This window comes from Vipera berus (genome assembly GCF_964194415.1).
Source record: "Vipera berus genome assembly, chromosome: 7".
Classification (NCBI taxonomy): Eukaryota; Metazoa; Chordata; class Lepidosauria; order Squamata; family Viperidae; genus Vipera; species Vipera berus.
This window is the reverse complement of record NC_138209.1, coordinates 45,769,258-46,043,586: the sequence shown is the minus strand read 5'-3', so window position 1 is coordinate 46,043,586 and position 274,329 is coordinate 45,769,258. Positions and strand designations below refer to the sequence as shown.

General features: G+C 37.8%; 2 protein-coding genes across 3 annotated transcripts; both read right to left on the bottom strand.

Moving 5' to 3' along the window:
• Nucleotides 1-20,975: 20,975 nt before the first annotated feature.
• PDLIM3 (PDZ and LIM domain 3) lies at nucleotides 20,976-55,696 on the bottom strand. 2 transcript variants are annotated; one of them, XM_081333119.1, is made up of 8 exons: nucleotides 55,193-55,696; nucleotides 42,234-42,385; nucleotides 41,064-41,148; nucleotides 35,845-35,912; nucleotides 32,596-32,850; nucleotides 29,151-29,281; nucleotides 24,060-24,171; nucleotides 20,976-22,635 (listed from the first exon to the last, which is right to left on the bottom strand). In XM_081333119.1, the coding sequence occupies exons 1-8, from the start codon at nucleotides 55,283-55,285 to the stop codon at nucleotides 22,446-22,448; spliced, it is 1,086 nt and encodes a 361-aa protein (XP_081189245.1). In that variant the 5' UTR covers nucleotides 55,286-55,696; the 3' UTR covers nucleotides 20,976-22,445. The 2 variants fall into 2 exon arrangements, with proteins under 2 accessions (XP_081189245.1, XP_081189246.1); XM_081333120.1 differs by lacking the exons at nucleotides 32,596-32,850; nucleotides 35,845-35,912 and adding an exon at nucleotides 36,611-36,798 and having other exon boundaries at nucleotides 55,193-55,692.
• A 15,191-nt stretch (nucleotides 55,697-70,887) lies between these two features.
• On the bottom strand, nucleotides 70,888-249,401 carry SORBS2 (sorbin and SH3 domain containing 2). The gene is made up of 28 exons (XM_081332252.1): nucleotides 249,197-249,401; nucleotides 217,242-217,295; nucleotides 211,328-211,356; nucleotides 180,349-180,398; nucleotides 168,712-168,804; nucleotides 165,612-165,638; nucleotides 162,446-162,570; nucleotides 159,418-159,996; nucleotides 147,828-148,331; nucleotides 144,188-144,332; nucleotides 140,766-140,956; nucleotides 134,974-135,040; nucleotides 133,835-133,879; nucleotides 131,752-131,923; nucleotides 129,849-129,963; nucleotides 117,565-117,648; nucleotides 115,107-115,163; nucleotides 110,215-110,264; nucleotides 108,941-109,128; nucleotides 102,619-104,184; nucleotides 99,991-100,079; nucleotides 98,253-98,299; nucleotides 95,856-95,970; nucleotides 95,632-95,760; nucleotides 93,130-93,324; nucleotides 81,892-81,932; nucleotides 74,518-74,624; nucleotides 70,888-73,286 (listed from the first exon to the last, which is right to left on the bottom strand). Coding segments are annotated over exons 3-28 (4,845 nt in total). The 5' UTR covers nucleotides 211,330-211,356; nucleotides 217,242-217,295; nucleotides 249,197-249,401; the 3' UTR covers nucleotides 70,888-73,224.
• Between the last annotated feature and the right edge of the window lie 24,928 nt (nucleotides 249,402-274,329).

The following is a 274,329-nucleotide window of genomic DNA, read 5'->3' as shown; positions in this document are numbered from 1 at the left end:
AGTCAAATTTTGGAATTGAAGTTTCATCCACCTCTTCTAGATAATTCCTGCCTTTAACAAAAAGCCTATTGTGTTAATGTAGTAATTGTTTTAGCTTTAGCAACAAACTTGCTTTTTTATGCACATGTATGTGGAAGTATATCCCATAAAACTCAATGGTGCTCACTTTTCAGAGGTCGTGAAAAAGATTCTGTAGAAAATATTTTCATCAGTTATGAGGATATTATTATTATGTTAGTTGATCTGACCATCAATTAATTGGATAGAGCAGAGATGTCAAACTCACGACATCACGTGATGTTGTGCAACATATAGGGACTGTTTTGCCATTGCTGGCAATGAGGTGGGCGTGGCTTCCGGATGATATATCTGGCCCATGGGCCGGCAGTTTGACACCCCTGGGATAGAGCTACAATGCTCTCATATGATATTATGTATCGTATGAGAGCATTTTGGCAAGAGTATGTCCGTTTTTAACATGCATTTTTCAATATATGGAAAAATAATAATATTTGGGTTTCTTCAAGGAGTTACTAGGATTTGATACAAGATAATTTAGCTTCTTCCTGTCCATTAATAACATTTACTAGTATTTGTACTATTCCATTACTCAAAATGAAAAGAATATATATTATTATTATTATTAATTTTATTTATATACCGCCCTTCTCCCGAAGGACTCAGGGGGGTGAACAGGGCAAATATATAAAAAATACAAAAATACAAAAGTTAAAAGGAATTAAACATATGCCCAACTAAAAACAGTGAATACAAATATTAAAATAACAATAAAAAACCCACCCATCCCCCATCAGGCCAGGCCGGCTTGTTCAAATAAGAATGTCTTTAGATCGCGACGGAAGGAGCGAAGGTCGGGTGCCATCTGGAGCTCAACCGGTAACTGATTCCATAGCTCTGGGGCGCCCACAGAGAAGGACCTCCCCCTGGGGGCCACCAATCGACATTCTCTGATCGGTGGCACCCTGAGGAGGCCCCCTCTGTGGGAACGCACAGGGCGGAGGGAAGTTGATGCCGGCAGCAGGTGTTCCCTAAGGTACTCCGGACCCATGCCATGTAGGGCCTTAAACACCATTACCAGTACCTTGAATCTCAACCGGAAGACAACTGGTAACCAATGCAGCTCACAGAGCAGAGGTGTAACATGGGAGTATCGGGAGACTCCCAACACAACTCTCGTGGCTGCATTCTGTACCAGTTGGAGCCTCCGAGTGGTCCTCAAGGGCAGCCCCATGTAGAGAGCATTGCAGTAGTCCAGACGAGAGGTCACGAGCGCGTGAGTGACCGTACATAAGGCATCCCGGTCTAGATAGGGCCGCAACTGGCACACCAGGTGAACCTGGGCGAAGGCCCCCCTAGTCACAGCTACTATGTGGTCTTCCAGAGTGAGCCGTGAATCTAGGAGGACTCCCAAGTTGCGAGCCCTATCTACGGGGGTAATAGTTCACCCCCCATAGAGAGAGATGGAATATCCTGAATAACCCGGGATGCCGGTATGCAAAGCCACTCAGTCTTGTCGGGGTTGAGGTGAAGTCTGTTCCTCCCCATCCAGACCCGAACCGCCTCCAGGCAACGGGACATCACGTCGAGGGCATCACTGGGGTGGTTTGGGGTCGAAATGAAAAGCTGGGTATCATCAGCGTACTGATGATACCCAACTCCAAAGCCACGAATGATCTCACCCAGCGGTTTCATATAGATGTTGAACAGGAGAGGCGAGAGGACCGACCCCTGAGGAACTCCACAAACGAGAGATCTCGAGGTCGACCTCTGCCCCCTGTCAACACCGACTGCGAACGTCCCAGGAGATAGGAGGAGAACCACTGCAAAACCATGCCTCCCACTCCCAATCCCCTGAGACGCCGCAGCAGGATACCATGGTCGATGGTATCGAAAGCCGCTGAGAGGTCTAATAGGACTAGGACAGAGGAATGTCCCCTGTCCCGAGCCCTCCAGAGATCATTCACCAGAGCGACCAATGCCGTCTCCGTGCTGTACCCGGGCCTGAAACCCGATTGGTACGGGTCTAGATAATCCGCTTCATCCAGGACCAGAGGGAGCTGATGCGCCACCACACTCTCAACAACCTTCGCAAGAAAGCGAAGGTTGGAGACCGGACGAAAGTTATTCAACACAGCTGGGTCCAAGGCAGGCTTCTTGAGGAGAGGTCTCACCACCGCCTCTTTCAAGACGGCGGGGAAACTACCCTCACTCAAAGAGGCAGATATAACCGCCTGGAACCAGCCTCGTGTCCTCTCCCGGGCTGCATAAACCAGCCAGGAAGGGCACGGGTCCAATAAACATGTGGTGGAGCTCAGCCTCCCCATAATCCTGTCCACTTCCTCCAGAGTCACAGAATCAAACTCCTCCCAGGTAATATCGACAAGACCACCCGTGTCCTGATCGTCAGACTCTGCCCAGTCAGAGTCCAGACCGGTCCGAATCCGAGCGATTTTGTCCGACAGATGTTGGTTAAACTCCTCGGCATGACCCTGCAAGGGTTCCTCCCTCACCTCCTGATTAAGGAGGGAGCGAGTCACCCTAAACAGGGCGGCCGGGCGATTATCTGCGGACGCGATAAGGGTAGCAAAGTGATTAGATATATAAGTGAAAAGTCATTGTTCTTGATTACCTCTGGAACATTTCAAAAGTTATCATAAAGCTTAAAGAAAAGTGGTAGAAATTAGATAAGAGTTTTAAACAGGTTTCAAAGATGTTTTATTATAGTGTCATTGAAGGATTGATTGATGGAGTTTGCCTGGAGCTGCCTAGAAAAAAAGACAGTTTTCTTTACAAACAAAATCAAAGGAGGCAATTTGTGATAGCAACAAATCTATACACCAATACTGCTAAAACGTTATCCAAGCTATGAACGCTTTCAACTTTTTATCAATATTAATAATAATTTCTAAACAATAGTTCTTGGTTACATTCACATGCCTTCTATTGATTAAAATACGTAGTCTATTCCACATTCACTTCAGTAGGTCATCTAAAACTCTTTCTTGCCAGAAACTTAGAACTAGAGCTTTATCTCTTACAAAATATTGACTGGTTACTTTTGTGACAATTTCACTTCCCTAATTTAAAACGCCTATATATAACGTCATATATAAAAAGGTCAATATAAATATACTTACATTTTCAGTTCTCAATATTGGATATACATGAAAATATCTAAAGTTTGAGAGTTTGCAGAAAACAGTCCATATTCATCCTTCTTTTCTATCTGGCTAAAGGAGTATAGTGTAGTACCTGGATAAATCTCCCATTAAAGGTCATGGCTGGTTCACCCATGATTTGCGTATACGTTTGTATGCCTCAGAACAGAAAAGGGATGAGCATTTGTATGCATATGAATGGAAAAGGTTCTGCTGAATATGATGCTGAGCCCCTTCAGTTTGATATATTCATATTGGCACTGGTTTCCTCACAGTTATAGTTTAAATATTTTGTTCTTCTCTAAGAACAATTTACTTAATTGTTTAATTTAATATTTAATTTAATTATTCAATTTAATTAATTATTCAACTTAATTTAACTAAGAATTTAACCTAAAATAGACTTTTAGCAATAGCCTTTATGCTTATATACCAGCCCATAGTGCTTTACAGCACTCTCTGGGTGGTTTACAATGTCATCATATTGCGCCCCAACAATCTGGGTCCTCATTTTCCCGACCTCGGAAGAAAGGAAGGCTGAGTCAACCTTGAGCTCTGTCATGATCGAATTCCAGGCTATGGCTGGAGTTTGCCTACAATACTGCACTTTAACCATTGTGTCACGAGGGCTCTTAAAATTATATATTAGATAGCAAAACTTGCCTGGTAGATCACGCATTAAAGAAATACATTGATACCTAGATATTTCTTCACAAATCTGAGTAGAATCTATAGAGAAATCATTTTGCTTTTGGCTTCTGGATTTGCACTCTTGCTTATATTGTTCATTGACCAAAGTAGTAACTTGCTCTTTGAGGTTAGCATTGTTCTTTTGAAGACGCTGTGCTTCAAACCTTAGTGCATCTCTTTCATTCTCTATGGAGCGTGTTACATTTTCTTTTAGTAAGACTGTTTCACTCAGTTGTCTTATTTTATGTTTGCATTCATAGGTTTCTTGTTTAAATTCATTCAGCTGTTTCTTGAGAACCTTGTTGTCTTCTGTAATGGTAGTTATCATGGTTCTTAGTCGGTCACATTCTCTTTCAGTATTGGATAAAGTAGTTTTCAAAACTCCACCTTCTATTTTTGCATTTTTACGTTCATTTAGAAGTTTTTCCTCAACTTGAGCTCTGTCTGACTGGGCATCCTGAAGTTCTTTCTCCAGTACCTTTTTAGAACTCAGTGCCACCTGTAATGTTTTATCAGAATTCAGTTTTTCATGTTTAAATGATTGTAACATCCTAAGAACAGCTTCCATATCTGATACTGCAATCTTCTCATTTTCTTTCAATTTTTGTATTTCATTCTGTTTTTCTCCAAGTTCTTTCCCTAACAATTGTTTTTCTTCTTTAAGTTGGCAGACTTCATCTCCCAGTGTCTTTTTTTCTTCTTGAAGTACTAAAACTTTATTTTCCAAAGATCCTAAGGTTGCAATAAGATTACTTTTTTCTTTTGAGAAAAAAGCCAAACTTTCCTGGGCTTTTTGATCTTTCTTCTGAAAATAATTTACATCTCTCATTATCCGCTGATTTTGATCATATAGCTGATCCTGCTTTTCTTCCAGTGCTAACTTTTGCTGTTGAAGTTCTTTGCATTTCTTCAGTAATCGCTTTAGTTCTTTCAGGCATTCCTTGCTGTCTCCATCTGATTTAACTAATTTCTCTTGAAGTTTATTATTCTCATCATGCAATTCCTTAATTTGATTCTGATATTTTGAATTTTGCTCTGTCAGACACTGTATAACATCAGTAAGAGGTTTCATTTGCGTCTTCATATCTTCATGTAGAACCATCTCTTTTTTCTGACCATGGTCAGACTCTCCCAAGGGCAAATGTAAAAGTCTACGGCTTTCAGCATAATCATCAGGTACAGAATTTGTATCAGAGAATTCCAGATCCACATAGTTTTGGAACTCTTGATTTGACTTAAGCAGCTGTGTTTCATTTTTTTTAAGCATCTTGGAGAACAGATTTATCTGCAATTTGTCGATTGCACTATCTTTCATGAGATGTTCTTTATTCTTATATTTGTCCTTGCATGCTGTTTTCAGTGTACTTTGATAATTTTCTGAAGATGAGGCAGTGAGTGTTTGAAACGTATCTGCTGAACCCTCTAGTTCTGAAAACCTCCTCAATTTAAAATCATAATTTGACATATCTACTACTTTTTCTATTAAATCCTGTTCTGATAAATAACCAGAATCATTGTCTTTGCCACTGTTCTGAAGTTCAAGGAAATGTGACAATTCATGTCTAGTAGCCTTTTTATCTTCCACTTTTAAATCTTTGAAAGGAATTACATTGTCTGATAAAGATTCTTTCCCTTCATAATTATGGAATACTGTAGAGGGTTTGTGTTCATTGTAATTTTTTAATAGTCTAAGATGTGTCATCTTTTCTGAGCCCAAACCAATGTATGTTGGAGAAAAAGTGCTGTTGGCAAAATTCTTAATGTCGTCATCATTTAAAGAGAGAACAGCTTTGTTCCTAGATTCTTGGGTATGGTTTTCTGATATTCCAGTTACTTTGTATTTGTTTAGAATCCTGTTTTTAAATTCAGAGCTGAACTTGTTTTCTGAACCATGACTGGTATCCGGTTTCTTATCAGGATGAAGCTGCTTCTTAAAATAAAGAGCTTCTTGATATTCTCCTGGCTGAAACAAAGGGAAAAGTAGCATTTTAAAACTTTTTAAAATATTTAAATTCCCCCCCTTGCAAAAAATACATAAAGGTATGAGGATTATGTCTTTTTCCAGTTATCTGTATATTTGCTAATAATATATCTTCTAATATTTCTCTTTTCTTTGCCTTACCATTGTGCATGTGTGTTTTTTATGGTAAGAATGGTTAGACAATGTCGGCTAGACAATGTCGGCTGGTGACCCCCAGGGGGAGGGCCTTCTCTGTGGGAGCACCAGCCCTATGGAACCAACTCCCCCTTGAGCTTTGGATGGCCCCGGACCTCCGGTACTTTCGTCGCGGCCTCAAAACACTCCTTTTCCATCAGGCTGACATGGACTGACAGGGATTTTAATTATGTTTTTAATTTTTAACTTAATTTTAATTTATTCTACTGGGGCCATTAATTTAATTTCTTTCTAACTTTTGTATTATTGTATTTTATTGTTGTTAGCCGCCCTGAGTCCTTTGGAAGATAGGGCGGCATATAAGTCCCAATAATTAATAAACAAATAAACAAACAAACAAACAAACAAACAAATAAATAAATAAATAAAGGATTTCTTTTAATAATTATGTTGTCTACCTTTCAAGGAATTTTGTAAGTGCTAGATGGAAATGAATAGGAATTCATGGAATTTATCTTTTCTATTTTCTTGACCATTTCCTAGAAAATAGATTTATTTACATATCACTTTGAGCTACAATGTGTTTCTTAAGTACAGAGTATAACCCAAGTACTGTAGTTGGTTAAACATCACTTTGAGGCAGATTGTTCCATTGGTGAACAACTCTGTATGTAAATGAACTGTTACATCATTTTTCCTGACGTCTAACTGATTAGAAGTTTCAGGGAATGATTGAAGCAGCTAGTCTTTTGCCCCAGTATAGTTAGTGATGATTGTATTACAAACTATGATTAAAGAGTGGTTTGTTTAACTCTTGGAAGAACTGGTCTTTATTCAGTTTGCTTAACTTCCCTCTTTATTTTTTTACACATATATATTTCTTCCTTAAAATGAGAGGCTCACATGAGTTCCCAGAAGTTTCTTCTTCAGTTATTATATGCACTAACACCTGCTGAGATTTAACAGAATAACATTTGTTTTTGTTTTTTTGACCAAGCACTCTCTGGACTCATATGCTATATTAGTAGTCATTTTGTATTATTCTCAGGGCTCATTGTACTAATACACAGTGATTTAAAGGGACAAATTAACTACAAAATTAATGAGCAATGTATTAACCTTTGTAATTATTAGACTGCCACAACCACAGCAGAAGACATGAAAAAGAATTGGATTGTTCAGGACAATTTAAAGCATTATGCTACAATGTTTTATATAGAACTACATATCACATACAAATGCATGTTTGGATGAAAAATGATGGATGAATGATTCCAAGGGATTGGAAAAAGTTTGATTCTTAGTTTTTCCAGAACAACAGTATATAACTTTTAATATACAAAGTATTTATTAGTAAGGAAAAAAAACATACCGTAGAAATGTTGATAGATGTGGTGGGAAAAAGTAAATTGTCTGGACTTTTCATATCAGTTATATTTTTATTAAGTATCTCATGAATTTCAGTTTGAACCTGAATAAATGCAAATGAACAATTAAACTCTCCTGAATTCCTTTTACTATTTGAATTATGATTGTAAGGTATTCTGATATGCATTTTTGTTTAACTCTGCCAATTTAAAAGTAAATCCTACTGAATTCAGAGACACTCAGCCTCGAAGAAATTATCTGTTGCTGTGTTGGATGGACAGTAATGATATTTCTGACTACACAATATATTCTATGTACAAATTGATATGTTTGACAATAAACATTCATAAACATAACATACAAAACTTTTCCTAAATAAAACCACACTTTTTCCTAGTTTCTGTACTTCTTCTGTACTAACCAAATTTGATAAGAGTGTAAAGTTTGGAAATAGAACAGTTGGGATCACCTGCTGGGGAAAAGCCTTTGAAGCAACTGCTCTGATCTTCCAGGACAAGGAAATTTAATGCTTTGAGAAAGAAAGCTTTTTTCTTCTTTTTTCTTTTTTGCTCTAGTGGCCTGGCCCCTATTTTGAATGCTTTACATGGCCCTTGTTTTGAATTCCATTTCTTTTGCCATCTGCTTCAGGCTAATGGGCTGTGGGTTACTCCTTATTTAGAAATGGGCAGTTCAATGCCAGATGTGTATTAGAAGAGTCTTGAGAACACAAAATAATCTAGAGAAAGCTGTGATCAGTTATGCTCACGATCTGCTTGTGGGCTTTATATATATAGAAATCTGACTGACTGATAGGATGCAGTACAATGGGTATAGGTAGAAACTAGTCTTGATTTACCAATGTATTTGATCTAAGAAAAGAAAAATCAGGGTACTGTATTAGGAAAGATATTCCATATTCCATTAATATCAATGCTTTAAGCACATATTTGACTTCCTCTCAGTATAACCTGTTATGGCAATCCATTTTGGAGACATCGCAAACTGAGGAAGCCTGTAATTCCCTTCCCTCCTGAGGAATTAAATTAAGAAAAAAAAATTGAATTTGCAATGGAAAAAGGCAGGGGAAAGGGGACTTCAAGTACAATACAAGAACATAACAATTTAGAAGAATTCTTGGAATTTCTCACCCTGTATTGAAGTGTATATATGAAATTGATTACGTTTACTTTTAATTCACTTCTTATTAAAAATAAATTATCACATATTCCTTTCTTATTTCATGAGTATTTATGAAGCATTCTTACCATGCTTACATTCTCTAAAGTTTGCTGTTGAAGAGTTTGAAATGATTCCAGTTGCTGTTGTAAGATCTACAAGTTGTAAAAATAGGTAATATTCAGCTGGGAATGTCTATCCTCTTTCCTTACAGAAACCTGTAATCCTGTTTTGTTCTAGTTCTCAAGAAGACAGTGAATTGATATAGCATATTTCATTTTTGTTCTAAACACTCCTATGTACCTTGCACTGAGCTCAGTGTGATTTACTCTAGATAAGTTATGGACAGGACTGCAGATAGAAAAATGTAAAATACTGAAAAGAGAGTAATTAGTGTGTGTGTGGTGGGGGAGGGGGTAACTATGAGCAAAAAAGGAGAAAAATGTATATATGTGTGTGTGTGTGCGTTATAAATCACATTGCCATCTATCAATATTCCTGCAAAGCAACTTCCTCAAAAATTTCCAGTCTATATATAATTATTCAAATAATTTATCTAGGCTAAGAGCAATCAGTAAATTTAGTTACTCTGCTTTGTAGTTAATTACCTATTTGAGACTTATTTATGGAATAGATTAACTTATGTCTTAAGATATTCTACTCTTAGTATTAAAGAAATATGTTTAAAAGTTTTTGATGTTGAGGGCATAATCAGTCTTTGAGGTGGGAAATAACTTGGGCTATTCATATAATTGCTCCAATGCTCTCTGTCATCACATAGAGCTGGATAGTTCTCTGGGAACTTCTTGGCCATAAAATAGCAGGAGAAATATATGATATGACGACAAATAAAAGCTCATGATTAAATTCAACAGAACACAGGTTGGACTATATTTTGGAGATACCACGGTGATGATAGCAAACAAACCATTCTATCAGAGCATCCATATAGCAAGCCTTTAAATTCTTTTTTCTTCTTATTCATTTTTGTTTGTATTGGTTTATATTGTAATTGCAATCTTTAATAAAATTATTATTAAAAAGAGAGTAAGCAACACGATATAATATTTAATCAAAGTAGCTATACTGCTACAAAACCTGCCAGCTCCATGAATGGACTGTTTTAAATGTGATTGCCCACACTCAGCTCCAGATCTGGAAACAAATCATATATATTCAACACTATGAAATTTAAAATAAAATTCCTACTAGAATTAATTCACCTATTCTGCCTTGAGCTTTCCAAATCCCACAAAATATAAAAAAGAATGGACAGTTTTGTCCCCAATGCTTCCCTCAGCCCTAAAACACCTTGTTTTTAAAAGTGTGGCCTATGCCAGTGTTTTTCAACCTTTTTTGGGCAAAGGCACACTTGTTTCATGAAAAAAATCACGAGGCACTCCACCATTAGAAAATGTTAAAAAATTTAACTGTGTGCCTATATTGACTATATATAAAGTAATTCTCTTGAATAGGAATCAAATAAACACAAAGAAAGTATTTTATAATTACTTTTCAATTTTTCCCACGGCACACCAGGCAACATCTCGCGGCACACTAGTGTGCCGCGGAACAGTGGTTGAAAAACACTGGCCTATGCTATAAACAACTTTTCATGGATTTGCTCAATGGAAATCATGTGATGTTTTAATAATTACATTTATTCTAATAAATAGTACTTTTTCATTTTAATGTAAAATGTAGGAGCTAGAATTTTGCTTTGGGCAAAGTGCTGAAGACAATCCCTATAGTATAATGAATCAGCTGGACTGGCTGTCAGTATAAGTGTAATTCAAGGTGTTATTTGTCAATTTTGAAATGTTTAAGCATGTCTTCCTATATGAATCAGCCTTATCTTTAAACTGCTGTGCCCTTATTACATCTGTTTCTTGATAACATGCTTGCTATGTTGAACTATCTGTCCCAAAGTGCTAACTAGATTAATCTTTTCTGGATCCATGTTCTGCCAGCTTTGCTTTTTACTGCTTAATTATATCTTTTTGCTGCAGGATCTGCTGTTTCAAATGTTTGTTATAATAATAACAATAATAATAATAATAAAAAACCTTTATTGTCAAAGTACAACATGTGTACATTGAGATTAGCTGGTATCTGTTGTAGATTTAAATTATGTTTGGTATAGTTCTGCAGCTTTTTTTGAAAGAAGGAATTATACATTTTAATTAATAAGTCAGAATATACACATGGATAGGAGCTGCCAATTTATTAAGTTCTAACTTATGAATTATTTTATAATGTCTTCAAATCAGGCTATTTTTATTTATTTTTGCTACATATGAATTGCCTTTCTTCTAAAAAGTTATTAAAAAGGAGTAGAACATACCAAACAAAGTAATAAGAGTAAAAACCATCACCACCACAAAGGAATAAAGATAAAAGTAGAATTTCTTGCTACTATTTGTTATTTCCTATTTTGGGGGTCTAGCTATGTTGGTTTCATGCCCCATAATTCCCAGCGAACATGGCCAAATTATATGAATTGTAATCCAACATATTGGGAGCTACAAGATTAGGGACGTTCAGAAAAACATAGTCTTTATCCTTACTATTCCAAAGAGGTAAGCTTACTTCCAGTGCTGATTGTGGCTGGAGCTGACCATCTCTTCCTGAAGTTAATATTTCTGAAAAATCAAAACAACAAATCCTGCATATGTAATGTTTAGAGAATTTAAATATTAGGCAAGAAGCCTGCAAGGAACATTAAACAGAAGAACTCAGTTCAGTGCAGAAAGTTTAGTATGTATATTTTGTTAGCTAAATGCATATTAAAAATTAGTTCCCAAGATCTGAGATCCACTCCTATATAGATCCAATTCTTTTGAATGAAATGTCTTTGAATTAATACTTTACACTGGTACAGTATATCAGGCTGCTAATGGGAGGCATAAGCATGTGGCTTAAACTTGCTGTCTCTTCATTGATAACATATATCTATGTGTTGGATGTTCCATAATTACAAACTACAATATCACATTGACCAGAGTTGTCAACTTGCTGCTTTGAAGGATAATGAGCTTAAAATATATTTTAAAAAGTCCTCCTGGAAGCTACGGTAAGTCTTTGTTCTCATGTTTTTAGATTGTTCCCTGAAACAGCCATTAGGTAGAGGCACCAAAAGTCACACACTTTCTGTAGGTATTTCAATAAGAGATACAGTTCAGGGGCAGAACACTCTTTCATGCCAATCTAAATCTAGCTTTCTACACATATCCAGTTAGATCAGCTACTTAGCTTCAACTGACAGTTCCTTTGATTGTAGTCTTTCCCTGCAGCCTGTATTCTGACTGCTGTTTTTGCACCCAAATGACATTCAAGATTTCTACATTGAATCCACTCTGTGTGGTTAGTTTATTGTTGCATGAACACAAAGCACTTGATTATCCAAGGCTTAAGTTAACCAATGGTTGACATGCTAAGGTGTGATGTAGAAGGCCAAACAAGTTTAGTCTTTCACAACTGAATATAGCATATACTAGATCCGTTTTTTCAAATTTGGCAACTTTAAAAAGTGTGGACTTCCACTCCCAGAATTTTTCAATTGCCTGGAGAATTCTGGCAGCTAAGTCCACCAATCTTAAAGTTGCCAAGTTTGAAAAACACATTGTATTAGATGATGGATGCAGGGTTCATGAAAAGCTGCTAGCTTGGCCTCCAAAATATAATAGTAGAGCAACAGTAGGACACGACATCATTCAACAGCCAAAGAAGAGCAGTTGTGGAGAGCATCTATCATTTTTTCTGACCCTGTAACCCCTTAATTTGGGGGTAGAGTTGGGATGACTGAATGGAGCTGAGTTCCATTTACTGGCCAAATGCCCTTCCTGATACCAATGTGGAGTTTGCAGCAGGTATTTTCTCTTTGCATCCTGAGAGAGAAACATCTGCCACTACCTAGGATTGAACTCTCAGCCTTCCAAGTGGGAGGTGAATGTGTTCATCACTAGGCCACCATGCCACTGAGGATCATTCATCCTGCCCAAAAGATTTTATAAAATATGATCTAATGCCTGGGTTTATTTTGTCTCATTTTCTGAAACCAAAGGTGGAAAGTAAAAATGCATTTCAATAATGACAAAAATATCAATAGCACAGTGTTTATTAAATTATGAAAAGTTGGCATTTTGAGTGGTGAATTTCCTTTTCTAGAATAACCCCAAGGCCAGTGAAGTTCCCAGTCTCCAGACCCCTTGGAAGCTGGCAAAAAGATGAGGAATGCTACATTAATTATAGTTTTATCAAATATTGTTCTGTAACATATTTTTACTATTATGTGTAATTGCTGTTATTGCACTGGGTGCAGCTATTGCTTTGTACCTTGCTTGGTTTGAAAGGTTTCATCAGTTCATATATAAACAAAACTGACCTTGGAGTTAATTTAAGAGTTTTTTCCAGTGCACTATATTTCTGAATATTCAAAAGCTGACATTATTGCAAAAGTTAGCCTTACTGGGATACTTTTGCACATATATATAGGAATATTAAATGAAACCAGTCGCAAATAATAATATACTACCTTAATTTTAGGTCTTTGTTTATTTATTTATTTATGGGATTTGTATGCCGCCCTATCTCCCAAAGGACTCAGGGCGGCTAACAACGATAAAAACACAAAATACAAACATTAAAAGGTATTAAATCAAATTATCCCATAAATAGTCCAATTAAAAACACAATAAAACAAAATTAAGAAAACCTCCCTTCCATCAGTCCAGGTCGGCCTGTTGAAAAAGCCATGTTTTAAGGTTGCGACGAAAGGAACGGAGATCCGGAGCCATCCGGAGCTCCAAGGGGAGTTGATTCCAAAGTGCAGGTGCCCTCACAGAGAAGGCCCTCCCCCTGGGGGTAGCCAGTCAACATTGTCGGGCCCGACAGCACCCTGAGGAGGCCCTCCCTGTGTGAGCGCACAGGGCGATGGGCAGTCGTTCCTGGCAGCAGACGGTCCTGCAAATATGACTTTAATGTTTAAGTATCTACTAGTTTTAGACTGAATCTAACTGTAGATTATCCACACATGATATGATGGCATAAAATGGGAAATATTCCTGTATCATCCCACAGAGGGCAAGCGTGACACTGTCTCCCATCACGGACAGAAACTTGCCTTGCCCATCACCTCTGTAGCACATCTGTAGCAACTGCAGCTGGAGGAGGAATGTGCTTACTTGGACCCCCTGGATGTCGGCTCCGCAAAGCTAGGGTCTTCCTGGACAGCACGAGCTCCTCTCCTTCCCGCAGGGAACCAGAGTGGGCTGGTTCTTCTTGGTCTCCCCGAGTCCCTGCAACAGACTCCGGATTATGAAACGACGCCCTGCGTTTGGAGCGAAAGGAATCCCCCTCCCGCTCGCTCGCCTGCCAGCTTTTTCACCCACCAGGCGGCGCCGCGTCTAACTCACGAGAGTGAAATCTGGCTCTCATCTTGTGTCGCGTCCGCCCACGCGCAGCTCCTCACATTCAAGCGCTGATGCGCAAACCGTCACTGTCCGCCCAAAGCTTCCTGTCGTTGCCTGGCAACGAGCTTCCCTGGAAACGCCGGGAGGGGATAAGGCGGGCGGGAAGGTGCGGTTGGTTGTCCTTCGGAATCCTTGCATTTAGTCGCCTCGAGAAGGACGTGTTTTGAACGGGGATCGCCCTTCCTGAAAAGGTCCGGTTGTCTCCGATTAGCTTTAACAGGCTTTAATAAACCTTTAATAAAAGATAATGCCTGAAGATGCAGCATTTGCGTGGGTTGTTTGTTCTCTTCCTTGTCCTTTTCTACATCAAAAGGCAGTAAAAGTATTTTTCCAATTTGTACCCAGCCATATATGGTAATGTGTAGGCGTCCTTGACCATCTTAAAAGCTACACAGGCTGTGCAAAATAAAGTAAAAACGCCAGAGTGGATTGCTTATTTCCTATATATGAGACAACCAGACAACTTCACAGTAAGCTTACACTGAAATGCTAAAATAAATAAATGAATTGAAAAGAAAATCACCCCCCCCCAAAGCATTGCAAATCATCTGGCATTGTTGTCGCCAAAAAAAGGATATGGATATCCTGTGAATTCACCAAGAGTCGAGCTTGATTCAAAAGCAATTTGTTCTTTGGTTCAGATGGAACAAATGGGTAAAGGGTTTAGTTCTATCATGTATTTTTTTTAATAAAGGGAAAGTAAAGGTAGAGTTGTTTTAAGTTTTTATATTATAATCTTTAATTGTGTTCATTCCAAACAAAATACTGCTTCTCAAACAAAATATTGGAATCAAAAGTGAGAATTTCCATAGACACTTCCTTTCCAGATTTCACACACACTTCAGGAACAAAGTCCAAATCAGGAGCATCCCAAGCTGCACATCTGCACAGGAAGGACATATGTTAAAACCAGCATATACACACACATCACCCCCAAGCTCACACCAAGCATCAGTCCTCCTCTAAAACCAAGTCTCTGGACCCCATTTTCCCCCAAACAAATCTCTTTGTTCTTGGGAATAAAATGAATCTTCTTTCTCACAGTATGTCTGGATTTCAATTTTTATTTGCTTTTGCACTATCCCAGTTCGTGGAACCCTCAAATTATTCTTCTAACAACCAGTGGCGTAGCGTGGGTTGTCAGCACCCGGGGCAAGGCAAGTAATTTGCGCCCCCTAACCTGTGGATTTTAGCACTCGAGTCTCTTCCACTAGCTCAGGAATTCTGGGAGTTGAAGTCCATGAGTCATAAAAGAGCCAAGGTTGCCTACCCCTGAGTTAGGTTCAAGGCAAAAAAGGGTCTCTGGAGAAGAGGGAAAATGCTAGTTTAAAACTGAAACAAGGCAACTTTAAGGTGCCTCAGCTGTGATTTAGGATGAGACAAAGAGAGGACATGGCGTTGAAAATGGTTAATGGGGCATGTTTGTTCCACTCTTAGTGGACGTCAGGATAAACCCCACGAGAGAATGACCTTACAACAAATGTGAATAGGCTTGGACTACGTTTGTAGATTGAGTGCATACATCACATGGAGCGATGATGGGCTTCATCAAGATTTATGATCCCACAATTGGCTAGTTTTCTCCATCTTGTCCTAAACCCTGGATACCAACCACGGTTTATGGCTTAGCATGTGGCGTGGGGTTGACCCAACATGTTAGGCGACAAACAATGACTTCCAACTTACAATGCCTCAGCTTCCCAAGGTTATTCCAAAGCCGGAAAAGCCAACCAACCCACCCTGCAGCTTTGCCTGCTTAGGATGAACCCCAGGAATTCATACTTGCTGCGGCGCCCGACCTATTTTCTGCCCAGACGCTGCTTATCCAAGCCAAGCCGCCTCCTTCTCTTTGGCACCTCGCCCCAAAGATTCGCCGGCCTGGCTGGAAACTCTCGCTGCTGGCGACGTGTGTCGGGGGGTGTGGTCCCGATCGCCGATGCACGGTTGGATCGGCAACCTGCCGACGCAGCTTTAGTTCCAGAGCAGGGACCCCCGGAGAGACGCTGCAGCGATCCTCCCCCCGCGGGAAATCCACCCTCTTTCAAGCCCCGCCGTGCCCCCCCCCGCCTTTGGCAACCCCGGGAGCGCCTTGGGAGAGCCTCCGCAGCGGAGCCCCGGGCTTGCAGGAGGGCCGCGCTCTGTGCACGCTCAGGAGCCGCCTTCTCCTTTGCGGGGGGGAGGAGGGAGAGAAGGCTTCCGTCCAGCGCCAGAGTGAAGGCGGAGCGGCCCGAAGGAGGAGTCACGCTGTGTGGTTGTGTGTTTGTGTGTGTGTGTGTGTGTGTGGCGCGCCGTGGGGCGTCAGGCCCTTCCCGGCTGGGGCTCTGGTGCCTCCTTTTTTTCTCTCATCATCTCCACTAGAAAGGTTGCCATCTCTATTGAAAATTCACATCCACTTTTGCTAGTGATGCTATGATATCAAGATACCTATTTCAGCAATGTTACATCATTGTGGTCAAGTATAGACACTGATTCCTTACAATCTGTTTGCAAAGCATGATCTCTCTTTGGAGATAGATTTTCTTTTCTTCCCTTAAGTACTTTTAACTATATACTCTATAGCAGGTGTGTCAAACCCGCCATGTCATGTGACGTGTCGCGATGTATCACAACTTTTTTTCCCCATGGCTGGACCTGGGGTGGGCGCGGCTTCCATGTGATGCATCTGGCCTGTGGAACAGCAGACTATAGCCTACTCCCGTGGTGGCAAACCTATGGCACGCATGCCATAGGTGGCATGCAGAGCCCTCTCTGTGGGCGCGTGCCCCGTTGCCCCAGTCCTAGGCCTTGCACTGTGTTTTATAAAACCTTTTCACTTTAGGCCTCCACTGCCGTGTCCCCCCCCAAAAAAGGTTCAATCAATCTATCGATTTTAACTTCTCATGGGAAAAAAAAGATCTCGCAAAGTTGGAATTGATTGATTGAACTTTTTAGTCCCACACAGTCTGCTGTTACTAATACAGCCACGCCCACCCAATGGACCATACCCACCCAATGGGCCATGCCCACTTGGCACCCGATGATACATAAGTGAGTTTTTGGTTGCAGTTTGGGCACTCAGTCTCTAAAAGGTTCACCATCACTGGCCTACTCTACAGTCAAGAAAGAAGACAATCTTAGAAGTCCTGCTTCAGCACCTCTGAATTGTTTTATTTTATATGCAACCATTGATTTTAATAATGACTTCTGGGATTAGACAAGTAAACTTTTTCATTTATGACCTTTTGTTGTTTTCATCAAGGATAGAGCTTATACCATAAAAAAAGTAAAATAGAAGATTTGCAGAAATATTCAGGCTTATATAATTAATTGTTCAAAGTGGAAAATACTGTTGCTGTTCAAAGGACAATCTAGTCCCCCTTAGGAGCAGGCATTTCAGGCTACAAATGATCTCAGGCCAACTCAATGAATTTCTGCTAGGCTCCCAAATAACACTTGCATAAACTATGTTCACAAAGTCCCTCTTACACCTGTTCAGTAGCAGCTGTAAAGGCCAACCATTGGACTTAATCCAGCACTATTACACAAGAACAAATATGTCAAATCTATATTTAAGCAGCTCTCTTGCACTGTAATTCCTCCAATGTCTTGATTTGGTTTATTTATTCTATGTCTTACTCCCAGGGATACCCCGTACTATTTAATTCCTGAACCCCTTACTTCAAGCATGATATTGAATCTTATTTCAAGTGGTTATGGGCTTTAACAGGTAGCAGGTCAGTTTAGAGAGCACAAACCCTAGTACTCTTGTATAATTCTGTCTTCTGACTTGTTACCACTTCTTGTTTCCCAGTTTTTAACTGCCTAGGCATTTTGGCTCATTCCTGTTCTGTTTAGTCCAAAAATTAGATTTTGGGGCTAGCATCTCTATTTAAACTTGATATATTGCTTGGATAAATACGGGTGCTGGAATAGTTTTGCTGCAGTGACATGAGAACACCTTAAATCAGCTGAGAGTTTTTGCCCAAGTCAGCATAATCACTTGTGCATTGTCTTAATGCTGGTGATTTGGAGAAGTGTAGAGGATTTACATCACTTTCCATCTAAAAGCTCTTAACACTATTGGAGTAAGATTAAATTATAATGGTATTGGCATTATATACCACGTGTTTGCCTACCTACCTACTATATGAAGGGCAAACATCCACATGTTCCAAAATGGCAGTAAGGAAATGCAGAAAACCCTTAATTCTTTTCTGCCATCTAGTTTGTAACCAAGATGTAGTAGCTGTAATATAATATTCTAACAAGAGATATTACATGTATAGAATAAAATGCAGTTGATGCTGCAGTAAAATATGTTTATTTCAAAGAGATTATTTCTTGGGTTGAAGTGAGGGAAGAAAACCACTCCTATAACCAAGAGATGAAGATGAAATATAGAAAGAAGAGCCACATATTGGCATCCCTATGAAAACAACTTAGTAACATAATTGACAATCAGAATACCTTTCAATAAAGTAATTTACTTCCCCTTCTAAAGGCCTCATCTGAGAGGTGTAGACAAAGTTGCCTGAAACTGCGGATTTAAGATTGAGCATCTTTAAGCCATTATTTTTCCCTGTAATGTTCAATGGAAGCAAAAGTTAACCTTGAAGAAGCAGGAAAGAAAAAGTATTAGTGCTTTTGAACTTTAATATTGCAGAAGATTCCTGAAAATACTACAGTCAGCGAAGAAAACAAAGAAATCAACCGGGAATTCTCTCTTGAAGCATACATGACCAAGCTCAAATTATCCTACTTTGGACACATTATATGGAAATCTAGTTCTCTGGCAGTTTGAAAGCTGGGAAAAGTAGAAGGAAAGAAAATAAGATGATCCGCAGCAAGTGGGAGGGACTTAATTACAGTGGTGAAGGGTTCACAACTGGAAGTCCTAAAAGACCAGACTATGGCAGATTGTCCTGGAGAAAATCTATCTACTCTATGTGGTTGCTAAAAATCAGTACCATCTTAAAGGCATTAATTAATTCATCAATATCAGAATTCTATGGTATCTTGGGAATTGCGTACCATAGTTTCAATTTTTAATACCTGAAGAGGGCCAAGTAACAGTTGTGAGAGGAACAATAAGGTAGATGTGTATTATGCCTTGAAGTTTGTGAAGCTTCTTTCTTTTGCATTACTAATGTTTTGCTTCCTTTTTTACCCATGAGTTTTAAATTGTGCCAGAGGACTAGGAAGAGATTTGAGAGTTATCTTGTGAAGGCTTTTGCTATAGATATGGGTCAATGTATTTAGACAATTATACAGAGAACAATCAAGAAATGCCCCACCTCTCTCCAGCTGTTTGGTATATATCGAAGGAGTCATAGAGAAGTGCCTTTTGTAATGGTGCAACTTTTGCCAGAGAGAAGTTGAAAGTATTTGGCTTGCCCTCTTAACAAAAAATCTTCCAATAGAAGTTAAATTCACACAAATTCCCTCAATTTTTTTTTCAACTCATGGAAATCTGAGTGAGCAGCCTAATTTGTGAAACTTCAAAAGTGGTAAAAATATAACCATAATGCCAAAGCTCCCTTTCCTACGGTTACGTGGGATTTTTTAAAAATGTGCTGCCATAGTTTGAAATAACTGGGCAGCCCTGGGAAAATTGCTGCTGCTGGGACCCCCTCCCCATTTAATGTGACAAGTGATCTAGGTATGAAGACTTTGCTTTTAAATCTTCATACTGTACTCTTTTATTGGCTGGCAGGCTAATAGATAATTAAAGAACAGTTTAGTCATCTCTGTGGGCTCTCTGTGGAGAATTGCCAAGCTGACAATGTTGCATTTTAATTATTAAGCAACACTGATACCTGTCCTTGAAAGGCAACTAAGACACAGCCGATCTCTCATCCAACAGCTCCAATTTGCTCCGTTTAACTTGTTGAATAGTTTTCTGTCAAGCACTGCATGCTAGCTCAAACCTCTGGCACAACTCAAACATGTTTCATGAAGCAAGCATTTGTTACCCATGCCTCTATTTGAAACCTGATATGCTTCATGAATTCATAGATTTTTCTCTACCTTTTTTTCCCCTTCTTGGCCAAGCCAGATATGAGGCAAAATTGCATAATACAACAAAATACAAACAGGCTAATTTTTGGTGGCAGAATCTGTATTTTTACAGCTTTTAGGAAGTTAGGTGTACTTCCATTCTGAGGTGCCATCCTACCCTACTGCTTTATAGTCTCATAATTACCCATAAAAAGAGTCAGGGCTTCCTTCAACTGCAATATCATTCCTGCCATCCTCATATTTCGACATCCCACCTCCCCCTGGATGCCACTGGCCACAATTTGGCTTTGATTGGCTCCTGACCTAATTTCTTTTAGACTAAATGATTTTATTTTTAATTTTAATTGGGGTTTTTATTCTCTCAGGGACTATTATAATCTTTTTAATTGTTTTTAATTTTTGTATTTGTTTTAATTCCCTGTAAACCGCCCTGAGTCCTTCGGGAAAGGGCGGTATACAAACCCAATTAAATAAATAAATAAAATAAATTTTAAAACATTCACAACACTCACACATTGGCATGGTTTGGTGGTGCTTTGGTTATTTCTAAGTAATGAATATCTTTATTATTGGTCACAGACACACCATGTATATCAGAATAAAACAGTAAGTTGGTCCTAATAAAAACATTCTTTAAATGGATTTTAACTGTTTTCCCTTGGAGGATTATCATGGCTTTTTCTTTTCAAGATAAAGTAGGCTATTCTTAACTTAAGAATGCTTACTATGAATTGTCACCTCAACAGTCCTGCTGTCAGCTTCTTAAGACATAGGCCAAACCTGCTTGACCTTAGAAAGCTTTCTTCTAAAAACATATGAAATCATTTGGGTCCATAGAGAAGCTAACTGCTGTTAATTTGTGGTGTTCCCTTGTTCCCTTAAAAAAAATGTTGGCGATAAATGTCACCATTTCTCACATGCCTTGTATTCTGTATATGGTTAATGGTAATGTTGCAAAAAGAAACCACTCTTAGAAAACACTTTTTTAAAAAAGTTTTTTAATTGCCTTTATACGGAGAAATCAAAGAAACTTACAGAATTGCAACTCTTAATAATCAACAACCATTATAATTTCAAATGTATGTAAGACCTATATCAACATACCTTTGTGGCTGAGATTCTTAAAATCCTAATTTTGAACGGCACACTACTATTGAACATAAGCAAAGCCCCTGACCCAGCTTCAGTTGCAGCTAGCATCCTGGATGGACATGTGCTTGCTCATCCACTATGAGGAGCAGGTAGTGTTGCAAAGGAAGAGCAAGTGTGTATTCAGAACTATATCCTTCTACATATATAGATCCCTAACACCAGATCAATGTGAACCATTTGCCCTGAGGCAGAGAATCCCACCATTCCAGAAATGTAATCCCATTTCCGTTTAGCTATAAATTCAATGGCCTGCTGCTTTCCTAGCTGATCTTTCCCTAATTGATTTGCTTAGGCAGCAAAAGGAAATAAGGATAAAAACATATAGCTCACATTATTTCAGCCTAGGAATTATTTTCCTCTTTTGCTTCCCAAGCAACAAACATGGGAAAGCTCCCCTCCTGATGGGAACAATGGGAGTTGTAAGGCACCAGGCTGAGAAAACTTGGCAGAGCAAGTAAAAATGCAGTTGATAGGAACTGTGACAATACTTAAAAAAAAATCAAAAGCCTTGTGATTTGTGGCTGATTTAAAAAGAACTTGCTTTTTTGCTGGGCCTATTTTATACTAAAGTGTGTTTCTATCGCAGCAAACCATTCATTGCCAATATGAAACTGTTACCCTCTCCTACTGCTATGAGTCTTCTTCATTTCTGTCTCTGTCTGGTTTGCTACTACTAGTTTTAATGGCTATGCATTTAGATACTCTACTTTCAGGTACATCTCCTTCTCCCTAGAAGCAGTATATTTTGCCTTGCAGTTGAGGAAAAGATGGCAAAAGTAATACTGTGGGTCATGAAAACCAGCAAGGATGTGGATAAGAACAAGCAACACATTTGATTTATCACAGAGATTTGACACTGATATAAAAGCAAATCAATGCTCGCAAGGCTGTAGCAGGTAGGTGTCGTTAACAAAGGATTTGTGTTTGTGGCTTGGAGGATGAGAACATCAATGGACTGGATCCTTTTTTTAGTAATGTGTGTGCAAACATCTGAACAAAAATAAAACCCACGTGGAAGAACTTTATTTGCTTAATGTAGTACAATCTGTTATGTTTACTCCTGTCAGATTACGCTGGCAGACATTGTGATAAAGTCTTGGAAAAGCCTATCCCCTATTCCAGACCCAGAATGGTCTACTAAAAACCCCAATCCTTTTCCCTGAGCCCTCCATCCTATCCTCCTTCACCCCTCCCCCTCGCAAAGAGCAGTTTGCTGGATTTAGGCCATTACCCCTAGAGCTGCTGTAAGCTGAGAATGCCCTGGGCGTGCATGCAGGCATGTGTCTCTCCAAACAGTTAAGCCTTGGGGTAAACGGTGACAGCTTCGTAACCCTCTGGGGGCCTCATGCGAGCCCTGGCGTGAGTTTCACAGTATAACTGCCCCTCCACAAAGAAGTAACCTTTCTGCTTCAGGTTGAGATTGCAGTCGGAACAGATGAAACATTCTGGGTGCCTGTACTTGTCACGGGCTTTTACTACTGTGCCACTGTTAAATGAATAATAATAAAAAAACAACAGAAAGAAAAAGTCAGCTGAATGCAATTTTCAGAGACTGGGACAGAGAAATCAATGACAAGTCTCCTGCTTAGGTTCCCAGGGGTCAATAAATTGTGAGCTTCAGTCTTCTTCAGCTCTACCATGTTCTTGGGCATGGTTCTAATCTCTATGATTGCCATTCTACAAGGGCAGCTTGGTTAGGTTCCCAATTGGAGTTAAATGAAATATTTTTTAAAAAGCTTTGCGCACGCAGGACATGTGGGTTCTATTTATAGCAAGGCCCCATGCTTTCTTCTTTAACCTTTTAAAATATGTTAGAACAAACGTATACAATGTGTCATGAATAATATGGTATTTTGATTTTATTTGTGAGGTTTCCAGGAATATGTGGTTTTGTTTGTCCTCTTCCCTTTTTGTTCTCTTCCGCTTTTATGTCCTGTCTAATTTATGTCTTGTCCTGTTTTAATCTAGTGGGGAAAACTGAATGTTTGTTCTGAGAGCATTGTTTTGGCTCAACCTCAGAATACAGGTAGTCCTCAACTTACAACCATTTATTTAGTGACTTTTCAAAGTTACTGAAAAAAGTGTCTTATGACCATTTTCCACACTTGCCACCATTGCAGGGTCCCCATGGTCACGTGATCAAAATTCAGATGTTGGCAACTGATATGTATTTATGATGGTTGCAGTGTCCCAGGTTTAAAGGTAAAGGTAAAGGTTCCCCCGCACATGCGTGCTAGTCGTTTCTGACTCTAGGGGCCGGTGCTCATCTCCGTTTCAAAGCCGAAGAGCCAGCGCTTGTCCGAGGACGTCTCCGTGGTCATGTGGTTGGCATGAGTAGACGCCAAAGGCGCACGGAACGCTGTTACCTTCCCACCGTGGTGGTCCCTATTTTTCTACTTGCATTTTTACGTGCTTTCGAACTGCTAGGTTGGCAGAAGCTGGGACAAGTAATAGGCGCTCACTCTGCTACGCGGCGCTCGGGATTCGACCCGCCAAACTGCCAATCTTCTGATCGACAAGCTCAGTGGCCTAACCCACTGAGCCACCGCGTCCCTATGTCCCAGGTTTAGGTGGTCATCTTTTTCAACCTTCTGACAAGCAAAGTCAGAAGCCAAATTCACTTAACAGCCATGTTACTAACAACTGCAGTGATTCACTTACCATTTGTTGCAAGAAAGGTTGTAAAATAGGGCAAAACTCACTTAACAACTATCTTGCTTAGCAACAGTTATTTTAGGCTCAATTGTGGTTGTAAGTCAAGGACTACCTGTATTTATTAATGATGAATGTAAACAAATGAACATAACTTTAAGAATATAAATGAGAAATATCTCTTTTCGTAACAGGCTGTTATGAGCTCTTTTGAAAACCAATGTTATAAATCTATGATAAGAAAGTGAAATATCTTACACAATGCCATTTCCACACTTGTCACACAAAGGCACTTTTGGCACACTTCCTGCACCAGCACCTGTCTTTGTGACGGGTGCTCTTACACTCCTTATCCCACTGGGACGACCATCTACAAACAAAACAAAGCAATATATATAGTCTTTAGTGACTTTTAAATGACTACCATTAGAAGTTTAAAATGTATAAACATTTGTTTCCACCCCATGTTAGGATTTTTCATTATAATAGACACTCTTTCACACATAATTTTACCGATGAAATCTGCGTATGTACAACAATTTTTAGTTTCTTTACTATTCAGTTATCTGTCTGTTTGTGTATACTGATTTGCAGGGAGTAAATAATGTTTTCTTATTCTAATAGGAATGTGGGTGTTTTCATCATTGCTAACTTCATTGAAATTACTAGGATTCAAGGAGCTTTCCTTACTCCAATCTGGTGTTGGAGTCCCAGGGTTTTGGAACAATCACTCTTGTGCCTTAGACACAAAGCCAAATGGGTGACCTGTGCTAGTAAATTTATCTCAGCCCCAGGAAGCCTGCAATGGCATATCACACTTCTGAAATCTTGGCAAGAGAACTGCACGGACCTGTCCAGGCAGTCACCAGGAGTCAAAATTGACTTGAAGACATAAAAATAGAAACAAAGCAAATAAAAATAAAGATGGACAAAATCGCTGTACATCATGTCTATTCTACACTTAGGGCTTCGGGGGTGGGGTGGGGGTAAAAATGATGGATTACCAATCAGCAGGGTCGAACAACTCCCTTGAAGATAGGAAAGAAGTAACTGAGGAAGCAGTATTTCATCATTTCCTTTTATAGCATCTACCAAAAGCCTGTCTCTGAAGTATGAATTTGGTGGAAGAATGATTTTTTTTTTACTGGGAAGCTTTTCCCAGATATTCTTGCCTCTTGCAGAACTAACAGAGATTTTCTAGAAAAGCAAAAGACCAAAACGTTTAAAAGTTTTCTTTTAACTATCACTTTCCATCTTTAAAATAATCAGAGGGATACTAATCTGTATAACAGAGAATAGGAAAACTTAACCATAGAATTCTTAGCTATTTAGTCCTTTCTTTAATTATTCAATACACTGACAAAAGATCAGTAATTTCTGCATTTTTCTTTAAAAATATAAATAAAACAATTTTAATTCAGTGTCAGGGTGGATGCAGGGGGGGGGGGAATCAAGAAAATCAAGATGGCAGCAACGACCATGCGGTCAATGTCTTGCCCTATTTTACATGCTTCGTGGTTGTACTTTGATTTTTTTTCTGCTTCTGTCTAAGAATGCCCCTGTTCAAGTTTTCCTATTCCTATTCTCTATTACATTTGCAATTAAGATAATCTCCAAGTGAGTCTCAAGAGGAACTTGATCTCACAGGTAGCTAACACCTTAAAAAAGCAACAGCTTAATGGGGCTGGATTAAGATACATACATTCCATGTTGATTCCTTAGATAAATTTCTAAAAACACACTATAGTAAATAACACAGTATAATAAATGCTTCTGATAAAAACAGTACAGTATAGAAGTGCACTTAAAATAGTATATTCCTTTCTATTAAAATGTATTTTATTTTAGCTCTCCCTTACTGTTCTCTTTTTTGTACCATAAAAAGTACTATTTTTAATGGCCTCTCTTAAAGTAATTGTTGTTGTTGTTGTTAGCTGCGAAGTCGTGTCCGACCCATCGCGACCCTATGGACAACATTCCTCCAGGCCTTCCTGTCCTCTACCATCTTCTGGAGTCCATTTAAGCTCACGCCTACTGCTTCAGTGACTCCATCCAGCCACCTCATTCTCTGTCGTCCCCTTCTTCTATTGCCCTCAATCTTTCCCAGCATTAGGCTCTTCTCCAGTGAGTCCTTCCTTCTCATTAGGTGGCCAAAGTATTTGAGTTTCAGCTTCAGGATCTGGCCTTCTAAAGAGCAGTCAGGATTGATCTCCTCTAGGACTGACCGGTTTGATCGCCTTGCAGTCCAAGGGACTCGCAGGAGTCTTCTCCAGCACCATAGTTCAAAGGCCTCAATTCTTTGGCGCTCAGCCTTTCTTATGGTCCAACTTTCACTGCCATACATTGCAACTGGGAAGACCATAGCCTTGACTATACGCACTTTTGTTGACAGGGTGATGTCTCTGCTTTTTAGTGTGCTGTCTAGATTTGCCATTGCTTTCCTCCCCAGGAGCAAGCGTCTTTTAATTTCTTGGCTACAGTCCCCATCTGCAGTGATCTTGGAGCCCAGGAAAATAAAATCTGTCACTACCTCCATTTCTTCCCCATCTATTTGCCAGGAATTGAGAGGGCCAGATGCCATGATCTTGGTTTTCTTAATGTTAAGTTTCAACCCAAGTTTTGCACTCTCCTTCTTCACCCGCAACAAGAGGCTCTTTAGTTCTTCTTCACTTTCTGCCATTAGAGTGGTATCATCTGCGTATCTTAGATTGTTGATATTTCTTCCGGCAATCTTAATTCCAATTTTTGATTCATCTAGCCCTGCCTTTCTCATGATGTGCTCTGCATATAAGTTAAATAGGCAGGGCGACAGTATACAGCCTTGCCGGACTCCTTTCCCAATTTTGAACCAATCAGTGGTTCCGTGTCCAGTTCTCACTGTTGCTTCTTGAGCCGCATATAGGTTTCTCAAGAGACAAATAAGATGGTCTGGTACTCCCATCTCTTTAAGAACTTGCCACAGTTTGTTATGATCCACACAATCAAAGGCTTTAGCATAGTCAATGAAGCAGAAGTAGATGTTTTTCTGGAACTCCCTAGCTTTCTCCATGATCCAGCGTATGTTGGCAATTTGATCTCTAGTTCCTCTGCCTCTTCGAAATCCTGCCTGTACTTCTGGTAGTTCTCGATCTACATACTGCTGAAGTCTAGCTTGTAGGATTTTAAGCATGACTTTACTAGCATGAGAAATGAGTGCAATGGTGCGATAGTTTGAACATTCTTTGGCACTGCCTTTCTTTGGAATTGGAATGTAAACTGATCTTTTCCAATCCTGTGGCCACTGTTGAGTTTTCCAAATTTGCTGGCAAATTGAGTGTAGCACTTTTACTGCATTGTCTTTTAAGATTTTGAATAGCTCAGCTGGAATACTGTCACCTCCACTAGCTTTGTTGTTGCTCAGCTTTTCTAAGGCCCACTTCACTTCACATTCTAGGATGTCTGGCTCGAGGTCAGTGACCACCTCATTGTGATTATCTGGAACGTTAAGCTCATTCTTGTATAGTTCTTCTGTGTAATTTTGCCACCTCTTCTTAATCTCTTCTGCCTCTGTTAGGTCCCTGCCATTTTGGTCCTTTATCATGCCCATTTTTGCATTAAACGTCCCCTTCATCTCTCCAATTTTCTTGAAAAGATCTCTGGTCCTCCCTATTCTATTGTTTTCTTCTATTTCTTTGCACTGTTCATTTAAGAAGGCATTCTTATCTCTTCTAGCTATTCTCTGGAATTCTGCATTCAATTGGGCGTATCTTTCTTTTTCTCCCTTGCCTTTCGCTTCCCTCCTTTCCTCAGCTATTTGCAAAGCTTCCTCAGACAGCCATTTTGCTTTCTTGCATTTCTTTTTCTTTGGGATGGTTTTGGTTGCTACCTGTTGTACAATGTTGCGAACCTCTGTCCATAGTTCTTCAGGCACTCTGTCTATCAGATCTAATTCCTTAAATCTATTTGTCACCTCTACTGTATATTCAACAGGGATATGATTTAATTCATACCTGAGTGGCCTAGCGGTTTTCCCTACTTTCTTCAGTTTAAGCCTAAAGTTTGCAAGGAGAAGCTCATGGTCTGAGCCACAGTCAGCTCCTGGTCTTGTTTTTACTGACTGTATAGAGCTTCTCCATCTTTGGCTGCAGAGCATATAGTCAATCTGATTTCTGTGTTGACCGTCTGGTGATGTCCATGTGTAGAGCCGTCTCTTGGGTTGTTGGAAAAGAGTGTTTGCTATGACCATCGTATTCTCTTGACAAAATTCTATCAGCCTGTGCCCTGCTTCATTTTGCACTCCAAGGCCAAACTTGCCTGTTATTCCAGTTATCTTTTGGCTTCCTACTTTAGCATTCCAATCCCCCATGATGATAAGGACATCATTTTTTGGTGTTAGTTCTATAAGGTGCTGTAGGGCTTCATAGAACCGGTCAATTTCATCCTCTTCAGCACCGGTGGTTGGGGCATAGACTTGGACTACTGTGATATTGAATGGTTTGCCTTGGATTCGAACTGAGATCATTCTGTCATTTTGAGGATTGTATCCCAGTATTGCTTTTCCTACTCTTTTATTGACTATGAAGGCTACTCCATTTCTTCTGAGGGATTCTTGCCCGCAGTAGTATACCTGATGGTCATCTGAATTAAATTCACCCATTCCTGTCCATTTTAGTTCGCTGATACCTAAGATGTCAATGTTCAGTCTTGTCATCTCTTGTTTGACCACGTCCAGCTTGCCTTGATTCATGGATCTTACATTCCAGGTTCCTATGGAGAAAAAATCTTTACAGCATCGGACTTTCCTTTCACCACCAGACACATCCACAGCTGAGCGTCCTTCCGGCTTTGGCCCAGTCGCTTCATTCTTTCTGGCGCTACTAGTACTAGCCCTCTGCTCTTCCCCCGTAGCATATTGGACGCCTTCCGACCTGAGGGGCTCATCTTCCAGCGTCATATCGTTTTGCCTTTTGGTACTGTCCATAGGGTTTTCTTGGCAAAGATACTGGAGTGGGTTGCCATTTCCTTCTCCAGTGGATCACGTTTTGTCAGAACTCTCGGCTATGACCTGTCCGTCTTGGGTGGCCCTGCACGGCATAGCTCATAGCTTCATTGAATTACGCAAGCCCCTTCGCCACGACAAGGCAGTAATCCATGAAGGGGCTTAAAGTAATACTCCTGACTTATATTTTTATTGATATAATCACATATTTTACTTATGCTTCCTTTTGAGTGCTTTCTTGTATTAGGAATTTAAGTCATCTATGGTCTTCCATATAGATACTAACCAGAATCAAAACATCTAAATTTAGCAAGCTGCTCTATGTTCCCTCCTACAACTTAAACAGTGAAAGATATAATATGATAACTAACCAGATTCTTCAGAGACCATGTCTTGGAGCACTTTAAAAGAACTGGACTGGCGTGGTTGGCTGGGTCCTTGAGGATCATCATGTAGCATCCTATAAACATCAGACTGAGGCACTGCAGCTGGTGCTGGTTCACTGCAAAGTCCATGCAAGTATGAAATAAAAGTAGTTAATCATTAAAGGATGTTTTAGAAGGACATTAACACGTACATATAAAATGACTCTTGGAACACCTCCTTATATTCATTTTAATACAGTGTGAGTTCAGAAAAATTACTTCAGTTACACCGAGAGTTTTGGGTTTACAGAAGGCCTTTTGGAATGACGGGCTTTAAGTACCTTCCAGTGGTCAAAAATAGCCAACATATCATAAAATGTTTTTAAAAGCCTTTGTGATTTTGATAGCTGTATGTTGTCTTGATACTTGAAATTTATTGAGGAACGAGAATTCAAATGTCTTTTGAGTAGGCAGAACTTTCTACGTGGTTCTTAGGATCAGATTCATAATTACAAATTATTCCACAATTTGATTTTTATTGCACTTGCTTCATAAAACAAGAAAAGAGCTATAGTAACTTAGTTCTGCCCTTGCATATGGTTAGCATTAGGACAAGCTGTGATTAATACAGACTGAAAAGTTTAGATAGAACTCATTTTGGGGGGAAGGAACAGATAGCAATTTCTTCCCAGGGTATATTCTACATTTTTAGTATATGTTGATCTGGAGCATTGGAAAACCCTGGTACTACAGCTTTTTTTTTGCTCAAAACAGATATTAAAAAGTAAATTAGAAAGATTGAAAAGTAAATTACTATTCTAAAAATAACCATGTAACAATATAATAAAAAATTAGAAGCAATAGCAAATGATCATATCTTCATTTAAACAAATCAAAAATAAAGTGGTCCCCTGACATTCATTATATGTCAGCAAACATATCTAGAAAATCAAGACAGTGTAACTCCTGGGCCTTCTGAAATGCATAAATTAATGCCTAATTCAGTTTATATCTTGATCTGTTATGTTCCAAACAAAATTTCAGGATGGTATTAGTTATTACATATAAAATATTCCCAAGCAGAAAGATACCATCCCTACATTTGAGTCTAATGAAAACAAAGTCAAACAACAAAAGCATTTCAAACTATTTTTTTCTGGAATGGTTTTCAAAAACAGGTTTCGCTATTTGTAAAAAAAAATCATTCATAATTCCAGCTTTGTTATAAAAAGCCCCAATGAAACATATGCAAAAATGAAATAAGTTGGCAATTTAAACACGTCACATAATTTAAATACATGTAGCCTTCAAGAATATTTATGCACTGTTTTTGAACTGTCATAACTCAATTATATATACATATACATATACACATACATATATATATATATATATATATATATATATATATATATATATATATATATATATATGTGTATATATATATATATATATATATATATATATATATATATATATATATATATATATATATATATATATATATATATATATATATATATATATATATAGCATAAAACATAGTACATCCAATTTAAAAAGCACAAAATCAATGTTGAGCTAGCTATCTCACCGGTGAAAAGATCCTTCAGAATTTATTTAAAAGAACAAGATCATCCAATGACCTTAAAGTATTTTTGTTCCATAAAGCATGACCAGTTTCTCCCTTCCTCCTAAACAAAATTTTATTAATAGACACCAGACAGAAATAACTTTATTAATAATCCAGGAAAAGGTTTTAATGCTTTTAATTGTTAATTAATTAGTGAGACAGGAATCAACAGAAAGCACAAGAATACACACACACACACACACACACACACACACACACATATATATATATATATATAGAGAGAGAGAGAGAGACAGAGAGAGAGAGAGAGAGAGAGAGACAGAGAGAGAGAGAGACAGAGAGAGAGAGACAGAGAGAGAGACAGACAGAGAAACAGAGAGAGAGACAGAGATAAATATCACTATCATATAAGTAAGCAAAGAATGCAGCCACAAACTATAATTATAAATAATCAGTTACCTCGGAGTAATTCTTAATGCAGTTTTATGCATAGGATTTTTATTGTACCCAACTTCATTGATAGATAAAGCTTTCTGATTATAAATTGGCCAAAATCTTAATACACCTACAATTATAAATTTAAATATGAACCATAGACTGATACAATCTTATTCAATTTTCATAATGAGAATGAAATAAGTTTTCCTTAATGTACTTTAAGCGTTTTCATTTTCTAGTATGGGACATAGCTCATGAAAAAATAAAAAGAGTTGAAACTGGACTTAAAGAGATCTCTAATGAGATACAAACTTTCTCTCTTATTGTATTTTTGTTTTCAAGAAGCTAAGCAAACTTTTGGACAGATATCTGCAGTCTGCAGTTCAGATAAGATTAATAAAGGAGATGAAATCATCCAGCACTTATTGGTCACTTGAGATTGCTGCAGAAATGCCCCCTCCGCTCTAGTCCCTGGCCACGGTCTTTCAGGGTCATCCTGCTTTGGGCACTGTGAACTTCAGATTCTTTCATACCAAGCTCTTCCTCCATGTTCATAGATGAGCCAGCAGGCTCCCTGGCTCAGAGACACGGATCAGGCTGAACAGCAGTGGGGATGTATGAAGTAAAGCAAGAAAGAGCCAGCCTTCTTTCTGCTATTTAAGAGTGTGATCTCCCCATCACACTTATCAGTTTTTCTCAGTCTGCTTTTGAACATAGATTATTCTTTCTGACGACTGTTAAACCTGTGTTTAAAAGTAGCCCAACTAACAATTGATAGGGAGGGGAGTTCAAGAGCTGCTCCTTATTTTCTCACAACTGCCACCTCCAACCCCATGTGCCTGTTGTTTATTTTCTTTCTTTCTATTTTAGTTTTTGGAGAAGCTTGTATGATTGTAAGCAGTCTGGGTGCCTGTGTGGTAATACTTGAGGAGATCAAAGAGCTGACAACTTCCTTCTCCTGCTCCCTTTTCCTAGAGATCCACTGCCAGGTTAGTGCTAACTTGAGGAAGCCACCGCATCTGGCTCCTCCTCCTCCTCCTCTCCATGATTTGCTTAATGGCTTGTGCTAAAGTTTATGTCAAGAACAATATTGAGAAAGAGGGAGGGCAGTTGACCCAGGATTTAATCAGTGGCTTTGCTTAACATGCTTTGCTCAATCTAAATCAAGATACCAACATCCAACAGATAGCAGAAGCTCCAGAGGCAGGATAGCGACCAATAGCAAGAGTAGCCAATAATATGATTTTTTTGATGACTTGAAGACAGGTGAAGTGTTCTTTCACTGAACAATGAGGAAAGGCCTTTAAAGTGGCATGGGATAACTATGCTTAAAAGCCTTAATGAATAACAAGCAAATAGCTGGCACATGGGCAGCATTCTTCATGCAGTATGCTAAGCACACAGGATGGCTCCCATTACCTTATATGGGGTGTTTCCCCGAGTGCTGTAGCAACCTGCCCCTGCAGTGTTTCCATAATATTGTCATCTGAATATATCTGCATAGGAGTATTAAACTGAGCGTGCACAATCTTGACACCAGGAAGCTCCATTTCTAAGGGAATGTTGGGGGCCATCTTAGCTGCAGCTTTCAACTCAGTAGGACAGATAGTGCTAACAGTGCTAATGGAAGAGGGAGTGCTACGTCCACTGCTGCCATCAAAACCGGAGGGAGTACTGCATATGTGATTCAAATCAGAGTGAGAACAGAAGGTAAATAAAAGGCACATGCAGTTTCTAGAGTGATTAAAAAGAGAAGAGGATGCAAATACCAGAATTCAGCACAAGCTTTTGTGTATGCTTTCTGCTGTGTACAATCTGTTGTAAAAAATCCTCATATTTTGTATGATCAAGTCTCATCACTATCCACTAAAATGTATGTTAAGGTTAATTTGATCAGGTTCAGCCAATTTAACATTAGTGCCGGAACCTTTTGAGGTTTGTCAGTTTAGCCTTAAAAGCAACAATAATATTCATACTCTTCAGTCCCGGATTATACATACAATCCTATTGATGTATGCCTGCAATATTTTCATAACATTGCAGCCATTTCAGTGTACTGTAATCCGTTTCCTAAAAATTTCCTGATGTCATTATAAATATATCTTATTCTGAATCCTGATGTTCTAAAAAATGAACTCTGAAAACTAGGCTGTTAAATATTTAAATTGTGATGCCATAGAAAATAATTAAACTATGCAAATATATTTTCTTGCATTTGTTTCACATTGGAAAAACATGCACGCTCTTGCAGTGTTTATATATTATAGTGATGAAATATTCAATGGTCCAAAAATCAAAACTACCTAAACGTATGTTTACCATTAAGCTCATTGCAATATTACCATTCAAAATGTCATTGCTAAAAGCAATAACTCTTTGGCAACACTGATTTTATTATTCTTGTCTAATGCTTAGGGGAGGGGAAAGTAAGATTTTAGGTCATTTAATTAAAAATAGGAGTAGCCAAAATCCAGAAAATGAATCGTACTTTGTTATGTTAAAAAATACATACATAGGTATGTTAAAAGCAGGTTCTCATGATACATCACTTTATATGAACAATAAAGAAAACTCTGAAGGTCAGCTTTAAGGTCTCTTATTATTACGCAACATGGTTTAGAGTCCTTTTGGACACAATGTTTCAGCTATGAATGCAATAAAACAGTTTGGACATATTAAGCAACAAAATTAAGGAACTACTAAACATATAGTCACAGGCTTTCCCTTTCAAATATTGCACAATGGGGGAAAAAGCTATAACATTTACTGAACATTGATGTGAGGCTAGTTTTGTTCATTGATATTTTAAAATAGCTGGCTGGCATTTCTGCATGATATGGTACCAAGAAATCAGGAAGTAATTATGATGTGGAAAACTAGCATAAAGTGTTGATTATGCTAGGTGTTATATATGGATTTATGATAAGAGGATAACAAACATTATGGCTTAGAGTCTAACTCTCAATGTGGAAGGAAAATATCTCCAGTCCTCCTAAAATCTATATAATATTATGCTGCCTGTTGCTACCTCTTGATTTGTGATTACAATCAAAACTTTGCAATGATTCTGAATAAATACATAATGAAGAACTTCAATGTACACTCTGGAAAATGAGGTGATATACCAACATAAAAGGTCATAGTAGTGACCTTAAATCCAATTCCCCTCTTAGACATTAACCTGGAAATATAGTGTAACCTCACTTTTCATTGGAAATCTGCCATTGTCTCATCAACAAATCTCACTGTTTCATTGGAATTTGCATCTAGATGAGCAGGTATACTTTAGGTTTGCGTTACAAGGCTGAAATTGCATGTATTTAGGGCATAAAATCAACCGATTTCACTGTGGATTGGATTGCAGGCTAAATGTTCAATCTGGTAAATATTAAAAGTGTCAGGTTTTGTGAACTTCTGAAATGAAATCTAAATCTCATCACTTTTGCTGAATGTTGCCAATCAAATACATATGGTACTCAACATTTACTGGCATGTCCAAGCTCAAACAATAACAAGTCAGCCTGTTATTATCACAAATCTTATATGACTGCAAATATTCACTGAATGACACAACTGTATCAGTAAATATTTCTAGAAATACTAAAATATTTTAATTGAAATGAATGATAACATTTCCTAATCCACAGATCCTTTTAAAAAATTGCAATCAAAATGCACAAGTAATTCAAGGTTGTCAAAAGGAATTCATATAAGACCAAACCGGCATACTTTTCAAGAAAACACATTCCTTACTATCAGAGGCAAGGCAAAGAAATTCAAAGCCTTATGTGCTCCAAGCAAGCATGCAGTTTTTCATTTGTCAGATCTCTCAGCCAAATATCCTTAGAAGGGGAGAGCCACACGTGGCATTCCTCAGGAAAAAAGCAAGAACCAGAGCCAATGTTTGGAAGACAAGAACCAGGCTTGTCAGTCAATGGCAGGGTTAATGCTAATAACTTAAATACATTGTCAACACTCTCACCACAAACTTGGCCTTAAGCAACAGGGCCTTCATTAGCAGTGTCAGGAAACAAAAGGATGCACAAGTAACTACGAACTTCCAGTCTTTTGTCTGCAGATATTATGTGTTACTAGGTAAATACAAAAAATATGCTAGGTAGACATGGAGTCATAATTTTCAAACTTTGTCTTGCTACACACTGTTTTCTAAATACAACTGAATGACAAAAGAAATTAAATTCTCAAATGTCATCCTCCATAAATTCTTACAGCAATGTAGGAATTCATAAAGGAAAGTACCATTTCTATTAAATCATATTCTTTATGCATTAAACCAAAACAACAAAAGTCCATTTTCTTGTTTTATTCGCAATAAATGTCTTAGGTTTATCTGTTTCGTTAGCACGGACAATATACAGATGTCCTCTGATGCAAGATCTATTGAACTTAATAGAATTTTGGGAACCCTATGGCCTAAGATGTTGTAACTTGAATCAATATGTATGCTACACTTTTTACCATGAATTTGCATGATTTAAGAACTGGATCTCTTTATTACTTGGGAATCACTGTTTGACTACAGCTGTGAAGCAAGCATTTCATTCATTAGAAGGATTTACAACATACTGAAGTAGCAATATTACTAAACCCCTACTACCCAATTGTAGAAAAAAAAATCATGCAGCAGTTACAGGCAAAACTTATGACCTGCTTGGGCTTTGGACTACGAAAGGTTTAGGTCGAACATTATGTTTGTGTTCAAAGTAGCTTATATCCTGGAAAAAAACGGAAAGGGTTACAAAACAACTTTCAGCAAATTACAGTATATTTGTTTCCAAAGAAGATAAGATAATGAACACATTGAAAATTATGGTGTGTAAGTTGTAGAGTAGTAGTATTAGCACATTTCCTTTTATTGGAAGAAAAACAGAGTGATGGCTATAGCTTAGCTAAAATCAGGCATTTTAAAGCTGCTGGTCCTACACCATATTCTACAAAGCAAGTCCCATGAAATATACAGATTTAAAATAACAAAAGCATTCAGGAGTAGGCTGCACACATCTGTATAAACAACACCAGTTGAAATCTGTATGATGTGCAGGTTTATCCCTGTTATGTTTATTCAGATGAAAGTCAGATTAAAACTAAATGGGTTTCAGTTTATAGCATGTGTATATGCATAGAATTATACTTTTTGTGCTTGTTTAGCTTTGTTTTGGCTGGATTGAACTCATGCTGCAGCTACACATAAATTTTATGCTCAAAGTTCTCTAGAAAAGTATGTTCAAAATATTGATCCTTCCCACATAAATATTCATTTGAAGGTAAATATCTTGAAAGGCACTTTTTAAAGAAGTTTTGAAGATCAGGAAAGAAAAAAGAGCAAAAGGCAGGAAGAGATGGACTCAACAATATAAAAAAACAAGGATCCCAAAGGTAATGATGAGAGGCCATCTCACAATGTGGTACTCACTTTTCAGCTGAACTAGGGATCAGGCCACGCAGCTGTCCATGAAGAGCATCATGTATATTGTCAGACGAATAAAGCCCAATTGGAGAATTATAGGCAGAACTCATTACCTGCCTTTTGTCATCAAGGTTAGCTGCTGCAACAAAAGGCTTGGCCTTTCTGTTATGAGTTGTACCAATAGGCTTGAATTCCTGTACATAATAGGCAGACAAAATACACAGAGCTACTATGCACACTTAAGCCAACAGCAAGCAAAACTGACATTGCGGCTAATTATTAATCAAATGCATCAGTCCCAAGGCACAACAAGCCTTGATTTAGTAAACCAGTAAGCAAGCATCCTATGGTAATGTTTAGGGAAAATAGTACCAGTTGTAGGCAGATAAGCTTACAGATGTGACTATCATTGTTATTTATTTGAGGCAGCATTACAAGCATTTGGCTGCAGAATATTGCAGAACAGCCACAGTTCTTCCTTCTCTCTCTCCGCCACTAATATCTAGCCATCCAGAAATCAAAAAGTAAGTGCTGCTATTGCACTACCTCTTTCTCCACTTTTGTTGGTGGTAAGCAATGACACAAGCAGGAATGTGAGGTCAGTGATGTTAACTCACACAAATTTGGGTGACTAAAGGTAAGGGGGCAGGAGAGAAGACAAAATGGGTTACTATGACCTTTCCTGGCAATTGCAATTCTTCTATAAATTTCTTGGTTGCAGATTAAATGAAATGACCGTCTTTCATGGGTCTTTGGCCACAAGGTTTCTTTCAATCAATAAAATCCATTTCTAGATACAGTTTAAATGGTATAAATAACTGAATCAAAGCACAAAAAGTCCAACTCATCTTTTCTTTTGGTTGTAGCACTGCCATAATTTGGTTAGTCCTAAAGCAAGACAGACATAAAGGGACATGCTGCCTTCTAAATAAATTCTAAAAAGTGGTTTTCAGAAGATGTAAAATAAAACTAAGCTGAAAAATGCTCTGCATTTAAATCAATCAGCAGCTTTCTGCTTGCACTATCATGCTAAGATCTAAACAGAAATACAGCATAATTTACTGCTTTCAATCCTAATGAAGCAAAGAACAAAATTGCCACAGGAAAAAAAGGGTGGCAAGAAAATCTGAAAGAAGTAAACAAAGCCCTGTTGTGTGTTCTGACTTACAATCTATTTAAAACACACTATTAACTTCCTCAAGTCACTTGCTTTACTAAATTAGTGTTTAAATTGTGTGGGTACTTTAACAAGATTTTTTTTTCATTGCTCCAATTGTTTTAGCTGTGTGTGTTCCATTGATTTAAAACAGTCAGCTAGAGCATAAAATACCGTATCATTCAGTGTCTTGAGAACAAATCTGTAATTTTCTCCCTTTTTTTCAGTGTTTATAGCTGAAAAAATACTAGTGTTAAGAGTTCCAGTGATCTGGGAGAGAATTCAAAGGTTCGAACGATGGATTTGATTTTCCTTATGAGCAGCAAAAGTAGAATTCTGTACAGTATGAGTTTATTAAGGTAAATCTGTTTGCTTCATAGAAGTTATGAATATTCATTTTTCTTGTTACAGATTTATACTGTATTTCATATTTGACTATTACAACCTATTTCAGAACTCCCCCCCCAAAAAAATAAATAAAATAAAATAAAAGTTTAAACATATGTGAGGTTAAAGTGAAAAACTCATCTATGGTACCATTTCATGTTTTTAAGGTCATCCAGGAGGCAGATAGGAGGCTGCTGATTGGAATATTCTCCCACATGGAAAGGTTTCTTTAACCAGAAAGGTGAAAGCCTGTTTGGTGTTGTAGTTAAGGCATTAGGCTAGAAACTGGGAGATGCGAATTCTTAGGTGCAAAACCAGTTTGGTGACTTTGGGTCGCTTATTCTCTCTCAGTTCTGAACCTTGCAAGAAAATTGAAGGGACTATTCCGTGTAATGGCTGGGAGTCAAAACTGATTCAGAGGCATCAAAACAAAAACAAAAATTAAGAATGAAATGAAAACAAAAATCAGAAAACTAGCTCTGCGAAATGAAAAATGCAATCCTGGTCTTCTCAGAATGTGTTTTTGTTCAATGGGGAGGGAAAGAGCACTTGAGCATTCAAGCTTGATTGCATTATTAATGTTAACACAAGTCATTTAGAAGAGCTATATTACTGGTCTTTTCCAAACATGAAGGCGACCTCTTGAAGCAGCATTTAAAACAATGAAGCTACATTGTATTCAGTTGAAGTAAATTGGCTGGAAAGTGGCCTTCCATCAAAACAGTGGCCCTCATAATGTTAACAAATTGAATATTTAAATCTAATTGTCTATCCATCCATTTACAAAGCTTTATATTAGTATCAGTAGGGTCTACTTCATATTAAATGTGCTTATTAATCAAAGAGGTTAATCCCCCCCCAAAAGAAAAATCCAAATCCTTGGCAGCAGGAAACTATGTTGATTGCAAAGAAATTTTGAAAAGTATATAACCAACTATTTTTAATACTATTGGGAGATATATTACAGAAATAGCATGCAGTATAGCAGCATCAATTTTATGGCAACATACACTGCTGCAATGTGAATTTGATCTAATTTTCCTTTCCCAAAATATCACCAAATGTGCAGAAAGATAAACTGAAAAAGTAAACAAGAGCAAAAAATGTACACAGTCCAGCTCTTCTGTTTACTGCATGTAACAAAACTCTGAAATACTGTATGGTCATCAGTAAGAATCCAAAAATAAGTTATGGAATCTGAATTTGTTAGGGGTGAAATCAGGAAGGTATATTGTCCCAATGTGACGAACCTTATTTATATTTTAAAATTAGCAGAAAAACAACTGTTGAAACATTTCTACTGACCTATTTATTGCTCATCAAGATTATTATTTAATATTTAAAGAATTAAATATCTAATTTAATATTTAATGACTTTTCTTAGAATAATTTGTTAATAACTTGAAAGTCAGTAGCCAGTATAGTATTTTAATTACATATTTTGTTTTGGCAATAGTTTAGTCATTATTTTGTTGTTTGGATTTCAAATAACGTACTTCCATTTGAATTCCCATTTAGTGAATCTTATTTTTCCATGTACTCCTGTTAGTTTGATTTATTGCATGGCACCTTAGTAAACAATTTTATTTCAGACTAATTAGTCTGAAATTTCAGACTAATTAATTTTATTTATTTATTTGTAAAATTTATTGGCCGCCAATCTTACCTCCAGGTAACTCTGGACGGCTTGCAATTGTAAAAGATAAAAACTATATAAATTAAAAATATAAATAAGAGTACAAAAAATCAAATACTGAAGTGCAATTAAAAGATGGGGAGGGCGGGAGCAGGATACTGGGGAGGTGGCTCTGTTGTTAATGGATCGATCACATCCACTGTGATGCTCCCCCATTGGAGGCTCAAGCTAACTGGCAGAGTCAGGTCTTTAGGTTCCTTCGGAAGGTCAGGAAGGTTTGAGCCAACCTCACTCCGGGGGTGGGGTGGGGGGCAAGATATTCCAGAGAGTGCAAAGGCAGAGAAGGCCCTTCTGCTGGACCTCACCATGCCTCCTCTGCTGGCACAGGGTGAGCCAATCCCAGTGAGTTTGATTTTGTCAATCAATTCAGTCAACATCAAATTCCAAGACAAGCTTACAGTGCCTTTTCAGATATAAACTATCTTGAGTATACTCTTCTAATCTAGTAGTTCTAGATATTTTTGACTTCAGCTACCATAATTCTTAAGGAATTCATTAGATGTGGAAGACATTATATTAACTGGTGAATCTATCCAGGGCTCAGTAATTTGATTCATATATCTATTAGAGAAAAAATTATCTACAGAACATACGTGGGGTACTAAGACAGCTAAACTCAAGATCTTAGTCTAGTGATCTGACTAAGTCTAGAGATCTATATATGAGAGTCATCATTTCCAAGGGTCTTTAATCATAAAGGCTTGGGCTTCATTGGTTAAGTGTTGCTGTCACGTTAAGTCATCAGTTAGTAGTAAGTCAACTTACAACTGGTTGCTTAACAACTGTTTCTGACAAACACCACCTATTCAGAAAAAGTAGTTTACACTTACAATTGCAGTGTTTGCTTAATGACCATGAATTAGCTTAACATGTGAGGTGATTCGCTTAATGACCATTACAAAAAATGTCATAAAATCGGGTCCTGTCATGTGAGGGCCTTAACTTATGGCCATGATAACTTATAACCAAAAATCCAGTTCCAGTTGTGGTCATAAGTTGAGGACTATCTGTACAAGTTGGTAAGTAGCAACTAATTAAAAACAGAATAAGAGTGTTGATGATTTAAGAATTACTAGATCTCAGATGTAAAAATCCAGTCAACCACTAGATGGCAGCGAAGGTATGCAGATAACTTTAGTATTTTCCAGTGTTGAATGCCAATTAGTGGCTATCTGGATTCCTGCAGTCCAAATGCAGCTTTAATTTGAATCAATTGCTACCTGTGGTTCAGCTTCCAAGTTTATTTTGAATGGATGCGGTCTGCCCTCTTCCGCTACTTGTGGAGACCACAATTTAGTTTCTGCCCTGTTGGATAAAAATGAAGAATGAATTAAGGAATCCAAAACATTTCACCATTTTTAGCATGTCATAAGCATTTTATGTATTTATGTCATTACAGATTTAGATTGCATTTGTGTAGAAGTTAACTGGGATTGAATTTGAGGACACTGCTGTCCACATTGACCTATGTTAGTTTATGTTGGTAATTTGTACATTAGATCCCACATTAGAAAGTGGATAATTTTCAGATTACAGTATTTTTAACAATTCTACTAATAGAAAAAAAAAGAAAAAAAGGAAAAACAAACATAACAGGGTTTATCTGCTACAGTCCAAAACAGTAAGCAACATATGGCATAAGAATGATAAACAAAATTGTGAAAGAGTAATTTAGCAATACTTTTTTAAAATAATCACAAAACAGGAAGGAACCTCATCCCTCAAATAGCTCTGTGTTTGATAAAGATATGTATAATGGAAAATTTCAAGCAATTAAAGCAATAACTCATATTAAAGCAAAACTAAATGGAATTCATTTTATGTTACTGATACGGGGAAGACAAACACTGGTTTGAGGAACTGGGTTCTTTTGAGTTAATAAATAAAACTGTTTGCATCTGCATAAACAGTGGTTTTTTCACAGCAGTTCAATAATTCTTTTGACACAGATGTAATTTCACCAAATACTTTGTCTTCCACTTTGGTACATGTTAAAAAAATTCTTAGGATTAATTGCATTAGAAAAATTGCAAGATATTAATCCTGATGCATAGTCACAAAATATGATTTATTACATGCAAGGGTGAGCAAGCTTCTCATTTTTGTGGTGACTGAAACATAAATTATGCCACCAAAATGAGGTGACAGAGAAATCAATAATGAGAATTCTTTTTTTAAAAAAAATATCCAACAAAATCAGTTTATCAGCTTCATGTACTTAGAAAAGATTTTCAAAAATCAGAACAAAAAATCCCAACCACTCCCATGACATCATTTTACTACAGACTACTAAAGTGACTTTTTTTTAATAAAAAAGGGCAACCTGCTTGACCTATGGAATTCAACATCCAGATTTCTGCATTATGATCCTGTAAGTCATGAAGAATTACCTCTCAATTTTCAGACAGAGTTGCTGGGCTGCTGCTTTAATTTTCTCCTGGGCATCGTTGTGAGTCATGTTCTCTGTGCTGTGACCATCAATAGCTATAATGATGTCACCAGGACACAGATTCGCTTGTGAAGCTTTACTTCCTGGTGTTATCTAAAAGAAAATCAGAGTAAGTTTTTATGTAATTGTTTAAGGGGTATATGTCCATTTATAGAATCTGTCTGTCTGCTTGCCTGCCTTGACATGTTTTTGCAAGGTAGGAATTACACAATAAACGTTTCTGCCATTAACACTAGTCTCTTCCATTTACTCAAATCCCTTCATCTTAAAAAGATTTAGATAGGTTTAGAGTTAGTAATCAGCCATAGTCAGCAGATTTTGAAATGCTCAGAAGGCTCCAGGGGATAAAGAATTCACATTCCAATCAATAGAGGTAGCTAAAGGAAATGCACTAAGCATTTTCTGAACTACAGCCATATCTGTGGAAGAAAAATGTTATAGGATAGAAAATCTGGGTCTTCATTTTACCTGATCTGGAAAATGTTTAGCTTGCTAAAGAAACAACCAGAATGTTTCCTGATTCAACAAAATTGTGGCTTAGTTTAAACCAAGATCAGTTTTTCTCTTGCTTATCACAGTGAGAAGGCATGACATGGCTAAAATTCACAGAATTGCTAAGGCTTAACATGGCTTTTTTTCAATATTGATTAGTTTGATGTGTGAACCCACTATCATATTAATAGCTTATGTCATGAATGAACCATGGCACTGCACCTTATCCAATAAATGTTTTAGTAAATTCATATTATCCAATAAATGTTTTAGTAAATTCATATCTAGTCTTTATTAGAAGTCTGACATCTCAAAGTTGAATTCAGATTACTTTGATTGGTCCTATTTCAATAGACTACATATAGGACTGCAGTAGATATTGACTTTATGTCAAGTACTGGCTTGCAGATGTCTATAATAACACTGATAAACATTTAAACATTTATATCAGCTTGGTGGCCAAATTTTCATTTGTTCTTTCCTTCCTATAAACCAGGGGTGTCAGACTCAATTTCATTGAGGGCCGCATCACCATTGTGGTTGCCCTCGGGGGGGGGGGGTTGGGGATGGGGGTGGCCTACTGGATGGGTGTGGCTGGGGTGGGCATGGCCTACTGGGTATGCCTGGTCAGCTTGACATCACTCGGTTCAGGGGTGCCTGAGCAGGACTGGGGCAGATCTGAGGGTCTACGGCGGAGGGTGGGATCAGGGTGAGTGTCGGGACATGGTCCCTCCCACCCTCCATTCCTTCCTTCTTCTGTTCCTTCCTTCCTCCTCCTGTTCTTTCCTTCTTCCCTTCCTTCCTTCCTCTGTTCTTTCCTTCCTCCCTCCGTTATTTCCTTCTTCCCTTCCTTCCTTCCTGTTCCTTCCTTCTTCCCCCCACCCCCCACCTTTCTGCCGAATCCACAGAGCTCTGGCAAAGCCTCCCAGCCAGCGCCGATCCCCTCCACAACTCCCCTCTCTGCTACCCTTTCTTCCTTCCTTCTCATCTCTTTCCTTCCTCCATGCTCAGGAAGGGATGATGGGAGGGGGAGAGATTGCCAGCGCTGCCATGTTGCCGCCTGTTTTGCTCTCCCGCTTGTGTGTGGGGGGGTCTGTCCCGGTGAAAGGAAAGCCTCATGGCTGCGAGGCTGTCAGGGATGGTAGTGGCACAACCTGGTTGTGTCCTTCAAAGCCAAAACGTGCTCAGCCTAAGATCCATTGGAACCAGCAAGGAGCTGCCCTGCCCCCTGGGTGTGTGCACAGGAGATGGCCGGTGCCGGTGTCCTGGGTGAAGTCAGCCTGCAGGACAAGACAGCCAGCAGGGACACCGGACTGCTTGGACATGGACCCAGGGGGCGGGGCTGCCCTGTGGATTTAAGGATGAGCGCTTTCTGGCTTTGATGGACGCAACCAGGGTGTACATCAGCACCTGGTCGGCCTGGGCCGGGCCGAAGTGTGGCAGGCCGGTCCTTCACTCTTTCCAGAGCAGGTCCCCAGGCCGGATGGAACCACATATCGGGCTGGATCTGGCCCGTGGCCTTGTGTTTTACATGTCTGCTATAAATGGAAAAACAACAGATGCTGTAGATATCTGAAGATCTGCACAGAAACAAAAGAAATTCAAAATCCTGGAGCACTGGGGAACTACCAGAGGATTGAAAAAGAGTTGATGTGGTGCCCATCTTCAAAAAAGGAAAAAAGAAGAGACCCAGGAAACTACAGACCAATCAGCCTAACACCAATATATGGGAAGATACTGGAAAAGATAATAAAAAAACAGATCTGCAAACATCTAGAATCAAAGTTATAACTAGAAGCCAGCACGGGTTTGTTAAAAACAGATCATGCCAAACCAATTTCATTTCATTCTTTGATCAGGTGACTAAATTGGTGGACCAGCAGAATGCTGTGGACGTGGTATATTTGGACTTCAGCAAGGCATCTGACAAAGTAGATCACAATCTACTTCTTGGAAAGCTTAAAAAAGTGGGATAGACAGCATCACCATCAGATGAATTTTTAACTGGCTGACCAGCCGCACTCAAAGAGTAATCCTTAATGGTACTCCGTCTACACGGAGGGAAGTAAGCAGTGAGATACCACAAGGTTCTGTCCTAGGCCCAGTACTCAACATTTTCATAAATGACCTAGATGAGGGAATATAAGGTGCTTATCAAATTTGCAGATGACACTAAGCTGGCAGGAATAGCCAACACCCTAGATCAGGGGTGTCAAACTGCCAGCCCGTGGGCCAAGTGCATCATGAGGAAACCATGCTCCCATTGCCAGCAATGGGAAAAAAGTTCTGATACATTGCACAATGTCACGTGATGTCGCGAGTTTGACATGTCTGCCCTAGATAATAGGCTCAAGATCCAGAGGGAGCTTGACTTGAACACTGGGCCCTATTTAACAAAATGAAATTCAACATAGATAAAAGTCAAGTCTTACACTTAGGCAAGAAAAACCAAAATACACATATAGATTGGGTGAAACCAGGCTCAATAGCAGCAACTGTGAAAGGGATCTTGAAGTCTTAGTGGACAATCAATTAAATATGAACCAACAGTGTGCAGCAGCACCCAGAAAAGCCAATGCAATCCTAAATTGCATTAACAGAGGGATTTGATCAAGATCATGTGAGGTACTAATGCAACTCTATAAAGCCTTAGTAAGACCACACCTAGAATACTGCAACCAGTTTTAGTCACCATACTATAAAAAAGGTGTTGAGACTCTAGAAAAAGTGCAGAGAAGAGCAACAAAGATGATTAGGGACTGGAGACTAAAACCTATGAAGAACGATTACTAGTGAAGAGAAGGACCAGGGGAGACATGATAGCAGTGTTCTAATATTGGAGGGGCTGTCACAGAGAGGGGGGGGGTCAACCTATTTTCCAAAGCACCTGAAGGTCAGATAAAGAATAACGGATGGAAACTGGTCAAAGAGAGATTCAACCTGGAAATAAGGAGAAATTTTCTGACAGAGAAAACGATCAACCAATGGAACAGACTGCCTTCAGATGTTGTTGGTGCTTCATCACTGGAGGCTTTCAAGAAGAGACTGGACTGCCACCTGTCAGAAATGGTGTAAGGATTCCTGCTTGGGCAGAGGGTTGGACTAGATGACCTACAAGGTCTCTTCCAACCTATTCTATTCTATTCTATTCTATTCTATTCTATTCTATTCTATTCTATTCTATTCTATTCTATTCTATTCTATTCTATTCTATTCTATTCTATTCTATTCTATTCTATTCCAATTCCATTCTATCCATTATTTTACAAAAAGCCCTACTTTAACTTTTATGGAGTTTAATCTATTTGTTCCTTGTATATACTTTTTAGACCCATGGTGACAAACCTATGGCACACGTGCCACAGGTGGCATGCAGAGTCCTCTCTGTGGGCATGCGCACCATCGTCCCAGTCCTAGGCCTTCAGCTGGGTTTTATAAAATCTTTTTGCTTTAGGCCTCCGCCGCTGTGTGCAAAAAAAAAAAAGGTTCAATCAATCAATCAATTTCAACTTCTCACGGGAAAAAAAAAGATCTCGCCAAGTTGGAATTGATTGATCGAACTTTTTAGTCCCACCCAGCCTGCCGTTACCATTGCAGCCACACCCAGCCAATGGGCCACACCCACCCAGCACCCGACGATACATAAGTGGGTTTTGGGTTGCAGTTTGGGCACTTGGTCTCTAAAAGGTTTGCCATCACTGTTTTAGACTGTACCCTTTGTTTTCCAACTTACAAGATTTACACTAAAATTCTAAATTCATGCAATGATTTGTTTCCTGCAGTGCTAGCATACATTAATTAAGCCTGCATACTGACAAAACACTTATGCAAGAGAAAATCTTGAATAGTATAGAGGTAACAGATTAGAGGTAGAACACAAATAACATGTATGAAAGTATTGTAATCCTAATCTAACCATATTTGGCATCAGTGAAAATATTAGGAGGGTGGGAAAGTAGAAGCTGTTGTAATTTTATGAAAACTAGTATGTCAAAGAATACCTTCTGCCTTATTTTTCATTTTCTTCCAGAGATGAACAAACTGCCAACAATTTATCACACTACATCTCATATTAACATCCCATATTTTAAATATGTGCTCTGTGAAGTACATTTCCTGATCCTAAATAATTGGTATCATTTTAACTGGGGTTTTATTTATGCAGGGACAAATATAATTTTTTTTTACATTTGTTTTTAACTTTTGTATCTTGGTTTTTTAATCACCCTGTAAACCGCCCTGAGTCCTTCGGGAAAGGGCGGTATATAAATGTAATAAAATAAATAAATAAATATTAGCAAAAACACTTCTTTAACTTTTTTCTCCATAACTTGTCCCATCCATATTTGTTTCTCTCATTTTTTTTTCTTTCTCCAAAACATTTTTGTTGCTATACAGTATCTTTGTACTGTAGCTAAATAGCTCTAGCTCTTTGATAATTTTGCTTATCCTTTTTTAGTCTATGGTGATTTTAAGACATAATAATGATAACTGTACATAGTTTCCCACAGTAACCACACTGTTTGTACTAAAGCATTAGGACATAATTTTCTGATATTGATCATTAAAGAAAAATGGGAGAAGGAAGAACAACTTTCCAGGTGATCAGAGACTTTATAAATTGGATCGTCCAACTGCCAAGAGATTTATTGAAGTTCAAATGAATACTGTACAAACAAAGCTCTCCTACAGACATGTTATACAAGGTGGAGTGGTTTGTGGGCAAGGACAGTTCTAGTTTCAGGCCTCTGATGTTTAAGAGAACTCAAACTGGACATAACTTCTCAATTTGGATATTATGAGAAAGTATCTAAAAAATCAGAGCATCTTAGTGCACATACTAATTTAAATAAACCCATGCATTTGAACTGGGTTAGTATTCGGAATGATATTTCATTTCAAAATTCTTTGAGGTTACAGGAGAAAATTAATAAGAACGGATAATCAAGTGGCAGCTCAAGCAGAAGTGCTAGAAAGCAAGAGCTTTTGAATTTATTCCTGAGCAGATATTCAGATGTTAACAGAGGCTTAGAGGTTTCTCCCCACAGTAGGTTTTTAAAAATACATATTGGAAAATCAGCTTCTGCAAATTGGTCATTTTTTTTTGATGAGTAGCTTGGGACTAGCTTCTTCCAGGAACCCATTTGATTCTGTTTCTCTCCCACTCCAAGATAAAGTTCATTTCCCTGTGTTGTGATCATTCCTTTTTAAAGGGCCTTTAAGAGTTCCAAGATTTTTTTTGTTTGTTTCTTAAAGCAAATATGCATGGAAGCATCTCTGGCAAACAGTACTGTCTACTTAAGTGAGTCATTGCTTGGTTTTTCTGTAACTATAAACTTTTAGGAAGTTCCAAGCCAAATCTGATCTCTAGCAGGGATGGGAAAACTGGTGCTTTCCACATTTTGAATTTCAATTCCCATGATATTTCTTTTTCCTTTGGTTTAGCCTTTGGTTAAACTGCAGGACAAAGCAGTACTTCCACTGGCATCTTAATTTGTCCAGGAGAATGTTTGGATAGGAATTGGAAACTCCCAACCCCCATTTTACCTCAGAATAACAGAGTTGAAAGGGACATTGGAGGTTTTCTAATGATCCAACCTCCTGCTCAAGCAGGAAACCCTATATCACTTCAGACAAATAGTTATCCAATCACTTTTTAAAATCCTCTAGTGTTGGAGCATCCATAACTTATGGAGGCAAGTTGCTCCACTGACTAATTGTTCTGTCAGGAAATTTCTCCTTAGTTCTTGGTTGGTTTCCTCCTTGATTAGTTTCCATGTAATGCTTTTTGTCCTGCCTTCAGGTGTTTTGGAGAATAGTTTGACCCCTCTTCTTCGTTCAGCCTCTTTGACATTGGAACACTGCCATCATGTCACCCCTAGTCCTTCTTTGCATCAAACTACACATACCCAATTTCTGAAACCATTCTTTGTATGTTTTAGCCTCCAGTCCCCTAATCATCTTTGTTCTTCTCTGCACCCTTTCTAGAGTCCCATATTTTTAAATATCGTGGCAACCAAAACTAGATGTAATATTCCAAGTGTGGTCTTATCAAGGCATTACAAAGTGGTACTAACATTTCCCTTGATCCTGATTCTATCCCTCTGTTAATACAGCCTAGGACTGTGTTGGCTTTTTTGGCAGCTACAGCACACTGCTGGCTCATATTTAAATGGTTGTACATAGGACTCCAGAATTCCTCTAGCAGTTACGACTATTGAGCCAGGTACCATGTATTTTATGCCTGTGCATTTGGTTTTTCTTGCCTAAATGCAGAACCTTATTTTTCTCATAACTGCTTTTCATTTTGTTAGATAGGGCCCAGTGTTCAAGTCTGTTGAGATCCTTCCATATCTTGAGCCTATCTTCTGGAATGTTGGCTATTCCTGCCAGCTTGATGTCTGAAAATTTGATGAGCTCCTCATCTCTCCCCTCACCTAAATCATTGGTAAAGATATTGAAGAGTACCTCAAAAGATCACAACCTTACTGCCAAGAACATGAAATCAAAATGTCCATTTTCAGCTGCTTTCCATGTTTCTAAACAAAAGGCAAAACAGGTGCTTTACGCTTAGGCAAGATCAAAGACAGCCATGCTGCTGTTTTAACCTTCCACTCCATCACTTTTGGTCTGCCCTATTATGGTGACAGCATGGTATCTCCAGCTCATTACTGGGACATCTTTTTTAAAAAAGTTGCCCATCATTGCTCTAGGAAGATGCATGGCTAAGCTTAAGGAGAAGATTTTCAGAATATTTTTTGTAAGTAATGCTTTTTGAAAATAATGGCACTTACTTTCAAGTAAACATCATCAGATAAATCTGCCAGTCAATTTATCAAAAACTTGCACATTCTTATTGCTAAGAAATGAAATATATTCTGGGTAGTTTTGCACAGTGGTAGCTTTAACTCTGAGAGGCTTAACTTCAGTCAAGTTAGAAGATACCCACTGGCTTCAGTAAAGCTTGATCCAATAAATTACTCAGCTTTAGCATCACACAGTAAAGATGTTACAGTAATGGATCGGCCTGAAACTGTCTATAGCAGGGGTGTCAAATTCACAACGTCATGTAACGTGTTGCGATGTATCATGACTTTTTTTCCCATTGCCGGGAATAGAGTGGTGCGGTTTTGGCATGATGCATCCGCCCTGTGGTCCGGCAGTTTGACACCCCTGATGCATTTAGGTTGGCCTTTAAAAAAAAATGTTGCATAATTATGCAAACATGAAAAACCATTGAACAAATGTTAATGGCAAGCAAACAATATTAATAAAACAGCAGATATTATCTTTACACTTGTTTTTCCTTGTACAAATGATTTGCAGGTTGTTGAGGACCTCCAAATGGGCAACTAATAAATCTTCTCATGCAGCTACTTGTCCATGGAAATTCAGAAAGTTTGTTTTGCACTAATTTGCTGTAAATGCAGCTAACTCTTTTTTTGTTGATATCACTTTAAATTTTACTGTGTGTACTATAAACAAATGCCAAGTAGAAGTCAGACATCGCTAAATATTTTTCCTGAGAGATAATGGGAAGTATTTTAATTCCATAAAAGGAAATTCAGCCCCTAAACACCACAATCTCTCCTATTGTTTTAAACTTAACCTTTGTTTCCTTTTTCCATGGTAGATGCCAAGTGTGTGTGTCAGAGCAGTTTAGGAGTGCCTCTGTGCATTTTAAGGAGGTTAAGCTGTTTAGACAGAGAAACTTTCTGGGAAACAAACGGCAAATTATTTAGAATGCCATCTCATCTTTTTTGTATTAGACTTAATTTGGCAATCCCATGCGTATTTCCTGAGAAGCCAGCCACAGGAAGTTCAACTGGTGTTATTCCAAAGCAGAAACAGAGGTTTAATTTAATTCTTCAAATACAAAACGAAAAGCTTTTGTGGCATCTTTTCTAAAATACAGCAAGCCTTCACAGATGGCAATAATCCCTCACCTCTTTAAAGACTACTTATAGAGATTGCTGTTCTGCAAATAAATAGGGGACCCTTTTATAATACTATTTGGTGACATTAATATGCTAATAAGATAAATGATATCAGAAGTTTGGGACTGTTTCTACTTGATTTTATTGATAAAGGTACTACTCATATTATTTTTCAAAAATCCATTCCATAAAAGTCACTAGTTAGGATTAGAGTTTGGGCTTGACTTATCTACAGGACTAGGTGGGATAAAAAGTCAAATCCACTATTAGAAAAAATATTTATTTCTATAACACACTTTTTAATCCCAGAAACTTTCAGGTTTGTGACCAATTAAACATTACCTAGTGAGGTAGGAAAATGACAATACAATACAAACAGCATCAGACTACTGACAAACTGTAGCTATTGTCTACATAAAAACAAGTATACAGAACTGTATATAAAAGCTAAACAACAAATGAGATATTAATATTGAGGAGTCTTGTCTGGCTTTTGGCTGTCCCCAAAGTCTTGGGACTACAATTCTCCCATTTCCTAGCTTTGATCATTCTAATAACACTTATAATTTATTTTCCAGTGAACTTTATATCAAGATCAAGATAACAAATGAGATATGCATTTCTGAATTCGGTCATCTGTTGAGTTGTGCTATTTGAGATGGGGGTTAATTAGGTCAGTATGCCAAGCCCTTGAAGAAGATATTGCACAGTGATGTTTCTGGGCTGGCCCAAAAAGTTTAGGGAAATGTGGTCAATGGAACCATTGCAAAGTTATTTAAAACATTTCAATAGCGTCTGTCATGTCACACATCTCCAGTCAGGGTACAACACTAAATACATTCTATACAATTAAAAGAAAAATGAAATGATTAAAATTAATGAAACAAAACATATCAAATAAAGCAGTAGCCATGAGTTGTGGTACATGAGATACATATGCCAAAGAAAGTAAGTTTCCAACATGTATATCAACTCTGAAGCAAGGCTAGCACATGCTTATATCAAGGTGCTTCACAGAATGGATGCCAGTATGAGTGGCTTGGTAGCCTAATGATGAAGACACTTGCCCCCCACTCGAAAGGTTGAGAATTCAATCCTAGCTAGCGGCAGATGTTTCTCCCAGGGACCCTAGTCGCAAGGAATTTAGATCTTTATATGTAGAACCAGCTTGTGGAACTTTTTCAGTAAAGGTATTATTATATTCCAGGGATCAGCACTCTGCAAAATTACAAGTAGCAGTTTATGATAGCGCTCTTTCAGCCCCATAAATGACCTGCTTTTTTTACAATCACTGTTTATCACCTGGAGGACATAAATGGAAAGCTGTATTTCTATGTTGGGTGCAAAACAGGAGCCTTACCTCATTAAGTAGATTAGTTTTTGCACTAATTAAAGAGAATGAATGGAATGCACCTTTCCTCTACTCTCAACCTACTTTCTCACCTGCCTGCCTGCAATTTCGGTTCTCTAAGGCAGACAGGTAAAATTAAGATCAGTTTGAACTCTTCTGGTATTTTCACCATATCTTAAAAGTAGACTCAGCTGAGCCAATGAGAATACCTTCTGAATCAGCTTCATCAATATATATTTTTCTTAAATGAGTCAAACATATTCTGGAGCTTTCTGTCCCACTTTTGAACTGGTTGTCAGAATGTGCCTACAAGTCAATTGGACAAGGGATAGAAGCCAACATTCCAGTAGCCATTCCCTGTTTCAGCTGTCTAAGCTGTTTCAATTCCCATGAGGGTCTTTGTCTGGTTTTGTGATATGTGACTAAACCTTAAGTGCACTAGGTCTTTGGATGCTTCACATTGCCACAATTTATTTTACCAAGATAGATACAAACTTACTAATTAATGATGACCTAAGGGAGTTCTGAGTCTGCAGACACAGGCCCTCTCTTTCCCTAATTTTTTTTCTTGAGCAGGTGTGCACCCTTCCCATCAAAGTACCAAAATGCAGAAAGATGGCATTTTTAATTTCTAAGATCCCCATAGGGCCTTCTTGGGGCCTATGGGCTTTCTTGTAAATAAGGATTGCTGCAACTCTCTTTGCCATTTTAATTTTCACAATTAATTTGTTTTACCAAATAAACCTAGAAAGGGCAGGGGGAACTTGGAAGTGTCTATAGACACACAGGGAACAAATAGGCTGTGCCAGTGGTTAAATATACCAGTGTTTACCAACTTTAAAATGTGCAGACTTCAACTCCCAGAAATATCCAGCCAGAAACACTGGGCAACACTGAAGAGATCATAGAATACCTCTGTCAATTTCGGGAGAACCAGGGTGACTTATATTAGGCAGGACAAATTGCATTGCGTATACATTTACTGTAGCTCTGTCTCCCAATCTCCTGCTGCCATTCTGGGTATCTGAAGTTTTAAACAGATGCTCTTTTTCCGGGGGGGGGGGGGGGGGGGGGGAGGCTGAAACTGCCTAATGACAAGGCTGGCCTTATGCATTTCCCCCCCCCTCCTGCAGTGCCTGGAGCCTGCCTAGGCCTCTTATTTGTTGTGTGTATATGTGGGTGGGGATGAGACATAAAAAACTCACATTATGATATTAGATATTACAATCTGGATAGCTCTGTTTAATTATTAGGTGTTTTCAATTTCTGCCTGGGGGAAGGCAAATTCTAAAGGGACTAGAAATCGGCCACATTTCTAGTTCACGAAAGCACTGGACGTCCAGTGTTATCAGTTGCAGTAAAAGAAGAACTATAGAATCAGTGATGTGTTAGTCTCCAGTAGCCAGGAATCTGGAGGGATCTGGTTAGTGGGAAGGGAAGGCAGGAAAAACCACAGCCAAGCCCTCAACATTTTATTACAAGCATTACTGGATGCAAGAGGAAGAGATATGTTATATGATTAAACAATTTCTCACTTATATAGGGAAGTTACAATGGGAAAAAGAATATTTTTTATTTAATTCTTATACAAATCCTGGATTTACCTAAGCACAGCAAGCAGGGCAAAAAAGAGAAAATCCTGCATAGAACAGGCAGTTAGAATCAAACCTAAACTCTCCTTCTCCTGATATTCTCTCCCCCCCCCCCAGTACTCCAGGCCTAAAAAGCACAATGACCTGTTCCAGGTTGGCAACTGACCCATTACAAAATAAACTCCTATTAGAGTATAGGGTTGCATTTCAACAGTCATAATCTAATTTTGATCCCCAACATTAAGGTGACAGCACAAAGTGCAGTGTTACCCCTCCTACCCTTCTCACTTGGACAATGCAAGATGTTCAACTAAATTTGCACTTAAAACCACTTATAGGAGTAGGTCCCCCTTGTATTTGACATGATGCACATAAAACAGGACTTGATTTACAGTTCTGTTTTTGTATCCAACCTTTTTTTTTACAAATAAGACTGCAAACATATCCAACACACCTTATTCCTATTTTCCCCCACAACAACCCTGAGAGGTGAGTTAGGCTGAGTGACTAGCCCAAAGTCACCAAGTTGGCTTTCATGGATAAGACGGGACTTGAACGCATGGTCTCCCACTTTCTCGCCTGGTGCAGAGGTTTCACATTTAGCAAGCATATCTGCATTGCAATGGTATGCGACTCAAGTTACCATCAACCCAGGCCTAGTAGGTTTCTTTCTTAAGTTTCCCTCCCTCCAAAAACAAAGCCCTGAATTTCCTGTATTTGCAGGGTAAGAAGCATTTTGTATGCTAAGGTATGGATCACTGCTTCCAAGCTTTAACAATACAAGTAGATGGAGTGAAATTTAAAGCAAAGCAGCAACAGAAGGCATTGCTTCATCCTTTCAAAGTTCTGCAAACTTAAGTTTTGCAATAAAAATGCAAACTCAGACGGCAAAAGAATGTCTTAGAAGGGAATCCCTGTGTAGCTACTGGACTACTCTGAACCCTTTCTTCCAACGAATTTTATTTTTTGAGTAAGGTTAAAGAAGGTAACACCTCTAGTTTTCAGTTCAGTGTGTTGGGAAAACTCATTCTCAGAAGTGTAGGGAAAAGAATATCAAGGAGATGGAGCTATTCAGAAATATCTACAAAATACTTAGTTCATCCGCATCAGGACCAGCCGATTACAACTTTTGTAGTTTGTAATCCATGTTTTTTTTAAGAGATTAACGTTGTGCCTGAACCAGACTTATTCTCTGCACTACAAACCAGACGTTGATAATATATTTCTAGTGAACAGAAAGATCCACTAAAGTCTACAAAGTTTCATCACGGGTAGTCACAAGATGATTACAAACGAGAGGATGGTCAAATTACACCTTGCCATACAGACGTTATCTCCCAAAGTTACACGGGAGAACGCCCTTTTAAACTTGGAAACCAGCTGTTGACAATTACTCCTTTCTTTAAAGCAAAGCACCTGCAGCAAACCCAATCCGAACAGATTATTTTCGGCGTAAATACGAAGGCAAATCTACACGAAGCCCCTTTTCAACAGGAAAAGCAAAGAGCCGCGATCGGAAAGGACGTACCCGGGTTATAATTAATGGCTGGTTAAAATCGATTCCTCCCGACAGCCTGAAGCCCCAAGGCGGAGGTCCGGGAAGAAGCACGTTTTGTGGCATGCTTATGGCTACTCTGGGGGAACCTCTGCTCCGTCGACTTCGGCTCCGCTCCTAAGGGCGGTTTCCCTGTTACGCTTCAGAGTTCCCGACGCGCAGCTTCGCTCGGACCGCCGCAGGATCCCCTTTGCTCCTTCCGGCGGCGAGAGCACCTCTTATCTGCTCCTGGCTGACGTCAGCGGGCCCGCGTCCCCTCCGCCCCGAGCAGGAGGGCCAACTTTGGTCAACGAAATGTCGGACTTGAGAACTCGCTGGCAGGCTGCATGTTTGGCCGCTTCTCGGGAGTCTCCCCCGGCTGCGCTCTGGCAGCTTCGAGTTACAGCCTCAGATTTTGCTCTTTCTGCAGCCTGCCGGGCGGTGTGGTTTCCCCTGTGCCTCTGCCGGCAGCTTCCGCGTTGCAGCCCGACGTTTCGGGAGGCGACAAGATTATAAATACTCGGGGTGTGGGGGGGGGGGAACCGTGTGGGGCGTCGCTTAACCTGTAATAAAGGGCGTAGGAGCCACCTGCCTCGCTTCCTCTGCCTTCTCTGTTTATTTATTTGGATTCGACTTACAGTTGAAAATTGTAAGCTCCTCGGGGCAGGGTGTTCTTCTTTTGAAGTTTATAAAGATCAGAGTATAGCTAATATTCCCAGCATGAATATTTCGAGAATGGGCAATTTGATAAAGCACTTATTTCTTAAATTAAAGCCATGAACGTCTGTCTACTAACAAGTTATTATTTATTCATGTGATCTAAACATGTTTAGCCATCCTCTTGGACAAGATGAAAGCTCAGATTTTATCCCATATGGATCTATCTTCCTTTGGAGGATCTTGGTGGGAAGATGAACTGATGGTTTCCTTATGGTCTGAATGTCACTCTTGCGAGCTCCAGCCAATCTAGCCATTGATAAAATATTTAAGGATTTGCACCCCAAAACATCTGGCAGGTAGTAAGTAGCTTGTCGGATGACATCATGAGAGGTTGATTGTATAATTCTCCCTCCCCCCTGCCCAGTCTGCAGTTGTGAAGGTACTTAACTGAGAATAATCCCCATTCAATTACAAAATGCAAAATAGCAAACTGGTAGAGCCATTCCACCACTGGATCTGAACTTGGTGCCTGTTGAAATTAGATAGATAACCTTTATTGTCACACATTAAATGGCACACAAAAATGAAATTTAGTTTCTTGTTCTCAGTGTACACATACATAGCACACATTTAAACATACTATATACAACACATGTATAGACCTACACCCTTACATATAAGTAACATATAAATATTAACATAGCCCTATAACTTACTGATAGGGACGTGGTGGCTCAGTGGGTTAGGACGCTGAGCTTGTCGATCAGAAGGTCGGCAGTTTGGCGGGTCGAATCCCGAGTGCCGCGTAGCAGAGTGAGCGCCTGTTACTCATCCCAGCTTCTGCCAACCTAGCAGTTCGAAAGCATGTAAAAATTGCAAGTAGAAAAATAGGGACCACTACAGTGGGAAGGTAACAGCGTTCCGTGCGCCTTTGGCGTCTAGTCATGCCGGCCACATGACCACGGAGACGTCCTCGGACAAGCGCTGGCTCTTCGGCTTTGAAACAGAGATGAGCACCGGCCCCTAGAGTTGGAAACGACTAGCACGCATGTGCGGAGGAACCTTTACCTTTACCTTTATAACTTACTGAGTTAGACTGGGAGAAAATCAGTATGCCATAGAGTTCATACTGGTTTTGGTTACATCCCTGGTTAATTTATGAAGAGCGAAAATAGCTCATTTGATTGAAGTAACCTCTCCTCAAAAATGAGATAGGATTTGTCACTGGCAAATTTGTCACTTCTGGCTGAGTGACCAGCTGATGTTATTCAAGTCTGGATAACATTTTCACTTATTTCCCTGAAGATTTAATCCTTCACCACTGTTGCTAGACCAAGGTGGACCATATTTCTTAGTTCTTAACAAACAGTAGCAGCTGCAGGACAAATATGGTGGCATGTCTTCTGTCTGCATATGGGATGCAAGCCAACACTTGAGCAGCTACAGAATCCAGTTAGTCATACTGAAAGTTTAGCCTGAGTTGGCAGATGCAGTGATTTAAATTGCAGTAGACAAAGCAAATAGTTCTCCCCTCCTCTATCTAATCTATATAGGATCTCCCTGCAGTCTCTTTGGTAAAAAAGGTAGTGAATGACAGTAATTTTCTATAATGCAGTTTTACTTCAAAGGTCCTTGACACAGGATAAACACAGCTTTATCTGTCCTTGATATATGTGTATGAAACATGTATTTTAACAATTTAACATAACTGGGAAGAAATTGAGAAGTAACTGAAAGGCCATATATTTTGATTATCTCAATTGTGGGTTCCAATTGCTGCTATACTATTTGTTTGTTGAATGTGATATTTATCATGCACACTAGGGAAGTTTAAATGATGTTTGGATGCTTGTGCATATTCAAACATTTGTTCTTCAATTTGAAGTGTCTTTAAAAACAAATCAGCAATTAGAAGTTTTTCAGAGAAGAATCATGCTGCGGTTTCTTTTGTATATTGAGTTTTTCTATATATAATATGGAAAAGCGAAGTGATATATGCAACACAGATTTCTAAGTAGTCTCTAATTGTGGTTCCTAACACTAAAAAATTTGTTCAGAAAGAGTTCAAACCAGTATTTGTTTTCTTATTAAAATGAATAGAAAATGGACATTAAAAACATGGTCCACTAAAATAAAACAAATATGTAAAATAGTTTTTGTTGAAATAAAGAAAAAGAGAGAGAGAAAGAGAAAGAGAGTGAAAGAGAAAGAGAGAGAGACAAAGAAGCAGAAAAAAGAGCCACTGTATCACAGGGCCAATGAATCAATATTCCCTTTTAAGCATCATATTTTTAAGCATCAATTTGTTCCTGAAAAGATATAGAACCATCCAGTAAGTATGAAATAGTAATTTTTGTATATTCTGGAATTTATCATAATTTTATAGAAATGTGACATGTATAAAACATAATGGTCTTCTTTGATGGTCTTCATTCCTTTCATTCCTTGATATGCATTCTTTTTTGGGGGGGATCCCTTCCTGCATTCTTACTAGTATATTCCAACAGGATGATTATTGATAAAGAATATGTTAAATGATTCATAGTATTGTAAGTTTGCTGGCTATGTTTACACTGAAAATAAATTTTAAGATAGTATTACATGAAGCTGTGGTGTTTAAAAAAGGCAGGATGATGGCTGCTGCAGGGTGACTGAAGCACCATCCCTTTTGCATGTATATCAGTGACTCAGCCTGCTTTGCTGCTATTTTGGCCTCCTCCCACCCCTGCCTGACACTGCTATCTTTCACACCAGAATAGCAGATTGGAAAAGTATAATGTGTATCAAGAATAAGTTCGATGTCCAATGTCCCAGCAATGGAATTAAATGTCTGGGTGGAGTTGAAGCTGAACATGTACAGTAGATTAGCCATTATTAATTTTAAACAGTTATCACCTCAAAGAGTAATTGTATTGTCACATCAGCTATTAAGGAAACTCATTTGCTTCATCCGATTAATGGAGTAATTTCTTATAAAAACTATTTTATCCATTTAAAGGGTGGAGGAAAGGAGAGGGGAAGGCAGTTCTGAAGATTGCTTGAGGAGCCAGGAGGCACCGAAAAAAATTGCTTGATGTTTTAATCAGAATAGTAAACTCTGAGCTGACTGACAATAGTTCTCCTTTCATCATAAGTATTACTACATAATTTAAGTGATGGACATTGACCCTGCCTCTCCTGCTGGCCCTTCCTTTCTGGCTTTTACTGCTCCTTTGTTCTCTTTTGTCTGCAGTGAGATTGTGTGAAATAAATAAAAGTTAATGTCATGGTACTCTGTTAAAAAAGACAAAATCATCACTTGAAAAAGCAAGTTAATGTGTGTCCACCTTCAGTACAAGGGGAAGATACCAGAGCTTGCCACTTGAAATGCCATATAGCATATATACTTATGAAATAATACCACAACCTGAAATTTCTGTAAAGAAATTTTTAGTTAAATAAAGATGCCACATAAAAATGTCTGTCACTCTTCTAGGAATAGTAAAGTGTATATATAGGAATAGGCTGTATATGTAAATTACTTTAGGGAAGTAAACACCTAGATGTGAGGCTGGCTCAAAAAGTGGGAAATAACAGGTCAAAATGCTGTTGGGTCTTTTCTGATTATGTCCTTAAAATGTGAAAATGGTTCACTTTTAGCCATTGGAAAGGGTGTTGGCTAAGAAGGCTATTGTGAAACATCCCAAAAATGCAAAAAAAATATGAAGAAGAATGCACACTATGTTTGAACTTGTCTTTATGCTATTGCATTGGTACTGTGTGCATTTAAGTCACAGTGCTGCCAAAATTAAGCCCTTTGCAAAATTATATCTTCATTTAACCATTTGTTCAATCTTTGAATGGATGTTTATGGCAAAGAGATAAATGCTTCATTTTTCTATCAGATCAGGGTCTGCTTCTCTTTGTTTCTTATTAGCCCAATTGGTGAGATGAATTCTATATAGCTATTCTAAGCTATTTAGCTTAAATATGTCTTTCCCAGAGAACTAAAATATCATTTTCCTACTTAATGTTTTTAAATTAAATGTATAGTCACTGTTTTCATGGAGAGAATGTATTATAACAAATTTAATTATCTATAGAAGCCAAAGTGATTTCCATATACTTCAATTCATGTTCATAACACTCTGCTTCAACTTCAGAATTCTTTTGAGACATAAGTCTTACCAGTGATTTTTTTCTAAAAAAAAAAGGTGCCGGAACTCAGAGGTGCTGTCACTGGGAGTGATGCCGGTGTCTTGCTATGGCATCACCACCCGTCCTTTGCACCCCCACCTCTGCGGCTCAGAGCTACAGGCCACAGGGATTCCCCTCCCCACAGCTGCCATGGGGATTCCCCTCCCTGCAGTTGCCACGCCGCGGCCTGTGCTGAGCCCCCACCCAGAGTTGCTCTGAACCCCGACCCAGAGCTGTGTTCCTCATGGCAGTGGTCTCCGGCGTCAAACAGCTGATGGCCTCTGGCACCAGCAGTCATTCACTTACTGCCTCGTCGCTTCCAAATGCAGTAAGTGAGCGAGTGAGCAAATGGCGTTTGGAAGCATTTGGAAGCGACGGGGCAGTAAGTGAGTGAGTGAATGAGCGAATGGCATTTGGAAGTGACGGGGCAGTAAGTGAGTGAGCGAGCAAGAGGCCTTTGAAAGAGACAAAATGAGTGGGGGAGAGACTGAACGAGGTGCCTTTGAAAGAGACGGAGGAGTGAGTGAGAGCGACTGGAGGCTTTTGTGAGCAAAGTGTGAGTGAGTGATGGGGCTTTTGCGAGCGAAGGTGTGAGAGAAAAAGGGAAAAGTGAGGGGGAGAAGGGAAAAAGAAAAGGCACTGACTTCTGACTTCCTCTGTTGCAGGAGTAGAAGGAAGCATTAACATTTAACCTTAACTTTTTGCTTTTCTATAATATTATAAACTAGCCATTTCTATAACAATAAATGAATCTAACCAATGAAACCCAAAATACCCCCCCCCCCGTTTTTTAGTCATCAAGTTTTTGACACTTTGTTAAGCACTGGTGGTGCTTGAATATTGTCATGTCCTAAAAGTGGTACAATTTATGAAAAAGTTGAAAAGCCCTGATGTAAATGCAGCCTAAATTGTTTATTGCCATCCTATTTGCAAATAATATCTTACTTACCTAGTTGAGATGGTGTAGTTGGGCAGCAGGGAGGGGTGCAAAGTTCCTGCTTTTGCTGCAGACAACTTGCCTGTGCAACGTTGGGTCTTTTGCACCGGGTCTTTTGGCACACTCAGCAGCAATTGCTATTGGCTTTCGAAAGCCAATAGGCCAGGGCTAGGCAACCTTGGCTCTTTTATGACTCATGGACTTCAACTCCCAGAAGATGTTACATAACATAACATCAACTGGAAGATGTTAAACTGTCCTTCTGTTTCTTTCCTTCCCAAAAATTGTATTAATGAGTCCTCTCTAAGCTCTGCTGATCAGGTTGTCCTGGATTGTTTTGCTGCAAAACGGAACTGTTTGTAAGTTGCAGTTGAGACAGCCCATCTCATTTTAGATATATCACATATAATTGAAGATTGTAATTAGTTGCGTGTGCACGTTCAGCAAGTGTGATCTATTTGTGCTGGCATTTCTAGGCCTCTTTCCAACCACATCCAGAAAAATTTGTAACAAACATTAGAATTCTCAAGGCCATGTTTGGTATTTCCCAGCAATCTGTTACTGGAAGGAAAAAGCAATCCCTGCTGCGTTACTGATCCCAGAGAAGCATTTGCACGTATTCAGGTATCCTTAGGGTGCCACAGTTATGGATGAGAAATATTGGTTGCAAAGTTGGCATTTCTGGATGTAATACAGATATTTTGGACTTATTTTTGTTTCTTTGCATGTTTGATATTTTTAAAAAGGCATATGCTACTGGCTACACTTATGCACATATGTAACATCTTTTTCTAGGATACATGACCACTGCTTGCCCAGAATGTGAAAAATGAAAGATTGTGACTAAACAAAATTTTAATGTACAGAAAATACCACCAGAAATTATTTTAGCCTTTTTAATAAATGTTGTTATTGATGTTAAGCTCACCATGGAAAACATTGTATATTGTTATGTATATACTAGGTTAATTATTTAAAGACTGAAGTGCAACATAACTAGATTCTAAATAATCTATTTTTCAAAACACACAGCAGTCCAAACAGTAAAAGTAAAGTCCAAATTAAGAATATTTCATTCTTAAGAATTGTTTCATTTAAAGTGGTTTAGTTGTAATAGATGGTTATAGATTCAAAATAGTTTTCAAGAGTATGTACAAAAGATACTATTTTTTTCTAGCATCAGCTAAATTAGACATATTACATTGAGAAAAATGTTTTTCATTTCTTTACTTTTACCTTTATTGATTTCATTGCAGAGATGTTAACATAGGAAATAGATTATTTTGTTATCTAATTTTACCTTCCAAAAGACAGAAGCAGATGGAAAATCTGAGGTTCTTTCCTGTTGGCTTTTTTGAATTAGCTGTTTTAGATTCTAAAAGTTTAGTTCCTAAAGAAGTAACCTTGTAAATAATTTTAATGTCCTCCTCTAGTGCAGGGTAGGCAACCTTGGCTCTTTTATGACTCAAGGACTTCAACTCCCAGAATTCCTGAGCCAACATGGCTCAGCTTGGAAACCTCTCTCTTTCCCCTCAGCATGGCTGGCTCAGGATTTCTGGGAGTTGAAGTCCACGAGTCATAAAAGAACCAAGATTGCCTACCCCTGCAATAGGCTTTCGAAAGCCAATAGAGGGAGGTTTTTTTCTTTTTGCAAAAAAAAGGTGCCGGAACACCGTTCTGAGCATTCTATGAGAAAAAAAGCCCTGAGTCTTACTTAGAGATTCTACTAATATGTATCTACCATAAGTAAATGTGAATTCTGAAATTAGACTCATTTGTTGTTTTAAAGGTGATGAGAATGTCGATCTCAAAAGAGATGTAAAATGTTCTTACAGATCTAATACAGAAAAAGAGGGTGTCTATTGCTCTCCAGATATTTTGAACCCCATCCTCCAGAGCATGCTGTCTGAAGCTGCTAAGATTTAAGGCGCTGCACCATTTGGATACCCTTAGTAGTACTCGTTATACATTTGGAGTAAAAATAAATAAGTTATCCAGTTGCAGAATTTGCTGTTTTGTTTATGTTCTGAAAGTGTCATTCTAATCTTGTCTGCTTCTTCAGAACTTATCCTAGTTTGGTTGTCATGATAACTGCAAAGTGTAATCATGGAAGATCTCTTCACGTCTCAGAGGAGCAAACAGTGATTCCTCTCTGTATCTAACAGAGGTATGTCCTGATTCAAGAAGTAACTTCTACATCCCTGAAGACTTCGACATGCATAGCTGAGAATCAGCCTTGCTCCTCAGAGTCTCAGGATCTTCAGAAAAGATGTGGATGTGAACTAAATGACCTTTAAAAGACATGTAAAAAGATGGGAAAGGAATTATTTTTTTGCTTCCAAGTGAGTTAAAAAACAAAACAGGGATGAATCAAGGTCAACACAATATAAGGGAAAAAAAATCTTCAGTAAGTCTTTTAACAGATGGAGTCTCTTGAGCTCCTGCCTGTATTCATCGCTGTTTCACATTACAGCCCCTTGTGCTGGGACACAGCCTTCCCTGGAAGGCAGTCCAAGGCTGAATAGCGAAATGACTGCAGTGGGAAAGTGTAGCTATTTCTCTCTGTGAGTCACAGTCACTGAAAAGAGGAAGATATTTACAGGACTTTAGGCAGGCAATAAAACTGGATAAGGCACTAGATGAGGCTGAAGTACAATTTCCAGCAGATCCATCAGCCTGGCTAATGGTGAAGAATTTGAGTTCAACCTCCATTCTTCATGTGTCATGACTGGTAATCAATTGTGATGAAAGAATCTTCAGATTCTGGTTCATTTTCAGAAGGTCCTAGTATGGTCAGCCGCTTGGCTACCATTACCTTTAAACACTTTTACGTTTTTGAAGAGTGTGAGAAAGCCATAGTGCAGGGGTCAGCAACCTGAAACAGTGAAAGAGCCACTCGGAACCGGTTCCCTCACAAAAGGAAAAACTGGGAGCCACAAAAATGTGTGCATATGCACACATGCGCAGAACAGGGTTTGACTGAAGAGCGGAGCCAATGCGAGATATGCACCTACCCTGCATATTTGAATTGATTGGTTGAACTTTTTTAGTCCCACTTTTTTTTTTTGGACTGCACATGGCAGAGGACTGGGAGCTGCAGGAGACGACTGAAAGAGCCGCATGCGGCTCTGGAGCCGCGGGTTGCAGACCTGTGCCATAGGGAGTCACTGCTGGTTTAAGAGTTAATATTTTAATCTCCCATAGTGTCCTGAACGTCACAGCCTTCTATGGCATGAAATACTGCATAGATCCATTTTAATATAAATTTTAAAGCACTCAGTTTCTTGTTTCCATTTTTTATTGTTTCTTCTAGGTATAATGTACTTTCATACAGAGGGAGAAAGCTCCAGCGGAGATTGTTCTTCTTCTTAGCTATAGAAGACAGTTTGTAAATAAGATATTTATTTAATATCTTACGGCCCTATCTGGACCGAGATGCGCTACGCACAGTTACCCATGCGCTCGTGACCTCCCGGCTAGACTACTGCAATGCTCTCTACATGGGGCTGCCCCTGAGGACCACTCGGAGGCTTCAGCTGGTGCAGAATGCAGCCGCGCGAGTTGTGATGGGAGTCTCCCGATACTCCCATGTAACACCTCTTCTCCGCAAGCTGCATTGGCTTCCGGTTGCCCTCCGGGTGAGATTCAAGGTGCTGGTGATGACCTATAAAGCCCTAAATGGCATGGGCCCGGATTATCTAAGGGAACACCTGCTGCCAGCGTCAATTTCCCATCGTCCTGTGCGCTCCCACAGGGAGGGCCTCCTCAGGGTACCGCCGGTCAAGGATTGCCGACGGGCGATCCACAGGGGGAGGGCGTTCTCTGTGGCCTTTTGGTTTACTTCAATAGAGGACCAAGTTCCAGTCTCCCTCGGCTCATTGACTGGCTTTGCAGGAGTTGATCTTTCTCAGCCCAACCCATCACACTATGTACACAACCTCAAGCTTCTGAGGGAAAAGGAGGATCATTAAAGAAACAATTATATCTATCTCTTATGTTGAAAAGCAACCAGTGAGTAATTAGGACAGATCTATTAATTCACTTTTGTTTATACTGAGGCTGGACCCTTGAATAATGATCACAATGGGAGCATGTGGCATTTATGGAGCTGTTGGAATATTGAAGCTCATGGACATATTGGTCCATCAGATTCTTCCCAGCTGCAGAGATTGAGAAACTGGGTTTCGTTTGGTAGGATTAAAAACAGACACACTCCATTGCGTAGCTCCACTGCTTAGCTTTTCTCTTGCAACAGCCTTTTAACCAGGATTCACTTTCCAAACAGAAGGCTTGGGGCTCCAACACATTTTTGTATCCAGAAAAGGAACCATGTAGTTGCCCTCCTGGTCATCCCATAACTATTCTGGAACAAAATGTACCACCTGCTGTTGAAGTGTGTAGCATAAAAAAAGAAATTTAACACAGGCTGTGCTGGTTCTCAGTGACTGGACTGCAATCTGAAGGCTATTTTGTGCTACAGGAAACCTCTGAATAGCAGGACTTGGATTAGGTAGGGCATGACCGTATCATAGATTATTGCAAATAGCATTCCTAGCATTCCACACTGAACATCGCTGTGTGAGACCTGCCTTTGCCCAGGACTTGGAGAAAGTGCAGGGTATTTCTTATCACTACTACAGTATGTGACTTCAATTTTATTCTTTTGGAATAGAAGTTGCATTTTGAGTTCAACTGTTTCAAGTGTACATAGGAAAGCCGTGTTTGTGAGTGTGTGTAAGATTTAGCAATTTCCATTAAAGAAAATCTAGTATTTACGATTACAGGTAGTCCTCAACTTATGACCATAACTGAGTCCAAAACTTTGGTTGCTAAGTGAATTTTGCCCCATTTTATGACTTTTCTTGCCACAGTTATTAAGTGAATCACTGCAGTTGTTAAATTAGTAAGAGTTTTAAACTGAATCTGCTTCCCCAATGACTTTGCTTGGCAGAAGGTTGCAAAAGGTGATCACATGAACCCACTCCAGGGCACTGCAATCCTCATAAATATGAGCCAATTGCCAAGTGTCCAAATTTTGATCACGTGGCCATGGGGATGTGAAGGGTCATAATTGTGGGAAATGGTCATAACTCATTTTTTTCACTACTGTTATAAATTCCTTCATTAAACAAATGGTTGTAAATTGAAGATTATCTGGAAAGATCTTTTTCCCCTGTCCATGTTTTTATTCTGTTATGCACAAATATAAAAAACTTTCAATAATAATTAGAAGACTCAGAAATGTGCCAAGAATGCTTAAGGAACCTTCAGTAGATCTTCTTTTGAACACTTCTTTTAGTGATTGGTTTATATTATTGTATAATTATTTCTCAAGTGATCCTTGGATTGTTCTACTTCTCACTCTGTTTCAGGGCATTGTTCAAATGCTGAAGCTTGATTTTAATGCTTCCTTTGTGTCTGAGGACTTTAAGAATTGCTTTAACTTTAGGGCTAGTTAGACTTCTTAAGCACTGCTATTCTCAAGGAGTTGGAGGATACTCAGTAATTCAATCTGCAGCATAGACCAGCATACTCCACGACAGTCATTTGTGAGAAGCTGCTGCAACTGTACATGAAGATGCCTGTACATGGAGACAGCTTCCTAATTTTCATTGGTTCTCCACTGGGAGCTCATGAGGACAAAAAAGAGGCAACAAGTAGAAAGACTCTGGAGTTATGGCATCTCATTGTAAAAGGTTTCACTTTCCCATGGTGACTTTTAGTATCACACACAGAAAACATATCCTTTTAATGTTTTAAAACTGCTCTGGACTGATAATTGCAACTCACATTTCATCTGTTGTCAGGCCCTAAACCAAGAAAGATATGTGGTGATTCTTCCACGTGGAGTTCTTTAAGGTTTCATACCTATAGACAAAATCTTGCCAGACTGAGCACTCTGCTATCTGCATTTATATATAGACTGTGAATTATTAGGGGCTGACTTCACCCTCTTTCTCTCACACCTGATATCTGGATTGAGTTGTCTCTTACTCCTCTTCAGTGCATTCCTTCCCTCCTGGGAATCCACTACATTCAATTACATCTAATACGGTTTTATATAAAACTTTTAAAAAAGGTTACTGAGTATCTGGTCACATATTATGCCAGGAAGTGTAACTAGTTGCTGAAAAGAAAATTAGGATTTATTTAAGAAACAGAACAAGATCTCTCTCATTGGAGAGGGCCAACCTAGAACTAAGGAGAAATTTCCTGACAGAACAATTAATCAGCGGAACAATTTGCCTCCAGTGAATGCTCCAACACTGGAGTTTTTTAAAAAGAGATTGGACAATCATTTGTCTGAAATGGTATAAAGTTTCCTGCTTGAGCAGAGGGTTGGACTAGAAGACCTCCAATTTCTCTTCCAACTCTCTTATTCTGTTGCACACATGACTGATACTAAATTGATACATTGTGTGTGTGTCTGTGTGTGTGTCTGTGTGTACAAATATGAATTATATTCAGGGGTGTCCATAGGATATGGTTTAAAAAGTCAAAACGGCAGCTGCATTGCACATAAAAACATGTGGAACTTCAAGCATAATGTTGTGGCCTTCATTTAGGATTACTCTTACCTTGTGCTTTTTAAAAATGCAACTGGCTCAGGTTACCGACTACTCTGAGGTATAGTTCTGTTTTTAACATATAAGCCAAAAATGCTTTTTATCTAAAGAATGATTAGTACTTTTCTCTCTCTGTCTAAACTTGAAATAGTTCCTAACTTGAGAGGCTCTGAACTTACTTCAATAGTGCTGCTTCCCATGTATTTGAAGCATGCAATTGATTGCCAGTTTACAGGTCCTTGAAATAATGTTTGTTTTATGAAGTACAGTTAAAAAGAGGAAAATAGGTGTCACTTAGAGACACAAGGCACATTATTATGCAGATTTTATACACTATTCACAAGATAAGAATTATCCAAAATGCATTTCAGTAGCTACACATTTTTCTGTTTTTATCTCACGCTTTTGTATGTGATTTAATTCCAAGGCTGCCCCACTACATATATGCAGCACCTCGAAAGGAGTTAAAAATAGCCTGACAGAAAGCAACTTGTGTAATGGGTTTTCTGTCTTCAACTATTTCATTTCAGGTAATATGAAATAGGCCAGTTTGTGCTGAATTATGCATAAAGCTATCCTGGTTACAAATTTCCCATTGTTAATTTCTTCATTAGCTAGCACTGAAGGACACTTTGGCAACTTTAATGGCTGAAACCCTTTGTTATCAACATGGATGGCAAACTATTACTTGATTGTGGCTTTCAACCATGAGCACATATTTTCCAAATGATTATGTTGTGTATGGGTTTGGGGGACAACATAGCATCAGCGCTACTTATACCACCAGGTGGCGCTGTACCGGGACTGATGTGGATTGGGCTATGTCTCGGCGGGAATACCAGGTTCAAATGGATTGGCCAGGTGGATACCTGGCCAGATATATATAAGGACTCAGGTAACCCCAAACCCACAGTACAGTTCTACCATCAATAAAGAGCTGCTATGCTGTACTCATCGGTCTGGCAGTCTAGAACCCACTACACAATAGATTACATCCTAAACTTTGAAAACTGCTGTTCATTTCCCTTGTGCTGGCAACATAGAGACTTATGTTCTACTTCCAGGCCAAAAGTGCCAGAACAAAGCAACTCTTCAAGTGTATCAACCACCAGAAGGAAAATAATTTTATTTTACTTACTTGCTTTATATTCTTCAGGAATACGTGACATACAAATGCAAGAAAACCACATGTTTGAAATCTAATTCATAACCTAATAGATCCCAAATAGCAAAAGAATTCTGGAAAAAATAATTTAAAACACCTACTTGAAAAGGTATTATCTTAATTCCTTTGGCAAAGGATTAAGTTCAGCATGGAAGGAGTGCATTTGTATTGACAGGAGATAGGCACAATGTTGATTGCTTAACAGCTGGACTTCTACAAGAAGAATAGAGAATTATAGAGTCTGAGAGGGTCCTTAAATCTAAGCTCCAGAAGACTACAAGAAATCAAATTGAAACATTCTGCGCAGATGACTATCAACTCTCCAAGTATTTCATGAACAGAAGCCTATCACCTCTCCTTGAAGGTGCTACTGTCAAAATGTGGTTGAAAGTTTCCCGAGGAATCTTCATTTCTACAATTGAAAGCCATGATTCTGTGTCCTATGTTCTGGAATGAGAGAGTGCAAGTCATGACCTTTTGTGAGGTATCCTTTCAGGACTCTCATATCTCTCCCAAGATCAAAAATGCTCAATTTCTTCAATCTCTCTTTATAGGAGTTCATTTCTACCTCCTTTATCATCCTTGTTGCCATGTTCTGAACATGTTCCGTTTTCTTCTGAATCCCTTTTTCAACTGTGGGGCTGGAACTGTGACAAATTCACATATCCCTTCCCAACTGCCGTGGACCCACTGCTCAATATTATGTTTGATCAATGGGAAATTATATGTCTGTTGAAGCAATCTAAGAGTGCAGTTGTCATTTTTGCAGTCAATTTGCAACCCAGGGTTATTCAAGTACTTTCTCCACAAATATTGTTGCCAAGCCAAATATCCTGCATCTTATATCTGTGTATTTTTTGTTCTTCAGATGACATCAATAGAGCTTAGCTTTGATTCTATAGTAGCTTAAATAATGAAGGGATCTTTTGAAAACAGCACTCACTTATATTTTGTCCTGATTAGTTCTTCAGTACTTTTGCTTAAAACATGGCTTACATGTTCAGTGAGATAGTTGGTTTGAAGCCATGTTAAGGCCAGACTGTTTCTTTTTCCTAGATTGGAACACAGATCAAACAATGGTTTCTCTTAAGAACAAAACTCTTAACAAAGTTCATAGAGGGGTGTTATAATAATACCAGAATGTTAAGGCACATTGTTTCATTATTAAATGTCAATGCTGCTAACATTGGATGTTCTTGCTTTGACAACAGATAGAAATGCAGACATTTTTCTCTATTACTTTTAGAGTTAGTTGATGCTGGGAGGGGGAATGTGGATGAGAGTCCAGCTAGTCATAACAATAATAACTCAACCGTGGGAACCCACGTTCATTGGGCCCAGAGTTGATAGAGTTTTGATGGGCTGGAGAGCTGGGGAGAAAGCCCGCCCCTCAAGCTAATTGGGGAAAGTGATTTATGACTGTTTATTGGAGGAGAGAATTGTGCTTTGTTACTTTGTATCCAGGGGAGAGGAATTTAGTTTTTGGTTTCGACTATGTAGTGCCGATACTCTTTCTCTAATAAAAGATTCTTTAAGGTAAACAATGCCTCAAAGTTCTTTTGAAGAGTTTCATCTGTCAGAACCATGACATTAAAATCAGACCTGCGTATGCATTATAATGTAGGAGCACATCACCCATGTCCTTTTCTATGTGGGATTTGCTATAATTTGCTATAAACACTTTGCTTAGAACTGGTTGTAAAAACTAGGCAGGGGCTGGGCATTATAAGAAGCTGGTTTCCTGCAGATAGAACTGTCTTGCTAAATATGTAGCCCAGCCTTATGCTTTTTAAAAATGTATACATTAGAATGAAATTACATCAATAAATATGTAACAGTAGCCACCATTTTTCCTGATTATATTAGAATGTTACTATGATCTATTGTTAATACAGTTTCATAGATAGAACTTTCTGGAATTTATGTTATTCTCCAACAATCCAAAAACTCTTGTGTTACAGCTATTATCACAAAGTTGGCCCACCTCTTACCAGGTTTGCATATGTATCTGAGTTACAAAATACAAAATTCTACTGGCTTCATAAACAGAGTCTCTACTTTCCAATTTTCCCTTGCTAATTTTTGGAATAATGATTATGTTCAACATTTCAAACAACACTTGATTGAATTTTAATGGCAATGCTCTACCATAGGATAAAAAACAAGATGCACTCATGTATTTCAAGCCATTTTTATTAGAAGTCTCTTCAAGGAAAAAGAAACACAGAGATCCTTTGCAAGTAAGAATTCAGAGTCAATTACCTGAAAACAGGTATGAAAAACATTTTCTGTTAAAATCAGATACAGGATAGAAACAGTGCATTTTTAAAAATACCACTGGAGATAGACAAGTTTTCCATCATAAATGGCATCAAAATCATTACTGATTTCACAGCAAAGCTGCATGCACATTTAGTTTATAGTAAAAAGCCTTGGAAGTATCAAGCTTTTGCCATGAAATTTGCAGTAATAAAGGTATGCAGCACAAAGATGTTTCTTTTGCCATCCTATTGATATTTCTCCATATTAAAGACATATATACACTTTAAAAATTTGACTGGTAAACAATAATATTATCCATAAAACTTTTGCTTCAATTGCTAATTTAGCAGAAATGCACTGTCCAAGTGTGCTTATACATTGGAGGAGAAACTAACAAAATAAAGATGTAATTTTTATTGGTGGAAAAGGGATGATTAACCTGATTTTTTCCTAAAAAAACCCCAACAATAAAATGGCTCTGTACAAAGAAAAGGAAATATATGTACAAAATGCTACAAGCCTACAAATTTATGAGATCTGTCCTTTACCACAATAGAAATGCAGTGAAAGATTTTCTGTTTTGTCTTTTGTAAGGTGCCAGCAAAACCAAACTTGGACGGCTTTACATTACATCATAGATATGTTAAGTCCTGTGTTTTTATCACCTGCTACTGCTGTCTATATTTGCACACACACACACACACACACACACAAATAATATTGCCTTCAATATTTTATACTGTTCCAAAAATGAAACTCCATTCACATGTACTAATTTTCCTGTTTGCGTCCTTGTTTTAATGCTATGTTGCTAGAAAGAAAATACAGTTCCGGTTACCTAGCCAAAAAATAGCATCATATAATACTTTGGGTAGATTTTCCCAACTCTATGTGACTGTGCTACAATCAAACAGAATATTAACATTGCTCTTTCATTACTGAGTTTCCATGTAATAAATGAATTAGACTTTACATACTCTATTGCACTTCCAACATGTTTTTATAAAGCAGATACTTATGTTAGTTTGCTTCATAATGATTCATGATTTTCCAGTATTTCTGAGCTTTCCTAATGTCAGATAGCAGACATAATTTCCTTTCTATGGGTTCCTGGAGTTAAAAATAGGTGTATGTACAGGATACAGGCTTACTGTACTTACACATTTGATAGTGCTCCCTCTTTTCCTCCAGAGAGATATGTATGTTGCAACTACACTAGAATCATCAATTTCATTCTTTAGAGACATGCACATCTCTCCACTTAATTTAAGACATTAATTACATGAACATAGAAAGTACATCCAACTCAACTTTCCTGTATTAGCAAATATCAATAGCATATGACACATTTTCCCTATTGAGACATCACTGTGTTGGGAGCGTCTGATTCTTCCTACAAACAGATGTAAGTTTTTGTACTTTATATATTAATACATACAGGTGCAGGAAACCTAACTCATGCTTCTGTACTTACTAAATTCATGTCTAAAGCTCTTATTATTTTGGAAAAAAAATGATTTTAACCAATTTATGATCCTCATTGGTCCAATTGTAATAAAATGTCATATAAAATGCAACTGGAAATCATGGCTTATGAAGTATTCTAGTATCAATGTTCCTTTTCATTATTTCTGCTTAAATTTTTACAGGAATTTTGCAGCTATTGCAATATACATTTGGAAAAAAATACATTTTTAGTACTAATTGTATCTTGCAAATGAGTAAAAGAAGAGGCAAACTTGTGACACAGCAAACTGACAGCAACATACATTTGCTGAGCTACAAACGTGAAAACTCAAAAAAAGGGAAACCCATTAAAATGTAGTAAATTGCAATCTGTTCTATATATTAGGTGATAATAGATAGTATTTTTTTTCATAAGGATACTATTGCAATTTCCCCCAAATAACTGGTAACATTTTGAAGTGCCATGCTATTTGTTCCATTAAGCTTTTCTTTTATACGTGCTTTCTAAATGGGCATTGCCAGACAAAAATCGAAGGTGTAAAAAGATGTATTTCACATAGTACTAATTCCTCTTGTTTCACAAAAGCTCAGGGATTCCATTTTAGCTGTTGAATAATACTGCTGGCTGGCAGATGGGATGGAGATGGTGAAGATGAGCAGCGTGGTTTCTACCTGGGTTTGCAAAGCAGGAAAACTGAAGGATGCTGGTGGAGGATGCTTTCTAGCAGTTTTTATGCAGATGTGTGGCAAAGATGCAGCATAAATAAGAAAGGAACAAAAACAAATAATCATTTCACAGCCTCTTGACATAGTTTCCAGGGAAAGTACCAAAAAAATTTGTTCTTCTGGAGGTTCCTGAAAGTAGAAGTAATAAATGAAACATGGCAGCAAGAGTAACATATTCATGCTTTAAAGAAAAGCCTTTACATTTCATTTTAGGATTGTTCATGAACATATTTAATGCTACCCCAATAGGAAAATATGGAATATTGCATTATATAGCCATAGAATTTAAGTTATGTTATAATACTGTAGCCATGAAAAATGTAATCATAGTAGATCATGTAATACTATCATAATAGATTTTACTGAGTAACTCCCACTGCTAAAAAGACAAACCATATATTTTAAACCTCTTGTCTGTTTAGCAGTTATAACATCAAAGAAAACTTCTTAATTATCTACTGTTTTTTGAATAGGGGCTTGTAAGGAAGCAGCAGTCAAATATTAGGTTTCAATAAATGTATAAATATGAAATCAATCATTCATTTGTAAATAAAACAACTAATCAAATGAATGCTCTATTAAATATTTTCATTCCAACTTAGCAGGTTTTTTTTTTAAGGGAATCCCTAGTCGCCCATTAGAATGAGAAAGTTCTCTCAGCTCATGAGTACATCATGTGAGAATGATACCTTCTCCATCAATTTTAATGGAGAAATTTACTATGTCAAGGTTTAGGACATGATGGTGGCAAACTTTTGCCAAGTCTCATAATATGGTAATATTTATAGTGTAGGAGATTGCCCACACATAAAAAAGGAAGATACCACGATACAGGCAGATCTCATGCAGTATGGATTCTTTGCTAATCAATTCCTCATGCTTAAGACTGTGCACCACAAACATCATTTATTGCTGGATATATTCCTCTAGTCTTAGAATTTAGATCCAAATGGGTATGAAAGACGTCACAATGATGTTTGATTTGTGGAGCGCACCAAAAGAAAAAGATCTGCTCTGATGTAAAAACAATAACATTTGCAACAAGATCTGGAAAGGGGTGACTATATTACTTGTGAAAGAATAAATGGCACATGACACAAGATTTTGAGGGAACATCTCAATAATGTTTTTTTATGGCTGGCAAACTAGAGTGATACACGCAATAACTCTGTATAAAAGTTGCCAATTGTAATAAATTAGAGGGTTCACCTTTCCTTAATATGTTACCCTCTAAATACCTTGCTGGGTAGAAATTCTGAGACTGCAGGTGTAATTCAGATTGAGGGCACCAGGCTAGGAAAACCAAGTGGAACTTATATATCCTACTAAAAATGCACTACTAAAGTTATGGAAAACATACCCACAAACCATCCATCATCACACTTTTCCATCACATCAATGACATCTCCCTCTCTCAGCTCCAATTCATCTTCGTTCCTAGGAGTATAGTTATACAGAACCTGAAACCTTAAACAGGACAAATGGATGCATTTAAAGAAAAAAAAATCTTGCATTTTCACTATGCTAAAGCAGGTTGCTAAACAATTCTTTGAAGATAAAAATAAGCCAGGCTAAAACTCAAATCAGTGATAGATGGAAAGACTTGTATGGAGTAATGCATGAACTATTGAAGCAGAATATGATTATTTCAGTTCAAATAAATGGGCTAAAATGCTGTAAAGCCAAATATGTGTAGTTACAATCAGTCTTAATTATTTGATACTCTAGCAAAGAATACAACATTTAAGTTTACAAAACATACATCTAAAACTATTTTTTAAAAATGGTATGTTTGGGCAGTTGTTTGGATTCAGTTCCCAAAAGGTGGTTTGGAGCATGCAGGAGTGTGATCATAGCACTTGTCTGCAACTTATTAAAGCAGCCACATCTTCCTTGGATCACATTGCAACTCTGTGCTACAAAGGAACTTTGGAGAATTGAATTTGGAGTTGCTCACATCTCACTATGGAGGAGTGGGAAGATAAATTTCAGTCCTATGAACTATAAGGGAAGATATTTATTTATTTATTATTTATTAATTTAATTTATATACCGCCCTTCTCTCAAGAGACTCAGGGCGGTGAACAGGGCAATACATAAAAATTAGATACAAAAGTTAAAATTAGATTATTAAAACATAATTAAACAATGCCCAGAAATAATACAAATTCAAAATTGAAGTCGTTAATAAAAATCCCACCCCGTCCCATCAGGCCAGGCCAGCTTGTTTAAAGAGATAGGTTTTAAGGTCGCGCCGGAAGGAGCGGAGATCGGGCGCCATCCGGAGCTCAACCGGAAGATGGTTCCATAAATCCGGTGCACCCACAGAGAACGCTCTCCCCCTGGGGGCCACCAGTCAGCATTCTTTGACCGGCGGCACCCTGAGGAGGCCCTCTCTGTGGGAGCGTACTGGGCGGAGGGAAGTTGACGCCGGCTGCAGGTGCTCCCCAAGGTATTCTGGACCCATGCCATGGAGGGCTTTGTAGGTCATTACCAACACCTTGAACCTCACCCGGAAGACAACTGGTAACCAATGCAGCTCGCGGAGCAGAGGTGTAACACGGGAGTATCGGGAGACTCCCAATACAACTCTCGCGGCTGCATTCTGTACCAGTTGGAGCCTCCGAGTGGTCTTCAAGGGTAGCCCCATGTAGAGAGCGTTGCAGTAATCAAGACGAGAGGTCACGAGCGCATGAGTGACCGTGCGCAAGGCATCCCGGTCTAGATAGGGCCGCAACTGGCGCACCAGGCGAACCTGGGCGAACGCCCCCCTAGTCACAGCTACAATATGATCTTCTAAGGAGAGTTGTGAGTCTAGGAGGACTCCCAAGTTGCGAGCCCTATCTACAGGAGGTAAAGACTCACCCCCCATAATGAGGGGTGGGATATCCTGAATATCCCGAGATGCCGGTACGCACAGCCACTCCGTCTTGTCAGGGTTGAGACGAAGCCTGTTCCTCCCCATCCAGACCCGGACCGCCTCCAGGCACCGGGACATCACGTCGAGGGCATCACTGGGGTGGTTTGGGGTCGAAATGAAAAGTTGGGTATCATCAGCATACTGATGATACCCAACTCCAAAACCACGAATGATCTCACCCAGCGGTTTCATGTAGATGTTGAACAGAAGGGGCGAGAGGACCGACCCCTGAGGGACTCCACAAGCGAGAGGCCTCGCGGTCGACCTCTGCCCTCCTGCCAACACCGACTGCGAGCGTCCCAGGAGATAGGAGGAGAACCACTGAAAAACCGTGCCTCCCACTCCCAATCCCCTGAGACGCTGCAGCAAGATACCATGGTCGATGGTATCGAAAGCCGCTGAGAGGTCTAATAGGACTAGAACAGAGGAGTATCCTCTGTCCCGAGCCCTCCAGAGATCATTCACCAGCGCGACCAATGCCGTCTCCGTGCTGTACCCGGGCCTGAAACCCGATTGGTACGGGTCTAGATAATCCGCTTCATCCAGGACCAGAGGGAGCTGATGCGCCACCACACTCTCAACAACCTTCGCAAGAAAGCGAAGGTTGGAGACCGGACGAAAGTTATTCAAAACAGCCGGGTCCAAGGCAGGCTTCTTGAGGAGAGGTCTCACCACCGCCTCTTTCAAGGCGGCGGGAAAACTACCCTCACTCAGAGAAGCAGATATAACCGCCTGGAACCAGCCTCGTGTCCCCTCCCGGGCTGCATAAACCAGCCAGGAAGGGCACGGGTCCAATAAACATGTGGTGGAGCTCAGCCTCCCCATGATCCTGTCCACTTCCTCCGGAGTCACAGGATCGAACTCCTCCCAGGTGACATTGACAAGACCGCTCGTGTCCTGATCGTCCGATACTGCCCAGTCGGAGTCCAAACCGGTCCGAATCCGAGCGATTTTGTCCGACAGATGTTGACTAAATTCCTCGGCCTGCCCCTGCAAGGGTTCCCCACTAACCTCCTGATTAAGGAGGGAGCGGGTCACCCTAAACAGGGCGGCCGGGCGATTATCTGCGGACGCGATGAGGGCAGCGAAGTAGTTAGATCTCGCTACCCTCATCGCTGCGAGATAAGACCTAATATGGGTTCTTAGTCGCAATCGGTCGGATTCAGATCGGGCGGACCTCCAAACGCTCTCTAGGCCCCGTCTCCGACGCTTCATCTCCCGGAGCTCCGCGGAGAACCATGGAGCCCATTGGGATCTGCGCCGGGTCAGGGGCCGCAAGGGTACAACTCGGTCAAGTGCCTCCGTGGCCGTCCTTTCCCAGGCTTCCACTAAGCCATCTGCCGAGCTGTGAGCTGAGGAGGCAGGTGGGGACCCCAGCGCTGCCTGAAACCTCTCAGGGTCCATTAAGCGTCTGGGGCGGAACCATCTAGTTGGCTCAACAACCCCACGGTGGGGAGTGGCAAAACGGAAGACCAGCCGCAGGAGATGATGATCGGTCCATGACAGGGGCATAACAATTGGGGAGCCCCCACCAAGATCATCTAACCACCGACCAGATAAGAAAACCAAGTCAAGGGTGTGACCTCCCTCATGAGTCGGTCCAAGAATTACCTGCGTCAGGTCCATGGCCGTCATGGAAGCCATGAACTCCCGAGCTACCTCAGATGCTCCTCCCAGGGATGGTAGATTGAAGTCTCCCAAAACCATAAGTTTGGGAAACTCAATCACCAGCCCTGAGAGGATATCGAGAAGCTCAGGCAGGGCTGCTGCTACGCGACTAGGCGAAAGGTACACGAGCAGCAAGCCCAACTGCGCCCTGGGACCAAACCTCAATAAGAGATATTCACACCCGACTATCTGAGGAACGGTGGCCTCCTGTGGACATAAGGTCTCCCTCATAACCACAGCCACTCCCCCACCCCTACCCTGAGTCAGGGTGTAGCACCCGGAAGCCTGGTGGGCAAAGATCAACCAGGGGGATACCACCCTCTGGGCCCAACCAGGTTTCCGTGATGCAGGCCAGGTCCGCTTGCTCACCCTCGACTAAATCCCGGACGAGGGGAGCCTTATTAGCAACGGACCTGGCATTCAAGTACACCAGTCGGAGCTCAGGTGGCTGCACAACCCCGCTCCCAGAACCTTGGGTCGAAGGCAGAGGGTCGGAGCGCCTCACCGCTTGTAGGTAGCGGAGAGGCCCTCCCGGAGGTCGGTACGGCCCTCTGATCTTACACCTGCTGCCATTCCCTATCGTCGTGGGAATTGGCATTCCCACGACCCGCTCCAGAGCTCCAGAGATGACCGACCCCGGCTCCCCCTCAACGCGATCTATCCTAGGCCTGGTCTGAACAGCAGTTAGATAGCCTAGGAAATCTCAAAAGTGCTTCCTTAAAGGTGGAACATAGTATGCACTATATAGTTGTTCCATTTAGTGCAGATCTTCGTAGTCGCTTGTGTAATCTTACAGTCTTTCAGCCTTGCACTGCCACCAACCTTCCCAGTGTGATGCACTGCAATGCTGACTTTCCTTACAATTTCCAGCAGCTCCAGCCAACCCTGCTAACGGTGAGGGATGCTGGGAGCTGCATTTCACAACATCTGAAGTGCCATGGCATCGCTCTCCTCCCTTACAGCTTGTTAGGAGAATTATGACATAATCCTAAGTACTTGGAAAAAAAAATACTAAGAAGACTTCAATGGTGATGATTTAATTACATTAATTTGTCTTCTAATTACTCCTCTTCCTTTGCAAATGATTATTTTATTGCTTTTTCAAAGTACAATAATAACAGACCTATTTGCTCAAAAGTAACACTATTTTTTTCCTTCTTCAAGACAGGATATCTTCCATGAAGATACTGCATTTCCTGATAGAATTTAAAGTGTATTATTTGGTAACGGGAAAATGTCTCAACTTTATTCCTACCTATTTAGCTCATTCAAACTATTTGTTTCATAAATCTTCAGGGTTACAGAATAACAGAGTTGGAAGGGACCTTGGAGGTCTTCTAGTCCAAACTTGCTTAAGCAGGAAACACTATACCATTTCTCTGAGCATCAAGAGCAAGCAATCTAAGATCAACCCCAGGAGGTTTTGAATTCTTGCTCTCATAAACACCAACTAATATGGCCAAGCAGCCCAGCATTATGGAAGTTGTAGTTTAATATATCTTCTCTAGTTTTGAATTTCATGGCCACTAATTTATATATGTACTCTTATGTTATTCACTTATGTTATTTTTCCTTTGCATTTTTGGAAATGCTAGATTTTTCTCAAGAACCCTTTCACAATAAATTTGCCAGCAGTCAATAGCCATGTTACTCTTGGGAATGATATACCATTGTATTGTTATCTTTCTATTTTAAAAAATCTTCTTTATTTAATGGTGGCTTGTACACTAGAAGTAAATTTTATTTGTTTCCTATTAGGTAGCAATATTTGCTGGATAAAAAATCAAGTTAAAAATGTTCATGTTAGGATTTTCTGTAATTATTTAGTTTTTTAAAAAATCTAATTATATGACATGGATTAAATATGTGGATTAAAAAAAATCAAAATATATTCAAAATAAAGACAATTGATAATTGTGAAAACTTGGATTGGTGGCTTCCTTAAGAGATACACTGACAATAAAGTCTGAAATACATTATCACTCACACAGTGTCACAAAAATATGGTTTTATCAGTTCTATATTCCATGCATTATGTTCCAATTATGCATATTTAAAAATTGTATTATATTATTCAGTACCTAATTTTATACATTATAAAGAAACATCTACCTATTCACTGCCATTCACTGCTTATTCACTGCCTTTGGAAAAATTTCCCGGTTCTCAGTGCAATTGTACATCTGCTCATTTGAAAATAACCCTCTTTGAACACAATGGATGGTGTTTATGAGTGGAAACAAAGGATTGCATTGCTAGTTCCTAAATAAATGTTCTTGCTTAATGTCATTATACAACCTCTTAGCCTAACCTGAGGATAAAATGGAGAGAGGAAATAATATTCTTAAAATTGAGTTCCTGGAGATGGACAGGATATAAATGAAATAAAAGCAACAAAGAATACTAATTAAAATCTTTCATTTTTCAGTTTTGGCCACATACATAAACCACTGAGAAGGGAAAAATGAATAGAATTGTGAAGAGACCCATTACCATACTTCCTAATAAATCATATTGTACAAAGTCCTAAGGGCTTTGTGACAGGATGTTGTGGAGGGTTATGACCTTGTGTCAATAAGGAATCTACTTAGTTACAAACAGATATACTTTGTTTGTTGTAGCAGCCAATTACACTTTCTGTTTGTTCATGAAATACATGAGCTGGAAAATTTGGAACTTGTTCTGAATGAGTCACCAGCAGTTGAGTTCAGGGTAAAAGATGCTTTCATTTTAAATAGAATAACATGATCAATCTTGGTAATGTCTAAATACAGATATTATATTCTAAAAGTTTAGTACCTATATTTCTCTTATTCTAAACATTCTGTGTAGTTTATCAGCTGGGAGTATTAAATATTGCTTCTCTGCGATACATTGCAAATTTGGCCTTTGCTAAAAATTATTTAAATAATATGTGGGTATGCCAAGTTTCACTCCAGAACAAAAAATAACATATTGCAAGATTCTGATAGATTTATAAACTACCTTCAAGCCAAGGATCATCCAGGCAAGAATACAGTTGCAACATTCACATCAACTCAGACCTTACTGAGCAACTGATGCAATCACAGAGGACACTTTATTAAAATATGTGCTGGAATCTTCCTACTACAGTTGTGGGTTTTGACAAAAGGAGAAGTCTTATCTTCATGCAGTGAGTCTCATTTTAATTCTGGGAACTGTTGATAAGTTTGTCTTGTGTGAGAAAATCTACACAGTCATTAAATGAGATGATTAATTTGCATACTTCCCAGATCCTATTACTTGTATTCCACTATAGTGGAGACATGTTATAGCTGTAAGGCGGTCCAAATACAGAACTATTATGTCAAGGTAAGCAGATGGGAAGCTGGAAGTTTCCTATCTGTTGTAGGAAAAGTGGTGTACAAATTCTTTTAGCTTGACATCAGGCATTACATGGGTTTCAAAAGTGGCTGAGGTCAGGATTTTAAAGGGCTATTTTTTTCCCTTTTAGCTCTCCAATTTCCTAATCCCCAATCTGGATATTTGTTCAAGATTTTTTTTAAAGGAGCTTGTTGAAAATTCTTGGATTGAGTTACGGCCCACTTTCTGATGACTATAATTATTTATTTAGTTCAACTTTGGATACATATTCAATTTTCAGGTAATCATATTGCAAGGGAGTTTGACAAAGCTCTGTGAATGTCTTATATTTGATTCATTAGCATAGCATGATAGCTTCATTTTCTCTAGACAGCTTTCTTCCTCTTGAGTTCAGCACAGCCACTATCTTTGGCACCTACTGAAATTTTAAATCTTTTGCGGGTTTTATATGGCTGCATTGAGGATGAAATACAACATTCTCAAGATCTCTGGAATTTGTGTGCCCTTTTATGAAGGTTGAACATCCCTATGTTTGGATTTTATAAGAGCTCAAAGGGTTCAAAACATTATGAATGGGTGGAAATAAGGATTATGGGTGCATGTATGCATCATGGTAAGAGAGAAGAGCACACAAGACTTTAGTTTAGTTCAGCCCAATTTCCTTATCCTTTTCTACTGTGCCCATAGTGAGCCTTGGGATGATACACGATTTCTAGGATGACTATTTCTCTCTCCCCTTTGCCCAGTTAGAAGTTTAACACTGTTATTTTAAAAATAACGTGAGTAGATGAAAATACTTACGGTTCCCCCCCACTGTCATGAGCAAACACAGGGCGCTGTGGCTGAAATGAAATGAGTTGAATTGTAGTAAGAGTATACACTGTAATCAATTAATTTAGCACAGTCTTCCATAATAGTCAACTCACTAAGTGCTTCAATACATTCCCTGATTTAGGGACTGCATTAAAAACAGGTTTTCTCAGCAGTAGGTAAGATACAATTTGGAACTATACATACACACCTATGGGTGGACATGCATTGTACAGGTGTATTTTCGCATAGACCCATATTTTATTAGGTCTCATTAAGAAAAAAAATCTGGTAAAAAGATGGGGATAAAGAAGAAATAATTTCTTCAAAGACTTTTCCATTGTGCAAGCCTCTTTATCCTTTTCAGCCTAAATCTTGCTGTGTCAAAGAAAGCAGATAAGTTTTAGCTTCAGTGTTTTCAAACACCATTAGTGTCACAGAGTTTATCACACCATTCAATAAGCAAATAGCAGGAAAAAACAGCCTCACTACAATTCAAATGATTTTCATCAACAAGGAGCAGCCATTCTTGATAACTGGTCAGAAGGATAACATTCTTAGAGAAGTGCCCTCTCAGAGAGATTTTGCTATGCTTCCTGGCCTTGAGAGGCTTATGTATTTGCTTAAGGACTCCTTAAAAGGAGAAGAGAGCAAAAGATCACCAGCTGTGCATCAAAAATATGTGTGAGTCGGTTCCACCCATTTAGTCATTAATCCAGGACAACACATTCCTTGAAAAGTTATAGAAAATGGACTTGATTACTCAAAACTTCAATTGAGGTTATAAATAAAATTTAAGATAAAGGTAGGAATTTGACAAATAGAAATATGAATTTATATATTTTAAGATCCATTTGGTTCTCTTGCCTGATCTATTATTTAAGAGAATAGCCCTTGAGATATATTTATAAATCCTTTCTGGACTTTTATTATGAATTAAGTGTCAATCCTACAAATTATTTCTAAAAATATTTTGGCACAATCAGAATTATAAACTAAATCAGTGTTTCTCAAACTTGAAGATATGTGGATTTCAACTCCCAGAGTTCACCAGCCAGCATAGGAGCTGGTCCACATATCTTCAAGCTTCAAGGATAACAAATACCAAACTAAACCATATGCTCTTGGTAGCTATTCAAAAGATGAATACATCTTAATAAATTATTGAGTCAAGTTGTGAATTACTATTTTCTGTTTCTAGTCAACTATGCAGACATAGATTGTGCAATTTCTAAAATTACTTCAAACTTCTGCTTACTGCTTTAGGACACACTTTAGCTACTCTTTCAACCTTATTGCTTTCATTTGGAAAAAAAGGAATGCTTAGAAAAAAATTAGATTCTACCCAAATATGTTAATCCAGATATATCAGAGAACATTGCAATCTCTGATTTCCACACAATAATATATTCATACATTAACTGAAACCTGTTATATAAAAGACAACAGTTTTGATTTATTACATTATATAAACTATAATGTATTACATTGAAAATGCACGAGAGACATTCTTTAATTTTATTTTTTTAAATATGATAAGAAAATATGTTGCTAGAGAGAAACAGAATGCAGCAGTTATTCTAGAATATTTTTCTATTAGCAGCTGTCTGCAGAAATTAGAAAGCAGCTTAAATGTTGCTTCAACATTTCCTGAATGGGAAATGCATACAACGTTATTGCATGAGATTCAGACTTCGAATAGGACCTTGCAGACATCAGAAGTCACTCAAACTCCATTGATTTTGGAAGGATTCCTTCGAGGATTCCCAAATCTAAGTCTTATGCATTTGCCACTAGGTGCATGCTAGGGCCTAAGAGTTTAACACATACATTAAAACATTCTTCATATGCAAATAATAATGCAAACAAGTGAGAGAGTCAAACAAGCTTCAAAATAAGTTAATGACCAGAGGCTGTTTTTTTAAAAAATACATTACATTTTAAAAAATTTTTTAGTACATGCATGAAACTGTTTTGTGCCTATATTTCATGCCTAAAATGTTGACTCTTTTGACTATGTAGCACTATAGATTTACATTCCAAAATGAGCTTTGGAATGCACAAGAGTGTGAATATTTATTTTTTTTATTACATTTATATACCGCCCTTTCCCTGAGGACCTACATGCAACATCTTAAAGCAGCTGTGCCTTTTCTTGTGACTGCATGCATGAGAGAACTAAAAGTAAACTCTCGTAAGTTAAAACAGGTTAGATTTATTTATGTTTCATGGATATCTAGGCCATATAGTTACATGTTAACATATATATTTATTTTAGAAGATGCTCAGATGAATTATGTTTAATCATTATAGGGTACATGAGAATGCTTCTGTGACTACTAAGTATTATTTAAAGCTCCTAAAATGTTTTAATAAGAAAGGTCCTGACACTTCTTCATCAGCGTTACTGACTGTCCCCAGTTGAATGGTGTGGTGCCTAGTTCTAGGATGATGCCTAGGAGAATAAAGGATATTTTATTATATCTGATCTGAGCTCTTCAGAATGTTTTTCATGTTTATTCTAATGATTTGTTTCCTGGAGAGCTACAAAGATGGTAGCACAACCATTGGAGCACAGGTATATAATGGATAGACATTAGTCTGCATCAGTTACATAATTTAATCAACGTTCAAGAATTGGTCTATCAAAAATGCAATGCAGTAGTCAAAAGCAGAGAGCAATGAGTAATCAACAATGGTCAATAGCTATGAGTATAATTTAAAAGATTTAAGCCTTCACACTAGATGAAATTGGTGAGGAAACCCTACTTAATATTAGCTTTACAGATGTGTACGTAGTTGTACAGCCATTTAGTTGGATATTGTTACAAAACTCAGCAATTTTTAAAATCCATTCACTTCAATCAGCCTCAATCTGGAATTCATTTATAAATTTGAGCCACTATGACCCATTGAAGTCTCAAAGTTTCTTCTCATCCAAGAAACGTCTTCTGAAGAAGCATCTTGAATGAGAAGCGAAACATCTTCAAAGAAAAAAAAACCCCAAGAAAGTCCAGTTGCCTTTTGAGAAGCACCTTTGGGACAACCATGACCTGGATGACTGAAAATCTTCATACACAATGACCCACTCAAGTTGTTCATTACCAGAGTTGACACCAACATAACTGAAAGTGTTAGGTTGTTTTGTCTCAATAACATAGTTTTCTTCTTCCTAAACCTTTCCTTGAAATTCAGACAAACAAATCTTACTAGGGAAAAGAATTGGATAGATTTAAGATTTGGCTTTAACACAAAATGTGTAAATCACACTTTTATCTATCACCAGAGGAAACTGATAGTCATGTTGCTAAGCCAAAACTGCAATTTGAGAAAGATATATGTTTTTAAGCATATATGCATGGAAAAGCTAATGCAAATGACAACTCTAGAAAAAGCAATGCTATGAGAAAGCGTGTTAACAAATCAACACAATATATGTTGCTATAGCAACAAAATATTTTAAAACAGGATCATGCAATTCAAAACAAAGAACAATAACTTAAACTTTATGGAACCCATGAAAGGTACAAAGAGGCTTCATTATGTAGCCACTGTTTTAAACACTTTGAAACAAGAGGAGTTATTTACAAGGGGGACAGTTAAATACAAATTTGAGTGGCTAAAATATGCTTTTTAAAAGGATGATTTAATGGACACATGTAATAGCTTTGCTTTACATTTTATCAGTGAACTTGGAGGTCAAGCACAGGATACCATGTATTTCACACTGTTACCACTCAAAACATTTTCTACAGCAGAACAACAGAAAGAAAATCCATTAGAATTATTTGAACATGTGAATTCAAGATCCTGTAACCAGTTCCAAAGACTTTATGCTAGGGGAAAATCTGATAATACCTAACAGGCCACGTAGTATCATACCCTATGTGAATAGCTGTGCCCTCTGACAGGTGAGCCACAAGATCTCCTAGTCAAAGCAGGGCTACGAGGAGGTTTGCCGATGACAGAGATTTCTCTTTTTAAATCAGCCTAGAAAAACCATAAACACTAATCAATTCATCTAAACATCTAGATGGGCACTCTCCTGCAGTTTCACTCCTGAAGCTGGGAAATCATTTTTTTTTTCATTTCCAAAGCACACAAAGGGCATGCAGATCTGTTAACCCACTATGCCTGAAAATGACTGCTTATATCTTCTTTTAAAAAGAGAGTCCTTAGTATCCCAAATTCATAAAGCTTACACAAATCTTCCAGGGGTAGCAGATTTGATAACACTGGAGGACAATCTCCTGTTAACACTTCACAGTCAGGGAAAAAAAATAATGTACAAGAAAAATATCAGTATAAGTATGTGCTTTACATATATTCATATATATCCTTCAAGCTTATGAAATGTTAAAGCCAAGAGTGTTACAGATTTCATATTTTTGTGACCACTGAAAGAAAAATCAAAATATGAGTTGTCTTTGAATTAAAAAAGCATAGGTTTGGAAATTTCTTAATTGTACTGCAACAGTTCATGCATGTATTGCTATTAAATGCTGATGAGTTTTTGCTGCATTAACAGTTAGGGTCTAACTTTTTAACGCACAGTTTTTAATGGAGGATTATTATTGTCACCTTCTACTTCTCAACTTTTTTATCATTTCATCTATACATTAATCTACTATTGATGTCTATCTATCTATCTATCTATCTATCTATCTATCTATCTATCTATCTATCTATCTATCTATCTATCTATCTATCTATCATCCATCAATCTCTTTACCATCTCTCTTACTCTGAAATACAGTAACATTAATTCAAGAAGAGACCATGTGATGTTTTTCCCTAAGATGAATGAACCAGAACAAAGTTTATTGTCTCTTCCACTTGCCTGTGCCTAGAGGGTTTTCTAGAATGCTTTCCCGTTTATCTCAAGAGAAAGATGCTCCTGACAGTGGGAAGAATTGCATATTGTGATGTGGCTTCTAGGCTAGCATACTAAATTAAGTTATTCTTGATTTCTGATGACAAGACCAATGAGAGGGATAAATTCCAACAATTGTAAGAAATGCACTTGCTATAGAATTAAAGAAATTGATTTCAGAATACGTGCTTAATAATACCTTCAGAATTTCAGTACCTTCAGAGGCTATACTGGCATTACTGGAAGCACTAGTATTAATGGGACTTATTAGGTAGAAATCTTGGCCATGAAAGTTGATGATAATTTTTTAGTTTTTTTATATATTTTTATTTAGTGCATGGTATCTAAACAGGTCGTGTAAATTTTGTTTAAATAAAGCATCAGCAAATGTGTGTGTGTGTGTGTGTATTTGATTTAATAGACTTTGAATAAAATCTTTAACAAAATTGAGATAAGAAATTGAATAGAAGAACTGGGAAACATTGCCAGATATTGTGTTCCAAAAATAGACCTGTGATAATTCCAGTGTCCTTATTTCAGTGAGTCTTGGATTGGTGCAAGGTAATTTTAATATATTTAAAACATTCATCTAAAAACATTTAACTTGATAGCATGCTTGCACTGTTAAATATTAGTTGCAAATCCAAATTTTAATAATAGGTTAACCTCCAAGCTTTCCATTTGTCAAGCAGTTGAGAAGACGTGCACTATTTCCATAGTTTGCAGGCACTATTACCTTTAACCTGGATGATTTTTTCTCTTGTCTGTATGAGAGTTTGGAAAGGAGAGGGGGTGAATGGGTAGCAGTGGCCTTGGAAAATGCAGAAACAGATTCAGGAAAAGATGCTTTGGCTGAATGAAATGGAGAACTAGAAGCAAGGCAGCAAGGAGAGGTAGAAGGTGCTTTCGTCTCATGGGAAAGTGATGCTGGCTTAAACATTTAAAGAGAGACAACTGTAATTCTGTGGAACAGCAATTACAAAGGGAGAGATTAAAAAAACAACAACAAAGAAGAACATACACCCCCATCAGTGAAAGGAAAGATGGCCCTACCTGGCCTATATGCTATGTTGAGAAGATTTACTTGTATATGAGTGTATGAATCAGATTGTTACTGGAACAAAGATAGGCTCCTCAGGCTAAACTTTCTTGAACAGCAGGTCCCACTCCCTTTTCTTCAGAATACAGTGCTGCAAGTTACTTTTTGGAAATAATTCATACCTAAATACAACCTGCAGTGAGGTTATTCAGTTCAGTTTTTGCAGTCATAACCAGCATGAGTAGACTGCTCTGTGAATGTATTTGAATATAAACTTTCTTAGATCATGTATAAAGTTTAAGAAAAGGTTAAAGTGCATTTAACATTTAGTATAAAACATCCTAACCTGTATCCTGTAAGCGGAGGTCTATATTTGCAATGACGTTGAAAAAGGATACCTAGACTTGCCATACAACCACATCATGCCCACAAAAGCATGATCACGGCTTATGAAAAAACAGTTTGAAAGATCGATATAATTTGAATCAAGAACAGCTGTGTTATTCTTGTTTCTGTTTTCCAAGCAAGAGTCTGGAGTATATTCAGTCATAAAGATAGGCTGATAAAAAGATCTGCAGAATTTATAACTGGTCATTGGGATATTTGCAGGACCGTCTGCTGCCAGGAACGACTGCCCATCGCCCTGTGCGCTCACACTGGGAGGGCCTCCTCAGGGTGCCATCGGCCAGACAATGTCGACTGGTGACCCCCAGGGGGAGGGCCTTCTCTGTGGGGGCACCTGCCCTTTGGAATCAACTCCCCTTGGAGCTCCAGATGGCCCCGGATCTCCGTTCCTTTCGTCGCGGCCTTAAAACATGGCTTTTTCAACAGGCCGACCTGGACTGATGGAAGGGAAGTTTTCTTAATTTTGTTTTATTGTGTTTTTAATTGGACTATTTATGGGATAATTTGATTTAATACCTTTTAATGTTTGTATTTTGTGTTTTTATAGTTGTTAGCCGCCCTGAGTCCTTTGGGAGATAGGGCAGCATACAAATCCCATAAATAAATAAATAAATTTTCTTTAATTATCCTTAATAGGTCTGAAATAAGCAATATGAATGATATATTACTCAGCAAGCTAATGAAGGCATTTAATGGAGTTACTGAACTGTTTTTGGCTGGGCAGAGGTTTTATTTTATAATAATGATAATAATAATAATAATAAAAGGAATTAATGTGTTACGTAATTTATGCAACAAGTAATCGGATCTTAGTGCAGCATGTTTTTTTCTGTATTTTTTCTGTATTTATTTATATATATATCCCATCTTTATTATTCTTATAAATAACTCAAGGTGGTGAGCATACTTTTTCGGTATGCCATGATTCCTATTCAAATAGGGATCTTTATTTAAAATGAAATTAATACATTAATAAATGCATCTTCTGTTTTGATGCAAAAATCCATCTACCTAGGTACTGCTTGTCATCCTTGGAAAGAAGGATTCTGCACTGCTGGTAAAAGCCAGAGTTAATAGTAGGTACAGTAGCTGTTTTCAAAAAGTTAAGAAGCAGTTAGGGTAGTCTTCAGCTCATCTCCAAAAAGAATTGAAGAAGGAATGTTGTGTATTAGTGTGCTTAAATTGTTCTTGAAGATTGCAATGTGTAGTAGAAAGCCTCATGCGAAAACACATACATTGAAAAAAAATGGGCTAATGATGTAAGTACAGAAATTGTACAATGTTTAAATACCTCTTTTTTAGTATCTGCTGAACTGTTGCCTTCAAAAGTTATCATAGACTCCCCCTTATTTGCCACTGGTGACTCTAAGTGGTCAAGGTCTGGCTCCTCCTCTATATGAAGTCTTGCCCATTCTTCAGGCACCTCAGGGGCACGTCTGTAGAAACTTAAATCTTTACTTTTTGATTGCTCTCCTTGAATTACTGACAGCAGCTCCTCACAGAGTTCCTCCTGTTTGCCAACTTCCTTCAGTGTTTTGGATAACAGGTCTTCTTTGGCGAGGGCGAGGGTACGGCCTGCTATCTTTTGCGTTTCTGGAAGAGGGTTTGAGGGGCTTTTCTTTTCCTCCACAATGGGGCTTTCTTTCATCCCTTTGAAATGGTTCCACTCAAACACATGTGCTTGGTCATGAAAATGAGTTGCTGGAGGAGCTGATGTACATGTAGATGAAGAAAATGGCTTCGGTGGAGAGCCGGGGAACAAATGGGAGGCCTTTGATGAGGGAACTGGAACAGTATGGCCATGCTTTATTTGAGGAGTGACATTATCTGAGAGGCAGCCTGTCCCCTCTGAACCTGTTAAAGGCAGAGAGCTAAATTCCTCTAAACCAGAAAGAAAGCTTTTAGGAAAAGGTGGAGGAGGAGGAGGAGGAGGGGAAGGTGTGCTTGAAGATGGAAAGCCAAGAGTCAGTGACAACCATTCATCAGTGATGGCCTGAAGATGCCTTTTATTGGAATCTGGATAAGAGGAGGATCTGTATCTAGGAGGAGGGGCTGGTGTTTTGGAATCCCACTTGAGAAATAAAGGGAAAGCACAGGAATTAAAACAAGGTGAGGGACTGGGCTCAAGAAGAATGTTTTTTTTTAAAAAATAACATCCTGTTAATTCTTCTTTATAGGATATTACTTCACTGAGCATACATTTCTGAATCATTAGCATATCAATCAGACAGTGTATCTGGAAAGTGAAACTCTATCAGATTCTTGCCCAAGACTAAATGTCAGACATCAAGACAGATTTGATTCACCATGTTGCTCTCATGCCAGCCAGTGACTAATGGCCCAGATGTGATTACCAGAACTTTCCTTTCTGCAGCCCTATTGTTTCGAGAAGAGAATGGTTCTGCGTAACACAGAAAAATGCAGTTCAGGCTGAGATAGTTTGAGATTAATCAAAATTAATCTCAGGTGGTGCAAGTTTTTAACTTTTTTCACTGGTACAAGAACCCTGAAATAACAGATTCAATAAAACTGTACATTGTATTTATACTACCTGCAGTTACACAATCTATTTTTTTTTAAAAATAAAAATAATAGCACTTCACACATCATTACATTTCTCTTAAAGGTACACAGGATCCAAATGCTTGTTAGTGCATATAACAGAAAATTATTTTCAACTCAAAATGTGTTGAAAAATATCATTATTGGCTAAGTAATATGGTTAAGCTGAAATATTGATTGAAGATTTCTTCTGGTAAAATAAAGGTCCTTTTGTAAGCATGGAAGAGCTGGGATTCATACGTATATTGCATCAGTAGATATCCACTGCTTCAGTAAATACTGAAAATGTAGTTTTTGTTATTAATTTTCCAAGTTAAATCCTCATTTGAAAATAAAGTTTGAAATTTGTCTGATATTAACATTTGTATTATATGTAGAATTTAGGTACCCAGAGAGAAATGGAAACTTTGAATTAATTAATTTGCACAGAAAATCCAAAGTTATGATTCTTAGTCCTTAAAACAGAATGTAAATAATATAGAATGGATCTCGGCTGTCACTGAGAAACACAAACAGACAAAGAAATACTTTTGTAAACTTTAAAAATAGTCTTATGGACATGGTGATAATTAGCATCAACTTTTAAGTCACATAGATTTAATATGGACAATGACAGACATGGTTTCATTTCATGTGAATACGCACAAAATGCTGAGCAAACTTTGAAAAATATAAAAATTATCCTCTTTTGTATTTTATTTTAAATAATTATTTTAAATAGAATAGCTATATTTTAACTAGCAAGAACAATTTTAAATAGAAATCTTCACCCACAACCACTTGTAGATATAAAAATACTAAATTACATATGATATGAATACAGTTTTACCACATTTAAATATTTTACGGTAAAGTTATTATCTGTTTTGTATGTTGTGTCCATCTCTGGCATTATGCATAACGCTTATTTAGCAAGAAGTGGAGCTCAGGGACAGGGAAAACGGAAGAGCTACATTATGTTTCTACGAAGATTTGAAACCAAACGGTACAACATTCATTATTGGGTATCAGTAGGTAGATATACACCAAACTTCCTTGGTAAAGTGCTGATTAAAATATGATGGGTTGCTGTTGATCCCCAATACTAGAAAAATCAATGAGCAAAAGTATATGTTGTATTTGCATCATTTTAATAACCACATTAGTGCAAGAACGAAAGTAACTTGCATTAGTAACTGTTAAAATGCCAATTCTAGTTTGAGTTACTCTTTTCACAACCCAAGCATGAAAACATCTTCTGAACATCCAATATTATCTTAATGTTTTTTTCTTTGGAGAATCCTAAAACAATTATAATTCATATTCATTATTATTATTTCCTTTCTTTGTTACTGAAAACTATTCTCTTTTCATCCAAGTTGAACAATGATAAAAGATACAGGTGCCTATGTAGGTGAAATCTTGCAGGCAAAACATATTTATGCAGTAATTTATAATGGGATACTACTTGCTGCAGGTTGTTGGCTGGTGGCCTTATTTAAACTGGTAAATCCTCTTTTAGAGGAAAATAAACAGGAAGATAGCCCATCTGGGCACCATAGCCATTTTACATAGCTTATTCCCAACACCTAGATTCACCATGGTTTTGACTTTGGTGAACAGCCTGATCTAGTATCTGGAGCGCTATTTAGCTCCCTTATGTGGATTTCCTCTTGGCTTCCCAACTTTCTTTCCAGGAAGTGGAAAGAGTATTCTTTGGTATGACCTCAGACATTTGAGGGTTAGTCTGTGCCCTTCCTGGCTCAGTATGGGACTGGGTGAGTGTATGATGACCTGGTTCTGGGAGATTGTCTACCTTTCTCCTTAATAGATACTCCCTGGATCCAGAAGTGTTTGATAAATATTGTCTAATCTCCAACTTTCCCTTCTGGTAATTATGTAAAGACACATTGGGATGCAGCCAGAGACAATCCAGAGAGTGGATTATCAGAAACTTTTTCAGTTAGAGTTTACATATGGGCAGAGGATGGAGAAAACATTATCTTTTGTAGTTGGATGCCATTTCTCCGGATCTTGATGTGTAGAGAAAGTGATCCAGAGAAGGTCATTGAATCAAGTAAGTCTGCATGAAACAGTATCAAACTGGGCTTCCATATACTTTTTTTGAGGCTTAAACTGTGCAAATACATTATTTTTAATATAAAATGCAAAAATACAAGAACACCATAAAAAAAATCAAGGTAACATAAGAGAAGAAAAATGGTGCAATCTTCACTACAAAATAAAAATGGTGTAATTTATTCTTATGACAAACTTTATATTTGAAATCAATAAGTACTAATATTTATCACCAAGATTTGTGCATAGGACTAAACTCTAAAGGTGGTACAGAGAACAAATCATTTCTTACCTTAGCTGAGTGGTGGATTCTGTCACTTGAGTAACTCTGGGGAATGGGAGGAACAGGATATTCATTTTCTCCTCTGGCCATGCTCTTTTTGACTTCTACATAGGACACTGGGAAGATTCCTTGCTTATTTGTTCCCAGTAGCTTGCCTTCATACCAGTTTTGATCAACCCGTCTAAGAAGAATAACTTTGTCTCCCTGAAAGGCAACACTCAATTACAGATGAAAAATGGTTGTCCCATCATGAATGTATACAATATATAGCAACGCAATACAAATTCCTTAACTGTGGTGGAATATTAGTGAAAGTGAATAGTTAAAAAAAGTCAAGAAGTCCCAAGGTCACAAGGCTTCCCATAAAGGTTCAGACTTCAAAGTAAATTGTGGCAACATTCATAGAATCAGTGGCTGTCTAAATGAGTTTTTCAATGGAAAGACGAATTGTGTAACTCTTAGTACATGCCACGATCCTAATCTGCCAGTTAAGAATGGAAATTCCTCTTCTAGGGAAACTGTAGTGAGACAAACATAGAAAGCTACAAGAATTGTCTATGTTGTGATTCAGGGTCAGCCTGTGGGTTCAGCAGTTGGGTTGGACGATTCAGAGGAGGAGGAGGGGGGTGTTGGAGAGCTTGCGGAGGATAGCCTTGAGGCTCCGCAGAGCCCTCAGCCAGGCCCCTCCCATCTGGTTACGACGCAGACCCAGCTGTGTGAGCCTGACAGCGTGGATGAAGATGACCCACAGCTGGGTCAATCAGAAGTAAACAGAGGAAGGCAATGGGGCACCTCGGAAGGAGGCAGAGAGAAGCCACGCCCTGAACTGTTTAAAAGGGGAATGTGTGGGAGGGCTGGTTTGCTGAAGGCAACCGTTTGAATAGCTCCTGTTTCATGGTTCGTGTTTGCTCTGTTTGCTCTGTTTTATGTTAATAAATTTGGCAGGCTTAGTTCCAGCCTCTTGCTGTTTTGTAAAGGGGTTGTCCCTGCCTTTTCTGCAGGGCCGGTAGTAGGCTGGTACAGAACAGTCTAATGCTAGTCCTACCTAGGGAAAATATACAGGAAAGGGAGGGTCCAAAGTTTGCATTTGCTTTTCAAAATGTTTGTGCTGATTTACCAATAGCTTTTTCCCCCCTTTGTAGCACGTTGTCCAAGAAATCTCTTTATTGACCTTTGAAACATCCCTTAGCACAGACCTCTGCAAGAGAGATTTTTACATGATAACATGGCAGTTCAGGTTACAAGAGAGATCTCTTTTTTGAAGATCCACTAGGGAAGGCACAGACAATATTAAAAATAAAGAGATTTCTGTTAGCTCTAGAGGGGAGAAATGTCTTTATAAAGACCTACCGGTAATTCTGCTGACAATGTAGGGGGCCCTTTAAAAAGAACTATTTTTAAAAGGGAAATAGGAAGAACTTTCTTGATCTCATTTAAAAAAATAAGAATTAACCATTTGTTTTGTGAATTTTTAAAATAAAATACAGATACTGCTTGCTTAATGACCCTAATTGGATTCAGCAACTCCATTGCTAAATGAAGCAGTAAGTAAGTGAAACATCACAGGCCAACTCATTTAACAATGGCAGTTCCAATCGTTAAGTGAATCACCCAAGGTAATTAAGCAAGTCATCATGTGACTGCAACTTGTCATCTCCTGCCACCTTTCCCATTGACTTTGTTTGTCAGAAGCCAGCTCAGAAGTTCTCATGACTGCAGAGATGCTGTAATGATCATAGGTGTGAAGACTGGCTATAAATAACTTTTTTCAGCACTGTAATCACTTTGAACAGACGCTAAACAAATGGTCGTCAAGCAAAGAAGCCCCTTAAAAAACCTGGATCAGAAAATGGCCTTCTCAAGATGGACTATATAGGATACAGCAAAACTTGATATTGCATATCCTGTGTATGGAAAGAAATAAGCTTTAATTCTTTTTCCCAGATACAGTTTTGAGTCAGATTTACAGACTAGCATCTGGTATTTGCACTAAAAGGAGACTCTGATTCAGTCCCAAACATCTTCAAACAGTATATAGGTAGTCTTTGTTTAGCATGTGCTTCAACCAATGACTGTTCAAAGTCATGATGGTAATGAAAAAAATAACTTTGTAACCAATCCTTACATTTACGATCGTCATAGGTCTGTAAAGCAAAAGAAATTTAAAGATCATAAGCATAGACACTGTTTCACTTAGCAGCTACTTCGCATAACCTCCAAGTGGCCAGTCTCAATTGTGGTCGGTAAACAAGGACTACCTATGTTGTACAGCACTTTTTACTTGCATTCCTGAAGGGAGAGCCAGGAGTTGGAAGAGAGAGAGAGGGAAAGAAGGTTAGTACAAATATAGGGAAAAAGAGAAGATTAGCAGGCAAAAAAAGGGCAGCAGAAAGATGTAGCAGCTTAACGTACAGTCACAATATAGCCCTGGGTAATATATACTTGAGTAAATAAGCCCCTTAACAAAGAATCTTTGTCAAAGTTGGTGTAACACCCAATTTTAGAAAATACCTTTCTCAATGAAAGTTCCACATTTGTATCTGCATTGAAATTATATTTTGCAATAGCTTCTCCAATCTCGGCCACATGTGCTGGAGGTGGTGGTCTTGCTGGCTGTGCTTTTTCTGGGGGAATAAGTTTCTGAAGAGAGAACAGTGGTTATTTCAATCGACCTTTCCAATCTGTGTATCTATTTGTAAAACTCAATGCATGAGATTGCTGGTGTAAAGACAAACCTCAACATAAGAAATAGGAAAAATCCCAACTCTTCCATAGTGTTCGCCCTCATACCAGTTTTGATCCACTTTCCTGAGGATATAGACAGTGTCTCCTTTCTTAAAAGGCAGCTCTCTGTAACAAACATTTATAAACAGTGATACAGATTTGACATCCTGGTAACTATCCTGAATTGAATATTAATTGTTTATCATTTTAAATAACAAAAAAGAACCAAGTCTATCTAGCAGTTGGAAACTATATTTGGTAATGGGGTCAACCATAAACACAAAAGCTTACTATCTTTTTCTTGAATACTTTACTGATTTAATGTTGATTAATATCTCAAATACAAAAGAAACTTTGGTTTATTTTATCAAGAAACTAGCTCTGACCTTTTGTAAACAAGACATTTACTGCTTCATACTGTAATTTGCAAATGACAGACTTGAAGTGTAGTAAATGAAATATCGAACTGCTTTGGTCCTCTGAAGAAATAACACTTGGCTATCTTTGTTTTTCTTAAGCATGGTTTTACATTCTATCTTGTGATCACCATGTTAATTCAGTTAATGCTGACAATGGTTAAGAATGAACAGATAAACATAGGTGTTTCTATCTAGGACCAAAGACTTTTTCCTTTAGTTCTCTCTGTGTCAGCTCCCTAATTCTTTTTTGTCACCGCTACCACTGTTACAAGACAATCAGAGATGCCAACAAATTGGCATAAGAAGTAGAAGAGCTAATCTCTCAGAAGGAAAACTCAACCTAATGTGACCTACTGAAGCATTCTGTGAATAGGATGGGATGCAGATTTCAGTTGAAACCACAGAGTGGGATGGAAAGGACACATTTTATGCTGGACTATGACAATAATAAATTGATTTGAGGACATCTTTTAGCTACCAATTAAAATAATTTTCCACTTGAATAAAACCATTTATTCTTCAATTTTTCTATGTTACACTCCTTGTTTCCTCAATTATGTATTAATTGAAATTTTTGGTTAATGGCAACTCTGTACTTCTTCTGCCACACATTAAAAAGTATTTATGTATTTCTCGAATGTGTTCAAGGATATTAACAAAGAACACAAACGTACATTTCAATACACACATTTATTGCTACACTTTTAGATGTAACCTCATTATCATGCAAAGTTCTTTACGATGATTAGGTACTTTTTGTATATTTTTTGGGAAGAACCATAAAAAGATAAGGCAGAAGACTCATCAAAATCCAACTATTAATACAAGCAGTCCTTGACCACAGTTGACCCCAAAATTTCTGTTGCTAAGTGAGACAGTTATTAAGTGAATTTTGCCCCATTTACAACCCTTCTTGTCACAGTTGTTAAATTAGAAACATGATTGTTAAGTGAATCCTGTTTTCCCATTGATTTTGCTTGTCAGAAGGTCACAAAAGGTGATCACATGACCCCAGGACACTGCAGCGGTCATAAATATGAGTCAGTTGCCAAATGTCTGAATTTTGATGATATGACCATGGGGCTCTTGCGACAGTCATAAGTGTGAAAAATGGTCATAAGTCACTTTTTCAGTGCTGTTGTAACTTAATGGTCACTAAATGAACTATTGTAACTCAAGGACTACCTGTAAAACAGGGGAGGGAATTAGGACTGGCCCACTTAGGAGGCTGGTTGTACAAATTCATCTTGTCAATTGTAACCGTTTCTGCTTGATTCCTCATGCTCATTCATGGCTTAACCACTCTTATCAGGATTTTTGCAACATTAGTAGGCTATCCTTGAAAACCACTTGGAAGCTACTGGTTCAGAATGCATTAGCACAAGTGGCATATGAAACCCCACTTTTCCATTCCACTCTAAAATTTAAATTGTCCTGACTTTGCCAGCTTTAAAAAAGGCTGGACTTTGGCAGGCTTAAAGAGATTGTTTTTCTTATAACACTATAGACATCCAATCTAAAAGCAATTTTGCCTATTTTAATGGTGATAAAATGGCATAAATAGCATAATAAAAACTACATTGGTGAGAATGTTCAAAAGTGAAAGAAATCAACTTTGCATATTCAAATCATACATTAACAACATGTACAAATTTATTGCATTCAAAATTATTCCCTCTATGGAAAATAAAACAAAACAACTACAATTTTAAAAACCATTATTTTAAGTATGTGCTATGTTCTTATGCATTAAATGTTGCTGTACATTTAACTAAATGTTATACTTTAGTTAAATACAGTGGACACTACTTCTTAAATTATTGAATATCTGAATGTTGCAGAATGCTTAAATAGTAAAACATTAGTTTAAGTATGTATGAAATAGTCACTTGTATTGATTGTAATGTTATTGTACATATTCTTTTCTACCTATTAACATTTTTTAAAGATTCATTATGTTTTTTTGGGTTAAAAGGGACTAATACTTACTTAGAAGTTTGAGCCTTAAAGTCATATACTGCTCTAGCTGGCAGTCTCTGAAATAGAGGCAAAGAAATTAATCTAAATAACATGTATCTAAAATAATGCCCCTCTGGTGTGGCCAAACACTGGGACTAGGGGGATATATACATATACATATACATATACATATACATATACATATACATATACATATACATATACATATACATATACATATACATACACACACATAAACACAGACACAGATACAGACACAGACACAGACACAAACACACACACACACACACATATATACAGTATATAAATATAATGCCCGTGCTTACATTTGAGCTACCTGCTACAGGGTGGCTCTACTTCATGATGCCTCTGTGTAATCTTAGATAACCTGCTTTTATGGTAGCAGGGAAGAGGAAGTATTACCTCAGCTAGCAGCAATATTTACTAATTAATATTTGGTCTCAATTTATTGGTACATGTTACACAATATATAAAACGAAACTGTTTTAGGATACCCTTCACAGGAGTACGTTTTAATATAACTATAATAAAATTAAACACATTGCACAAAAATATTAATGATTCTCTGCATGGGGATTTACAGGCCTACATTTGAATTTCAAATATTGTTAAAATGCTGAGTTTATTTTGTAAAAGGAGATATTCAGTATTTCTGCTTTCCCAGCAGAAGGACCAGAAGTTCAGGGAGAAGGCCTGAGATTTACTGATTCCAACTTTTCCCTATTTCTAGATAGTAAAGGTCCAGGGAGCAGCATCAACAAAGGGAGATGGGATTAGCATCCTAGAAAGGAGACATTTATTTAGGACAACTGCTTTCATTGCGATTTAATCTCTTTTCTGAGCACTGTGTACCTCTTGGCAGGCCCACAAATATGCTGACATTTATTGCTTGTTAAACAGATGTTGCAATTTTAGTTGTTGCTTCTTTCATCTGCAGTTCTACTGCATACTTTTTCTGCCCTCCAATCCCTCACAAAGGAATTTGAAAGCAATCTGCAATTATCTTTACTTTTCCTGACTTAAAAATGCAGAAGACATATACAACTCATCATAAGCCAGTCTAATCAACTGTAAAAAAAAGCAAAGGGACTGATATCCACCAAAGACTTCCTGGCTACCTTGCCACCATTCCTTTCTCTCTCCTCAAAGCCCTGTGAGATGCAAATACAAGCTGCTTGGCAATTTAGGTCCCAACAGCTGTGGTCTTAGCTGCATGATACTATAATGGCTGGATTGGAGGAAAGGAAAAGGGAAAGAAGAGCTCTCATCAGTACATATGACAAAGAAACCTCCAGGAGCAAGATGCCAAACCTCTAGGGAACACATTAGAGAAGGTCTGTTAAATGATGAAAAGATTCTTCCCAACAATGAGGAAGTGAAAAGCTCATAAAGGCTGCAGAACCACCAGGAACAAAAAGGGAAAATACCAGCTTTGCTGCAACTTTAAATTCAGAAAATCATTGATCCAATGGGTCAAGATAGATGAGGTCAATCAGGGTTGGAATCAGTCCTGAACTGGTGCAAAGCATTTGTGCAGAAATGCCCTAATTGTAGTCCATGCTCTGCTTCTCTTTCTATTCCAACTGCATTGTTTTATAACCCCTGGTGATGAAAGACAGCATTGCCAAGAAGCCGTGCAATAAATGCTTTTAAAGGTCTCCAGGTGTTTTTAGAAATACACTTCTGGCTTCAAACATGCTTGTTTAAGTACATTTCCCTGCATTACCTCTCTGTCTGGAGTTCCTCTTCTTTCCTTTGGAATACATCGACTCACATCAGTGAAAGCAGAAGAATAGTTTCCAGGAGATTCCTGGTCTATTGAAAGTAAAATGTCATTGGTTGAAAATTCACGAAAAATAATTGTGGAAGCTTATTTCAAAGGAAACTACATCTAAATTCATGTTAATGTGAATCTGAATTAAACTAATGTAACAACAAATAAAAAAACCCTGATAAACAGAAGTCTAGAAAGGAAGCTATGGAAATTATTTCATATACTACTTACAGTATACAATTTTGAACTGTGCCTGAAGCATTAAAAACAAAAAAACCAAGACCAGCAATATAGCATCTTCTCTGATTATTACAACTCTTGCTTTTAGAGGAACAGAAGAATAAGTTACTGAAGATGCAAAAGATAAAACATAGCATTGACTCATAAAGCTAATAAACATGTACCCACATGCAAGGGGATGTGTCAAAATCATGCCACAATGATGGAATAATGAAATTCTGAGGTGATCCACTAGAAAAGAAATGTATGACTGTTTTATGTTACACCGAATTAGATTACGCATTTGCCACATTACTGTGTATTCTGGGTTTATTTTAGATATGAAATAGATATGAAAAGGTGGTCTCAAGATTAGGAGTACAGTGCTGTTATTTTTCTGTTATCTTTGCTGTCATTTTGGCCAAAGATGCCATTTGCTGTAAGGGAAAGAAGGCTCTGGAGACTATTTTCCCTGAAAAGAGGGAAAGACAAAAACTTCTAGCATACCATGCTGTTAGTCTGAAGTACTGCTTTCCAGATTAAGTGACATCTAGAATTCCATATTTCTAGCTCACAAAACCCAATTGTTTATATAGAAATGTCCATGAAATAGGATTGCATCCTTTCAGCATGATCCCAAAGTTTATTAGAGAAAAGGCCTATTAAATTCAGTAGACTGATTACTGAGTAAACATATTTAAGATTAGTATATGACAAGCTGAAAATACCTATGTAAGTATATTAACATGAATAAAAAAATAATGTAGTTCATTAACACTTTTTAAGCAGCTTTGTAAGGTCTACACTTCATTTTTATAGAAATCTTCGATGAGAAATAATTATTCTATTTGTTAGTTTCAAAAAACTTTATGTTTATGGTACCCTAAGCCAGAATTTCTCAAACCTGGTAACTTTAAGATGTGTGGACTTTAACTTCCAGAATATAGCTTCAAGTGCAATTTGTGTTAGCGATATCTCTCATGTCAGAAATTACTAATGCATGTAAGAAATTGTAGAAACTGCATATATCTAAACCTTGATATCTAAATAATATGACCAATTTATTATATTTACATGGATCAAGAAGAACCATAAGCTTCTTGGATCCATTTTTGCACAACAATTCTAGTTTCTGGTTTATTTACCAAATTAATATGATGCTGGATGGTGTACAATAATGGTAGATGCAAAAGCACCCTGAGGTTTGGACTCAAATTTTCTCCTTTCTTTGTCCTCCCTCTGGACAAAGGAGACTGGCACACTCATTTTAAGCTTATCAAGTAGTAGATAACTACATGAACTCTACCTAGTGTAAAGCAGTATTGGTTTACCAATCAGCTAAGAGTATAAACTATAGTTTAATCCTGGTTTATTTTAAATGAGAGGTAATATGTGACTTTACTGATGTTGTTAAACTATAATTCCCTATATTGCTTGCCACTGGAATCAGCTCAGAGCTATGGTTCAGCAACCACTATTTTTACATTGCTCATAACTGGTTTAAAATAAGCAGATCTACCCCCAAATTTGGTGTCACAGGAAATTTCATTTAGAAGAGGAACACTTCTAATCTCAGCATCACTGGAGAAGATGTGAAAGAAGAAAGCCATGGTTTTCTCTTGCTGCTGATAGTTGAGCTATACAGCTATAGGCAGAGGAGACCACGACCGAGTTGAATGTTTAAATATTCTATACTATTAATGGAGATCATTTGCTTGTTATTGTTATTTTTATTGAAACATAAACTTTAGTTAAGTAGATGAAATTGGAATTGTAATACTTCTTTCCTTGGTTTTATCCTGTAGGACTTGTCCTTCTCAATATTAAATGAAGCCCTTTTAAAATTAGTAGATTTTAATGTTCCCTCCATCATTGCATAGATGGACATTTAGATTAGTGAGCCAAACATTTAGTTCACACAGCCATAATTATGTTTCTATATAGCTCAACTATTTTGTGAACTTAGATGGAAATAATTTTAGAACAAGTGCTTTTCTTATTATTTCATCTTGTACTTTCTTATAATCAGGTGACCATATATTTTATTAGGAAATCTTTGTACTTTGTTCCAAAAACTATTGATATGAAAATTACACCAACTGAGACTTTTTTCCACTGTGTGATGCTAAGTTCCATTATGAATCACTGCTCTCTTATTTCAGTAACTATTCAAATGCTAACAACAAAAGGCTACTTCTTCCTTTTGTTGGCTGGTCTGAAAAAAACAACTTTGTACACTGTTATTTTCCTCACCAATTTCTAGGCTGTATAAGGTGCACAACACAAATGTAATGGGAACAAACTAGAAAGGATAAGGGTGAATGACTCAAACACAAGCATAAAGAAAAGGAAGTAATCCACCTTGGAAACACAGTGCATTATCATATTCCTGGTTGCTGCTGTTGGTAGCATCCATCTCTTGATAAGAGGCACTGAGAGGCAAACTTCTGCATTCATTCTGGTACAACGGACAGTGAATAGCACCATCGTGAGGCAGTGGATGCAAAGGCTGGCGTATGGGACTTTTTCTAAAAACTTTAAGGGAAGAATTTCTCTCAGGAATGTCTGGAAGCAATTCAGAAATAAGTCTGTGCAATATACTATTGTCAGGCAAGCTTCCCCTTCTTTTTTCTGCTTTGATTTGGTCACAGATATCTTTAAGAGCGGAGTCCAGGGCATCAAAGACAGATGATTTGCATTTAGTCTTTTCAGCCTGCTTTTTGGGGAGTGTATTTTTTTTCCTCCGGAAAGGCACTGGGCTGACTAGGAAGGCTATTTTAGACAGGCCAGCATCGGAATCTTGTCGCTTAGGAACTTCTGGGGTAGTTTCCTGTTTAGCCCTTGCATGCTTCAGCATGGTGGTGAAGCGTGTGTATGAGGCTGGACATCTTCCTTTGCAGGAGCTGATAAGATGCTTGTGATGATGGTGATGGCCTGATCCATAAAAGCTTTCTGAGGATGTGAAGGAGAAGTGATCGAAATCACTTTCACTGCAAAAAGATGAGCCTTCTATCTGTATGAAGTCACTCATGTCAGAGACCACTCCATCTTGGTCACTGTCTGAATAGTCCATCTGAGATCTTTGTGGTTCCTCACTAGTTACTTCAATGTGAATTGGCACCAGAGTTTTGGACTTGTAATTCCTTTGCACTTGAGCAGTGTGCCTATTTTGATTTTCTTCATCCAGCAAGGATTCAATAGAAAACCGTCTCATTGTACAAAAGCCATTTTTAGGGGGTTCTAGGAGGCTTGCAGTTGATAATGCTTCTTCCCCTAAATTTGGCATTGATTTAGATTTCTGAATTAGTTTTTCAAATTCAGATATTCTATTGGGCACCATGTCCCTTGGCACCTCCTCTGCGGAGGATTCTTTCCAACCATGTAGTAAGCTCTTATGCTGTTCCTTTTCATACTGCAGTACTCTGGATTTCACAGAACAGATAACCTCAGAATTAAGTAAGTCTTTGCGGTTGATGCGGTGCATTCTTTTGTACATTTTTAGAAATCCAGGAGCATCATGGGCAGATCTAAGATGTGCCCTTGACCGATTGGAACCACGGGTTTCAGAGGAATACGGGGAAGCCCAGGTTAGGGAAGAATCACCTTTGGAATTGTCTGCACACAACAGAGACACCATACTTTCAGATTTATTCTGTGTATCAGAGAAGCAACAATGATCATCAGCTAGTAGGTCATCGTAGCTGCGAGATTTGCGTTTGGGAGAGGACGTCTCTTCAGTGCTGCTCCAGACTTCTGCATTCTGACGGGCCATTTGCCAGCCATTTTTGTAACTGATGGCTCTTCTTGAATCGCCTGGAACTGCTAGTCTCTGCCCATAATTTTTACTATAATCTAAATCATTTGAGGCGTTCTGGTTGGGGTCTGAATAACTGGAAAGGGATGAATATGTTTTGCTAATATCCCCACCTTTATAATCCACAGAGCAGCATGGTGAAAAAGAGACATTGCCAGAAATTAACAGATTCAAAAGTAGACAGGAAAATAACAATTTTCATATGTCAGAAAGAAACCAAGTGTGGGGAATCACTTTGATTTTCCTAACATAATATGCATACTTAAAACATACAATAACCATTAAGCTACCTTTGAATTGCACTATTAATATAGCAAGTTATTTAATAATTGAAGGCTTCTATATATATCTTTAAAGTTTTTAAATGGCAAACTGGGTACCATTTCCCACCTAGTCTCTCTGTCGTACTGTAAAAATGTGCACATACATTACCATCTTTGTAAGTTAAATAAAAAAAACCTGTATCTGCTGTTCAAAAATCTAATCCAGGCAATAAAATGAAAATTAAAAAACAGCCCAATAATTGCTGAAAATGGACAAAATGAAAATAAAAAGTAATTTCTGGATCAGCTGATTAAAAAGGTCAAATGTGGGGAAAATGGAACTATATAATGTAACTCTAATGGGGAAGAATTAATGGAAGTTTGTTTGTTAACTACTGTATAGAAGATCGGAAGCCACATTTAAAATTCCCTCCCTCCCTCCCTCCCTCCCTCCCTCTTTCTTTCTTTCTTTCTTTCTTTCTTTCTTTCTTTCTTTCTTTCTTTCTTTCTTTCTTTCTTTCTTTCTTTCTTTCTTTCTTTCTTTCTTTCTTTCTTTCTTTCTCTTTTCCAGTACCTCTTCTTTTATCTTCTTCCTTTTTCTACTTTCCTTTTATATATTTTCTTGTTTAGCTTTTGATTGTGTAAAATAAAAAATTATACATTAAAAAACAGCCCAATAGAAACCCAGCTATAGCCGTATTGCCTACTTGGAAAGACTTGGAACAATTTAGAAAATCGGTAGCCTACAGTAACCTTAGACTCCTTTACAGTTTTTCCAATTTAAAAATAATGTTTTCCTTTTTTCTCCACCTCTCTCTCTGTTCCCCCTCCCCAAGTTTTTTTTCCTTCTCTATTCTTCCTCTGGTTATTCTCTTGTATTGGTGATATTTGTAATTTAACAGAGTGAACAATGGGGAAGCTTTTAATTTAATAAAAAAATTTAATCAATGGATTTAGAGGGAAAACAGTTAAATGAGAAAAAATATGCTGGAATACAATTTTGGTAACAATGGGAATGATGGGAGTTGTAGTTCAACAGATCTGAAGGTCATCAATTTGGGAAAAAGCAAAACTAAGTCACTTTGCCCATAACTTTCTAGAACCCATTGCCTGGATTAGATGGGTTCCAGCAGAACGGAAGAAAACAGAATTGCTATTTGCCCAAGCATTTAACACTGAGATTCTACAATACCATATAGAACGTGTTACAAATATATGCAAACAATTAGCCAAGTACTAATACTGATTACTAATTCTGTACCCTGAAGTATCAAAACTAGAAATACTGTACATTAAACGTTAAATTGACCTGCAATTAAATAATCATTAGAACAAATTTTTAAATGCCTCAGATTTTAGACTGCTTTTTATATAAATAAGTAGTAACACTTACACAAATAAACCCTGTTAACAATGATAAACATTAAAGCAGAAAATGCAGAGGGTCCTGATTTTCAGTGAAAGATATTGGGATATTGAGATATTAACTATATGATATTTGTTTGTGTGTGTGTGTGTGTGTGTGTGTGTGTGTGTGTGTACACCTTTCTTGCCATAGTTGTTAAGAGAATAACTCCAGTTATTAAGTGAATCCAGCTTCTCCCATTAGCTTTGCTTGTCAGAAACCAACTGGTGATCACATGACCCCGGGACAGTCCACTGTCATAAATACATGCTGGCTGCCAAGTGCCCGAATTTTTTTATCATGTAACCATGGGGATGCTGCAGTGGTCATAATGAAAACTGGTCATACAGTAAGTCACTTTTTCAGTATCATTCAGTACCATTACCAGTACCATTCAGACCATTAACTTCAAATGGTCACTAAATAAATGGTTATAATTCAAGGTCTACCTGTATGTAATCCTACAGTACCACCACTAGATAGGAATAGGAGGAAAGAAGGACTTGGGGCTATGACTCCCAAGCTGGGAGGGTGACTCCGACAGATCCCAGGAATGACATTAGAGCTTTTTGTTCAGAAGAGTGCAGTGCTAGTAAGAGCTAAGATGCTGGGCAGAAGGACCAAACTCCCAGGCCTCCAGTAAAGAACCTGAGACTGAGGAAGGCACAGACCACTGCTAGGGCTGAAAAGTGATTTTTTTTTATTCAAAGAAGAACCATCTGCCATTTTAACCCAAAAGGAAGATAATTCAAGGGAAGAGTAGATTTTCTTAAAAAAGAATCATAAATACGTACAAAAAATCATGTGCAGTGTCCAGCTTTTCCACTTTTTCAATCAAGGGCTGTCAACTTTGATTGAAACCTATATTGGAGATTGCTCCAATAATGAGTGCAAATGACACATCTGTATACAAATTCCTGAACATGCACACACTCCAAAAAAAGGCTGATCCAGAGCAATAAAGCTAAATTTATATTTGACTGAATATTATATCCAAAGACCCAATTTATAAAATTAATGGACCGTTCATATACATATTGCAACTGTTTCTTCTTTTACCACAAAGTATTCTTACATGAGTGTATATCTACAACCCTCCCCTCTTTCCAACATAAATAGCAAAAAAAAAAAAAGATGAAAAAGGAAGGAAAGGCAAAAATAGAATATAAATGAGTTAAAGGGAAGGATAGCTGAATGAAATTAGGACAAGTAAAAGTAGATTATAAGGACAGTAAGAAAAAAAATAAAGGAGTTTATTTTAGGTTTTACAAGAAAGACTAACTTCACAGGCAAACAGCCTCTCCACACAGTGGCTACTCTTCACCCATTTGTTATATTCAATACTCTTGTCTGTTCTTCTCACCAACTCTAAGATAATCTTTATTTTCCCTTCCCCAACTCACAGTTAATTACTGGAATGTCCACAGTGCCTGGTCCAAAAAGTCAAGAAGGCAACTGTGATGAGGCAAGAATTAAGTGACACATGTAAAAATCAAGATGAAGCTTCAATTGCATTATTACAGTTATCTTGGTTTTTAAAAAAATCATATCCTGCAGATATTCCTGTGTAATTATTTGTAGGGGTTAAAAAAACATATTCCAATTGGGTAAATGGTACCTGACTGCCTTTTCAATGTAAAATTTTGAAACATTATGGTGGCATTGCAGAGCTGGGAGCAATCATACAAAATACTTCGGCTGCTATACAGTAACAATAAACAGGAAATATTAGCAGCTATATGAAACGGGGAAGAATTGCAGAAATAGAATATGGCAGAAAAAAAGCTCTTATTGAATGCAGAGATAGAAAACCTGCATTAAGACTTCACTCCCCATAAATGTTTGCCAAGACAATAATTCAGTTTCCTATTCAGTTATTAAAAGGGACAATTCATTTATTGAACATTAAGAGATATGCAGACTGCATTTCCTTTGGACACATTTATGCTTGTGACTTATGTCTTGATTAGTGATGTATGACAACCACATTTTTAAAAAAATAATATATCTGGGAAGAAAATGCTACCAATCCCTGTCTTTTCCTTGTCTGATGAATCAACTTAAAGGGAAGGATAGCTGAATGAAATTAGGACAAGTAAAAGTAGATTATAAGGACAGTAAGAAAAAAAATAAAGGAGTTTATTTTAGGTTTTACAAGAAAGACTAACTTCACAGGCAAACAGCCTCTCCACACAGTGGCTACTCTTCACCCATTTGTTATATTCAATACTCTTGTCTGTTCTTCTCACCAACTCTAAGATAATCTTTATTTTCCCTTCCCCAACTCACAGTTAATTACTGGAATGTCCACAGTGCCTGGTCCAAAAAGTCAAGAAGGCAACTGTGATGAGGCAAGAATTAAGTGACACATGTAAAAATCAAGATGAAGCTTCAATTGCATTATTACAGTTATCTTGGTTTTTAAAAAAATCATATCCTGCAGATATTCCTGTGTAATTATTTGTAGGGGTTAAAAAAACATATTCCAATTGGGTAAATGGTACCTGACTGCCTTTTCAATGTAAAATTTTGAAACATTATGGTGGCATTGCAGAGCTGGGAGCAATCATACAAAATACTTCGGCTGCTATACAGTAACAATAAACAGGAAATATTAGCAGCTATATGAAACGGGGAAGAATTGCAGAAATAGAATATGGCAGAAAAAAAGCTCTTATTGAATGCAGAGATAGAAAACCTGCATTAAGACTTCACTCCCCATAAATGTTTGCCAAGACAATAATTCAGTGTCCTATTCAGTTATTAAAAAGGGACAATTCATTTATTGAACATTAAGAGATATGCAGACTGCATTTCCTTTGGACACATTTATGCTTGTGACTTATGTCTAGATTAGTGATGTATGAAAACCACATTTTAAAAAAATAATATATCTGGGAAGAAAATGCTACCAATCCCTGTCTTTTCCTTGTCTGATGAATCAACTTTAAAGTTTTTTTAAAAAAGATTTTAATCACCTTTTTTTTAAAAAAAGAAAAGGCTACAAAAGTCTTCATATGATGACTTTCTGACATATCACATTAGAAGATTAATATGAATATAAATACTGGATTTCTATTCCTTCTATGCAAATTGGATTGGTGAATTTTGATTGTCTAGCAGCATTTGAAATCCATCCACATTGTTTTGGAATTCATGAGTAATTATTCCTCTTTATTTATGTTTGTGCTCATTTATTACCTTTTGCTCTTGATGGAGAAGATGGAGAAGAGGTTGTAACAGGCTTCCTAAGGGTTGAATAGGTGCTCTGTGTATCTGTACGTCCAAGTGTGTATCGATTTACATTCTGATCAGGGTGGACTTTCTGCTGAGTTACTGTAGGCTCTGACTTCCTTCGTTTTCTGTAATCACTTGAAGTACTTGCAGAACTGGGGGAAAAATAGTAATGTAGCAAGACATGTCTAAAATGTCTCCTTAGAAGTCAGCAAATAGTTAAGCTCATTAGCCACTGCTAGCATAACTGGATACAGTACCAATAAAAAGGCAAGGCTTCCCTATCCAGTCGTGTCTGATTCTAGGGCGAGGTGCTTATCTCTATTTCTTGGCCAAGGGAGGCACGTTGTCCAAAGACATTTTCTGTGGTCATTTGGCCAGCATGGCTATATGCCAAAGATGCACTGAATGCTGTTACCTTTCCACCAAAGTGGTACCTATTACTCTACTCACATTTGCATGCTTTCAAACTGCTAGGTTTGCAGGAACTGGGGCAAGGAACGGGAGCTCACCCCATTGTGTGACAATAATAATAGCACTCAGACTTATATACCGCTGCATAGTGCTTTACAGCCCTTTCTAAGTGTTTTACAAAGTCAGCATATTGCCCCCCACAATCTGGGTTCTCAATTTACTGACCTTGGAAGGGTGGAAGACTGAGTCAACCTTGCATTGATCAGGATCGAACTCCTAGCAGTTAGCAGAATTAGCCTGCATTCTAACCATGGTGGTCAGGTCTCGAAACTGGGCTGTCAGTTTTCCAGTTGACAAGCTCAGTGTCTTTAACTGTTGAGCCATCACACCCCCACAGTACCAATACTTAAAAGTCAAATTAAATAAGACATTTAGCTGTGTCAAAAATTTCACATATACTTGATGCCAAGTAACAATGCTGCATTAAAATGTTTTTCCTTCTTTTTTCTTCTGCCTTGTTTTAATTTTTCCCTGTATTACAGTGGTATGTAATACCACTGTATGTAGCACATACAGACAAATTATGCTTAATTCAAAGAGAAAATGGCACAAGGAAATTACAGGAGCTGTAAAGGAGAAAATGCTTGCAGGAAAACTTCAATCGATACTGTGCTTAAATCTAAAAAGGGATATGTAATTATCTTTCTGTAGGAGAAGAAATCCAAGCATATAATGCACAAGCTGTACTATGGATAAGCAGGAGTTTTTTCATAATTTGAAGGAGCTTTTTCCTTTCTGCTTGTATTTATATATTTGATTTCTCTTACCTAGAAGGTCTATCCACGCGTCTCTCTGTTGGACTGTAGTGTAAAGATGTCTGCAGAAATAAGCAAGCATCTTAAATTGAATTTCAAATATATTCACAACAAAACATTATATTGACTGACTGAAGACTCTCACAATCATTAATATTATTAACTACATAATTAAAAGTTGTGTAGCTTTTAAACTAATTTCAAATGCTGTTTTTAGTATTGGAGATAATTTCTTCAGTATTTTTTCTGTTAGTTTCTCAAATTAAACCTTATATCCTTATATTGACTAAATATTGGAAACTATAACAATGAAAAAAGTAATTAAAAATCAACAGGTATTACTTGCCACAATATTAAAATCAAATCAAGGTGGAAATTCTTTGTAAGCAGAGCTTAAATATCTCTAGCATATATTGCCATTTGCTGACTTCTTAAACTTCATGTTAAACACACAGTCTGGTCATCCCAACTTAAAGATTTTGTTTTGGCACAGGAATAATATTAAAGTGATTATTTGAGAATACAAATACTTTATACTTGTCAATATAAATTCAAAGTTTAACAACAACTGTTTTGTTGTTAAACTTAGCAGATGTTAAAGGTTCAGCTGGAAATAGACATATATATTACTATAGGTAGTTTTTGTTTAATTCAGCAACTTTTTGCAGTTATGATGAAATGAAGAGACTTATGACTGGTCCTTGTGGTTGCGGCTGCTGCAGCATCCCTACATTTGGGCAATCGTGATTTGGCAACTGGCTCTTGGCATTTGACTCGTAATTACAACACTCACAGCATCCCATGGTCACATGATCATCATTTGTGATCTTCACTGCCAGCTTTCTACAAACAGGGAAGCTAGCAGGAGGCTGCAATTGGGAATCTCAAGATGTCACATCTATTTATTTATTTATTTATTTATTTATTATTGGGACTTATATGCCGCCCTATCTCCCAAAGGACTCAGGGTGGCTAACAACAATAAAATACAACAACACAAAAGTTAAAAAGAATTAAATTAACAGCCCCAATAGAATAAATTAAAATTGTAGTTAAAAATTAAAAAAACATTTTAAAATCCCTGTCATCAGTCCAGGTCAGCCTGATGGAAAAGAAGTGTTTTAAGGCCGCGGCGAAAGGACCGGAGATCCGGGGCCATCTGGAGCTCAAGGGGAAGTTGGTTCCATAGGGCTGGCGCTCCCACAGAGAAGGCCCTCCCCCTGGGGGTCGCCAGCCGACATTGTCTAGCCGACGGCACCCTGAGGAGGCCCTCTCTGTGTGAGCATACTGGGGCAACCCCTGAGGCACCCCACAACTAAGGGGCCTAGGGGCTGACCTCTGCCCCCCTGCCAACACCGTCTGCGAATGGCCCGAGAGGTAGGAGGAGAACCACCGTAAAATGGTGCCTCCCAATCCCAACCCCTCAAGACGTCTCAGCAAGATACCATGGTCGATGGTATCAAAAGCCGTTGAGAGATCTAATAGGACCAGGACAGAGGAATAACCCCTATCTCGGGCCCGCCAGAGATCATCCACCAGCACGACCAATGCCGTCTCCGTGCTGTACCTGGGCCTGAAACCCGATTGGTACGGATCCAGATACTCAGTTTCCTCCAGGACCAAAGGGAGCTGCCGTGCCACCACACTCTCAACAACCTTCGCAAGAAAGCGAAGGTTGGAGACAGGACGAAAGTGACCATGTGGGATTTGTTTAATAATCACAACTGGAACTATCCCAAATGCCATTGTAAGTTGCTGCAGTCATGTGATGTCACAGTTTACAACCATATTACTTAGTGATGGAGCTTCTGATCCTAATTATCACTATTAAATTAGGACTACCTGCATAACCAGCAGGAGTTGGAAAAAGAAGAACCTCATCCCAGGTACAGCTTATCAAATACATAAATCACCTGTCCAATTAATGGTACATTTATTTTATATTCAGGTCATGAAATTTCAGAGATGACTTGAGAAACTGCAGTTGCAATTGCATACTCTGAACTACTGATCTTTTTGGAAAAGCAAAAGCACTGTGGGAAAAAATACATAAAAAACATAGTTTTGAATTGCATTACAACCCCTAATCAGTATTACCTTGCATTTGTGCAGAAAACCACTGGAATTTTACTTTGAGAGTTGCTGAACTATATTCTGATCTTGTCCTCTGGGGCTAACAATAATTCTCCAGGCTGCTTCCCCACCCATCACCTGTTACCTCCTCCTACTAATTGGAGGAGCCAAGAATTAAACTTCTTAATACAAAACTTGCACTCTAGAACTGAGCTACAGTTCTTTCCTAGGTACAGAACCTATGTTGACATTTGAAAACAAACCCTTAACCTAGTTATTTCTTGACATACAAATTTAATTTCCCATCAAATATTATTTCTTCTTGGGGTGGTTTAAGTCACTTTGTGTGAGGCAAAGGTGATTTTAGTATATTACCTTTAGAAGTAGTATAGACAGACAAATGCTTGGGTTAGCAGAATGTCCATTATTGCATCTAAGGCAGGCAAGTTTAAGGATGTAAGAATCCCCCTTTCTATTGAAAAGGAAAGTTTAGGAGCCTGCAAATTAACCTCTGCCACTTGAACTGGCAGTATCCTTTGCCTGTCAGGTTGGCTCTAGTTTGGACTTTACTCAGCATTACTCTGCAAATGGTATTTGTAGAAGATGCACAGGTAGTCCTCAACCATTGATCAAAGTTCTTATGACTGAAAAAAATGACTTGCAACCAGTCCTCACACACATGACCATCACAGCATTCCCACATTCACATAACCACAATTTGGGCACTTGGAAACCAGATTTATTTATTTATTAAGTTTCTATGCTGCCCCTCCCAATCATTCAGTGACCCTGGGAGGCTTATAACAGTTGCAGCATTGGGGGGGGGGGGTTACAAAAAGCAAAGCTAATGGGGGAAACCAGATTCATTTAATGACTGCATGATTTGCTTAAGAACCATGGTGATGTGCTTCACGATTGTAACAAAAATAGGTTTAAAATTGGGTGCAGTCACAGGATGACTTACTTAACAACTGCATCAGTTAGCAACAACAGTAATTCTGGTCCCAATTGTGATTGTAAGCTGAGGAACACCTGTATAAAAATGTGATTCTGTATTCAAATTGTAGCATTCAGGTAAACATTGGCCAGACTGGGATTTCAGAAATATATAATATATATAGTAAACCTTTTACAAGGCAAAATCAACTATTAAAGAATTTTGGCACAAACCTTTAAGAAGACTGAACTCATGAACATAATTTCAACTTAGTACTTTATTAAAAAGACTATTATGCATATTATTAGGCCTGTTAACATAGAGACTCTTCATTCTTTGAAGACTGCAATTTGTATTAAATGGGATAGAAACTGAAATGAAAAGTCATTATTTTTTCCCTATTGCCCTATTATATAAGCACCAGCCTCTTGGAAATCTTTGTGAAATGCTTGAGCGATACCCAGTAGAAAAGATTGGTTTTAGGCAGAGAGAATGGGCATCATCAGGTTGCAAATTTTCATGGACAGGAAATAGCAGAAAGATATATTCTGAAGATTGCTTTTAATTCTTTCAACTACAATAAAGGTGCATGTTTTGCTCTGTTAATTACAGACACGTAGCTGGAGAGCCTAAAGAACATAGTCTACAAGGAAGTAACTTATTGAAAGAAGGCCGATATGGCTTAAGAGTTTGTTCATTATCTAAATATTTGCTGAAGGTGTTTTATTATTCTACAGGTGAATGAAACCAGTTGGAGACTTAACACATCTATCATTTTCACTTCTTGGTAAGCAAAAGGAAATTGTGTAGCACTATTAAAGAAAATTGATTTGGTTTCTGCTGCTTTAAGAATGTTGCATTTTTAAGGAGAACAAATTAAACTGATGACAGAAGATCAACATTCATAATAATCAAAGCATCCAAACTTAAAAAAACCCCTGGAAAGATTTGAGAAATGCTGACTTCTTTTTTCTGATGTTCAGGATCTAAGTAAGCCTTTATTTTTTGTAGATGCAATGGTCTTGAACTATTTATTCATTTTTTTAAATTTCTGTGACTATCCAGGATAACTCTGGGAGGCTTAAAAGGTCAAAAATAACAGTATAAATAAACTAAAACAAGATTGCCAGGGGGAAGGGTGAGGAGCAAATAACAAATAAACAAACAATAAAGTTTGTGCAATCCATTGTAAATTTATTTTACCATTACTTTACTCTTGTCTGGTTATATTGATATTGGATCAATATTAAGCCTTTTTGGAATTAGTAATTCACTTTCCTAATTCCCAACAGATTACTGTTTAAATAGCAGAAGTCAGAATAATAACTATCATTTGTCATTTTCCACCCATTTTCTATGTTTATTGTTAAATGGTTATGGGAATGAGATTTTTTGATCCCAAACTGTCTTGTTCAACAAGGCAATTGTCATATTCTTTATGTTAAAAATTGTTGTCCTAGGCCAAGGGTGTCAAACTCACTCTCATGTCACGTGAAGTATTGTGACTTTTTTGCCTTTGCGTAGCCAGGGTGGATGTGGCCTGTGCATGATGCATCTGGCCCGTGGGCTGGCAGTTTGACACCTCTGCCTTAGGCAAGGCCTTGTAATTAGCTTGGAGTTTGTTCTTCTTTTTATTGATTGTTGCAAGCTACCTAGGATTATTATATGAGATGATAATATAAGTTCTGTAAATAAATAAATAAAATAAGAAAAGTATTGTTAGGATGTTTTCATTGAAGACATTTCATATTTATGGGATTATGAAGTTATAACTGTATTAGTGGAATGAGTTTTGCAGGGTAGTATCCAAGTGAACAGAATATCCTGTAATTAAATTCAATATTTATGTTGTCCCCAAATTTTAACCATCTATTGAAGAAACATGCTGATTTACCTCTTTGGAAAAACCTGGAGGATTGTCTTGAACATAATCCAAAATCTTTTTAGGAGGCTGCATCATATAAGTAGAATTGCGAGATGAAATGGAGGAGAATCAATGGCAGCAAGGCATGAAACATGTGGAGAAGGTGACATAGTTAGAAACTGAGTGTTGACAGATTACAAGAGTGGTAAAAATGCAACAAAATGAGAGGATCAGTCTGGGATAAAGAATATGTGATAGTAGCTAATCAATTGTTTTTAATAAATCTTCCACTGTTGTTAGTAAAGCTGCAGGTGAAAAAAACTAAAGGAAAGTATAACTCTTTCCCAATTGGGAAAGATGGAAGAAAGATGGGAGAAAAAAGAGAGAATGTAATAATCTGATCCTGTTTGAGGCTCTGCTGTGTTTTGAATGAGGCTAATGCTTTCTGTGAAATTATGGATACAATCCAAGTTTTGCTATTCTAATTGTCTTCTTCACTGGGTTAGACCTGAACAGAAGTTGGCTTTGGAATGAAAGCACTCATGATGGATTGTATTTCAGGTCACAGAATGAACTGAAATAAACAGCTCTCTTTAAGATCAGAAAAAAGCACTAGTATAGTTAGGGACGCGGTGGCTCAGTGGGTTAGGATGCTGAGCTTGTCGATCAGAAGGTCGGAAGTTTGGCGGGTCGAATCCCGAGTGCCGCGTAGCAGAGTGAGCGCCTGTTACTTGTCCCAGCTTCTGCCAACCTAGCAGTTCGAAAGCACGTAAAAATGCAAGTACAAAAATAGGGACCACTATGGTGGGAAGGTAACAGCGTTCCGTGCGCCTTTGGCATCTAGTCATGCCGGCCACATGACCACGGCGACGTCCTCAGACAAGCGCTGGCTCTTTGGCTTTGAAACGGAGATGAGCACCGGCCCCTAGAGTCGGAAATGACTAGCACGCACGTGCGGGGGAACCTTTACCTTTACCTTATAGTTAGGTTACGCTGCTAGAAAATAAAGTTCCTTCGATATAACAAATTGAGATAGAGATTTAGGGTCCAAAATACACTGTGATCCAGAGGCCAAAATAAATGTACAGATATCATCTTCCTGACACATGGAAGCTATTTATATGAAGCGGGCAGGTATAGATTTGTAATTGTAATCAGTGAGGACATAAAAAAGTACAAGGTAGAACATTGCTATGATTTCCAGGAGAGACTGAATTAACCATAATGTCTAGTTTGGCCTTCCTAGGTCCCACTGAGATGGTTGTTGCAGAGGAAGCAGCAGCTTTTGGGAAATCAGGTCTTTGGTGGATAATTAACAATGACATTGTTGGAAGACAAGTCATTAATGCCTTTTCAGTTATCTTTCATTTGTGAGAAACAGGCATTTATTTCTTTCGGTAGGGCTCCTAAGTGAGCTTTCATATTTTTTTCATGTTGTTCTGATTGACTTCTTTTTCTTTAAAACCAAGAAAGCTAAATTTGTGTGAGATTCTTGTATTATTCATTGGTGATAGATGGGAAAAAACCTGAAGGATGATGGAGGGCTTCTCTTGTGTTATGATTATGGATCACAAGAAGAAATTCCACAACTTTCCAAATCCAAGATAGTCTGGTTATGGTAGGCATTATTTTGGACATTACTGAAAATGTCACCAAAATCTGGTCTTATGGCTTCTTCCATAGGCCCGAGGAGCACCTAAGTTCAGTATGGTACAAATTCTGATATGCAGAGCCTTCTAGCAGCCGGGCTGTTTCATAGTTTTGCCCTCAAACCTGGGCAGCTTATGATTAACTTCCATCAAAAACTTGCACATTTGTGGTGCTAATAGTTTCCATCACACCTCATAACAGCATTGCCATTACAGAAGCAGAAGGCAGTTGTACAGTATTCCAAATGGCTGTGGAGGCTGCAAAATCTACAGATTGTATTGTGTATTCTATTTATATTTAAAAAAATTGCCAGAGCGGAGGAGTGATGCTTGATAATACAAAAAACAAAAACAAAACAAAGTTTCTTTTCAATTAGGGAATATTCTCTTTCAGTGTTTTTGCTCCATATAACTTTTTGTGTTATAGTAATAATTATTATGTTAAATCTAAATTAGATGAAAGCTAATAATACAGGGTGCATTTGTCTAGCTTTTTGTAAATGGCTTGAACACTTACTGAATCCAAATAATTATTATCAATTTCTTGTCAACTTAAAAAGTTCTGTCAGCAAACACATAAAAAAGTTTAATAGGGATCCACCTTATTGACTATTCTTAAGCATTCCTATAGGTTTCTTTCCACCTTACAAATGAAATGTACATAAATTTACTGTATAGATGATAACTGCAAAATAGAAAACATATACTTCAAATATAATTGCAGTAATGATTCCATTTTGAATAGATGCACTTTCAGAATCTAAGCATTTTTTAACTAGAAATGTGTGAATTGGTCAAAATCCCTAAAACTGATATATTAGTATTCTAGCCTCACTTACCGGACGTCCAAACTCCAGTTCTGAAAAGAACTTATACCAGGGTTCATTTTCTAAATCTATGTCATCTGGATTTATGCGATCAGTCTGGAACAGTTGTGAAGGAAAAAGGGAAGGAAAAGGCACACACTGATGAAAGTGTCAGGATGTTACTCTGACAATGCACTAACATTAAACATACATAAGAGGAAGGAAAGAAGGTGAAACAAAAATACAGGAATGAAGAAAGGAGGGTTCATGGTGAAAAGCGATTTGATCTGAGAGTTGTCACACACTGACTGAATTCTTCCTTTTGGTCTATTCTCCAAATAGTTGTGATGCATCATGCACATAGTACAAAAATGCAACACACACACACACACACACACACACACTGCAATTCTTGTAACTTTTATAAGTTTGTTATCATATATGAGTATTAAAATATTCTCATTTTTTTTAAAAAAAGTAGTTTTTTTTTAGTATTTGTTTAGACAAGTGTTAGACAACCGGTGATAATTAGATGGACATGATTTGGGGCAATACTTGAACCTTCCAAGGAAAGTGTGTTAATTCTACATTTTAAAGCCAAGCACATAGCTCAAACATCTCTAAAGCTTCAGCCAAAGTTTTTTTTAAAAGATTATCTATGCAATATTGATGGTTCTCCATGTAGAAAGTTATTCTGTGTACTTGTAAAAACCAGGATGGAAAGAGAAGAGCCATATATAGGATCACGGATAACCAGCTGATACTCAGTGATTCCATTAAGGCTTAGCAACCAAGATTGAAAATAAACCTAGATATCCATTAGGAGTTCCCTTATAAAAGTATATCAGAACTAATTTACTATCCAAGATATTGGAGATTAGAATGAATAATGTATAATGAATAATATTTCAAACCTCACTCAGACTGATTCCCTTCATGGAGGAAGTATGTAATGCTAAATAATACCTATGTACCATAATCACTTTTATTCCAATTAAATATCATGTCTCCAATTCTCTGAGTGTCCTCTAAGGATGGATTATATCCCAGAGTTCTGAAGGAACTGGCATATGTGATCTCGGAACCACTGAACTACATCTTTCAAAGATCCTGGAGCACTGGGGAACTACCAGAGGACTGGAAAAGAGCTGATGTGTTTCTCATCTTCAGAAAGGGGGAAAAATGGATCTAAGTAACTACAGACCAATCAGCTTGACATCAATGCCTGGGAAGATCCTGGAAAAGATAATCAAGATCTGTGAACACCTAGAAGCAAGCAAAGTTATAAACAGAAGCCAACACGGGCTTGTCAAAAACAGATCATGCCAAACAAATCTTTGACAAAGTGATTAAATTAGTGGACCAATGAAAAGCTGTGGACGTAATATGCTTAGATTTCAATAAGGCATTTGACAAATTAGATCACAACCTATTTCTCGGTAAGTTACAAAAATGTGGGATAGACAGCATCACTACCAGATGGATTTGTAACTGTCTGACAAACCACAGTCAATATGTAGTCCTTAATGGAACTACATCTAAATGGAGGGAAATAAGTAGTGGTATACTCCTAGGTTCTGTCTTAGGCCCAGTACTCTTCCACATCTTCATAAAACTCAGATGAGGGAAGAGAAGAGGAACTCATCAAATTTGTAGACAGACCCAAGCTGGCAGGAATAGTTAATGCCCCAGAAGATGAATTCAAGATTCAGAAGGTTCTCGACAGACTTGAACACTGAGCCCTATCAAAAAAAATGAAATTCAGTGGTGAGAAAAGTAAGGCTTTACATTTAAGCAAAAAAACAAAAACAAATGCATGAGTATAGAATAGGTGGAACTTGGCTCAATAGCAGTAACTGCGAGAGAGATCTAGGAGTCCTAGTGGACAACCACTTAAATGTGAGCCAGCAATGTGCTGCTGCCACCAAAAATGATAAAACAATCCTAGACTGTATTAACAGATGGACAGAATCAGGATCACATGAAGTGTTAGTACCACTTTGCAATACCTTGATAAGACCACACTTGGAATATTGCATCCAGTTTTAATCCCCACAATATTAAAAAGATGTTGAGACTCTAGAAAGAGTGCAGAGAAGAGCAACAAAGTTGATTAGGGGGCTGAAGACTAAAACATGAAGAAGGTTTGCTGGAATTGCGTACATCTAGTATACTGAAAATAAGGACTAGGGTGACATGATATCAGTCTTCCAATATTTGTGGGGCTGCCACAAAGAAGAAGGGGTCAACCTATTCTCTAAAGCACCTGAAGGCAGGACAGGAAGCAATGGATGGAAATTAATCAAGGAGAGAAGCAACCTAGAATTAAGAAGAAATTTCCTGACAATGAGAACAATTAACCGGTGGAATGACTTGCCCCCAGAAATTGGAGGTTTTTAAGAAGAGATTAGGCAGCTGTTTGTCTAAAATGGTGTAGGGCTTCCTGTTTGAGTGTGGGGTTGGACTGGAGGACCTCCCAGGTATATTATTCTGTCTTCTTATTCTGTTATTCTTTCTATGATCATGTGCATCCATCCCATCAAGTCCAAAGAAAATATGGAACGGTATAGGATCTCCCGTCATGTGCAGGAGGTTGGACTAGAAGACCTCCAAAGTCTCTTCCAACCCTATCATTCTATGTTTTATGTTTTAATGCTGATAATTAAAACATAGCAGTGAAGAAAGCAATGGCAGTTGGAAGACAATTTCTGCAAAGTCAGTTCCTTATCTTCAGCTAGGCTTTATGTGTGTTATTTAAAATTGTAAGCTATATCTGTATTTTTAGAGCATCTTTAAATACATAAATTAAAATGCTGGCAGAGGAGGCATGCTGCGGATCCTGTCAGTCCAACTATTCTGGCGGGCGGGATCCAAGCGAAGGGCCTTCTCTGTCGTTGCACCTGCTCTGTGGAACATCTTGCTCCTCCTCCTGACCTAAAGACTTGGCTCTGCCAATTACTTTGGGGCAGTGGAAGGTGGTTGATTGATTAACAACAGATCCCACCTTCCTCTCCCATCCTGCTCCCACTCTCTCCATCATTCATTGGGCTGTAGTATTTTGGATTTTATGTCAACTTATTTATGTTTTTTAATTTATACAGTTTTATTTTTTATGATTGTCAGCTGTCCAGAGTTACTTTGAGGTAAGATGGGCAACCTATAAATGTTCTAAATAATAAATAAATAAAAATCCAGCATTTGGCGTGTATTATTTTTTCCCTCCAAGTAGACAGCAGAGGGCAGCCCGAAACAGGCGTTCTGTGTTCTGAGCCTTTTGTAGGTTGAGAACTACATGCAGAAATAAGTTTACAATTCTGAGGCTGAACTTTACTTTTCAAGACAGAAAATTTACACCGAAAATTCTGACAACATGATTGACAAATACTAAATACTTATCATCTTCCACCCTATATTTTATGCACAGGCAAAAGTGCAGGGAAACCTGATATTTCATTTTGTCCCAACTGCTGACTGATGCCATGACCTTATAACTGTTTCCTTTTTTTTCTTAACAATTTTCCTGAATACTGATGGGAATGCCAATTGCTGACACAATCCATGCAGGTGTTAGAAGTGTTTTATTCTTTACTGAATGCGTGTATTTCCTGTCCCCTTGGAGGAAGAGGAGGAAGAGGAAGAGGAGGAGAAAGGAGGAGGAGGAGGAGGAGGAGGAGGAGGAAGAAGAAGAAGAAGAAGAAGAAGAAGAAGAAGAAGAAGAAGAAGAAGAAGAAGAAGAAGAAATTGTTTTAAACAGATTTTCTTCTGTCTGAAAGACAATGCCATGGAAACACAGAATCAGAATAATATAAACAATGCAGGATCCATGCTTTGGCCCTGCTCTTCCCTTACAAGAGTGAAAATACAACAGAAGAAAAACTGCTGTGGGTATAGTGAATCAAAGACAAAAACAGCGGCACCCTAGTTAAACCAGGTGCCGTTATGAAAACTCTTAATATTCTCAATCCCTGAAAAGTTAGTGAACCTCATCAAAAGTCTCTAACTTTCATTTTAATATGCCTGTTATTTTTACCCCCTATTGTTTCTTTATTAGGGACGCGGTGGCTCAGTGGGTTAGGATGCTGAGCTTGTTGATCAGAAGGTCGGCAGTTTGGCCGGTCAAATCCCAAGTGCCGCTTAGCAGAGTGAGCGCCTGTTACTCGTCCCAGCTTCTGCCAACCTAGCAGTTCGAAAGCACGTAAAAATGCAAGTACAAAAATAGGGACCACTATGGTGGGAAGGTAACAGCGTTGCATGCGCCTTTGGCATCTAGACATGCCAGCCACATGACCACGGAGATGTCCTTGGACAAGCGCTGGCTCTTCGGCTTTGAAACGGAGATGAGCACCGGCCCCTAGAGTTGGAAACGACTAGCACGCATGTTGTGGGGGAACCTTTACCTTTATTGTTTCTTTAATGGCCATCACCAAAAACCTGATCGGCATCCTGCCCATTTAAGGAAGGGAGTACTGAATACCTTTGCTTGTGGGAAAGGCACTGCCTGCTTATGATCACAAATGCAAAGCAAGACTGGGAATGGCTATAAGTAAAGGAGTCTGCATTAGAACACTGGATGAGCAGCCAGTATCTGGTGGAGCCTGTCTCATTGACTTGAGCAGATATATATTTTATAGCAAATATTTGCTGATTAATGGTTTCTGAAAGTTTCCAGGTTGAGAATGGGGACATCCTCCTCTGTTTATTGTCAATGGTTGTCTTTTAGAAGTAGACCATGGAAAGCCTACATATCTACTATAACTGACAGTAGAGACTACTGAACTGAACAGGCAAGAGGCTTTGGGTTGTAAAACTAATAAGATGTAGGTTGAGGGGCAGAGAAGCTCCTACTTTTGAATAATCTGTCAACAATATCCAAATATCTTATGAAAGAAGCATTTTGATCTTATAAAAAAAATGAAGGGAGCTAGACTATCTAGTCTGTATCAATACAGAAAAAAGGAAAGCAAACCAAATAATAACAATAAAACCAGCAGATGAAGCTCAGTCAGACTGTTTTTGTTATAAATATTCATAACCTCCAAATATGTTAGAGGTATTCATAACAAATAAAATTAATTACCATGTTGGTATAATTCTTAGATTTACAATGCACTTAGAGGGCATACATTTCTGGAAGGTTATTCTAGAAAGCTGTTCTAGTTTGAGAAAAGCAGTTATGCCTGAAAAAACCCTTGTGCATATATTTTCCAGAAACAATGATGGTGACAAATATGGATTATTATTCACAGAACTGAATAAAGATTCATCCATTTTTCTGGCATAACTAATCTATATATATGACAAATGCTGTTGTTCTCACAAACTGTCCCAAATTGAGGCAGGCATTCTCTCCAGATTCACAAGAAAAAAAATTAATCACAGAATATCTGTATTATCATTGTTCACATTTAAGCAACAGAAACTAACAAAAGGTAGTCCTTGTTTTACAATCATTTGTTTAGTGACTGTTACAATAGCACTGAAAAAAATGATTTATGACCGTTTTCCACACTTATGGCCCCCCTGGTCACATGATCAAAATTCAGTCACTTTAGGACAGTTGCACTATCCCGGGTCATGTGATCACCATTTGTATCCTTCCCAGCTGTCCTCTGACAAGCAAGGTCAATGGGAGAAGCTGGATTCCCTTAATAACTGTGTGATTCACTTAACAACTGCAGAGATTCGTTTAACTGTGACAAAAAAAGTTCGTAAAATGGGGCAAAATTCACTTAACAACTTTCTTGCTTAGCAACAGAAATTTGGGGCTCAGTTGTGGTTGTACGTAGAGGACTATCTATAGTTGAAATGTACATTATATAGCTGTACCTAGTCTTATATGCAACCATAATGAAGACTGAAATAGTGGACAAAGACAAAGAAGAGAGATTTTATCCAGATCAGTTATAATTGTTTTTGTTCCCTTCATTAAGGCAACACTATCTGTAAGTAGTGTGTATACGAATGTGGTTGTGTATATGCATGTGTGAAAGAATTAGCAGGTCAACAAGATGCAGATGGTGATGAAATGCTAGGGGAATTTGAAATGATGAAAAAAATCAAGAATATCACTGAAGCAAATCAGTGAGAAGTTAAGGGAGATAATACTAGTTTTTCCTGATATTCATAATTTATCTAAATGCCTATAGTTCTGTTCTGTTTCATATAAATGGCAAAGTGCATGATTAAGAGACTGAGGCTGCTAATTGCATTTTTATCTCAAATATTGGTTGTGGAGTATGGAACAGTTTTATTTTGCTACATTAGCAGAATAATAAAAGAACAGAACTGATTGAGCTATGTAAAATGAAGCTTCCAACAACTGTGAGAAAGCAATCATTACAGGGAAAAAACAGCTGTACATTTTTCCCAGTAATTTTTCAACTCATGCTGTGTCACAACTAACATGCCAAAAAAAATCCACAATCAATTTTACCATCTATAATTTTTATGGAAAGGAAGTTAATATTAGTTATACAATGGAGATTAATAAACTCTCTTTTTATTAATAGATTAAATATTGTCAAAAAGAAAACAATTCATGGAACAGCATGAATACTGTAATAAGAAAATAATTTATTAAAACATATATTCATTCTTTTCATAATAGGAAAATGCTTGGATTAAATAAAATGTGGCAACTGTACTCCGAAACTTAACTTGAGTAAAATGGAAAGAATCCCTGGGTGAAGGTTAAATTAGTTAGAGGATATATATCTTACCTCTAAATTAGAAAAGTGATGGGAGAGTATTTTGGCTGGAATGATAGCCAGAGGGAAAACGGCTTTACATCTGGCTAGCATGTTTTGTTATTGTTCTGATTAAGTTCACAACCTCTTGATGCCTTTCATGAAAAACGAATAAGCGTTTGTGCAATTCCCCATGTAATTTTGAGTCAGATTGCCAGGGTTGATATTAGCAGGATAAGTACTAAGTATAATATTAACTTCCAATAGGACATAAGGTTATATCTCACTTTGCTTGCTGGAAATGATATTTACTGAATCTAAAAAACCATAAAATGTTTTTTTTAAATGAACGAAATCCCAACTGATCATCTGATTCTGTTTATTCTCCATCTGGGAACTATTTGCAGTTGAAAACATTTTTTAAAAGGCTTATTTGATATTATACAAATTCTACCACACAAATGCCAACAATAACCCTCCTTCCTACTCCAATAAATATAATCCTGGGCAACAAATCCCCAAATTTCTAAGCCCAGGAAAGCCTGTACATCGTTAAAATAGCTGCTTAGTTGGTTTGGATTCTACCACTGAAATAAAGCCCAGATTCTAAAGATTAATAGAGGCACAAGCAGAGGTCACAGAAATGTAAATTGATGCAAATGTTTGTGAATTTAAATCCAAGAAAAGTTGTATTACCTATGCCAAAATCTCATCTCATCCAACATTTGATTAGCTGGCTTTGGATATGAAGTTTGGTTTCTCAAATGCTCATGCGAACTAACCCAGAGAAAGTTAATGCTCAGATGAACTTAAGTAATTTTACTGAATGAATACATCTTATTCAATATTAAAAAGTAGAAAATGTAATTACAATTGCATGGAACTGAATATTATATGAACTATGACATGATACCCTCACTTAGACATGATCTTTTGCCACCATTAGTTTAAATATCACAAGAGGCGTGAAAGTACTTAATATTCCCTAAACATTACATAGGATGAACTATATAATAGAGAATTAATGCAATAAATCATGATATAGAAAAGTGGTGGCCAACAGTAACCCTTCATCTTTATAAACCTCACTTACACAAACTGAGACACCCCACTATCCATTTGCCAAGTGACTCTCCATTTTTGTGGCTAGGCTATTACTGAGCAGGCTAGTGTTGAGTCAAGGTTTTCTGGCACCCTATGCCAGCATATCAACCTCATGGGCAATCCAGAATACACAGGAAACTTTGGAAGTTTTTTTGACGGATTTTCCAGAGTTGCCTTGAACAAAATCCTAGCCTTTTAGATACACTAAAAATTAAATGGTTTTTTTTCCAACTACAAAGGTAAACCTTGTAGGGTAGGCAAGGCGGGTTGTATGATGTGTGTGAGTTCCAGCACCTTTCTTTCTTTCTCTTTCTTTCTTTCTTTCTTTCTTTCTTTCTTTCTTTCTTTCTTTCTTTCTTTCTTTCTTTCTTTCTTTCTTTCTTTCTTTCTTTTTCTTTTTTTTTACAAAAAGAGCACTGGCTATAAGATTAAGTTCTATGCATATTGTGTTGTGGCTGGCAAAAGCTGGAGGCCTTTCTTTGTATAGCTATTTCTTTCTTTCTGGTGTGTGTGTGTGTAGGTATGTATGTTCAGATATGGGAATCCTGATTTCATGTAGCATGTGTTCCAGAAAGTCAACATAGAACAGAACAGAATAGAATTCTTTATTGGCCAAGTGTGATTGGACACACAAGGAATTTGTCTCTGGTGCATAAACTCTCAGGGTACATGCAAACAACAAAATAGTATAATCATAAGATAGTAATAGGAGTGTGTAGTAGATGAGAAGGTTAATAGTAATACAGCCATAATACTTGGGTAAATATCCTTAGACATAAGAAAATACTGTGGTAATTAGGTGTTCAGCAGGGAATATTTCCATACTTGCACAAAACTTGCAAAAATTTGCTAACTCAAAGAAGTACTGGATTCAGAATCTCAGTCTTGAATAAGTGTGCCTGAGTGATTTGCATCTGCGTATATCTGTGTATTTGCTTCTGTCTCTCTGTCTCCCTCCCTCCCTCTCTCTGTCTCCTCTTTCAGAAGAACAAGACACTAATAATTCTCTAGAATTAAACAAAGAAAGATAGGGAATACCAAGCCTCATCTAACAAAACCAAGCAAATCTTCCCACTATCCCTGAAAATATTCCAGGTGATTGAGGATAAAGGGAAAGGAAACATTTCACTCTTCCAGCTCCAGGGCCACACAATTGGATAGGCAGGCCATTTTCTTGCTGTTAGATGATATGGAGATGGAAGGATGACATAGAATTCTTCAGTCATTGCTCACTATACTAGTGGGTGAGTGGGTAGCAACACTGGCCTGTCCTGCTTCTGAGGGCAGTGCTTTGTCTACCGATGTATTTTATTTATTTGTTTTTATTTTATTACATTTATATACTGCCCTTTCCCTGAGGACTCAGGGCGGTTTACAGGGAGTTAAAAAACCAGCAATACAAAAGTTAAAACCAATTTAAAAAAGATTAAACTAACCCTGTGCAATTAAAACCCCGATTAAAATAAATTACTCCTCAGCCTGTACTTTCCTGGAAGGACAAAACGAAGGGTCCCTAGTATGTAATTCAAAATTTCTCTGGATTCTATTGAGTATTCCCCCAAGTGAACAATTTTAAAAGCTGGGATAAGTATTTTCCTTAATATTCACACATTTCCCTATGAATAAATCTTGATTCATTACTTTGGCCATGCTGTATTTGTTATGTACGCTGGTCTGTTACAATTAGCCAATGATGATGAGGAGGAGGATTATTGGGTAGTATCAATATAGAGTTCTTGGTGTTCTCTGAACTTGGTTGTTTTCTTGCAGATGTTTTATTACCAGGCTAGGTAGCATCATCAGACCAAGAGATATTCAGTTTGCTAGCTATTTATATAGAGTAGCTTGCATCATCAATCAGTGGTGATATTCCTTGATGGTTCTTTGATTATGATATTGTTTTCTTTCCTTGATTGTTTAACTGGTGCTGTTTTCCAGTACCCCATTCTACCTTTCACTGATAATCTAGCTTGGGGTGAAAATGTCTCTGAGGAAACAACCTAACTCAGAGAACATCAAGATTCCGAAATTTCAACTCTGAGCTACATATATTCTCTTCTATTAACAATACATATCCCAAGTATAATTTCATCATGGCACAAATGAAAAGTTCTCCACCCATGTTATACATACAATATATCTTAAGAAAAGGAAGGTTGCCGGTATATAAACTATAGTCTTTCCTGATCTAACACTCTCCATTTGTGTTAGGAATTGTCAGCTAGCATCTGAAGAATACAAAGTTAGGGAAGGGTATTCTAATTTATGGCATATGTAATATGACAAAATACAACTTCAAATATTACTATCACAATGTATCATCATAAGATAATAATACTAATAATCCATTTCAACATTTAGCATATAAACCAACCAAGACAATCAGAAACCTAAGGTTTCTAAATAATATTTACCATGTTTAAAAGTAAGCATTTCCAAAATGCTATATACCAGTATGTAACTTTACAGTTAAAATATTTAGGAACAATTTGAGTGGCTGCCACAAAGAAGAGGGGTTCACATTATTCACCAAAGCACCAGAGGGCTGGGCAAGAAACAATGGTTGGAAACTGATAAAAGAGAGAAGCAACCTGGAATTAAGGAGAAACTTCCTGACAGTGAGAAAAATTAACCAGTGGAATAGCTTGCCGACAGAAATCATGGGTGCTCTATCACTGGAGATTTTTAAAAAGAGGCTAGACAGTCACTTGTCTGAGCAGGGGGCTGGACTAGAAGACCTCCAAGGCCCCTTCCAGCTCTATTCTATTCTATTCTATTCTATTCTATTCTATTCTATTCTATTCTATTCTATTCTATTCTATTCTATTCTATTCTATTCTATTCTATTCTATTCTATTTCTATTCTATTCTATTCTATTCTATTCTATTCTATTCTATTCTATTCTATTCTATTCTATTCTATTCTATTCTTTTTGCTTCCATATTAAGCAGCATAAACCATACTGATTGAATTAGAATCAGTTTGTTTAGATCAAGGTGTGGCAATCACAATGCAAACACTCTGCATGTATATTTCTATAAACATACAGTAGTTACTGGTTACTGGAATGGTTAGCAATAAGTATTGAGATGTAAGACTGCAGCCTCATTAAACATGCTTTTCATTAATTTAATTCCTAGTTTTCAAAAGTCTTAATGAAGAATTTTGGTTATCTGTTAGTTTGCACTGTGCTATTATATGTAAAATACCAGTAATAACAAAATCATATTTGTGGATTTTGGAACAAAGATTTTATTCACATGTGTAACAACTCTCATGTTACTTCTATATGTGCTGATGAAATTACAAGGATAGTGAAAAAAAAATCTCATTTCCACATTGGATCTAGAAGCTTGTAAGTATTATAATCTATGCAACAAGATAAATGTGCATGTTTATTTTCACTGAATCCCCAATCCCTCAAATAAAAATACTGTATTAACCCAAGGAAAATAATTTTGCCTCTTTGTTCTATGTTAAACTTTCAGTTAAACATTCTCTGTAAGAAAGGAACCCAGTATTAGGAATTTATTTCTGGGATGAAGGTAATTTATTACTTATTACTGGTGATCTCTGAGTCAAGACCAGGTACCCACCATCCTCCTGGGACTTTCTTTAATGGCTCTTCTATTATGGATGCTAAAATACCCCTGTGAAAACTAATGGACAACTTGGCAGAAGAAGCAAAACAGGTGCTCAACAACACCTGTTTTACCGGTCTACTATAGAGAGTGTCCTCTCATACCATATTGTGGTTTGGTATGCTGGTCTGACAGCCGTGGATAGAAAAGTATTACAGAGGGTGGTGAGCACAGCACAAGACATTGTGGGCTGTCCCTTGACACCACTGGATGACATCGCCAGGGCTCGCTGCCTTGGAAGAGTGAGGAAAATTCTCAGGGATGACTCACACCCTGGTCGGTATCTCTTTACTCTCCTACCATCAGGTAGGAGATATAGGAGTATAGCCAGCCATACCATACTAACAGGCTGAAGAACAGCTTTTATCCATGGGCTGTTAGGCTCTTGAATGGGAAATAATTTTATAAATTTTATGTATGAATGACTTGCGAGGCTGGTGTGTTGTGCAATTAGCTCACATGGTGTAATAAGATGGAGGGTTTGTTGTCACTGTGAGTTGTGGGGGGGCACAAAGGGAGGCTCAGCCAATCTCAATGTATACACGGTTGTACTTTGACAATAAAGGTTCATTCAACAAGTTGTGTGGATAAGTCTTTAGGACATTCTCTTGCCCTGGATATGAGAAAATGCCCTAAAGGCAAATGAGATCTTTCAGTTGCATGGAACTGCAAGAGATCAAGGCAAGCCATAGTCAGCCATGAGTCAACGCACATATACAGCAGGCTCATAGTTATCAAGCTCCTGGAAGAAGTCTCTTGAACAAAATGCTCAGCTTGTAATTCTTAAAAGCATCTTATTATACTTAACAAAAGCATGTCAGATTTAAAGAATAAATGTTTTACTGAATTATTTATTATATATATATTATATATATATATACTCACTGGTCTTTCATGTTCAAGGATTGAAGACTTTCCTGGCTCATATTCAAAAATGCTTCTTGGTTCTGAACGGAATTTGCGGGTATCTACTTTTCTATCAGGAGGCTCCCACTCATTTCTAAAAATAAAATTGACAAATGATCTAACATCCAACATATGCAACACAAAGTTTTCTAAGAACAAATTAATGGATACTTTTAATAAAACTAGAAAAAAATGTTGATCACAATAGAGAATCTCCTGATTTTGAATGGAATTTCTAAGTTTACCACACAGAAAACTACATTCCATATCAACATAAGTAATAATGTTATATTTAAAAATCAAAAGGCAAAAAGTGACTATTTTTACTAAATAAATACTGAAAGCTTAATGAGTAACATTTGTCTACCTAATTTGGAGTCCTTCTTTGTCTATGATAATAAAGAAATGAGATGGAGTGGTGATGAATAAAGTTTGCTGGTAGCTAGGGGTTCTGCACATGTGGTATTAGGCAATGACTATTTATTTGTAAAATTGGGCTGTAAGGAGAAGCTGAGGGTTTAGTCTGCATACCACCCACATGCTGCTTGACATAAACCCTTGCTGGGCTTCTAAAATACCCCTGATACCTCCCCAACATATAGAATAAGGGGGTTTCAATTTCTTTGTATTATGTTTGGCTCTGAGTAGAGTTCAATCATGGGGGTGTCCTGAGTGATCTGTGGCTCAGTGAACATAGGTAGTCACCCATTACAATTACCCTTCACTTTATAGAAGTTGTATCATGATTTAATTGCATCATGAATGGAAGACATAGTTCATAATTTTTTGCTGCAGTCAGATCATTCTATGATCCTGCAGGTGGAAAGGCCCATTAAACTTACATGCTCTGGTTCTTCTGGATCCAAATGGATTCCAGCAAGTGATGGGGATTTCCTTGAATCCCTAGTTTAGCTCTGGAATATAAAGATGACAGGGATGCTAGGCCAATTATTCCCAAGTAACCTCTTACTGTAAATCCTGAGTTGCTCTGGGAAATGAAGTAGCAGAAGAAATATCTAGACTAGAGCATTAGTGGTCAAAGGTCAGAAGTGAATATGACATAGTGATAAAGATGGCAAAGGGCTCTTTCTTTGTCATGCTCTTTGCTTTGGCACACAATGCCTACAACCTTGTTTAGGAAGAACTGCTCCCTTTTTTGAGATAAAAATCGGCCAAACCTGTCTATAGGCTATTGGGAGGATTTGGGGCATGGTGTGATAATAGTATTTGCAATATTGGTGAATGATACAAGAGCCATCACATATATACATAACACTGAACTGAGGGCTCTCCATTGACTACCAATAGGTTTCTGAGGACAATTCAAAGTACTGGTATTGATCTTAAAATTTCTCTATGACTTAGCTACTGGATATGTATAGGATTGCCTATTTTAACTAGATTCCATCTTCCAGTTTACTAGTCCTGGGTAGGGATGCTGAAGGTTCTTCCCCCATGTGTTATATTTCATCAGTGGAATAAGCTGCCAATCTGAAATCCAGATGGCTCACTACTACTGACTTTTAGAAAACTCTTTAAAACAGTTGTTCAGAAGGGCATTCATTTAAGACATATAATCAATATATCTATACATTTTGTAATAACAATTCATAATATAGGTATGTGTTTTAAGTAAAATTATTTCTGTTTTACAGTATTTCTATATTACTATTATCTTTATTTTTGTTAATTATACAGCACCATGATTGCACTAGAAATTAGCAGTATTTTAAAAAAGTCAGCCAGCCAGCCAATCAGATGCTTCCATGAAAAGCCATGCTGTATCTCTGAATACAAAACCAAACACTGAAATAATGGCTCTCACACTAGTATCAAATTTGCCACTTCTGGATTAATTGCTATAAAGTAATATATAGCTTACTTTTCTGGGGCAGATCTTTGCCAAGGACGAACAGGTGGTACTGGAGGTGGTAGAGGTGAAGAGACCTTAAAGGCTTCAGTGCCATTGTCAGAAGTACTTTTAGTCAGTGGTCTGTATGTCTGAGTCTTTGCAACAGGATGTGCTTGAGCAGAAAGTGATTGACTGAAGTTACCTAGTCAAAGACAAATCAAAATCACAAAGGATCTAAATATTAGTACTAGACTGACAGAGGCAGACACATGCACACACAGACAAACATACACAGCAGTGTGGTGTAGGGTTAAGGAATGAGGAGATCAGGATGTAGTTCTCCCTTAGGCATAGAAGCTGAGTGGGAGAATTTGGGCCAGTCACTCTCTTTCTCAACTTTAGATTGAGTACATGAAAGACATCTGTCTAGCTACTCTTACAAGACCACTGTCTTATATTATGGTCCATAACCTTCAATGAAGAGGCCTTCATCTTGAAATGGATTGATTCAATCTAATAAACACATACACACATGCACACATTGTCCATTGAAATATGGACTGAGTAAAAGGAGCCTTCCTACCACCCCCCAAACCTCCACAGCAGAATAAAAGAAAGTATCTTCTATTTACTCAACATTAGCTTTGGATAGAAGCTAGTCACCTTAATTCTGACCTCTTCTGCCATTTTGTTATAAAATGTGACTCTCCCAGATAATGCTGATTGTTCAATGGGAAAATAAAGTTGCCTATATTTTTTCATCATCTTTGAAATAGGTGGTTTATAGCTCATAGTGCCCTCCCTTGAGCATCACAAACTATGAAACCAAGAGTTTTAATACATGGATACTCTGTTGCTGGGGGTAAAATTGCTCTTCTGTACCATTCTGAAACTCTATGATTGGACCGGGTAGATCGAGCCATTTGTCCAATATTTTTCCACATATTGTAGATCTCTCTTATTATATCAGATTACTGTTTGAAAAAAGATTTGTAGAGCAAGTTAAACTATAGGCCAGCAAGACTATATGCTGTTGTGTCTATAACTATTTCCCCTTTCTGTAGCCTATACCTCTGTGATAGTTTAAAGATAGTTTGTTAGGAACAAAAAAACCATAGTCATGAAATATGAAAATTGTTTGAGCTATGAATTCAAATAAAATAATTAATGACAGTCTCTAATGTTAGCCTGATCCCTGATCATTACTCAAAACTCAGAAGGACAAACTGATGCACATTTATATATTTGCTTGTACAGTATACCCATACCTTATTAATAAATATAAAGCCTTGCTTGTTAGTAATACTTATTAGTACTTAAAATATTATTTGGGAATATCACATTAGCTCAAAATTTCTTTTTTGTGCAAACAAATACAACATGCAGCATATAGCTGAAATGACAATTAAAATATATGCCTGTGGTAAAATGCATTTTGCATCATTTTGAATCTAAGAATAACATTCACATTTCAAATAGGCTTCCTGTTATTCATAGGAAACTTAAAATATTTTCACAATGTATTCTTAACGAAATTTTTCATGTCAGTGAAATGGATGGATCTATTTATGGTAGATCCAATATTTTTTTAGGATACAGATTTTGTTTTGAAATCCAATGAAAATTAGAGTGGTTAAATAACTGCTTTCAATGCTCATACTCTTTCCTCAAAATGGGGCAGAATATATGCCTTTTTGGGTTGTGAATATCCTTTATGTTGTGCATAGAAACAAAGCAGTTCCCCACAATGCTGCTACCTTCAACGCAAGATATTACAGAAAAGTTGTTCCAGATGCTATGTTTTCACACTCTGCTTTAATGAGTTATCTTAAGATGTTATTGTGTATTCAAGTGTTCTCCACTCTAAAGTAAAAGTTGTCCAACCAATACAAATAAAAAACAAAATTAATAATACATATTGGATTATTTATTAAAAGAACCATTAATTGTTGATATATGGAAAATAATGAAACAAAAACCATGTAGATTCAATAGAGTGATAAAACTACTCATGCAAGCAGAATGAAGTATGTTCCCATGGGGTTAGATATTGTTAGAAGTTGCTGGCACTAAAAAGAAAAGACCCATGTGAAAAGGAAGGAATAATTCCTACCAGTATTATATGCATATGAAGTATTATACATGTCAGTGTCATCATCTACAAAAAGAAAGACAAATGTTATAGCACTGAAATACCTGTCCATTTATTCACAGCAAGGCAGTTTTAAACTCTCTCCCTTGATAAATGTTTACTATTTGTGGTGTTTATTCTCCAGTTTATTTGGTGTGATATAACACTAGACTTGTACTCGGTCAGAGTTCAAATTAAGATGCCACAAATGAATTCTAACAAATATGCAGAAAGAAGCTTTAATTTCTTTCCATTACTGAAGCAGCTAAAGTGATTTGTTGCCTAGGCAAACAATAGCAATGGGAATCATGCTAGCATGCTAATTCCAAGGAATGCTAATGAAAATTTGCTTTGTTGGGTCTCTTCAATAAACTCATATTAAGCCCTTTACTCTCTTCTTCTTGAAAAGACCACTAAGTAGGGGTTTTTCTTTACCTGGAAAAAAAAATAATGAACTGTGTTTAAGAGACTCACTGAACTGAAGATGCAGTATATAGACATTACATGTCATGGGGCTTAGGTCTCTAAGAGACTTTCAAATAATTTCTGCTGTCCAATCAAGGCACGAAGGGAGTGTTAGTAAGAGTTCCCATCTGCTTGGTTGTGCAGTAGGAGAGGACCTAGTTGAAGGTATGAGAACTCCCTGTTATGGAACAGCCTGTTCCTAAGACAAGAATAGTCCTAAATCTTGTGGTTTGCCAGAAACTGGCTCTTCTAGAGGACTTTGTGAATTGTTTATTGCTCATAGGTGCCTCTATTAATCCAGCTATTGAACAATTAGTTCTACACTCTTTTCAATGTTGTAAGACATTCAGAGTTGTGCAGGAGCAGGCAGCCATGGAAATGGAAATTATAATACTAATAATAAAATTAAAGGAGCAAACACATAAATAAAAATGGAAAGTGCCATTTGTGATTGTAGTTATTATTACCAATTATTATTACTGGGTATTAGTGTTTCTTTTTTATGTTTTTATTACCTATAATAATCAGCCTAACATTCCTCTGGACTGAGGTGGGATGAATCACATCAATAAATAAACAATAAAAGCATCTATAAAAAATTCTAATCTGTTAGCAAGTCTACAAAAAAGGAAGCAAAAAGTAGAAATTATACATACCAGGCTTATGAACCATATGGATTTGCTTAAACATTGTCTTATACCAATCCTTTGGTCTGTCAACAGTCTAAAAAGAAATTAAATTTTAAACAATTAGCAGATAATCAGTACAAAAGCCAGACTAGTAACAAAGTAGGAAACCATTTATTTAATTATTACACAGATTTATATAGCCTTCCAACTCATACATACTGTAGGTGACTCAGGGCAGCTTACAAAATCTTAAAAATCCACCATATAATAAACTCCCATAAAATATTTCACCCACCATGGCAGCAACAACACAGTTGAATCAGCCACTTTATTGGCTTCATCTTCATTTTTTTGTTCTCAGGCTCACTGGCAAAACCACATTTTGGGGGCATGTAAGAAAAGCAACACAGTAGGGGCCAACTATATCTTATGGGAAATGATGTTCCATAAAGAAGAGGCCACCACTGAGAAGGCCTTTTTTTGGTCCCACCAGACATACATCCTAACTGATGGAATGTTTAACATACACTACCTTCATATCCTGGTGGGCCAGGTGGATGTTATCGGGGAGAGGTGGTCCTTCAGATAGCCTGGCCCCAAGCCATGTAGGGCTTTAAAAGTGATAATCAGCACCCTAAATTGTAGCCAGAAGCAGATTGGCAGCCAGTGCAGGTCCCACAGAAGAGGTGACACACATGCAAGTCTAGGCTTGGGCTACTTCATTCTGAATTAATTGAAGCTGCCAAATATTCTTCAAGGGCAGCCCCATATAGAGCATATTACAATAGTCCAGACATGAGATGAGTGGGTGATTAATAAAACATTAGCAAAGTAGTTCATTTAAGCTCTTGATGAGTCCCCATAAATAGTTGGCATGTTTTGCTTGGTTTAGAGTTAAAATGACCCAACATTTCTTATCCAGCTCCTCTCTACTGCGCTTCCTCAGTGAGAAAATTCCCAGGCAGGATTTTGGAAGTGGCAAGGCATAGCATAATGCTAGGGAAAGACATTCCTCTATATTCCCAGAAAGACATTTTCTCATCTGCAAGCGATGTGGTGGCTCTGTAGTTAGAACAGAGGCTTGACAATCAGCAAGCCTGAGTTTGAGACCTGGGTACTGCAGGGAGGGATGAGCTCCCACCATTCGCTCCAGCTCCTGCCCACCTATTAGTTTGAAAGCACGTAAAAAGTGCAAGTAGATCAGACATGTCAAACACAAGGCCCGGGGGCCAGATCTGGCCCGTGAAGTGGTTTCATGTGGCCTGTGAAGCCATCCTGGAAACAGTGAGGGAATGGCCCCCAATGCCTTGGCCCTGGCCCAGAGACCCTCCTTCTGCCAGAGACCCTCAGATCTGTCCCACTCCTGCCCAGGCCCCCATAGGCACTCTTGATGCGAACAATGTAGAGCTGGCCATGCCCACCCAGTAGGCCATACGTACTCTAGCCACGCCCACCCAGTAGGCCACGCCCACCCTGGCCATACCCACACGTCCCCTTGAGGGCAACCGCAATGCTGATGCGGCCCTCAATGAAATGTGAATTTGACATCCCTGAAGTAGATAAATAGGTACCACTTTGATGGGAACCCACAGGGGATGGAAGATGTGAGTCTCCATTGGGTGGTCCCCAGGCAAAGGTGACATCACCAGCTAATACTTTACAATCAGGAAGCAGCCCTCAGCTGCCAAACATCTATTGTCTTTGAAGCTGTAGACTCCTGGGTTTCTGTACATTGCCATATGTTAAATAATAAATAATAATCTCATCCATCTTGTTTTCTCCTGCCCTGCTGCAAGACAGGAGAAAGTACTTATCAGGCTTTGGTTACCAGGCAGATTATATGCTTGCATAATCTTTTTTTTCTTTGGGCAAGAGAAATGCAATAATCACACCTGCCTAGAATTTAATAAACACACACAAACATTTCTAGGAAAGCAGGTATTGAAATCAAACTCTGTCCACATCCTTATTATTTAATGCCCATAATTTTCTTGAAAAGTTATCAGCTTTTCTTTGAAAATTCATCACAGCGAGATAAAATTACAACAAACAAGAGCAAAACAACCAAAGTCTGCTGCTAACAAGTGTAGTTTTAAGAAAACATACTTTGTAAAGTATTGTGTTTGGAAACAAACCCATATCTTCTCTTAAACACATGCTAATAGATAGTTAATCATGGTTAAAAAAAGTGTAACTTTCCAAAATTTTGCATGGTGAAAGTCTATTGGATAGATCACGTAAATAAAATGTAAAAACATGTACAACCAGCATAACTGGAAATGATACAACATTATCTTGTAATATGATGTAAATATGCCACACCTATGCCCCTATACCCTTTCTAGAAACAGATTAATTACTGCACTATAATGAAAAACATATAGGGCATAATTTTATTAAATGGAAATCATGCATGCATCTGTTCTATATATCTTAATGTTTGCTGTTCTATATATCTCACTATTTGACACTGCTTTTAAAATACACTCTGATATTTTTATTTACAAAAGCTTCTACATCTGAAATGATTTATTCATACATTTGGGGAGGGGGAAAGTCTACACTATCTAATTCTTCACTTTTACTATGTATTAAGAGATCTAGAAATTATTTATTTATTTATTTATTTAGTTTTCTATACCGCCCTATTCCCGAAGGACTCAGGGCGGTTTACAGGGCAATATTTAAAAGACAATATAAAATTAAGATAAAAATAGAATTAAAAAGAATTAAATTAATCAATAGCCCAATAAAACAATGTTAAAAAACTTGAAACTAAAAACCCCCTCAGTCCAGGCCAGATAGATCGAAAAACCAGGTTTTCAGGTCCCGGCGAAACGAGCGCAGGTCGGGGGCATATTACAATAACTTTCTTTATATACATAAACTAGCTTCTATTATACTCAGGATGTATTTTAATATTCACACTGTTTTGGACACCAAAAATACACAAATAAAATTATATGAAATCTTTATATGAAAAAATCAAAAGGCCAATGTTTTCTATAGCTAGTTTGTTGGAATCTGTATTTTCCAAAATAGCTTCCAAGATATAATAGATATTTTCATACTTTGTAGTATTTTCAGTGGGCAATTATTAACAATAAGACAATTCTTACATTGGATTATTTTAAGTAGGACTTAATATAACTGCTAAAATTATCCAACTTATAATATTTTATTTCCATCCTCCAGAGGTTTATAGGGTGTTGAGTTCCTGTAAGCTCTTGGAAAGTGATCAGAATTCCTAAATGGGCAGACATTATATCTTACAAAATTGTTTTTCCAAATCCTTGGCTGAAAGATACTTTTGTTCAGCAAATGGTACAATATACAGTAGTCAACTTTGCTGCATTACTAAAACTGCCTTGCAGCTGGCTTTTACTTGATGAAGCCAAAACTTTTAATGTCATACTTTATTGCAGAAGTCAACATGCTTAAAATATGGCTTCTTTTCATTCAGTGTTCTGTCTTTGGGCAAAGATACCAAAGAATAAATATGCATGATTATTAAGTACACAGAAGTGCATCGTATTATGTTTGTCCACATGAAATGAACAGATAAATTATTTTAGGCATTCAAATTATTGGAAGGTTTAGGCCAAGACTGTTGAGATCCTCTGAGCTTTGCTTTATCCACTAGTTCTACTTCAAAAAAAAAGCATGGGTACACCTCTAATTGTTAAAAACAGCAGATCAATAAGAAGTTGAAACAAATGCCATTATTTCAAATGTAGTATGTTTAATTCTTAATTAACTGTTTAGTACTCAGTGTTTATAGGTTTTCTTATCGTTGATACTTCTAGTGATAGTGAGTCACATGCAGTTGGGAGGAATCATGAGGTTATTTCAGTGCCAGACACCGATATGCTAAGTATCCTCAGATATAATTTTCTTTTATACCAATCCTGGAATCTGAGAATCGTGGAATGAATGAAGAAAGGCTACAGGTAAATCCTGGTTAACTGGAAGTCATAGTCACTGTGGCAACTAGCAAAATTAATTTCCATGTCAATTAAGGGCCACTTTCAAAGTTACTTTTAAAATAGCAATGAGCACTTTGTCATCCTATGAGTCATCCAGGCACACTATAAGAATTATTAAAAAGCATATTAATTTCCCAGCATAGAAGACTATTTATCATAACTGAGCTTGAACAGAGCACTTCATACATATTTAATGAAAGGCCACATAGAACAGAAAACACATTTGATTTTAAAATGATATACTTTTATTTTCTTCTATTTTTAAGTGCAATGGAACTGTCAGGTTTGTTTAGATTGCAGCAGTTACCTATTACCTTACTTATTTACTTATACATTTTATCAATCCACCTTTCTTCTACAAGCTAGATTTGGAGATGTATACATTTTTCTAAAATAAATTTTAAAATGATAAATACATTAAACTGTTTAAGTTAGGTGACGTATGTAAATATCCACTGCAACTGAAACACTAGTAGTATTGTACATTCACTTTATTTGTAGCTTAAGGTGAATTTGTGTGTATTACATTTTTAAAGCAACTTTGTAAATAGATCAAAATTGTGCATGAAATATAATGCTTTATAGTTCTCATCTGCAGCTGTACTGAGATATACTTCCAAGCACACTTTCCCAAGAATAAGCTCTTATAAATTTAGACTTCTGAACAAACTTATATAGAATTGAAGAAAGTATCATAAAATATCTATTCAATGGGCATATTTTTTTTTCAAAATGCTAACCAAAATGGGATATTATTACAAATGTTACACAACCAATAGAATTTGATTTGAAAGATTTTAATATATAGCTAGCCATGTGCCAAGTCCATTAGATGCAAATTGGAGGAATTTAATTCATCTGTCAATATAAGTAGCCATTCTATATAATCAAGCTGTGGCTTCAAAAAATCATAATAATCTCCTATACATCCTTAAAGAAGACACACTTAAGGGAAGCAAAGATCCATTTAATTCCCACCATTTTTAGTTTTTAAAATGTATTTTATCTTACCTGATCAAAACTTCTCCATCAATTCCCCCCTCCCCTTTTGCCCACCCCCAACTTAATCTCCACTGGAGCCATTGGCAGGCAAGCTAACTCCCACTGCTTCCGTAGGACTGCATTGCTCAAAGAGTCACCTGAAATCTGAAAGGCTTTGCTGCTTTCATTCCTGCTCCTCCTTGTTCTTTTATCCCTTTCGTTGAGAAGATTGGCAAACTGTTCTTTCTACCAGTTGCAGCAGCTACTGCTGCCGCCTGTCCCAGACGGAAAGGGTTGCTGGAGCAGCAGTGTGGAAAAAATGCTTCAGCCTAACTGAAAACAAAACACTTCACTGTGGCATCCTAAAAGCACTCAAGCACTAACTAGTGGCAAGCATTCAACATTGGCCTGAAAATGTACTTTCCTCTCTGCTTCGTTCTATGTCAGCAAAGGAAAGAGCCCAGTTCTGTTCAGTGCTTCCCAGTACTACAGCTAAGTCAGACACTCTTTAGTAGGAGGGTGTTTACATTCTTTCATTCATTTTATTTCTGTTGACTCATAAATGCAAGGAAGGATAGGATATGCAAGGGCATCTTGATAAAAGTGGCAGCAAGTGCCAAACTTTGAACAAATTTTAAAGGAGATTGAAAAGATGGAGCAATGGTATAGTGCAGATGACAAATAAATTAAAACAGAGCTTTTCAGGCACCTGTCTCTTTCCCCACAGTGACTCTGATTGTGCATATTTTATTTCATGTTATATAAAGCCAGGAAGAATGTGAAAAAGCCATCATCAACAAGACATCCATTGTATGAAGTGCACAAACACAAAAACACACACACATTTCCTACCGTTCTAATTGCCGTTGGAATTCCTGATTCATCAACTGGCCCAATTCCTGCATAATGTGGTGCTTTAATGACCGTGACTTTCTTTTCTTCCTCTGAAGTTCTACAGATCGGTATGGTGGTGGTGGTTGTGCTGCTGCTACTGTCACCGCCACCAATAGAGTGTGCATGCTGTAGATACGTCTCTGCAGATTCTACAAAGATAACATATAGCTGTACAACTGTTGCACTGCCCTGCTTTGCCTGCATATTCAAAAATGCATTTTCACATGGCAATAGATACACATAGATGATCTTTGTTCTACTAGATGGAAAACAGAACAAGAACACAGCAGACCTTAGCTCTCCAGTCTTTCGCTTCAGATGCTGGAAGGCTTCTGTAAATCAGAGCAGATGATTTGGGCTGCAAATGTCAGGATGACCACCAGGTAGCAACAAAGAGATAATTTTGTGAGACTACCTTGTGGCCAAACAGATTTTTGCAGCCTAAAACTGGTAACCTTACATTCACAATAACACTGGTTTATTTTATCATAAAACTCTGAACGATGCATAATTGGCTGAGTTATAATCATAAATCATTGTTTACAAACCATAATGATTAGGAAAGAGAAGACATTTTATAATTATAAAGTCCTAATAAAGACACATTACTTTGAACAGAAACCTCAACATGTAGAGCAGTTGCTGTAAGGGCTGTTGCAAATAGTTTAAATTTATTTATTTAATTACTTATCACATTATTGAAATTACACATCTCCCTCACAGGGGGAGGGAGTAAAGTTAAAAAAAAAAACCTCCCCCCTCTCTTTACCTTTTGCTAATTTTTTAAAATACAAAATTAAATCTGACTTAAGTCAGATATTTTCACAGAAATAGATTTGATCAAAGGCAATATGTCAACATTCTCATTTTACAGATGAGAATGATTAAGACCAATTAGCACAGAAACAGCCATGGCAGTATATTGTTAATGTTCAGATTTAATTGTACCACTCTTATACAATTCTTGAAATCTGAGTGTCTTATTGATGTATGGCAACCTCGCTCATAGTTCTAAAGAAAACTCAACCTATTTATCTGGTCTGAAGTATGTAATTTTTAATTAATGTTTATAGTCAAACTATTAAATTAATAGTAAGGGTATTAATATTTGACATCAGATCTTTTATTTAAATTTGCAATTTATAAATAAGATAGCCAGGAGCATATATGTTAAGGCAATTTAGATTAAGCATGCATAAAATATCTAGATATCTGGGCTTTTCTCCAAATATGCATAATACTAAATTTAGAGAGAAAAAAAGGAACATTTTTCTATAGCCCAAGAATGGCAAAAATTGTCTGCCTTCATCATAAGAGCTTAAGGCATAACCAGACATAACATCAAGGGTATAAATTCAATTAATCTATAGGCTTTTAAAAATGTAAATATAATATACAGAAAGATAGAAAAGGCATTTTCGGAAGCTGAGGGGAGAATTTTATCCTTTGCTTTACCGTAACTGTAGCAAATAAAACAAAACAAACAAACAAACCTCAGAAAACCTGTCCATAACAGGAAGGTTATTTAGAAAACTTTCATTAAATCTGTACCATATTTTGACATATATCTAACTATATATATATATATATTCAAATGTTTCTTGCCATATTAAAGCTCTAAATTATAATGCATAAAAGGGAGGAGCAGATTAAAAAATACCAAAAAAATTCAAAAGGCATGAGGACCTGAAATCAAACTTCGTGAAGGTTTAGTGAGGTACAGTAGAATATTAATTTAGAGCAGGGGTGTCAAACTCAATTTCATTGAGGCCCGCATCAGCATTGTGGTTGCCCTCAAGGGGCCGGGTGGGTATGGCCAGGGTGGGCGTGGCCTACTGGGTGGGTGTGGCTAGAGTGCATATGGCCTACTGGGTGGGCGTGGCCAGCTCTACATTGTTCGCATCAAGGGTGCCTATGGGGGCCTGGGCAGGAGTGGGACAGATCTGAGGGTCTCTGGCAGAAGGAGGGTCTCTGGGCCAGGGCCAAGGCAATGGGGGCCGTTCCCTCACTGTTTCCAGGATGGCTTCGCGGGCCACATGAAACCATTTCGCGGGCCGCATCCGGCCCCTGGGCCTTGTGTTTGACATGTCTGATTTAGAGGATAAAAATTGACAGTTGAGTGGAAGACAGCATGGACTGCAGCAGGTGGAGCAGAAAGAGACTGAGAGACATAAAAGAGGTGGGGGCCCTGTTCTCATTTGTGCAGCCACAGCACAAGCAAGCTTTCCTCACTTTTTAAAAAAATATTAAAATATTTTCTCCCTTCTCTGACTCAGATTGAAGGACAGAATCAAGGTATATAAATAGGTAAATTTTGTCACCAATTGTTCCAAAGAAAGGAGAGGTGAGTGACAATGACTGGGAGCAATGGCAGTAAGCAAGACTGGAATTGCCAGATTTCATGGTTGTTTGGTTTTCTGCTGACTTAGGGATGGGGTGGGGGGGGGAGAAAATTTTAATTTAGCAGAAATAAATGACCCAAAATATGAGTAAACTGGACTGTTTTTAAATGTTCCCAGGAATGAAGGAACATAAATGTTTATGAATAAACCTGACTTTTTGGTGAAAGTTGGACTGGATAACACCTAATAGTTTACAGATTTCCCAAATAATAATAATTTTTAAAAAGGATTTTAAAAAGAGGAAAAAGGCCATGGCGGAGTCTGGGGATGGAGTATAGCAATTGATGCAGGGAATATTAAAAGAAAACTTTATGGGACAGGATTCAATATAATGAAATTGCTAGAAATGTAAACATGCATATTTCACATTACAATATTTTGTGGCATGGACTCAGTAGCTTTATTTACACAATCTGTAATACACTGCACTTGATTTAAGTTCAGCTTTATGAAGAAATATTTAATCCTATTGAAATATTTAATTTCAACAATTAAAAAACAACTATTGGGACAACAGTTGTCATAAATTCATATGGACCTATAAGCTTAATTTACATTGTGATGGCATGGATACAGTATGATGTATTTAAAAGTTTCACACAAGCAGTATATTTCCACTCTCACTGACCAAGCTTACATATTCTTAATTCCAAATGACCTAGATAGACTTTCTTTCCAGGGATTTTTGTAGCAAAATATGCCACAAAAACCTGCTGTCGAATGTTATGTTGAGAAGGTTAATATTCTCAAGTCATTTGGAAGCTAAGAAAAAAGTGGCAATGTGTGGCTTTTTTCTGCTACCATTATCAGTATGTGTGATGGCAAAATAACAGCAAGAGCTGGAACCTATTTTGAGAAAAGTGAACCATGAAGCACTCTGCGTGGTTGAATTCAGGTATAATTTCAATTTATATTCCTATTAATCAGTGAACAATGCTTATGGATTAAAGAAAGGTGTCATTTGCATGCCAAACTCACCCATTGTCCTGCTCTGTTGCAGGAGAGAGGAGCTTGAACTGAATGAGACTGGTGGAGAGTATGCCAAAGAAGGAGAGAAAGGCCTTTGAAAGTAACTCATTGGGCAGGTTGCCAAGTTAGAATTCCCATTCACTGTTATCTGAGCCTGAGAGGAAAGAAACAAAACAAAAACAAAATCCCAAAATCATATCCAATCATAAGCAATTAACCATGGAGGACTGAAATTCACCATCAATATAAAGGATGAAGGAGAGAATGGTAAAATTCATAACAGTAGCCAGTTTTCCAGTGTTTAGCTACAATCCATAGTCAATCCTAGAATTATGAGGATATTAGTTTGTTATATTTGGAGTCCTACTTTTTATCAAAAGCTCATGATACCTTACATAGGAATTAGATTTCTCTTTGTTTTATCCCAGAGCAAGAATTGTGCAGAGTCTGGTCTGAGAGAGACCAACTAGCCCATAGTTTCTTAGTAAGTTTCTGTGGCTGACAGCAGAATTGAACCTAGATCTTCTCAGTTTTAATACAACATCTTAATTATTACATCATATTAGGTTTCACAAAGGCCTCAGTTAAAGTAGCATTTGAACAACTGCTTACAAAATGAAGAGGATAGTCAAAATTGCTCTCTCCATTCTCCTGAGGATTTAATTTTTGTTTTCCCTATACCTGACTCTTATATTATTCACTTGGAGTTCTCCAACCCAAAATACCCAAGAAAAATAACCAGATTTCCTTCAAGTAACAAAAATCAGTGATTATTGATATCAGTGAACAATATGTAGATTTTTATAAGAATTTATACACTGCCTGCTGAATTCTGTTAATATTTCTATTTTCTTTGAAAGAATACCACCATTTTAGATATGATTCCATTTATTATGATTACAACTTTTTCAACATTAATGGGTTGCTATTTTTTAAAAAAAATTCTGACGAGCTTGGGGCCTACAAATCCTTTTCAAAAACAGGAAGAACTGAAAGATTATTTTGAGTGATGTGTCATTTTGCTCTTCTCTATACTTATAACTGTGTGGATGGAACTGAACTTGTACTGTACTATGGCACATGATAAGGAGAAATTACAGTATGTACATAGGTATTTAAATTTTCCAGTGTAAATATACTGCACTGGAAGCAATTGCCTCTACTCTCAACTATTCTTGTAAATGATGAATGTTGTTCTACAAACACCAGGCTAACTTAAACATTTTCATGGATCCATATCAGGTTATGATCTTTGATTAATATTGCTCTAATTTTTGATGGGTCATTTAAAATGTAAACTGCTATCATTTTGTAATAATTTGTTTTATTATATAGAATAAAGAAGTCATTGTCAAAAATAGGATGTTGGTCATAATATCTTTCTGTTTTGTGTATTATTATTATAAATTTGCCATATTGTAATATAAAAAACAGGCATAGCTTTGATCAAACCAGCATATTGACTTTTTCACCTTACCCTGCACACACTCCTATGTAGACACTAATTTATGCCAACCACACAGCTGTCATCTATAAAATGCATAGAATACCTGCAAGTTATAGGAATAAATGAATCCTATGCTCAAATTGTTGTTTTAACCTGGGCACAAATTTTATGTACTCATTTTTTGGATATATGTCTCCTCCTTCTCTCAATTTGATGATAGGATAAATGTGTTTATCACCCATTTATGTAAAGATTTGGGCTTTTAGTCTGTTATTTTCCTTTATTTTTAAATATATAGTAAAAAAACTCACATGCACTGCAGAAATTGAAATGTAAAATTATACTTTATTCTCTCTATCTCTTTCTCTCTCTCTGACACACATATATGCACACACACAAGCACACATACAAAGGGCAATGTTAGGTTAGGGGCAAAATTTGACTTAGAGTCAATTTTATGCAGTCAATGTTTATAAATAATAGTTATCAAGAGCCTTGGTGGAGCAGTGGGCTAATGCCTCCTTAAGTAACACCAGCTGCCTGCAATTAGTGCAGGTTCGCATCCCACCAGGCTCAAGGTTGACTCAGCCTTCCATCCTTCCGAGGTAGGTAAAATGAGGACCCAGATTGTTGGGGGCAATAAGCTGACTTTGTAATAATGCCGCTTGGGGTGTGTGTGAAAGGCCTAATAAGCAGGCATATACATAGAATGAAGGCTACTGCTAAGCTTGTAAGCCGCCCTGAGTCTTCGGAGAAGGGTGGGATATAAATGGAATTAAAAAATAATAATCAAAGTTGTGTTACATGTGTGCTCTTCAAATATTTTAAATTCCATTGTAGGGGCATATTTAGATTTCTTACTTTTTTCTCATTTGTTTTCAACTTGCCTAAATATTCTGTACATATACATTGGCATCATATATTAGTCTTGCTTATATTCTAAACACTATTCCTCTTTAATATGAGGGACTGAAGAATTATAACCAGTAGATTTATTCAGGGTAGTTGAAGCAATTGGAACAAGGGTGTGTTGCAGTGAAAAAACTGACACCAAAATATAGACAGCACTGACAAACCTCTCATGCTCATTCCACACAGACCCCACTTGGCAAGAGGCCCAATTGACATTCCCACCTCCCCTTTCTTGCAACATCTATTGCTGCTTCTAGCCAAAGCCAATCTTCCAAACATTAATGCCCTGAAGGAGGAGGCAAGCCAAATTGGTCATTTTTGTAGCTTAACCTGGTAAGGAAGAAAGTTGGATGTGGGAGGGAATGAGGAGCCAAGGTACCAAGGTTTTTGGAGTGGGATGAGGAATCCAGAAGGTGTGGGATATGGCAGAAGTTCCCACCAATAGAAAACTAACTCCCACAACTCAAAACTGTAATTGCAGTATTTTTCTGAATCAGGTTCCAAGCAGATTAATTTTGGAATCTAATCAGCTCAGATTTACAAGACAATAAAATTACAAACTAAAAATGCTTGTGCTTTAAACTTCCATCACATTTCTGTTACAATCAAAATTTAATCTTGCAAACTGTAAATTGGAGTTAGATAACACACCAGTGACAGAAGGCAAGTTTATGCATTTACCAGGTAGAAAAAGGCATTTGAATAGCTTTTGCAACAGTTAACATCAGGACCCATTAGCACTCCCCAGAGCCCACAAAGCAGACAAAACTGTTGTTTTTGTCTTTCTTTGCCCTGAGATATTTGGAAGTTTGAGGGGCCAAATGGATGCCTTAAACCTTAATCCTTTAGTCTTACCTCCAAATAGGAATGCTTTTCTCCATTAAAGGCAAAACAATGCCTTAATGCTCTTTCACACCTCCCTCAACCTCAACACACAAAAAATCCTGTTGAACACTTCAGCATCATCCAGTTTGGACTGCATCACTGGCCTTCCCATTGCAGGTCCTCAATCAAGACACAAAGTGCAACCTCCTAGTTCTAATTGATGAGGTAAAGAAACAACTGTTTTTTTATTTCACTGATATTATAAAAATTACCATTTTTGAATATTGGAATTATGTTCCTCCCACCGTATTCCTTATTGCATGGATAAAGCTCAAAATCTTTACAGCTCAAGATACTACCCACATGCCAATTAATTAAATGAGGTAACAGACCAAAAACTAGCTTCTTTTCCACCTTGACAGCACGGTTGAACAGAATGGAAGAGAAAAGAGGAAGGATAATTACATGAGAGCTGGCAGCAGTGGAGGTTAAGGTGGTGCCATCAGACGCAGCAGACGTCTGGCTCAAGGTTGGGGAAGGTGTTTCAGAACAGTCAGTAGTATCATAGTTACAGCTCTGTAGCTCATCTAGCATGGAAGCGGAGAACTCGCTCATTGGCTGAGAGGAGAACTCACTCATGGCTGACACAATAGAGTCAGTTTCAGTCTTGTGGAGCACAGTGTCAGGTACAAGGAAGGGGTATGGATAGGATAACTGTGAAAGGGCTGGGGTTCTATAAATGGGTGACGGCCAAAAATCATCAGATGGTGGTAAAGGAAATGACGTTGCATGGGTACCACTGTCAGGTGAGAGTGAGGGTTGGTGAACAGGAAGCCTGGGAAGAGGAGGAGGAGGAGGAGGTGGTGGTGGTGGTGAGGGAGGCAACGGTGCAGCTTCAGCTGACGTTTGTCTGTGTGTCTGGGAAGCATTTACCTCCATCACATTGGCAGTCACTTTCTGGTTTCCAAGCTGAATTTTGAAAAAACAAACAAACAATCAAAACATAAGAAAACATATTACTAAAATTGATTTTAAAAGGTGCTTTCCTTTAGTTGTGCTCACGAGTATACCAAAAGAAAAAAAAAGACACACACTCTGTGTGTGGCTTTTTCCAAGCTTTGAAAATAAAAATCAGGTAGAAAAGAAAATAAAGTTTATTTTAGAAGGAAAACATACTAAGTGAATTTGTCAAGCAGTAACAGAAGCAACGCCAGAAACTATAGTGTACTGAATAAACATTTATATTCATTTCCTAGGCTTAAATTGTTTGAGGTTTTATTTAAATTAAGTTTGATTAAGCTTAATTTATCATTAAAATTAGAGGGACTTTTTAAAAAACACATAATTGCACCTCCTTTTTAATAGAAATAAACAAAATAGGCCCCAGTTCCTAAATGACTCCTGTACAATGGTTTCAGTGTATGAAAACTCTGGATTGTACATTAGGAGTGTAAAAAGTACATGCCGTTTTTCATAGACTCAATGGCAAAAAGGACCATGATACTCATCCCTTTCATGTATAGAAGTTTATGCCATGAAGACGAAATGAGATTGATTGTGCTCTCCTGATATTTGAATCTGGTTAAGAGAGAGAAAGAGAGAAGCATGTGCACATATGTAGGTTTCTCCTCTTCAAAATCCATCTTAATAACTGGATGAGGGTGCTGGAAGCAAGAAAAAAAAGGCTGCTTGTAACACCAGGGGCAAAATGAAGTCCCCTGATTTAATTCCTCCTTCATCTCGTGTAATGTTTCCACTAAGTAATCAGCAAAGAGGAACGGGTTTACTGCTTATCTAGACTATGTGGAAGGAGACAACATGGAACAAGCTGTTTCCACTAGCTGAAAGTTTTCACATAGACATCTTTCCCATTATTAAAATACAAATCATTTGGAAGTACACAAATTTCCAAGAGCAAAAGCTCCAATCCTAAATTTCATGCTAAACTCACATTTTTCAAGGAGCCTAAGACTGCTGAAGGCTTGACTCAAAATCAGCTTATGTTGGATAGATGTGCATGTAATATTAATACACATGAAAGAAAAAGCTATATAAGTACATAAGAGAAAAATATTTGTGTAAAAGTAATATGGTCATTAAGGGACGCGGTGGCTCAGTGGGTTAGGACGCTGAGCTTGTCGATCAGAAGGTCGGCAGTTTGGCGGGTCAAATCCCGAGTGCCGCGTAACAGAGTGAGCGCCTGTTACTCGTCCCAGCTTCTGCCCACCTAGCAGTTCAAAAGCACGTAAAAATGCAAGTAGAAAAATAGGGACCACTCCGGTGGGAAGGTAACAGCGTTCCGTGCGCCTTTGGCGTCTAGTCATGCCGGCCACATGACCACGGAGACGTCCTCGGACAAGCGCTGGCTCTTCGGCTATGAAACGGAGATGAGCACTGGCCCCTAGAGTCGGAAACGACTAGCACGCATGTGCGGGGGAACCTTTACCTTTTACCTTTAATATGGTCATTAGTAATTGCTCTAATAAACAATTAGTAGAAAAGGGATCTAATTTCTACATGAAGAAAATCCATCTTTCTAAAGGAAATGATACTTTGGGAAGGAGATGGGAAATAAGGATGAAAGACCTTTTACTTTGCCTTCTTCTCTGAAGAAATTGCTGGGCAGGATCTATCCATATATAATTAATGTAGGATTACAGGGCTTACTATACATATATTTGCCTCATCAAAATAATTATACTGCACTGTGAATCTGCTATTTATATATGCTCTATTTCGTTTAAGAAAAGTGTAGAGAATTTTAGAAGCCAATATTAAACTGGAAGGATGCAATAAAGAAACCTAATGATCTGAGCCATGATTATAATAAAGGCCTATAATTTACATGTTGTAATCAAATAATAGATATACTGGGAATGAATAAACAAACTGGCACCTTGATATTAATTTTTCATTCTCAGATTCACTACTAAAGTAATAGATAAAGTGGTTGGTGAAAACTCCTTGGTAGATGCCAGTAGCAAGAATATGTTCAGTTATTACTTACACACTATGAATCATGCATAGATAGGAAAGTACTCTTGATTTTCTCTTATGATACATTCCCCAAATTTAGGAACTGTTAGATTGTTTCAACAAATACAAGCTTTTATATTAAATATTTTATAAAATAAACAAATACATATTCTTATATGAGTATTGGTGAATGTACAGCAAATATATCATTTAGTGTTAGCGCAAATGTAGTTTCCCTCAACACCTGAAGTGGTAAAAGAGGAAATAGAGGAGAAGACTAATGTAGCTGAGATGCCATTAAGACCTCTGAATCCTATGATTTGATGAAAGACAATCTTAACTGGGCTCCTTTCTTTATCCCCTTCCTAATAAACCATGTCTGATTTGGGGTATCCTGATTTGGACAATAAAATGATAAAGTTACCCCAGCATCAATTTCTGCTATTTGTTTTGTCCCTTCAGTGCACAGAAGAAACAGAGTGGAAGGAATTAAGAAATGTATATTTTCTCATATAAGCTGAAATTCTTGGAAATTCTGGCTTATTGTGACTTGTGATTTGTTTATATTTTCAGGCTATATGAAAAAAGCACTCAATGTACTATTGATGATTTTACAATATATTTTTATACATTTCCTGTGACATAATCTCAACAGGTGGCAGCACCTAGCAGACCTTAACGTTTGGAAACTGAACAGGGCTGGATACGATTTATATTTGGTTGTAAGACTTTCAAGAAATATTATACTGGAGCTGTGGGCTACATCATCTGTGAAGCTGATCAAATATATTGAAATTAAGCAGTAATAGCTCTCTACTATATTGTTTTGAATAAAACTAGCCATTAACTTCTCAGAAGATTTCAAAGGAGTAATAAGTCTCACATAATTTGTAAGAGTTAGGAATTCCTTTTGTGTTTCCAATTTATCTCCTACCTTCTCTGTGAGTAGGGGGACTGTAAATTTCATGGAATTTCCTGTTAACTTCCCAAATATATACATTTTCTCCTGAACAGAATATAGGTAGCTAGTAGGCTTTTAGTTGACCTCTGTTTCTAATTCTTACAAAACAGCTTTTTTTGTTAGTGTTATAAAGAGAGCCTTCAACTTTCTTTGCTCAGTTTAGATTCCCACTCTCTGGGAATACAAATTACTTCCTCCAATAAAATGTTCAAACATAATGAAGTTTATTACTTCTTAAAATATACAATATCTGCTAGGAAGAGATCAGCAAAAATGGTCTGGTTGGACCACAGTAACACATAGCAAATGTAACCTGTAATTGTTTCCTAGCAATGCATCATTTATTTATTTGCTTACAATATGGGTCCCATTCATAGAAAATTACCTTTGCATGAAAAGGTAAGATAACAGTCATTTTAATTCGTAAGTCTTATATATATATATAAAATAGCACTTTGTAACTACTGCTTGAAACTCAAATACTTTGGCCACCTAATGAGAAGGAAGGACTCACTGGAGAAGAGCCTAATGCTGGGAAAGGTTGAGGGCAAGAGAAGAAGGGGACGACAGAGAATGAGGTGGCTGGATGGAGTCACTGAAGCAGTAGGCGTGAGCTTAAATGGACTCCAGAAGATGGTAGAGGACAGGAAGGCCTGGAGGAATGTTGTCCATGGGGTCGTGATGGGTCGGACATGACTTCGCAATTAACAACAACAACAAAATTACTGCTTGGGAAATTATAGACACCAAAATCCAAAACCTAATTCAGAGCATGCATAATCTATTTGGGCAGTTCATGGAATGCTGTTTCTCTAAATATCTACACTGAAATACATTTACCAGATTGTCTAAGTTTTCATAAGTAATGAAATTAAATATATCAATATAAATGGTTTACAGGTGGTATGGACAATGAATCTCCAATTTTAATATAAAGTTCACACTCACAACAGAGTGCAAGGTAAATAATGACACCACATTGCTGGCCTTGCTTCAGAAGAACAAGACACAAATAAGAATTTAAGATGAAAAAAGTGAACTGATTTTTGTTAATTAATGTATAGAATAAAACTGCACACAAAATTCATCTTTTAACACACACACAGACATGGGTAAAAATACCTTGTAAATGGTTAAATTCAATTTTTAAAAATGTGGTTTATTAGAATTCATGAAAGTAATGGGGACAGGCATTATATCACTTCAATAATGGTTCGGAGATGTTATGAGTATGCGTGTAGTGATTATGGAAAAATTGCCTATATAAATAAGTTGGGTGGTGAATGTTGGATATCTTGCATACTTAATTATGTTTTCCCCCCAGAAGCTGAAGTATTTTATCAGCTGAATGATACTTCCTTTATTGTACATCCAGGATTGAAGAGGTACCCTCTCTATGTTACACACATAAATCTAAATAATAATGCCAATAATAAGCCTTAAAACTAACTTGAGACTTCATTATGGGATTTAAAAATTGCATAGGGGCTAATGAACAATACAACTCAGGAAGTCAGAAAATAAACCTACTAATGGTTACTGTAAAGACTCTATTGCTTGACATAGCTCCACATGTAGTATCTTTGTAGAAGAAACCTCCATATCCTCAGAAATATCCCAAGCTATTATTAGTAATAGACAATACTTAAATGACCTTCTTTAAACAATATAGCAATTCTGTGACACAAAGACATCTTTTTATGACATTCTCTTTCCTACATGTAGCTAACCAGATAAGTATGCTTTTAAAGCTCTTTGTGATCTTTAATGGCTGTCTATATGTTTTGCTATGAGTGATCTGTCTCCTTTTCAGCTAGTCAGACAATTCATGAGTTGTTTAGCTGCTGATTAAATAATGTAGTGCTCTACTTAAAAGTGGTTTTCCTTCTTGTTAATGCAATGCCTTTCTATATGACAAGATACATTGTTTGGAAATATTCTTGAACTCTGCATCGTCACTAAGATGACACAGAGGAGCCCATCAACCCTGGCTAGTATGCCAAATACTACTTCAGTTGATTGTAAAAACCTTGTAACTGATTTTTTAGGAACTTGTGTTTGTAGCATTACAATAGTTACCCAAAATAACATAAGCACAGTATTCAACCAGCAATGTTCATATTGTACACATATGTAATTATTATATCCTTATGATGAATTGTACAGAATGTCCTTGTCATGGTTCCGATAAATGAAACTCATCAAAAGAACTTCAAGGCAAAAATTCTTCCTTAAAGAACATTTTATTCAGGAAACAAAGTATCGGCACTACATAGTTGAACCCCAAAACTAAATTCCCTTCCCCTGGATACAAAGTGCAATTCCCACCCACAATAAGCTGTCAAAAATTGCATTCTCCAATTAGCCTAAAATGCGGGCTTTCTCCCCAGCTCCTCAGTCCACCAAAACGTTATCAGCTCATCCTTGGGTCCCACAAAGCAGCATTATTATAATGGCTAGCTGAGCTTGAGCTTTCATCCTACCCGCCCCTTGTACACCTGATTTCTAAATGCCAGAAAAAGCATATTAAAAGAAAAGAGAAAATGGCTGCAATTTTCATCAGTTGTCAGAGCAGGAACATCCAATGTTTACAGTGTTGACATCCGCCCCCCCCTTACAAAAAGGATAAATCCTGCAATTCAAACAAAATCATAAGTTAGGGGTTGCCCTTGGTTTATTAGGGTGCTTTTCATAGAATTTACTAATGAGCCTGTCAGCTTTTAAATCTCTAGATTTTACCCATGTGGCTTCAGACAATGGATATCCTTTCCATTGCACTAAGTACTGTGACTTTCCCTTAAAAAGTCTAGAATCAAGAATACGCTTCACTTCATAATGGATCTATCCAGCTAACACTAGAGGGCCAGGTGCCTTCTTAGAGGGAGGTTGTAAGGTAGAACCCCGGAAAGATTTCAGTAGGCTACAATGGAACACAGGGTGGACTTTCCCTAAGAGTTTGGGAAGCTTTAACTTCACCTTGACTGGGTTAATGATTCTTACGACGAGGAAGGGACCTAGGTACTTCGGTCCCAACTTCTTACTAGGCAACTTAAGTCGTAAATATTTTGTGGATAAGTAAACTTTCCCCCCAACCTGGAATGATCTTTGGGGAGCCCTCTTTTTATCTGCTTGTTTTTTATTGTCTCAGAAGCCTTTTTCAGAGCAATTTTCATTTTGTCCCAAACCTCCTCCCACCCACTCACCCACTGGTCAAGCATTTGGGAAACAGAAGATCCCTGAGGATATTCGGGTATTGGGTTTAATTCTTTTCCTGTGGCAACTCTAAAAGGTGTAAAACTGGTGCTGCTGTGAACAGAGTTATTGTAAGCCACCTCTGTGAAAGGGAGGAGGTCAGTCCAGTTCATTTGCTAATAATCCACATAGCATCTGAGGTACTGCTCCAGCACTGAGTTTGCTTTTTCAGCCGCCCCATTCATAGACGAGCCCAACAGCTGCTGAACTCCTGGCAGTGGTGGCTGTGGCATCCCCAGTTGCTGCAGGTTCCCCAGCAGTTGTTGCACATTCAGGGGCTGTTGCCAACCCCACTGCTGCTGCGCTCCCACAGGCTGCTGACCTCCCAGTGGCAGTGGCTGTGGCATCCCCAATTGCTGCAGTAGTGGTGCAGCAACCTGTTGCTGCCCAGACAACAGGATACACAGCTGTTGTACTAAACCTTATTGAACGCTCACATCTGGGTGTCCTCCCTGCTTAGGCCTCAGGCTTGGGTGGTGCCAACAGTGATGCACAGGGCTGTGTGACCAATAAGTAGCAACAGTCAGGGCTCTCAAAGTACCGGTGACGATCTGGACTTCGGCTGCCCTGGTGTTGGCTTGGGCTTAGATAATGGGGCTGTCCATCAGGGCTGTCATCATAATCCTGCCATCTGGAACCATCATGGTGGCGGTGCCTGTCAAGGGATTGCAACAACTGATGCTGACCAGGGCATCTCTGGTGGCTTGGGCTCTTGCACCTTTATTGGCGCTCTGGAGTCTTGGAGGAATGGCAATGACTCGGACTGCCATGTTTAGAGAAGCAGCTGGGATTCTCCTTTCTCGCAGGGCTGGAGGTCAATGCTGGTGGCTTTGATGCCGGGAAAACCGCCTGTGCTCTATCAGTGGGCTTGAGCTTCTCTTAGGCATAGAGTGGTGTCGGCCCCATTGATCAGCGTGTTCACTGGCATGCAAAGAGTGAGAAAATTGTTCCCTGCTTCTCACCTCCAGTCTTTCGAATCTCTCTACCAACTTCTCCACTGATTGGCTACAGACCGTGGACAGGTACTTCCATTCTCCAGAGTCCTCAGTCGTTGCCAATCTTTTGGCTCCCCTATAGTCCAGGGAGCATGATCCTCGAGAGGCTCCTGCCTGCAAGCCGGCTTTGGACACTTTCAAAGAACTTGCCTTTGGCAGGGTTGCCTCGAGGTGCTTGGAGTCTCCACTGGGCAGGGTCTACTCCAATGACCAGATCAGGTCTTGTGTCTTTGGTCTTGCTCCCTGCTTTAAGGCATCAAACATTTCTTTCTCCACTGGTGTGCTGGCTTGCGCTCCCTCAGTTGAGGCAGCAGCCATGGCCGGGGTGCTGGTTACAGGTGCTTCTTCCTTCTCCATGCTGAGATCTTCCCTGAGTTTTTGTCAGCCTATCCCCCAACTTAGGGAAAGTGACTGGAGCTCAGGACCCCAAGGTAGTCAAGGTAGAAAGGTTGGTTTTGGGGTTAATGTCATGGTTCCGATAAATGAAACTCATCAAAAGAACTTCAAGGCAAAAATTCTTCCTTAAAGAACATTTTATTCAGGAAACAAAGTACCGGCACTACATAGTTGAACCCCAAAACTAAATTCCCTTCCCCTGGATACAAAGTGCAATTCTCACCCACAATAAGCTGCCATAAATCACATTCTCCAATTAGCCTAAAACGTGGGCTTTCTCCCTAGCTCCTAAGCCCGCCAAAACATTATCAGCTCATCCTTGGGTTCCCACAAAGCAGCTTTATTGTTATGGCTAACTAAGCTCAAGCTTTCATCCCAACTCCCTCCCCTCCCTTGTGCACCTGATTTCTAAATACCAGAAAAAGCATGTTAAAAGAGAAAATGGCTGAAATTTTCATCAGTTGCCAGAGCGGGAACATCCAATATTTACAGCACTGACAGTCCTTTTCATAAAACAATATGCACTTTTAAAAAAACATTAAATATTTAAAACCATTCCATATTTATTTTGTCCTTAATTTATAAGACTTCCTAACTTTGTTTCCCGTGTTACATATATGATATACATTGTGCCCTATATTTTCTCCTTTCGTGAATAATATAAGTGCAATCAAACATTTTTTCTGCTGTTCTGTCTTTTTTTAATTCCTGCCATGAAGAAGTTATCTACCAGCATCTATCAATAATTTCTACTTCAGTATCTTTGAACCAAAGTAGGATGTAAAAATATTACATATATTATATTACACAAAAAACCTTACAATTTAATAATGACAAATCCTCATATGGATGAATGACCTTGGGCACTTATTTAATTTTACTGAAATAGTGTTGAATTTATCAGACATTGCCATGTGCCCATCCCAACAAAATGAAGAGAAATTGAGAAGTTCTTAATGAATATTATGCCTGATTTGGTGACACAACTGCTGATCTTATGCCTTGGAAATTGGAAAGTAGTGATTCATAGTATACTGAAGTGGAGAAATACACACCAGTGATTCCAGCAATTGGCATGAAATGAAACACTGACAAATCCTACAAATTCCTTAGGTTTTCTGGTACCCATTAGTCCATTATGAATAACAAACCTTAAAACCTATTTCACTACATGCAGTAGAATGGAAATGCAAAAAGTGATGCAAGAAAAAGAAGCCTGACCCAAAAGTAATTTTTTTTTCATGCTACCAGTGGTGCTGGAAGTTTTTCTTGTGTGTGTGTCTTACTAAGGACTTTCAGAAAAAGGAAAAGCTTTGCAAACCTGGGCAACATTTGAAAAGCACTAAAAGTAGCTCTTCAGTGGAATGACATTCTCTAGGGAATATAAGTAAAAATATACTCACTTGCTTTTTTGGTTAACTGTGTGAGCCACTGAATATGGCATTTTATTCATACCAGTTTCCCAGAGATAGAGCAGCATAATGAAAAATGTTCAATTTAACTTTCTGCTTAGATTAATCCCTTCTTGCTCATTTAAACATTTCTCTGTGAGTTGGTACATCAGTTAAGTTGCCTTCACTTTCCTGAACAGCTTGACTGGGATCTAAATGGACTAGGGAGATGGGAACCCTTGTCAGCTGAAAGTAAAGGAGACTTAGGAGATTTAATTCTGAAGCTGAAAATGGAAAGTGTAAAATCTGGGTTAATACTAAATATGAAGAAGACAACAGTAAATTTAATCTTAAAGAAACATAATAGATAGTTTTATTTTGGGGGGGCTCAAGAATAAAGACAGAAAGCATGCTAAAAGTGTAGAGATTGATTTTCTGGAATAATGCAATAAGGAACTTAGACAAGGATGTGAAAGTTAAATTGCAATAAAAAATTAGTTACAGAGATGGTCTTTCCAGTTGAAAGATATAAAATCTGGACACTTAAGGAAGAATGGGTGAAAGAAAATGGAAACCAATGAATTATGACTCTGAAGTAAGTTGCTAAGAGCAGCATGAGCCTCAGGAAGACCAAGTCAACCAGCCTAGAACCAATAAAAACTGACTGCTCACTTGATATGATAAGTAGAAAGCAGAAATTTCAAAAATATTATGACTGGAAGACTGAGAGAAGAATAACAGACATCAACAGGTAACATAAATAAACAAGATCAAAGAGATTAGCAGAATGGTCTTGGAACGGCTATGAGTTAATTTGAAAGAAGATCAATATGGTGAGCGTTTGTCCATGCAGTCACCAGGCACTGAATCTGACTCAATGGCATATAACCTTAAACTCCTTCATTCATCAAAATGCTTTATGTATTATTTCCATCTTGCCATGAATTATTCTTTTGAGAAATACTAAATCTCAGAGTCAGACATGATTAAGTACACTTTAAACAGAAAGTGTTAAAACAATTTTAAAATAAGAAGAGTGCCAACTATTGGACCTATAAAATGATCCTGTTTTTAGCCAGTTATACTGTATTGGTTAGTCTAGTATTTTCTCTTGATGCATAAATAGGAACTGTTTAAAACTTGGGCTTCTCTGCCAAAGACCTAACTACTGCAGCAGCCTTAAGCAAAATATGCCCATATCCACTTGTGTGCTATTAACAATCAATTCCTATTCATTCAAAAATCAATGCATAACATACTATTCAGTTTGCAACTGAATTGAGAACTTTATGGAGAAATGTCAAAAATGTATGTGTACCTGCCCTTTCTCTCTTTTATCACTTCAGTGCAATAAAAGGGGAAAGGTGAGAGTGTCCCTTTTAATAGTACAGGACAAGACAGGACAAGTGCTGTTCAAAATACTCCTATACCAAATATTTCTGTAAAATGTCATTGGTTTTCTAGTTCAGCACAAAATCCTTCTTCTTAATGAAATGCCATATTGGTGTCTCCCAACTTTTAAATGCAAATAACTGTGTGGGAAAGGGATAGGTGAACTTTCCATGTAGCCTTAGGATACCAGAGATGTCTCTTTTGATTCTGTGCACTGCCTTTCAATATGGGCACTGCTGTTAATTAGTGATAATCAGAAAGTTTATGATGTTTTTTTTGATAGAGTCTCCTTTCTATTGATCACAACTTTGCCCTATTTAGAAAGCAGGAAAATGTTTCCTTTCTATTACTGAAACATTTTATGTTCTTTGTTTCTCTTCTTTCCTTGGACTAAGATGGACTGGAAATGTATTTGTAATAATAATAATAATAATAATAATAATAATAATAATAATAATAATAATAATAATAATAATAATAATAATAATAATAATAATAATAATAATAATAATAATAATAATAATAATAATAATAATAATAATACAGATCTTTCATTATTGTGACAGGTAGTTTTACCCAGGATTTGTGATCATTGTCAGAACCATGTGAGTATGCTAAAGAGAAAAGAGTTAGGTGATACAAGAAAGAGCTAAAATTAAAAAGAGAGAGAGAAAGAGATAAAGATAATATACCACATGGCATTGCGCAGCTGGAGCATCGGACATTTGTTGCACATTTTCTGCTGGCGTCTTTGACGGGTCTGGAGAAAATCTAGATGGATGATGTTGGCATTCAGGGATGGGAGCTATCTGAATGGAGAGAGATGCTTTGTGTATCTCAGGCACGGGGTTACAGACAGGTGAGGGAGACCTCCATGGAGCTGCTGAGGCACCACCAGACTCAGGCGTTTGCTGTGTATGAGAAGGAACACTACTAGATGCATTTTGTGCCTGAGTTAATTTCAGGGTAGAAACTCTACGTTTCTGAGGCTGTTTGTGGCCTTGATGAACAGTGGTTCTAATGCCAGCTATTGTTTTTGTGCTAGAAACTGAGGCCAGTGTTTTTGTGCTTTTTTGTGTGCAAGACATTTTTGTGTTAGACTTTTTAGAATAAATTGTCCTCTGAAGAAACTCCTTGTTAGTAGAGTAGTTCCCATCAGGATTTGGCTTAGTTTGTTTGGTTGTTACAGAACAGGAGTTACTTCCACTCTTCTTTAGATTAGATATTCCAGATCTACCAAAACTTTTTTTCCTAGGGAGTAGGGAGGGTGCCTTATTTGCCAAAAGCATCCACACAACAAAAGAATATTACAGGAAAAAGAGACAAAGCAAAACATTAGCAGGAAAGTAAAGTTGTCTTTTAAAATCTAGGCACTAATATGAACTCTGGCATAGTAATCAGCGCTCTTGAATCAAGCGGCAAACTACATTTCAAAAATATTTTATCTTGCTAGATGGAAAATTAGCACATATTTATTTTACATCTCTACCTTTAAAAATGTAACATTGAGTTGAATGTAGCTTTTACTTAAGTTATTGCAAATACACACTCTTTCTGTGTAACAACATGAGCATAAAATATTTTACTTTTAGAGCAAATCTACTGGTTATCAGAACTGTTAAGGCAGAGAGGAAAAAATGCACATGCATGGGATAGATCATGCAAATAAACTATTCTGGTGCAAATCCATATGTGTGTGCATGCACATAACCCCCAAAATTATTAATTTATTTACTTAACAGTTCTTGTATACTGCCCATCCTGCACACTCTAGGCAGCTAACAGTGCAAATAGATAAACTACCTCCCAAACCTCAAGTAGATAGAAATACAGATAAAAAATAACTTCCAACAAATACAAATACCATAAGCCTGCAAAGTTTGATAGAGTTGAAAGAATTGAGCCAGTGAGAATGCCCACCTTTGAGGCCTCTCAAGTGACAATTCTGGAAACCTGGGACCTGCCGTGAATTGACCCTATTTGATCTGACTGGTTTAGCAGAGGAATATAGGAGAATATGGTCCGCTAGATATCAGATCTGAAGATTATGTAGGACCTTAGGAGTAATAACTACACCTTGAATTATAGGTGAAAGCCAGCTGGTAATCACTGTAGCTTGTAAAGCACCTGGGTAACTTGAATGTATTGAAACACATTCATTTCTACTCAGGCCACTGCATTCTGCAGCAGCTAAAGTTTTCAGTTGTTTTTCAAGGGTAGCCCAATGTATAGTGTGTTAGAATGGTGTCATGGCTACGCAGGTTCCCCCTTTGGAGGAGGAGTTGGAACTGGGACCATCTGTCGGGGATGGCATCATCCCTTCTGAACAAGTGGAGAGTCCAGGGGCAATCCCAGGGCTGTTTGGCAATGGGGGTGGGGCGCAGCTGATTGGACGGAGAGCCGCCTGCAGCAGTGGATTAGCTGCAGAGGGCAAGCAGAGATGACAGACTCCAGATCATCTCTGACAAGGAACAGCTGCCTCCCCTGCCTGATCTGCAGGTGAGGAGAGCAGCGTGAGGGGAGGCAGAGGAGGTCAGCAAGGCTGCTTTTGAAGTAGAAGCTCTGTCCTTCCTCACTAGAAACACCTAGGGAAGGCCAATTTAGCCAGACGCTGGGGTAAGATGTGTTTGTCAGGAACTCCTGTTTGCCTTGAATGTGTGCCTTCACAGCTTTTGTGAATACTGTTTTGTGAATTTTGGATTGTGTTTCTTAGCCAAACTTCGGACTTCGCTTTTGAACTTTGGACTTGGCTCTCTGACTTCGAACTCTTGGATTGTGCTTTGGTTTCTGGAACTCTGGACTTGTGTTGCAGACTTGATACTTGTGGGTATTATTACTTCCCTCTTTGCCTTGTGGGTCAGCTAGGACTTAGTTCCTCGAACCAGGGAATTTAGACTGAGTGAAAATTGAGGGCTGGGGCTGAGCTTCACTGACACCATTGGTGGGACATTTGGTGCCATGTTAAGTGTGCAATAAATGGACTCTACTTAACATCTGTCTTGCCAGCGTGATTTGGGTCAGAACAAGTACCTAAATGGGATATGACTAGGACATGACTAACTGTAAGTAGGGTCTCTTGGTCCAGGAAAGACCACAACTGGCAAACAAGTTGTACTTGTGTAAATGTCTTCTTAGCTATATTTGCCACTTCCTCCTTAAACAGTTATGCCTCTAATATCTAGGAGAACCTCCGAACTGTGGCCCACTTCTGAGCAGGAGAGTACAGAGACAGGATTTCCCTGGAATTGTTAAGCCCAGAAATTCCAAACTGCTTCTTTTTTTGAAGCATATATTATTTCAGTAAAACAACTGCTCCTAACCTGATGCTGAATAAGTGTCACATTTTCAAGACTATGGATGGTGGGCTTGCAGTTTAATGCATATTGAAAACATCAGATCAGATGGAGCAGGATTTTATTTTATTTTTTAGAAAAAGAGGTCTATGCCAGTATTTTTAAGTCAAAGGACATTTCGTAGCTGGATGCTTTACTCCAGGAAACAAATTTAGAGTAGCAGATAATAACAAACTGTGTATAAGTAATATAATTTTTGTCCATATAGCCAAGATGTAGATGTATGTCAGATGTATGTATGCCTGACTAATATAAGTAAGGTTAGGATAGCATCCAGGAAACATTCATCCAAAGGAAATAACCCTTTCTGTTTTTGAAAACACAGCATTGAAAGTGGAAGTGTGACTGTATACAGCTCCCTGTTTACCTGATTTGGTGATTTCTTTTCTTGTAGGTTTGGCCGGACACTTCGAAAGCCCTTTGCTGCAAGAGAGGAGCTGCTAGTGTCTCCATTCAGTGTCTCTCTACTTCCAATGTTAAATGATCTCCAAGCTTTTATGTGGAAAGAAATCCAAGTAAATTTATTTCTGATACAGAAATCCTTTGATAATGTAACAAGTGAAATCAGTTCTATTTTTTAAAGAAAAAAAGATCTCTTTGGAGAGAAGCAGTGGCATCAATGTGAAAAATGAAAGGATATGAATATGAATATTCATATGAATATGAATCAGCATCATAGGACAGAGTTTTATTATAAAGAATAATGAGGAGGTGATGTTGGGCCCACTACCATTGTTCAGCTGAGACAAATGACTGTTTTGTCAAGCAGCATCCATAAAACAAAATGGCATAGATGACAGTATGAATATAAAGTCATTGTACAGGTATCATTATTTGCCCTTCCTTACCCCCTTATGAATGGCCCAACTCTGATTTTTCATAATAGTCCTTCTCGGTGGCATTTCCACCAGTTCATTTTATAATTTGACAAAGAACTAAGCCTTTATTTAGAAGTGGGAAATCCATGTTCCATTTATAATCCTGAAGTTCCATCAACCTGGTATTGAGGAAATCATTAGGACTCAGTTAAAGAGATGTCAAGAGACCTATCATATGCACTAAAATAAAGAAATTATAGGTGTTCAGGAAAAATGACAATCTTTTGATTTTTTTCCCCTATGGAGAAATTTCTAAAATCTTTTTGTGCTTAAATATAACTGCTAATCAAATGCTAGCAGCTGGAAAATGGAATGTTCCTACACTTTGGGCAAAATTCAGACAGCTGGCTTAATGGGTTGTTCCCCAGGCTATGAGTCATTTCAAAGTATGCCAGCCTAAATTCATAGCTCATCTCTGTTCAACCTTATTAACAATGCCAGTGAATGGACTTTCTCTTAAGAGTGTACTATGGAAAAATATAAGGTGCTGAATATCCTTGCCAACAGAAAAAATAATCTCTTTTTTAATGGAGAATGGGAATAAGACAGATGGTTAGATCAGTGGATTTAATCATCTAGGTCAGGGGTCTTCAAACTTGGCCCTTTTATGACTTGTGGACTTCAACTCCTAGAATTTCTCAGCCAGCATGCCTGGCTGAGGAATTCTGGAAGTTGAAGTCCACAAGTCATAAAAGGGCCAAGTTTGAAGACCCCTGATCTAGGAGAACCTGATCTAAGGTATGGCTGATCTACAATGGTGATACAATGAAAGCCTTCTAATGTGCTAAGTGGGGAGCAGTCCAGTAAAACAGGAGAGGTTATATTTTCTTGTTTTACTGGAAATTACCAGCCTCCCTCCTGACATGGAGTACCTGTAGCACCTGATTCAGAGAGATAGTTGATAGAAACTTGGAGACTCTATCACTTTGCTTCAGTATTTCTTGGCAACCTTCAGGCAGGTGGCTTGGAGCCTGGCTGGGAAATTCTGGGAGTAGAAATCCACCCTTCTTAAAGTTGCCAAGGTTGAGAAACATTGCTCTACATTGCCATAAATCAGATGGTTCAAATCATCCACAGGGTGGGGTGATGAGCAAAATGCTTGGAAGACTGGTTCTAGTGATGGTAGCTCAATATTAACTCACTGTCCTTGCCCTGTTGAAAAAAATGCCCTGCCAAAAAAAGCAAGGGGGTGGGGATAATGCAGACATAGCTTCCCCACCAGAAAAAAAAATCATGGCTTGTAAAAACAAGTTCCCCAGCCCTTCTTGTCATCATAGTATCTCAGGCTTGGGTCAGAAGATGGAAAACACGAATTTCACACTGGATCAGAAATTCTGAAGTCTGATGGTGTCTACTATGGACTAGGGATCAGAAGAAGACTTCATCAGGAGAGGATAGTCTTAAACATTGCCTAGTTATAGCAGCACCCCTAAGAAGAAGATAGGGGAATGTGTGCACTAGTTAGTTTGATATCATGGGAGTCGCCAAAGACTAAAGGGTCTATTTTTCTGTTGGTAACTGTCTGAAGAAGGAACAAGATAAATGGATCTTTTGCAATAATTATTTGATAGCTTTTACATTTAAAAGCTGTGATGGCACAGTGGTTAGAATGCAGTAACTGCATGCTAACTCACTGCTCACTCCAGGGATTTGATTCTGAACAGCTCAAGGTTGACTCAGCCTTCCATCCTTCTGAGGTTGGTAAAACAAGGACCCAAACTGTTGGGGGAAATATGCTGACTTTGTAAACTGTTTAGAGAGGGCTGTAAAGCACTATGAAGCCGTATATAAATATAAGTGCTATTGCTATTGCTACGTTTAAATCTATCTTTGTGGTGGGTGGGGGTATAAGAATAAAGTATGCATCTAAAAATGCCACATATATGCCATATTTAAAAGTCTGTATCTTCAATTATAAGGATTTTTTCAAAGGTTTTTGCTAAAAATAAAACAGTTACGTTCTAAACCAATGCAATTCTTTTTTGCTTTATACTATTTTCTAATAAGAAAAACATTTCCAGTACTGTCAGAATGGTGTAGGGATTCCTGCTTGGGCAGGGCGTTGGACTAGATGATCTACAAGGTCCCTTCCAACTCTGTTACTCTATACTATTCTATACTTCATGTTGAAATTACTGGCTGCATTCACATGACATTTTGGTCCAGGAATAATTTACCTAACCATTTACTCAATGAACCCAATTTTATGGTCTGATACATTAGCTAAAATGTGGTCACAAATGTTGTGGATCATTGTGTTGTGTAAATATGGGGTCTTCCTTGATGAGTCGACTAGATTTAAGCAAGCCACTCAGAATTAGAAGAAAAAGTTTCAGTAATATAAAATGGAGTGCTTTTAGGTCACACATTCAAAGGTTTCTTGTCCATGGTAAGATCATTCCCAACTTAGTAAGATTTATAGGAAAACAACAGATGAAAAGTATGTCTATACATACAGCATACAGTACAAATTCTGTAATGAGGCAAAAATGAAACTGTGCATTGTGACAACACAAATCCTGGCCTTCTGTACATATATCCTGGGAGAAGTATGTTAGTCATGGCATGTCAATGAAATGCCATGACAGACATTTTGTTATGGATGGCTATACAAACACATGCAATATTATAGTTAATTTATTTTTGAAAAGTTACCTGAGTCTGGTGAATGGGAATCAAGTCCTAGAAAGAGTAAATACTGAAGTTAATATATGGGGAGTTAGATTAGGATTCTTACAACTTGTTTTAGTCTCTGAAATTCAGGGAAATTTACTTACCAAACATACACTTTTTAGAATATTATAATTTTAAATGCCTATTTTGAGAACAGTCTTCAATGAACTCAGTGAGTTATAAATGAAAATAACCAGCACATTCTTTTGATGAATTTGATTTTTGCTTGGTCCAAACTTCCTTTTATTTATGAGTTCAACAACTTGGTTCATATTTATCCTAATCCAATTGTCAGTTCATATACAAAATTGGGTCATCAACCGATGTTTAACTATCTCCATGGTGGCAGGGGTAGTAATATTAATGTATATCTGAAAAATTACCCATTACTATTTTAAACACTAATATTTATTATACTTCTATTTCAAGATCCAAACTCTCTGGGTAGATTACAAACTGCTAAAAAAATTAAATACATGAGACTCAGCAATGTTTGGGGGACATTCAGGAAAAACAAAAAATAAATGAACCAGAACAATGTTTATCAAATGTCAGCAACCTATCAGTCAGAGAATTCTGGGATTTGAAGTCCATACATCTTAAAGTTGCTGAGATTGAGAAATGCTGAAAAAGTTGCTGAGGTTGATGAATGCTGATCTAGAAGCTCTTTCCATTTTCATTGACAGTATTTTGGCAAGAACACATTAATTTGTAATACCTTTCTCTGTATAAATCATTTAAAATTGTATGTTTAATTAATTTTAATTTTAAAATTAACACCATAATTATGTAAAAGACACATTAAAACATTTTACAGATTATTTAGCAATCAATTTAAAAGAAGCCACAATAGCTGTGGAAATTAACCCCTCTAAAGTAGCTGAACAATAACCTTTATGTACTAAAAACACTGTGTTTTCTCAATGCTATAATGTCTTTGCAAATGTCCTATTAAAAAATAACCACAAAGCACACACTGATTTATTGGAATTACTCTTCCCTTCTGGTACCTATGCATAGTTTAAGACACTACAACAGAGGTCCCCAACTTTTTCGGCACCAGGGACTGGTTCTATGGAGAAAGGTTTTTTTCCACAGACCAGAGAGTATGTGGTTTTGTGTGCTGCCTGCATCCTGCAAATGGGGCTTTGCTTGTTTGTGCAGCCCGGCTGCTAGCATGCCGGGGCCCGGTACCGGTCTACGGACCAGGGGTTGGGGACCCCTGCACTACAAGAATAGTAACTCAATAACTGTAGGTCTATTCAATTATACTCAGAATTACAATTAATCTTCTAATATGATTTATCTGACATAATTTATCTGATTAAATTATCTGGGCTACAATCAAATGAATTTGTTTTAAAAAAAGCATTTAACTCAGGATTGTTTTTGAATTTTTGTAACAAAATGACTTCACATATGGCTTTTACCATTTTGTTATCACATTTTTTTTTCATTTTTCTATGTTGACAGTTTTGTGACAAACATTTAGCTAAGGGTTGAATTTAATTGCTAAAAGCTGTTAATATCTGAAATCGAGTTTATGATTTCTATCAGCCAGAGGGAAAACTTTTCAATCCAATGTTCTAAAGGGCACTGAGAAAATGACAAATGTTACACTGTTTTCAGCTAGGTGAAATTGTTGAACCCTGAAAGCTACTTCCTAGTTTTGCCCTATTGTCTTCTACTCTTTTTCAATAAGGAATTGCAAACAGTGTGCATTTTGCCTGAACAAAATAGAAAAAAAATAAAGACAGAATTTTACTTCGGCACACAAATTTGGGGAGAGGGCATGTTACTAATTTGGTACAGTTGTCCTTAAACCAGTTTATTTATTAAAAATTACAATGCCCTTGTTCTTCTATTGTCATGGGCAATATTGTATCCTGGCATGGGTATTTCTCTTTTTTCCTGAATGGAAGACTCTCACTGAGGTTATAGGCTCTGCTCACATAATTCCTTGCCTGGGGCTAAGCAGAATTACAGTTCAATCAATGGTTCAGCATGATTAGTAAATGTCATTGCCAGAATGGCTTCTGTTGAACATTCAAGGAAGCCTCTACATTAGAGATGTGCAACCTGTGGCTTTAGCATCTGATGTGATCCCTCAAAATAGCCTGCCTGCAGCTTACAGCCCTTCCCAAAGTTGTAGTAGAATTGAATGTTTAATAATATAAAGAAACATTATCTACAGTGGAATAATTGATATTAACTGAATTCAGTTCATTTTGTTTAATGCAGGTAGTCCTTATTTAATGACTGCCTTGATGAGTGACCATTTGCAGTTGTGACAGTGATAAAAATAATAATTTTGCAACCAATTCTTGAATTTACGATTTTCAAAGGTCTGTAAAGCAAAGGAAAGCTAAAGTAAAAGAGTAAGCACAGTAGCAGTTTCACTTAGTGACTGCTTTGCTTAACAACTGAGTTGCCAGTCTAATTGTGGTTACTGAACAAGGATTACCTGTATTAATTACATCTAGTTTTCATTTAAATATAATCAAATGTCACATTCATTCTGAACATTTGTGCTTTCATTTCTGGCTAACATTTATTTTCTGAAATAACAGTCTACTTTGAATAAAGGTAAAGTAAAGTAGGAAATTTATTTTCATTGTTTAGATGTGTGGACAGTGCGTGTTCTCATGTGCTCAGACTAATATTTCATATAAATGCTTGGAATGTATGCAAGCTCTAGTACTATGTTTAGGACTACATTAAACTCTCTGTGTTTCTGCTTTATTTCTATTCTGCATTTTCTAGACTAGTGATAGTCTGATGTTCCATATATTTGCAATACAGGTGTCATGATTCTTTGTCATTATATATGCTAGTAGGTGCTAAGTCTAAAATATCAGAGTAATCTACCCCTGATCTAAACAACTGGAATTTCCATTATATATAGCAGACTGCTTAGTACTAATAATTAGAACAAAAAGACTGAACAGTGATGAAATGACAGGCTCATCACAGTAACTATTATGAGGATCTGTGGTTACTATTTCTAATATTCAGTTCTAATACACAACTGTATAAAAGACAATGATACTGAAGTGTGGCATTCCATGGTTAACAGCTATACCTGCGGTCAAAAGGTTTGGAGAACTTTGAACTCTCTTCACCGCTGTTAATTTGACAGACATGGCAGCACGTTTGCGAGCACACCCACCACTATCTGAAAGCAGAAAAGGACAGAGGCACAAGCCCACGACATAGAACGCAAGCACATGCAATATACAAAGTGAGGATTATTGGGAAATGTAAATGTGGACATAAATCCATGCAGTTAGAATTTGTGGTTGATCCCTATATACTTGTACATACGTACCAAAAGGTTGAGGAAGCTGTTGTTAATTAATACTGCCATTCCAAAGAATACACCAGCCAAAGAGAATTAGCATGTGCTTTCCAGTATTTGAAAAATCACTTGGGTGTACCTAACTCACCACAAAAATAAAAAGACTAAAAAGGCAGGATTAAAAATGACACATCAAAATAAGGAACTAATCATAATGCAGAACTAGAAATAGTATTGGGCCATCACTGAATATCTTATTAGCTGCCCAGAATTACTGTGTGACAAATGGGCATAAATTAAAAATTACCAATAAATATATAAAAAACAAATAAATATAATATTGATTCAGCTTATTAAAATGATAACCTGAACTATTTACTGAAGGCAGAAATGCATGGACAAGTAACATTTTGCCTTCATCTAACAATCTTTCTGCTCCACCCAAAAGATAAAAGAAACCATTTAACATTTATTTATCTCAAAGTGAGTAGCTTTTTGGTGGTTGGGGACCAGCCTTAGTGTTTGTACGGAGAAGAATTACAAGGACAAGATGAAAATGGGTACAGCAGCTTTTTTAGTTTTTCCCCCTGGATTTTTGGGAACAAGTTAGGTTTTCTTATTTTAACAAAAACACAGCTTATTTTAGAAACACTACAGCCTTTGCCCAAATGGAGAGAAATAGTCACGACTCTTGGATGCTGCAAGTTCTTCTGAAGTGTCTAGGGTTGCAACTATTCCTGATTTATAGTACTTTGTGGGGTATGTGATAGTGCTAGAATTTGGATGTGAGCAAATGCCCTTTTAGTTCTTCTTCAGAAAGTGCAATGAAATTTCTCACCAGGGATTATGAACTACTTAACAGAAACAAATGTGGCAGAAAGTGCTGGCTGTAATTGGAGAAACTGTGGGAAAGAATTTTCCCAGTCAAAATTTACTGGAGGATTTATGCATGGAAAGATTTTTGAATCTTGGAGATTTTGCATTTACAAACTTACTTTAAATCTCGAACTTAACTCTCCTCCCCTTCCTCCTTTTGGGAACTATTATTCCCAAAATAAAATTAAAGAAGCAGTTGATCAGTTTTGATATTATGTTATGTTTAAACAGGCATACAAAGGCATAGTTGTCAATCTGCCTGCTGTTTATTCAGATGCTGGCGTAAGTTTTAAAAGACCTAAAGGTAAGTTGCAAATAATAGAAACCTTCAAAATAAGAATGATCAGTGAAGGATAACGTAGCAAAGGTCACTTTAACACATCTTGAATCAAATTGTATGACTTAATATAACAGAAAAGAGCCAAGGAAGAGTCCAGTGAGGAAAGTAAATCAAAGCAACAGACCAATCCTAGCAACATTATTATCCTCAGCCAACTTGGATCTTAGGGCATACTGCCCAATATGATATAATATGATTTATTCTGGTGTCCTTCAGGCACGTACCTGAAGACTGCAGTTGTACATGAAAGCTGTAATTGTACAGCTACAATTCAACTGCCAGAGTAGCCTAACAAATCTAGATTGCTGCTATAATATGTTAAGATTCTTTTCTTCCCTTCCAAGTTATTTTCATTTTTTAAAAGCCTAACAATTCTTGTGTATATTTGCCCTGCTTTAGGTGAACAAAAATAAACAGGAAACTCATTCCATGAGCCTGAAACGCAATAATGTATCATTCATCACAAGGAACTTTGTGAGTTGTAAAATCAGGATTGGCAGTGTTCTCTCCATGTTGGCTTAGCCCACTAGGGAAGAATATAATTCTAGAAATGGTACAATTAGAAAACTTTCACCATTTGTTGTTGTTGTTAGTTGCGAAGTCGTGTCCGACCCATCGCGACCCTATGGACAATGTTCCTCCAGGCTTTCCTGTCCTCTACCATCTTCTGGAGTCCATTTAAGCTCACGCCTACTGCTTCAGTGACTCCATCCAGCCACCTCATTCTCTGTCGTCCCCTTCTTCTATTGCCCTCAATCTTTCCCAGCATGAGGCTCTTCTCCAGTGAGTCCTTCCTCCTCATTAGGTGGCCAAAGTATTTGAGTTTTAGCTTCAGGATCTGGCCTTCTAAAGAGCAGTCAGGGTTGATCTCCTCTAGGACTGACCGGTTTGATCGCCTTGCAGTCCAAGGGACTCGCAGGAGTCTTCTCCAGCACCAGAGTTCAAAGGCCTCAATTCTTTTGCGCTCAGCCTTTCTTATGGTCCAACTTTCACTGCCATACATTGCAACTGGGAAGACCATAGCCTTGACTATACGCACTTTTGTTGACAGGGTGATGTCTCTGCTTTTTAGTGTGCTGTCTAGATTTGCCATGGCTTTCCTCCCCAGGAGCAAGCGTCTTTTAATTTCTTGACTACAGTCCCCATCTGCAGTGATCTTGGAGCCCAGGAAAATAAAATCTGTCACTACCTCCATTTCTTCCCCATCTATTTGCCAGGAATTGAGAGGGCCGGATGCCATGATCTTGGTTTTCTTAATGTTTAGTTTCAACCCAAGTTTTGCACTCTCCTTCTTCACTCGCAACAAGAGACTCTTCAGTTCCTCTTCACTTTCTGCCATTAGAGTGGTATCATCTGCATATCTTAGGTTGTTGATATTTCTTCCAGCAATCTTAATTCCAACTTTTGATTCATCTAGCCCTGCCTTTCTCATGATGTGCTCTGCATATAAGTTAAATAGGCAAGGCGACAGTATACAGCCTTGCCGGACTCCTTTCCCAATTTGGAACCAATCAGTGGTTCCATGTCCAGTTCTCACTGTTGCTTCTTGACCCGCATATAGGTTTCTCAAGAGACAAATAAGATGGTCTGGTACTCCCATCTCTTTAAGAACTTGCCACAGTTTGTTATGATCCACACAATCAAAGGCTTTAGCATAGTCAATGAAGCAGAAGTGGATGTTTTTCTGGAACTCCCTAGCTTTCTCCATGATCCAGCGTATGTTGGCAATTTGATCTCTAGTTCCTCTGCCTCTTCGAAATCCTGCCTGTACTTCTGGTAGTTCTCGATCCACATACTGCTGAAGTCTAGCTTGTAGGATTTTAAGCATGACTTTACTAGCATGAGAAATGAAACTTTCACCATACCAGTATGCATTATAGGCATTAAAAAACCCATTTGACATTTTGATCTAGGGTCTTTTGCAGGCCATTTTTTTTGTGGAAACATAAGAAGTGAACCAAGACATCTAACCACAGGTGGACTGTATGTTTTGTATGCTTGGTGGTTTATTGCGAGGACAAATTCTGAATTTAATTTGCAATGATTAAGAAATATATTACAAATACCCAGAGATTTGGGGCTTGTGCTTCAATGGCAAGACCAACTTCATGGCAAAGCCAACAGCCATTACCCAGCCATTAATAGTGAATAAGGAGAAGTCAACTGCACGGGAAATGCCTAACTGCATCTAAAGGAAACCCAGTTTGGTTGATTAGATGTTTATATGATGGCAGGCAAACATTCAAAATCAAAGAAAGCCTAGAAGATTTTGATTAACCAGGAAAGAATAAAGATCCTATCTAAAATAGCTGGTCTTGAAAGTGCGTCACAAGTGAAAGTAAAAGATGGCGGCTAAACCTCCCCCTAAAACTCTTCGGAGTGGTGGATCTTCTCCGGTGCAACAATCATCATTACAGGCGTTGCACCCTCCTGATGTATTGACACCGAAGGACTTACGAGATGCTCTGGATAAACTTTTGGAATCAATTAATCAATCAATGGGTGATAAATTTGCACAGATGGAGGAGAAATTGGAGAAACTGGAGGAGAGAATAGAAGAGAGGATGGAACAGAAGTTCAGCGTGATGAAGGTAGACATTTTGTCTTCAGTGCATAAAGTGGCTGAATGTGTGGATGATTTGGATGAAAAAGTGGATGATTTGACTCAAAAGAATGCCATATTAGAAGCAAAAGTACGGGAGAATGAAGATTTAAGAGATAAAATGGAAAGGGAATTAAGTCTTGCTCAATATTACCAGATGCAGTTTGCTGTTAGAATCAGAGGCTTAAAAGAGAATATTAAGGAAGATTTAAAGCAGCTGATTTCTGAGGCTCTCGAAGTGGTATTGAATCAGCCAGCATCTGAAATAAGAGGAGCTATGGATAAAGTGTTTCGTGTGAATTCATGGATTGCTAGACAGAGAAAGCTGCCTAGAGATGTGGTGGTCTACTTTGCAAAAAGAGAAATTAGAGATGAAGTTATACAAGCTGCCTATGATGCTAAAGTTGTGATTGCTGATCAAGAAGTCTTGGTTTTAAAAGAAATTCCTCCAAAGATTTTAAGGAAAAGGAAAGACTTCACATTTCTTGTGCAAGAGCTCAAACAACGAGATATAAGTTTCAGATGGGAGATTCCAGATGGGTTGATGGTGATGTATGAAGGCAAAAGGTACCGGCTGATTACTGTGAAGCAAGCGCGTGATTTCTATAATAACGTTTTAAAAGCAACCCCATTAACACTTCTGGAAGCTGCAAAGGGATCTGGAGAGGGAGAATATCAAGAGGTTGAAGTAGAGGAAAACGGTGCTGGAGGAGATCAAGCTATAGCTTCTTTGGATGATCCTAGAGAGCAAAGGGTAACGCGTGCTGCTTTAAAACGAGCAAAGAAAATAAAAGAACAAGACCAGCAAAAGTCTTCGGAATCTTCACAACGTACTCATAGCCAAGCAGTGGGAGGAGCACGGCCTAAAGAAGATAGTCCTATCAAAGCAGTGCTTCAAGAGCTTTGGGAGGATATGCATGGCAACTAAATTTTTGACTTGGAACGTTAATGGACTAAATTCACCACAGAAGAGAAAGAAAGTTTTTCAATATTTAAAACAATTTAAGATAGATGTTATATGTTTGCAAGAAACGCATATTAGGGCTATGGACCAAAAGCTTTTATTGAACTCAAGACTGGGTACGCACTTTGTTGCCTCTGCAATGAATAAGAAAAATGGAGTGGTTGTTTATATTAAAAGTGCCATAACAGCGGACTTAATTGAAGCAGACAAGCATGGAAGATATGTACTGATAGACTTGTTGCTAGAAGGCAAAAAGACGCTTTTAGTTGGACTGTACGCCCCTAATCAACAACAACAACAGGCTGACTTTTTTAGTTTACTTCATACAAAGCTTACCCAGTTGGATTATAAATCTTTTATTTTTATGGGGGACTGGAATGGTGTTTTGGATGTACAGATGGGTAAGGCTGGAGCTTTTAAGCGCATTCCAAGTCATGCTAGACTGCCTAAATCTTTTTTTGAAATGAAGGATGACTTAGAACTGCGAGATATTTGGCGTGAGAGACACTTGCAGGAAAAGGATTATACTTTTTATTCTGATAGACATCAATCTTTTTCGAGGATTGATTTTATTTTGGTGACTAATGACTTTTTTTTGAGGACTAAAAAGGTGAAGATTTGTGCAAGAACTATCTCTGATCATAGTCCAGTTTGGTTAGAGATTGATAAGGAGAAAAGAGACAGGCGCTCGTGGCGCGTAAATGAGAATTTGTTTAGAAATCAGAGAAATGTGGAAGAATGTAAACAGCGGATGAAGGATTTTTTTGAAACTAATATGAACAAAGGTACCTCTATGGATATGGTGTGGGATGCTAGCAAGGCCTACATGAGAGGGGTGTTGATATATATGAATAATAAACATAGACGTGCTGTGGAAGCTAGGAGGAAAGAACTGGAGAATGAAATAAAGGAAAAAGAAAAGGCTTTGATTTTGAACTCAGAGGATGTGAAAACTAAGGCGGCTATTAAATTGTTAAGAGGACAATTTGATAAATTAATGGCTGACCAAGTGGCAACCAATTTGCGGTTTGCCAGGCATAATACTTTTTGCAACGCTAATAAACCAGGTAGATGGTTAGCTTATAGATTGAGGAAAAAACAAAGGGCTTCTAATATAGACAAGATTGAGCATAAAGGAAGGGTTGTGTTTCAACAGGACCTTATCAAGGACGCTTTTGTGGATTTTTATTCTAAATTATATGCTAAGGAGAAAATTAATGAAAAAGACATTGATATATATTTGGAAAATGCTAGCATCCCGGTTCTTACGCAAGTACAAAAAGAAGGGATTAATCAATTGATTACAGAAGAAGAAATTGTTACAGCAATTAAGGAATTGAAGGTGGATAAAGCACCAGGTACGGATGGTTTGACTGCGGCCTATTACAAAAATCTACAAATAGAGATGATAAAACCGTTAAAGGAACTGTTCCAGACAATCCAGAGGGGGGGAAAGGTGCCACCGTCTTGGAGAACAGCTTTTATTTCCTTGATTCCGAAGGAAGACCAAGATGCTACTCAAGTTAAAAATTATAGACCGATATCGCTTTTAAATACAGATTACAAGATATTTGCTAAGGTTTTGGCTAATAGATTGATGAGGGTTCTGCAACAGGTGATTCATGGGGACCAAACGGGGTTTATTAGTGGTAGGCAAATGAAAAATAATGTGAGGCATATAGTTGATGTGTTAGAGTTTTTGGAAAGGAACAACCAGATCTCTGCGGCGCTAATTTTCTTAGATGCTGAAAAAGCTTTTGATCAATTGAATTGGCAATTTTTGCTGAAAGTTTTAGACAAAATGGATTTTGGGGAAAATTTTTTGCAACCGATTAGGGCATTATATCAAAAACAAACTGCCCGAATTAGTTAATAATAGCTTGACAGAAGCATGTAATATTGAGAAGGGCACAAGGCAAGGCTGTCCGTTATCGCCCTTGTTATTTGTGTTAACATTAGAGATATTATTGGTTAAAATACGGAATTCGGAAAAAATTAAGGGGATACAAATTAGAGATCAGGATTATAGATTGAGAGCATTCGCAGATGATCTGGTTGTTACAGTGACCCAGCCAGAGAACTCTGTTGTGGACCTGATGGAGATAATAACACAATATGGGAAGGTTTCTGGATTTGAAGTTAATACACAGAAAACCAAAATTTTGGTCAGAAATATGACAGTTTCGCAAAAGGCTCTTTTAGAAGGACTAACTGGATTTGAGATTGTTAAAAGGGTTAAATATTTGGGGGTGTTTTTGTCGCCCTCTAATACAAAGTTATATAAAAATAATTATGAAAAACTATGGGGGAAAATTCAAAAAGAATTGGAGAATTGGGAAAAATTGCAATTGTCTTTGTTGGGACGGATTGCAGCAGTGAAAATGAATGTCCTGCCTAAATTTTTATTTCTATTTCAAATGATACCGATTCTTAAGAAAGATTCTAATTTGGAGGAATGGCAGCAAGGTATCAATAAATTTGTGTGGGCAGGGAAAAAGCCACGAGTTAAACTTAAAATTATGCAGGATACTCGTGAGAGAGGTGGGCTTAAAATGCCCAATCTTAAACTATATTATGAAGCTGCTGCATTAGTAGGAATAAGTGATTGGATTAATTTGACACAGAAGAGATTATTAAATCTTGAGGGCCATGATTTGTTGTTTGGCTGGCATGCATATTTGTTGTATGACAAGAAGGTAGACAATGTGTTTAGAGTGCATATTTTAAGACAGGCATTGCTGAGAGTTTGGAAGAAGTACAGACATAAGCTAGATTGCAAGATACCACTGTGGGCAATTCCAAAACACGCAATAGAAAATATACATGCTGGTTTCAAACATGATGTGACTACGTACAAGGAGATCCTAAGTTTGGAAAGAAATGTATGGTGTTTGAAATCATATAGTCTCTTGCGAGAAGAGAAGGTTGTTCAAAACTGGTTCCAATATACTCAGTTACGGGCCAGGTGGAAAGAAGATCAGAAAAATGGTTTTACAATGACTGATGAAAATTTGATAAAGCAAATTAGAAATCAGGGACCGGCACATATTAAATGGATATATCTTGCATTGATAGAGATTGATTCAGAAACAGAACTTGTTAAGGATTGCATGATAAAATGGGCCCAAAACATCCAGGAAGTTATTACAATGGACACGTGGGAAAAGATTTGGGTGAGGAACGTAAAATTTACACAAGCTCAAAATTTAAGAGAAAACTTTTACAAAATGTTTTATAGATGGCATTTAGATCCCAAAAAGCTCGCAAGTATGTATCCGAATTATCAGCCTAAATGTTGGAGGTGCGGTGATGAAGATGCAACATATTTTCATATATGGTGGACATGTAAAAAGGTTAAGGCCTTTTGGATAAAAGTTTGGTGGAACATGCAGAAGATTTTTAAACAGAGGATAAAGTTTTGTCCGCAACTTTTTTTGTTGGGAATAATTACAGATGCTACAGTTGTGGACATTAAGTTGATGTTGAATTTAATTACGGCAGCAAGACTCTTGATAGGTCAGTATTGGAAGAAAGAGGAATTGCCGTCTATAGAAGAGTGGACTTTAAAGGTTTCCGACCTGGCAGAGATGGCGAAGATTTCGGCCTATTTGAAAGATCACTCGCAAGAACGCTATATTATGGAATGGAGAAAATGGATTGAGTTTATCCAGAATAAGTATAGGGTTAAGAAGTTTTATGTAGCATTTGAATAAGTCTTCTTTCTTTTTTCTTCTTTTTTTTTCTTTTAGTTTTTTTTTATATATATATTTAATATTACTAAGGTTTGTTTTATCCTATATAAGCTAGAGAGTGATGGATTTTAGAGCTTATAGTTGTTAGTATATGATTGTTTAGGATTGGTTTTTTTATATATACCTTGTATTTAGCTCTGGGAAGTCGGGGGGGGGAGGGGGGGAGGGGGGAGAGGTAGGGGGGGAGGGTGAAGGGAGGGGGAGGGGGGGTTTTAAAGAAAAATTGTATGTTAAAACTTTTCAATAAAATAGCTGGTCTTTGAGATAATAACGCTGAGTGTCTAGGACATGCTATTCCAAGCTTAGGAACTATTCCCAAAACAGTTTATTCAGTGTTGCATATAACCTGCTAACTTATTTTGATGTGTTTTGAGAGCATAGAAGATCAATAGTAACAACTCTGCATGATGATTATTTAACATTAACAAAGTTAAACCTCATATATTTTTGCACTCTCTAAGGATTGTAGTTGTTTTTAACCAGGTTTGTATTTATGTCTTTCATTTATTAAAAAGCAGTTGGATTATTAAATCATTTTAAACTGAGATGCATTTATCACAATATTATCCTTGTACATTCATGCCTAAAAAATTATGGAGGGACACTAAAGATCCATTTAAGCTAATTAACTTTGGGCTGTTCATTATCTATGTGAGAAAAAGGGTTGCATATAAACAGTCTGCCCACTTCATAAATTATTTGAAGTGTTATGTTCTTAGAAGGAATCCGGATAAGTGGAAAGCTTGGTCTACCCAGCCATTTAAGTCCATTTTAAAGTAATGCACTTGGATTTAAAATGTTTAATCTCATTAAAGTTAAAGACAAGAATTCTTTCTACTTCTGGTGACAGAATGTTTATTTATAGATTGTGGATATGTATTATCTCTGCTGAACATTGTGCAAGTAGCATTTTAGGGATTTTTAAAATCAGCTTTTAAAATCCCTACAAGTGGTTTGTTCTACTATGGAATGGAAGAAGCAATGCTGCAGCTACAGGTAGTTCTTTATGAATAAAATATTTTTGTTCTGGAATCCAGAAAAAGGAGGTTGAATTCTCAAGTTTTTGCAAATTGGTTGAGGAGTTTAGATCTGCAACTGAATAATTTATATTAAGCCTTTTTGAAGTATTTCTCGGGTGTGCATTAATAGTTGATAATTATTTTTTATAAAAATAATAACTATTTTAGAATCAAATTATTGATGCCTATAGTGTTTGTAAAAGACAATGATTCCAAAAATAATCCACCCATGAAAAATGATTCACTTACTTGAGAAATCTGGATGTGAAAACTGGGCATGAATCCTGCTTTGATCATAACATTGTATTTTAAACACTATATACATTTTGTCCTAGGCAATAGGAAAAGTGAGTGTTTCATTCTGCTTTAAATGAATAGTAATAGGCTTGCTCAGGTGCCTCATAATCAGCAGTCTCCAGTTGGGAGCAATATCTCAAATAAAGGTTGGCATATGTTGAAATCTAGATGCTTTAGATTTCAATTTCCATCTGCTGGGTCAATATTTAACAATAATGGCACTGAAACCAAACCATCATAATGTTATTGGATTGCTTATACGTCTATATAATGTGGAAATCTGAGAGAAATGGAACATTTATTTTGTTTAAAGACAGTTTAAGAGATGGATAGCATGCAGCCGAACCTAAGTATTGGTGTATCCCTTTAATTTTGATAGGAGACTTTAGTGGATATACTTAATACTAGTCATAGAATTCAAAAGGATTTCCACTATTTTTTATTACAAACAGAATGGTTGTGTTCCTTCAGTAATATAGATTAATCCTTAATTGGTTTTGGAATATAGGATTTTTAAATAGGCAATGCTTGATCTCTGTTTTTTTAAGGTGGCTGCTTCAAGGCGTGCTAGTAAAATTTTTATTATTCCTCTCAAATTCAGATTATATCTTATTTCAATGGAGCTGAACCTCTAATTAATGTTTTTAGAAAACTAAATGGTATAGTTATGGTCTAAAGTAGAACTTTAGATTCATTTTAGGGTAATCAGCTATCTCTAGGTTTCACCTTTATGGTACTCCAAACTCTTTCTACTCTTAATATAGAGAATGATGTGCGCATTTGGCTGCCTCAGAAACAGCAGAAATAACATTAACTCTTAAGGACTGCTTCCTCCCATATGTTTCTTTTTATATACTTGGTTACATATTTAAGATTTTCTTTCTACTTCTCCTTGCCGACTGCAATACAGAGGAGTGCAAACGGGGCCATGCTTTGTGGGAAGGGGCTGTGGCCAAGATATTCATTCAGAGTCTGCATGACTGAATGGAGCTGAACATTTACTGGCCAGATACCCTTCCTGATGCCTACGTGGAGATCACAGTAGCAGTTTTCTCTTTGTGCCCTGAGAGAGAAATATCTGTTGCTGCCTAGGACTGAGCTCTCAACCTTCTGAATGGGAGGCGAATGTCTTCACCACTAGGCCATCATGCTGCTCAAGAGGTTTTAAATATAATTTTCCAAAATGCCATAATGTATATAATTTATCTCACACTATAAATGTAAAATACTCAAGTAAACAAAATAAGTAAGCAATAATTAAATTATTGTAAAAGTAAATGGTTCGCCATTAAAAAAACTTATCTTGATTTATGCCACTGTGTTATGGATATGTTCTTTGCCCCAATATATTTTACTAAATATCTGAAAATATATTGAAATGAAATGCAGATGCTTATTTACATATGCATGTATAAATGCATATATTTGTACATAAGTATACCTTGAGAAATATACATCAGAACTTCATATGCACAAATATAAGAAAGCAAAAACCTTATGTAAAGTTCTTCAAAACAGCCGTAACTTATATTAAACAATATGCTTATTTTTTGCACCATGAAAATGCATACCTGTGTTCATTTTGATTCTGGAAGATTTGCTACCAAAGTCTTCAGTTTGCCTAGAGAAAATAAAGGCACTCTGTTCATTATCACAATGCAATAGAATAGAACATGAGATACAGTAAAGTCTTTTCAGTAGGCAGACAGGAAAAAATAATAAATAATGACATCCAGGTTATACATGCTTCAAAAATGATTTCCTTCACTTTTTAAGGAGGAAAAAAGAAATTATTTTAGATGCAGTGGGTGGCTGAGGACTGCTAGAAGGTGTCTGTTCTTTTCTTGTACAATCTCTTTGTGGTCTCCAGGCTTCCTAACTTCTCACACTTCAATTTAACACAAAGAGAACTGCTCCCATTGGGCTTTTTCAAACAGAAGCATGAGCAGCAGGGAGGCTGCAGAGAGGTGCGGTTGTTGGCTACATAAAAACCGGTTGTTGGCTACATAAAAACCGCAACACCAACATTGTTCCCTATTTTTAACAGAAATTAAGCCATCCAAATTACAAAAAAGAATTTGATAGAAACAAACTCTAAACAAGGAAGAGGGGAAAAAAAGGCTTTGGGCACAGTGGTGGGAGTTGGGGGACAATTTCAGATGATTAATTCCATACCTTTTTTTCATTTGTTCTGCGCTGTTATCTGAACACACTTCTTAGAGAGAGGGAAAAGAGCACTCAGAAATCTGCTTAGGATTGCCTATGTCCAAATTCATATCCCCAGATCTAAATAAACTTAAATTCTTGTTAAAGTAAGCATTGCTGGGGTGATAGACATAGTGTTTGTCTGTCTGTGCATCCATCTTAAGATGACAGCTACACTCTTTTTTACATTTTCTTTCAAAGATTCATTTTGGACCCTTTGAGTGCTTGTAGCCTCCAAGATATTTAAAGGACTGAACCTATTAAATAACATTTTTGCTAATTCACCATCTATGTTTCTATCATTTTGAGAAAAACATATTTTTTATTTTTTGAAATTAATAAATATGTCATTGTCAGGGTAATAGGAGATAGTTGATAGGCCCTCTTCAGCGCAGTAGGTGAAGATGTGATAATCACTACTACATCATCGGACTATAAAAATAAAACAATAGGTCTGCCGGCCCGAATAATGTTCTGGATTTGTGAGTTTTAGTACCATATCATAAAGATTAAATAGAAAAGGAGATAAAATACACAGCTGTGAAACTTTTTGAGAACTAGCAGAAAGCTGACTTTATTTGGGTATGGGTATTATTGCTCAACGAGGAAATCAACCCTGACTGCTCTTTAGAAGGCCAGATCCTGAAGCTAAAACTCAAATACTTTGGCCACCTAATGAGAAGAAATGACTCACTGAAGAAGAGCCTAATGCTGGGAAAGATTGAGGGCAATAGAAGAAAGGGACGACAGAGAATGAGGTGGCTGGATGGAGTCACTGAAGCAGTAGGGTGAGCTTAAATGGACTCCAGAAGATGGTAGAGGACAGGAAGGCCTGGAGGAACGTTGTCCATAGGGTCGCGATGGGTTGGACACAACTTTGCAGCTAACAACAACAAAATTATTGCTCAACAATATAATAAGTGCAAGTAGATGCCAATCAATGAATGGGGACTCCAATTTGTCACATAATGGTTCTCTAGAATCAGACTCAAGAACTATTTCGAGTTAATGAATGCCTGCAGGGCTCTTCTGGAGACTGGTAGATATTTTCATTTCTGGATTAACTGATTTCAAATATGTCTGTTGAGCTTTCCTTTTCTTCTTTTTCAGTAAAGCTTTATACTTCCTTTTTGTTTTTCATGAAAAAAATTAAGAATAATAGGCATAATTATTTTTATACATCCCAGAGGTTTTTAATTGATTTTTGCACATTTCTCATCCAACCATTATTTGGATCTTGGTCTTTTGTTGCTAGAACCCCATGTGGTTTTATAAATTAGTGATTCTTTGTGGTAATGAGTATAGAATATTGTGTGTAAATGTACAGAAGGCAGAAACACAGAGGTTTTCTTTTTCAAATAGGGCCAATAGGTACTTTTACAAGATAAAAAGCACATTTTGTTTCATGCACTCATGCACCATTCTGAATTTAGTTAATACAAAGCTGTTTTCCTACTGACACTGTGAGAATTAACTGCTGCTGAAGCAATGACTTCAATGTAGTTAAAATCTCTGAGAACAAGGAATGCTGAATCAGACCCCAGATGGAGTCTGCCAGATATTTAACATGCACTGAAAGCAAATTATAAATACATTAATCCAAGAAGCTGGAAAGGTTTCAGGTTCTGTGGTATTTGTTTGAGGGACTTGATGCTCTGTGGCATTCAAAACACATACAAATATATAAACAGGAAACACAGCATGAAATAGCAACTAAAAAAGAAAGTCATGCTATGATAAGATTGCCTTTGATTACTGACATTATTGTGATCGTGTTTTTTGTATTCAGAAAAGAAGCACCAAAAAATGAGCTAGTGCTACTGACAGCTAGATAGCTAGCGAAGATTTCCTCTCTTCCTTTGAGTAGGAACTAAGATCGGAAAAAAGTAAGGTGTGCCCTAGTTCATCTCAATCTATGGTTACTTGGGTACTTCAAGATACTTTATTGTATGAAAAGTTATACAATTAAGCATCAGGTTACAAAAACAAAATCCAGAAATATCAATTAAAATAATATATAATCTTGTTGGCTCAAAATTCTTTAATCTTCTCCATTACATATATTCCAAGTGGGGAATTATATAAAGGCTGATGAAGAGAAGGTAGATGGCTGAAAGGATAAGTTCAGCTCTAAGTTGATGCCCTCCAAATATAGCAGTATTGTCCATCAAATATCTAAAGGCAATTATGAAAGGATGTTCTAATAGGAGATATTAAAGATTACAGCCACTATTCAAGTTGTAAGGTGATGGTAACTTGGTAAATGCTGTTTTATGTACCGCTTAAATATTTTTTCAACCACTTGATCTTCTGATGTTCCATTATGTTGCCGATTTTTTTTGGGGGGGGGGAGAGGAAATCACATTATCTATTTTTTAAAAATCCTGATACCCAGATAAAACAATTGAACCTAAAAAAATTCAAATCACTCTAATTGTACTGAGAAAAAGTTCCTTTTCAGAAAGCACTGAACATAACAAGATGAATAATAAATTAAAGGACAATTGCAGGGATAAAGAGGTTGACTTATCTTCTTGGCATTCTGAATAAAACCATCTTGCAGTTAGTGCCTCAGAATTCTATGTGGACATTCACAGATTATAGTGACTCCAGGTTGTCTTGTGCAGTTTCAATAAACTGGCTTTGATTCTCAAAACAGCCCACAAATTATTCCTGAAAATAGCAGATTTCAGAAAGCTTTGCTTGCTGCTAGAGAAGATAGCATCTTCAAATGTTCTTATAGTTGAGAACTGAACAAACAGTAGCACTTGAAAGCAAAGTGAACTATGCTAGACTACACACTGAGCTTTAAAAAGATATTCTGAGGCCAAAACTCTGCACAGAAATAGGTTAGTAGGATTTTTACTCTGAGCTACCCACCTAGCCACTGCTTAAGAAGAGACTTCATCATATCTTGTAGAACTGAATGTAGCCTTCACACCCCAGTATAATAAATATACTGAATAGAAATAAATAAATAAACTAGAGAGTTGGGGAAAATGACTTGCTTATATTAGAATGTAACATCAAAGAATCAGGCCAAGCTAAGAATCTGGGAGCAAACGATTTTATAATGGCTTGCAAATGATTTCCCAAGGCAAACTAAAATAATTAGATTGGATTGTGGATATTTTAGTCTACATAAAATCTTGAAGGGTCAAAAATAATGTGTGTATGTTCTAATTTACCCCATTATCTTATAAAAGCCCATCATGATTTAATTCCTTCAAACTCAATGCAGATTCTGGGAGACACTGAATGTCATCAAACATTAAAGCTCCTTCAATTGCATACCATATATCAATAATTCCAAGGTAGGTTGGAAATAAGCCTGCCACCCCATCCTAGCCCTACCAAGGGAGATGCTGATTCCAGACTTAAAGTTAATGTGCTGCTCCATTAGAGTGAACCATGGTTTACATTTTATGGAAGTGCAAGTACAAGTAATCACTGCAAAAAATGTTTCCTTTCCATTTTGTTCTAAACCATTAAAGTCTGTTTATGTCACCAAGTGTGTCCCAAGTCACTGCATGACAAAGTCATCCTTAGAAGGTTTGGTACTGTTATTTTCTTTTCAATAAAAGGCACACTGTAATTGGTTGTAAAAACATCTGACCAGTGAAAGGTGCTGTAACAATTTGATCCCTGACCTTCTGTACTAAATCCTGTCTCTTAATTTCTCCTCCATCTCCCCGACTGTTGCCCCGTGCTCAAGGTGTGCCTCAAACATACCATTTAAGATTCAAAACATTATTTTTTGAAAATGAAAGCAGGTTCAAGTATCAAACCAAAGACATCAAAGAAGGCAGCTTAATGTGTACATTTTACGGGATGTTTTTATAGTTACAAAGGCAGCCTTTTGCAGGACAGTAAGTAATAATAAATAGGACACTTTGATACCCCCGGTTTGCTTAATAAATTAAGGTTTATACAGCTGTGCAATTTTTATGGCTTCAAAATTAAACAAAAAGAAAGTGAATGTTGAATAAGAACTTTTCTTATGAAATTTGCTTCATATAAAGTACTTGTTCATACTGCCATGTTTGTGTTCATTGCCAAAATAGACAGTCCTCCTCCTCTCCTCCTCCTGCACCATAAAGCAGGGCATCTTTTAAAAGAGTCTGGCACACCCCCAAAGCCATCAATTAAGTAACCCCAGAACTCATTATGAGTTATAGTATTTTGTTGTTAGTTGCGAAGTCGTGTCCGACCCATCGCGACCCTATGGACAACGTTCCTCCAGGCCTTCCACACACTCTAAAATAAAGAAAATAAAAAGTAATATTTCTAGAAGGTGGTTTATGGTTTTATTTTAGAGACACAGTACAGGTTAATTATTTTTTCATCTGGAAATGGCAGTGAACTGATATTTAGTGGTACAACTGGAGGACCTCTGGGGGCCAATAATTGGCAGGTAATTCACTTCTGACTTACAGCATTAAATGCATGCAAGGGGTATTTTGAGCCTAAAATGTATTAACATGCTTTGTAGTGACTTTTAATTGTCTAATACCCCCTTCCAGGAGACGTTGTAAAGCCCTAGAGTTCTGCTATGGTGTATACACATTTTGTATAGCTCCAGTGTTAAACAGAAAAGTCATTCTCAGTACTATGTTTTGGTTTTGTTACCTGACAAACTGGTAGATGCCACAGTGCTTGGACTAGGTACCTTGGTGATTAAATATTGATGCCCTACTCAATCTGCAAAGCTAACATGTGCCAAGTGGTTACCAAGAGAAACTTCATGAGAATAAAAGATGGGTTGTTTATTCCAAATACTGTCAAGCAACAGAAACAGGAAGCACTTAGCTGGCAAAGTGAAACTGGGATAGGATCCAATTCTGACTTTATAGACATATAAACTGTTGCATGGGTGTGTCACTATCCACTGCAACATTCTCAGAATTCTACTTCACTCTAGACAGCTTAGTGGTGGAATATTACAGTTCTGAAAACTTAAAATTTACTATTATATCTCCTTCCTTGTAAAGACTGCCTAGATCCCAAGTCAAATTTCACTTTAGAATCATCTCTCACAGTATATAGAAGTACCACATCTCTGATACAAGAATCAGGCTAGCTAATATACTGTTTTAAATGAAATCCAAGCATGTCAACCTCTGTCTCTGATCTGTAAGCAAATAAACTATGTATATATTGTGCTGTGTGTTGTTCTCAGAGTCTCTGAATCTACTTTCAATTCACCCATTTAGTAACTTCTGTAGGAGTTACTGTGAAGCAGCCTTATGTGCTATGTGAGAACACACAAAATAATTTTAAAGCAGTAACACTATGATCTCAATGGTGTGCCAGCAATGTTTACATGTATATTTTTTGCCCTAGAGATGGAATTAACCTTCCCCATGTGCAATTAAAAATGACAAGCTGTTCCATGCATTATTATTAGAATGGCATAACATGTCAGGGCAATTTGTCCTTGGATATTTGTGTAAACTGGGCCCTGAAATGTTTGTAAGTGCTACCTGATGAACAATTTTTATATCAGTCCAATGGGTGTTTTGACAAAGCTGGCAAGTTTATTCTATCAAAGGAAAAAAAGACCACCGTTAAGTTGTTAGAGACTTTGTTTCTTCTCCGTGTTTACCCATCTTTTACATTGCTTCTAGTTTATACCTAATATAGTCCTACAAGCTTGGTCACTATATAAAGCAAAATAGCTGCTATTCCTCCCTCTATAAATAGCCAAAGTAAACATGACAAAAAAATTAAACTTGGCAGACAGTAAAATCTCACATGATTAGAAGCAGTTAGAACAAATGCTTTCCTTTACATGGTTGGCAATTGTTAAATTTAAATTGATAGATATTTAAAATAGCATTAGGAAACTTGGGGAACTGCTGATGTTGCTAAATGATAACTTTCAACACTCCTCCAAAATGCTAGATGAACTGTTGGCAGTTTTGCCACCTCAGAAGGATTATAGATATGTATATATCTGTTTGCTTTATATCCTGCCTGTCATATAGAAACTTAAGAGAATTTTCATTCTTAGGTTTTTGTCTCACAAAAAGAGTCTTCTGTGGTAAATTGTTTGGAGAGTGAAGGACTAGTGCCAAACATCCATGGCTGAGATGACACAGACACAGATCAAGGACTGCCCTGTCACGGTGCAATACAGCTGTTCAAATCTTCTGGATTTCCCATTTTTTTAAGCATGTTCTTGAAGAGCTTTCTATAATCAATGAAGCATACATTTCTTTGTGGCATTCTTTGGCTTTCCCAATTATCCACTGTGCATCAGCAATAATATATCATCTTCCTCAGCCTTATTATACAATTGTTTGCACAGTCTGTTACATCTCTTTTCTTTGGTATTAAAATATAGATTGACCTTTTCCAATTTATTGGCCATTGTATTGTTCTCTAGATTTGCTGTGATGGCTTGATAAAAACCATTACTGATTCTTCTTTTGTTGCTTGCCTTATTATATAGAGACATCCTGCCTATTTCTGCACCCTTCTTACTTGGAAATGACTGGAGTGCTGATGCAGCTTCATCTTTCAGTATTAGAGCTTCTTATAAGCAGACAATATCTTAAAGAGTATTGTGAATGTTGACATATCTATTGTAAACAGTTTCTGCATACAGATTCAATCTTTGTTTGACCTTTTTTGAATAATTTACTATTTATGCATTACTACTTTTGCATACCAATTTGAGGTTAGAACCTCCTGAGTTCAGATCTTTTAAAAAACTTTCTTTCTTAAATGTCTTAAAAATGTTATTATAATACTACTTATCTCTTCTAACAGCTCTCTTAATTTTTTTGTTAAGTTTCTTCTTAAGATCTTTATCAATCTTGCCTTTAGTTTCTCTTATTAATTTTCACAGTTGTTCTGACAAGATATTCTTGTACCTTAATTGTACCTTAATTTGGAACATTACTAACAATGTGGAAGGTGCCTTATGTTGTGGTCCACATGAAGACATTATCTGAGTTTATTAAATCAAATAGCACACACAATGTATCATTGCTTATATAATATTTTCACTATAATTATTAATTGTAGCTAAAGTTTACAAAGTGGATCCTTTTTTGGTACAGATTGGTACAATCCAACATCACTTCACAGTTTTAACTTAGAGATATGTGTGCTGCACATAAATTCTTTTGAAATATGATTACAGCACAGCAAGGCCCCAAGTGTTATACAAATTCTTGCTGTTTTCAAGAACTCATCTTTTCTTAGTGTATAGTAGCAATAGCTGGCATCTGTTGCATGAAACTGCAACAAGTCTGACTCCCCATTTCAAATGAGATGTATATCATCATCAGGGAAAATGGTATAAATAGAAATGAGATAACTGACATATGGTAAATGAATGGTACAAATATTTTTATTTACTGATTATCCCCATGAATATCTTTTGTGGGAATCATATTTTTTCATTAATGAATCTGTGTATTTAATATTGTATTTGAATTTAGTAACAATAACAATAATAAAACGTTGGAAGGGACCTTGGAGGTCATCTAGTCCACGGCTTTTCAAACTTTTCACCGATTGTACCACTTTTAGAATATGGTAACATTCGAGTATCACCAGTCACCTAGCAAGGTGTCAAAAACTTGACCAAAAAAAATGGGAAAAAGTGATAAAGTACAGGTAGTCCTTGACTTACAACAGTTTGTTTAGTGACTGTTCAAAGTTACAACGGCACTGAAATAAGTGACTTATGACCATTTTTCACACTTATGACCGTTGCAGCATCCCCAGAGCCATGTGATTTACATTTGAATGCTTGGCAACCGATTCATATTTATGATGGTCACATTGTTCCAGGGTCATGTGATCACCTTTTGCAAACTTCTGACAAGTAAAGTTAGTGGGGAAACCAGAGTCACTTAACAACCATGTCACTAATTTAATCTCTCTCTCGCCCTCTCTTTCTCTCTCCCTCTCTCTATTTCTCCCTCTCTCTCTCCCTCCTTCTTTCTCTCTCCTTCTCTCTCTTCCCCTCTTTACCTCTCTCCCTCCCTCTCTCCCTTTCTCTCCTTCTTTATTTCTCCCTCCCTATTTCTCTCTCTCCCTCCCTCTTTCTCTCTCCCTCCCTCTCTCCCTCTATTTCTCTCTCCCTCTCTCCCTCTCTCTCTCCCTCTCTTTCCATCTCTCCTTCCCTCTCTCTCTCCCTTTCTTTCTCTCTCCTTCTCTCTCTCCCTCTTTCTCTTTTTCTCTCTCCTTCCCTTTCTCTCTCCTTCTCTCTCCCTCTCTCTATTTCTCTCTCTCTCTCCCTCTCCCATTGTCCCCTTTCCTTCCTTTCTTCCTTCCCTCCCTCTTTGTCCCTTCCTCCTTCCCTCCCTTCCTCTCATTGTCCCTTCCTTCCTTCCTTCCTTCCTTCCTTCCTTCCTTCCTTCCTTCCTTCCTTCCTTCCTTCCTTCCTTCCTTCCTTCCTTCCTTCCTTCCTTCCTTCCTAATCCATTTTTACCAAGAAACCTGATGCCCACTTAACTCTTTATGATGCACCAAAGGAAAGTTGGGGAAGATCTATCAACGATACTCAGAGGTTGCCAGCTCATTTAATAAGCTTTATTCCAGCAACAGAAACACCGCGCATTCGCTGAGAGTTGATCCACGTGCGCCAACAATGCTGCTGAGAACTGCGGGACAGGAAGGCGTCCTTCACATGGGAGGGATGGAAGACGTGCCAAAGCGCCCTTTGCCCCACTTGCCTTCTGCAGACGCAGCCGGAGTCCTGGGTGGGGGGAGATCCGGGGCTGAGGCACACTTGGGGAAGCGCACGGCACCAACTCACAACCAGCTGCTCTTGTGGGACAGAGGCACAAAGCTGGCCAGACAGGGCTCAGAGCGGTTGACTGTCCTGGAACACAGCTGCACTTCCACCTTTTCCAGGTGGCCCCCATAGATGAAGCACAGCACAGGGCACCAGCATGCCCCACTGCCATAGAAGTGGCTCGCCGGAGCAGACCTGACTCCTTCACCCTCACCAGGCCCTTTTCCCAGAGCCTCCCGCTGCTGGAAGCCTGTGGCAGGCAGCAACAGTGGCATAGCGTGGCTTGCGAAAAGCAGGGCAGGCGGTGGCTGCTGCTCCCAGTGCCGGCTAAGACCAAGCAGGGCAAGGCCACTCCTGCTCAAAAGCCAAGGTTCAGTGACCAGTGAGGTGCTCGGGCAGGGCTCCCCCGGGGCTGGCAGGCCAAATGGGGACCGGCCTCCCCCTCTCCACCCTAGAGTGGCACCCACAAAGGCGGCCCTGCGCTCGGTGCACACACCTGAGGGGCTGATGCCCACTTAACTATAACACTCTATCATAATCCAAGCAATCACACCCCTCAAATCACTTTACAGACATAAATTGAGGAAAATTAATACTCAGTATAGCCCAAACTGTCCGGTTAAGATATTAACATGAGCTCATCATCGCTTCCTAACTTCAACTCCCAGAATTCCTCAGACACGCTAGCCTTGGGATTGGTTTGGAGGCGTGGAGGGGAGGGGAGCATCCGAGGGTAACTGTGTGACCTTGAAGCCACCACCTTTGGAACTACCGGGCAGAGTGGGCGATGGGGGAGGAGCAGACCGATCGCCTTACAGGTACCTGGGACTCCAACGTGACTTCCTGACCATGTGTGCCTTGGATGGGGCCGTGCTTCTCCCAGGGGGCAGGGCACCTGGGCGCAGAGCCAATCAGGAGCCCTGCTAGGGGGCAAGACAGCATGAAGAGAGGGAGAGAGAGAGAGAGAGAGAGAGAGAGAGAGAGAGAGAGAGAGAGAGAGAGAGAAGGGGGAAAAGAAGAAGGAGGGGGCGGTTGTGAGGTTGGCATTCAGGGCCATGACACAAACGGTCTCAAACACCTACCTGCTGTGGGAGTGGATGGCTCTTACTTTTTTCACCATTGAATTTCATTTTGTTAGATAGCGCCCAATGTTCAAGTCTGTCAAGATACTTTTGTATCTTAAGTCTATCTTCTGGAGTGTTGGCTATTCCTGCCAGCTTGGTGTCATCTGCAAATATGATGAGTTCCCCATCTATCCCCTCATCTAAATTGTTGATAAAGTTGTTAAAGAGCACTGGGCCCAGAAAAGAGCCCTGGGGCACCCCATTACACACTTCCCTCCATGTAGATGCAGTGATTTTCATAGTAATTTTGAACTGATCACAGCTTCCCAAACCAGATATTCATAAAATCTTCAACCTTATAACATCTTAATGGTAGTCACGAATTACATGGTGTGTAGTTACAGATTATCACAAAAGTTTCAAATATATGCACATCTGTTACTTATGTCCTAGAAGTATCTGCAGTGAACTTATGAAAAGCATAGAAATGAATATTAGGCGTGAGTATACTTGAAATGAGTAGTTTCATAAGTATTTTCTGCTTTAACTAAGAAGCAGGCGAGACAGCAAGTTAACAATTTAACTTTTTATTCTGAACCAGGCGAAGAACAAGGGAACATGACAACTATTTATACTGACAGCTGCCGGCGGATCGACCAATCCCGGGTGAGTCTTCTCCCGCGCCGTGGTCTCCGCCAATCGGGTTCGTTTGGTTTTGACAGCTCGGAGCTGTCATCTGTAGCGCGTGTTGAGCTGTCACTTTTGGCGCTTGCGCGGTTCGCCCGGCAGCTTTTGACAGCTGTCAAAAGCTGCCGCGGTTTTACCTCAGTTCTGTAACTTTTGTTTAACTAATGTAAATAACAATTAGTAATACACAACACCCCTTCCCCCTCCCTCTGATTGAGTTGATTTTACCCCAACTGTTTCTTCTTTGGTTTTCCCCATTCATAGTCTTTCAGGTATGTGGGAGGTTTCTTTAATCTCTCGGAGCGCCGGGGGGTAGCCTCGGTAGTATGTTCTGGTTCTCTTGGCGCCTCTTGGGTCGGTTCCGGGGGTGGGGGGTTTGGCTCTGCAGGATCTGCGTAAATTGGAGTGGGGTGTTGAACTGGTATGCTCCGATCAGGGGAGTCCTGTCGTGCCAGTCTTTTCGCCGGTGCTTCTGTCGGTATTTCGTCGTCACCCCTTCCCCCTATAGTTTGAGGACTGCGTTGGCGTAGTTGGTCTATGTGTCTGCGGATGTGTATATTTTGTCCGATGTCAATGATGTAAGACAAGGGGCCTGTTTGTTCGATGACCACCCCTTGTGTCCATTTGTTTCCTCCCCCGTAGTTTCTCGCCCAGACAGCTTGCCCAGTGGTGAGAGTTCTATGATGGAGGGGTAGGTCTGGGTCTGGAGGGGATCTGTCTGGGTGGAGACGGTCCAGTCTGGTGGTCAATCTTTTGCCCCAGCGAAGCTCTGCTGGGGACTTTCCGGTAGTTGTGCAAGGCGTGGTGTGTTGGGAGAGAAGAAATTGTGCCAGTCGTTGGTGCCAGTTGCCGGAGATGATCTTGCGCAGGGCCTCCTTGGTTGATTTTACCATCACCTCTGCCAAGCCGTTCGATGATGGGTGAAAGGGAGCCGAGGTGGTGTGCCTAATAGAGTTCGCCGTTGTGAAACTCTGGAATTCGTAGGAGGTAAATTGGGGCCCGTTATCGGAAACTATAACATCAGGGAGGCCGTGTGTGGCGAATAATCCCCTTAAAACTTGTATAGTGGCCGAGGAGGTTGTGTTGGCTACCGGCGCCACTTCCAGCCATTTTGAAAAGCTGTCAACGACAATTAGGAATGATTGTCCCTGGAACGGACCTGCATAATCTATATGAATGCGGGACCAAGGTGACTTTGTCGTTTCCCATCTATGTACGGGCGCCTGTGGCTGAGCTGCTCTAACTAGCTGGCAGGAATAGCAGCCAGCTACGTGTGCCTCAATGTGTTTGTCTATACCCGGCCACCACACATAGCTCCTGGCCAGAGCCTTCATTTTGACGGTGCCCGGGTGCCCTTCGTGGAGGCTATCTAGCACCTTAAGCCTGTGTTTGTCAGGGATGATTACTCTGCAGCCCCATAAGAGACATCCCTGATGGGTGGATAATTCCTTTTGTTTTAAGAAGTAAGGTTGGAATTGTGGTTCCTGGGGTGCATATTGCCAGCCCGTTGTGACATAGCCTAGGACTCTGCCTAGGATTTTGTCTCCCGCGGTAGCTGCGGAGATATCTTTGACAGTTAAGGGGCATTCTGGCAGTTCTGAGATAGCCAGTATCCTTCCAGCTGGTGCTGGGTCTGGGTCAACAATTGGCTGCGGCAGTCTGCTCAGGCCGTCTGCATGGCCCATGGTTTTCCCTGGCCTGTATTCTAGTTTGTATGAATAGGCTGATAGAAACGTAGACCATCTCAGGATGCGGGGAGATAATATTTGTGGTGTTAGCCTGTTTACTGTAAAGAGTCCTAACAGGGGCTTATGGTCAGTATAAATAGTGAATGGTCGACCATACAGGTAATCATGAAATTTTTTTACGCTGGCCACTATAGCTAGAGCCTCTTTATCGATTTGAGCGTAATTCCGCTCAGGTTTTGACAGCGTTCTCGAATAGAACGCTACAGGGGTCTGTATTCCTTCTGTAGTTAAATGGCTTAGGACCGCTCCGATGCCGTACGGGGAGGCATCACAGGCGAGACATAAGGGCAGCTGTTCGTTAAAAAGGGCTACGGTTGTGCTGCTGGAGAGTAAGTTTTTTAGGAAGTTAAAACTTTTATCATGCTCAGGGGTCCACGACCAGGGTTTGCCCTTGTCTAGTAATCTATGTAAGGGTTCTGCAATGGAGGCTTTATGCGGTAGGAAGGTGTGGTAAAAGTTGACTAACCCTAAGAAAGCCTGAAGTTCTTGTTTGTTTTTGGGGGTCGGTGCTGTTTTGATAGCTTTAATTTTTGTGTCCGTGGGGTGAATTCCCTTAGCGTCTATTTTAAACCCTAAGAACTCTGTTGAGGGCACCCCGATGGAGCATTTGTCTTTTTTTAATTTGAGACCAGCCTTCCTGAACCTAAGGAGTACCTTAGTTAGTTTGTCAGCCAGGTCATTTTCTGATTCCCCTGCAATTAGGACGTCATCAAAATATGGGCAGACCCCGGGGATTCCCTTAAGTGTTTTTTCCATGATTTCCTGGAAGATTCCCGGGGCTGCAGAGATGCCAAATTGAAGGCGGTTAATTTTGAATGCTCCCTTGTGGGTGACTATTGTTTGAGCCAAAGCCGTGTCAGGGGTGACAGGCAACTGTAAATACGCCTGTGCCAAGTCTAATTTGGCAAATATGGCGCCTGACTTAATGGCCGCCAGGATGTCTTTGACAGCCGGGACCGGGTAGGCATGTGCGTTTAAAGCGAGGTTGAGGGTCGCTTTATAATCGGCGCATAATCTTATTTGGCCGTTTGGTTTAACTGGGGTCACTATGGGAGTCTCCCACTCGGCCCCTTCTACCGGTTCGAGGACCCCTAAGTTTGTTAATCTGTCGAGCTCCGCTTCTATTTTTTCCCTTAAAGCGAAGGGAACCCTTCTGGCCTTGATTCTGACAGGCATCACATTTGGGTTCAGTTTAAGTGATACGGGCGGTCCCGTGTATTTCCCTAGTGAGCTGTCAAAAACGTCCGCGAATTGACGGCAGACGGATTCCAATTTTGACAGCTGAATGGCGTTGACACCTGTCAACGCTATTCCTAGTGCCTCAAACCAGTCTAATCCTAGCAGGCTTATTCTGTTTTCTTGGGTCACCAAAATAGGAAGGGATCCTTTAAATTTTTTGAACTCTACGGAGACGGAAGCTTTTCCCCGGAGTTTAATGGGCGTTTTCTGGAAGTCGGCTAGGCGGAGTTTAGTGGGTCTAAGGGCGGGTCCTTCCTTACTACGGTTACAAATGTCCCTGTACGTTTGCCAAGAGATTAGTGAGACGGAGGACCCAGAGTCCACCTCCATCTCACAGGGAATTCCCTGAATCCGGACGTCCACCTTAATTTTGGGCTTAAGGATGTTGTGGACTGTATGTTTCTCTGCCCTTCCCCTTACGTTAGACACTGGGGTTCTGGGGCTGTGCCTAGCTCTTAGTGTATGTGGGGCCATACCTTCGGCTGTCACCTCCAGGTCGTGCAGGTTTTCCCGGCTCCGGCTGCGGCATACGGCTTTGAGGTGACCTGTCTTCCCGCACCCGTGGCACTTGGCGCTGCGGAACCGGCATGTTGCCCTGGGGTGGCTTCCGCCGCAGCTGGCACATTTCGCCCTGTTATTCGGAAAATTGGGCCCCCTCTGATTGCTGGCAGGGCCCCCCCTGTAGTTGCGTTGCATCCTCAGTTTCTCGAACCGCCGTTGCACCGCGTCTATATCTGTGGGGCCGTCGTCGTCCTCAGAACCGCTGAACCTGCCGTCTTCCTGGTGCACGGACCCCCGTGGTCCGCTGTCCGGTACCCGTCGGTCGTCTCCGTGGCAGTCTTCGTATGCGATGACTTCTCTAGCCACATCGGTCATTGTCATTTCAGGCTTGGCGATCAGCTTCTTCCTCAGCCGTTCGTCCTTAAGCCCTATGACAATCTGGTCCCGGATTCGGTCTTCCAAATCCGGGAACCGGCACCGACGTGCGGCATGCCTGACCCTGGTTATGAAGTCATTTGCTGACTCGTCAGGAAGCTGGAGTTTCCGAGCGAAGTTCACTCTCCAGTAGAGTTCTGACTTGAGGGGCATGAAGTATTTACTCAGCCCCTCAGTAAGGTCTGCATAAGAGATGGTGGCGACCGGCTCCGGGGTGAAGATCCCCACAGCGGCATCATAAACGGCGGGGCCGCTGAGCCAGAGGAGGGCGGCCGCCTTGGCCCGGTCATCCGTTATCTTCTTGACTACCAGGTACCCTTCTACCTGGCCCAGATGCGATTCCCAGCCTTCTGGGTGGCGGGTATCGAATTCTCGAATGTGGCCGTGATTCGTCATGCTGTCTGTATTTGAGGTGCCGCTGCTTGCGTTGAATGGAAGTTTGACTTCCAGTGACTTCAGCAAGTGACCAGCTCGGCTAAGGAAAAAAATCTCTTCTTCCCTTAGGTAGTGACTTCAGCTAAGCAAGCAGCATCCCACCTTCGTCGCCAGTGCTTTAACTAAGAAGCAGGCGAGACAGCAAGTTAACAATTTAACTTTTTATTCTGAACCAGGCGAAGAACAAGGGAACATGACAACTATTTATACTGACAGCTGCCGGCGGATCGACCAATCCCGGGTGAGTCTTCTCCCGCGCCGTGGTCTCCGCCAATCGGGTTCGTTTGGTTTTGACAGCTCGGAGCTGTCATCTGTAGCGCGTGTTGAGCTGTCACTTTTGGCGCTTGCGCGGTTCGCCCGGCAGCTTTTGACAGCTGTCAAAAGCTGCCGCGGTTTTACCTCAGTTCTGTAACTTTTGTTTAACTAATGTAAATAACAATTAGTAATACACAACATTTTCAAAGATTTTGAAAAAACTGTTTCTTTTATTTAAAATATAATAGTCTAACCTAAGGGTAGAGAGTCTCCTAGGAAGGCTTATACAGTAGCAATAAAATCACATACTATAAAATGTATTTTGATGAGAAATTTTAATAAACCCAACAAATATCAGCATGTAAAATATAACATCATTAGGCTGAGTTTCATTTATAGCTAAATGTTATAAAACATTAAGACAATTAAGGGAAAGGTTTTAGAGTTTTCTTAACAGCTTCATCAGATGAAATGATGCAGATTCAGGATGGCAGCTTATTGTACAAGCATGCTGTGCTGCTAGCCAGTTTCAAAGTTCTCAAACAAAAGAAATCCAAAGGCTCTCCTAACCCTCGTTAGGTCAGTCCATGATCCAAAAATGATTAAGGTTTTGCAGTGGTGGGATTCAAATATGTGAACAACCAGTTCTTTGTGTGAATGCCGCTTCTGGAAGTCCATTCCGGCCCTGGGCAACAAAAAAATTAGCTACCAGTTCTGCTGAAGTGGTGTGAACTGGCTGAATCCCACCTCTGGTTTTATGTGCTAAGAACATTTAGTGAATTGAGAAATACATCAATAATCAATGGAGTTGATGTAGTACAGTCTCATAAAACCCAGCTGCTTTACTCCCAGCATGATATCGATAGCTGTATTCTGTATTCTGAAGTTTCCAATTATCTTCAAAAGCAGCTGCAAACAGAGTATTGCAGTAATCTAATGCATTAGTGCATGGCTGACTGAAGCTGGCTTTCTTAAGTTACAGAAAAGTGACATTTTGGATGCTGAATAACTTTGTACTTTTACAGATTTGAGCACTGAGGAAAAAATTAAATTAAATCTATTATGATGAAAGTCAAACTCTTGTAGATAGAAAGAGGTGGTGACATCCATTTCATAGAGCCTTGGTAGAGCAGTGGGCAGCCTCCTTAAGTAACACCAGCTGCCTGCAATTATTGCAGGTTCGCATCCCACCAGGCTCAAGGTTGACTCAGCCTTCCATCCTTCCGAGGTAGGTAAAATGAGGACCCAGATTGTTGGGGGCAATAAGCTGACTTTGTAATAATGCCGCTTGGGGGTGTGTGTGAAAGCCCTAATAAGCAGTCATATACATAGAATGAAGGCTATTGCTAAGCACATTTGATTTGTGCTTAGATTGTAAGCCGCCCTGAGTCTTCGGAGAAGGGCGGGATATAAATGGGATTAAAATAAATAAAAATAAATAAAAATTTCTGGACCTTGATATTTATCAATTATAAGCCTATCCTAAAAACCCCCACTGAGAATGCATAATTATTATTGGATTCAACAAGAAGAATCAATACGACTGCACAAGTATAGGCAAATCGTTTAGGCAATGCTTCCACTGAGAAGAGGTGTTTTTTTGTTTTTTTTTTAAAAAGAAGTTGGACTGGTTTGCCAAAAAAAAAAAAGAAAAAAAGAAAAGAAACCCGCAGCAAAGGTGGAAATAACCCTTACTTGACAGAACAAATTGCACTGCTTTCTGAGAATGACAGACTTTCCAATGTGGTTGAAAAAAGAGATTCCACTGTGAATTGAGCCACTAATTTCTAGCTCGGATTGGTTTCATATGAATTCATCCATGAAGCTATTTTATTTTGTTTCTGTATCAACATGTAATTTTGTTTTTCAAAAAAAAATGAAAATTGGCATTATAATTTTAAAATTACATTTAAATTTTAAATGCACGTTTTTATAAGTTCCATCTGAAAATATGGAACTATTAATTCATATTAATATTAAATATGCATTTTATACAAATTTTGATTTTGAGTTTTTAAGTCAACATTCTATATTTAAAGCTTAGAGAAATAGGGAAACAAAACACTAGTGATAATCTGGTTGGTTGAATAGCTAAAAAACAAAACCAAAGCACTTTTCTCATTTGTTCCATTCACTGTCTTTTATTTTATTTTTTATTTCCATTTATATCCCGCCCTTCTCTGAAGACTCAGGGCGGCTTACAAGCTTAGCAGTAGCCTTCATTCTATGTATATGCCTGCTTATTAGGGCTTTCACACACACCCCAAGCGGCATTATTACAAAGTCAGCTTAATTCAGTCTATTATTCAAGCCAATGGAATAAGCTGCCCAGAGTCTCTTTGAATACAGGGATGAACACCATATAATTTTAATAAATAAATACATAAAATGATAAAAAAACAATCCCCAAATTAACAACATAATTAGAAATACTGTTCTGCGGGCTTTAACTATTTATTTATCATATGTTTACTACGTTTTCAAATGTACTGTTTTGGTTTGGGAACAACTATTTCTTGTCAGATGATATTGTATATAATAAACAATAACATGCAATATTCTTTTCTGATGTGATTTTGGAATGATTATTCATAGCTTATTAGTGTAAAATGTCTAGTATCCATGTATTTATTGCCAGTTTTTAAAAAACTGCCCGACAATGAAAGAGCTTAGCTTCTAGTCCAGGGGTCTTCAAACTTGGCCCTTTTATGATTTGTGGACTTCAACTCCCAGAATTCCTCAGCCAGCGTGCCCCTGTTCTAGTCTATAAAATGAGTTATATTCTTTCTTTTTCCCTCTTTCTCCTTTTGCTAACATCATTGTCAATTACTGGGGATTTTCCCAATTTCTCAGGGAATGGAAGCAAGCAAATGTATAGATCATGCTATAATGGATGGAGCCTACATGACAGAACAGATTTCAAACAAAAAACAAAATACAGGTATCACTTCCTGTGTTGGAGAGATGGATCATATACTTCATATTTTTCAAACTAAAAATGCAGAGAAAGATATGGCTAGAAGTTGGCTGTGTTTGAGCAGAAACCTGACCTGGCCAATCACAGGACACCACAATGATATCACAAGCCAATGGCAAGACATTTGTTCATGTGCTAAAAAGGTTTAAGAATGGGAAGGCAACACTTTTCCTTCAAAATGCCAAAACAGCCCCAAATTAATCCTTTTTTCAGCACCCCAAATAACTACTACTCTCCATTCACAATTGGGGATATGGAAAATGGAAGAAATTTGCTTTTTAGAAACTCCCCTGTGCCATTAATTTTACCAAAAATATAAAAACCGGGTTGTTGAAAATAATTTCTTTTCCATTCAGTTTCACCAATATAATTTCACTGTGTGGGGAAAGGGTCACAAATTGGATGCTGGGCACTACCTGCTGCCCATAATTTCCTATCCAAGCTGTAGTTTATGGTGCAGCTATTTAGGTATTTCCAATGTTTTCCTTAATCAGTTGCAGGAATACATGGTTTCAAGTATTCTGTGAAATATACTCCATATTAAGTCTAAAGGGAATTCTTAAAATAGTTACAAAGAATTGTAAATGAAGATGTACTGGAATGGGGATTTATACAATAGTTAATCATTCTGGGAAAACATTACATGTTCATAATGAGAAAGTAGTGGATTGGATCCAGACTCAGATTTAGAAAAGTCCCACTAATTCAATGGGATTTAAGTCAGTCATGATTAACTAAAATGGAATAAATTAAGTTCTAATTATTCTGATGGTTCTATTCAAAGTATCTGAATTTAATTCCATATGTGTAAAAAGCTGAAAGATAAAACTCAAGACAAAACCCAGAATCAGGAAATATCTTGCTCAAAAATTAAGTAACAACTGTTCCACTAAAAGTTCTACATAAATCCTCTCAATTATAGAACTAAATTTTTTGTCAGTGTGCAGGTAATGTTATCCAGAAACATCTTAAATTTGTTGCAAAGCATACTTTCCCCGCTAAGCTTCTATTTTAAAAGAAAATTAAACCTGTTAGAAAAAAAATCCTTAACATTAAAAAAAAACAGTTGGAAACAATTTCAAAAGAAGGTATATGCCATCAGTTTTATGTTTTTAAAAACATCATTTTGGAAGATAATATATTGACTAATATTCTATATCCTGATCTGAGAGACATGATGATATACTGTATCATGAGAAAGCAAAGAATGAAAGTGGAGATAGTTACATGTAAAAACTTGGATGCTTATTAAGTTGGCTCCATATAGAACACATTGTTCTAATTTAATTGGAAGTAACATGGGATTTTGGACATAATAAACATTATCCTTTCTGAAAATTCTTAGAGTTCCTGTTTTGTCTTCTTGTACATACTCAAGAGCTAGTTCATTCCTCTTCTAGTAAATAAGCATAATACTGATAGAAATGGTATTTGCATTTGATGGGATTATCTCTACAAAGAAGGTAGAATTAATATTTTATAATTAAATCATAAAATGTGGAATTGCAATCAACAGGATTTTTAATATTACTTTGTACTGAATGGATCCAGAATGGATCCAGAATGGATATGTTCTTCTTGGCAACTATTTATCTTTAATATTTAGAATCTATCAAGACATTAGGTTTTAAGCAAAGGAACTGACTCCAAGAATTATCATACAACATTGAAAGAGGTTGTAGAATAAGAAATTTAGACCTTTTCTACAACATTGGATTAATATGTTATTTCTCAACATCTGAATTATTTTTTTAAGGAAGCAAATGTTTGAGTAATATGTCAATGTTTTTGAAGAAGTTCTGAGCAGAATTTTCTTAACCTTAGAAGCACTGACAAATCTTACATTTTACCTGGGAAATTATAATGTTATCCTTTGATTCCTTTTATAGTTAACATAGTTACTATCCAATTTACACATGGCTGTCAGCCTAATTTCATGCCATTTTTGGATTAATTTCAAAAAGCCCCGCAAGGAAGCAAACTACTTTAGGATACAGCAGACCCTTTTTCTGATATCTTAGTATCTGTCAATGACACAGGGACAAAGTTTTTCCATCTGCTTGAAATCTGTATTTCTAGAATCCATCCTTAAGCCCACAAAAATGATGTTCCTTCTGAAAGTGTAACAGACAAACCCCTTGTCAATAAATGTTTTCTTAAGTGTCAAGAAGTTGTTCTGAGTAGATCTGACTTCCTAAGAATTATGTCAAAGTACTTTCCTCATGCTGATCAGAACTCTTAGTAGCAATTTCCAAAACAGTACAGATAAAGACTGTCTTCTCTTGTTTCCTTTGTGAAAGAAAATGGTTCAGAAATTTGCTGCCTTGATAGCCTACAAATAAGATTCTTATTCGAAAGCAGAATATTTCTGAATTCTTGCATTAAAGGTTAACCTTCCTTCTAATTAATATTACAAATCAGAACTTGAGAGACTTGTTTTTTAGACTGTTTCCAGATTAGTAGGTAAGAAATCTGACAGAAGAAAAATCTTGTTGCCAACCTCTTGACTAGAATAACGGACACAACATTAAGTATAGCTTTTCCTTTGATTTGGGTACCTACAGTAGACCCTAACCAAACTTTTGTATATGGTCCTACTTCCTAGGCATTCTCTATGGTTATTTCTCTAGTTTTGTGGCACTACCTCTGCTATTTCTAGTCATGTTCTGGAATACGTTCTTAGTACCTATAATGGACAATATGCACACAGGTAACTGGCAACAGCTGTCTTGATTCTTTTGTGGAAGTGTAATGCATGGAAAGAATGGAGAATGCAAAGGATTTATGTTTCAAAAATGGAGCAGAAGAAAGAAGATCACAAGAAGAAATACCAATGATCAAGAAGAAAAAAGAGCCTACTTATAGCACAATCATCTACTTGCTTCAATCTACTTTGTACTCTAATGCTACCCAACCTATATGCTTTCAAGGAAATGCCTGTCTCAGGCTTAAAGTCTGAACATATCTACCTATGAATGGATTCTTTTCCTAGTAAGAAATATGCTCCATTGTCCTCCATTTTATGTGCAGCTCCAAAATTTTGGAGTTCCTTGCCAAACTTCATGTTGAATTTTGATTTCAAACACTTTGTATGTTCGTCTAGTTAAAAAGTTCTTAAAAACAAGAAAGGACAAAAACACTTTCTAGGAGTTTGTGAAGTATCGTGAGTCAGTCAATTACCTCTCTACAATAGATGAAGAGTGCTGGATCAAGAAATATGGTGGTTTCTAAATACAGTTATCCTGAAAGGTTCTGTGCTTAGCCAAAAGAGAATCAATTTGAAGTTATCTCACTCCTCAACTCCACACATTTAGCTGAACTCATTCTGTTAAAGGCAGATTATGATCACCAACATGGAAAAGTTTGGTTTCAGCTACCACAGCATTTATGTTTTGCAGCATAATTAGAATGCATTCTTTTCTAAAAAGTAATAATGCCAGGATGAATATTTGCTAAAATATCTGCTTTGGCTTCATAATGGAGAATATTCTGGGATATAGTGATGAATAAACTGAGCTACCATGAACTGTGACAGTAAACTCTCCAGAATTTTGCACACTAGTGGAAACAGCAAATCAACACACTGGGAGTCTATGGTGAAAATAAAATAAAATAAAAGCTGGGAACTAAGAAATTAAATACATCATTCAAGCAGCAGCTCACAGTTCAATACAAGGTAGGGAAAAAGACAACACAGCCAATGTCTTAACAGAACTAGTCTCTAACCAATAAATAGTAACATACCATTCTACAGCATTTTGGAAATAATTTAGAAAAGATGTTTTGGAATATACAAGAGCATGAACTTATCCCGTCTTAAAAGTCTTTAAATTAGCAGCTTCCAGTTGCAATTGCAGCACTGGCGGATGTTTGGGGTGATCGCTCTGTCTGCTGTCTGGTTTTTCTCCCACTGGGGGACCCTGAAAAGGGTCGAAAGTCACCTTAGAGGGGCTACAAGTGTGAAAAGGACACCCGACTGATTGCGGGAGGGTGGCAGCCCTTCAGTTTGATCTGGGGCAGCTCTTCAGACCGACAGGAAAAAGATTGGCCATTAATATGGCCGATCACTAAGCTGCTACCAGCCAAGGCCAAAATTACCACCAAGCACAATGAAAGCACTGCGGAGGAATTGTGTGAGACCTTACCCTCTTTGTATCCCAAGTACTTTCCTGTAAAAGCTTCTTGAAATTCCTTCCCCCCCTTTAAAATGGCAGCGTTTGACTACCTTGGGGAAGTAAAGACCTGAAAAGAACAACTAAAAAGACAACTTAAAAAATAACTAAAAGAACAACTAAATAATTGGACTTGCACTTTTTTGATATTTGGGGTCTCAAAAAGTTCCTATTTCTATGAGGACCTATTACCTTATCTACTTGTTAAAAGTTGAAAAAGAATTTAAACTGGATAAAAGCATAATTTGAATTTGGAAAAAGACTCTAAATACTATTGGGGACATCTTGTGGCAAAGCCTGGCACAGCAAGTGAATACCTTTGACTGAGAGACCTGCTTACAGCCTAGACTTGTCCTTGGTACTAACTAAAAGAGATAAGCTGAAACAGCTGGGTGGTAAAAATATCTTTTGGAACAGTGGAGGTGAACACTTACTGACTCTTATTAAAATAGCCTCCACCAAAGGACTATCTGTAACCATCCTAGAAATGGAGGAATATCACCAACAAATTTCAGCTAATTATAAGCTTACACTTGAAAAAATTCTTGAAGCTACTGAGATAATGAAATCCAAACTGAAAGACAAAGGCACCAGCTTAAACCTACAAAATGAAACCCTGACTCCAACTGAAGAACTTACAACCCAAAAAGCAACAGAAGAGGAAGAAATTAATATCAAGACAGAGGATTTTAAAGAACAACAAGTACAATCTACTGAGAACCTTGACAGCCAAACTCTGCCTGCAACTAAAGAACTTACAACCCAAAAAGCAACAGAAGTGGAAGAAAGCAATATTAAGATGGAGGGTGCTAAAGATCAACAAGTACAGCATATTGAAAACCTAGACAACCAAACAACAGTCACAACATTAGACATGACTTTTTACTTAAACCAGATGAAACCTGAGGAAGAAGAAGACCAGACTGAATTGAAGATAAATATACCAAATCAGACATGGAGATTTAAACTACTACGGCAACAATTTAATGATTATAAATGGGCCAGTTCCTTTGGAAAACTGGTAACTAGATGGTCTCCTTTGATTCAGGTAACATGTACAAGAATGAAGGGAGATCCATCTGAGGATTTAAAGGCCCTGGTATGGAAGCCTGCTTGGCATAAAAAGAAAGCCAGAGTTAGATTTAAAAAATGGAATTTTTCGATTTATGATAGAAGAGCCTAAAGTCTCACTTAATGGGCTAAAGGGAGATTTTAAAAGGCACTAATTGGCTTAATATTTAGGATTTAGACTTATAAGGAACATGAAAATTAACTATTAGAACATAGTTTCGAATTATAATATGTAATATGGGCTGAGACAATAAAGGATAATTTATTAGTAAGTGGTGAGGTACTAGGATGAGAAATAGAAAATGTTTAGGAAATAAAATAAGAATGTATTTAAGTAAGTAACATGTGTATTTTAGATATGACAATTGTTATGTAGTAAAATAAAGGAAATTTGCGTTACCTGAAATCTAAATACTATGGATATTAAAGGTTAAATTGGAATTCTGTAATTGAAAATTGAAAATTAGGTAAAATCTAAAAACAGGTCATGGATATGTATAAGTAAAAATATATTGATAAATGTTTTAACTGAACGTGCTATAAATAGAAATGCACTAGCTTGAATAAGATATAGTAAATATTAAGGGAAATAGAGAAGGAATTTTTGATGATGCAACCTGAGATATGTAGAAAATATTTTGTTATGGAACTATCAATCACCCAATCACCACGCTGCTTTCTAAATATTTAAATGTAAAACTGGAAAACCAATAAAATTTGGTTTTTTTTAAAAAAAAAGTCTTTAAATTATCCACATCTTTTCCTTGAATAGCAATTACCATTTTAAATTCCTGGGAGGGCACTTGCTGCTTTAAAGGTTTGCAAACAGGCACTATATTTGCGCTTCTGCCTTCTCTAAAACATTTAAAAATGCAAATCAGACACACAGTCTATTTGATGCACTGTATCAAATCTACAAGATGAAAGTATAATTTTAATAAAGGTTTTGTTTGCTATTACTAAATATTCTAGCAAATAAGGTTTTCCAGAACTTTCACCTACTTTTTAGTGTGCCTGCTGAATCCAGTGGCACCTTCCTGCCAATGGAAGAAGCAATTAACAAAAATAACAAAAAAAAAAATGGAGAAGGGCATTATTTTGCACAACCAGATTTCACTCATCTGAACCAAAGTTTAAGACTTGAATTGACATTGGATTCTATCCTATTATGTCATTTAACTCCAACAGATCTATATCAGCATGAAAATGATGCCTGTAGATTTTCTTGAAAAACTATTATGTGTAATTGGCATTCAAAGCTGAAAATGATTTATGCTAATTGAAACAAAAATTTTACCATAAGCTGTCAAATATCGGCTTTGTTGTATTCAATATACTTTTGCTGTGGAACTATTTTCAAGTGAGATATATGTTTATACACATATAACAATTGGGTCTTCAATTTGAGGGTGAGGGGATTTGGGGAGTAAGATTGAAATGCTTTCTGTTTGAAGTGTTCATAGGCTTCTTGATAAACTTGTTTTTCCTTAAAACTGAATTGTGTTGCTGTTAAAGCTCTGGGAAAGTTTATACTAAACTTAAGTCCAAAAAATGAATCCTTTTGCATGTTGGCATGTTATACAGGATTTTTCTCATATTAAACATATTGTAACATATTGCAAAAATGATCTAAAAAAATACAGATCTGTATCTGCATTTGGGCAAAAGGGAGACAAAACACCGGAAGGATAAAATCTGAGAACTCTGGAAGCACAATTAACCCTTATTCAATGTTTGATTTCATTCAATGGTTTCAGGCAGAGGATAATAATACTTTTTAAAATCCACTGAAATCAACAACAACAACAACTTTATTGATTAGCCCTTGGGCCATATCAAAGTGCAAAGTTCCAGCAACAAACCGTCACCAATCCAAAATGGAATTTGATAAAATACAATTTAAAATGGAATTAAAATAAAATACAATTTAAGATGAAATAGTAATAAAATACAAATTTAAGATATAGATAAAATATGATAACATTATATTTCGGAGTCGCCCTTGCAATCTACCCCAATCAGTCCCACATATGCAGATCTTAACCGGATCATTTTGTTTAAATACTGTGCTACGTTAAATGTTATTTTCAAGTTCTGACCGGACATAAGATAAGTTATTTTGATATGGGGATCCCAATGGGTCATTCGTTTGGTATATAGACCAAGATACCTGTCTCTCACCCTCTTATACAGACAACAGTCAAACAGGATGTGAGCCAGGTCCTCTACCTCTGCCGCTCCGCAAATGCAGAGACACTCATTGTATGGTATAGCATGAAATCTCCCATATCTGACCATTGTGTCAAGCTGTTCGAATCTCGCTCTCATAAATATCTCCCTAAGATGTTTTGGGAGTTGTGACTTCAAATAACTGTCCACTTGAAAAGTACATTTGTATTTACTCAGCCATTTCAAGTTACCCACCTTACTAAGGATAGCTATATCAGTTTGTGCTTCTATATCCTTAATTCTTTGGGCAACTCTTTTTTTAGATTGTTCTCCTGTTACGCAAGAAACAGGAAGGCCACAGCTTCTTACAAAATTTGTTAGTTTGGTGATCCAGGAGATTTGTGATTGTAGTTTTATTTGCTCTAGTAGGCATAATTTGGGGAGTCTATCAGTCTCCATTTCATTAACTTTGCACCAGTAGTTATAAGCTCTAATTTTAGATAATGCCTGAATTGTATGAATTCCCAATTCAGCTCTAACTGCTGCAGCAGATGTTCTTGGATCTACACCCAAAATACATCTCAGATGCTGGGACACTGAAATCAATATGTTAAGCATATCTAAATACATGACTAAAAAGTAGTAAAAGTAGCTGATAGATCCCCTGCTCTGTCTTGAATCTAGAACTGGAGCTCACCAGGACATTTTTGTACAATTCCCCTTTCTGTGATATCAGCATTTTTTTCATCCACACTATACATTTTTTCCCATTATGGCACAATAGGACAGCAATAATGGAAGGGAATCTAGCTTTATAGGGATAGTAATTCAAAAAAGTTAAGTTATATGTAAATGGAAATGACTGATTTATCTGTAAATAAATCATATAAAGCATTGATAGCACACCACAGTATGCTTGAGTAAATTATGATTTATAGCGGCCTGTCAGCATTAAAATTTTTTTTAAAAAGGGGGGAGAGATTATACTATTACATTACAGGGAGGCAGACGGGAGGCGACAGAACAGCTGTGATTGTGTCAGAATTATATCTTGTACCCAGAGAAGGCTGAGCCAGGACATTTGTGTCATAGTCCAAAGGCTCCTGGAAGATGAAAACTTTAGTCAGTCAAACATTGTGACATGGAAGAGCTCCGTTCATTGACTCAAAAGTAATTATTTAATCTTCTCAATTTATATGTGGTAGGGAGATAGGGAAATGCCTACATTTGTCTTTCTCTTATTTTCAGGAGTTCAGTTTTAATAATTTTTGGAACCATCAGAATGGCCTGTTTGACAAATAAGTCAATGTGGAAGCCAGATTTACTTAACAACTGTGCTGCTAACTTAACAATTGTGGCAAGAAAGATCATAAAATGAGATAAAATTCACCTAAAAATTGTCTTGCTTACAATGGAAATTTGGGGCAATTGTCCTCATAAGTAGAGAACTACCTGTATAGTATATTTCAATGGTGAAAACATGTAAATATACAGTATATTATAAATTGCATATTTAATGTGTTCTGTTCTCATAAATTCAACATAGGATTCTGAACCAAAGACAGCATTCATAAAGGTGTAATAAATCTTATTTTGAGGGGAAAAACTACTCTACCTCAGGACAAGTGATGTTTTATTATGCTTTACAGTCATCCACAGGCATTCAGCACAGACATAAATAGAGCCTCCTGGAAAAGCAGACTGACCATTATATTTTGATAATTCCATCATCAACCTTTTGGACTTGTGATTGAAACAAACCCTCAGGTCTTGTTTATACTAAAATAAATTTGTACAGTCGATTTTGCTGTATTCAGATAAATAAACATTCAACTTGTGGAGGTAGTTATAAATGAGGACTCAGAAATATGAACTATCAAATAACTGGTTTTTTATGAAGCAAAAAATTTAACTAAGAATCTATAAAAGCCTTTTTCTAAACAAACAGAAGAAAATAGTGAAACTAGAAATATCCCCATGCCTTATATAGCACCTAACTAAGCTCACTCATCAGCACCTATATAGCACCTAACTACTCACCCATCAAAATCTAGGTATCAGAAGAAAACCATCACATTTATTTACATTATTACTGTCCCTCTCTCAAAATATTTCAAATATCAGAAACTTTTTCCTGTAGTGTTTCTAAAATAAAAGCAGGGAGGAAGCTGAGGGAATCTTTTGTTTTCACTTTGATGAGCAGAGCAGCAGGAGAAACCCGAAATGCTTTACAGTCATCCACAGCAGTCAGTCAGTCATCTCTTAGCGCAGTATGTTTAGTAACTATTTGGTTTCATAGTATTTATTTGGATGACTCATGCAAAAGACACATCTCTTTTGAAAACAGTCTTGTGATGTTTTCAGAATTCTGCTACTAATATATTTTTCACTGTGCCTCAGGTGTGGTTACTGGAAATTGACAAAGGCCACATCCCCATATGCAGTTAACCATGATTCAGTCATGCTCTGTCAATGCCAATTTTCTTCCTTGACTCCAAGATATTGCCCTCATATGATTCCCTGAGTGAAGTTGTCTTGAGATATCCTTACGTGTACCAGTATCATGTTGCTGTCTTACTCTGGCAGCATCTAACAGCCCTAAGATAGATGCATCCTCACCACCCATTACCTTGGAAACAAAGTCAGATGATCGGTAGTGGATGTGATCAGAGAAGTGTCTCTTGGAGGTTTCAAACTTCAAGCTGTGGGGTACAGCGTTTCCTCTCTTATCCTTGACCAGCCCCCTTTGTCATTTTTCTGCTATTTTCTCCTTACAGATTACAGAGTTTTATTTCACCAACTTCAGATAGTGTTCTCATTCTGTAGTGTTTAGTCTAAATGGAACTGGGCAATATGAACACATCCTGCCAATTTGCTAACTCCTTGTTCATTCCTGGCCTTAATTCAAGGTGCTGTTTTGACCTATAAAGTCCTTTGCAATTTTTAAATAAAAGCAGTGACTGATGACTTTCAATAAATACATAAATAAATATATAGATTAAAAGTATGTTCATTTTACCTCTTTAAAAACTTGCCTCAGTATGTATTGGGTTACTTATTAAAATGAGACATGTGTTATTGAAATCAAAGTCATAGTCTCAATATCTTCAAAGTACAAAAATACAGCCCAAATATTTAATATTTAAATAGTTATGCTTGCCAGAAATTTATGGGATAAATCTAGCTAAAATAATCTTGTCAAAATTCAGTATAGTGTCTGTGTTTCAGAAGAGAAGATAGCATACTACTGTAACTATCCTAGGTTTTGATTTTCTCAAAATAAGGAACCATCTTATTTCTAATGTGTGGAGAATTGCAATCCTAACAGTATTAAACAAGAGGCTAAAAAAGGATAACAAAAATAAATATATTTTGGAGTGATTTCACTTACTACGGGAAAAAAGTGAATATGTTCCAAACATCAAATGTCCAAGTAATTCCTGAAATATATTTTTAAAATCCATATATTTAGCTAACTTCCCCAAAAGACTCTAACAGGTCAAGGTAAGTTTTTAACTCATAAGGAATATCTTGATTATTTTAAGGCATAGTTTTGACTATCTTCCTCTCTCTCAGCAATGTTTATGGAAGGGTCTTATTTTAATATAGAAAATACAATAGATCCTATTGTTCTAAATGCATTTTTTCCCAATCAAGTGCTTTATCTAGATTTTTGCAGCTATAGTCTAATACATCTGGAGAGCACTAGATTAAGAATATCTGCCTATGTCCATAGATGGACATATGTTGAGCTACATATATTTAGGACTAATAGCCAGCAAAATTCTTGCCCTCAATAAAGAGTTAAATTCCAGTCAATGAACTATAAAGGGTATGTAAGTATTGCTGCTTGAAGTTGAATCAATGCTGTATCACTACCTGTTCAAATGTTTTGGCTAAAGCCTTCAAGACTGCCCTAATCTATCTTTCTTTTATTGTCAAGTATACATCACCCCTCTCATATGTCTTTAGTCTTTCATCTTTATTCTCTCTTGATCCTTTGGCATTTTTTCTTTTCTTTTTGTTTTTCTTTTCCCAATACTTAATAGGCTTTTTCAACTCTCCATTCTAAGTTTGGCTTATTTCTACTTGGCTTCACACACACTGACTAATTGGAGTAAAGGGGAATGAAAAAGTTACTGTGCTTCTTTAGGTAGTGATTAACAGAAATTTCTTTACCAATTCTTGTTCAATTTTATAAAACAGAATCTGTGTATTAATCATTACTAAGTAGTTGAGTTTTGTCCCTGAGAAACTGATTTTTTTTTTCTTTTCTTTGGAGAAATGTGGAAATATCATCCACCCAATTTCTCAGCAAACAACTTTTAAAGAGAATCTCAAAGGGTAACTGGGCCATCAGTATGAAGCCACTAAGTAGGTATTGTGTCTTGAATATTAGAGAGGGCTAGTGTAAAGATACTTATTTATTTTATTTACAAGTTGTTCATTTGCTTTAAAACATGTCATATCTGAGGAAAAAAAGAGGAAGGATAATCAAAATATATATTTCATTTGAGATGAAGTTTCATCTGGCAATAGCAAATGAAAAACATTTGATACATTATCTCTATGTATTTAGCTGTTTGAAAGATTAATAGTGAGTCAGTTTTATAAAACTCCAGTTGAATTTGGCTTGGTTCTGATGAACACTATTTTGCCATCTTTTGGTCATAGAGACAAATGATGACAAGTCTACTATTATAGTAAAATAGAGGAGAACACAGAAGGAACAATGAGAATTAGTTTTGTCAATTTTCTAAATCAGTGAATAATCAAGCAGACAGTATGTATATAATTTATATATACATGTATGGTACCATGTTCTGTGCATAATTACATTTGCTATTCAGTCCACAATGTACTCATCTGTCAAAAAAATGATGGAGGATATATTTAGGGATTATGCACCAAGACACGCAATGCATGACTCAACAAGGTAAAAAAGCTAAATCCACATAGATTTTTGTGTTCAATGAGACTAAAACAAAAACAGATTATTAAGCTTTTGGTAAGCCATAGTATAATCTATATTCAGTACATCACATATTTTGCAAAACTGTAAAAGAACCACGATAAAGACATGGAAAAATGTGAGAAGATCAAAGTCTATTAGCAAGTAGACTTTGCTAATCTTGAGACACTAACTTTTGAATAAGAGACAGATGTAGAAGTCTAAAAGGTGTAGCTAAGAAGTTCAACTTAATACATTCCCACAAACATTTGCCAAGCTAAAGTAGGTCTCATTTATATATATATCTTGTTATATAAATATTATAGATGTGTATGAGGTTTAAAAAACTAAAATTTAAACTCCAGTCCTCAGTTTAAAATGTGACACTATCAAAGCAGCTCGTAAATTTACAATCCAGCCTGTTTACTGGGCTCATTCCCACTTGAAGCATATAGTCTCATCTGGGGAATGCTGCATATTATTAGAGCAGTGATGCTCTCAAGTATAACTATTTAAGAATACACAACTCAGTATCAACCTATGCAAGTGTTTCATGGCTTTATAAAGATCATGAGTCAAAACACATCCTGCTGGTATATTGTCAGTTTTATTATATTCGCTAATCCTGTTTCATAGCAGTTTTAGAATATATACTTTTTGACAATGCATGGGTATTTTATTACTAATGTCTGCTCTTAGGTATTTAAGACCAGCCTGAGGGCCAAGCTTTGAACGGATGATCATGTTTAGTTGCAGGCCTTGAAAAGCTTCATATGTTGATCCTGACAGGTTAGGGATACCAGTTATGGCATTCAAGAATCTGGATGATCACTAAATGATCACTATACATGAAGTAGTTTCCTATTGAGCCTCCGTGCTATCAGCCCCCTCTACCACAAAGATCCTGCAGGAGAAGGGCAGTGTGGACAACCGTGGGATCTGGCAGGGTGAGATCTGTGAACCATAAACCCAAAGCTTTCACTGTGTCTCTGCACAACAGATACAGTGCCCTTTCTGACCTTAATAAGGACATTAAGGAGACAGGTAAAGGTATCTGTGATAATAACTCAAATAAGCAGGGGATCGTGGTCCAAGATGAAAAACTTGTTTTCGACAGGGAGAAGTGTGAATCTGGTATTACACACCAGTCATGCAAGAACAGAAAGGCATCCAAAAAGAGAAGCCACCTTCTGGTTGGTGATTCAATTATAAGGGATGTAAATTTAGGAAAGGACACAGAGGTTTAAAAAGAGGTCAGGTGTCTTCCAGGTGCTACTGCCAGTAGGGACAAGAAGTGTATTTCTAAAATAATCAAGAATGCCAGCAAGAACTGTGATGTGGAGACTATTGTACATCTTGGCACTAATGATCTGTCCCAAAAAGATGTACTCTCTGTGCAGAATGATTTCCAGAGCTTGGGGCAGGAACTTAGCAGAATAGGCTGTAGGCTTACTTTTTCAGAGGTTTTACCAGTGTATAAGGAGCAAAATGTTAAAGGCCAGCGTATAGCAGAATTTAATATGTGGCTAAAGGAGTGGTGTAAAGGAGAAGGCTTTGGTTATATTAGTCATGATGTCTGTAGCTGGTCCAATGAAAAAATGTATAAAAGAGATGGTCTGCATCCATCCAAGAAAGGGACTGAGTTACTTGGCAATAAAATCACAGCTTTTTTGGAGGAACATTTAAACTAAATAATGGGGATAGTGAGTTAATTGATACAGAACATCACTGTCCCCGACAATCTAAGAAAATAGGGGAAGCCAGGCACCACACAAGTTATGCAGCAAGTAAACACAGGGTCAGTCATAAAGGACTCAAATGTCTATACACCAATGCACAGAGTATGAACAGTAAGCAGGGTGAACTAGAAATTCAGGTAAATGAGGGCAGATATGATATTGTTGCCATTACGGAAACATGGTGGGACGAAACCTACAAATGGAACACACAGCTAGAGGGATTTAAACTATTTAAAAGAAACAGACTAAACAAAAGAGGAGGAGGAGTTGCTCTATATATAAGAAATAACTTTATCTCTACAGAAATAGAGCACAACAATGACGAAAACTGTAAACTTGAAAGCATTTGGGTCAATATAAAAGGGGGAAAAATGACATTGCCATAGGTGTATACTATAGGCCGCCCAACCAAGCAGAGGAAATAGATGAACTTTTTGCTAGTCAGCTAACTAAGGTATGTAAGAAGCACATCACAATAGTAATGGGGGACTTTAATTACCCTGATATCAACTGGGAGACAAACTCAGCACCAAGTGGAAGATCAAACAGATTCCTGTCAAACCTAGCAGACAACTTTCTCTCCCAAAAAGTAGAGAAGGGAACTAGGGGATTAGCCATATTGGATTTAATTCTCACAAACAGAGATGAAATGATAGAAGGTGTCGAAGCCACAGGAACCTTGGGGGGAAGTGATCATGCAATATTGGAATTCAACATTCTGGAGGCACAAACAATAGAACACAGCCAAACTAGAGTTTTGGACTTTAAAAGAGCTAATTTCAATAAACTTAGAGAGACCATGGGAAGAATTCCATGGATGAGAATCCTAAAGGGGAAAACAACTCAAGAAGCTTGGGAAATTTTGAAAAGTGAGATAATAAAGGCCCAGTCTAGTACAATACCAACAAAGAAGAAAAATAACAGCTCTCAAAAGAAACCAGCATGGCTGCATAAAGAACTCTCTGATAAATTGAAAGATAAAAAGGACAAGTATAAGAATTGGAAAGAGGGGCACATTACTAAGTCAGAATATCAGCAAATAGCCTGTGCCTGCAAAGATGAAGTGAGGAAAGCTAAGGCTCAAAATGAACTAAGGCTTGTGACCAAAGTCAAAAATAACAACAACAAAAAGCTTCTTTCAACATGTAAAAAACAAGAAAAAAGTTAAGGAAATGATTGGTCCATTAGTGGGGGGAAGTGGCAAGAAGGTGACAAGCAACAGGGTGAAAGCAGAACTATTTAACTCATTTTTTTTGCATCTGTCTTTACACAAAGGGAAAAAAACAGTCCAACCTATCAAAAATAGTACCATAAAAATAGATTAGAAACGCAAGTTAAGATAGGCAAGAAAATGGTAAGTGAGCACCTGTCCAGCCTAGACGAGTTCAAATCACCAGGACCAGATGGATTACACCCCAAGGTTCTCAAGGAACTGGCAGACGTGATCTCAGAACCACTGAACTATATTTTTCAAAGATCCTGGAGCACTGGGGAACTACCAGAGGACTGGAAGAGAGCTGATGTAGTTCCCATCTTCAAAAAAGGGAAAAAAATAGATCCAGGAAACTACAGACCTATCAGCCTGACCTCAATACCTGGGAAGATTCTGGAAAAGATAATCAAACAACAAATCAGCGAACACCTTGATGCAAACAAAGTCATCACTAAAAGTCAACATGGGTTTGTCAAAAACAGATCATGCCAGACAAATCGTATTACATTCTTTGACCAAGTGACAAAACTAGTGGACCAGAGGAATGCTGTAGATATAATTTACTTGGACTTCAGTAAAGCATTTGATAAAGTAGATCACAACCTACTACTTGATAAGATAGAAAAATGTGGGTTAGATAGCATTACCACCAGATGGATTCATAGCTGGCTGACAGGCCGTACTCAGCGTGTGGTCCTCAATGGAACCGCATTTACATGGAAGGCAGTGTGTAGTGGGGTGCCCCAGGGCTCTGTTCTGGGCCCAGTGCTCTTCAATATCTTCATTAATGATTTGGATGAGGGGATAGATGGGGAACTCATCAAATTTGCAGACGACACCAAGCTGGCAGGAATAGCCAATACTCCAGAAGATAGGCTTAAGATACAGAAGGATCTGGACAGACTCGAACACTGGGCACTATCTAACAAAATGAAATTCAATGGTGAAAAAAGTAAGGTTCTACATTTAGAACCATCAAGTTTGCCTGAAATGGTATAAGGTTTCCTGCCTGAGCAGGGGGTTGGACTAGATGACCTCCAAGGTCCCTTCCAACTTTATTATTATTATTATTATTATTATTATTATTATTATTATTATTATTATTATTATTATTATTATTATTATTATTATTATTATTATTATTATTATAACTAGGTGATCTAACAATAGTGAACATCTATAAACCACCTCTAACAGCATGTGCTGAAAATTAAGCCACACCCAACAATCTATGCAGGCAACTTCAATAGCCCTCACATTAATTAGAAATACCATTCCACTGATGACAACAGCAACTAATAAAGTCCAATTGATTTTCAGTACTAAACACAAGGGCAAGTTTAAATTGGCGGCACAGAACTGCGAAACCAATCCAGACTTGTGCTTCATTACAGAAGGTCCAAACTTGCAGCCAGTCCCCATAAACAGGAAAGTAGAGATTATATTTCTGCATAGCCAACACCATCCTATCTTGCTAGAAGCTGGAATCCAAATTCCCCTAATTTGTTCTACCCCTAGACTCAGATGGAACTTTCAAAAAAAGTTTTGATAGGTAGATTTAATTTAATGAGATAATTTGTGTGAATTGCCTTTGAATAAAAACTCTATTAATTATCTGTGTGATACAGTGCAAAAATATTTCAAACAGCTCAGTGGAGTTGGTGTTATCTCCCCACACTTTCAGGCAGAGCTATTATGAAAACTCTATCTATTTTCTGCTAGAGACCTTTTCCTCCTGCAAACAGAAAATCAGTTGCATTTCTGACCATGCTCTGGAATGTAAAAACCCAAAATCCTGGCCACAAAAGCAGTTGTCTTTGTGCCTAATCATGATCACTTTTAGAAGAACACAGTGGTAGCCTGTTCTAGGATGGACAATTGTATCCTATAACAAGTGAGCAAGAATCCGTCTTTTATTGAAACTTAAATACGAATAAAGAAAATTCTTCTTTCTAGCATCCAAAACCAGAACAAATTTTATTGTTATAACTCACTCCTGGTAGAACTTCCCTGGGTCCAATTTAAAGTCCTCCACAGAGCTTTATCTCTGATAAGTAGTTTGAGATATCAGTGTCTACAAAACAACAACAACAACAACAACCCACCTCCATCAAAATGGCTAAAAATATTATTTAAAAACATTTTCTTTTGGCATCTCTTGCTATTCAAAATGAAGACTGTATTGCCTTTAGTGACTGCCCTGAAGTCAGAATGAATCTTGTAAACAGAATACACCTTTTGTCTATCTCAGCTCCTTAGGAGTCTTATGAAAAGAATTATACTACTTATTTACATCACTGTTTCCAACTTCCCCTACCTTTCAAATTCTCTAAATGAGCTATGCATAGGAGTTGTAAGATGTTTTGTGGTTTATTTATTTTTATTTAGGAACTGTCTATGTCCTTTACAGATATCTGACTTAAGCACATTTTATTTTGTAAGAAAGATGAATCAGCTTTATCCTTCATTCTGTCTCTATTCCTGACAAACAATTCTAATCTATTCATTAAGGAATTCTATTATTCTTTGCCAGCTTTTCCTTTTTTGCTACCTGAAATTTGCTACAGACATTCTTATAGCTTTCATTTTAGCTCCAACTTTCATTTAATTCAGACTTAAAAGCTAAACGCTATATGGGCATTTTAAGAAGCAAATTTTAAACCATAAATTTTATTTATGCATATTGCCTCAGGAAAAATCTTACTACTACACTTGATCATAAAAAGCTTGGGAGAAAATTGTTTACATGGTTAAAAATGAAATGAAGCTTCTCCAAGTAAACACTCTCTTAAAAAGTGAGAGTCATGTTGCAACATGCAGCAAACTAGAATTATAACATTAGGGTTACTTTGTTATCATCTAGGTAGTCATCTATATTTTCCAAGTTCAAGATATGGTAATCCTAATGAAAGGAAAGAGACATAATAAAATCAGAGCAAATCATTTCAAATATACCCGTAGAGCTAAATGATATCCTTATTATTAATTCCATGTTAGTTTAAGAATGTTGCCCAAGTAAGTACTGGATAATTGTTTCAACACCGCATATGCTGCCAGTAGGCTTGGTGTATAAGGCTAAACCATTCTGCCACAGGTACGGCCAGCAGAAATGACAAGTCCTAGAAAATTGGAGGGCAATCAGGTGGTAAAAGATAGGGTAGATCTTTTGTAGCCTTTTGTGAAAATAGAGAAATTGACCGAAAGATGAATATCCTACATACTGATTATACAGCACATCTGTATAACAAAAATCCAGAAGACCGTTAGATGGCAAGAAAGAGTTATTTATTTATTTATTTATTTATTTATTTATTTATTTATTTATTTATTTATTTTATTACATTTATATACCGCCCTTTCCCGAAGGACTCAGGGTGGTTTACAGGGTGATTAAAAAGCAAAGATACAAAAGTTAAAAACAAATTAAAAAAAATTATATTCGTCCCTGCATAAATAAAACCCCAGTTAAAATTAAGATTAATTCTCAGCCTGGGCCAGAGAGCTCGAAGAGCCAGGTCTTCAGGTCCTGGCGGAATGAACGGAGGTCAGGGGCAGTCCTCAGCTCCACTGGCAGCTGGTTCCAAAGGGCAGGCGCACCCACTGAGAAGGCCCTATCCCTGGGTGTCGTCCGCCAGCAATCTCTTACCGGTGGCACCCTGAGAAGACCCTCCCTGTGGGAGCGCACTGGACGAAGGGAACTTGATGCCGGCAGCAGGTGCTCCCTCAGATATCCTGGACCCAAGCCATTTAGGGCTTTATAGGTCATCACCAGCACCTTGAATCTCACCCAGAGATTATGCATTTTCTATATCACCTTGCTACTAACTAGTGGTCATTCAAATCTTTACAGCCCATCTCTGGCAGCTCTACCTAGAGAGGATGAAGTTGGAAACAACCTAGATTCAAATGCTATGCTCTATATTCTATTTTCCTTCTGTCAGGACCTGGGTAAGGGCACAGTGGGAAAAAACAGTAACAGCCCTATACGACCTAAAAAGCAGTTGTGCTAATACAACAAAAGGCCATTCAGTAAGAATTCTTTATTTCTCTTCTTAAGAACATTCTTTCCTTTTCCTTGCTGTTTTAATCTCACTCAGTATTTTTCACTGTGCCAAGTTAAAGTAGAATTTCACACTGGGCAATGTGGTGTTTCTTGAAGTACAGATTATAAAAAGAACACAAGAGTGTGCGCGGGCTCACACATACACTCAAAGAAACAATAATATATCCTCTTAAGATGGTAAACCTAAATAAGCTATGCTTTAGAAAATCAGCAGCACTGGAGGTCTTTTCTATGGCTGCAAGCAGTTTCTTCATTGCTAGAAAAATAAAATTCTAGTCCCAATAGGACCAGATTGTAGCCTTTAAAAAACTTCTAACATATTCAAAGTCTGTTAAATTCTCAGAGAACAATGGCTACTTTTCACAAAAGCAGTCCTAATGAAAAAAAAATCACGGCCAAAATCTTCTGTGTTAATAAATCTAAATGGTAAACATGGAGAACCTTCTGATCATACTGACACGATAAGAACAAGAACAACAGACTGTATGGCTAGTCATTTTTTGATTCAATCCTTTAGATAAAACAATTCTTCTACTCCTATTGTACTGCTTTGATTTTAGGGCTACTTGCATAAAAGAGTAATCATGAACATGCTGAATATGCCAAGGAATATTGTCAGGACCCACTTCAAAACCTCATCCCGAGAAAGCAGAACTCATGGAAGTGGATTCTTCCAAAAGGAAATTTTATTAGGAGAAGCTGATAGCAGGCATACCAGACAGGATCTGAAGATTTCCCGCGCAGATCAATAGGCTAAAGTGTCCCAAGCAAAACCCCTCCCTATAGTTCATCCAGTTGGTTCAAATCGGCCAATCCCCAGGTTTTATGTCCATCGTGGGAAATAGGAGATAACATCAGGCTGGCTCCAGTTGTAGCAGTGATGTTTAGGCGGCTCTTCGCACCTTGTCCTGGGAGCGCATAGATAAACCAGTTGCTGGAGTTTACATTCCTTTCTTCCTTCCCCCTCTACTAGCTGACATCAAGGGAGCAGAAAGTTCAGAGAGAAATAATGCAGGAAAGCAAAGTGTTATATTGTAGCGATAGAGGAAGTCAAGGCAATAACCCACAAGCACTCCCCCTTCCCCAATAGGAGTATGGCAGGAAGAGAAGAGAGTGAGAATTGGGTCAGGAGAAAAATAGGAACATGAAATAGGAAAGCAATATAGATACGGGTTCTGACAAATATATTTTAATTTGGTCACTGCATATGGTAAAAAATAGATGATCTTCTGATACATGATATATTACTGACTAACAAAGTAAAGTCTTTTGTGTAATTTTTTGAAATGATTTTGTTCTAAATGTTCTTTGGGTTCTATCCAGAGCTTCTCAAGAATAATTATAATTATTTTTTTTATCCTGGGCTTCGCATTAAAGCAAGATTATTAAAAGAAGTCACACTACTGCTCTTTAATTTATTCTTTAGAATCCTTCAACATTTGACAAGATTAAATGCATGCTGGGTTTGACACTATTGTAAAGGGTGGCATCTAGATACAATTCTTAAGGAAGTATTATTGAAGATCTCATTAACGTAAACATTTTTAATGTTCACTGAAAAAGCTCAGGGTACATAGAAAGAAAATAAGTTGGAAATCATGGCAGACACAGAAAAAACTAGACTGTGGGGTCCTTCATTCTCTATGATCTTGGTGGTTTTCTTGCAGATGTTTCATTACCAAATTAGGGAACATCCTCAGTGTTTTCATTGTCATCATCATCATCACCACCACCACCATCATCTAGATTATTTCTCTACTATCTGATTATGTACACACAAATAATTAATTCAATCTTTCAATCATTCATAGATGCGTATGCCAAAGACTATAAATAATTTAGCATACATCTAGCACACTATTAAACTATTTCACATCAGACTGCAACAAACAATTTCCCCACATTACTGTTTTGCAAACCCTTTATTTCTACATAATTTTCTACTTTGTCTTTGCACATCCTTGAGTATCACATTCATTTGGAAAAATAGCAACACTTTGATCAATTGATGAAATAAAGATTTGCTTTTTGGCCTCATCATCAGTAAAAATACCTGTGAGCAAATAAACCTTATGGTTTCTCATGATATTTTTCTCCCGTGGCTCAGATTTACCATGAAGTCAAATAAGCTAAATTAACAAGATATTCTACTTGCAGGGTTTATAAAATATTTCCCATACTCTTCCCTGGAATTTAGAACAGATATTTCATGTCTAGATGCTATAAATATATTTTAGATTTATTTGTACAAAACTCCCAAAATAATCCTTTCAATATTTTTTTATTTAGCACTGCGGACATAAATAAAAAAAACCAGTGGAATCATGTATTGGGCAGAAGACAGTGTGTTTGATTTTGGTATAATATAATATGAATCAAACTCATTGTGGCTTTGTCAGCAAATCAGAGTTAAATCTTGCATGGTCCCAGATTGTCCTGAGCCAGTCAGAAGACTTGGATCTAAATTAGAGGTATTAGTATAAATTCCAATTGCTCCACAGGCAGTGGGTCTAGTGAAAAAACAGACACTATCAAACCTGTTAAATGCCTATTATTAAACATTCCTCTTAAGTTACAGAATTTTTTTTATAACATGTGATTTAGGTGGTAGTAGTTTGTTCTTTTGGATTAAGTCTGTGAGTAATGAACACTTTTTCTCTTTCAAACTGTACAGCCTCAAGAGTCTCTTATTACAGCCATATTTAGCTCAGCTAAACATTCTGTTTCCATTCTAGTCACACAGAGACCTGTATGTTTCTGCTGAGCACTGCTGTATTATCTAAGAACATCTCAGCATTATGTTGCCATTATTATGCGTTCTTTGATTTACAAAGTAGGAAAATATTTCACAAGGTAGAATAATTTAAGAAGCATGAAAAACAGAAATGTCTTCCTATACTTTATCATTGCTACAGTAGTTTACCTTGGGTTTGGATATGATTCCAAATTTCTCCAATTTGTAACAATTTTGTATGATAGCATCATAGTTGTATAAATCAATACATTGCTAAGATTTATCTGTCATCCACCACAACATTATTATTTGTTAAAGCTCCTATGATAGAGAGAAGGAAATCTGAGGTGTGGCCGATCAAATGAAGCACTAAGAATTGCTGTTGGTCTCAGAGGGTGAGGTTGAAAAATACTTGAGACAAACTCTTGACTACTATGCCGTTTGGACTGTCCATAGTAACAACTTATGGATCTTTTGAGGACATTCTGCTTTTTGCTTTGATCCCATCTGTCCAGCTTATTTACTGTCATTTCCCAACTTTGAAAAGAAATGTATGGAAATAATTCACAAGGCACTTTATTTGGAAGCTAAGTTTTTCTTTTAACCTGGTCCTTAAAATGACTTTACCACTTGATGCAGTAACTTGAATTCATACAAAGGTTTTCTCAGCCTCTGATCCTCATCCAGAAGAACGTTTGCCTGGACAACTGGCAAAGGAAAGTGGCCTATCTATCTATGCTCAGGCTTCAAGCATCTGCTTTGTAGGTCTGAGAAATGGAACCACAATAATCTGCATAGACTTGCTAAATGTACATTTAATCCTCTGATTTTAATATCACCAAAACGTAATGGTCAGATTAGGCTTAAAGGTGCTTAATGGTCCAAGTATGCTTTTCTAAAATCTAGAGAGTAGTTAATTTTTTTAAAAAATGTTTTTATTATATATTACAGCATATAGATCTCACAATCAGTCCTAATATGATTTGTAGGTTTTGCTTTGATGTAATTGTATGAATAAAAACTGTGATTTATAAAACAGAGTTTATACATTGGATGAATTCACAGCAGGTAAGATTCTTTCATGATTTTTGAAAACTATGATATATCCTAATTAAAAGGTTTGGTGTTATTTTGGGTGCCTTCAAGTCAAGTTTTTTTTTTACCCTGTTGGCTCCCTGGACAAGTTCCTACAATTCTCTTGTCAAGGTTTTTCGGAAGTTGTGCACCAGTGCCTGCTTCCTAGGGCTGAGAGAGAGTGATTGGCCCAAGATCACCCACCTTGCTTCAGGACTAAGACAGGACTAGAACTCAGAGTCTCTAATTTCTAGCCTGGTACCGTAATCACTACATTCAACTGGCTCTATTAAAGTTTACAAATAGTTTTCCCCCTCTATTAGATAAATAGATAAAATGATGTAAAATTGTGCCATCTGTCTTTAGCAGTCATGATCAAAAGAGTTTCCAAGAACCACTCAGTTGGATCATGGGGGCTGCATGACTCTTTATTGCAATCTGCCAAGCCCTGGTTTATGTTGATGCATATTCCATGAACTTAGCCAACAATGTTTATTCAACAAACCATGGGATTAAACTAAAAATTGTTTATTATAATATGTCAACCAAACTAATCTTTTTAAATAAATATTTTTCAGTAGGGAGTCATTTCAAGGCATTTTTAGTTTTGTAGTAATGTGTTTGTTATGAATCAATGCTGCTAAACTAATTCAAGGACGAATGAGTTAAATATTAGCACAAGCAAGGACAAAATAGTCAGCTGGCAAGATGAGCTGTAATAAAATTGTGGAGGTTTACATACACATTCATTTCTCTGTTTAATGGAATGATGAAAAATTGTGCCATCTGTTTTTAGCAATCATGGTCAAATGATTCTAAGAAAGATCATTTGTAGGTTTGGCAGTAATTGTCGTCAGTAGGCTGATGATATTATTATATTTCTCATTTTCTGATATTTTGGATCCCTGAGAGCATTTATTTAGTGTGAGATAAAGTGGACAATATTAAGTTATTTCTTACTTCAGAATCAGAAAGAAACCTTAAGAATAGAGAAATTCAGTGTTGCAGACCTCTTGAATCCAGCTTTGGTGCTGGACCATTATATACTATCAGTGGCATGAAGGCCTTTACCAGTTTTGATATTAAATCTTCAAACTCTGTCCCTAGCAGAGAAAAGAAACGTGGCTTTGAATAACTCAAAACTGATAATCTCAAGTTAGACTACTGTAATGTGCACTTTATAAGATAGCCCTTGAAATTGGCTTCAGTTGATAAAATGGCAGCACAAGTGGTATCCCCGGAACATAATCCTTATGTTGAAACAATTTCACAAATTGCTAGCTATTTTCTGAGCATAAATTAGGTTGCTCACATGACTCCTTACAGGATTGTAAAACTAAGATCCAGAAATCCCCACACTTGGAACCTAATGCTTTTTGGAAGCCCAACCAGGAATCTAAGGTTAGTTTGTTTTCTCCAAGGCTCAGCTCATGTTATGGAACAGGTTATGCTTGAATCAATGGAAAACCTTCCTTTTCCAAATGTAGAAGATTCAAAATATATTTCCTTACCAGAACTTTCAAGTATTATTTGTTTTAACATTTTAGTTGTAATAGAAGAATGGGTGTTTAAAGTTTCTAATCTTGCAGAAATGTCCAAGATTTCTGCTTATTTAAAGGATCACTCACAGGAGAGATATATTTCAGTTTGGAGGAGATGGATAAATTATATTGAAAACAAATATGGGACCAAAAAGTTCCATTTAGCTTATGAGTAGAATTTAGTGGGATATTGTTATTGTTAGTAGTTATGCTAAGAGAGAGTTAAAGCGCAGTACGAATTTGGTTGATTGTATATTGTGTAAATTTTTATTTAGAATATGATTGTTGTAACTATAATCCTGTATTTAGCTCTGGGAAGTGGGGGGGGAAGTGGGGGGGTTGGGGTGGGAGGGATTTGGGGATATATTGTAAAATATTGTAAAACTCTTTAATAAAAAAAACATTTTAGTTGTAATAATATCTTTTAAATAACATTTTTCACTTTGCATTGATTGCATTCTACCACTGTATTGATATTTCTCCAAGTTATTTTGTAGAAGAGACAGGGCAGGATGCAAATACTCTGAAATGCCTAAATTGCATAACAAATTACATACAAAATGAAGAAATAGATAACTCAAATCTGGTCACCGTTATTAGATATTTCAAGAATGTGTTTTTTATTACTATTTTTATAGCATGTTGTTCTCAGTATAAATGTTGAAGTCTGTATAACAGGGTGAGAGACAGGTATCTTGGTCTATATACCAAACGAATGACCCATTGGGATCCCCATATCAAAATAACTTATCTTATGTCCAGTCAGAACTTGAAAATAACATTTAACGTAGCACAGTATTTAAACAAAATGATCTGGTTATGATCTGCATATGCGGGACTGATTGGGGTAGATTGCAAGGGCGACTCCGAAATATAATGTTATCATATTTTATCCATATCTTAAATTATTGTACATTATTACAATTTCATTTTAGATTGTATTTTATTACTATTTCATCTTAAATTGTATTTTATTTTAATTTCATCTTAAATTGTATTTTATCAAATTCCATTTTAAATTGTATTTTATCAAATTCCATTTTGGATTGCTTTTATCAAGTTTTGGTGACGGTTTGTTGCTGGAACTTTGTACTTTGATATGGCCCAAGGGCTATTCAATAAAGTTGTTGTTATAAATGTTGACATTAGTAATCTAAAAAGTTTGAATTCCTCATCAGCTAACACAGAGAAAAAACACAAACACTTCTTGCCCTGGCTAATATTTTTATCCCCATAGTTTTAAAATGCTTCTGATTTTTTATTGCTTTGAAAAAAAGAGAAGGAAGTTATTTCCAACAATTGAAATTCGATTCCTATCTCTTATTATTTCTTCAAGATTAAGCAAGATACTGTTCTGACAAAACACAAGAACTTCATTTTGAATTTGGATTTATGATTAATAGTGTTGTTGTTGTTAGCTGCGAAGTCGTGTCCGACCCATCGCGACCCTATGGACAACATACTGTAGATCACAAATTAACTATAATTGGAACTGGAAAACATATATTTATCCAATTGTATCAAAAACATATGAATCATGCTCACTAGCAGCTGGGGAAAGATACAGCTATCCAGTTAAAATGTACAACTAAAAATGGTATAGGGTTTATTCACATCATTTAAGAGTGTAATTCTTATTTATTTTCAGTTTCAGCTGCCCCAACTCAGTGTGGAAACAGTTTTATTGTGTGAAGTTGCTACAGCTGCCTGCTTTGATATTTTGGATTTGCTCTGTTCAGAATCCAAATTCTATGGCACTAACTACATGTCCTGGGAGCCAGATATCAATGCATTTTATTAGGGAAGGCTGTTCATTTGTCCTTGCTCTTCATATTAATTTATTCATTTCATTTACAGTATATCCTCAATTCTCTCTTGTCAGCTCTTCAAGGTAGTCTGAACAAGAAACACACACCATGAATACTAACACTAAATTAACTGTAATGTTACAGTAACAATTGTGCAAATCTGAAAGCATTTTCCCCTCCTTTACCTCCACTTTTCAGAAAACTAGGGAGAGTCCCTTCTGAGATGAATAGCTTCCCTTTTCTTTCTGTGGGCTGAGATACCATTTACACAACATTTGTTTCCACATACTGTTACATGTTCAGAAGCTCGTGGCAGCTTGCACAATTTTCTCAATTCATCCCATCCCCATTTTATACCTATTTTTTATATTTTTAAGTTAGGATGAGAGACAGCAACTAACCATACAGTCAACTTCCTGATTCTATGAGAATTTAAATTTGATAGAGAATTTGAACTCTAACTACAACTGGACCTCACTGGCTATGATGTGCTCCATAAATTATACAAAACATTTGTAAAGCAATGCAGTCAAAAAGAAGCTTTTGAAAAGCCACTGCTTTTTGTGTTGCTACCTCAATAAATAAAACGATTATCTGCATCCTTTACAGCAACTCCTGCAGTTTTCATGAGATTAAAATAAATACCCGTTTTGAATACACAGGTAACAGACACCTTGGAAATACAGCACATATGCCATAAGACAGATGATTATTTCTATTCTTGCATCTCAATATCTTGCAGAGTATATTTCATCTGACTCAACAAAAATTTTCCTGCTTTAAACTACAAGGGTCATTTTCATCTCAGAGATTTTTAACTCTTTGAATGAGGAGAAATTTTTATCCTTTTTTCCAAGTGAGCCTCAAAGCATTACTTTCCCCCTTCCCGATTCCATTCCCAAATATGGCTTGTATAGTGGTCCTATGATGGTATCCCCCAAGTAAGTTACATAAAGTTGGTTAAATGTCCATTACCCGATATGAACCTGTTGTACCTTATTATAGTAAAAGTATACAAAGCATTTATCAGGATGAGATTTTTACTAAAGTTTCAAAAAACTCATTGTTCTGCATTGTGCAGATTTGTACTGAAGTCAGTTTCATTGTTCTGAAAAGAGAGCTAGCTGAAAAAAGTAGGCAACGATTTGCAGGAGTTTTATTTGTGGCTTCTATAGCTTGTTCTTCAGCTTTAAAAATGAATAACATCTTATGAGAAATAAAAATGAGTGTTTTTCCTCACACTTACAATCTAAAATAACATAAAAGAAAAAAAAATGTGATGAATCGGGAAAAAAGAAACTCAATGTCCTTATAATTGCACCTCATAATTATTTGAAATTACTAGTCATAAAAACATAACATTGTCTGACACTGTTAGTCACTCAACAAGAATAACCAGCTAGAATGCCACGGTTCAAATACAGGAAGAACAAAAAATGGCTGGTTTCAGCTGAGCTCAGTGGGGTATTGTAGAGTGTTTGTATGTGCATGTGTTGGTGGAGGCTGTGTGTTTGTGTGTGTTAAAAAAAATGAAGCCACAATCAATTCCTCAACTTTTTTAAAAAATGTGTTAATATTGGCCACCATCTCTACTTTTTTATCTCCCTGTGGATAATCTTGGTTCTTCCCTAACTTCCCTTTAAAAAGGTAATGTAAGGATTAAATATTTTTATCTAGAAATTAAAGCCAGATTGGTATAGTGGTTAGGTCATCAGGCTAGAAACTGAGAGACTGTAAGCTCTAGTCTTGCTTTCGGTAAACTGGACTACCCTGGGTCAGCCACTTTCACTCAGTCGTAGGAAGGAAGCAATACCAAATCACTTCTGAAAAACCTTGCCAAGAAAATTACAGAAACTTGTCCAGGCAGTCTCTGAGAATTAGACATGACTGAATGCAAGGAAAAAAATATTCTAGAAATTAGCATAAAACACACTTTCCTCATAATTGATAAAAAGCCTTTATACTATTTTCTTTGTAAGGGACGCGGTGGCTCAGTGAGTTAGGACGCTGAGCTTGTCGATCAGAAGGTCGGCAGTTTGGCGGGTCGAATCCCGAGTGCCGTGTAACAGAGTGAGTGCCTGTTACTCGTCCCAGCTTCTGCCAACCTAGCAGTTCGAAAGCACGTAAAAATGCAAGTAGAAAAATAGGGACCACTACGGTGGGAAGGTAACAGTGCTCCGTGCGCCTTTGGCGTCTAGTCATGACCACAGAGACGTCCTCGGACAAGCGCTGGCTCTTCGGCTTTGAAACGGAGATGAGCACCGGCCCCTAGAGTTGGAAACGACTAGCACAAATGTGCGGGGGAACCTTTACCTTTACCTTTACTATTTTCTTTAAAATAAGGAGAACTGTTGGATATGAATGGAATAGACAAGCGGTTTGAAGCATATGATCCCAATAAATTAATCAGAGATTTACAATCAACTTTTGAGTAGACTGTTGCAGGAGTAAAGTGCCAAATGCACCCTGAAATTCTGAATGTGAATTATAGTTTTCTTTTTCCCCATTAAAATAAATGAGAATAAAAATTACATAAAATTATAAATTAAATAAAATTAAATTAAAATTACATTGCAGGGGTGTGATGGCTCAGCAGTTAAAGATGCTGAGCTTGTCAGCTGGAAAGCTGATAACCTGGGTGCGAGACCTGAGTGCACGCGATGGGGTGAGCTCCCATTACTTGCCCCAGTTCCTGCCTATCTAGCAGTTCAAAAGCATGCACATGCGAGTAGATGAATGGGTACCACTTTGCTGGGAAAATAATAGTGTTCTGTGCACTTTGGCATATAGTCATGTTGGCCACATGACCACGGAAATGTCTTTTGACAATGCTGACTCTCTTGGCTAAGAAATGGAAATGAGCACCACCCCCTACAGTCAGTCACAACTGGACAGGGGAAACCTTTACCTATACCTATAAAAATTACATGTTTATGAGAAACATTATCTCACTTTCCTTAACAAAGGTTGTATGCAAAATTATCCTGCTTTCATCATGTAATTGCATGATGTAATTGCATTCAGTTGTAAGAATGCTGGAAGGTTTGGAAGAAATAACAGAAACGTTTTGGCATTTTTAAACTGTTTATAAACAGTGGTCATTTGGACTTAGGTAAAATTCACAATATTGCTGCAGTTGTTTGTGAATACTACTAAGTAAACATTGGTGTACTGCTAATTTCAGAAAAAAATGACTTTATATAGCTTGTAGATAACCAAGCATTTAGATTCCTCTCTCAGCAATAACACTTAAATCATAAATTTAAAACTCCTGCATAATCCTACTAATAAAATATTTTCTGTAAGTGTATATGGAATGTTGATCTAAAGCTAAAAATGTACTTCTCTCTGCCCATTTGGCACCAGCAATCATTAAGAAGGATGGACAGGCCAAACAGAGAAGTTCAGAACTTTAGATTAGCTAAACTGCCCGTTTAGCTAATCAGTTCGGGTATGCTAATACAAATAAATTCTTTCTTTCCTTCCTCTCAATCCTCTCTTTTGTGAAACCTTATGAAGAATCTGGGGGACACCTTTCATAACTTACTCTATGAATGTAATCAACATTAACCACTATAAGGATACTTTTCTGCAACGGGAAACATGGCTACAAACAATGTTTGGATACAGTTTAATCATTACAGTAATTGCTCCATATGTCGTCTCTTTGCATGATATAAAAAACCACAAACAAACAGGCAGGCCTACATGAACACCATATTTGTACCATGGGAGTATAGAAAATATACAAATACCATTCCTGATTATCCAGCTTCTCAATCCATTCACTGCAAACTAAAGTTTATTCAGGCCAAAGGGAGGTGGTTTGGCTCATAGATGGAAATGCCATGGGTAAATAATAAATGGTTGAGGAGTTAAGGAACTATATAGGACAGGGGTGTCAAACTCAATTTCATTGAGGGCCGCATCAGCTTTGCAGTTGCCCTCAGGGGGCTGGGTGGGTATGGCCTGGGTGGGCGTGGCCTACTGGGTGGGCATGGCTAGAGTGCGTATGGCCTACTGGGTGGGCATGGCCAGCGCTACATTGTTCGTATCAAGGGTGCCTATGGGGGCCTGGGCAGGAGTGGGACAGATCTGAGGGTCTCTGGCAGAAGGAGGGTCTCTGGGCCAGGGCCAAGGCAGTGGGGGCCGTTCCTTCACTGTTTCCAGGATGGCTTCGCGGGCCACATAAAACCACTTCGCGGGCTGGATCTGGCCCCCGGGCCTTGTGTTTGACATGTCTGATATAGGACATCTAATGTCACAGTCTCTCAATAAGATAGTTTACGCACTCCATCTGTACCTCTCTGCAGCCCAGGGAAGGGAAGGTCTAGAAACAAGGCCATGGAAAAACAATTTGTAATATTTCATATTAAAAGCTTTCTTGTCCTTTCTCCAACACAGTGTAATACATAAAGAGAATACACAGCAATAAAAAGCCTCATTAGATGTGGAAATGAGGTGATTCACAAGACCTTTTAAAAAAGAACAGACTTGTGCAGAACCTCATTTCCTTTACAAACAAAATGTCAGAAACATCTTGAAGAAGTTTCAATACCAAAAGAAAAAAAATGACAGCATATCCTAAAAGAGATTTCAGCATATGGTGCTGTAGTTGATATGCATTTTTTTGAATATCAGCCGAATCCATTTTTTGTCAATATGAAATTTGGGTTAATTGCTTCAATAAGTGCACCCTAGGAAAGAGAGATGACAAGAAATTAAAACATTTCACTATAAGCTGATATGGGTGGAACTGAGATCTATGATTTGCCTCCAATACTTGCATTTTTATGCAAAAGCTGACAGATTAGAGTTCTGATTTTCTTTGGAGGATGGGACCAATCTTCCTTTCCTTCATGCCATTTCTGTATGAATTCCCCCAACTCAAGGCTACTATGAGACACAAACAGAATATTTAAATCACAGAAAAGAGATAACCTCTCTCTATATCCACAGCTTTTCATCTGAGATAGGTTAAAGGTAATACATATAAATTATACATGAATATTTATTTATTTATTTATTTATTTATTTATTTATTTATTTATTTATTTATTTATTTATTTATTTATTATTTAAATTTATATACCGCCCTATTCCCGTAGGACTCAGGGCGGTTTACAGGGAAAATTAAAATACATAACATACAAATTAAAATCAGTTAAAACTATGATTAAATTATAGTCCCTGAAGTTAAACTAAAACCCAATTAAATTAAATTAGTTAAAACCCCTCAGTCTGGGCCAAACAGCTCGAAGAACCAGGTTTTCAAGTCCCGGCGAAATGAGTCATAAATGTAGTAAAAATTAAAGGTCAGAAGAATTGTAAAAACAGCTTTATCTCAGGCCATATATGTGCTCTTAGTTATAATGGATGACTACCTACCAAGTACAGAGTGAATTCATAAAGGAAATGTAATATCTCAAACAGAACAATCTGGCTCTGGTATAGTTTGTTCAGGTTTTATTTTTCCCCTTTTATTGATGACATTTTGATGTCAACTATAAGAGGGAATTTCAACAAACTGTGAAAGAATTCCTATAAGGCTATAAGAATTAACCTTATAAGAAAAGAAGTTATGAAAAGAATTACAGAGATAAGTCTAGCTGGAGAAGGAAAAACTAGATGGCTGGAGATGGAATGGAATGACACATGGAGAAAGCAGCATATGGACCAGTTGTTGGTCCTATTTGTTTGCAGTTCAAGGTGATCCATTTTTATTGCTTGGAAAATGGATGATAAGGAAAATGGATGATAGGCAAATCACTAACCTATTTCTATCCCAGATTATTCACATGTAAGCATTCAAGCACATGTCTTTGGCGGTTTAATATTATCTTCATTAGATTGCAAATATAATTTTATTAGTTCATGGAAGTCAACTCCCTTTGAGACTAATTTTACATGCAAAATTGTTCATGATGCTAAGTACCAAGTTTTAATTCTCTTCTTTTCACCTCTTTAGATCTGGTAACGCTTTATATGCTTGATAATATTGATCTGAAACAGCAATCTTAAAATGCCATGCCTAAGAGATCAATATTCTTTATTCTATCTGGAAGAACATCAAACACATTTTGTTTCTTTTTTATCTGTCTATACTTTCTTGTCTGGACTGCAGATTATATATTTAACATTCAGTTCCGGCTGCCAGCTGCTTTTTATTGAATCACACAGCTAGGCCTAGAAGAAACTACATCAGGTATCAGAACTGATTTATGTTTCTAGAGAACCAGCCAAAGAAAGAAACTAGTGACAATCTTCCATGCATCAAATTACTCTTGGATTATTATCAGAAATGGGATGTCTGCCATTCCTTTTAAATCTCCACTATTTGGAGCCTAGTTAGATCAGGAAGCAAATCCTACTTCTCATGGCACCTCAGGTAACATTGTGCTCCCTTTTTGTGGATCCTAATGCTAGTTGAACAAGAGCAAACCAGCTTGCTTATAACCAAAGCTACTGTCACATACTGTAGATGTATAAGAGTGTAGCAAAAGATAAATTTGTGATTCAGCACATACCTTAAAAAGTATCCATGCTCCCTCGCAATATTTTTCTATCCCCTAGTTTCTCATGTCCAGAAACCTTAAGCTGATATGATAGCCTCTCAGGCATCAGTATTTAGATATCTACAACCCTTTCCAACTGAGTCCCTTCCAGAATGGTTCAGCTATGCTGGCTGGATACTGCAGCATCTACAGATTGGTAGGGAAAAACTGATTATCACCATCTTTCCCTTCAATATTTGCTTTAACTTTAAAACCACATTCCAGTTGAACAGAATCCTAGACAGCATCTATCACAACTAACTGATGATGATAATATAATTGATGACAATATAACTGATGACAATCAGAGTGAAGATGTTCAGATACTATAACACTAAAATACGATTAAATAGTAACCATGCCGTGAGAAAAAAAATGTTGTAACCATGTAGTCAGAAAAATGTGGTCAAAAAGGGCACTCAAGCTGATTATTAATTTGCATTGCATCCCACTGAGACCAAACAAGGATGAATAACCTCTTGATAGCTGGGGGAAGCATCCATTATATTTGGAGTGGACAAAGAGCTAGGGTGATTATGCATGTAATAAATACACAGGATTGGGATCACATTTATTAATTTTCCCAATGCTTTTTAAAATTGACTATCTTAATTACTATTTTAGAACTTCACCCACATTTTTCATGCATTTCCTACATCAACATGGGAATAAACTATTCTGCTCAAGTTGAAGCTAAATCCATAAGATGCAACGAGAACTTGAACTAAACATGTCCTTGAGTCTTAACTGGTCTGTAATGTTTTAAGAGCTTAGTGCATATGTAGAAAATATTTTCGGAGAATTCCAATCAAGAATAAATTATTTGTAGGATTTTTTTATCATGAATCCTTTACATCTCCTTTCATTATTGCAAATGTTTTGCTCAACTTTCTGCAAAACTATTTTCTGATGATAATTAATTTCAAGTACTGTTGCTGGACAAAATCATCTTTTCTGAAAATTAATAATCCTAGAGCAACATTTCTAGTTTAGTATCTTTGTCATGCGAGCTGGGTATGATCTATATATTTGATGGGGCCTCAGTGGAGAACACTGTCTTAAAGGATTCCAAATCACTGATATCCACTGATATCAAGCTAATTAGTATTTTGTGAAACAAAATTATTTTTTAGTCCCATGGAAGCTTGTCAAAGAAGAAAATTCTGTAGTCTAGAACTTCCTTCTCTTTAATGTTCATATATCTTGTATATAAACATTTAAGTAATAACATTATGAAAAAAACCATACACCCAAAACTTTCATCACTCTGCAAATAAATTTTGCTCTAAAGCAGACATGTCAAACACAAGGCCCGTGGGGCGAAACCGGCCTGAGAAGTGGTTTCATGTAGCCTGTGGAGCCATCCTGGAAACAGCGAGGGAACGACCCCCGCTGCCTTGGCCCTGGCCTAGGCCAGCTGGGAGCCAATGTACAATTTTGTGGTGGCCATCCATGCTGGAACACATTCAGTCTTAGCTCCACAAGGCTGTCCTGGAAACAGTGAGGGACTGGCCCCTGCCACATCAGCCCTGCCCCCAGGGCGTGCACTGGGGAGGTGTCACCCTTCGTGAGGAATGAAGAAATGCACCATTGCCTGGAAGTGGCCAGAAATTCACATATCCAGATGGAATGAGAGGGAGGGAGGGTCTGAGGGAATTCCTGTCTTAGTCCTGCCCTGCTGCCCTTTTGCCATCCCCTTGCCCCCTCCTCCTGGCCTATCCCGGGGGTCTCCCATCCTATTGCTAAAGATGCTTTGGTTACAAAGCTGGATCTCCTCACATGGAGAGGGAGTGGGCCTCCCTCTGATCCATCACTTTGCCCTCCTGAATGCACCATGAACAACCTGGCTAAGGAGAGTGAGCACAGCAGCAGCAGCCTTGAGGAGGAGGTAAGCACAGCTGGGCACCCCCTTGGTGAAGTGAGGCTGGGCTAGGTGTTGCGGGAGCTTGAGGGCCAGGCTGGGCATTTGACCTCTGCTGGCTGGGACTGTGACACAGTCCAGGCCTGAGAGGGACGGTGAGGCTCCACCAGTGCACCATTTCCTGGCACTCACCCCAGTCCCACTCCCCTTTGCCATAAACCCTCATGTCTGCCCCAGTCCTGCCCATGTCCCCACAGGCACCCCTGATGCGAGCGACATCAAGCTGGCCATGTCCACCCAGTAGGTCACACCCACCCCAGCCACGCCCACCAGTAGGTCGCACCCACCCGGCCCCCCAAGAGCAACCACAATGCTGATGTGGCCCTCAATGAAATTGAGTTTGACACCCCTGCTCTAAAGTGAAAGAATGGGGGAGAAGTAACAAGCTAAATATAGAAAATTTCAGCTTAACTAAAAAGGTATTCCAACAGGATAAAACAATATATTTAGAGATTTATTCAATCAAAGATGCTTCATTTGTTTCTTCTTCAGCATATTACCTTCACACATTCTCAGCTCTACAAACATACTAGACATAGCTTTTTGAGATTAGTAGATATTTGATAATTAGATTTAATGATCATGCTTTTTTCTCTCTCAGTCTATGATTTGTAGAGCTAACTGTTGAGTTAATCTTGATGAGTGCCCAGAACTGGTATGAAATGTACACGTTCTCCAGAAGGTCACAAACAATGGTTATATTGCAGTATCAACATCTATGTGATTGGAAAGCCTAGCATAATCTCATTTAATTTCAGAAAAGAAAAAAGTACTTCTTAAAATGGACTATTAAATAGAACAGAAATCAATATATATATATGAGTTTACTGTACTTTCAAACTCAGAAAATGAGTAATGCAGACTATAAATCTGAATTTAAAGCACAAGAAGATGGGACATAAAAGACAACAAGATCCCTTTAAAATTCTATCGTTAACAAACAGAAAACCAGCCAGGGAGATATGCCACAAAAGCATGAAAGATTACAAAATAGAAGAAGAAAGTCACCCCAACCTAAGGGCATTCTTCCCATTGTATTTCGCCATAAGGTTGGTGGAGGTGGACATATAAATTCTATAAAGATTAATACTGAAAGAAGTCCTACTGAATGTATTCATAAATTAATACATCAGATAGGAAGTGGAACTACCAAAATAGTCTTACCAAAATAATCAACCTGGCTAAATATTAGAATAATATAGAATATTATATATATATATAATATATATATAATGATTGTTTGAAATTTGAAAAAAGTGTATGTGTTTTATCTAATAAGAACAAAAACTAGGAAAAAAGACTGCTTTAAAGGAAAGCAGCCCTCTGTCAAGTATCTTCACTACCTAACAGAGAGGACTGGGTTTTTCTTTTTAAATTGCACTACAGAGCAGTCAAATGTAAAATCTGCTGCATGGGTATCCAACTCAGCCATTCTCTCTATTGAGCTGCTGCACTATCAGCCTCCTCTACCACAAAGATCCTGCAGGAGAAAGGCAGTATGGACAACCATGGGATCTGGCAGGGTGACAGCTGTGAACCATAAACACAAAGCTTTCACTGTGTCCCTGCCTAATAGATACAGTGCCCTTGCTGACCTAAATAGGGACATTAAGGAGAGAGGTAAAGGTATTTGTGATGATGATAACTCAAATAAGCAGGGGATTGTGGTCCAAGACAAAGAACTTGCTTTGGATAGGGGAAAGTATGAATCAGGTATTACACACCAGTCATACAAGAAGAACAAGGCATCCAAAAAGAGAGGCCACCTTCTGGTTGGTGAGTCAATTATAAGGGATATAAATTTAGGAAAGGATATGGAGGTTTTGAAAGAGGTCAGGTGTCTGCCAGGTGCTACTGCCAGCAGGGACAAGAAGCGTATTTTTAAGAGAGTCAAGAATGCCAGCAAGGACTGTGACATTGATGCTATTGTACATCTTGGTATGAATGATCTGTCCCAAAAAGATGTACTTTCTGTGCAGAATGATTTCCAGAGCTTGGGGCAGGCACTTAGTAGGATAGGCTGTAGGCTTACTTTTTTAGAGGTTTTACCAATATATATAAGGAACAAAATGGAAAAGGCCAGAATATAGCAGAGTTCAATGTGTGGCTAAAGGAGTGGTATAAAGGAGAAGGCTTTGGTTATATTAGTCACAATGTCTGCAGCTGATCCAACAAAAAACTGTACAAAATAGATGGTCTGAATCTGTCAAAGAAAGGGACTGGGATACTTGGCATTAAATTCACAGACTTTCTGGAGAAACATTTAAACTAAAAAATGGGGACAGTAAGTTAATTGATATAGAACAGTGATGGCGAACCTTTTAGAGACTGAGTGCCCAAACTGCAACCCAAAACTCACTTATGTATCATTGGGTGCCGGGTGGGTGTAGCCCATTGTGTGGGTGTGGCCAATTGGGTGGGCATGGTCCATTGGGTGGGTGTGGCTGCGGTGGTAATGGCAGACTGGGTGGGACTAAAAAGTTCGATCAATCAATTCCAACTTTGCGAGATCTTTTTTTCCCGTGAGAAGTTGAAATTGATTGATTGAATGAATCTTTTTTTTGCCCATGGAGGTGGAGGCCTAAAGCGAAAGGTTTTATAAAACCCAGCTGAAGGCCTAGGAATGGGACAAGAGTGCACGTGCCCACAGAGAGGCTCTGCATGCCACCTGTGGCACATGTGCCATAGGTTCGCCACCACAGATATAGAACATTTCTGTCCCAGCAATCTAAAACTAATAGGGTTATCAGTGCATGTAAATAGATGTTTGTGTGGGTAAGAATATCAACCTTGCTGTTAAGCAAAATCAAGCTTATAAGAGTGAGCACCATACCAAGATTAATCAAACAGGTGGTAAGGAAGTAGGGGAACTCAGGCACCACACAGGTTATGTAGAAAGTAAAGTAAAAAAGGACTCAAATATCTATACACCAATGTACAGATTATGAGCAATAAACAGGGTGAATTAGAAATTCAAGTAAATGAAGGCATTGAAGGTATTGTCATTACGGAACCTTGGTGGGATGAAACCCACTAATGGCACATACAGCTAGAGGGATTTAAATTATTTTAAAGAAACAGACCAAATAAAAGAGGATGTGGACTTGCACTATATATAAGAAATAACTACATCTCTACAGAAATAGAGCACAACAATGATAAAAACTGTCTTGAATACATTTGGGTCAATATAAAAGGGGGGAAAATGACATAGCCATAGGTGTATATGATAGGTCACCCAACCAAACAGAGGAAATAGATGAACTTTTTGCTACTCAGTTAACTAAGATACGTAGGAAGCACATCACAATAGTAATGGGGGACTTTAACTACCCTGACATCAACAGGGAGATAAACTCTACACCAAGTGGAAGATCAAACAGATTCATGACAAATCTAGCAGACAACTTTGTCTCCCAAAAAGTAGAAAAGGGAACTAGGGGATCAGCCATATTGGACTTAATTCTCACTAACAGAAAAGAAACCTTGGGGGGTGGGGGGGGTGGAGTGATCATGCAATATTGGAATTCACCATTATGCAAGCACAAGCAACAGAACATAGTCAAACTACGTTAAGAGAGCTAATTTCAATAAACTTAGAGAGAGCTTGGGAAGGATTCTATGGATGAGAGTTCTCAAGGGGAAAACAACTCAAGAAGCTTGGGAAATTTTGAAAGTGAGATTATAAAAGCCCAGTCTAGCATAATACCACTGAAGAAGAAAAATAACAGGTCTCAAAATAAACCAGCATGGCTGTCTAAAGAACTCTCTTATAAATTAAAAGACAAAAAGGACAAGTATAAAAAGTGGAAAGACAAGAACATAACTAAGGCAGAATATCAACAAATTGCCTGAACCTGCAAAGATGAAGTGAGGAAAGCGAAGTCTCAAAATGAACTAAAGCTTGTGACAAAAGTCAAAAATAACAAAAAAAGCTTCTTTCAACATGTAAAAAACAAGAAAAAAGTCAAGGAAACAATTGGTCCATTAGTGGGAGAAAGTGGCAAAAAGGCAACAGGAAGAAAGCAGAGCTAATTAACTCATTTTTTGCATCCATCTTTACACAAAGGGAAAAAGCAGTTCACCCTATCAAAAACAGTACCATAAAAAACAGATTAGAAACACATGTTAAAATAGGCAAGAAAATGGTAAGTGACATCCTGTCCACCCTAAATGAGTTCAAATTACCAGGACCAGATGGATTACACCCCAAGGTTTTGAAGGAATTGGCAGACATGATCTCTGAACTATATGTTTCAAAGATCCTGGAGCACCAGGGAACTACTATAGGACTGGAAAAGTGCTGATGTAGTTCCCATCTTCAAAAAAGGAAAAAAATAGATCCATGAAACCAGAGACCTGGGAAGATTCTGGAAAAGATAATCAAGCAACGAATAAGCAAACACCTAGAGGCAAACAAAGTCATTACCAAAAACCAACATGGGTTTGTCAAAAAGAGATCATGACAGACAAATCATATTGCATTCTTTAACCAGGTGACAAAATTATAGGACCAGGGGAATGCTGTGGATATCATTTACTTGGACTTCAATAAGGCATTTGATAAAGTAGACCACAACCTACTAGTAGATAAGATAAAAAAATGTGATATAGATAGCATCACCACCAGATGGATTCATAACTGACTGACCAAACACACTCAATGTGTAGTCCTCAATGGAACTGCATCTACATGGAGGGAAGTATGCAGTGGGATACCCCAAGGCTCTGTTTTAGGCCCAGTACTCTTCAACATCATCAATGATTTGGATGAGGGGATAGATGGGAACTCATCAAATTTGCAGATGACAGTAAGCTGGCAGGAATAGCCAACACTCCAGAAGATAGGATTATGATACAGAAGGATTTTGACAGATGTAAATATTGGGTGCTATCTAACAAAATGAAATTCAATGGTGAAAAAAGTAAGTTCCTATATGTAGGCAGGAAAAACCAAATGTACAGGTATAGTATAGGTGGTATCTTGCTCAATAGTAGTAACTGTGAGAGGGATCTTGGAGTCCTAGTGGACAATCACTTAAATATGAGCCAGCAGTGTGCTGCAGCTGCCAAAAGAGCCAACACAGTGCTAGGCTGCATTAACAGAGGGATAGAATCAAGATCACGTGAAGTATTAATACCACTTTACAATGCCTTGGTAAGGCCACACTTGGAATACTGCATCAAGCTTTGGTCACCACAATGTAAAAAAGATGTTGAGACTCTAGAAAGAGTACAAAGAAGAGCAACAAAGATGATCAGGGGACTGGAGGCTAAAACATATAAGGAACGGTTGCTGGAATTTGGTATGTCTAGTTTAATGAAAAGAAGGGCTGCGGTTGACATAATAGCAGTATTCTGATATGACAGGGTTTGTCACAAAGAAGAGGGAGTCAAGCTATTCTCCAAAGCACCTGAAGGCAGGACAAGAAGCAATGGATGGAAACTAATCAAAGAGAGAAGCAACCTAGAACTAAAGAGAAATTTCCTGATTGTGAGAACAATTAAGCAGTGGAACAACCTGCCTCCAGAAGTGGTGAATGCTCCAACACTGGAAGTTTTTAAGAACTTCAGACAACCATTTGTCTGAAATGGTATGGGGTTTCCTGCCTAAGCAGGGGGTTGGATTAGAAGACCTCCAAGGTCCCTTCCAACTCTGTTATTCTATTCTATTCTATTCTATTCTATTCTATTCTATTCTATTCTATTCTATTCTATTCTATTCTATTCTATTCTATTCTATTCTATTCTATTCTATTCTATTCTATTCTAATGTGGAATTTATGGAAGTTTCCATTTTACAAGTAAAATAAATCCGGTATAGTGATAATAATATTTTAGGCTTATGTTGGATAACTCTGAATACAGGGCTATGATTTGATGATAAACTGCACAGGTTTTTTTAATGTGAAAGTTTTTTATTAGATTATCTCAAATAGAATATGATGCCTATTCCATCCTCCAGGTATGATTGACTTAAGAACCGCATCACTTAGCAAAGGAAACTCTGGTCCCAATTCTGGTCATGTTGAGGACTACCTGTATTTTTCTTTGAAGTTTAGCTGTCCATGTTAATATTTTAGCTTCAGTAAACAAGTCTGATGGTGTAATATTGCTGTTGAATCAAGATATCCATGGTCACCAATTGCTCTAGAGCCATGTTTCTCAATCTCAGTGCTGGATGTGGAATTCTGTCAGTTGAAGTTCACACATCTTACAATTGCCAAGCTTGAGAAATATTGCTCTAGAGCACAAGGAAGAGAGTCTGGAGTTCTGAAAATTTTCTTTCTGTACAAGCTTCCTCAAGAGTCATGACAGGATATTTGTCAGCCATAAACCGCATGCCCTGCTATCATTTATAGTGCAGTGTCTGTTCGTAAGCAGCGACCTAGCTGCCACCATGTTTTCAGAATGTGTGATTGCTCTTGGGTAAAGGTAATGCAGTGGCTGGATATCTGTGGGATCAAATTCTATGATATTGTGCAAAACTAGCAATAAGGTAAGATATTATAAGCATTTCTTGAATTTTCCCCTCCATCTTGCCCATTTGACACGCATTAAAGGGGCGGTGGCTCAGTGGCTTAGGATGCTAAGCTTGTCGATCAGAAGGTCGGCAGTTTGGCGGGTCGAATCCCGAGTGCCGCGTAACAGAGTGAGCGCCTGTTACTCATCCCAGCTTCTGCCAACCTAGCAGTTCGAAAGCACCTAAAAATGCAAGGAGAAAAATAGGGGCCACTATGGTGGGAAGGTAACAGTGTTCCGTGCGCCTTTGGCGTCTAGTCATGCCGGCCACATGACCACGGAGACATCCTCGGACAAGCGCTGGCTCTTCGGCTTTGAAACAGAGATGAGCACCGGCCCCTAGAGTTGGAAACGACTAGCACGCATGTGCGGGGGAACCTTTACCTTTTACCTTTACTAAAGGGGGTGAATATGTACTTTCATTAAATGAAGGGAGTAGAAGTAGGCTGTTCTAACTTAAAGCTCTGAATGGTACTGGATACATGTTTCTTTTCTAGGAATTAAGAAAAGTTTCTAATAGTACTGTACTTTTTTTCTGTCCATTAGATAAATCATATGTAAATTTAATGGACTGGCAAGAGAGAAAGAAATGTCTGTAAAAATGAAACTGAGGCTTACCTGAATCTTAACAACATATAGAGGGAGGGTGGTGTACACTGCACAACACACCCCACCTGCTTGCCTGCTCTAACTCTGTCTAGAGCCCTTCTGCCTCTCTCTTCTCAGCCAATGTCACCAGTGTCTCAAGGCATTATTGCCTGTGATAATTTCCCAATCTCCTCTCCTCACTTCTTTTCCTGCATCCACATCTGCTTCTACAACTTATGCCCCAGCTGGCACAAACATTTTCAGCAGATTTTTGTGCATTAAATTTGGAGTCTGTTAAGTAAGGCCTATTAAACTGAGCGTTTACCAATCTGCTAAAATGTCAAATGCAGATTAACTTAAATGTGTGAAAAAGTATGTGTTACAAAAATAGCTATCTTATTGTGAATACAGGTAATCCTCAACTTACGACCCCAATTGAGCCCAAAATTTCTGTTGCTAAGTGAAACATTTGTTAAGTGAGTTTTGCCCCATTTTATGATTTTTTTCATAAATCGTTGTTAAGGAATCATTGAAGTTGGTAAATTAGTAACGTGGTTGTTAAGTGAAACTAGTTTCCCCACTGCCTTTGCTTGTCAGAAGATTGGAAAAGGTGATCACATGACCCCTGGACACTGCAACCATCATAAATGTGAGTCAGTTGCCAAGCGTCTGAAGGTTGATCATGTGACCATGGGGATGCTGCAATGGTTGTAAATGTGAAAAATGGGCATAAATCACTTTTTTTAAGTGACATTAACTTTGAACGGTCACTAAATGAACTGTTATAAGTCGAGAACTACCAGTAATTTTGCTTGCCCTAAAGTTATCTAAAGCAATAGACTCTGTGATGGTAAATGGGGTAATGACGTTCTAAGTGCGATGTTCTCTTTTAAGAAGCATATTTCTTGCTTTGCTCCAGAAGGAAAGCAGGTTTACCAATTAGTTATTTTTCCCAGAGGCTTTATTATTGTATAAGTGATTATTTGCCTTCTGGACAACCTGTAATTGTTTAATCAATAATATATTTGGAAGAGAAATTGACCATGTAGACAGCTATTTCATTAAACACATTTTAATGATAATAATTTACAGAGAAGATACAGCATACAGTAGGTAATCATAATGGAGTCAAGCTACTTGTACAGCTTTTATTTGAATCTGGGGTATTATAAAAGATGGAAGAAAAGATTATGGTCAAGTCCAGGTGACTAAACAGATACAACTCAACAGTTTTCTTAGCAGCAGAACAGTTTGCCAGTTGCTATTTTCCTTGATGTTTTTCAATTTCTCTGGCTCTCCTACTGTCCTGGTATCCATGGCTGGTTCCCATCTGTGTACAAACTAGGTCCAATCCAGCTCTGCTTCCAAGCCCAGTCACATTTGATCAGAGGCTACTAAGGCTATTTTAAAGTCTCCATTGATATTCGTTGAAGTTGTGAAAGATTTACATCTCTACATCCTTTTTGTAATTTCATTTAGCACTTACAAGCCCAGAACAAATTGTGTGTATGTGTGTCCCTGTGTGCGCACACATGTACTCTAAATATATAACACCTTCTAATAGACTGGTCTATTCTGGAAGATCCTGTATTTTCTCTAGTATATGAAATATCTACTGTGTATATGATACAATGATGAGAACTATGGATTTGCATTATTACATTTATTATATCTATATACAAGAGAAACAATTTGGAAGTAATGCTATGATGACGTAGAAAAGGGCACATAGCCCTTTTTGAAACATAATGATTTGAATCTGCGTCAGAGCTAGAACAAAATACATACATTTGTTGAAAATACTTAAAATCACAGTTAGCTTGCCAAAGTAAGTACTTTGTTCATTTTGAACAGCTAACTGAGCATTCCTGCTCTCATGATCCAGCACTATTAAAAATGAAATAATATAATGTATCATTCCCAAATATATATTATGATAGGAATATCCTGCAAAATAGACACTTTTGCAAGGAACAATGGTTTGAAACTGATATAATCTAGGTTCATCAGTTATTTTACAAAAAATTAAATAGCTCTAATAGAAATGTAAAGTAATGCTCTATTGTTTTATGCAGACATTTAGGGATAATAATTTAACGAGATGCTTACATGAATTTACAACTATCTGGGTTCTTTATTATAGTGAGAAAATGGTTACTATCCTTTCAGGAAATAATACTCTTTGGCTATACCTGCCCTTTGCAAGGAGCTTCCCCCCACAAGGGCTCAGATTGCCCTGACTTTACTGGCCACAACAATCAAAGAAATCAATAGAAAATAACAAAAATAAAGATAAAAGATGGTAAGTGCAATGAAATTTTCACTGTCCCCTGCTAAAGGCCTGGTTGAAGAGCCAGGCCTTCAAAGCTTTTTTAAAGAACAGAAAAGTGGGGACTCTCTGGATCTCGAGGGGAACCTCGTCCCAGAGGACAAGCAATGCTACACAGATTGTGTGCTTCAAAGGAACCCAGAGCACAGCAATCAACCAGTGGAAGAACTTGCCTTCAGAAGTTGTGGGTGCTCCATCCCTGGAGGCTTTCTAAAGGAGACTGAAATGGTATAGGGTTTCCTGCTTAAGCAAGGGGTTGGACTAGAGGACCTCTTAAGGTTCCTTCCATATTCTATGTTCTCTTTTACCACTGCAGGATTGAATTGGCCAAGAAAATGTTATGAGAGACAGGTAGTCCCTCAAGTAACTAGGCCCTATGCCATGTAGGACTCTATAGGTAACAACCATCATACTGAATTGCACAAGATTCTTGATTATGTGCTGATTATACATCGGTTTTGCATGTTTCTTTTGGTTTCCTATGGTATTTATTCCATTTTAATTTTATTATTGTATGCCACCCAGAGTCACAGACTTTAAGAGGCAAATCAATTCATAATAATGTTTTATATGTATTAGAGACAACTTCATGTAGTGAAACATGAAAATGTTTCATTCCAAATTTTCACAAACTATGTAGCAGTACTTTCTGAAATATATACTTTAGTTGATTAAGAAGTAGACCCAAGGTGTCAAGGCCAATCATTTTTGCATTTTAGAAATGGAGGTTTAAAGGAAGAAAAATGTAATTGTTAAAAACTCCAACCTCCTGAAAAGTTTGCCACGGGTAAGGAGTTATAGGGCAAAAGGGGTATAATGGTATGTGAGAAAGACCTTAGGAGATAGGACAAAGAGATGCTGTCTAGTAAACCATCAGAAAGGAGACAATATAGCCCAAAGCTGGATAGTGGGCAGAGCAAGATGCTGAGAAGGGGCTGACAGGAGATTTGTACTTTCAGACTTCCAAGATTCAGTTTAGATAGCCTTTAATAAAGTAGAAATAACTTATCTGGTTGTGTTTCCTGTCTGTACCTGAGAAACAGAGTTTTAATCCCTCTGGAAAAATAAAAAAGCTCTCAAAATTCCATCAGCTCCAAAAAATACCTCAAATAGTGTGATGATTTAAGTCCTACACATTCTGGTGGTATCATAATACTCCAGCCTTTACATCAGGCAATTCAAAGAATTGTACTGTACTGTAGTTTGAAAGTTGATCAAAGATTGCCAAACTCACAGAGATCAAAGACAAAACACCCTGATGATTGAAAAGATCATTCATTTATGTAGTTCAACAAACATACAATCCAGTTTTGCAACCCTAGAATTTGATAAGACATAAGGTGTATCTTAAATCTCTATATAAGAAAGAGTGGATTGGGTCTCTAAAAGTAAAGATAATAATAGAAAGAGCTCCATGACCTATAAATTGTTCTGTCCGTCTCTGACAAAGCATTGAAAATCTAAAGATGTCCTTCAGCCTCCACATTTTTGCACTCCTGATTTAGTTGTTCACCTAAACAGAGACCCAGAAGAAAACAGATTTGTATTATCTTGGCATGTTCCTAGAGCAGGAATTCATTATTATTATTTTCACAATTTGGCAAGCAGAATTTTAAAAGAAAGAACCAGGCTACCGACATCCTTTCCAATATCCTCTAAAGAGAAGATCTGCCGAGGGCTAGACAGATATCAAAAACCAGCAGCATAGTAATGATTGCTCAACACAGCTTCAGTAACTTGTAAAGAGTGGAACTATTCTGATCTTAACCATATGAATGTCACCATGGGAGTAGCCTGCCCAAGGACAATTGCATTATGGACACTTCAACTAGTGCTTGACTTGATGAGATTAGAAAACAAGTGAACTCCCCCACCAGATAAGTTTGTTAATCACAGTGAACAGGTTATTGATAACAAATGCTAATTTACAACACATCCTATTTTTCTCCAGAAATATTTAGTTCAGGTGTATGTAGAATATAATTGCAAATCCAGATTTTATTTACCGGACTGAAACACGGAAAATTATTGGTTGTTGTTCTAAATTCTTTGTGTCCTTAATCTACGAGAGGAATGCAATTTTTACTAAATCTTGAGAGAACAGTTTAAGAAATGGTATGTTACTGTAATGGTTAGAAATATATTGGAAAGTGCCTATTTAATAAATTTCATAGGAATACTAAATACAACAGAAAATGAATAGCCTATGGTAGTATATCTAACACAATAACCATTTACTAGTTTTCTTTCCTCCTTATATCCATAGTATATAGTTTGTAACTCTGTAGTAAAGATGAAGGAGAAATATGCTTAGCCCAGATTATTAAACAAACTCACCCTATGCATACTTCACCAAAGTCATATAAAAACAGGAAAAAAGATGCACAATATATTCCTCACAAATAAGAATCCATAAAGACTTTATGAACGGAAAAGTAACAAGTAAACAATATCAAAGTTGATAAATTTCTCAAATGTATATCTCTATGCATCCATTGTCATCAACTCAGCCTCAGTTCAATTAATGCTTGCCTATAATTTTATTCATATCAGTCAATTCCCTTGATGAATGCCTTCATCCGAAGATTATTTTGATACTCAAAACGCAAACAGCTTTGGACATGACATGATATAGAAAAAGAAACAAGAAGCCAAGAATAAACAAGTCCTGCCAATAAAACCATTTGACATTTGATGTTTTATCTCCACTGCCTAAAATACAACCAAGCTGCTCCTGTATCAGGAAGTTTCATCATCTGACAGGGAGGAAAATAGCATGAGTCCTACTTTAGCCAAGTGGAGAAATTTGAGAAAAATGTTGCCATATATTTCAATGTTTTGGCCAAACAGATCACTACTACCAGCCAAAATCAAAGAGGAATATGTACATTCTGAAAGCATAAACGTGTCTGTGTTTTCAATAGTCAGGTAAACAAGCTGAACATATTGTTTAACATTAAGAAATATATACATTTGTATGTATGTCTATAAAACTGCAGATTTGTTTTATTTTAAAAATAAAGATGTGAAAAACAGCTTTTTGAAGGATGAATTGGTGATTTTATTATGGAGCAGGATAAGAAAAAGGAACACTTAATGTTTTCCTAATTATTCCTCTTCTCTCTTCCCCTCAATTCTTTTCACTTTCCATTTCATTTCATAAACTTATTTTGACAACATATATCCTACTTTCTGATATAAAATTATTCAACACAATTTACAAGAAAGAAAAACCTGTGTGGTTTTAGAAAAGAAAAGGAATTTCCTTTACTAATAAGTAAAATCCACTCTTGGTCTTTCTTGATATGTACAGTTTCTTCCCAAAATTTCTTTGCTTCTAGTGAAGACAACGTCTTAAAAGTGTTTTCTCAGTGGAAGAAATTAATGCTCTCCTATGTTCTCTTCCCTGAAGCATTAACTCATGCTAAGTTAAACATATTGAAATAAAGAGTTCAGTCTGATGCTTATTTTGTAAAATAAGAGACTGAATATGTTGAATCCAGATTTAGATATAGCAAATTGACAGAAATAAAGATGCTCAAGTTATCTTCTCTGTGACACTGGTACAATCTGAAAATGTTAGAAAAAGAATTGGGAAGGGATTCTATAAGGTAGTGTAGGATGCTGAGAAGAACAGGAAAATAATCAGGCAGAAGTATTATCCATTCATGGGGGTGCCAGTTCATATTCTTTTACCAATCAATTCTATATACATTTTCTCAAGAAATAAAGTCCTCTTATGTTCAACTGCTGTTACTAAGTCTGCATAAAATTACTGATTTATTTAACTAATATCTGCAATGCTAATATTTCTTTAACATTACAGAGTTCCTGAAGACTGAGTCAGGTAAATTTTTTAAAATCCAAATAGTATTTTCCCCCAATAACTTACTTGACACCAGTACTGGAGAGTGAACAAAGAACACACTGTCCAAGAGGAAATCTGCACAGAATGTTACTGTTTGTTCTCTATGAATGCAGAGGTATATCTGCTAAAAGAAAGGCATTCCATTCCTCTCCAGAGATTTCCCCTTCATTCAGTAGAACGGCAGCTCTGTGTTCACATCCCTTCCATTCAAGTTATGTTAGCCTGTCAGTTAAGACCCTTATTTGCTAGGCAGTCCTTTGCTACAAAAATTAATCCTAGACTTCAACTTGGCTTTACTTGCTCCTAATACGAAAGCAATTATTTGTATGCAATTTGCTCTTGGAAGCTAAGTGAGGGCATTTAAATATTGAACTAGTGGAAAATTACTGTGCAGAAAATGTTCTTTGGCACATCATTCTTGCAACTCAAATATTATTTTCATGAAAAGTTAATACCGTAACTGAATATTGATATGTTTGCCAGCCTTCACCTTCCCAAATGAACAAATTGGAGAACTCTTATCTGGAGAACTGCATTCAGACTAATTCTTATTCCAGGTTGTAGTTCTTTTGGCTTTGTTCTGTGTTTGCCCCAATTAATCCTTACATTTGCTCTGCCTCAGTGAAATATAAGAAACCATATAACTGGTGAGTTCCAGAGAACAGAACATATTGGTGGAGCATTGTATTAGTGGCAGCCCTTCTTTAAAAAGATTTTACAAGGTCATTCTCTATTTTTACTCTAATTCTGTGTCCTTCTTAATTCTAGCAGATATTCTGTGACTGATTGGTGTTGTTATTCTTGGCTGATGACTATAAAATACTACCTTCCACAATCTGCCACCCACTGTATATTTTGAGAGAGCAACCAAAATTCCTAACTAGCTGTCAAAGCAACCTTTATCATTAACCTTCATCTGCTAAATGAAGAAAGAAGTGAAAGAAGAAAAAGGAGTGATTAAAACAAGTTTAAGGAAGGATAGTGATGATATTGATATAAATTGTTATTCAAAGAAAAAATGACACAAAGGAATTTTAGCCAAGGATAGAGGTAAGGATAGAGTTAATAAACAAAAGGAAGCTAAAGGAGGCAGCAAGTCAAAACCAGTTCATGTACTCAGGAAGAGATGCAGTTTTTCTTGTACGACAAACCTGACGTACAGGCAGCTGTTGGATGGCTGTGTGTTACTGAGAAACTTAAATGAATCCTAAAAGATATTGTATCAGCATATGGTGGACTCATGAACAACAACAACAAAACTCCCAAACCTACTCTATTTTTTTTTATTTCTGTAGGTTTTTGCTGATTTGACCAGCACACTGTAAAAATGAGATTTTCTCAAATAAATGTCCAATTCTGAAGAGCAAATGATTTGCTGCCAACTTTAGACTCATTTAAATCTTTTCAACTGCAATAATCAGACAGAAAATAAAAATTCAAATGATTAAAATATCATTCCCTACTTAGAATTAACTGTGAACATAGTTGACATTTGATAACTTTTTTCTGAATAATTAAGAGTTGAACAAAAGTCACTCAACCTCGCAAAACTTTTATATTACTATGTGCATATGAGAGATACTGAATGAGAAAGAAAGAAAGAAAGAAAGAAAGGAAGGAAGGAAGGAAGGAAGGAAGGAAGGAAGGAAGGAAGGAAGGAAGGGAGGAAGGAAGGAAGGAAGGATAGCTCTTGTGGCAGGTTCTTATAGAATGATAATTTATAATCTAGAAACATCAGCTAAGAATGCAGAACAAAACTGCAAATCCTTAAGATATACACACAAAAGAAGTAGAGAATTACCCGTCAGAAGAGTCTTCCTGTTTTTGAAATGTCAGAGATATCAGTATTTTTTTTCTTGTACATCCAGATCTTGTTAACCCAGTCTTCTCTTAATGCTTAGTTCCTCTAAAAGTCTAAGTTTAACTGAAGAACAAGAACCTGCAATCAAGAGAAAAAGAGAAGGCGATAAGAGCAGGAAAGAATTTCAGCTGCTGGCTGCTGCTACTGTTCTAGAAGCATTTGAGCTATTTTCAGCACTCGACGGATTTGTCCGCAGTAAGAGAAACCAGAAAAGTACATGGGCAGGAAACCTAGGAGAACTTGGTCTGGTGCTCAAATTCCACATCCACTTTTGAAATGTTGAGAAAAATCAATTTTCAGGCTATTCAAAAAAGTACACTGCATGTTTGCACCAGAACCAGACCGTAATCACCTTCTTTTTCTTGGACCCAGTAACCAATGTGGCAAGCCCAGAAAATGTGTTTCTAGTTTCTAATAGACTCAAGCCAATTTCTCTGAACAGGAGTTCATTCTCCCCTTACTTTATTTTGTATCCTTCAGGCATCAGTGTCCAGGAACAAACTTAACTTCCTAAAAGGGAAGCCACCAGTTTATTTCCAGTTTGCAATTAAATTTTTGAAATCATTCACTCAAATATTTCTGAATGTTAGTGATGGAGGCTGTTGACACTGTAGTGTTTAACTAACAGGGAATCCGAAACCAATCAGTATTGCAATTACATTTTCACTCACTGCCATGAAAGATAAACAAACAAGCTCTCTTCAATTTAGAATGGCATAATTATTATATTTTTGGTATATTAAGGCACTTGCCACATTCAAAATATGTTCGAGACATCAATTCTTTTGTTTTAAACTTTTAATCCATTTTAATCCATTTTTATGGGTTTGAACCTTTGATGTTGTATAGCTTGCTGAAGCTTCAGTTATAAATAAAGCACTATTTTAGAAACTTTAAGAAAAATCTATCTTTGCAGATAGAAAGCTGTGACGAGAGAAAGGTGGAGATCTTGGCAGGACCAAATTTAAGAAAATATCTCCATTTTAAGGGCATCATTACTATCAGGAAGGAAAAAGTAATTATTTGTGAAATAGCCCTTTCCCATGTCAGTGAACTTTGCAGGATGTCTAGAGGTTTGTGTATTGTTTGATTTCCTAACTGTATTTTTCAGAACAAATCCTACATCATCCAGAAACCACCAGATTACTCATAATTATTCTGAAATGTTCTTCAAAGGATTTCCCCCCTTAGATTGGAAAATTAGTATACATGCACAAAACTAATCAATTTTTAAATCTTCCACTCAGGTTCCAGGCCTATCAATTTTTTTATAACCTGTTGAAAGGGATAAATTAAAGCTATACCTTGGTGCTTGATACCCAGGATATTTTCAAGAAGAGAGGGAAGAAGTAATATAAAATTCAGCAATAAAAACTCACATAGAAAAGTACTCAACTAATGGATTTCCTAGAATTCATATTTTATTCAAGTAAGACAGTAGAATGAACATTCTCTGGAACAATTTCTCCCAATTGTTGTCTCTAATTAAATATAAGCAATATTTATAAAATATTCTAATAATTGGTATACACTGTTTCATATATACTGCTAAGCCATAATTTTGTTTGCTTTTGCCAATGTACTTTGTGGGAGGAACATTTTGAATGTAGCCAGTGCTGCATTTAGCAAGCTGTAAATTGTGATTAAGCAGGTGTGAAGGACTCTTTCATATTAGACTAATATTACAAAAGCATCAGAGCTCAACCTTCGGATTCATTCAATCATCACTGTTGCTACACCATTTATGGATGCCCCTTGCATTTCTCTTCACTAAATGGGAGAATGAAGAACCATTAATTATTAGTGCTAAATAACTAAAGTGGGAAGGAAGGAAGGAAGGAAGGAAGGAAGGAAGGAAGGAAGGAAGGAAGGAAGGAAGGAAGGAAGGAAGAAAGGAAGGAAGGAAGGAAGGAAGGAAATTAGCATGCTTAGTTTCTTTTGCATTCACATTGGGCATCAATAGGAACCACAACGGGTTTTGTATATAGAAGGACTTAACTTCATCTCCTAGTAAGTCCCCAGTTAAAAAGGTTTGGGCAACAGGTCATGGAAAGGAGAAAACAGCAATTATGGCCTAGATGGACAGATAGTCTAAACTGGTATAAGCCAGCTTATGCGATTTCAGACAGAACTGACCAGGAAACTTCAGTAGTTATGAAACTTAAAAATTATAAGCCAATCATATTAGTCTTGGTGGGTAGAATACTGCATGACTAAGTGTCAGTATACCTACCTAATTTAGATAATTGCTTATTCCAGTAAAACTAGCAAGTAAGTTTTAGGTTTATATTCTGATTAACTGATTCTTTTGTTTAACACTAAACAGGTCTATTTCTTTAGCAGAAAGGAAGAGCAAAAATGCAACAAATCAAAGCTTTACTAACACCTTCATGGAAAATTAGAATTAAAAGGATAATTATAGGCAAGGGACCTGCCTTATTATTTATATCTCCTGTTTAGGTAGCAGCCAACCTAACTTTGAATCATTTGGGGAGGAAGAAGGGCACAACCAATGGATTGCTTTTGTACATGGAGCTGCACAGATTTCTAGTTTGCAACCAGAGGTTGCAAACTATACCTGATATTCAGTGTATATTCTATTATATACTGAGGAACAATGAGTTCAAACTGTTTTAGCACTGACAGATCTGTGGCTTGTTATTTTTGGTCCAAAAATTAAACAGCTATGGAGTGCCTTTAAGATAATAGAGCTTTCTGGTAACATGGCTGCCATGCCATTTCATGTTACTTAGCTTATCATCCAGCCCCAAGAAGTCCATGTATATTTGATACATTCTACATTTTGCATTGGTTGTGTGCAGAAGTTTGCCTTTTGTAATGCATTACCATAAACCTTAACTACCAAAAAAGCTAGACCAGAAACTTTACTAAACTAACAGGCCAGTCACCAATTCTTGCTAGTAAATACTTGTTCTATTTCCTTCTGGACCTGGGATGCATAATATTACTTGGAGACTACAGATGGATAGGATCAGGACATATCCAAATTTGAATAAATTTATATTTGACAGTCTGGCATATTTTAGATGTACTGTGGCTACACTTGGGTAATGACAAGATGTATGAGAGTCATATGAAAAGTACCTAGAAGATACCAAGTCACCAATCCCTGTCCCAAGTCCCTCCCCATAATGAGCATCCATTTTTAAACAAAACCTCTGTAACATTTCTCCCTGAATGATATATTAATAAATTAATATGAAAACATTGTATCAAATAACTAATTTCATAATTGCATACAGATTATATTTAGTTGGACATGGATACATACTGTACATACATCAGTTAGTGGAGAATCTGAATATGGGCAACTATTTTTTCCCATTACAGAGAATGAATGAACATCTAGTAGGGCTATAGATTAAATTATTGCTTTGAGCAATTAGTCAAAGACAGAATAGCTCACAAACTCTATTCTATGACTCAGAGTAAACCAGAATTGTTTCAATCAGAATTTTTGACTGGGACTGATAGGAGTTATTGATAGGATAAATTTATAAGATAGTTCAAATACTTTGAAGATAACGAGTAGTATTTTTATAGGTTTGAAAGTTCAATTTTCTTATATATTGTGGTACCAACCCTCATCCTAGATCAGTGTTTCTCAACCTTGGGAACTTTCAAGTCTACATGTCTTAAAGTTGCCAAGATTGAGAAACATCGTCCTAGATAGAGCTTTACAAAGCTGATTGATAATGCATTGATCAGATTTTAATCCATTCTCTTGACTTTACAAAGATACAAGAGGATTGGTCTGGGGTGTTCTACTGTAAGTAAATTGATCCATTTTGTGGAGAAGGAACAAGAAGTTTTACAAGCATTCCAAATGCCGTCTACTCAATTCTCAATTATATCTTTCCAGACAATAGCTAATAGCTTACAGAATTAAATGTTTCATGTGTTAGGGCTCTATCAATGGCATATGAATGTTATTTGACCAGGAAGAAATTGTCAGGGCAGGAGAGAGACAGAATGTACACAATGTAAGCATGTGATATGACTTCTTTCAGCGGTTGAATCTTTGGGTGTGAAAAGAGGAAGGCTGAAATTTCTCTTCATAAGGAGAGGTAAAAAAAAAGTGCATAGAATTTGAAGTAGGACTGGATGTCATAAATTCTGCACCATCTATCCAATCTTCTCAGGGACTGTCAACTATCTGTCATTGCAGAATTACAGTAAAGATTTTGATTCTAGTTATCTTTATCAAAATCTCCAGGGAGTTATAAACTAATTTATGCCTATGCCAAGAAAGCATGCACACAGAAAAGCAGATGTCACCCATGAAGACTGATGACTACATTTTTCTTTGACATTCCAATTTTGGAGATACTGGGATGCTAAGGAAAAGCACTGAAACCAAATTCTCTCTCCATCTGCAATACTATCTGAAGAATAGGTCCATTATCTCATTTTCTATGGTGTGGGAGTATCCGATTCTCAGAGTCAAAGGAGCACTGCTTTGCCATGAAAAAGAAAGATCAATGGAGAACCAGGTACTGGACTGGCACTGGCAGTTCTAATCTTCCACTAAGCTACAGAAGCTCATTATGTGCTTTTAGCCAGTTATTCTTCTTTAGCCCAACCTACCTAAAGAGGGAGCACTGAATATGCAGTCTTGAACCCATGTACAAACAGCAGGGTATCAATAAATCAATCAAAGAGTCAATCAATTAAACAAAGAAAAGACCAGTGTCTTCAGGATCTAGACAAAATATATGGTGAGCAAAGGAAGCAAAATTGCCAGTAGTCCCATCAATACGATGTTGTGCCTACATTTACGTATTTGAAACAAAGAACAATTGACCTTGTCTGAAACATGAATGAGGCAAAGGCTTAATGTTACAAAAAATTCTGGAGGAAATGTCAGGCTTACAATGCTTATTTTGGCTTAAGGACAATTCAGCAAGATGGATCATAGTAAGATAAGTGTCTCCTACTGTTTGTGACCCAAGTAGGCTAAATAAAGAAGAAATTATGGATGCAGAATGACAAGGAATATATGAGGCATTTAGAATCACAAAGAGTATGGTGTCTGCAGAGTGCACTGTGAAAGAAATCACCTGAGGTGCCAAATTCCAGAAGCTGTGAGTCTTTTTACTGTGAACTTCAGAAATTAAACAGTTCTAATGCTCAGCTACAGAAAATGTCCTACATTTTCAGGTATTTCTTTGTTTTAAATTGTTGTCATTATTTTGCACCTCAAGGATGCTATTTTTTTTAAAAAATATTGATGTGCATACCTATTTCTCAATATTTAGAGGTAAATAAGATAGAATTCATGCTTTTAAAACTGACATGTGGATTTAGCTGTTTTGGGGGTGGGGGATAATTGAGCCCATGATCTACAACTGTTTTACTGGTGAAACAAGGAATCACATTTTAAGATTTGTAAAGAGATTGCTTTTATTAAGAAATTGTTACTTCAAGTACAAAGCACAGTCAATTAATTGCCACAAATTTCTTTAATGGCAAACTTACAAATGAAATTCTTCCTATATTGGAGATGAAATGAGACAACCCAAGAATGGGTCTTCCAGTTTTAGAGCATGTGCGGCATAGGTTATTTGTCATAAATTTTAACAGGAAAAAACTCAAACAACAAAAGAAAAGAAAGCCTTTTGAATAATCACCTGGGACAATTTCACACTCAGCTTTAAAATTGCAAATGTAAAGCTTGAATGCATTATTGATATCCTTTTTATCTCTGTGCATTCATAGTTTTACATTTCTAAATTACAGTAAATATACAAAATTGCTGGTCTTTCATGTCAAATGATATCTCCAATCTCAATCAAAATGCATCTGTTTTTATTGGGCAATATGCTGTACTATTAGAAAGTATTTTACTTAATAAGCTTACAATAAAAGGGTTTTTCGTTTAGTTACATGCTGAATATGGAAGTCTGAAATTTTGCACAAATGTGGTAATTTGCAAAGCATCAAAGAAGTAACATTTTAGTCAATCTGAAAGGGAGATATAGACTGTAGTAAAGATTTTGGAAATGCTGCTGTGGAACCGGAGATAGTTGCATTTTATTATTTTTAATTAAAATAAAATATTGGTCAAAGATCAAACTAAAACATTCTTCATACACACCTTTCTAAATAACCTTTGCTGCATGGCCTAGACTGATGCTACTATTTACATGGACAGAAAAAGAAAACCATGGAGAACCATGTAGGGTAGTAATATTGTTAGGCTCAATGAGAGGCAAAAGAAATGTGCAAATGTTTGATTCTTAGAACTCTTAAATCAGGACAGATATTATGCAAATCATGGATTGAAAAGAAGCAAATAATTTCAAAAGTAAATCGGTTAACCTCAGTCATTCATTATGCTAGTCGTAGTAGTTATTATAATAGTAGTTATGTAACCAATAACTACTATTAGGTAATTTTGTCTACAATCTTAGTAGTGAGACTGGACATTCAGATCCTTTTGCTGAAAAATTGAAAGTAATCTTTGGATTCTTATTACACTGCAACCTTTGATTAATTCCAAAACAGAGTCACAACTATTTACACAACTCTAAATATTCACAAAATTCAATATTTATAGTATTTTTCTTTTTGTTTAACCTATAACAGAGAATCTTGCTTATTATAAGAGATGTGGTACAAGATTGTGCATTTTCTAAATGCCTTTTAAAAATGCTACATATGTGGAAACTGCACACTGCCTTTCAAATCACTTTGCCTCAGCAGGTGAAGTACCAGGAACAGGCAATACAAGTACTCCTCAACTCACCACCAGTCACTTAGCCTAAGTACCAAAGGTACCTATGACTGGTTCTGAAGTTCTGTTGACTGCCATCCCATGGTCATGTGACCATATGTCAGGCACTCGGCAACTGGCCTTGATTACCGCCGCTTGCCGCAATCATGTTTTATGACATTTTTGCTGAAAACCAGCATTTACTTCGTTTTCAGCAAAATCAGCCCATACTGAACAATGGGTTTATTTAATGACTGCAGTGTTCAATTAACAACCATCATAAAAAAGATCATAAAATGGATCTAGTCATTTGGTGACCTGCTTTACAACTCACATCTTATGACTGTAATAGGCAGACTCCACTGTGGTCGTAAGTTGAAGATTACCTATAGGATCAGAGAGAGATAAACCAGAAAACTAAGTGGGCAGTTCACACACAAAAAGGTAGCCTGGAACCCTGAAACAGTATTGTGAGTATCTGTGTGGCTACTTGCATTTTTCAGTTGACAGATGGGCACCACAACCAGGATGCTTCCCTTGAGAAATGATTAATGTCTACCTTGAGTCTAGGTGTCAGGAAGTAGGCAATAGTTCAACTATGTTTCTTTGCTAGTCACTCAGACATCTTGTAGATTGGGGTAGATTATAAATATTGTCAATCAGTCAGTCAATCAATCAAAGAGAAAATAATCTGCCCATAAAGTCAGCAGTTGCAGCACTGCGGAGTAAAAGCTGTGTTGTAAAATTTTTAGTAAATGGCACAAAACCAGAAGAAAGTCAACTAAGGTTCTCACACAGCACCAGTGTTACTGCATAGGCTCAGAGATGCTTCTCAACTGCCTCAAAATCCTAATGCCAAGGGGCCCATATTAACCTCTTCAGGTGGAAATTGTAAGATAACCGGATTGCAGGATGGTAAACCTGCCAAGAAGCTTCTAAAGCATGTTTTAGTGCCCTTTTGTAATGGTTTGTGAGAATGTCCTTGAGAGATAGGAGGAGGAAAAGAAGCCACAGTCTAAGCAATGGTCAGTTAAGAAACAGCTGAGCCCCCAGAAGGAATGAAGGCATTGCAAACTTCTCAGAAGGCACCTTCCATGGTTTCTTGGATTGTAAGGTAAGGGAGCAGAAATGTGCTTTTAGACTTGTAAGATTAATATCAGCCTTTTGAAGTAGTCCAGACAAGAAGCAGAACTAGAAGTCCTAATGCTATCTCCTTATTGTACAATTATATCTCCATCAAGACCATCTTCCTTAATCTCTTACAATGTTGAGCTAGGACATTCAGGTTTAGCCGCTTGTCCAGTAATTCATAACTGGTAGACTTTTTAAAAATGAAAATCCATGATTTATACAACACAATGGCTTGGTTCACAAAACTATCCCTGCAAAAAGCATTACACTTAGCCAACATGTGAATTAAATTACACTTAGTTTAACCTATCTCAAAACTTTGACTTCCTAAAGAAAAGTAGTGTACATAAATGTTGGGCAAGATGCCTATAAGTATTCCCACCTTGCATCAGAATTTTTCAAAAATAAATTAAAGCATATTTTTCCCCAAAGTAAGCAATAATTTGAGTAATTTCTTAGTTCTAAAAAAGTAGGAAAGGTGTATGCAATTATAATTCCCTTAACTCTGAAAAAAAACTTATAATTCATCAATAGGAGATAGGAATAGCTCACAAGTATGCAATGTAGTTCTAGAAGTAATGAAAAATTGACAAACTAGGAATTCTTATCCAGGTTTTATAGTAATCCATTTACAGTAATCCATTCAAAGGTTTGTAAAGTTTGTTTTTTCTCCCTGATACTGGAGAAATTTAAAGGCTCAGTGGGTTAGGACGCTGAGCTTGTCAATCAGATGGTCGGCAGTTTGGCGGGTCGAATCCCGAGTGCCGCGTAACAGAGTGAGCGCCTGTTACTCGTCCCAGCTTCTGCCAACCTAGCGGTTCGAAAGCACGTAAAAATGCAAGTAGAAAAATAGGGACCGCTATGGTGGGAAGGTAACAGCGTTCCGTGCGCCTTTGGCATCTAGTCATGCTGGCCACATGACCACGGAGACGTCCTCGGACAAGCGCTGGCTCTTCGGCTTTGAAACGGAGATGAGCACCGGCCCCTAGAGTCGGAAATGACTAGCACACAAGTGCGGGGGAACCTTTACCTTTACCTTTTATAACACTTTAACAAAAAACATTGTTGTCCTCCTACATCTTAAATATTTAATAGTTTGTTTTCTTTTTTAAATGTACAGGGTGAATCAGCATACCGGCATTTTTTACAGGAAATGCAGAACAGAAACCCATTGTTTAATAAGATTTCTGGAGATGCTGCCAAATCACTGCTCTTTATATTCAACAAGGTCAGTTCTCTTTATACAGTATGTTGTTATTCTTTTTGAACAAGGGAGGGACTAAGTATAGAATGTCAATAAAGGAGAATATTTGTAGCTCAATATTGAAATGAGGGGTACTTGGTGCTCCCTGAGCTGGGCTGTTTTCTTGCAGACATTTCATTACCCAAGGTAGGGATTTGGTCTCAGTTTCTATTTTAGTGGCTTGTCCTGCCTGTGTTGGTCAGGGTGGTCTTAAGAGGAAGAGGGGAGGTGTTTTGGTCCTTTACTTCCCTTTTTGGCATGCCGATTGTCTATTTTGCATAGTACACTGATATAATTTACATCTGTGTTGTTATTTATGGCTCATCTGTCAGAGTGTCAGGTTTCTATAAATTCCCTAGTATTTTTGGACTTGGTTTGGTCTAGGATATGTGGGTCTCAAACTCGCCGCATCACATGACGTATCGTTACATATTGTGACTTTTTTTGCATTGCCAGAGCTGGGGTGGGCGCAGCCTCCATATGATGCAACTGGCCCATGGGCTGGCATTTTGACACCCCTGGTCTAGGAGGATGTTCATAGTTTCCCAACTGAAGCTATGATTAAGTCTGTCCGTATGTTGTGAAATTCAAGAGTTTTCATCATGTCTTCTGGCTGCTAGTTGGTGTTCATGGATGTGTTCTGCCTGTCTTCTGCCTGTTTGTCCTACATACTGGTTGTTGCAGTCATTAACTGTACATGACTCCTGGTTTTTTTCTTCTGGGGCCGCTGGGTCTTTTGGTTTACTTAGAATATTTTGAAGGCTTTAGTTGGCTTGTTTGCTACGCTGATTCCATGAGGTTGTAGTAATCTGTTGGTGGTTTCTGAGATGTTCTTGATGTTTGGCAGTGTTATTTTTTACGGCTTGTACTGATTGTACTGTATTGGGTTGAGCGGTCAAGCCCTTTTTGATAAAGTTGTGTGGATATCCATTTTATTGAAATGTGTTGTATAGATGCTTTGTTTCCTTTTTCTGCTGTTTGGGGTTGCTATAATGAATTTGTACTCATCTAAATAAAAGTTCTTACGCAGCTTCTCTTGTGGGAGGTTAGGTTGTTGTTTTGGTAGTGTAGCACTTGGTTGGTATGGGTGGATTTTCTGTACACTTGTCTTTCTAGTTTGCCATTGTGGTCTCTGCTGATCAGGATGTCCAGGAAGGGTAGTGAGTTATTTTATTAGTTTTTATAGGGCTAGGAATAAGATGGGATCGGGGTTAGGGTTGGGATTTGGGTTAGGATTAGGGTTAGGGTTAGGGTTAGGATTTTTCCAAATAGCATTTTCAATATTTAGCAAACAGCATAATGTCTGGGTTCATGTGTTTAACAAACAATAATAGCTATAGTTAATTATCATAAACAATATGTTAATTAATCACTCAATAGCCTTCTTCTTGCTAATATATATTCAAAATTACATATCATCATATTCCTTTCTCTCTAACTTGTTTTTCTAGCCATTGATAGAAGTTATCGCATGTTCTAAAGTACACTGAGTCTTCTTTCTCTTTAATCTTTAAAGTCAATCTATCCATTTCTGCACATTTTAGAATTTTCTTAATTAGTACTTCTTCAGCTGGTAAGTTTTCATTTTTCCAATGTTGGGCAAATACAATTCTTGCTGCCGTTAATATGTGTAGTATTAAATATCTGCAATCTTTGTCATAATTAGCTATTATTCCTAACAAAAATTAGGGGGCAATTAAGGGGGCAATTAGGGGGCAATTAAGCTGACTTTGTAATAATGCCGCTTGGGGGGGGGGCGAAAGCCCTAATAAGCAGGCATATACATAGAATGAAGGCTACTGCTAAGCTTGTAAGCCGCCCTGAGTCTTCGGAGAAGGGCGGGATATAAATGGAATTTAAAAAAATAAAAATAAAAAAAAATAATTCTGGTTTAAAGTCTATTTGTTTTTTAGTCATTTTCTCCAACCATAAATGTATTTTAACCCAACCCCTTTTTGCTTTAGGGCATGTCCACAAGATATGGTAATAAGTATCTGGTCTTTGTTTGCATTTCCAACAGTTGTTTGAAGTATTTTTAAACATTTTTGCTAATCTCACTGGTGTCATATGCCATCTGTAAAACATTTTATATAAGTTTTCTTTATATGCCACTGCTTTAGTTAATTTAATATTTCTTTCCCATAACTTTTGCCAATCTTCTAATTCTATATTATATCCAAAATTCTTTGCTCATGGTATCATTGTTTCTTTTACTTGTTCTTCCTCCATCTTTAACAGAAATCTATAGTTTCTTAATCAACTTTTCCTCTGTTTTTAATAGTATCTGTCTGTTCTTTATAAAATATTTATAAAATCCCATTGTTTTGACTTCTTTTTCATATCTTGTTTGAATTTGCAGGTATGGCCACCATGCTAGATCAATACCTTGTTCTTGTAAATCTTGCCTGTCTTTCAATTTTCCTTCATTGTCCAAAATATCTTTATAAGTCACAACTTTATCATAGTTAATTAAATTTGGGTAAGCAAAAACTTCCATTGTTGAAAGCCATTCAGGTATCTTAATATAATTTTTTTCTTTTATTTTTTCCCATTCTGAAAGAAGTGCATTCCTTATAAAATGGTTTTGAAAGTATCTTACTGTATGTATTTTATTCTTCCTTTGAAGATATTTTTGATGGTTCTGTGGGTATTCTCTAATTGGTCCTTTTTTATTGTGGTGAAAATGTCATCTACATGTCTGATCCATACTTGGGGTTGTATTTGTGGAAGTGCTATGGCTTCTAGACATTGATAATGACATCCATATAAGTCCTAAAATCGGTGATCCCACAGGTGTATCTTTAATTTGTTGGTTAAGTTTGTCCATAAAATTGGAAGTATGTGGTTAGGCAGAGGTTTATGAGATCCATAATCCTGGGTGTTTCAATCTTTGTTAGGTGTGCTATGGAGCAATATGGTCATAGGGTTTTTTTGGCTAATTCTGGATCTAAGGACATTGAAAGGGATATAAACATCAAATGAGATGATGATTTCATCCTCATATATAGTCACGTCTCTGATTGTTTAAAAGTGCTGTAATGAGGAGTTGATGGAGTGTTTGCTTCCTCTTGTGAGGTGACAAGCTTTTTTGTTATTTCTTTTGCAATATTTTAGGTAGGGGTCCTCAGTAATGATACAAATGGATGTATCATTATAATATGTGAGGCATGTGTATTTTGGAACATTCATAGAAGCATAGGAGGATGGGTCAATTGCTTCTCATCTGCCATTGTTCCTCTTAGGTAATTTGTTCTTTTTTAATGAGGTTACTGAAAGTTCTCTTGAACTGGTTGTCTAGTTTCCATATTCCTTTTATTAAATTTACCAGGATGTAAATATAAGGGACGTGGTGGCTCAGTGGTTTAGGACACTGAGCTTGTCGATCAGAAAGTCGGCAGTTTGGCGGATCGAGTGCCGCGTAACAGAGTGAGCGCCTGTTACTCGTCCCAGCTTCTGCCAACCTAGCAGTTTAAAAGCACATAAAAATGCAAGTAGAAAAATAGGGACCACTACGGTGGGAAGGTAACAGCATTCCATGCACCTTTGGCATCTAGTCATGCCAGCCACATGACCACGGAGACGTCCTCGGACAAGTGCTGGCTCTTCGGCTTTGAAATGGAGATGAGCACCGGCCCCTAGAGTCGGAAACGACTAGCACGCATGTGCAGGGGAAACTTTACATTTACCTTTAAATATAAGTAGAATGCCAAGTAACCAGCTCATTATCACAAAATAGGGAGGAGAAGTAAAACAACCCGTCTTTTCCCAAAATGATAATCTAGCACCATTTGATTAAGTTTACTCTCAGAAAAACAGCCAGTTATGATGAATAGAAATTCAGCCCTATTAAAAGGTAGTGTAAAGGACATACTTAAGTATGATTCATAAATTGAATTTAGGATGTAAACGAACAGAAAATAGAGAACAAAATTCTCAATGGCTCCTGTAGAGAGATTAAAAGCAAAATAGTTGCAACATGAAGATTTTTGGGAGTGGGAGAGAAGAAGCAGAAGTTGCTGTCTCTGAAAGTTGTGTTATCTTCGTGGGCAGGATTAATTGCTTCCTGGTAGTGAATCTTTTACATCCTTCTATTTAAATGAGTGGTCCAAATTTATTCTTATAGTGAAGTGTTCTGCCTTTGGTGATATTGTATCTTAGTGAGAACAAACTAGTTCCAGAATCCAGATTGCCCAGCTTTCAAAGAGAATGATCTTTTGTACATACATACATACATACATACATACATACATACATACATACTGTACACGTACATACATACATATATATACAAAGTTTTATTATTTTTTAAAATAAAATTCAATGGTAATCATTCAACAAAACGCGTTGTCTGAGTATCTTATTCACTAATACAAATTAAATTCCTAATCCCTAAATCTTTTCTCTATCCATTGATAAAATAGATCCCAAGTTTGAAAATGTTCTGTTTCTTCTTTTTCTTTCAACCTTAAAATAAGTCTATCCATTTCTGCCCAGTCTAGTATTTTTTAAATTATTTCTTCTTCTGGTGGTATTTCTTTGTTCTTCCAGTATTGTGCAAATATAATTCTTGCCACTGTTATCACATGTAAAATCAGATATGTACTTTGCTTATCAAGTTTTTCTGGCATTATACCTAGTAAAAAAATCAGGTTTATAGTCTATGTCAGACATGTTAAACCCGCGACATCCCATGATGTTGCGCGACGTATCGGAGCTTTTTCCCCATTGCCGGCAATGGGGTGGGCATGGTTTCTTCATGATGCATCCAGCCCATGGGCCGGCAGTTTGACATCCCTGGTCTATGTGTTTCTCTCACATTTTTTCTAACCAAGTGTGAATTTTTGTCCAATATTTCCTTGCTTTAACAAATGTCCATGATAAGCATATGATAATAAGTACTTGGTTTATGCTTACATTTCCAAAATTTCTCTGAAATATTTTTAAACATTTTTGCTAATCTTGTTGGTGGCAAGTGCCATCTGTAGAACATTTTGTATAGGTTTTCTTTATAAGAGGCTGACAATGTCAATTTATAGTTTCTTTCCCACAAACTTTGCCACTTCTTTAAGTCTATATTACATCCAAAATTCTTTGCCCATACTATCATTGTTTCTTTTACCTGTTCATCTTCCATTTTCAGATTTAATAAGAAATTGTACATTTTTTAATTAACTTTTTGTCGGAAGTTATTAATGTCTGGTCAAACGTAGTCTGCTCTTTATAAAATCCATACTGTTTAATATCTTTATCATATCTCACTTGCATTTGTAAATGTGACCACCATGTTAAATTGATGCCCTAATTTTCTATCTCTTGTCTAGATTTTAAGTTCCCTTCAGAATTTAGAATATCTTTATATGTCCATATTTTATCAAGACTGACTAGATTTGGGTGTACAAATGCTTCCGTTGTTAAGAGCCAACCTGGAATTTTCAGATAGATCTTACATTTTATTTTTTCCCATGTTAATAATAGTGCATTTCTAATATAGTGGTTTTGGAAGTATTTATGTATTTTATTTTTTACATACCATAAAAAAGCATGCCAACCAAATTGTAGGTCATGTTCCTCCAAGTACAGCAAACTTTTATTTCTAAGAGTTATACATTCTTTTACCCATGTTAGCACTGATTCTTGATAATATAAAACCCATTCTGGCAAGCCAAAACTTCCATTTTGTAGCATTTTCAATTTAATTTTATCTAGAAGTAAAGAGAATGATCTTATTGATGTGATATACATCAATTGTTAATAGTTGAACTCTCAATTTGTCTCTTCATTAGTACTGAATACTTTCATTAACCTATAGTTTTCATTACTGAGGGTGGATCTCCTTTGGGACAATCTTAGAAAGCTATCTGGCTGCTGAGGGAAACAGAACATTGGCCTTAATGCATCTGTATTCATCCAGTAAGCTATTACTTGAACAATCACAAACATAATTTTGCTATTTATTAAACTGTGCTGCTATTTTTATTCTTCATAACACAATAATTCACTTTTCATCAACTAGATATCTTCCTAGATTACAACATCTGGAATTCTAAGGCTGCATTCCCATGCTGCCTAGGAATTGTGGGACTGGTAGCTTAAAACCTCTGGAAGACATTAACTGTTTCAACATCTACAAATAGCTCCAATGATCCTGTTTCAAAAGTACTCATGAATTTCTAATACACTACATAGATTGTTAATTTTAAATAGATTTTTAGATAATCATCCAACCAAGCTACTTTTACTAACATAAACTATATTGGAAGCAAGTTTATGGACCAGATTTGGAAACCTATTCTAAGGTAAATTAGAAAAGACTTTGACTCATCAAGAGAATAAATATAAAATGGTTCACTTCTTTCAAATGACATTTTATGTATTAGAACTTACAGTAAATCCAAACAAGAATGTTTTGGAAGATAGACAATTAGCTCCACATAGTTCACTCCAGGAAAAGACAGACGTAATTTGAAAAGGCAATTCAAAATGCATTCCTCAGGAATGCTGCAAGCCTCCCTTAGCAACTGGGCATATGCACAACAGCCAATGGAGTTGTCATTCCTCCGCCAGTCAGGATGCTCCTCTCTTCTCATGTCATTCCTATTGGAAGTTAAAGGCAACCTACAGCTGGGGGTTGAGAAAAGGAACTGTGATGCTGCTTCTCTGCTTTCCCACTCAATCTGCTGGATGTAGGAATGAAAAGAAAAAGACAATCTTATCACTAGGAGTGCTCATAAGGGGAAGGGAGATAACAATGGTGAATGAAATCATGTGATTGAAGCTCACACCCTTCTTATAGGTATCTGTGATGACCATAGAAAGGGTAAAAAAAGGTAAAGGTTCCCCCGCACATGCGTGCTAGTCGTTTCCGACTCTAGGGGCTGGTGCTCATCTCCGTTTCAAAGCCGAAGAGCCAGCGCTTGTCCGAGGACGTCTCTGTGGTCATGTGGCCGGCATGACTAGACGCCAAAGGCGCACGGAACGCTGTTACCTTCCCACCGTAGTGGTCCCTATTTTTCTACTTGCATTTTTACGTGCTTTCGAACTGCTAGGTTGGCAGAAGCTGGGACGAGTAACAGGCGCTCACTCTGCTACGCGGCACTCAGGATTCGACCCGCCAAACTGCCGACCTTCTGATCTTGATTTTTGTTTTTGTTTTTACCCTCTGATGGAGACCCTAATGGAGCCCAAAGATAGGCAGAAAGAAGCTAAGATCGTCAATCTTCTTCCATCTCTTTTATAAATCTGAAACGGAATGTTGAGAGAAATTCTTCTGCATCTTTCTTCTACCAATGTTCAACCAGCTTGATGGAAGAAACTTTTCTTCTGAAATTAAGTTTAAAGAAAGTGTGCATTTCAATGGAATTCTAATGAGTATAATGGGATGTTCCTGCATATATTCTGTGTAAGATAAGCATAACATGAATGCTTTGTCTTTTATTGCACACTCATATCTCCCTTCCTCCCCCCTGTCTCAACTTCCTATACTTCCTTTAGGGAAGCTATTATGAAGGAACTCAACCCACTGGGCTTTTTCAGATGAGGAAGTGTATACAGTCAGGAAAACTTCAGACCAATGGAAAACAATCCCAGCAGTACCTTCAATTATATATGATAATAATGTGAGTTCAAAAATACTACAAGAAAAAAAAATCAAGTACTTCAAAGAGGGAAAACACCTAAAAAATTTCAAAGTAGATTGAATTGAAATTGAAAGACTATTTTAAAATGAATATGATCTGCTAGAAAATGGCAGTTTTAATATGGTAGATGAAAATCATTAAATACAAAGGTCAGGGAAATAATCAGATTATAACATTAAATCTAGAATTGCCTGTGGAATTTTGTCTTGTTTTCAATTTATAAACATCATCATCATAGGACAAAAACCCCAGTGGGAGATCTTTGAAGGATAAGATTGTATAATTTGTTATACTACACTAAATGATGGGGAAATTATTCAGATTATGATATACAGGGGGGTGAACCTTTGTCCAAGTAAATAACATAGGAGTTCTCATCATGTTTTCAATAACAACTTTAGATTTTAAAACTTTAGTGGTAATTGAAGGCAGGAAGAGCTGTCAGTTGTAGAGATGATCAGGTTGAGCATGAGGGAGGGGTCAAACACATCATTGGTCATGAGCCCCTGCATACTCACAAGAGACCTAAGTCCAACCCACCTTGAATTCCTTTCTTTTCTTAACTCCCACTAATTTCCCTTGACTGTTAGTAGTTCAGATTCTTGTAATAAATCTTTATACTCATTTGAACTGCCTGAATCTCCTGACTTCCCGGGCACTTGACACTGGAGATGACAGTCCTATAAATTTAATAAAAACTATCATTAATTAGTGGGCATATAGATCAAACTCTTTGAATGCCCAAAGATCAAGGATTAACAACAATCATCCCAATTTTTTAAAAGGTAATAAAAGATAAATGTATTAATTTCCTGAAAGTCTTTAGTAAGACTTATTTACTACAAAAAATCAAATATAGCCTGATTCTCTTTAGGTGGCTATGTAAAATTCATCCAAGTTTTCTATATTGGAAGTTGAAAGAATGAACACCAGTATGTTCTCTTTGTTGATTTTAATGTGTTTTAAGCTCAATATTGAGAAATTGATAGTGGAAGTAATTTGAAGATAATTCCCTGGACCAAAATGTGTTGTCACTTAAAAGGAAATTATAATGTGAACTCTTCTTCTTTAAGGGGACCACATTAACTTATGGTCATCTGATTACTGTAATATCAAATGACAAAGGGGCTGGACAGGCCCAAATACTGGCCCCATTATTGATGTGTTATGTCAGTTCTACAGTAATGAGCTTAGTAAGTCGTATTTTAATACAGACAGACAAACAGGCATATACACACTATTAAATAATAAACACCTTAAGGCCTAGCTACATGCTAATTAATTTTAATGAAAATAACAGGGCAAAAAATCTTTACATGCATTGGCTAGTAATTGAAAGGGGACTGACAGATAACAGAAAGACAACATAATCACAAATCAAAGTTAGAAGTTGAAATTGCAACATTATAAATATTTTGGTACTATTTTTCACATCTCTAGAAACTGGAGAGCTCATAGCAGCTTGAAGAAGTGCAAATGCAATTCTTAAATTGTGTAATACAGCAAGAGAATATTCTACTCCACCAGCAGTGTAAGCATTGTGGCAAAGGTGACTGCTTAACTGTCATGTGGTTCCCAAGATGTAATTTATCAATATTATTGTCCTCTGAAAACTATAAAAACCAAATTGTTGAGATCAATTTTAGCAGTTTTCCACTGTGATTCTAATTTACTTTTCTATTTATCTAGAAAGTGTATACGTTTACCTATTTCACATAAAAATACATGAGAAAACTTATAAAGCCCATAGAAAACAAGGCAAAAGCCACTATTAACAACAATCATAATACAATAACTAAGATGTTTTATAGCCGATATATGTCACTAAAATCACATATTGTTCTCAACTAAGTACGTGGCTTAATGTCTGAGGGAAGAGCCAAATCTTCATGGCTTTCTGTGTGCAACTAATGTTATCTTAAGTTAGAAGGGGGAGGCAATCCTAGCATGGTTGCATCTCCCTAATTTGGGGGTGAAAAATGCTATATTTTTCATCAGGATTTCATTCTCTAGTATTTTTTGGATGCTGCAGATTCCAGATGGAATAAAGTTTCTACCAAAAAATTAGAGCTGTAAGTTATCCACTAAAGTGCTGACATCCAAAATGCTAAATCTCTGATCAAACATTTCCAAGACAGATTTACAACAGGAATAGACTTTGGTTTATAAATATCCACCTGAGCTGTCCAGCAGTCAGACTGAAACCATCTAATTATTTAACTAATATAGTGAGAGGAGAACAATGCAAGGCATTTACTTTGGCTCATTTCAACATACTCTTCTCGGTTGTATCTGAGGATTGCTATAAAAAGATTCCTTTCACCAGACAAATGTGTCCTTGAAACTAGCAGGAGGATAGAGACAAGCTGATCATGTACTTCTCTACTGCTTCTTTTATCAGGATATATATCAGAAGTTTCCCCTATTTTAAAGAATTGCATAGACAGGTCCATGGTGTTTTTATAGCTCCTGGCTGTTCTCAGATCAACGTGCAAATATCTGACACAGCATTTCTAGGTTTTCCTGGCAGCCAGCAGCATAAATAAACAAGTTGTTCATAAGGCTAAATAATCAATTAAAGTAAGCGAAATTTAGGAAACGAGCAATAAAGTAAAAAGAGATAATGAAACTGAAATGTTTGCAACTAATATACTTATGTATATTAGCAGTGAATTTGATTACTTTTTCCTTTTTTCCTGTGTTTACTACCACTAAATAAATGCTGACTGTACTTTGAAACTTGATGTTTTAATTTTGTTGCTTTTCCTGTTCTGGATTCAACTGGTCATAGAACATAGAAAATACAATGACCTCATCTGATTCTTTATTTTAAAAAGGTTATCTTAGCTCTGTCCATTTCTTTGCCTGTTGTATATAATTTAGCCAAAATAAGGCTTGATCCAAAATAGATTGTGTCTTTGCACCTTAAAGTAAACCCATCGTTTTGAGTTAAGTTTCTCTATTCTGAAACACAGAGCAAAAGGAGATTCTTTTCACCAAAAAAGAGCAAAATATTCTCTTTTTTCTATGTTCTCTTGATCTTTTAAGCAGGAAAAGCTTTAGAGTTTGCAGTAATTATACATGCATATGTGTGTTTGTGCATGCGTGCGTGCGTAGTATATATTATATACTACATTCATTTTGTATGTATGTGAATGAGTGAGTGAAATAGCTGCACAGGCACATAGCGCATATACTGAAATAAGCAAATTGCCCCCAATCCAAAATATAAAGGCTGTTCTTGCACTATGTTCACCTCTGAACTTATTCTTCTCAGCAAAATTTTACCTAGAATATCACAAACAAGGAAAATGATCACTAAACACAAAAACACAAGATACATAAAGTAAGGTATTTTTAAAAATGCAAATAAACAGGTTTTCTGCACAACTTCTCTGAAATTATCTCAATAAAATGTGCCAGGTTTCATCCTCTTAACAAGAAATAATTATTTTATGCAATTTTGTCGCAAGAGAAAAAAATCATAGCTTTATTTTTCTAGCTAAAGTGGCTGCCTATAGAATTAGGATGGAAGCTTTCAGCCAAATATCTGAACATATTTTTGAAGTAGGTATTAACTGAATCATTTATTTCTAAACTTTAACAACATCACTAATATTCTACATAGATCCATGCTATTGTCAAAATAAGAAGCTTAATATAATAAAATGAAGATTGGGAATAAAATGAAGGATGGGAATACCATGAAAGGTTTTTCAGTAAGCTATTGAATCACTTCAACCTTGCTATGATAAATTGTTCTGAATATAATTTTACTCAATACTTCTTCACTAGAGAGCATGTTTCTGAAGTAGCCGAAAGACCACTCTGGACGACAGGTTAACCAACTAGGATTTATTTAAGAGCAAGGCAAAGAACAGTACAACTTGTCCGGCTTTTATAGCCGGCTGCTGTCAGTGTAGGCCAATCAGGTTCCTTTCTTTTGGCGCCGCGTCTTGTTTGTCCAATCACCGCCGTCGCGTCTTGACAGCTCCTCTCTCCGCGTGGTGAGTCGGCTTCTGTGTTTTGACAGCCGCGAGCTGTCAAATGGCTGCGCCTGCGCTCTGGCGGGGAACTTTGACAGCTGTCAAAGTTCCTGCGTGTTCTCCTGTCAGCGGTGTTTACCTCACAGTATTAACGGTTATAACTTGTTAATAACATTTATACATACGTGTTTATACACTACACCCCTTACCCCTCCCCCGGATTGTTTCCACCCCCTTGTTGGTTGTTGGAGCCGGCCCATTCATAGTCCTGCAAGTATGCTGGTGCTCTTCTGTTTCGGTTAGAACGTCTTGGGGGTGGTGCGTTTTCGTGTTCCCGCGGCGGTATGTTTTCTTGTTCCCCTTCCTCCCGTTCTGGTGCAGGTATTATGTCTAGGGGGGGTGGGGGTTGGCTGTCAGGTAGGGGAAGGTCTGGGTGGTGTTGTGGTTGCCTTGGCCTGAGCTGGTCTATGTGCCGTCGTAAGTTGCCTTCTGTTGCCGTATTTATTAAGTAGGAAATGGGTCCTGTTTGTTGTAACACTGTCCCTTGGGCCCATTTGTTTTTGGATGTGTACGATCGTGCCCAGACCATTTGCTCCGGTTTAAATGTGCGGGGTGGGGGGGGTGATCCGGTTCTGCTGTATAAGTGTCGGGATGCAGTCTGTCGAGCCGCGTTATCAGCCTCCTTCCCCACCTTAGTTCCGCTGGTGTCTTGCTGGTCGCCGTGCAGGGTGTTGTGTGTTGTGCCATCAGGAACTGGCTGAGTCGCCGCTGCCAGTTCCCTTTTACAAACTTTTTTAATGCTTCTTTAGTTGAGCGCACCATAATTTCAGCCATCCCGTTCGTCGATGGGTGGAACGGTGCTGAAGTGACCAGCCTAATACAGTTCTTCGTAGCGAACATCTGAAATTCACGAGAAGTGTATTGTGGTCCATTGTCTGAAACTATGGTGTCTGGAAGGCCATGGGTGGCGAAGACCTTCCTAAGGGCTTGTATAGTGGCTTCTGAAGTGGTTTTCCTGAGGGGGATTACTTCTAGCCATTTTGAGTAGCTGTCCACTATTATTAGGAAACTCTGCCCTTGGATTGGTCCAGCAAAATCTAGGTGTATGCGTGACCATGGGTTTTTTGTTGTTTCCCATCTATGTACTGGGGCCTGGGGTGGTTCACTTCTCGTTGCTTGGCAGGGGTAGCATCCTCCCACATGTCTTTCTATATCCTTATCTATGCCTGGCCACCATACATAACTCCTTGCTAGAGCTTTCATTTTAACTATGCCTGGATGTCCTTCGTGGAGGGTGTTTAGGGTTTGTGCTATGTTTTTGTCTGGTATCACCACTCTGTTCCCCCACAGAAGGCATCCCAAGTGTGATGACATTTCATTTTGTCTGTTATAGAATGGCTGGAATTGTGGGTGTGGATTTTTGGCTGGCCATCCCGTGGTTGTCCACCTGAGAATCCTGCTCAGGACTTTGTCCTTGGCAGAATTTTTTGCTATGATTTTGGCTGAAAGGGGGCATTCTGGAAGTTGTGATATTGCCAGTATGAGCCCTGCAGGAGCTGGGTCTGTGTCGTTGGTTTGAATGGGCAGTCTGCTGAGGCAGTCTGCGTGTCCCAATTCTTTCCCTGGTTTATGTATTAATTTGTATGAATATGCAGACAAGAAGGTGGACCAGCGTAATATTCTTGGCGATAGAATTTGGGGGGTTGTTTTGTCCCAGGTGAATATTCCTAGCAGGGGCTTGTGATCCGTGAATATGGTAAAGGGTCTCCCATAGAGATAGTCGTGAAACTTTTTTACCCCTGCGACTATTGCTAGTGCTTCTCTGTCAATCTGCGCGTAATTTCTTTCAGCTTTTGAAAGTGTGCGGGAATAGAAGGCTATGGGTCTTTGGGTGCCATCCTTGTATAGGTGGCTTAGCACCGCCCCAATTCCGTAGGGAGATGCATCGCAAGCGATGCATACTGGTGTGTCTTCTCTAAAGAGTGTGACAGTTGAGCTGTTACAAATAATATTTTTCAATGACTGAAAGCTATTTTCATGTGTTCTGGTCCATGACCAGGCAGTGCCCTTGTCCAGGAGCCTGTGGAGGGGTTCAGCTATAGTGGCTTTGTGGGGGAGGAAGGCATGATAGAAGTTTAGTAATCCCAAAAAGGCTTGGAGTTCTTGTTTATTTTTTGGACTGGGGGCTGTTTGAATAGCTTTTAGTTTTTCTGTAGTGGGGTGGATGCCCTGGGCGTCTATTTTATAGCCTAGGAATTCTGTGGCAGTGACTCCGATGGAGCACTTTTCTCGTTTTAATTTGAGACCGGCTTCTCTGAGCCGGCTCAGCACAGCTGACAGTCTGTCAGCTAAGTTTGCTTCGTTTTCTCCGGCGATGAGGACATCGTCGAAATAGGGGCAGACCCCGGGTATTCCTTTTAAGGTTTTCTCCATGATACCTTGGAAGATACCCGGGGCTGCCGAAATGCCGAATTGAAGTCTTTTCACTTTAAAAGCTCCGCGGTGCGTGACAATTGTTTGAGCTTCTGCGGTGTCATTTGTGACAGGCAGTTGCAAGTACGCTTGCGTGAGATCAAGTTTTGCAAAAATGGCGCCGGAGCGGATAGAAGCGAGGACATCTCTCACCGCTGGAACCGGGTAAGCATGGGGGCTTAGAGCTAGGTTAAGGGTCGCTTTATAGTCTGCACATAATCTGATTTCCCCATTAGGCTTAACTGGGGTGACTATTGGGGTCTCCCAGCTTCCCCCTTCAGTAGGTTCCAGTACCCCTAGTTTTACGAGGCGTTCCAGTTCATTCTCAATTTTTTCTTTGAGGGCGAATGGAACCCTCCTAGCCCTTATCTTAATGGGTTGGATGGTTGGATTTAATTTTAGGGAGATGGGAGGGCCAGTGTATTTCCCTAGTGTGCCATCAAAGACGTCTGCATATTTGTTGCAGACGGCTTCGAGGCTTGAGGCTTGCACTGTGTTTACCCCAGTAATGGCAATGCCCAGGGGGCTGAACCAGTTCAGCCCAATTAGATTGGTACGGTTCCCTGGAGTCACTAAGACTTCTAGGGGTCCCTTAAATTTTTTGTATTCAACTGCGACCTTAGCCTTCCCTTCTAGAGGAATGGGTTTTTTTTTGGAAGTCTGCTAGGTGGACCTGGGTTTTCCTAAGGGGAATTTCCCTGTTACTCCGTTGGCAGATCTCCTGATACGTTTTAAACGATATTAAGAAGACTGCTGACCCAGAGTCCACCTCCATGTTGCAGGTGACCCCTTGTATTTTTACCCTGATTTTTACTTTCGGGCTTAAGCTGTGTACCTTGTCTATGGTTTCCACTAGTCCTCCCGGTGTTCCTCCCCAGTTGTCGTGGGTGGTATTCCTACCTGGGGGGCTGGCCTCCAGGTCGTGCACGTTGTCGCGGGGCCGGCTTCGGCACACTGGCTTGATGTGGTCGGTTTTCCCGCAATTGTGGCATTTTGCGTTTCGGAACCGGCAGTTGCCCCTGGTATGGTTGCCCCCGCAGTTGATCGTGTCGTGGTGGCGGGGGGTTTCTGGTTTTTTGGCGGTCTGAGGCGTCATTCCTTCGATGTTGTCGTCGCTCCATCCTGCGTTGTAGGGCCTCTCCGTCGGTGAAGTCTACTGACTCGTCGTCGTCGCTAAAGGTTGCGTTTTCTTGGTACACGGTTGCTTGACTTTCTGGTGTTGATGTGGTCGGTCTTTTCTTATGGTTGTATTCATAGGCCATTATTTCTTGGGTAAGTTCGGCTAGGCTCATGTCGGGCTTCGATGTAAGTTTTTTTTGGAGGCGTTCGTCCCTTAAGCCTATTACCACTTGGTCCCGGATGCGGTCTTCCAGGTCTGGGAAGCTGCAGTTGCGGGCGGCGTGCCAGACCCCTGCGATAAAGTCATTTGCGGGCTCATCCGGCCGCTGCTTCTTCTGGGCGAATTGAACTCGCCAGTACAGCTCCGAGCGAGCTGGTATGTAGTGTTTGTTGAGCTGGTCGACCAGGTCCGCATAGGAGACTTCAGTGATGGGCACCGGGCTGAACAGCCCGACGGCGTCGTCGTATACCGGGGGCCCGCTGATGTACAGGAGGGCGGCGGCCTTTGCTCTGTCGTCAGTAATTTTACTGATGAGGAGGAAGCCCTCGACCTGCCCCAGGTGTGACTGCCACCTCTCCGGATGGCGGGTGTCGAATTCCCTCACACGCCCGAAGTTGGCCATGTTGTCCGGTCCTGGTCTCGCTCCGTTTGGAAGTTAAAACTTCCAGTGACAGCTCTTTGGCCGGGAATTCCCTTCCTCGGCCGTGACTTCAGCTCCGGAGCGATCCCACCTTCGTCGCCAGTGAAG

What these genes read in the sequence shown, in the direction of transcription:
- PDLIM3 (XM_081333119.1), bottom strand. Translation starts at nt 55,285, where the DNA reads ATGCCACAAAACGTGCTTCTTCCCGGACCTCCGCCTTGGGGCTTCAGG. An exon ending in ACTTGGAAGCTGAACCACAG is followed by an intron (nt 35,913 to 41,063) that starts GTAGCAATTGAT and finishes GTTTTTTTCCAG; the next exon opens with GATATAAGCTACTTTGAACA. An exon ending in AAGTGTGGAAATGGCATTGT is followed by an intron (nt 22,636 to 24,059) that starts GTAAGATATTTC and finishes TTCATTTAACAG; the next exon opens with TGGCACAGTAGTAAAAGCCC.
- SORBS2 (XM_081332252.1), bottom strand. An exon ending in AACTGGAGTTTGGACGTCCG is followed by an intron (nt 115,164 to 117,564) that starts GTAAGTGAGGCT and finishes TATATGATGCAG; the next exon opens with CCTCCTAAAAAGATTTTGGA. An exon ending in CATGACAGTGGGGGGGAACC is followed by an intron (nt 74,625 to 81,891) that starts GTAAGTATTTTC and finishes GTCCTGTTTAAG; the next exon opens with GTTTCAGGTTCTGTATAACT.